The sequence below is a fragment of the Doryrhamphus excisus genome, linkage group LG5 (genome assembly GCF_037039965.1).
Source record: "Doryrhamphus excisus strain RoL-2023G ecotype Guam linkage group LG5, RoL_Dexc_Guam_v1.1, whole genome shotgun sequence".
Taxonomy (NCBI): Eukaryota; Metazoa; Chordata; class Actinopteri; order Syngnathiformes; family Syngnathidae; genus Doryrhamphus; species Doryrhamphus excisus.
Window position 1 is genome coordinate 8951075 of NC_136361.1, and position 243793 is coordinate 9194867.

Below are 243793 nucleotides of genomic sequence, written 5' to 3' on the forward strand. Positions count from 1 at the left end.
AACAAAGGACTTTAAAAAAGGCAATAAATAAAAAGCCAGGCAACATATTGGGACCCCTCTTAGGTTAGCAACAACAAAAAAATATAATAAATAAATATCATATTATTAATGATATTTATTCCTAGTATGACTTTTTTGTTGTTATAATTTTATAATAATATTTTTTTATAATAAAAAAGTAATACTAGAAATAAATATCATTAATAATATGATATTTATGATATATATATATTCTTTTTGTTATTATAAGTTTTATAATAATATTTTATAATAAAAATGATAATAACAAAAAGTCATACTAGAAATAAATATAATTAATAATATTATATTTAACCACGCCTCTTGCCCAAAGACAGCTGGGATAGGCTCCAACACCCCCGCGACCCTTGTGAGGAAAAAGCGGTAGAAAATGAATGAATGAATGAATGAATGAAAAAGTCATACTATAAATAAATATCATTAATAATATGATATTTATGATATTTATTTATAGATATTTTTAATACTTTTTGTTATTATAATTTTTATAATAATATTTTTATGATAAAAATTATAGTAACAAAAAGTCATATGAGAAATAAATATCATCAATAATATGATATATATATTTATATATATATATTTATATAATTTTTTGTTATTATAATTTTATAATAATCATTTTTTATAATAAAAATTATAATAACAAAAAAGTCACACTAGAAATAAATGGGCTTTATATAAATAATATACTGTCATCAATACAATTAGCAGCTGTATAAAAAACGCAGGATGGAATTAAAAAAAAGGTTCTTGCCTCATTCTGTGTGGAAGTGGTAAGTTTTTGGTTCTTACGTTCTCCTTCTTTTCCACTCCTTTTAAAACTATTTTACATGCAAACTTGACTACATGAGATTTGCAAGCAGAAATTTTTAATCCAAGTCTTCCCAGTCTCCTAACTGTGTGGCCTATATGCTAACCACTCGTCCACCACGCAGCCAACTACAACAATGTTCCATTCAGTCTTCACTTATTCATTCATTCGTTTTATCAGAATGTGCCTTAATCAAACGCTCCATCTTGACATGTCAGGTTATCATTTTGTCATATTTCTCTAAACGTGTCAGTGAGCGTAGCATGATGCCCCCCCCCCCCAAGTGAGCGCCCCTGCTGGTGCTCACTTTTAATGGACACCTGCCAGTCAAGTATTTCAGGTGCTGTTGAAGAGGCGTCCCAAGACGCTGCCTGAACACGTCCGAAGGACGAACGCATTCATTGGACTCAATGGATGATGGATTCCGTTTGTTATTGTTCAGAATTATTTCAAAAAACTACAACGGAATGTGTACTACTACCTTACCCCCATAGTAGATTATAGGAATAATCTGTTCCAGGGTCAAACTGTTCCCTTGAAACCTTTACTAAGTGTGCAGGGAATGTTTGAAGTAACATCTAACGGCCACACACGTGTAAACATATGTTTAAAAAAAATATTAATATTAAGATTAACAAAAAAAATGCACAAAGCCAAAGAAAAAGCAAAATGCACACGCATATCACAGAGTGACTGTAGATCCAACTCCCAGGACTTTACAGGCATTTTTTATGCTCAAAATTTTGCTTCGAGAAGCCCACTCTGATTAGAAATTATTATTTTTTATGCTAATTTTTTTATCAAATACATTTTGATGTCATTCTAAGTCAGGGTTATTCAAACCTTTTCACAGTCGGGGCCGCATAGTCAATGCAACTGTACCACTTGGATGTGTTGATAGATATGCTAAGAATTTATATATATTTGATAAAAACTGCATGTAGTTATGTCATATCGGTAAAAAAGGATATTATGCTTCTTTTTTTCCCCTTTTTTTCCCTCTCCAAATTTTCCAAATATTGTAACTTTCTTCTTCAGTAATTTTTGTTACATAAGGTGGAGAATTTGAAGTACTTTAAGGGTCAACAGTTCAGAACAATGGAGATTGTGAAAGGGAGGTGAAGAAGCTTGTGCAGGCAGGACGGAACTGGTGGAGAAAAGTTTCAAAACTGTATGCAAACTGTATACAAACTGTATACAAACTGTATACAAACTGTATACAAACTGTATACAAACTGTATACAAAGTATACAAAGTATACAAAACTGTGGTGAGGCCAGCCATGTTGTTTGGTCTAGAGACAGTGTCACTGAGGAAAAGTCAGGAAGCAGAACTGGAGGTAGCCGAGATGAGGATGCTGAGGTTCTCATTGGGAGTGACCAGGATGGATAGGATCAGCAAGTATACAAAGTATACAAAACGGTGGTGAGACCAGCCATGTTGTTTCTGTTCTAGAGAAAGTGCCACTGAGGAAGTCAGGAAGCAGAACTGGAGGTAGCAGAGATGAGGATGCTGAAGTTCTCATTGGGAGTGACCAGGATGGATAGGATCAGCAAGTATACAAAGTATACAAAACTGTGGTGATACCAGCCATGTTGTTTGGTCTTGAGACATTGCCACTGAGGAAAAGTCAGGAAGCAGAACTGGAGTTAGCAGAGATGAGGATGCAGAGGTCCTCATTGGGAGTGACCAGGATGGATAGGATCAGCAAGTATACAAAGTATACAAAACTGTGGTGAGACCAGCCATGTTGTTTGGTCCAGAGACAGTGCCACTGAGGAAAAGTCAGGAAGCAGAACTGGAGGTGGCAGAGAGGTTCTCGTTGGGAGTGACCAGGATGGATAGGATCAGGAAGGACATTCCATAATAGAGGCCTTGGAGATAAAGTCAGTTATGGGCCAGACTGAGAAGGTTGGGACATGTCCAGAGGAGAGATAGTCAATATATTGGTAGAAGGAAGCTGCCAGGTAGGAGGCGTAGAGGTAGAGGAAGACCAAGAGGAGGATTATGGATGTAGTGAAGGAGGTATTTGATTATTTGATTGATTGATTGATTTGCTGTGGCCACCCCTGAAGGGAAAAGCCCAAAGAGAAAGAAGATTCCCATAATATTCAAACTTCATTTTCAACAAATTTCCACTTTATTTTGTTTTTTGCAATACTACTACTACTACTACTACTACTCAACTCTATGCTAATCATTTTTTTCTTCATAATATTGTGATTTATTCTCCTTGGAGTACAACCATTATTTTGTTAATCTTTTGTTTGCTGTTTTTTTTCAAGTTTTTCAACCAGTTTTATGTGGTAGTGGTATTTTTTTCATATTTCTGATTGGATTCCCATAATATTTTGACTTCATTCTTTGTTTTCCGCATCCAAATTTTCATTTTCATTCATTCATTTTCTATCGCTTTTTCTTCACGATAGTCGCAGAAAGTGCTGGAGCCTATCCCAGCTGTCTTTGGGGCGAGAGGCGGGATCCACCCTAGACTGGTGGCCAGCCAATCCCAGGGCACATATAGACAAACAACCATTCACACTCACATTCATACCTATGGACAATTTGGAGTGGCTAATTAACCTAGCATGTTTTTGGAATGTGGGAGGAAACCGGAGTACCCGGAGAAAACCCACGCATGCACGGGGAGAACATGCAAACTCCACACAGAGATGCCCGAGCGGCGAATCAAACCCAGGTCTTCCCGATCATCTGACTGTGTGGCCTAGATGCTAACCACTCGGCTAAGTTATTTGGAGTGCATGAGAAAATGGAAAGGAGAGGCAACGTTGTCATTGTGGCGAGGAGCAAACTGCCGAGTCAGCATTGATTGTGGAGAATGAGTGTAGCACATACGGGACTTTCCCGCCAGCAGCTTTACAGCGCTCACCTGCTTCAAAAATGGCTACCGGCATCTGATGAACCACTCGTGCACCGTGCAGCCCCATCCAAATTTTAGTTTCTTTTTAATATTTCAACTGTATGCTACTAAAATGAAGTTATTTTGTTCTCATAATATGACGGCGTTATATTAAAAAAAGCACTACTTTTTTTCTTAATATTTTGACTTTATCCTTGTTAAATTAAATTTTTTTTTTGGTAAAATGATAATTTTACAAAGTGCTGTGGGCCTATAAAAAAGGCTCATTCTCTTCCAGCGCACATGGAAATATATAAAGTCTACTAAAATGATGTAGTTCATTTTCATTTATTTTATGATTAATAAACTAGCGACTAGAAAGGTTTTCTGGCGTGAAGGAACCAGAGTCCTGTGTCGGCGTGTCGAGACTGGAAGAGTCCATTAGTGAGCGGGAGGCGGGCTTGTTGGCGTAGCGAGTCAGCATGCAGCATGGAGGCGAGCCGGACCGCGAGTGGAGACCCCTCCCGCAGTCGGGGAGGGGGGGGGGGTCCGAGGGAGATCTTTGCAAAGAGGATGAAACCTGTCATTAGCGAGGTGAGGAGAAGAGAGCTCGCCGTGGGGGAGAGCATTGTCACGGCTACGGCTCTTTAGTGCCTCAAATAACACGGCCCCCGGCGGCCATTGTTGCCCGGTGAAAGGGCCCAATGAGGGGGTCACCGGGGGTGAGGGGGCAATTCTTGAGCAGTGGTCAGTGGGAGAAAGGACTCCATGGGTGAGGAGGCGGGGGGGTCTTTTATACAGTTGTTTTGTTGGCAGCTCATCCAGAACCAGAAGATTCCTTTGGCTGGCTCATCCACAGGAGCGTCTTTCCTCCGAGGAAAAGCCTCCATCCAAAAATGTCTCTTCGCTCTTCTTACAATTAACTTGACTCCTGCGGCGGGGGGGCGTATGAGCATGAATGGTAAGGGGCGGCGAGTCGGGACCGAGTCGGGACCTTTGGCTCCCACGAGTGTGTAAAGGCGATAATGGAGAAGAGGGGAGAAAAGGCAGAAAGAAGAAAGTTTCCTCCTTTACCGGAGGTCGCGAACGCAACCTTTTACTCGCTGTCGCTCCTCAATTGCTTTATCAATCACTTCTGTGTGATTGACAGCTCAAGAGGTGGGATTGACTTGCGGCCATTTTTCCTCATGTGGTTTGCAATGGTGTACGATTGCACTGCAGCATCCACTCTTCCACAGCGGGAGTTTAACAAACCTTTTCCAGGGGTGGGGGGGGGGGGGGGGGGCACATGGTGGAAAATAAAATGATGCAACTTTGATATTTTGTAAAGCATCATTTTCGTAGCATAAAAAACATTGGTAATTTTACCAGAAACAAAAAAATAACAGCATTTTTGGAAAATTAGGTTGAGGAAAAGGTTATTATATTAAAGTTTTTCCTACAATTTTATTATGAAATGTTATTATAGAAAATAAAAATAAAAATAAAAATAAAAATAAAAATAAAAATAAAAATAAAAATAAAAATAAAAATAAAAATAAAAAAAAAAATAAAAAAAAAATAAAAATAAAAATAAAAATAAAAATAAAAATAAAAATAAAAATAAAAATAAAAATAAAAATAAAAATAAAAATAAAAATAAAAATATTAGAATAAGAATTATAAAAATAAGAATTATAAAAATAAGAATTATAAAAATAAGAATTGTAAAAATAAAAATAAAAAAAAAATAAAAAAAAATAAAAATAAAAATAAAAATAAAAATAAAAATAAAAATAAAAATAAAAATAAAAATAAAAATAAAAATAAAAATAAAAATAAAAATAAAAATAAAAATAAAAATAAAAATAAAAATAAAAATAAAAATCTTTTATTATAAATTTTATTATAAAGTCAAAATATTATGGAAATGTAACAAAATATCGACCAGTCCAGGGTGTACCCTGCCTCTTACCCAAAGACAGCTGGTATAGGCTCCAGCATACCCGCGACCCTTGTGTGGGTAAACGGCATAAAACATGAATGGACGGATAATAAAATATTCAGAAAATTAAAAAAATATATTAGCATAATTTTTTTACATCCTTTCATTTTTCAGCAACACTGGCTTTCACTGGAAAAAGTTTGGACGCCCCTGATCTCCAGTATCCATCCATCGGTTTATCTGTCCATCTGTCTATGTCGTCGCAATAAAAAGCAATCCTGCTACAACGGCGACAATAGCTATCAGTAGTGTGTGGTATTAGCATGCTAATCATGTATACGTTAGCGTTTAGCCACTAAAGCTGTTCCCACAGCCCGGGCCGCCAGCCAGCTGATAAACGGGACCAATTACTCCACTCTATTAGATGGCTTTCATGCCGTCCCAAAGCACTGATGACTTTAGAGGCCCAATAAAGCTGCTAGGCGTTGACCTTTAGCGTGAGGGGACGGACCAGGATCAACAACCTCGCGGCCTGGCCTGGTCTGGCCTGGTCTTGCCTGTCGCCGGGTATAAAAATGCAATATCGGTTGATATCGGTATCTGATTTTTTCCCGGGACTTTTTGATCCGCATAGTGATTTTTGGCTTGAGCCCTTTATATTCCGGATGCTCTTCCTGACGAATATCGATGATGCTTAGTAGTGGAGATTCGGACAATATCATTCCCTTTATTCTTCTCATATTACAGTTTTTTACCCATTTTTGCCGTCTTTTTAAAAACATTTTCAACTCTTTCAACTTTCTTGCAAATTGTCTGATTACTTTATTTCCATAAGAGTTTCACTTAATTCTCGTGACATTCAAAAATTTTTTTCACAACCTGATTTCCCACCCAAATTCCCCCAAATTATTATTTAATTTTGTTTGTTTGTCAGTAGATTATGACTTTTTTGTCATTTTTTGTATTTTTCTTCATAATATTAAACCATTAATCTTGTAAGATTACAAGTTTTTATATCTAGTCAAATTACTCCTGACTTTGTGAATTTTTTCAACTATTTCAATTTCTTTATGTAAATTTTATTCTCATAATTATGACTTCATTCACAAAATATTTTGTCATTATTCTTTATTTTAATTTATTTATATTTGACTTTATTTTATTTGCACTTTTATTTATTTAGCTTGATTGTTAAAATATTACGAAACAATAAAAAACATAAACATAAATAATAAAACATATTTTTACATTACTATTTCAACCTTATGCAGCTAAATGACTTGTAATATTGCAAGATTTTTCTCTTAATATTTGACTTTGTTCTCCTAAAATGACTGCCGTTTTCTACATTTTTTCAATATTTTTTGTTAATTTTTCAACTATTTCAATTTCTTTATGTAAATTTTATTCTCATAATTATGACTTTATTCACATGATAAATTTTATTCTCATAATTATGACTTTATTCACATAATATTTTGTCATTATTCTTTATTTTACTTTATTTTATTTGAACTTTTATTTATTTATCTTGATTCTTACAATATTACAAAATAATAAAAACATAAACATAAATAATAAAACATATTTTTACATTACTATTTCAACCTTATGCAGCTAAATGACTTGTAATATTGCAAGATTTTTCTCTTAATATTTGACTTTGTTCTCCTAAAATGACTGCCGTTTTCTACATTTTTTCAATATTTTTTGTTAATTTTTCAACTATTTCAATTTCTTTATCTAAATTTTATTCTCATAATTATGACTTTATTCACATAATATTGTGTCATTATTCTTTATTTTACTTTATTTATATTTTACTTTATGTTATTTGCACTTTTATTTATTTAGCTTGATTCTTACAATATTACAAAATAATAAAAACATATTTTTGCATTACTATTTCAATTATTTATGCATTTTTATGCAGCTAAATGACAGTAGTTTTTCTTGTAATATTACAAGATTTTTCTCTTAATATTTGACTTTGTTCTCCTAAAATGACAGCCGTTTCCTACATTTTTAAAATATTTTTTGTTAATTTTTCAACTATTTCAACTTTATTTTTGTAAATGTTCTTCTTGTACTCGACTTTATTCACACAATATTTTCTCTTTATTTTCATAACATTACAATTTTTGTTCAATTCCGCAACCTAATTTTCCAATAATGACAACTTTATTTAGATATCTTTTATTTCTCATAATATTCCCACTTAAAAAAAATATCAGTTTCAACTGTATGCTACTAAAATGATGTTATTATTCTTGTCAAATTACCACTTTTTTCTTGTAATATTTTGACTACATTGACTGCTGATTTTCGATTTATTTCTCTTAATTCTCATAACGTTACAATTTTTGTTCAATTCCGCAACCTAATTTTCCAATAATGACAACTTTATTTAGATATCTTCTGTTTCTCATAATATTCCCACTTTAAAAAAATATCTGTAAAGTTTCAACTGTATGCTACTAAAATGATGTTAATATTCTTGTCAAATTACTACTTTTTTTATTGTATTATTTTGACTACATTGACTGCTGATTTTCTATTTCTGCTCTTTTTCTTGCTAAATCCTATTTTGGAATGTGCCACGTGCCAATAAAAAGCCCCCCCACTTTGGACGCCCCGTATTAGCTTGTACGGCCGTGTTGTTCATGAAAATGGACTCTTCGGGAGGAGGAATGAGCAGGAAGCCGGAAAAGTCTTCCAAGTGGACTTTAAAATGGAGGGAAAGAAGGAGGAGGACGAGGGGCCGTCCTAATCACTTTCCCTGCTGCCTTCACAGGAGGTGGGGTGGGGTGGGGGGTGGGCGGGTAAAGATCACAGCTCCACCAGCACATCGCTGCCGTCCTCCTCCTCCTCCTCCTTGGAGTCTTTTGATGGAGGGCCCACGGTGCCTGCTTCCCTCCTCCTTGGCTGCCCACTGGGCTTTTGAAGGCGCTGACGGATGGATGGCTTCATAAGCAAGGCAGCAAGGCAGCAAGGCAGCAAGGCAGCAAGGCAGCAAGGCAGCAAGGCAGCAAGGCAGCAAGGCAGCAAGGCAGCAAGGCAGCAAGGCAGCAAGGCAGCAAGGCAGCAAGGCAGCAAGGCAGCAAGGCAGCAAGGCAGCAAGGCAGCAAGGCAGCAAGGCAGCAAGGCAGCAAGGCAGCAAGGCAGCAAGGCAGCAAGGCAGCAAGGCAGCAAGGCAGCAAGGCAGCAAGGCAGCAAGGCAGCAAGGCAGCAAGGCAGCAAGGCAGCAAGGCAGCAAGGCAGCAAGGCAGCAAGGCAGCAAGGCAGCAAGGCAGCAAGGCAGCAAGGCAGCAAGGCAGCAAGGCAGCAAGGCAGCAAGGCAGCATCCATCCCTCAGTCACACGCTCACTGATACCATCACTTTCTCCATCTTTCTTTTTACTCTGCACCCCTTTCTTCCCTTATTCCCTCCTCCTCCTCCTCCTCCTCCTCCTCGTCTGTGTCTTTTCCCTGGTGGAATGTCACGTTCCCACTCTCTGAGGACAGATGTGGAGGCCTTCCTTTCCCAGCATTCCCCGGGGAGGGCAGCAACAGGTCTTAACACCCTTTAAGGGGCGGGAGGAGGGCGGCTTGTTGTCCGAGCTGTGGGTGTGTGTTGGGGGGGCGGCGGGGGGGGGGGGTGTATTGCGAGGCAAGTGATGCATAAGTAATGCTTTGTTTGTACGGATATGGGGGAAGGAATTTACTGGATTTGCCTGTAATTAGGTTATTCCTTTTCAAATGGCTTATGAAGAGAAAGAGTTGGGAGTTGGGGGGGTGCGGAGGGGGTGTTAAAAAAAAAAAAAGGTCAGCGATTTATAAGAAGAGTTGGTTACGTTCTTTAAACAGCCTCCATCTAAACCAGGGGTCTCAAACACGCAGCCCGCGGGCCAAATGTGGCCCGCAGGACACTAGTTTGAGGCCCCCGCCTTGATATGAAAGTTCATATCATGTACCCAGAAAAAATTATTACGTTTGATTCATGTTCATGTTAAAGGTTAAATAACTGTTAATAGCTATCCTCCCTGTCCGTGTGGAAGTGGTAAGTTTTTGGCTATTTAAGTTTAAAGGAAATAACTTGAAGGCTACCGTTTAGGTCGCTAGCTCTCTAGTTTGCGAGTTAGCATGTGTCTCAAGACCCTGCAGTTGCGCAATATGTTGTAAATAAAAAGAGTATAAATGTGACTATAGTCGTGTTTTGTCATGTCTACAGGGCTCTAATAATGCTTTGTTCATTTTAATCTGAAAAAAATCATTTGTCTACCCACCAACTATATGTGGTTTCTTAAGTTTTTATTATTTGCCCTTTTATTATTATTATTATTATTATTATTATTATTATTATTATTATTATTATTATTATTATTATTATTATTATTATTATTATTATTATATTTATTTATTACTGATTGATTTTCTTTATTCTTGATTTGTTTATTTATTTTTCATCTTATTTTGTGTAGAAAAATAAAAAGTAAGATATTTGAGAACAGTGGAATGTTTTATCAGAGCTTTTCTTGTAGAAAATCGGAACCAAAGCAAAGTTTATTCATTTTTCTGTTTTTAATAAATGTGTTTTTTGTTGTTTTTTTTTGGAAAACCTGATGCGGCCCAGTCTCGCCCAGACCCTAGCTCCAGTGGCCCCCAAGTAAATTGAGTTTGAGACCCCTGATCTAAAGCTTGGTGTTGTCTGTGACAACATCAATTATTAATTAATTATGAATTATTATTATTAATTTAATATTATTTATATTAACTTTTCTCTTTCCTCACATTTTCCCCCATCTTTTATTCTTGTGACTCTTTTTTTCTTGCCATATTATGACTTCCCCAAGTCCCCAAATGTTATGAATTCATTCTTATCATATTATCTTTATCATATTATGTATGTATTATTATGTATTATGTATATTATATATCATATTTTGCCCCAACCGAATTGTGCATTCATTCGTTTTTTTCTCACGATATTGTGATTGTGAAAAAAAAAATCCTTTTTGTGTTTAATATTTAAATTTATGCCTCCTAAAATATTGTTTTTCCATATATCATGACTTCTTCATCTCGTATTAATACCTCCATCAAACGCAGTTATAAGAGCAAACTTATAATTTGGATATAACTTATATATTTGTATGACATTTTCAGGAATTGTAGGACACTGGAGATGGAAGAACTGTTTACATTTTTTGGATCCTGGAATTTTTGAAAGAGGCGGACCTACGATGCTTCTGACCAATGAATGGAGTTGGAATGTTGAATTCTCCTGCTAAAGTTTCACATAATGAGGTTTACCTCATTTCTTGAGAAACTTCAGACTATCCAGTCTCTATCCAGTCTCTACTCCTGGATCGGATTCGGGATCCAAACCATATGTTAAAAGTGGACATTCAAATCGTTTATGATCAACTTCTATACTGTTCATGAACTCCGATAAAGTTGGCTTTAAGCTAGCGGAACACTGGAAGTCCTCCTAAGCGCTCGGGAGTGTGACCAACCGCAGCGGAGTGGGCGTGGCTGTGGGCCTGCTGTGGGTGGAATCAATGAAATAGGTGTCTCCGAATGACTTGCATTGTTAGCTAGCTCCTATTAATTCCTTTTCTCAAGTTGTAATGCACAGGAAAGGGAATATATGCAGTTTTTCTTCTGCATGTGGGAAGGAGAAGTGGAATGATTGAAATAGGTGTCTCCGAATGACTTGCATTGTTAGCTAGCTCCTATTAACTAGTTTTCCCAAGTTATAATGCACAGGAAAGGGAATATATGTAGTTTTTCTTCAAGTGTTCCTTTGGATGCATGTGGGAAGGAGAAGTGGAATCAAAGAAATAGGTGTCTCCGAATGACTTACATTGTTAGCTAGCTCATATTAACTCCTTTTCTCAAGTTATAATGCACAGGCAGTTTTTCTTCAAACCTTCCTTTGGATGCATGTGGGAAGGAGAAGTGTCCTCCACACACATTTGAATCTGTTTTTGACAAAATGTCAGCCTGCTAGCACGCTCACTAGCGCAATGCTCAGTCGTGTTTAGCTGCCATCGTCCTTCCTCTTTTTGTCGTCTGTCTCATGCGGCCACAAACTAAAAATCAGACAATTTGACCTTCTGATGACGTGAGATGAAGAATCTCAGGGGGGTATTTGCTCCTCCGGGGCAGCGGAGGAAATATCTGCAGCAAATGTCACGGCACTTCATTTCGCGCGGGAGTTATTTAGCAAGACAGTGCCATCCCTTGCGGCGAGCACGGCCAAGTCCGTCTCTACAGCAGTCAAACAGACGTAGCGTGTGCTTTTGTGATGCTAAAGTGGACAGTCATGAACGATGGATGTGCGGTTTTATTCCTGCTCACAGGCTCCCCCTACAGTTTGGACATTTTATTACCGGAAACTCATGTGCCGATATTGTCCGACTCTCAATTGCCGATACGTGGAATGAACACATATGTGTTGTATGCAGCATTTTTTTAAAATTGGTTTTCCTAATCGGGAAGAAAAATTTGATAAAAATGTGAACTGATATCACATTTTATGTTATTTGGCCGCTAAATATTGTGAGGAAATTAATGTCATTTTAGTAACATGGAAATTATTTTTAGTTTTACTTTCTGTAAAATAATAATATGGAATAACAGGATATATGCAGGCTACACGCTGAGACGTTCATATCATCGTAATCGGGAACATAAGTGCTCAACCAAGTAGGCGATCTAAGGCAGCCTCATTGTCCTGATCGCCGCCCTATCTTTGAACGGTACCTTTCAGGTACAATAGTGTGCTTGTCATCCACGGCACCGCTGTGAGGATCCATTCAAGGCCCCTCGGTGTGAAAACCGTCTCTATTTAATCGGCCACGGTTGGGGATGGAAGGAATCAAAGGATCAAGAGGGCTTTGGCGTAATGGATTGGCTACAGTTGAGGGCTCTCTATACCTAGCACATCGCCTGCTAACGCTATAAGTGGAAGCACATGGCACGCACGCTCCTTCCAGCGCTCACCGGCTCCCAAAACAGATCATGTGACTTGGGGATGTCGCGTCAATTGATAACAAAATCAAAATGATACAATTGTCACTGAGACGATGCGAGGACATTAAGATGCATTTGGATACCAGAGCAGTTCTTGGGTACAGTGGCACCTCGGTTCTTGTCGCCCCACTTTTTATAAGATTTGGTTTTCTATGGAAATTATTGCTAAAAAAAAATATGTCGGCCAAGTGTGCAAAATACTGTCGTTTTACAAGAATAAAGTCAAAATATTTAGAGAAAAAAGACATATTTAACATGAAAAATAAAATAAATACAAAATAAAATCATTTTAAGAAATACTAAAGAAAAAAACATGTATTATTTTTTATGTGGTAATGTTTAAGAGAATGAGAGAAAAAAACAATTAAGTTGTAATTTTTGTAACTATTAGGTTGGGGTACAAAAGGAAAAATAAAAAATAAAGTCAAAATATTTGGAGAAAAAAAGACATATTTAACATGAAGTGGTAATATTTAAGAGAATGAGAAAAAAACAAAAACAATTAAGTTGTAATTTTTGTAACTATTAGGTTGGGGGAAAAGTTATAATATGGGAATAAGGTTGAAATATTACGAGAAAAAAGACAAAAAAAGAAAAAGCTGAAATAGTTGGAAATAAAAAACGGTACAAAAGGAAAAATAAAAAATAAAGTCAAAATATTTGGAGAAAAAAATACATATTTAACATGAAAAATGAAAAATAAAATAAATACAAAATCAAATAATTTTAAGAAATACTAAAGAAAAAAACATGTATTATTTTCTTTTTTATGTGGTAATATTTAAGAGAATGAGAAAAAAACAAAAACAATTAAGTTGTAATTTTTGTAACTATTCGGTTGGGGTAAAAGTTATAATATGGGAATAAGGTTGAAATATTACGAGAATAAAGAGAGAAAAAAAGAAAAGGCTGAAATAGTTGGAAATAAAAAAAACTGTACAAAAGGAAAAATAAAGAATGAAGTCAAAATATTTAGAGAAAAAAATACATATTTAACATGAAAAATGAAAAATAAAATAAATACAAAATAAAATCATTTTAAGAAATACTAAAGAAAAAAACATGTATTATTTTTTATGTGGTAATATTTAAGAGAATGAGAAAAAAACAAAAAAAATTAAGTTGTAATTTTTGTAACTATTAGGTTGGGGAAAAAGTTATAATATGGGAATAAGGTTGAAATATTACTGGAAAAAAGAGAAAAAAAAGAAAAAGCTGAAAAAGTTTTAAATAAAAAAACAGTACAAAAGGAAAAATAAAGAATAAAGTCAAAATATTTAGAAAAAAAATACATATTTAACATGAAAAACAAAATAAATACAAAATAAAATCATTTTATGAGCATACCATTGAAATACCAAAGAAAAAACATGTATTTTTTTTTAAGTGGTAATATTTAAGAAACAAATAAAACAAAATCAAGTTGTAATTGTTTTAACATTAGGTTGGGGGAAAGTTACAATATTATTTGAATAAGGTTGAATAAAATGAAAAAGTCATAAAAAATGTTGGATTTGAAAAAAAACACAACATAGAAACAGCAAAAACAGCTGTAATTTTATGAGAATAACGTTAAAATATTGACAGAAAAATTGGGGTATTTTAATGACAAAAAAAATGCAATTTTACAAAAATAAAATTGCAATATCACGAGGAAAAATATCGTAATTTTAAGAGCATTCATTGGAAATATTATGAAGACGGACCATTTCTTTCATTGAAACAGCGTTAGAAAAAAAATCAAGTTGACATAGTTGGAAATTTAAAAAAAAACAGCTGTATTTGTATGAGAAAAGTCAACATATTGACAAAAAAATGTGTATTTTAATGAAGAAAAAAGCTTCAAATTTACACAAAAAAATGTGCAATATTATGAGACAAAATATTGTCATTTTATGAGCTCTATGAGACCTTAATCAGGATATCAATTTTAAATCATTTTAAATAATGTAATTTTTGTAACTATTAGGTTGGGGAAAAAGTTATAATATGGGAATAAGATTGAAATATTACTGGATAAAGAGAAAAAAAAGCTGAAATAGTTGGAAATAAAAAACAGTACAAAAGGAAAAATAAAGAATAAAGTCAAATATTTAGAGAAAAAACACGAATAACAAGAACAAGAATAAAGTCGCAATTTTACAAGAGTAAACTCATTTTGAGAAAAAAAATAATTTTACCTAATTACATTTTACATGAAGTTGAAATATTAAAGAGAAAATATTACTTTTGAAAAATTGTTATATTCTGAGAAACAAACAAACAAAAGTTGTAATTTTTTAATTATTAGATTATAATAAAATAAATAAAAATATTAAATAAAAAAAATAAATATAATAAAATAAAATAGAAGAAAACTTACAAGAAGAAAGTCGAAATAGTTGTTACAAGTCTGGTCTGTAATTTTGTGACAATAAAGTCAAGATTTTTACAAGAAAAAATTTTCAATTTTACAAGAACAAACATGTAATAATATGAGAAAAAATAATGTCGTTTGAATAGCATAGAGTTGAAATGGTTTTTTTTGTGTTCATGATGCATCTTTGTATTTTAATAATGTGTGTTTTAAATAAAAAATGAAATTATGACTATTTTGGAGAAAGGAGAAAGGCGGGCAAAATACGATAGTTTCCTGGTGAAAACAGGAAGGTTGATAGGTATGATGAACCGTGGAAGCATCCAAGTTTGGAAGGTCCACTCATGATATCTATCCATCAGTGGCATCCTACTGTGGGTTCTGGAATTGTGGTTGACTTTTTCCCACCAGGAGCGTCCAGCGCTGTTATGAAATTGTATGTAAAATTGATATAATGCTAAAACAAACATCATTTGGAGGTAGTGCTGCAATTTGGACATTGAATTAATACATTTACTCAATTAGTACAGCCGCAGATTAATTGATTTGCTGATCAATCATGTCGTCCATGTTGACCAAAAGTGTTCTATTAGTCCATCAGTTGAGTTGCACACACACACACACACACACACACACAGTGGTTGAGTTGATGGTCTGTGTCTGTACATAAGATTTTCAAGCTTACGGCCATGGCAATTATCAGCAATACAGTGCGGCCATAGAAGACGAGGGTGGCATCGGAACAAAGCTCTAAATCAAGACGCCTGACACATGCTCAGCAGACACTTTGCCGTTTGTCACGGTGCATGAATGGAACCAAAAAGCAAAAAAAAAAAAAAACGGCGGACGCGGCAGTTCGCTCGGCATCGCCTCGGACGCGACATAAGAGGCCTTTTCAGACAGCGGCAACACTGAGCGCATTGTGGCGAGGCCAATCAAAGGGGAAATGACCAGCGCGGCTATCGGCTATGGCGGACGCGCACAATGTCTTATACGGTGGAAATGAGAGGTGGCGATGCACGGATTTTAAAAGATGCATTTCGGGACACGGTGGGGGGGTGTCACGCAGAGGAGGCACGGGCCATCTTTTAGGACGCGTATGTCACATGACATTGTATAAAATGTATCCAAACACAAGGGTTTGTATTCATACTGTCTGTTTTCGTGCTTGACGATATTCCTCAAAAATATTGAAGGACAAGTCATACGTAGGATTCTGGTAATGTTACACTGATATTACCTTACTTTACATTACCTTAACTTGCACTGCACAAGTTTAGCCGTGGATGCAGTCAAAAAAATGTGTCCTCCCATTCCGTGTGGAAGTGGTACTTTGTTGAGTGTGTACTCTGTTTCGAACCCTTTCTTAAGTTTAGAATAAATAAACTGGAGGCGCTAACTAGTTAGCTTGTTAGCTTGCTATGCTTACAAAAATCGTTGAAATCACCTATGTGTGGTGCTCAAAGTGCATTGGAAGACATGCTAGACTACATATAATACAGATATCATTTCTTTTAATATTTTGAATTTATTCTTGTAAAATTACATTAATTTTTTTGTTTTTTCCAACCATTTCAATTTTCTTGTCATTTTTCAAAATTATTTTTCAAAATTTTCTTTGTCATAATTGTTGCTTCATTCTTACAATATTTTGACTTCATTCTCATAACATTAAGTTTTTCCACAACTTTTTGCCAAAAATTACTACTTTATTCATTTGTTATTATATTACGACTTTTAAAAAAATCGTTAAAATCACCTATGTGTGGTGCTCAGAGCGCATTGGAAGACATGCTAGCCTACATATAATACACATATCATTTCTCTTAATATTTTGACTTTATTCTCGTAAAATTACATAAATTTTTTTGTTTTTCCAACCATTTCAATTTTCTTCATGTTATTTTTTGTAATTATTTCTGAAATTTTTTCTGAAATTCATAATTATTGCTTAATTCTCTCATATATTACGACTTTTTAAAAAATCGTTAGTATTTCAGCTTAAAGCTACAAAAATTATATTGTATTATTATTATTATCTTATTATTATAAGATTATATTTAATCTTCATACTACAATACTATTCTTGTTTTTTTGCTGTTGGGTTTCTCTTGTTAAATAAAATATTGGCCAATACAAAAACAGTCATGGGCCACAAATGGCCCCTCGGACTGCACTTTGGACACCCTTGCTGTAGATACATCTCAGGCTTCATCTTGATGGTGGAACCTGAAAGGAACCAATGAGTGTTTGGCCTCAGGGCGTCCCAAACGGGAATCAAAGTGCGTGTGTGTATGCGTCTGTGTGTGTGTATGTGTGTGTGTGTGTGTGTGTGTGTGTGGGAGAGCAGCAAGAACAGGGGATTTTTTGTATTGGGCAAGAGAGAAGCTCGGGCACTTCATCTTCTCCTCTGTGCACTGCCAAAAAGGCCAAAGGTCAAAAGTCAGGGCGATTGGAGAATTCCGCGCTGCATGCCGACAGATCGGGTTTCAGAGGTGGGGGGAGGGTGCTGCGTGGGCCCTGTAGGGATGGGTGCTTGTCAGTGTGTGTGTGTGTGTGTGTGCTTGCATGTATTAATGTGCAAGCTTGTTGGGACAGCCGCTTTTTGTTTCCCCTTCCCAAAAAGCATCTTGTCACGGCGTCGCCACTCGGAACATTTGGAACTTTCTCTTGATGTTTACTGGAGCCGCCGCACGTCCCCCCCCCCCCCCCCCCCGTGTCACATTGTTGGCGGCCTTCAAACACCTATTTCAAAAATGCCTCAGATCCATTTTGGGGTTTGTTCATCAGTCAGAATCTGTGAAATTCCACTTCTTCCCAGCTCGTTTTTTTTGGTTTAGACTTGTACGAAACTTTATTGTCACTGTAGTCAAGGCAAACAAGGAAATCAATGAATAGTTACCGTGGATGAAGAGTCTTGAACCAGTCATGATGTGCCATATATATCACTATATTGACACTTACTATGGTACCCATTATGACATTGGATGCTCATATCACCTCCTATCGGTACGGGACAAAAAATTACAAAATATTTTTTTTTTTTTTAAAAACCCCAAAAAAACAAAAAAAAACCCTTAAACTGTATTATGGAAAGCAGGAAGTGAACAAATGTAATATTGACAGTTACTATGGTGCCCATTGTGTCATTGGATGCTCATATCACCTCCTACTTCGCTACGTGACAAAAAAAAAAAAAAAAAAAAATTTTAACCTTAAAACATATTAGGAAAGCAGGAAGTGAACAAATGTAACAATTAGTGATTGTAAAAGTACCAGATGGAGGGGTAGGATTTTATAAGCTTTGCTTCTTCTTACTCCTTTTGGACATGTGGAACTGGGAACTGATTATGGGATGCACTCAATTGTAATCTGATGCATGTTCAAATGAAGTAAAACCATTACCATTACCATTACCATTACCATTACCATTACCATTACCATTACCATTACCATGCTAGGTTAATTAGCCACTCCAAATTGTCCATTGGTATGAATGTGAGTGGGAATGGTTGTTTGTCTATATGTGCCCTGGGATTGGCTGGCCACCAGTCCAGGGTGTACCCAGACAGCTGGGATAGGCTCCAGCACCCCTGTGAGCGGTTCCTAATCAAGTGGTCTGTTTTCAACATTTTGCGTCAATTACGTTGTCATGGTTATATTTCAGCGATGTTGACAACCGCTTATGTTGACGTTTGTTGATGGAAGCGGCCCCGCATTGATCGGCTTCAACAAAGACTTCAAGTGTCGATTCGGGCGCAATCAATCCCCGGTGACACATCCCGGTTTAAACATTCAGCAGAAGGCGCAGTCATTCAAATGTCCCGCCACGCAAAAGGAACACAGACCTCGGCGAGCGGCCCGCTCCCTTTGTGGCCTTTTGTCCGGCCGTCATTAACGAACATGTGCTCCGGGGGCCTCCACCGGCTCCCGGGGAGCCCGGACTGATTAGCACAGCTGCGTCTGCATTGTGCCTGCCCCGCGGTGCCGAAACATAACACAACACCCTGGCTGTGGCTATGTGCTGGAATTTATTGTATTTACCTTCCGAGGCGTAAAAAAAAAGCAGCAGTTGCTCGGACGTGGAGGTAACTTTAGGAGCGGTAACAAGTGTCAGCTTTTTTCCACAAACGGGCAAAGAAGAGCGAGTGATTTATGAAGATTCACTGATTCACCGTGCAGACGTGGCTTTATTTACACTCTAGACGGGCCACAGCATTAGGAACACTTAACTTAACTTCCCTGTTTTACTTTGACATTATTTTATAAGGATCATTCATAATGCCGCCTACAGAGAACATACTAACTCCTTATTTCTAAAATCACAAATACTTCAACTTGCTGATATAGTTCATCTTCAAACAGCTAAAATAATGCATAAGGCTAAAAATAAGCAATTAGCTAAATTATGTTTTTTTTTAAGTCATTATATTATGAACAAGAACAAACAAGAAATGCATTTTTAATTTTTTAAGATTAGGTTGCAGAATTTTTTTTATATTTTATAAGAATTTTACAAGAATTTATAAGCATTTTATAAGAATAAAGTTACAAATATTATGGGAATGAAAGCATAAAAAATCTACAAAAAAGCTGATAAAGGGGGAATATTATGACAATAAAGTAATAATATTGTGAGAATAAAATTTACCAGAAAGAAAGTTGTATATATAATATTTGCACATTAAAAAAAACAGTAAAAATGAGGAAAAATAGCCAAGTTGATATTAATAATAGCCAAGTTTTACAATAAAATATCAAAGTGGTAAAGTTGTATCCTTTTTTTTAACGTGACAAATCAAAAGCGTCTCTCTTTGCTTCTTGTCGTGTTTCTTTGTGGTGGCACAGGAAGTAGAATAGCACTCGCTTGTGCGTTGGCAGCCGCGTTGAGGACAAGCGCTTCTCTCTGCGCCACCAAGGAGGCACTAGGGTGCGGGTGGTGGTGGGGGGGGGGGGGGGGGTCAAAGAGGCAATGGAGATACACAGGAACTTTTTGTATTGCCAACTTACTGTATGCTAATGAAGTCGGTAGCATGTGGGCTTGGGTCACATGTAACTTGTACAAATACGCACAACGTGGTAAGAGACTATTTGGAATACCATTTCATTGCTGTTAGTTAGGAGGATTACACAAAAAGATCGTAAAAGGCTTTCATCTGATCCAGTCAAACCTAAAATGCATTTTAGGTTTGCGATAAAAATTAAAAAGTCTATTATTCATATAAACTTTACTCCCTGCTTTTTTCCACATTTTTGCAGTTTATATTTATATTTATATTTATATTTATATTTATATTTATATTTATATTTATATTTATATTTATATTTATATTTATATTTATATTTATATTTATATTTATATTTATATTTATATTTATATTTATATTTATATTTATATTTATATTTATATTTATATTTATATTTATATTTATATTTATATTTATATTTATATTTATATTTATATTTATATTTATATTTATCTATTATTTATTTCCAAAAATGTCAACTTTCTTCATTCATTTTCTTTTCGTAATATTTTGACTTTATTCCTATAATATTGTAACGTTGTCCCTGACCAAATTTTTCAACAATTACTACGTTTTCTTTTTCTTTTCATAATACTATGACTTTACAAAAAATCCATTCATATTAAAATTACTAAATTAAATTACTAAAATTACATGATTTTTCTCTGAATATTTTGACTTTATTATCATAAAATTACAGCCATCGTTTCAATTTTTGCTGTTATTTTGTTGTTTTTAAATTTTTCCTCTTGTAAATTTTCTTAATTATGAATTAATAGGAATTATGACTTTATTCCAATAATATTTTGACTTTATTCTCGAAACATTATAACTTCTTTTGCAACCTATTTTTGTATTGTTTTTGTTTTTTTTCTCATAATGTTACGACTTAAAAAAATAACATCTTTAAAAGAAAATATTTCAACTTTATGCAACTGAAATGATGTTACCTCATAATATTGGAACATTATTCTTGTAAAATTATATATCAATATTATTCTCAAGTATTTCTTGTTGATTGTGCTTAATATTTTTAATTTATTCTTTTAGCTGCTGTGACTACTGATGTTTCCATTTATGCTGTTGTGTTTTTTGTTAAAATATATAAAATATATAATATAATAAAATTTAATATAATAAAAATATAATGAAATATAATATAATAAAAATATAATGAAATATAATATAATATAAAATATTTTTTAAAAGCCATGGGGCACTAATGGCCGCCACTAGGGTGCACTTTGGACACCCCTGCCTTAAATGTCATGAACCCATAGAAAAAAGGTCAATTAAATATGATAAAGTCTCAAATGATGTCAAAAAATATTTATATTGTATGTGCAATATACGCTTCAATGAAGTGAAATAAATGTACAGTTGTCACTTACAGCAGTACACCCTGGACTGATGGCCGAGATGGCCGAGGATAGAATTGAACTTAGGTCTCCTAGCTGTGAGGCCTGCATGCTAACCACTCGACTACCGTGCAGCCCAGCATAAGTTTTTGTTTTTCTAAACTTAACAAGCCATGAACTTACCACTTCCACACTGGATGCGAGAAGAACCTCTTTTCATGTCGGACATGCCACGGCCAATGACGATGTCATATTTCATTTATTACTGCCTCATTTTCTAAAATAATTTTGTTTTTTTTAAGGGGGGTGGTTAAAATGTTTCTTTTTTCATGTAACTATCCTCAAGTTAGGTAAAAAAAAAAGTAGAGCCGATAATTGGCATACATAAATCACTGAAAAGTTATAGTTCTCTCCCATTGATTTATGACAAAGAACATATGAATGAGACCAGTGGTTGAACTTATGGACGCACAATCTACGTACATTCTTAGCATTTGTTTCCCTGGAGGCGACCATGCTTTTCCTCATTGGGATTTTTGTTTTTTTTTCCCTGCCTACCTTGGATGTTGGCCGATAACGGCCTCCTAAAAATCACATGTTACAATAATAACAGAGAAAATTTTAATGACATCAAAGAATGTGAAAACAGCCGTGGCGTGTCAGGCGCCGCACATACATCATCCGCCTATCCCAGCTGGAGCCTATCCCAGCTGTCTTCGGGCGAGAGGTCCACCCTGGACTGGTGGCCAGCCAATCACAGGGCACATATATATTAATATTAATATTAATTTAAAAAAAAGGTTTGCAATAAAAATAAAAAAGTCTATTATTCGTATCAACTTTACTTGCTGCTTTTTAACCCATTTTTGCAGTTTTTATTTTATATTTCCAAAAATTTCAACTTTCTTCATTGATTTTCTTTTTGGAATATTTTGACTTTATTCCCATAATATTATAACATTGTGCCTGACTTAATTTTCCAACAATTACTATTTTATTTAGTTTTCTTTGTCATAATACAATGACTTTACAAAAAATCCATTCATATTAAAATTACTAAATTAAATTACTAAAATTACATTATTTTTCTCTGAATATTTTGACTTTATTATCATAAAATTATAGCCATCGTTTAAATTTTTGCTGTTGTTATTTTGTTGTTTTTTAATTTTTTATTAAAAAATGGTTGTTTTTTAAATTGTATTTATTATTATTATTATTATTATTATTATTATTATTATTATTATTATTATTATTATTATTATTATTATTATTATTATTATTATTATTATTATTATTATTATTATTATTATTATTATTATTATTATTATTATTATTATATAATATTAATTTTAAAAGTCTAAATACTAGAGAGAAAAAAAAAGTCGTCTGTACGGTAGAGAGTGATTAGCATCTGGGTTTGAATCTCTGTTGAGCATCTGTATGGAGTTTGCATGTTCTCCCCGTGCATGCGTGGGTTTTCTCCGGGTACTCCGGTTTCCTCCCACATTCCAAAAACATGCTAGATTAATTAGCCACTCCAAATTGTCCATAGGTATGAATGTGAGCGTGAATGGTTGTTTGTCTATATGTGCCCTGGGATTGGCTGGCCACCAGTCCAGGGTGTACCCCGCCTCTCACCGCAAGACAGCTGGGATAGGCTCCAGCATTCCCCTGCTACTCTAGTGCAGATTAAGCAGCATAGAAAATGATCATTATTAAAAAATCCTCATGGATTGTGAATGATGGGTAAAATTCCGTAGGTGGAAACGCGGCTAAAGTTGTGTGGCGGATTCGTGGGTTCTTTCCCGTTGTCGAGGTGGCGCATCATGAAACGGGTCATTGATGGATGGCATGGAGTTGTCTAAAACGTGGGACTTGACCCTGCCTGCCCCCTTTTTTTCGCCTCCACTCCCGAAGCTGTTAGGAGTGTTGGGATCAGGAGCGAGTCTCCGCACATAATGGGGGCGACTCATTTGGAGGGGGGGGAGGTGGTATCTTTGATGCCAAACCCTCTAACAATGCGTCCTTTCTGTGCCGGGCAAGAAGCGGCCAGCGGGGTTCCGGCCAACAGGGGAAAACGTAAACGGGGGATTAGCCGGACTAATGGCCCCAACTTGTCATTGATGTTAATTAGCGTTAATTAGGAAGCCCTTCATTTAGCGCCTTGGCCTGGAAGTTTTTGCAATTGTCCCGGCTCATGTTGTAGCATAGTTTGCTTTTGGTTTGTTTGTCATCACGTGCCCTCGATGGCCACCTTTTACCAAAGTCGATGTTTGCGGTCAGCGGCAGACATGAAGCCGCTAACTGATGCCTGGAGTTGCTGTTTATGCTTTTTCTAAAAGCTTCTTTTTAAACATGCTTAGACCCCCCAAAAATGTGTAATCTCTTTTCAAATAGCTCTACTTTACTGGCCTGACTCATTTCTTATCAACTCCTATACCCACTAAATTAGAAAGTGGGGTTTCGGCAGTAGTCCGGAAGTCCTCGGGAACACTTAGGAGTGTGAGCAACCATTTTGGCAAGCATTAAAATTGACAAGTTTTGGCAAGAAACAGGAAATTCAAGTAAATACAGCTGGAATTGGTGCAGATTCTGGAAGATCTAGAAATCTTTCCTTGTGGGTTATTGTGTGTCGCTGCTCTATAGGAATCCACAACTCAGTGGAAGTGTGATCATAACCACAGAACAGGAAGTACTCCAATCCTGGCTTCTCAGTACAATATGAGTTCAAAGAGGGAGGGAATATACCTCATAAAGTGAAGACATGCGTCCAAATTGCCCCCCCCCCCCAAAACCGGCCCACCATCCACTGATCCAGGGGCGCATCAAGCGGATTTGTGATCTCTTTGCACCCGCGATTCCTCCGCTGAGACATAATCAGCCACTTTGTCAGCTCAGTTAACCCCGTATTGTCCTGGAGGCCCCTTCCAGCTCTGCTGCCATTCAGCCATCCACAATACCCCCGAAGCGCCGCCCCCCCACCCCCTGTAGCCCTTCCCGCATTCTGGTGGCACATTTACACAACACGCACATGCAGGAACATTCTGGAAGTGACAAACATTGAGGACACGTCCCGCACGCCACCTGAGGTTTGTTTATACTCGGACCACGGGGCGTGGATCGGGTGGTGTGAAATGGGGCCCGCTCTTGGAAGAAAAAGAAGGAGGGGGTGCGCTCCTCTGTGGGCAACACCTGGTATCACTTTATTAACCCTTGCCTGTGTTGACCCGAGAGCCGGGGAACAAGGGGGGAAGGAGAGGGGGGGGGTCCAAAGTGTGCATGGACGTCACCGTGCAGCCTTTGAAGGGGGAAGCAATGCCGAGCCCCTGAGATGACTTTACCAGTACCGTGACCCCCCTGACCCTGCATCGCCCACCCTTCTTCCAATGATCCCCCCTCCCACCTTCCATTCCACCCCTTTCTTGCAGCTGCCTTTGGCTTGCCTTGCATCGCCGTAGCGGACGTAAAGAAGGCGAAGAAGGGGAGAAGGGGGCCACGCAAAAAGGTCAAGCATTGGTCAGAGGTTTTTATTGGGACTGCAGCAGCGAGGGAGGGGGCGGGAGAATGCGTTGAAGACCACCGTCTGAGATTTTAACTACAGGGAGGGGAATTTGGACTTTTTCCACCCCTGCACGCATTTAGTGGCGAGCGGACACGCCCCCGAGTCGAGTACGCCAAAAACGCAGTCGCCACCGACGGCGTCCTCGCCTCAACCTCGTTCATCCAGGCGCCTGGCGGGTGGGTAAATCGGTGTCTCACGGCAGGCTGGTGGAAATTCCACCAGAGGGCATCACCAGAGGATTAGCGCTGATCCGAGCCGATGTCACCGTCCGAAAAACCCTCAATGAGCCTCTGATTAGTCACTGGCACGGTCAACAGGGATTCGCCGTCCACAAATAGGACGTGTAAGAGCCAGGTGACCTTTTCATTAAGGGGGGGGGGCACCGAGGAGGGGCGTCAGAGGTTTTTGACTTACGGCGTCGACTAGAACCTTTAGCATGGTTGAGTTATCATTAAGTTAGTTGACCTTAGCGAGGATAAGCGGCATAGAAAATGGAACGATGAATGGAACTATTTTCAAGTATTCTGTATTTTTTAATTATTAAGCTGTCTTAATATTATTCCCATAATATTTTGACCTCATTCTTGTAATATTATGACTTTTTTGACATATTTTTCTGAAGTTTATCTTTAAGAATTATTTTTAAATTAATAATATTTTATTTACTATATGTTTTTCTATATGTGCCCTGTGATTGGCTGGCGACCAGTCCAGGGTGTACCCCGCCTCTCGCCCCAAGACAGCTGGGATAGGCTCCAGCACCCCCACGACCCTCGTGAGGAAAAGCGGTAGAAAATGAATGACTGAATATTATATTTACTATATGTTTGTCTAAAAGTGAATGGAACTATTTTCAAGTATTCAGTATTTTTAAATTATTAAGCTGTCTTAATATTATTCCCATAATATTTTGATCTCATTCTTGTAATATTATGACTTTTTTCTCAACCTCATTTTCTGAAGTTTCTCGTCATATTATGACTTTTAAAAAATATTTTTAAATTAATAATATTATATTTACTATACATTTGTCTATATGTGCCCTGGGATTGGCTGGCCACCAGTCCAGGGTGTACCCCGCCTCTCGTCCCAAGACAGCTGGGATAGGCTCCAGCCCCCCTGCGACCCTCGTGAGGAAAAGCGGTAGAAAATGAATGAATATTTACTATATATATCATAGTTTGAACTTTTTTTTTTTTTTTCCAATATTTTTTACTTTATTCTTGCAAAGAATACAGCAGATTTTTTTCATTTTGCCTCTTATTTTTTGGGGTTATTTCGGTTTTGTGAAATTATATTTGAAGAATGTGCCACAGGCCACCCCTGCGACACCCCTGCACTCGTCCAACCGAGACGACTATAAGCGTCACGTGTGCCTGAGCACGGATTGACAGATTGTGTAATATAAGTCGTGGAAAAGGTGGACGCATGAAAAAGTATTTTAATAAAAGATTTTTTATTTTTGTTAACTTTTATAACACACTGCCATTGGTTACATTAGTGACTGTTACCATGGTGATGACACAGCCCCCAACCTCCCTGCCAAAAGATGTCAACAATGACCAGGGAGCGAGCAGTGTTTGGAGCCAACAGTTGGTCGTCATGGAAACCACACCTTCGCTATAACAGGCTTGATGTCACTGGAAGCTACTGTACGTATAAAGTACGTGAAACAAGGCTTTTGTAGTAAAGTCATCAATAACACCAGTCCTCCTTTACCGTGGGACGGATTACTGCCGGGCATTCTTCCAACTCCAATTACGCCACTGCTAACACGTAGCAAAAAAGCACACACACACAATAAAATAACAACAAGCAAGGTTTAACTCCTGACCCCCCCCCCCCCCCCCCACACCGTGCAGCGTCAACACTCGGCTAGTCACAAGGACTTCAGGGTGCAGAGGTTAATTTAAGGCCTGATCACATGAACACAGCTTGGAGAGTTAAACATATAGCGAGCTACACTCAGATGCTTCCAACCTGGGGAGTCCAAAACCTTTTCCAGCGTTGGCCACATGGTGAAAAAAATGAAAGGATGCAACTTTATACTTTAATATTTTGTAAAGCAGGGGTCTCAAACACGCGGCCCGTGGGCCAAATGTGGCCCGCAGGACACTAGTTTGAGGCCCCCGCCTTGATATAAAAGTTTAATGTTAGTGCGGCCCGCGCAAGTTTGATATGGATGCTGTATGGTATCATGTACCCAGAACAAATGATTACGTTTGATTCATGTTCATGTTAAAGGTTAAATAACTGTTAATAGTTATCCTCCCTATCCGTGTGGAAGTGGTAAGTTTATGGCTATTTAAGTTTAAAGGAAATAACTTGAAGGCTACCGTTTAGGTCGCTAGCTCTCTAGTTTGCGAGTTAGCATGTGTCTCAAGACCCTGCAGTTGCGCAATATGTTGTAAATAAAAAGAGTATAAATGTGACTATAGTCGTGTTTTGTCATGTCTACAGGGCTCTAATAATGCTTTGTTCATTTTAATCTGAAAAAAATCATTTGTCTACCCACCAACTATATGTGGTTTCTTAAGTTTTTATTATTTGCCGTTTTATTATTATTATTATATTTATTTATTTATTACTGATTGATTGATGTGCTGGAGCCTATCCCAGCTGTCTTTGGTCGAGAGACAGAGTACACTTGTTTTTGGAATGTGGGAGGAAACCCGAGTACCCGGAGAAAACCCACACATGCACTGGGAAAACATGCAAACTCAACAAAAAAAGATGGCCGAGGGTGGAATTGAACTCAGGTCTTCTATCTGTGAGGCCTGCGCGCTAACCACTCGTCCGCCATGCAGTCTTTCAGATCATCAAACAAACTTAAACATTAGTCAATGACAATACAACTGAACACAAAATGCAGTTTTTAAAAGGACCTACTTGTGGACTGCTATGGAGCAGCTACACTTGCACAGAAAGCTTTCTGGATCTTCCAGAATCTGCACCTATTCCAGCTGGATTTCCTTGGATTTCCAAAATGGCCCGCTTCAGGGCACACCCACTCCACTGTGTTTGGTCCCACTCAGCTTGTACAGCTAACAGATTGCACACGATCACGCCCCTATAAGGATGCATATAAGCAAATCCGAGTCACTGTGACATCACAGGGAGCCAGTGTTGGAAAAAACTCTCTAGAACCGAGTGTTCAGAGCCATAACAAACTTCTGTCAGGGCCCATTTCCAAATGTGCCGAGCTCATTATCGGAAACTTTGGCATGCACTCATTTTTGCAGAATTGTTGTCATTCAGCCACATTGGAGGCTCAATAGGATTCAGGTCAGGACTTGGACTAGACCACTCAAAAGTCTACATTTTGTCTGATGGACTCGCTGGTGTGTTTTGGATCATTGTCCTGTTGTAGAACCCAGGTTTCATCTTGAGGTCACCAACAGATGGCTGGACATTCTCCTTCAGGTGTCTTCAGGTCCTAAAGCAGCAAAACAGCCCCAGACCATCACACAACCACCACCATATTTTACTGATGCTATGTTGCTATGAGTATTTTCTGGCAAAACTGAGTCAAGCCTTAATGTACTTCTTCCCACTCCTGGGAAGGTTCATCACTGTTCCATGTTTTCCCCATTTGTGGATAATCGCTCTCTCACTATGGTTGGCTGGAGTCCCAATGCTTTAGAAATGGTTTTATAACCTTTTCCACACTGATAGAGTTCAATTAATCTCAGTTATGTTTTAACATGGTAGCAATCAAGGCCTTTTTTTCTGTTTGATGATCTGAAACATTTAAGCGTGGCAAACAAGCAAAAAAAAAAAATCACACCACTGTATCTGACAAAGCTAAAATGCTGTTTATATATATATATATATATATAATTTCTTAGAATTTGTAAAGTGCACACTGTAAAGTGCAGGATTGTATCAATGTGTATAGATAAAAGTTCTCCTGTGTTCTTTTTTTTCTCTGTGGGCATCTTTTTATGGAAGTGACATTCCTGGAGTGTGGAAACAGAAGCCCTTGTTTAGAGGTGAAACCCTCCCGCCCCATCCCCTTTTTTCATCTTCCTAGTTTTGGAGCCCTGGGTCAAAGGCCGGGACCCCCTCCAGCTTCAGAGACACGTCAGGTCATGCAAGCCACATAGCATTCCCTGTATAGACCCCACCTTCTCCCTCCTCCCCTGCACCCGCCGCCCCTTTCATGCCCAGCAGTGACAAACCTCCTTCTAACACAGGAGGTGTGAGCGCGTGCATGGCTCACCAAGCGTGCACGTGACACGCTTAGAGAATACAAAGTCAGGCTTCAGCAAGTTTGTGCATCGGCAAAAAAATCCATCAGAAATTAGATCAGGGGTCTCAAACTCAATTTACTTGGGGGCCACTGCAGCTCGGGTCTGGGTGAGACTGGGCCGCATCAGGTTTTCCAAAAAAAAAAAGCATTTATTAAAAACAAAAATTTTTTAAAAAGCTTTGGTTCCAATTTTCAACAATAAAAGCTCTGATAAGACATTCCACTGCTCTCAAATATCTTACTTTTTATTTTTCTACACAAAATAAGATGAAAAATACATAAACAAATCAAGAATAAAGCAAATCAATCAATCAGTAATAAATAAATATAATAATAATAATAAAACGGCAAATAATAAAAACTTAAGAAACCACATATAGTTGGTGGGTAGACAAATGATTTTTTTCAGATTAAAATGAACAAAGCATTATTAGAGCCCTGTAGACATGACAAAACACGACTATAGTCACATTTATACTCTTTTTATTTACAACATATTGCGCAACTGCAGGGTCTTGAGACACATGCTAACTCGCAAACTAGAGAGCTAGCAACCTAAACGGTAGCCTTCAAGTTATTTCCTTTAAACTTAAATAGCCAAAAACTTACCACTTCCACACGGATAGGGAGGATAACTATTAACAGTTATTTAACCTTTAACATGAACATGAATCAATGTAATAATTTTTTCTGGGTACATGATACCATACAGCATCCATATCAAACTTGCGCAAGCCGCACTAACATTAAATTTTCATATCATGGCGGGGGCCTCAAACTAGTGTCCACATTTGGTCCGCGGGCCACGTGTTTGAGACCCCTGAATTAGATGGATGTTGTGTGGAAAAGGTAAAAAAAACATCTCGCCAGTGTCATAAATGTCAGCTATGATGAGGTTAAAAAAATCCGTAGAGTTTGTCCGTGTTCCTGTGTGTAATGATTAACTGAGGCGTCCCAAGACTTTTGCCAAATACACGCAAAATCCCGGAAACAAAAAGTAATAAATAACATCGAGGCTGAATTAAAAGTGTCAGGGAGTAATGAGGAATGCACCATCTCTCCAAACGGGGGGCAAAGTTGAGCAGATAGCAAAAAAAGTATGTGTTAAATGAAAACAAGCAATTTTAGGGAGCGTCTCTGCTGCCAAGTGTCAAAGGTCACGAGACTCGCTGGGGCCTCGGCCGCTCGCGTCCGCCGCGCTGACTCGGCAGATGGACTCCAGCGCCGGTGCTCACACACCAGAAGCCCGCACATGAAAAATGGCATCAGCAGATAAACAAATAAGCAAATAAATCCTGGGGACATTGGGGGCAGAGGGAAGCCACCCCCGAGGGGGTCAGAGCAGGAACAGATAAATCTCCCGACCGAGATGCCTTGCCTTTCCACGGCTAACCTCTTAATCAACCCCAATCGGCTAAAGGAAACACAAGTGACGCTTCGAGTGCTTGGCAGTGAAACAGGCGGCGCACGTGCGGAGGAAACTCCGACATGGAACTGATGACAAAGCGCGCTCAGCAAATGAAGTCCGCCACGGAAAATGCTGTTAGCAAACATGTCATTCGTAGCTTCTGGTGTCTATTTGTGCCACATGCTCAGGTTACGTACCTGCTGCCCTGATGGCGGATTGTATTTAACCCCCACCCCCAGCCACCCACCCACCACCCCCGGGCATCCGTCACCCTCGTAACTACAGCGTTGCATCATCAAGCCCGCCGTAAATTTCCTTGCCCATCCGGTGTGGCCGTGTTTGCCACCCCCTGACACCCTTCGTGTGTCGAGGATGGGGTTGGGGGCGGCACCCCTGGGCCCCCGGTTGACCCCCGCCATCCATCACATCCAATAGAAGTTCTAATAGGGCGAGTAGTTGCAAAGTTGAGCTTGTTGAGTTGAGCTGATCATCAAATCCTCTCCTTTTTTGCCCCCCACCCGCCTCCCCCCAGCTTAACCACCCACCCGACTTTTTGACGACGCTATGCGGCCTTCAACACCCACGGCAAAATGACACAAACCTAGCGGGGCCCTTCTGACTCGTGTTTGCTTGGCACACAGAGGTTATGAGCTTGCGTTTGAATGCAGCATTCAAGGCCAAATGTGACGTTTTACTATTAACATTTACAATAAATTTAGCAAGGGATTCTCCTCATGCAAAGTCAATGATTCATGAAAAACTTTTAATGTTTTTTTAATGCACATTTAATGGTTTGAATTTTTTTTTTTACTTTTTCAAAATGTTTCTTTTTAAATGTTTCTTTAAACCTTCTCGATCTAATCTAGAGCTGTATTTCTTTGCTATTTCTTTTTTATTTGACGTTATTTGACCACGTTAGCATTTCTTCTGAGCTACTATTAACATGGTAGCATTTTTAGCCATATGCAAAGGTAGACACACATATAAATACTTAGCACTATCATGCTCGGTGTTAGCATGTTAACGTTAGCATTGCTAGCATGTTAACAGTAGCATAGTAGAATTTTAGCCGGTTTTATAGGTAGGCCTATATAAACATTTTGTATCATGCTATGTGTTACTATGCTAATGTTACCACGTTAGCATTTCTACTGTGCTACTATTAACATGGTAACATTTTTAGCCATTTTCATAGGTAGACACGCATATAAATACTTAGCACTATCATGCTCGGTGTTAGCATGAACATGTTAGCATTGTTAGCATGCTAACATTAGCATACTAGCATTTTTGTCCATTTTCATTGGTAGACACTATTATGAGCTGTATTTCTTTGCTGGCCAAACGTCCCTGTTTTAATTTATTCCACTCACGGCCCGTCACTGGGCACACCCACTCCACTCCCAAGTGCTCCGGAGGACTTCCGGACTACTGCCGAACCCCACTTTCTAATTTTGTCGGTATAGGAGTTGATAATAAATGAATAAAGCCCTTGGAGAGCTACTTAAAAAGTGGTTCAGAGCTATATAATAAATATAAAATAACATAATATGTAAAAAAAATAAAAATCAAATAAACACAGTTAGGTCACTGATAAATTGTGACTTCCAGCTTGCGCTTATGACATGACCAAGTAATGTTTGTGGATATTCCAGCTTCTCACATGTTCCGTGTTTTTCTCTTGTTGGCAGGGAATCTGCAATTCCAACCACTTCTGCTGATATAAAACTAGCATACACTTACTTCAAATGTTTTCCAAAATTGGATGGATACATTTTGTACATTAAAGATGATGAAAGCCATCCCCATTAGGTCAAAATATGCTAAACTATCTCAACAAAACAGAAAATTACTATTTTATCAAATAATATATGTCATTAATAATGAATAGATTTTATTTGACTATATTCAGGGGGGCAATAAAGAAACACATGTGAGCCAAAAAAGGCTCCCCTTGTTGCACTGCTTGAAATAAATATTGACTATTTCTACATTTGTGACATTTTTTCCGCTTCCTGCTGAAAAGTGAGACATGAGTAAGACAGAATAAGACACAAGCCAAAGTATCCTCCATGTGGGATTCAGGATCCTTATTTAATAATAAGCTGCTTTTCCGCCCCATTCTGGTCAACTTGATCATAAGCCTCCCCCGTGTCGAGTTTCAGCCTAATTATTAGCCTGCAGACCCCGAGGTGGACTTGGTCAGTGGGCCGCAGCTCGTGGAATCCCCCTAATAGCGAGTCAGGGGGCTAATTGGGGGACAGGTAAGGTTACATGTGACAGCAATTAAGCCGAGCATGGGGCCAACTTTATGGCCTCTGGCGAGCTTCACTCCGGGACCCCCAAAGTGGGCTTTAGCTTTGGGGGGGGGGGGGGTGACTCAAGTAACAAGTCTTAACACACATATACACTCATCAGTCACTTTATTAGGCACGCCTGCAGCAAACGATGCAATGCAACAACTGCACCACGGCTGTTTGGGTTACATTATTTAGCAGCATCAAGGTCCCAAACTATTGTAAACTATAAGCAAAATAATAAAGATAATCTTCAATCAATTACCCACTATTGATATTGCATTGTGGGCCGCACAGTCAGGAGATCGGGAAGACCTGGGTTGAACAGTTTTGGACCCAGTAAAGAACCCTGGGGTACTCCACATTTAAGCAATATTCTCCTTGCTTCACATATTACTTCCTGTTTGCTGAGTAGCTTTTTACCCATTTCAGTACGAACCCTCTGATTCCATACCTTTCTAGTTTGTTTATTAAAATATTTTGATTAATTGTATCAAATGCAGCTGCACGGCGGTCGAGTGGTTAGCACGCAGACCTCACAGTGAGGAGACCTGAGTCGATTCCACCCTCGGCCATCTCTGTGTGGAGTTTGCATGTTCTCCCCGTGCATGCGTGGGTTTTCTCCGGGTACTCCGGTTTCCTCCCACATTCCAAAAACATGCTAGGTTAATTGGCCACTCCAAATTGTCCATAGGTATGAATGTGAGTGTGAATGGTTGTTTGTCTATATGTGCCCTGTGATTGGCTGGCCACCAGTCCAGGGTGTACCCCGCCTCTCGCCCGAATGAGTAATGGAGGGTATTGTATTGTACTAAAATTGGGGATGACTGAATCTGTGAGTAATTATAAAGTTATACTCTTACTAAGTAATTCTTGGGAAATTGTGACAATTGCCTTAACAGCATTAAATGCAACCACTAGAAAAGCTTTTCACACTTTTGAATGGTTTGCACTAGTAAAAGTAGGCAAAAGGTGCATTTTGCAAGCAGTGTGTCATTGTGAGGACATGTGCATAAACACTTTAGTGCAGGCAGTCGCCTCCACATGACAAATCTGGGGGAGGGATCAGTCCCCCTCCCACTCCCTCATCCCCACTACATGCTGCCTGCATGGAAAAGCCCGCTGGAGTAATTACTGGAATGACCTTTTGAGACAATAAAACATGCCTAAAATCAACACTTTCCCCAAATGGTGAACAATTTTGAGGCGTTTTGTGCAGCCTGGTGAGACGTTACCACCTTTTGTTGTGTTTGCGCGGCTGGTTTTTTTCACATTCTAATGTTAAAATACTAGCATTTTCATAGGTAGACACACATATAAATATGTTAACGTTAATGTTAGCATTGCTAGCATGCTTAACAGTGGCATAGTAGAATTTTAGCCGGTTTTATAGGTAGGCCTATGTAAACATTTTGCATCATGCTATGTGTTACTATGCTAATGTTACCACGTTAGCATTTCTTCCGAGCTACTATTAACATGGTAGCATTTTTAGCCATTTTCATAGGTAGACACACATATAAATATGTTAACGTTAATGTTACCACATTAGCATTTCTACTGTGCTACTATTAACATGGTAGCATTTTTGGCCATTTTCATAGGTAGACACACATATAAATATGTTAACGTTAATGTTAGCATTGCTAGCATGCTTAACAGTGGCATCTATGCTAATGTTACCACGTTAGCATTTCTACTGAGCTACTATTAACATGGTAGCATTTTTAGCCATTTTCATAGGTAGACACACATATAAACATGTTAACGTTAATGTTAGCATTGCTAGCATGCTTAACAGTGGCATAGTAGAATTTTAGCCGGTTTTATAGGTAGGCCTATGGGAACATTTTTCATCATGCTATATGTTACTATGCTAATATTACCACGTTAGCATTTCTACTGTGCTACTATTAACATGGTAGCATTTTTAGCCATTTTCAAAGGTAGACACGCATATAAATACTTAGCACTATCATGCTCGGCGTTAGCATGTTAACGTTAGCATTGCTAGCATGTTAACAGTAGCATAGTAGAATTTTAGCCGGTTTTATATGTAGGCCTATGTAAACATTTTGCATCATGCTATGTGTTACTATGCTAATGTTACCACATTAGCATTTCTACTGTGCTACTATTAACATGGTAGCATTTTTAGCCATTTTCATAGGTAGACACACATATAAACATGTTAACGTTAATGTTAACATTGCTAGCATGCTTAACAGTAGCAAAGTAGAATTTTAGCCAGTTTTATAGGTAGGCCTATATAAACATTTTGCATCATGTTAGGTGTTACTATGCTAATGTTACCACATTAGCATTTCTACTGTGCTACTATTAACATGGTAGCATTTTTAGCCATTTTCATAGGTAGACACACATATAAATATGTTAAAAGTTAATGTTAGCATTGCTAGCATGTTTAACAGTGGCATAGTAGAATTTTAGCCGGTTTTATAGGTAGGCCTATGGAAACATTTTTCATCATGCTATATGTTACTATGCTAATATTACCACGTTAGCATTTCTACTGTGCTACTATTAACATGGTAGCATTTTGTTTCTGTTCAGCAGGGGTTTTGGTCTTGGAACTCTGCCATTCAGCCATTTTTACCTGGTGTCTTTCTTATGGTGGAGTCATGAACACTGACCTTTACTGAGACAAGGGAGATCTGCACTTGGATGTTGTTGTGGGGTCTTTTGTGACCTCTTGGATGAGTCCTTGCTGCGCTCGTAGGATAGTTTTGGTTGGCCAGCCACTCCTTGAATGTTCACCACTGTTCCATGTTTTGGCCATTGTGGATAATGCCTCTCGCTGTAGTTTCCTGGAGTCCCAATGCTTTAGAAATAGCTTCCTTTTCCCTACTGATAGATCTCAATTTCAGTTAAGTTACCTTTTAATGGGGGGGCAATCACTTTTTCACACATGGCCATGTAAATTTGAATTATTTTCATTAGTTCCATTTTTCCCACTGGCACTAATGTAAATCCAATGAATCCATTCCTCCACATCCACACACAAACAAAAAAAAACACACTTCCCGTTCCTGTCCTGTACCACTCACAACTGTCTTTGGCCCCACGGTGGGTTATTTAGCAGATGGCGATAAGCACATACTATGATATTATTAATCCTGAATTCATTCATTTCCATCATTGAATATTAGATATGTTTAATATTGTGTTCTTCACAAAACACAATGCTTATTTTACTGCAATGCCATTTCACAAATATTTGTCCAAAATAAGACAAAATACAATCCAAGTTGTAGAAAAAGCACCATGTTTATTATAAAAATTTTCGCTGTACCGAAACCAAGACTCAAGAAAAATCCCTTTTTCTGCCACTATCAGCAATGTTACAATTTCGAAAGATGCATATTTCCATGAGGCACAAACATCCATATAAGCGCTAAGTATGAAAGTCCGGGCTAATATAATTGAAAAGGGAAATTATAAGGTGTTGTATAGATTTATTGCTTCTTATCATTATTTTGCTACTCCCCATAACATCAGTAGCGCTTTACAATTTGGGCAAATTGCACATTTATAATCCCAAGGCCAAAGTTGAAATAAATCCCAACCGCAGACACGCAAGTCAGCAAGCTTTGTTGCTCTTTGAAGGACAGTGCACTTTTCATGGAGGTCTCACTCTCACACCAATATCAGTATCAGCAGAAACACCCATACCGATACGGTTCGATATGTATTTATCTATACTGATTTCTACATTCCATTATTACACATGCTTTGTAATGGTAATGGTAATGGTAATGGTAATGGTAATGGTAATGGTAATGGTAATGGTAATGGTAATGGTTTTATTTCATTTGAACATGCATCAGATTCCAATTGAGTGCATCCCATAATCAGTTCCCAGTTCCACATGTCCAAAAGGAGTAGGCAGAAGCAAAGCTTATTAAATCCTACCCCTCCATCTGGTACTTTTAAAATCACTAACTGTTACATTTGTTCACTTCCTGCTTTCCATAATACAGTTTAAGGTGGGGTTTTTTTTGCTTTTTTGTTTTTTTTAATAATGCACCTCGTACCAAAGTATGACATATTTACCACCTTCTAAATATGCTTTTTAAATAAATATGCTAGGAGAGCCCTCCTAGACATGAAATAGCACCCCTATAGTCACCTTTACACTCAAATTAACTAATAAAATAGACATAAGGCAGATAAGACAGGTTTAAGGTTTTTTTGTGTGTTTTTTACTCGGTGATATGAGCATCCAATGCCATAATGATTGCATACTGATTCCACATACTGAAATGCTATGGCTAGCATAACGTAGTCCTAGCATAGAAGTGTTTCAAATGTACTTATTCCATGAGATCATATTTCTCCTCTCTTGTAGAGAAGTATTGGATGACATTTTTAGCTAATTGCTTATTTTTAGCCTTATGCATTATTTTAACTGTTTGAAGATGAACTATATCAGCAAGTTGAAGTATTTGTCATTTTAGAAATAATGGGTTAGTATGTTCTCTGTAGGCGGCATTATGAATTATCCTTACTGACCTTTTTTTGCAGTCCATTTAGCCAGTGAAGATTGCTTTTATAGTTATTAGCCCATATTTCCACACAATAAGTAAGATATGGTAGAACCAGAGAGCAATAAAGAGTGTGGAGTGATTTCTGATTGAGAACAAATTTTGCTGAAATTGTTGTTTTCTTTCTAGAAAAAAAGGTAAACTCTCCTTCCCAAACGTATAAACATAACTTATGTTCCAAATTAACTAACAAAATTGAAAAAAATGACACTTTCTTTGCCTTTCGGCCTGTCCACATAGTCTCTGCAACATTCGTTTCTGTCAATCAAAGAGTCTCCCAAACAGACCACCGTCCAACCAGGGTGCTTCTCACTTTTGACCGGCCGACCGAGCAGCCAATCGCTGCCGGCCATGCCTGGCTCCCAACCCGGGCTGCCCGCCATGGGAGGCGGCATGACCTTATACGGCACTCCCGCCCTTATATGGAGCCCGCCCGCGGCCAGGGGGCGGAGTGAGAGGGAAGGGGGGCGGAAGGTTAACAGCCTACCCGTGACACTTTGGCCCAAATGTGCAGCTTGGCTGGGACAGAGGTGACCCGTGTTGTCCGATCCCCATCACCACCACCACCATCATCATCATCGTCCCGCATCGCTCCGTGGACGTGATAGTGCGTGTTTGTGCATCTTCTCATGAAGGCAACGCGCGCCACATTCGCGTCTTGATCCCAAAAAGGACCGGACTCCGGGGGCTCACCTCCGCCTTCCTCCGCTCCAAAGAAGACCTTTATGGGACTACTTGAGAAGGAGAAGTGTAAGCGTGCGGCTTTCGGACTATTTTTGTGTCTAATTATTAATATTTAACTTCTAGCGCGTCCACGCTGACCCGAGTTCCCTTCCTTGGACTCCCTTTCCGTTTCCCGGGACGCTGGTTCCAGGAGGAGGACGTGTTTATGGATCTATGTGCGGTCGCCAGCACCGGGACTCTCATCGGTCATGATCCCCCGCTGCTGCTGGTCTGAACTTTGATTCACACAAGAAGAGACAGTTTTTTTATTTTAATATCACACAAGCTGACTTTTGCGAGGACGTTCTCGTTCCCGTGTTTTCGCACTTTCCACTCTGAAAGCCAAAGTCCAAAGTGTTTGTGGATAGCATGGCAATGGTAGTAAACCAGTGGCCAGAGAGCATTTCCGCAGACCCGGGCTCGCAGCTCCAGATTTGCGGCCAGGATCCCGGAGGCGCGCCGGGGACTCCCAACGGCTCGACGCCGGGCAACGACGCTCTCTCCGGGGACAAGCTGCCCAACGTGGACTGCATGGTGTGCGGGGACAAGTCCAGCGGGAAGCACTACGGTCAGTTCACCTGCGAGGGATGCAAGAGCTTCTTCAAGCGCTCCGTGAGGCGGAACCTCAGCTACACCTGCCGGGGGAACCGGGACTGCCCCATCGACCAGCACCACCGGAACCAGTGTCAGTACTGCCGCCTGAAGAAGTGCCTCAAAGTCGGCATGAGGAGAGAAGGTAAGGCCGGTGTGTGCGCCGGATGTCAGCGGGGGGAGGAGACATTTCAACTGAATGCAGCATTACAAAAATATATAACATTATTATATATATATCATATAAATATTCATTTGTCAGCACATTTTTTTTTAGTTTTTTTCCTGAAAAACACTTTTCATGATGTAACAATTTTCCATCTACAGGTGCAGTATGAATGAATGAATATCTTTGAAAAGTGAATTTAAATCAAGCTGAAATATTCATAGCTTACAGCTAATAAAAACCTCAAATTCAGTTTCTCTGAAAATGTGAAAAAATTGAAAAGAAACTGCAAAAACTTCAATTTCGAGCGAAATCACATAACTTTTTCACCGTACTTTCATTTTTCCGTACATTTCCAAGTGCTCATCATCATCATCACTGTTGCCATGGAGACCAAAAATCATCCTCAACCTGCAGCGCCGTAGTTCACATTCCTGCACCGAATGAAGCAAAACAACAACAAAATGGCTTTGTGTTGTCTTTTAATGACGCTGTTTGCTCAGCGACACCCGCAGCCGCGAAGCACAGGACGCCGCTGCATTTGTTGTATTGTGCCAGATTAACAACGGGTCACTTGGCGCCAAAAGAGGAGCTGTGCAAACGTGTCGGTGGAGGCTCGAGCGCTTCGCCCCGGTTGTTAATTATTATTAATTGGCGCTGACGTGTTTTTCAAACGCCGGCCTCAATGTGGGTCACATACGGGATTATTCTCATCCAGTTTACGGCCGGCATAGCATTTGCGTCAAGCGAAATATCTCGATAATGTACAATATGTCTCAAAAACGCCATAAATCAAGCAGAGGTTGTTATAATAGGTTGTGATGTGGCTAGTTTTTGACGTTCTGGCAACGTAGGAGCAAGATCAGTGTACAAACCCCTAGATAGTCGCCTGAGATGATCCCTCATAACTCCCATGGGTCATGTCCTGTGTGTGTGTGTGTTTGTGTGTATACACACTATATCCTGTACAGAAACCCGCAAGCCACACCAACTCGGTCATGCTCTCGTGTGCTGAAACCCGAGGAAATCTCCTGATGTCGCTTCACCAATGCCTTTAGTGCAACTACACAAACAGCCAAAAAAAGCAACCATATTGTGCAATCTGGTCATGTGACTGCAATTTGGGGGGGTTCTAACAGGTGGACAGTTGCAGAAATATCCCAAAAGTGGAACATAACCCTGTTCAAATAGGATGTTTTTTCAATTTGAAAGAGATATGAAACCAACATGAATCATTTAGAAGCTGTTTAAAAATAAAAACCTTAGGGTAAAAATGTGCAGTTCCAAATAGTCAACTATTTTGGCCTCAAGTAAGAAAATAATGCCTCCACTAAGAGAAAATGAACATTTTGGACCTAAATCCAATTGGGAAATTGCGTGGGGTGACTTGGATGTGACACATTTGGAGCAGGATATGGTAGTCCACAAAAACATAAAGATTCTTCCACTAAAAAGGATTTTTTTTTACTTTTGATGATATTTTTTAACTGAATTGTGTGATTTTTCTACTGATGTGTTCACTGCCCTCATTGTGCTCAAGACCAAGTAACATTTTGACACGATACAAGCATACGAGGGGGGGATATTTGCAGTCAAACTGCCTCCCAAGCGTCTTGTTTTGATCGCTGACGGATGTCCGGTCTAACGCGACAAATAAAGCTTTTTGACTGCAGCAGAAACTCAGCTCACTCGCCTCGCGCTCTCGTTGGTGCGTTTGAGGTCAGCGGGATTAAACGCTATCCTCAAATCCTCTTTGTGAGGCCGGCTTCTGTTTATCAACACTCATTTGTCCATTTTGGAGACCCCTTTTTTGGAGCGCCTGCTGTGAGAAGGAGCATTAAGATGGCCGAGTCATGATTGTTCAAATTGTTTTTGACAAACTTGTTCACTGACTAACCCTTGCAACTGCTAGCTAAATTTAAAAAAAGAAAGCGGGTAACATTCATTCATCGTGCGACTGTTCCTCTAACTGCATTTGTGTAAGTGTTTTATCCCCGGGGGAAAGCAACGCAAAGACCCAAGTTTGACTGATTCACGGATACTCCACGGAGACTCACTGGCTCATGCCATGGGTGGAGGTGTGAGTCATGAACGAATCCTTAACCACTGAACGGCTACAACAGGGGTGGCCGAATATTTCAACTTTCTTCCTTCATAATTTTTGTACATATCTTTTTGTATTTTATATTTTATATTTTATATTTTATATTTTATATTTTATATTTTATATTTTATATTTTATATTTTATATTTTATATTTTATATTTTGTATTTTATATTTTATATTTTATATTTTATATTTTATATTTTGGCATTATTCCCACAATATTATAACTTTTGTCTTAACCAAATTGTAAAATATTACATTTTAATTTAGTTTGATTCTCATAACATTACGAATGTTGAAAAAATATTTTTTCTTCAATTTTGCAACTGTGTTCTGCTACTAAAATGACATTACTTTTTCTCGTGATTTTATGAGTTTATTCTCGTTGAATTTTGACTTTTTTTCCCCTAATATTTTTGCTGTTTTTTGACTTTATTCCCATAATATTCTCTTTTTATCAGAAAATGATAAGAAAACTTATACATTTATAACTTATAACTTATAAACAACTTTTACAAAACAAATTTAAATTTAAACTTATAAATTTACTTTGAAAAAAGTTGAAATGGTAGGGAAAAAACATCAAAAATGTCATTTATGATGTCATTTTACAAGAATAAAGAGATAAGAGAAAAAAGTAAAGAATAAACTCTTGACATTCTGAGGAAAAATAATGTTGTTTTAGTGGCACAGAGTTTAAATATTAAAGATTATTATAATAAATATTTTATATTCTTTATTATTATGAAGTTTTTTATTTTTTTTATTCGTATTTAATTCAACTATTCAATTATTTCATTATTTAGTTATTTAATTATTTTATTAGTTAATTGAATAATTAGTTAATAATTATTAGATTTTATTATTATTTTGAAGTTGTGGTATTATAAAAACAAACAAAACAACAAATAAAGTTGCAATTTTTCGGGAAATTAGGTTACGGAAAAAGTTATAATAGTCAATTATATTAAGTCATAATTCCGAAAACAAATTTACAAGAAAAAAGTACAAATAGTTGGGAAAAAACAGCTACAGATGTGGATAAAGGAGCTAAAAGTTTACGAGAATTAACTCTTACTATTACGAAAAAAAAATAATTTTAGTAGCACAAAGTTGAAATATTAAGGAAAAATGTTTAAAAAATTAAAATAAAAAGGCGCTAGAAGTTAAATACTTTCATAAAAAATATGAAAAATAGACAAAACAACAAATAAAGGAGTAATTTTTGGGAAATTAGGTTGTGGATAGTTATAATATGGGAATAAAGTATATATATAAAGTAAATATTACAAGATAAAAATAAACAAAGATTATTGAAGAAGAAAATTCTTATTATCGTTGGAAAAAAGCAAAATTGGAGAAAAAGAGCAAAGTTGGTACTACTGTGGAATATGCCTTTTTTTCTTGAAATATATTAAGTACAAAGATCGACATGTGTTGCTTTCCAAAATATTGTTGCTGTTTCTGCGCCTGCGCTCTGTGACGAGTAAACGGAGTACCCGACCGATTCACTTGCGTGAGCGACTCATCCCGAGTGGAGTCGCTAAAAGCCATGGAGTTGACCGTCCATAAGACTTGGAAAAGTGGTTGCGTAGCGAGCAGGAAGCATGGTTTTAAGCCATGAGCGCGTGTTTCAAGGCAAACAAACGGTGTAAACATGAATATTTGAGAACGCGGACATGATTATTTCATGGCGACAGCCACAGTAAATTTAACAGCGTGCGGCGGCGGCGGCGGCAAGCAGGCCGCTGTTAAAAGCGCGCCGTCGTCCACGCGCACGTACATCAGTCACGCTCGCTGTGCATAATTCATCGAGTCGGGCGCAGGTTGCCGAGGTAACGGCATGTTTGTTCTCTGGTGACATTTGTACTCTCAAACGCATCTCGATGATTCTGCAAGACGCAGAACGACTTTGACATTTTATCCGTTTTTCCGGAATGTGTTTTTCTTTTTAATTTGAAATGCTCGTTGATGACAACCGCCTCCAGGGACAAGTTGCATCTGGTTGATAAAAAAACATCCACGTCTTCATTAGATGTAAACGCCAGTGATTTAGTCTGTTAAATAATTAGCGGCGTGTTAGCCTTGATGTGGCGTTCATGACATTTCCAAAGTCACGCTGAAAGTTTCGTTTCATTTTGTACCTTCTGCCCTCGCTCTCCCCACCCCGGGGGCTCCTTTGACCTCTTTGCGGGGCTTTGTATCATTGGTTGATGACTGCTAGTCAGCATGTCTGTGACGGCGGTGATGGCGGTGGCTGCGGCGGTGGCGTTGTCGTCATCTAACCTCACAGAACCTCAGCTTTTTGTCCTTGTAGATGGCGTCTGACAGAGAATGTCATGCTGTATTACGGCCTTCTTTCCATTCACGTTTGCGTTCATTTCACATATTTTTGACAACGTTAGCAGTATCCACGAGGACAGGACGGTGCCTTGGAAATGGGCGGTCTGCTCTTTCTAATTCATAAACTCTTTCTTTCCCCTATTTTGGAATAACATACCTCCGAGGTAAATAAGATGGCCGCTCTGAGTGCAAAACAAAAGCATGTGGTGTTTCAGTTGTTTGAGTTTTGGTGCTATAACAATAAATGTCATTATATTTTTAATGTAGGCTGCACGGCGGGTTCGATTCCCCACTCTGTGTGGAGTTTGCATGTTCTCCCCGTGCATGCGTGGGTTTTCTCCGAGTACTCCGGTTTCCTCCCACATTCCAAAAACATGCTAGGTTAATTAGCCACTCCAAATTGTCCATAGGTATGAATGTGAGTGTGAATGGTTGTTTGTCTATATGTGCCCTGTGATTGGCTGGCCGGTTGCTACCCTGGTGAGGATAAGCAGCATAGAAAATAAATGAATGTATGAAAGAAAATGTACTTCAGGAAATACTAAAGATGTTTTTATATAATATTGATTATCAACAATAATTTGTAGCACAATTATTGACCAGCAAAAACACTAAATGCTGCAAACCCAAACGAAACAAAATGATGTAACGTGAAACGTCACAACATGGATGGCCGTCATCACACAAAAACTGTAACAATGAAGTTCCGTATCACAAAGTACCACAAAACACTGCAACATGAAATATCATACATGAAACGGCGTATATACAGTATAAATACTGTAAGACGAAGTTTTGCTGCCTAACTAGGCTGCGTAACTAATTGAAACACGAAGTTAATGTACATGTTCAAACACAACTCCAACATCACGCTAATGCTAAAGTGAAAGTCTGGTTGGAAAAAGTGTGTCTATTGTACACAAAGTGAAAGGAGTGAGGTTCCCACGGCTGGTAAAATTAGCGTGTGTTTTTAGCTGCCTTACTAACTGTCACATTTCTACTTTTTCACCACTGAACTGAAGTTACGTATTTTACACGTTTGAAAGTGAGGCGATGTAGCTCTGAGCCTCAGGGCCAGGGCCGGCTCTCGGCTTTGGTGGCCAAAAACAGCCTCAAAGAGTAGTCCAGCTTTCTGTTCTGCTCAGATACGGATTTGTACAATTCCGAACAAGAAATGAATCCCCCCCAAAAAGCCCTAACAAAACCAACCAAAAACAAAATACTGCAATAGGAAATATCATACAAATATCATACATGAAATGGCATAACACGAAATACTGTAAGATGAAGTTTTGCTGCCTAATTAGGCTACGTAACTAATTGAAACAGGAAGTTAATGTGCATGCCCAAACGCAGCTCCAACATCACGCTAATGCTAATAATGCTAAAGTGAAAGTCTGGTTGGAAAAAGTGTGTCTATTGTACACAAAGTGAAAGGAGTGAGGTTCCCACGGCTGGTAAAGTTAGTGTGTGTTTTTAGCTGCCTTACTAACTGTCACATTTCTACTTTTTCACCACTGAACTGAAGTTACGTATTTTACACGTTTGAAAGTAAGACGATGTAGCTCTGAGCCTCAGGGCCAGGGCCGGCTCTCGGCTTTGGTGGCAGGCTCTGCCGTCCCACCGGAGCGCTAAAGTTCAACAGGCGCTGTTGCCTAATCGTTGCTCCCAGCGGGCCTGCAGCGTCCAAGCTGTACGCACGGAAATCCTTCACTTAGCTTGTTTAGACGCTGACAAATCCTGATAGCAGATCCTTGAATACGCTTCTCTTGGGGATGCATTTTCTTGCTATTAAGTTCACTAACAATTACAAATATATAACATAAAGTGACCAGAAATATTTCAGTATTGAAATAGTATCAGTATCTTCACTGGCTAAATGTACTGCAAAAAAGGTCAGTAAGGATAATTCATAATGCCGCCTACAGAGAACATACTAACTCCTTATTTCTAAAACCACAAATACTTCAACTTGCTGATATAGTTCATCTTCAAACAGCTAAAATAATGCATAAGGCTAAAAATAACCAATTAGCTAAAAATGTCATCCAATACTTCTCTACAAGAGAGGAGAAATATGATCTCAGGGAAGAAGTTACATTATTTAAAAAACACACAAAAAAACCTAAAACCTGTCTTATCTGCCTTATGTCCATTTTATTAGTTAATTTGAGTGTAAAGGTAACTATAGGGGTGTTATTTCATGTCTAGGAGGGCTCTAATAAAGTTAAAAAGCATATTTAGAAGGTGGTAAAAATGTCATACTTCGGTACGAGGTGCATTAACAAAAAAAAAACCTTAAACTGTATTATGGAAAGCAGGAAGCAGGAATTGTGGATATTTATCAAACAAGAATAAAAACATAAACTAATGTTGCAAAGGCAAAAACGGTTTTGCATGAATGAATGCCTGGATAAACTTCTGCAAGAAAAATGTTTTGAAAAGTTAAAAAAAAAATAAAGTAAATGCTGTACTTAACCCTTGCCTCCGCATGCAGAGCCCCCCTCTCCTCCCCCCTGGTAAAAAAAAGTCCAAACCTCCATGAAAGCCAACCTGCGAGGACAAGCATGAACGTAGGAAGCAGGATGTTCACGTTAACATTTACAGACGTGTGCTGCGCTCAACTTAAGCGTCTCGACTAGTTTGGGTGTCACTCGAAATAAAACGCTGAATCCGCCACACGTGGGACGCTTTGGAGGAGAACAAATCAGATTCCCATATTCATGGATGGAATTTTTGCCGCTCATGTTGGCCTACGTTGGTCATGTCCCAAATTCCACCGTGTTTGGCAGCACTTAAAACAAGCCACGTCTTCCAACGCCACTTTGACTTGATTCTTTGGACAAACATGGCCGTCTGAGGGTAAAAGCAGGCTGAAAAGTGGATGTAAGGATAGCGTGAATCCGAGTCAGCGAGTGCACGGCCAAGTCGCTTCACTAATTAATTCAGGAAGCGCCTCATCAAAGTCTGAAAGGCTGAGGCTGCAGCATCCTCGCAGCAGAAGGGGGATGGGGGAATCAAACTTTTGGATGGATGGAAGTCTGCCTCCTCCTCCTCCTCATCTGCCCTCGCCGTGTCTGTCTGTCTGCGTCACCATCTCCCGACTTGCCACCGCCGCTTGCGCTTCTTCGGGCTTGTCTTCTTCTTCTTCTTGTGTTGTTGACATTGTGGCTCGTTCATCTTCCGCACGCCAAATGTAGCCTTTCAATCCACTCTCTGGTTGATATACTATTCGCGCCATCATGAGGGGTGTCCAAACTTTTTCCACTGAGCGCCTCAAACTCAAAAGGATGCGGGGACCACTTTTACATTTATTTGAAATGCAAAGACTTTATTTAGATTGACAGAAGATGTCAGCCTTGTGTTATCGATGCCAACGCGTATTATTAGTGTGAACCTACATTACAGTAATACCTCGTTTATTTTGGTGAATTGATTCCAGACCTGACCATGATAATCCAAGTAAAATAATAAATAAGGAAGATTATTCATCAGTCGGAAATATGGGCTAATAACTATAAAAGCAATCTTCACTGGCTAAATGTACTGCAAAAAAGGTCAGTAAGGATAATTCATAATGCCGCCTACAGAGAACATACTAACTCCTTATTTCTAAAATCACAAATACTTCAACTTGCTGATATAGTTCATCTTCAAACAGCTAAAATAATGCATAAGGCTAAAAATAAGCAATTAGCTAAAAATGTCATCCAATACTTCTCTACAAGAGAGGAGAAATATGATCTCAGGGAAGAAGTACATTTGAAACACTTCTATGCTAGGACTACGTTATGCTAGCCATAGCATTTCAGTATGTGGAATCAAACTATGGAATGGATTGAGTAAGGGAATCAAACAATGCACAACGATGAAAAATAAAAATAAAATTAAAATTAAAATTAAAATTAAAATTAAAATTAAAATTAAAATTAAAATTAAAATTAAAATTAAAATTAAAATTAAAATTAAAATTAAAATTAAAATTAAAATTAAAATTAAAATTAAAATTAAAATTAAAATTAAAATTAAAATTAAAATTAACTATATATTAACTATATTCGGAAAGCAGGAAGTGAACAAATGTAACAGTTAGTGATTGTAAAAGTACCAGATGGAGGGGTAGGATTTAATAAGCTTTGCTTCTGCCTACTTCTTTTGGACATGTGGAACTGGGAACTGATTATGGGATGCACTCAATTGGAATCTGATGCATGTTCAAATGAAATAAAACCATTACCATATTTTGATAGTTAGAGCATACAATACCTGTTTAAGGCCTTCTGTGTAGTTTTTTGTTATTATTATTAGAGCACTCTGGACATGAAATAGCACCCCTATAGTCCCAAGCCTCGATTATTATTATCGTTATTATTGTGCCTGCAACAACTGCTGTTGGGTCAGTGGTTCGCAGTTATTTTCTGTCATGCCCCCCACCCCCTGAAGGGACAGAAATACTATTGAGAAACCAATATCTATTTATTTATCTGTACTGTTCAGACTGAATTTGAAATTGAAACCAGGAAAATGCAACAAAATGGAGAGCATATTCAAGAAGCAAACCGCATGTTGAGTTGGATGAATTAGTACGTCGGCAGGTCTGCAGTAATACTGAAAGTACTCCCTGCTTCTCACACCTTACATGACAGTTCATCGTGCCCCCTCAAGGGGGCATGCCCCACTATTTGAGGCCAAGGCCAAGAGTACATGAAATTTGCTTAATATGCATATTTATTCATTCATTTTTGAAAAACAGTGCAGTGGAGAGGGGGACTGTACATTTTTTTTGTCAAAAGTATTTTATACTTTTTTCTCTTTCCTTTTTTTGTTACATGATGGCTTATATTTTGGCTTTATAATTGCAATATTATTACTGTTGCCCAAACTAATTACCATAAAATTGCATCTTTGGTCTCTTTTATGTTTCTATTAATGACATATTGGAGTCTTTAATATTTAAATTGTATGCTATTTTTAATTTTTATATTATTATTTAATTGTAAAAATATTTATTATTTATTCGAAAAAGAAAATACAGATTTTTATGGCATTCTTACTGTTTTTTTTAGTTTTTTAAAGTTTTTAAATATTTTCTTGTTTAATTGTATTTTAAGAATGTGCCGAGGCCCGCACTTTGGGTACCCCTGCACCCCTGCATCAAGCTGCATTGTGGGGCCCGTGCACTACGTCCAGTCAATGCTGAACATCTTAAAACATCCTGGTAATTATTAAAAATATGAAAGGACGTCACTTTACTTCATTACTTTCCAGTCATTGAAAATTGCATATCTATTCTTCATGTGTTGATTATTATCTTTGTTATTCCCACTTTGGTGACCTTTACCTGCATGTTACACATTAGCTCTCGTGCCTTCCTATCTTGATTCCACTTGGAGCCTTGCCCACACTCGCCGACCCGCAGGTCAAAGTTCGGGGCCAAAATAAAGCCGGCAGTGGCAGGAAGGCGTCACATGACTCGGCTGATAGTGTTGGCAGCAACTCCCATCCTGCACGCTCATATGAAGCTCATTCATATCATAAACGATGCTTGCAGCAAGGGTGTCCAAAGTGCAGCCTGGGGGCCATTTTTAGCCCGCACCTGGCTTTTTATTGGTCCCGGCATCCTTTGATTTTTCAGTATGTGGCCCTCGGTGGAAAAGGTTAGGACACGTCTGCTGTGGACCAAAACTCTGATCATAATACCCATTTTTGCTGGGTTTTTTAAACATTTTGAAGGATTTTTTTGCAGTGTTTGTTGGGCTAATAAAAAAGGACACTCCTAATTTAAATATCCATCAGTTTAGCCCCCCCCCCCACTGCTGGAAGTGACATGGAACAAGCGGGCAAACCTCGCTGTGTCACGCTCGGCCTGCTACCACTGAACCGGCTACCCAAGGGTACCGAAAAAAAAAATCGATACCCTTGTTGACTTTTGAGAATAGAAATGCAAATAAATGGATAGCAAGCTTAAGTGAGCTAAACAGATGGTTGTTGTAATCTGGTAAATCGGTGGCGCGCGATACCCTGCGTCATCTGGACGGGGTTCACGTGAGGTCGCGTGTTTGTTTATTTTCCACTGGGAGGTGAAAGCTTTAGAAGCGGAAAAAAAGCTTCTTATTAAAGCCAACTGTCGCAGCGAGCCAACTCCGTAATGCGTCTGCGGTGGCCTCGGCACCGTGACCTTGGGGTCCAAATGTTGCCGGGCTTTAATTGTATTTCGCCGCCGTAATTCCACGAGCAGTCTGACCCCACGGGCTAATCCAGGGCATCCAGGCAGCGAGGCGTGCGCTCCGCCAGCTGCCGTTTGCTGAAGTGGCATTTTGAAAGTGGCAGCTGAAACGTCCCAAAGGTACTTCGACTTGCGTGCCGCGCTGCCCTTGCTTGCCCGCGTCCTCATTTTTATGGTCCGCATCAACACGGGACACGATGGAGCTCTTTGGCAGGACAGGGGTGTCCAAATGTGGCCCTACAGGGAAAGATAAGCAGTCGTTTCAATGAGAATAAAATCAAAATATTACAAGTAAACGGGAAAAATTACCATTTTATGAGAATAAACCTGTAATATTTAATATTAGTAGCATAAAGTTTAATATTGAAGAATTTTTTTAAAGGCATAATATTATGAGAAACAAGCAAAACTAAAATTATTGGAAAACTAGATTGTGGAAAAAGTTATGTTACAAGATTTTTAAAAAGTCCGAATTTTGAGTAGAAAAATGACAAGAATAAAGCTGAAATATTTAGAAAATTACAAAACAGCAGAAATGGGAAAAAATGCTGGGATTTTGTGAGAATAAAATCATAATATTAAGAGTAAACGGGAGAAAGATTACTATTTTATGAGAATAAATCTGTAACATTTAATATTAGCAGTTTAATATTAAAGAATAAAGATGTTTTTTAAAGACATAATATTATGAGAAACAAGCAAAACTACTTATAAATTTATTAAATAAAATTATTGGAAAACTAGATTGTGGAAAAAGTTATGTTACAAGATTTTTAAAAAGTCATAATTTTGAGTAGAAAAATGACAAGAATAAAGCTGAAATATTTAGAAAATTACAAAACAGCAGAAATGGGGAAAAATGCTGTGATTTTGAGAATAAAATCAAACTATTAAGAGTGAAAATGGGGGAAAAATTACTGTTTTATGAGAATAAATTTGTAATATTTAATATAAGTAGCATAAAGTTTAATATTAAAGAAAAAATATGTTTTTTTTAAATACATAATATTATGAGAAACAAGCAAAACTACTTATAAATAAACACTAAACACTTAAACTCCCGGTAGAGAGGCAGACTTACTACGAGCCTGGCTAACTTCCTGGTAGACTTGCTAACCTGGCTGGCTAACTTCCACGGTAAATTTGCTGAACTCACTTGTAGCCTCACTAGCTTCCTGGTAGATTAACTTCACTTTCTGATAGCCTGGCTAACTTTCTGGTACAATAGATCCACTTAAACTCCAGGTAGAGAGGCAGACTTACTACGAGCCTGGCTAACTTCCTGGTAGACTTGATAACTTCCTTGCTAGTCTGGCTAACCTCCTGGTAGATCGGCTAACTTCCAGACAGCCAGGCTAACTTCCACAGTAAATTTGCTGAACTCACTTGTAGCCTCGCTAGCTTCCTGGTAGATGAACTTCACTTTCTGGTAGCCTGGCTAACACTTAAACTCCCGGTAGAGAGGCAGACTTACTACGAGCCTGGCTAACTTCCTGGTAGACTTGCCTAATTTACTCATAGGCAGGCTAACCTCCTTGGTAGTCTGGCTAACCTGGCTGGCTGGCTAACTTCCACAGTAAATTTGCTGAACTCACTTGTAGCCTCGCTAGCTTCCTGGTAGATTAACTTCACTTTCTGATAGCCTGGCTAACTTTCTGGTACAATAGATCCACTTAAACTCCCGGTAGAGAGGCAGACTTACTACGAGCCTGGCTAACTTCCTGGTAGACTGCCCAACTTACTCATAGGCAGGCTAACTTCCTGGTAGACTTGATAACTTCCTTGCTCGTCTGGCTAACCTCCTGGTAGATCGGCTAACTTCCAGACAGCCAGGCTAACTTCCACAGTAAATTTGCTGAACTCACTTGTAGCCTCGCTAGCTTCCTGGTAGATTTACTTCACTTTCTGATAGCCTGGCTGACTTTCTGGTATAATCGATCCACTTAAACCCCCAGTAGAGAGGCTAACTGGCTAACTTCCTGGTAGACCGCCTAACTTACTAATAGACAGGCTAACCTCCTTGGTAGTCTGGCTAACCTGGCTGGCTAACTTCCACAGTAAATTTGCTGAACTCACTTATAGCCTCGCTAGCTTCCTGGTAGATTAACTTCACTTTTTGAGAGGCAGACTTACTACGAGCCTGGCTAACTTCCTGTTAGCCGGGCTTTTGTTCAGTGGACTTGTAGCATTACTCTAATGCTTTTTTTGTTCAGGTTTTTGGCATTTATGGTTTTTTCCTGGTAAATGTGCTTTGCGGTGTTTGTGTGTGTTTGGTTTTGGATCATTTGTAAATTGTAGAAATTCCTGAATTGTGTTATTACTGCTAATGCTAACACTAACACCACCCGAGAGGTGTCCTGGCTGGTCCACCAACACCACAAAGTGCAAGGCGATGACGGTACCATGGATATGTTCTTCTCCCCAGCGTAGCACGAATGGGATGTGTTAAAACATATGGTAGCTTTAAAGGGGTCTGTTATGGTTCTGGGTCACGTCTTCGTTCCAGCCCGCCCACGTGACCTTTTGTTTGACATTCAATTTCCCAGAACGTGGGTCACCCAGACTTCATCGGGAAGTTGTTTGTGCCAAGGTGCTTTCTTCTTCTTCGTCGTCTTCTTCTTCTTCTTCTTCTTCCCAGAAGTTTAAAAGTAAAACTCGACCTCCTGGAGCTGCGTTTAATTGACACAGCTGTCGGGGACAACAGCTGATTGGAGCGCTGCATTTTCCGAATCCCTCCCCCGTTCCCCGAAGCCTTCTTTGGCGTCCACCTGTCTCTTTATGTAAACTCTCAAGTCCTTTCACCTCACCTCATCGCCTCCTGACATCGCTTTGTACGACGGCAGACGTGGGGATGTTGAACAGGTGTTTTCCAAAAAAACTCAAACGCATCCCCATCATCTTTGCAGAGAGAGTGGGCGGGGCTAAGTGTGCACGTACATGCACTCACGCGGAGTGGGATTGAAACACAAGCGCCAACAAAAATCTCTTTAGGGTTTCTTGGAGGTTGTTTGAATGTCGGACAGTCCCTGAATGCACCACAGCGGTAGACTTTAAATGCACCATATATTTGTTCATTCAATTTAATAGCATATCCTAAAAATGTAAGCTAGGTCTAGGTTTTTGAAAGAGACCCCCCAACCATTTGATGAGCACATATCTGATCTTTGTCCGTTTTGGTCTCCATCAGCTGTACAACGAGGACGCACGTCCAACTCCCAGAGCAGCCCAGGTCAGTACCTGAGCAACGGCGGCGACCCGTACAACAGCCAGCCATACCTGTCAGGATTCATCTCTCTGCTGCTACGCGCCGAGCCGTACCCCACGTCACGATACGGCGCCCAGTGCATGCAGGGCAACAATCTAATGGGCATCGAGAACATCTGCGAGCTGGCCGCCAGGCTGCTCTTCAGCGCTGTGGAGTGGGCCAAGAACATCCCGTTCTTCCCCGACCTGCAGCTTATGGATCAGGTGAGCGCCCGTGCTGGGATACCAAAAACTATTTGTTACGTGCTATATTGTGTAAAATGACTGTGTATGAAAACCGAGGCAAACTCATACAGAAGTTTTGGTAATGGTAATGGTAATGGTAATGGTAATGGTAATGGTAATGGTAATGGTAATGGTAATGGTAATGGTAATGGTAATGTAATGGGAATGGGAATGGTTTTATTTCATTTGAACACAGATTCCAATTGAGTGCATCCCATAATCAGTTCCCAGTTCCACATGTCCAAAAGGAGTAGGAAGAAGCAAAGCTTATTAAACCCTACCCCTCCATCTGGTACTTTTACAATCACTAACTGTTACATTTGTTCACTTCCTGCTTTCCATAATACAGTTTAAGGTTGTTTTTTTTATTTGTTTTTTTTTGTTAATGCACCTCGTACCAAAGTACGACATTTTTACCACCTTCTAAATATGCTTTTTAACTTTATTAGAGCCCTCCTAGACATTAAATAACACCCCTATAGTCACCTTTACACTCAAATTAACTAATAAAATAGACATAAGGCAGATAAGACAGGTTTAAGGTTTTTTTGTGTTTTTTTAATAATGTAACTTCTTCCCTGAGATCATATTTGTCCTCTCTTTTCATTCATAACAAAAACACTTTGAAATAAATATTTCAGGAGATTTATCCTTTGATTTGTTTGCAAGCGGCCCTCAGTGGAAAACAAAGTCGGACATAAACACTTAAAACGCACACCATATGGGGGAAAAAAAACGACACTAAAATAAGCATAAAAACCAAAGTGAAAACCATATTTATGATATTTTGCCAATGCAAAAAAATGCTACGTGCTGCTATGTGAGCATGAGGGTTGTGCACTATGACCTTCAGACCACATGACAGTAAACATGCATGCCTTTTCCTTTTTTATTTGGATAAGGAAACAACATTAACTCGGCTAATGAACTAATGAACTAATATGGAACTGGCATGACTAAAACAGCAATGTGCAGTGTTATATGGCATAGTACATGATTTACATGATTAAAAATGATTTTATTTATTATTATTAGTTGTAAGTATGGACTGAATGCAGCAAACCGATGATGCTGGCTGTCATCTTTCTAGGTGGCGCTGCTGCGCATGTCGTGGAGCGAGCTCTTCGTCCTCAACGCCGCTCAGTGCTCCATGCCGCTGCATGTGGCGCCCCTGCTGGCGGCGGCGGGCCTGCACGCCTCACCCATGTCGGCGGAGCGCGTGGTGGCCTTCATGGACCACATCCGCGTCTTCCAGGAGCAGGTGGAGAAGCTGAAGGCCCTGCAGGTGGACACGGCCGAGTACTCCTGCCTCAAATCCATCGTGCTCTTTACGTCCGGTGAGTAGGAGACGACGGCGGCGGCGATGCTTTCATGTTCACATTCTCACGCATGATAACGCGGGTGAGGGCGAGCGTCCACATGTTTTTTATGTTCTGCTCGAGGCTACACAACCAGCGCAGAAGTGAATTCCTCGACTTACGTAGGCGTCAGCCAATGGGAAACATTGGTAAAAGAAATATGAGCGGAATGTGTCGCATGCAAGCAACATTCATCGTCGCCATCCCACCACCTCTCACCTCCACTCCAAGGCCGTGACACAGCACAATATCCCCTGAAACAGCGTACAACTAAAATATTACTAAGAAAATATTACTGATATCACTGCAAGCTCGAAGCACAATAATAATAAAAACATGATAGTGTTAAAAAGTTCCCATTGTTTTCATATTTTCCTGCATTATTTTATTTGATATTATCCTAATCCCCAAAAGTAAAATACACTAAGTACATTTACTTAGTATTGCTTTATTATTATTTGTTTTATTATTGTTATATAATTAATAAAAAAAATTACTATATAATATAAAAAATATAAATATTTTTTATTAATTTAATTTTTTGCAATAACTACTCATAAGGGAAATTTAATACATAATGGTATTGCTGTGTAGACTTTTTAAAACAAATATTTCTGTATTATTAATCCTAATTTTAAATGTAATGTAAATGTAATATAATGGCAATACCATTATCGTATTTATTACTTGTATCATTTTTTAATGATTAATTATAACTAATCCATTAAATACTGTATGTAATGGGAATGTTTTTTGATAAGATTTTGTTTTATTATTTTTGTATATGGCATTTTTATTTTTAATTTGTCATTTGTAATGCTGAAGTGAAAATGTTTTTTGATAAGATTTTGTTTTATTATTTTTGTATATAGCATTTTTATTTGTATTTTTAATTTGTCATTTGTAATGCCTGAAGTGAAATTTAAATAACATTATTGATTTTTTAAATATTTTTCAATATCACAATATAATATATACAGTATATATATTAATAATATAATATGAGTTTTTTCATTTCATTTTTATTACTTCTGTACTTGTTACTATCAATCATAATTTTAATATTTTAATATTAATTTTTATTTTTTTTTAATTTTTTAATGTTAATAATAATTATTTAATGTTAATAATATTTTTGTAATTTTAATAATATTTTTTAAATATTTTGTCATATATTTCAGTTTCAGAGTCAGAGCCATTTTGCTATTACGCCGCGTCAGCACAAAGCTTGTCGCTGCAGCCGCCAGTTGCAGCCAACATGCTGTCACACCCTCCCTGAAAGATCATGTGCGCTGTCACCCCGCAGGCCCACGTGCGGGGTGGGGGGGGTTGCTACCTTTTCTTCCCCCCCCCCACATGTGTCTCGTGTTTCTCCCTTTGCTTGGTGGCCATCATCATCATCATCATCATCCATCGCTTCCTTCATGATCTCCTATCGAGCCCCGCCCCCCCGCCCCGCGACCCCCCGACCCCCCCAGGCCCCTGCTTCCCCCACCCCTGGACTTAAAATATGCATAGCGGGTTGCAGTGAGATGGTATTGTCCACAGCACAGCCGTGACCTACATAACCCCGTAGCCCTGAGCAGACCATGTGACTTCACACACATGCCCCCCCCCACCCCACCAGAAAACGATGTAGCATTAAAATGTAGATGCTAACAAGCCCGGACAAACGCCTCCCTTGGAGTGCCCATCATGCCGCATCAAGAGGACAGCCGTCTCGGCGACCCCCCCACCCCTGACCTGGCGTGCCCCCGCCTGGACAAAAGAGAGGCGGCGCTTGCTTGGCGTAGAAAAGCCCGCTGAGATGTCGCTTCGGCACGCGAGAACGGCTGCGCTAATCTCAGCCGCTGCCTTGTCACGCAGGAGCTTCCAAAATGGCGACCATGCTGAGCTGTGGGGGTGGGCGCTTGATTTAAAAAAAAAATATTACTTGATTTGGAGGGGGGTTACATCAAAGCGTAACAAGAAGCAACAGCAATTTAAAGCGACAGGTCAAAACAAAAGTGTCCACTGTGAAAGGACGGCGAGAGTTCACAGGGGGGTCAACGCAGGGGCGGGGGGGCGTACAGTAAAAATGTATCTTTGTTGCGATTTCATGCAGCCGTGACCTCTTTCCACAAATCCCTTGTGACCCCCCAAACGCCCCCCCCCGTCCGCCCGCCCGCCAACGCTGAGGGTGTGAAGAGTGGAGCGTAACACCCTGTCAGCTGTGCCAGAAGGGGGAGGGGTGGCGCTAACATTATCATGGTCTCTTTGTGCAATTACTACGCTAGCATAACTAAGTGATGCTAAAGTGCTAACATTACACAGCAACATCATGCTAGATTATGCTAGGTTAGCCTACTCATCGAGGACAAACAAAACTGTATAGCAGAGCACCAGGCTGCATTTTAAGATATGTAGCGAAGCCTTTTTTTGTTTTACAAAGTGGTGGTCGTATACACAGTGCGTGCTCATCGAGTATAGCAAATAGAGGATCTTTGATCATCAGATCATCAAAAAAACATCCCATCAAAGATGCCATATACTGTATCACGTACAACACAGTATTACACAGTATTAATTATTAGTACACATTAAGGAGCGGAACAGGAGGTCACAACACTAGCTAATAGATACAGTATGTTGCTAACATGGCTAACATGCGACACAGTACTAGGTTAGCCTATTCACTGAAGAAAAACAACGCAATCAAACTTGCAGCCGCATTTTAAGATGTTTACATTTGCAACCTGGTGGGCGTAGACACAGGGTGTGTTCATCGAGTTAAGGGTCTTTATGAAGTACATTCCTAAAACCAGCACAGCACTCCTACCAAATAGAGGATCTGTGAGCAAAACACAAAACATACTATTAAAGACGCCAACGCCATACGTCACATATAGCATGAATGCCACGTAGCAACAAAAGTTAGGAGCACTAGCCTTATGTGATTATTATTATTATTTTTTTTATTATTTTATTTGGGCAAATATATGAAACATTACAGTGCATTTCTTACATCAATCAAAATATAACTTTCCATGATTTACATTTGTATTCAACTATCTGATGACAAGCCCAAAAGGAGTAAGCTGAAGCAAAAGCTTATAAATTTGCTTATAAGATATAATATAATAACATTATATAATATTGTTCATGCCACAGTCTTGTTTTCCCATTATTATTATCATTGTAATGTTATTATTATTATCATTATTATCATTATTGTTATCATCTTTATCATTATTGCCATTATTATTGTTATTATTATCACCATTATTATAATCATCATTAATATTACCATTTTCATCATTATAGTTGTAACAATTTTTGGATTTTTTTTTTTTTTTTTTTAAATTATTTAATTTTCATTGCTTCTTGTAGAGTGATGTATCGTTCCATCTGTTGTTTTCTGAAATCCGCAGTATTTGTGCTTTTATTGACAATTTATTAGCCCACTTCCCCCCCCCCCCCAAGTGTAACATTTACATATAATTTTCTGGATTGCATGTGTTTAATGTTGTGTATTAACCCTTAGATGCATAAATGGGTCAAAAATGACCCGGTCAGGTTGTTTTCTTGAAATATCTTCCTAATGAAAATTTGTCATCATTTCATATTCCAGGTATTCCTAAAAAAAAAACATGTTTTTAATATCATGCCATTCATATTTTAACTTACCTTTTATACATTTCAAGAATTTTTAGTTTTTGTGTTACTACCCCAACCTTCCATAAGTGGGTCAAAAATGACCCGGTCAGGTTGTTTTCTTGAAATATCTTCCTAATGAAAATTTTCCATAATTTCATTTTCCAGGTATTCCTAAAAAAACATGTTTTTAATATCATGCCATTCACATTTTTAACTTACCTTTTAAAAATTTTAAGAAATTGTAGTTTTTGTGTTACTACCCCAACCTTCCATAAGTGGGTCAAAAATGACCCGGTCAGGTTGTTTGTTTGTTTTTTTTTGTGAATAGTTAGCAGTCTTGGCAACACAAACATTTTTTTTGTATAATTTATTACATACAGTAAAACATCTACGCACTATTTGTTTGGTTATACAGTACTCAGTGGTATACAGTATAATTATGAAATATATTGTACAAACATTTAGAATCGTCGTGATTTGTGGATGATGGTTTATGTTTTTATGACCCGGATATGCCGCGGGAGTTATCATGTGATGAGGTGAAAAGTAACGTCCATTGTCCCTCCTCCCCCCTCCCCCGCAGACGCCATGGGGCTGTCAGACGTGGCTCACGTGGAGAGCATCCAGGAGAAGTCCCAGTGCGCCCTGGAGGAGTACGTTCGCAACCAGTACCCCAGCCAGCCCAACCGCTTCGGGCGTCTCCTGCTCCGCCTGCCGTCGCTGCGAATCGTGTCGTCGCCAGTCATCGAGCAGCTCTTCTTCGTGCGTCTGGTGGGCAAAACGCCCATCGAGACGCTGCTGCGAGACATGCTGCTCTCGGGCTCCAGCTACAACTGGCCCTACATGCCCGCCGTGCAGCGCGAGCGACCCATCTCGCTGCACTACAACGAGAACGGGCCCTGAGAGGCCGCCCCAACCTCACCTTCTCCGTCCCCCTCACCATTCCACTCCGACCCCCAATCATCCAATGATGTCACAAGATGGCGGTGGTAGAAGTTCACCAGCAGGTCTGGACTGTCAGGCAAACTTTGTCGTTGTTGTCGGTGCTGCGCCTCCACCCAGCAGTTTGATAAATAATACAGAACAAGGGCTCTTTGGACTCATTGGCCCTAAACCCCCACAACCACTCCCACCCGCCCCCAATGCCCCCTTTTGAAAACCACAAGCCATTAAAAAGAACTCACCAAAACGTCTTTTTGGACCTTTTGCAGAGGACTTTGTAGTTGAATTGAGTGTTTATACGGAGACATGATTGTGTCCACATGTACAGTATACGTATCATTCATCATCTATTGCTTGATTGACAGTGGGCGGGGACAGCTCAGGTGGACTCGACGGGCCTGACAATATCAAATTTATGGTGCCAAAGCCAAATTTAAGAGTCTTTTTCGTAGTTGTTTTAAAGTCAGGTGGTTTGGGGCTCAAATGTGGAGCTCATGATGTCTTGGAGTTTTTGCTTGTGTGGGTTCACTTTCCGAAAACGAAACAAAAATCATGCATGAGACTCTAAATTGTCCATATGTGGGAATGGGAATTCACTGTCTGGATACAGCCCTCACGTTTCAACAGCTCATTCCTTCTATCTTGTCAAGTACTTTAGAGTAGTCAGTGCACAGCTTCTATGGCAGTATAGTAGATTAATATCCACCGAAAAGGAGTCGTCATTATTGCAGTTTTCCAACATACAACTTATTCCTCTCGGGCCGGGAATAGATTCCCTGTGGAATCCTCTTCCACTCCTGGAGCTGCATCACAATGTCACAGTGCATGTTGGAACCACAGCTCCCCCAGTGCTGGCAGCGCTTGTGCATTATCTTGCTAAAAGATAAGAAACGGTTGCTACTTTTATCGTCCTTGAGCGTTAATGTTTCCAAGATCAATCACTCAATCAACCCAATGAACCGCAGCTCTACCAGTGTCGGCGACACTCGTGCATACTAACACCAAATTCCCTTTCGACTCACTTTCATGGGAAATCATGCTTCCATTTAATAAACCATAGCTCCCCAAGTGCTAGCAGCACCCGTGCAGCCCCAGACTGTAATAAAGACACCATTATCTTGCTAAAAGACAAGAAAAAGTTGCTACTTTTATTATCCTTGAACATTTATTTTTGGAACAAAATGTGCTTGATGTGCAGGAAGACAGTGCATGATATGCCGCATATGATTTAGCGGCATCACAATGTCGCAGTCCCTTTTGGAATGCATCTTTCCCCTCAATGAACCACAGCTCTACAAGTGCCCGCGTCACTCATACACACTACCATCACCATTCTTGTCTGTAAAAGATACAATTTTCTTACTCGTCACTTTTGTTGTTTCCCCTCGCTTAACCGCATCTCCCCAGTGGAGGTAGCACTCGTGCAGCTCCAGAGGCTAAGACTCAGTTAGTGCTGGCAAAAGACAGGAAATGAAAGAACAAACTGTGCATGACATGCTGCATGTACGTGTGCATGCAGCATGCTCTGCTTCACTATATCACAGTAGATAACTGCAGCTCACCAGTGGCGGCAGCACTCGTGCATGCTACCACTGCCATGCACCGCATTAAGCAAGGCACAATTGCTTGCTACTCACTTGTGTTGAGCCCTTATGTAGACATAATGGCTGTGTGTTAATATGGTAAATCTATACTGCTATACAGGATGCACACTGACTACTCTAAAGTGTATTGCGTTGTATTGCGCAAGATACAACATCAAAAAGAGCTTTTTGAATCCAGGTAAGGGATGTACACTTGAGTGAGAAACTGCTGTGATGGACTGGCAACCAGTCCAAAGGCAGCTGGGGTAGGCTCCAGCCCAACAGGATGAATGAATGAATGAATGAATGAATGAATGAATGAATGAATGAATGAATGAATGAGTGAATGAGTGAACGCGTTAGCCAATTGTTTGTTTGTGGAAGTAAAAGCTGAGGCACTTGCATGGTGAAGAACACTTAGTCATTCTTGGAGAAGCACAGCACTGCTGCCTGCGGTCTTCATGGGAACTTCTCACGCTCACTTTTTTCTACGTATGATTGTCACAGCGGACCTTTTTCAAACTTTTGTTGGTTTTTTTTTTTCTCGGGTGGTGGGCGGGGCGGGCATGGGCGGGGCGTTTAGCTGTACTTGCCTTAGAACAAAGACTTTGAACATTTATCTTATGACTGTGCCATAATCTCTCGTCGCCTGTTATAACAGGTATTATGTCCCGCAAAGAGGAGGACAGCGTGGACCTCCTGCAGGTTCTTTTTGTCACCAAGAGGAATAAAAATGCGTGTCTGGAGACGATAGCGTAGAGAAATGTATCACTAACCTCTGAAAACCTCAAGTCTTTGTTACATTATTATTATTATTATTATTATTATCCCACTTGGACTTAATGACTGTGACGTAGCGTAGGACTATAATTTACGTTGTCCCCTCTTCTTCCCTCGTGGTGGAAGGACGTTTGTCTCACATTTCCAACATGGCACTGTGTCCTTGCTATTGGAGAAGCCATTCTGGAACCATGACAGAAATGTTCCCATGAGTTTGTTTTGACAACCTTAGTTTGGAAGTATGGACGACAGCAATTATTGAAATAAAATGTTGTTCACACTGACTTCTCTTCCTGTCATCTTTGGACCTTGAGGTGTCCCCTCGAGGATGCTACTCTAGCGTACCATCTCCAAGTTTACCGTTTTTTTATATTATGTATATATATATATATATATATTTATTTATATACATATGTTTATATAAATATATATATTTATATCTCAAATTTTCTCCCAATATTATGCTTCATAATATGCTTCATATATATATTTATATATACTTATATTTTCTTTTATTTGTAAAACCGTATTTGTTGTTTTTTATACATATATTATATATTTTATACATATTTTTATACATATCACAACTTTTTTTTTAATTCATCTTATTTTTCTCTTATAATATTACAACGTTAATTTTGGAAAATCACCACATTTTCTCATTAATATCTTGACTTTACTTTGATTCGGTTGAATGAATCAAACATTCTGATTGTTGGTTAGAACAGTAAGAATCATAGTAATCATTCATTCATTCATTCATTCATTCATTTTCTACCGCTTATACGAGGGTCACGGGGGTGCTGGAGCCTATCCCAGCTGTCTTGGGGCGAGAGGCGGGGTACACCCTGGACTGGTGGCCAGCCAATCCCAGGGCACATATAGACAAACAACCATTCACACTCACATTCATACCTATGGACAATTTGGAGTGGCTAATTAACCTAGCATGTTTTTGGAATGTGGGAGGAAACCGGAGTACCCGGAGAAAACCCACGCATGCACGGGGAGAACATGCAAACTCCACACAGAGATGGCTGAGTGGAGAATCGAACCCGCGTCTCCTAACCACTAGTAGTCTGTAGTCAGCCATGAAACAGCTATGATTTATCAATTAGTACATTTTACATACTTTTTTTATAGGTTTCCAATAGTAGTTTTACATGTCAAGAGCAATTGTAAATACAATAATAAATGATGAATGAAAGGGATTATTATTGATAGATGAGATTATTATTGCTAGATGAATTTATGTGATCAGTGATGCTGATTCTTAACACTTCTTAACACACACACACACACACACAAAGGGGTGACATGGTGATTGGCGGTGCGGATGGAAGGGACTGGGGGAGGGTTTTGCCGGGTGCAAAGGGCGCAAGGTTACCATTTGGAGCATGTGCATGCATGTGCATGTGTGCATGTGTGCATGTGTGTGTGTGTGTGTGTGTGTGTGTGTGACTGACCAGCACACGATTGACTTATGCCTTCATTTCAAAGCTGTCACTCCTGGCCAAACACCATGACCCCTCAACCTCCATTTTGGAGACATACATTATTTTTTTCTCCCCTCCTCCTCGCCGTATGAATATAAAAAACACATGTGGCCCAAAGGTGTGTGTGTGTGTGTGCATCATGTGTGCATGTGTGTGTGCAGGTAAATCAATGTGCTGTCACTCTTTTGAATGGCAGCAGCTGAATGACTTTCTGCACTTCAATTTTGGACGTTGGCCATTTATGCCACTGAAAGCTCAGCATGGAAAAAATCCTATCAATAATAATAAGAATATTTGTTTGTTGTGCACACATATATAATATGCACACATTACTTTACTGCACCAAAGTGACTTCATTGCATGTATACAATACATTTTTTATGTTATATTATTCTATTTATTACATACATATATTAATATAACTTATGTGCATGATGTTTTATTTATCACTGTGTAAAACATATTAAAAACATAAAAGGAAAACATATTACATAAGTATACAAACATATACAAACATACGTGTATATAGCATATTATCATATTTATAATCTGTAGGACCCAGCTATTTTTTATTCATGGGGGTTATTTTGCAAGTATACAATACATTTTTTATGTTATATTTTTCTATTTATTACATACACATATTAATATAACTTATGTGCATGATGTTTTATTTATCGATATGTAAAAAATATTAAAAACATAAAAGGAAAACATATTACATACGTATACAAACATACAAACATACGTATATAGCATATTATCATATTTATAATCTGTAGGACCCCACTATTTTTTTATTCATGGGGGTTATTTTGCAAGTATACAATAAATATTTTTATGTTATATTTTTCTATTTATTACATACATATATTAATATAACTTATGTGCATGATGTTTTATTTATCAATATGTAAAACATAATTAAAAAATAAAAGGAAAACATATTACATACGTATACAAACATATATAAAATACATATATAGCATATTATCATATTTATAATCTGTAGGAGCCCATTATTTTTTATTCATAGGGGTTATTTTGCAAGTATACAATATATATTTTTATGTTATATTTGTCTATTTATTACACACATATATTAATATAACTTATGTGCATGATGTATAAAAAACATACGTATATAGCATATATATCATATTTATAATGTGTTTTTTATTATTTAATTTTTAATCTATTTTATTATTTATTTTTTTATTGATGGGGGTTATTTTGCAAGACTCCCCGTGGGTAATGAAGACACCCATAAAAAACGTTTTATTTTTTCCACTCTAATAATAAAGCCCGGATCCCACCGTTTGCTATGACAGCTTGCTGTTCCCCCTTCAAACCCTCTTGCAACTTTGATGTCCTCCAATTTTGGATCAACATTTGCAATAAAAGTGACTATCGGCAGGTTGTGGTGAGTTTGAGGCTTGCGATGTGATCGTCCATCGGGCAGCAATGTCTGTCAGGCATGGAACTTCTTAGCGTATCTTTACAAAATATCAAAGTGGCCCTGGGATCCTTTCAGTTTTCACTCCAAAGTTTGGACATCCCTACAATGAAACCTCAAACATGCACGGTGACGGTAATTGACCACCCCGCCACCCCTTTTGGAGTGGGAACAGGGGGGACATGTCCGTCCGCCCAGATCGATAGGATAAATGTCTCTTTGAATTGAGGTCATTCTTTGTCTGCTGACTCGCCGTCCAAACGTAACAAGGCCTGATGAAGTGTATTGGGGGAGGGGAAGGGGGCGGGGCATCCCGATCAACAACGTGTTCATTCTCTGACAAACCGTGTATGCTTGACGCATCAATAAGATGCTGCTGCTATCCAAACGTTAACAACAATCGTCTTCCTGGACCATTGGACATCGTGCTAAAGTACTGGGACGGCTAAAGGGAGCGTCTCAGCAAGTAAGAACTTTTTTTTTTGTTTGTGGACTTGAACTGGTTGCTCGTCGCCAAAGTACGTACAACTACGAAGTATTTTCACCTATTAGCGACGTGTAGCATTTATATTATTCGGCTTGCAATGTTACCGTTAAAAGTTTCATGTTTTGGCAGGGTTAGCTGGAACTTTCATGACGCTATAGTGCAGGGGTCTCAAACTCAATTTACCTGGGGGCCACTGGAGCTAGGGTCTGGGCAAGGCTGGGCCGCATCAGGTTTTCCAAAAAAAACAAAACGCATTTATTAAAAACAGAAAAATACACAAACTTTTTCAAGGCTTTGGTTCCGATTTTCTACAATAAAAGCTCTGATAAAACATTCCACTGTTCTCAAATATCTTAATTTTTATTTTTCTGCACAAAATAAGATGAAAAATAAATAAACAAATCAACAATAAAGAAAATCAATCAATCAGTAATAAATAAATATAATAATAATAAAACGACAAATAATAAAAACTTAAGAAAGCACATATAGTTGGTGGGTAGACAAATGATTTTTTTCAGATTAAAATGAACAAAGCATTATTAGAGCCCTGTAGACATGACAAAACACGACTATAGTCACATTTATACTCTTTTTATTTACAACATATTGGGCAACTGCAGGGTCTTGAGACACATGCTAACTTGCAAACGAGAGAGCTAGCGACCTAAACGGTAGCCTTCAAGTTATTTCCTTTCAACTTAAATAGCCAAAAACTTACCACTTCCACACGGATAGGGAGGATAACTATTAACAGTTATTTAACTTTAACATGAACATGAATCAAACGTAATAATTTTTTCTGGGTACATGATACCATACAGCATCCATATCAAACTTGTGCGGGCCGCACTAACATTAAACTTTCATATCAAGGCGGGGGCCTCAAACTAGTGTCCTGCGGGCCACATTTGGCCCATGGGCCACATGTTTGAGACCCCTGCTATAGTGTCATGAAAATATATATATATATATATATTGTATATTGGCAACCCAACTTGCTGGGTTGAAATAACCCACAATATGGGTTGTTTTTAACCCAGCATTTTTAAGAGTTATAACTATTCCTGCTACCTTTAGCATTAGCTTAAATTTTTTTTGCCTATTTCCACAATAGATCATGGAAGCTATGTCTGCAAGGTTCAATATAGAGTGTGAAGTCCAATTAATAGAGCTGTGGTCATGTTTTGTCAAGTTTATTTGATGCTAACTATGCCTGCCATGCTAGCTCATCAGAGGCTACCTCCGGGTTATCCTTGTCTTTAGCATCTTTGCATTCACGTTATTTCCGGCTTACAGTTTCACTTTTTTTCCTCTATAAAATCTCAAAACCGGTGTTTACAAGTTTCAATATTGAGTGTGAAGTATTTTAATTAAGCTGAAGGCACGATTATTTGGCACTTTTATGATGCTAACAGGCCTGGTAGCTTGTATGGTAGCTGCTATACTTAATTTTAGCATGTTAGAGTTGCTACAATTAGCTTACGTAGCACTGTAATTACACTCTCTTATGATGCTAACAGGCCTGGTAGCCTGTATGGTAGCTGCTATACTTAATTTTAGCATGTTAGAGTTGCTACAATTAGTTCACGTAGCACTGTAATTACGGTCTCTTATGATGCTAACAGGCCTGGTAGCTGGTATGGTAGCTGCTATACTTAATTTTAGCATGTTAGAGTTGCTACAATTAGCTCACGTAGCACTGTAATTACAGTCTCTTATTATGCTAACAGGCCTGGTAGCTGGTATGGTAGCTGCTATACTTAATTTTAGCATGTTAGAGTTGCTACAATTAGCTCACGTAGCACTGTAATTACAGTCTCTTATGATGCTAACAGGCCTGGTAGCTGGTATGGTAGCTGCTATACTTAGTTTTAGCATGTTAGAGTTGCTACAATTAGATCACGTAGCACTGTAATTACTCTCTATTCTAACTATGCCTGCTACCTCTGCTAATTACTAATACTAATTACTATTAACTAATTGTTGAACTATTTTACCATCATAAACTCTTTTATTGTGCCGTTAGTCAAAATGGGGTCGGCTAGTAAGCTGAAAACGAAGTTGAATGTTAATAAATTTGTGCGTGTATAACTTCTAAAACTCTACCTTTTAACATGACAGCATGACTTTATTAACAACGTCAACAAACATGGCCGCCACTCACAAGGCGATGATTTACACGCGCTAAAAGGTCGGACAGTTGATATACTACATTGCACCGCGTCTCCAAAGCTAATATTTTAATGAACATTTTGAGAGTCAGGGTGGGCTGTCATGGCATCGTGTGAAGACATCAAAAAAGAAACACCCCTACTGCCCCGCCCCCCCACCGCTGCTTCCAGAATCAACAGGCTGTCATCTGAGCGTTCCCTGATGGCGCCAAATCAAACATTCATTTTTCCACGACTATCATCTCTGCTAAAGCATTGCGAGGGGAATTGGATCTGTCTCCAAATCGCTCCACCGCCACCCCCACCGCCACCCCCCTTTCCCCATTTCCACTTGGATCTCATCAAGCGAGTCACGAATCCTCGACCCCCCCATCCCTGTCCTCGCTGCCATGGAAATTGCTGTGCAGGAAAATGTACATCATTTAAAGGAAAGGCTTCCTTCACATGGACGCCCCTCTGCCCCCTTATAAATCCTTAAAGGGGGTCCTGACTGCAATGTATGGCAACAGCATCAATATTGATGTGGGAGAAAGTTCCAGAAAAGCCGCCTCAGTCACAAAGCATTAATATTGATAGTGCTGTGCACCCCCAAAATGCTAATGGATCCCGTCTGGGGGGTTAGGGGGCTGAATATGGACATGGCTGTTTACCAAGAGGGGCGGGACCCCAGGACCAAGGGCAAGCGTGGGGGTCACTAAATTTGGTGATGGGCCCCAGGCGTCGAACATCTCGCTAAAAAAGCCAAAATGTGGACGGCGCTTAGCATTTGTAGCTCAAGATAAACATCAGCATTAGCCTCTATCCCGTTCAAAATCTAGCTAAGCTGTTAAAACAGTTGGATTTATTCATATTCTTGTTTTTTTATCCCAATGTGTCAGAAATTCTGAGAAAAATGTATGTAGTATTTTACGTTAACCTACTACTAAGGTCACTAGCTGCCACTTAGCAAGCAGGAGCTAAATATAGCAGCTAAACTGATGAATGAAGCCTCGAGAGTGGGATTTATATACATGGACTGTTTTTCAAATGATACATAGTGATATATATATACATAATATACTTTCAAACATCTCGTTCGAAAAGCACACTCTTTAAAACGGGAACGATGCCCAAGCTCAATGTTAGCATTAGCATCTACCATGACCGGTTTAAATGTAGCACAGAATGTTGGAAACCTCTTATTCCCTATCTTATTCACTTTTTAGTCCCAAAGTGTAAAAAAAAATCATGTTTACAGGCTAACAGGCTACTAGCTGTTAGTTAGCATGCATAGGCTAAAGGTTAGCGGCCTAACTGTGAGGTATAGTGTATACATATATAGATATACAAATTAGACTTGTAAAAATCTTTTTCAAAGGAACATTGGCTGTAAAATGTTGGCTACGCTTAGCATTTGTAGCTCAAGATAAACATCAGCATTAGCATCTATCCCGCTCAAAATCTAGCTAAGCTGTTAAAACAGTTGGATTTATTCATATTCTTGTTTTTTTTTTATCCCAATGTGTCAGAAATTGTGAGAAAAATGTATGCAGTATTTGACGTTAACCTACTACTAAGGTCACTAGCTGCTGCTTAGCAAGCAGGAGCTAAATATAGCAGCTAAACTGATGAATGAAGCCTCGAGAGTGGGATTTATATACACGGACTGTTTTTCAAATGATACATATTGATATATACATACATAATATACTTTCAAACATCTCGTTCAAAAAGCACACTCTTTTTAAAACGGGAATGATGCCCAAGCTCAATGTTAGCATTAGCATCTAATTTGTCCATTTCTTTTGTCATTTATGATTAATTTAGCTTTGTGTGTTTTTTGAATGGATGAATGGATTCAACTGGATGTACTTAAGGAAATAAGGAAAACTGAGGTAGCACTGTATCTGTATTGTATTGTATTGTATTGTATTGTATTGTATTGTATTGTATTGTATTGTATTGTATTGTATTGTATTGTATTGTATTGTATTGGTATCCGTATGGTCATGGCCTCAAAGTATTCATGTGGTATGCCAATTATGCAAATTAGACCATGTCATCATCTGCTCTGAAATCCACAGATACATTGCAGTCCTGTGAAACTCATAAGTCCTCAGAGCCCAAAAGTATTTTATTTTGTTTACATTTTCCAAATGCATGTTTCACTTCCATGTGCCGCAATCACCGGTGGTCTTTTTCTAATTGAAGGATGAGCCTCATGATATCATGGCGGACATGCTTGGCTTGTGCAAACATATGATTACGCCGGGGCGCCTTTCTGGGTCACTAACTTAAATATTTCAGATGCTTTTATTTTTAGTACACGCACACTCTAATGCATCTCTCTGACTGCATTTGACCCACTAAGTCATCTTCAACGCGGCCCTCGGGGGTTTATTGGGTGCTGCATGTTGCAGAGAAATGTGCGAACAGTGTCACAAATCAGAAGTACAACTTCCACAGGATGTGTTTTTGTTGTTTCTCTGCTGAAAAACATCCCATAATGTGGGATTTACACGTGTTTATCGACTGCGGTTCAGGAAATCTTTCTAAATCTTGTTTTATCAGAATGCTAAATCAAGTGCATGTGTTCAAACGTGATGACATTCCAGTGTTCCCTACATGACTGCCAAGTACTGTATTTGTGTACTGTGTTTTAGTTGGGTTTCATGCTATTTGTGCACCACCACTCCAGTTGGATATCTTACCAGTTGGGTACTAGGTTCTAATTGGGTATCATGCTGGTTTGGGACTGGGTTCTAGTTGGGTATCATACAAGTTGTGCACTAGGGTGTAGTTAGGGTATCTCGATAGTTGGCAACTGGGTTCTAGTTGGGTATCATGTTAGCTTTGTACTGGGTTGTAGTTGGGTATCGTAAAAGTTGTGTACTGGGTTATCGTTACACACCATTCTAGTTGGGTATCTTTCTCGTAGAGTACTGGGTTCTCGCATCATGCTAGTTATATACTGGGTGGTAGTTGGGTATCAGGTATGTTGTGTATTGGGTTGTAGTTGGGTATCAAGCTAGTTTTACACTAGGTTGTAGCTGGAAACCATTCTAATTAGGTACTGGGTTCTAGTCGGGTATTGTGAAAGTTGTGCACTCGGCCGTAGTCGAGCATCATTCTAGTTAAGTACTTGGTTTTAGTTGGGTATCATGCTAGTTGGGTACTTAGTTCTAGTTGAGTATCATGTTGGTTTTATACTGGGTTGTAGTTGGGTATCGTAAAAGTTGTGTACTGGGTTATAGTTAGGCACCATTCTAGTTGGGTCTAGTATCATGCTAGTTATATACTGGGTGGTAGTTGGGTACCAGGTAAGTGGTGTATTGGGTTGTAGTTGGGTATCAAGCTAGTTTTACACTAGGTTGTAGCTGGAAACCATTCTAATTAGGTACTGGGTTCCAGTCGGGTATTGTGAAAGTTGTACACTCGGCTGTAGTCGAGCATCATTCTAGTTAAGTACTTGGTTCTAGTGGGGTATCATGTTACTTGTGTACTGGGTTCTAGTTGGGTATCATACAAGTCGTGCCCCTGGGTGTAGTTAGGGTATCTCGATAGTTGGCAACTGGGTTCTAGTTGGGTATCATGTTAGCTTTGTACTGGGTTGTAGTTGGGTATAGTAAAAGTTGTGAACTGGGTTATCGTTAGGCACCATTCTAGTTGGGTATCTTTCTCGTAGAGTACTGGGTTCTCGCATCATGCTAGTTATATACTGGGTGGTAGTTGGGTATGAGGTAAGTTGTGTATTGGGTAATAGTTGGGTATCAAGCTAGTTTTACACTAGGTTGTAGCTGGAAACCATTCTAATTAGGTACTGGGTTCTAGTCGGGTATTGTGAAAGTTGTGCACTCGGCCGTAGTTGAGCATCATTCTAGTTAAGTACTTGGTTTTAGTTGGGTATCATGCTAGTTGGGTACTTAGTTCTAGTTGAGTATCATGTTGGTTTTATACTGGGTTGTAGTTGGGTATCGTAAAAGTTGTGTACTGGGTTATAGTTAGGCACCATTCTAGTTGGGTCTAGTATCATGCTAGTTATATACTGGGTGGTAGTTGGGTATCTAGCTAGTTTTACACTAGGTTGTAGCTGAAAACCATCTAATTAGGTACTGGGTTCCAGTTGGGTATTGTGAAAGTTGTGCACTCGGCCGTAGTCGAGCATCATTCTAGTTAAGTACTTGGTTCTAGTTGGGTATCATGTTACTTGTGTACTGGGTTCTAGTGCAGTACTTGGTTCTAATTGGGTATCATGCAAGTTGTGTACTGGGTTGTATTTTGGCACCATTCTAGTTGTGTATCTCACTACTTAGTTATTGGGCTGTAGTTGGGAACCATTCTACTTGAGTACTTTGGTTCTACTTGGGTATCATGCTAGTTGTGTACTTAGTTCTAGTTGAGCATCATGTTGGTTTTATACTGGGTTGTAGCTGAGTTCAAAGTGGGTATTGTTGTAGTTGTGTACTTTATTCTCGTAGGGTACCATACAAATTTCCCCACTGAGGGACGAATAAAGGCATATCGTAATTGTAGTTGTGTTCTGATAAGTGTTAGCATTTTAGCAGCCTATTAGCATAAACAGAGAAGAACATCCAGAAAAGAGGGATGAAATGTACTGAAAGTTGTTATTACATCACCTTGGAAGCCCATCAAACCAATTCCGTCCTGACACTTGATTGTTAAACAGGCTTGCAGGGTTCTATTGTGCTCGGAGAGAAAACCGGCCAACTTCTCACCTGCGGCATTGTGTGCCCGCCAGGCTCGGCGCCCACCCGTAATTGGGGGCACACATTCCAGAACAAGTTTCTTTTTGTCCGTTTTGTGGGAATCGCTGACCCGGACGTGTGAGATCACAGCTACGCTAATTGGTGCGCACCCTCACATCTGTGTGTGTGTGTGTGTGTGTGTACAGTGAACCATGTATGAACAATGTAAACGATGCACGGACAGTGAGAGGTCTGTTTTCGCCGTGCGATGTTATTATTACATAACATCTTCTTAAAGACAAGACCTCTTGAGGCAGACTCGACCCGGATGAGGGGGGTAAAACGTGTCATCGGTGACAAACAGTGTGTGTGTGTGTGTGCGTGTGTGTGTGTGCGTGTGTGTAAAGTGAGGATTAACAGTGAGCACATGCTTGTAAACACTCTGGGAACAAAGCTTCACTTGTTCACAGCACAAGATGGGGAAAAAAAAGATGATGAAGGTCAGCACACGGTCTCACGTCATCATGGTAAACATAATAGACTAACCCTTTTTCCCTGCTTTTTGTCTGAAAGGCTGAACTCTTGATCTGTCAAACATCTGCCAGAAGTTAGCATGCAGCGGAACCGATACAATAAAACACCCCTGACATCCGACTATTTCAAATGTGTCCAAACTGTCTCCAGCGGGGGCCACATAGTGAAAAATGAAAGGATGCAACTTCACCACTTATGTTTTATAAAGCAACACATGTCGATATGATCAAAAGTCATATGATATAAGAACTTTATGTTTGTAAATGTTTTTCTTACAATATTTGGACTTCATTCCCGCAATATTCTAGCTTTCCCACAACCTAATTTTCAAAAAATTACAATTTTATTTTGTTTTGTTTGTTTCTTATAATAGATATATCCTTTTGTCTTGAAAAAAAATGTAATTTTATGCTGCTAAAATAACGTTATTTTTCCTCATAGTATGATGACATTATTCTCATAACAACTCTTTCTCATGAGATATTTTTCTTCTTAGAATACACATTTTTTTTAATTATAATACTATGGGTTTATTCTCATAAAATTCTATTTTGTTTTGTTTGTTTCTTATAACAGATATATCAATTTGTCTTGAAAAAAATGTAATTTTATGCTGCTAAAATAATGTTATTTTTCCTCATAATATGATGACATTATTATCATAACAACTTTTTCTCATGAGATATTTTTCTTCTTAGAATACAAATTTTTTTAATCATAACACTATGGCTTTATTCTCATGAAATTCTATTTTGTTTTGTTTGTTTCTTATAATAGATATATCTTTTGGGGTTTTTTTAAGTCTTGAAAAAAATGTAATTTTATGCTGCTAAAATAATGTTATTTTTCCTCATAATATGATGACATTATTCTCATAACAACTTTTTCTCATGAGATATTTTTTTCTTCCTATCTTTTTGTTTTTTATATATTTTTTATATATTATTTTTTATATTAGATATTTTTCTTCTTCTTAAAATACACATTTTTTAAAATCATAATACTATTACTTTATTCTCATAAAATTCTATTCTATTCTAAAATTCTATTCTATTCTATTCTATTCTATTCTATTCTATTCTATTTTTGGCTGTTGTAAAATTTCCAACTATTTCAACATTATTCTTGTTTGTTTTTCATAATATTAAGACTTTTTTAATTCAACTTTATGCTGCTGAAATTACATTATTATGAGGTTATTCTCATGAAATTATGAATTTTTCTCATTGGAGTCTAACTTTCTTGTCCCAATATTATAAGATTTTCTTAAACCTAATTAGTTTGTTTCTCAAAATATTACAACTTGTTTTGAACATTATGCTAGTCAAATTATGTTATTTTTCCTCATAACATTATGACGTTATACTCTTGTTTGTTTGTCATAACACTAAGACTTTAAGAAACACATGTATTAAAAAAAAAGATTTTAACTTTATGCTGCTGTTATTTTTCCTCCTCATATTAGGTGATTCTCATAAAATTAAGACTTTTTCTCCTGTCTGACTTTCTTCTCACAATGTTATAACATTTTCCCAATCGTAATTTTACAAAAAAATACAACCTCTTGTTTAGCTTGTTTGTCATAACATTACAACTTTAAAATAATTAATGATTTGAACTTTATGCTACTAAAATGATGTTATTTTTCCTCGTAACATTATGACGTTATACTCATAAAATGAGTTCTTCTCATTAGAATACAACTTTTTCTCTTAATATTTTTACTCGATTTTTGTAAAAATAAAAGTCACACGCCGGTTCTGAATTGATGCCCATGGGAGGTTGTCCAGATGTTGGCTTGGTTCATGGCTGAAACCAGGGATCTTTGGCACAATAATTTGGTTTAGTTTGCTTGAGATCTCCCTGCAGTGTCCTCCACTGGGAGTCCGGGAGGTGACACCCCACCCCGGGGCCAAGACAGGGGGCGGCCACCTGTCAGTCGCTTGTCTCTGCGCTTGCGCCTCCTGCCCTCGGTGGTCCCGGGACACCTATACCAGTCGCCACCTGAGAGGACAACCCCTGTTTTTCCCAATTGGAAAAGCAGACCTCCTCATCATGCAGGAATGGAGACATCATTTCCCAGACGGAAGCTAATCCTCTTTACATGAGAGGAGGCTGCTTTTACGGGGATAGTGACACGCCTTTGACCTGCGGCTCGGCCAATTTACTTCACAAAGTTCACTTGGAGGCCACGGCCATCAAAGTGCCGTCCGGGACTTTTTCTTTTCCACAGGCAGCGGAGTGACAGTCAGGCAATATGTGTCAACAAAGATGGCAGAAAAATCAATCAATACTTTTATCTGGTTGCATATGGGCAAGCAGATGAAAAATTAACTGGCAAATGTCTCGTTGGATCTTAACCAAATGTTTTTATAGTTTTACACATGCTTATTTTAGTATTTATTCATGTTCTTATATATTTCATTTTTGTGTTTTTTTTATGTTTTATGTTTATTTCTATATTCTTATTTTATGTTTTTTATATTTCTTATACAAGACAGCTGTGATAGGCTCCAGCATATGGGCAAGTAGATGAAAAATTAACTGGCAAATGTCTCATTGGATCTTAACCAAATGTTTTTATAGTTTTACACATGCTTATTTTAGTTTTTATTAACGTTCTTATATATTTCACTTTTATGTTTTTTTTAAGGTTTTATGTTTATTTCTATATATACTTTCTATATTCTTATTTTGTTTCTTTATATTTCTTATACAAGACAGCTGTGATAGGCTCCAGCATATAGGCAAGTAGATGAAAAATTAACTTGCAAATGTTTCATTGGATCTTATCCAAATGTTTTTATAGTTTTACACATGCTTATTTTAGTTTTTATTCATGTTCTTATATATTTCACTTTTATGTTTTATGTTCAATTCCTTAATATACTTTCTGTATTCTTCTTTTATGTTTTTTATATTTCTCATACAAGACAGCTGGGATAGGCTCCAGTAGATGAAAAATTAACTCGCAAATGTCTCATTGGATCTTAACCAAATGTTTTTATAAAAAGTTTTTATATAAAGTTTGATTGATTGATTGATTGATTGATATATTGCGACCATTTAGTCACAGTCGGGAGCCCCCGCGATGATGGTGAAATTTTAAGCATGTTTACATGCTAGCCATGCCTTCCTAAAGCCCCATAGGGGGCGCCACAAATGTTATTTACAGTTCAATGAAAAGTACACCCAGGCAGGATAATTATTACAGCCTGACACGGTCAACATTGCAGCACCACAGTATATGAATCATGAATCATAATCGTTGCTTATATGTAAGGAAGCGTCCGAGCCCGACTCATGAGACCCCTCATAAATGTGAGAGTTCCCCGTGGACGTGGATGTGTATTTATATCTGGATATATATATTTCTATATGTACGAGCATCTAGGCCACTTTGATATTTTGTAAAGCTAACTGTACGCTACTAAAATTACATTATTTTTCCTTGTTTTGTAAAATTTAAAAGTTTTTTTTTCCTGTTAGAATGTGACTTTTTTTCTGTATATTCTGTATATTTTCTTCTTGTCTTTCTTATCATTCATTCATTCATTTTTTACCGCTTTTTCCTCACGAGGGTCGCAGGGGTGCTGGAGCCTATCCCAGCTGTCTTTGGACTGGTAGCCAGCCAACCACAGGGCACATATAGACAAACAACCATTCCCACTCACATTCATACCTATGGACAATTTGGAGTGGCCAATTAACCTAGCATGTTTTTGGAATGTGGGAGTACCCGGAGAAAACCCACGCATGCACAGGGAGAACTCCACACAGAGATGGCCGAGGGTGGAATTGAACCCTGGTCTCCTTGCTGTGAGGCTAACCACTCTACCGCCGTGCCGCCCTTCTTCTTGTCACTACAAATGTATTCACATAATATAAGTCCATATATTTTCTATATGACTTAGTATACATATGTTCAGAGGCGGGTCCACAACGGACCGATTGCCTGTCAATCTCCTGACAGTGACGTTGCGTGATGTTTTCCGAGCAGTGACAATCGAGCACGCCGCATATTTGCATCCAAAATAGCACGGCGTCAAAGTCTATTGCCATTTGGAAGCACGGTCTTCAACCCCTCCTGTTGTTGAATCCATCTGTCTGACAGCTAAACACGAGGCAGAACCCGACCCATTACGCTCTGCCGTGACCCGTCCGTGACCCCTCCGTGTACTCGGTGCTGTTCCCCCTCCTGACTGGTGCCGCTTCCACAGCGGGGGAGTAGATAAAGAGCTAACGCAACTACTGTCATATACTGCTGCAGAAAAGGTTGTGTGTGTGCGGTGGCTTTTTGACACGGTTACAGACGCGTGAGGATCAGCCTCTGCAGGCGAGAGGATGCTGGCGGGCCAAAGGGCGACACGTAGTATGACATGTAGTATGACACATAGCATGACACGTAGCATGACACGAAGTATGACTTTGACCACTTTGGCGGACATGTTTCTGACAAATAGGCCAGTCCATTAGGGACTTTTTGGGGGTGGCAAAAGTATTTGATATTCTTCACTATTTTAAATACACAAAGCGCCACATAGTGAAAAATGAAAGGATATTTTGTAAATACGCTAGGAAGTTATGTACTATATGTCAAGAAAAAATGGACATCTGCTTCAAGAGTAAAAAGCGAATTATTCATATTTTGCTGCTGTTTCCCATTTGAAATGTTCTTATTTCTTAATATTATGACTTTATTCCCAACTTTTTATGTCTAATTTTACATAAATCATTTGTTCCACTTAATATTTATTCATTAATCAACTTGACAAAATAAAAAAAAACTTCTGATATTTCAAGTTTATGCTACTAAAATGACATTTTTTTTATTATTTACTTTGCCTTTATTCTTGTAAAATTACAGCTTTTTATTTCCATATCTGCTTTTACCCCCCCCCCGCCCCCACAGACTATTTAAACTTTTTTGTGTACATTTAATTCTCTTTAATTCAATTCTCCTTTATTGCCATAATAATATAATTTTTATTTGGAAAACTTCAATCTCTGACATTTTTGCTCATAATTTTATGGGTTTATTCTCATAAAAGTGAGAATTTACTTCTCGTGAGAATACAACATTTTTTTTCATCTTAATATTTTGACTTTATTCACGGAAAATGAAAGGTTTTCATTTTGGTGTAATGGTTAATACACTAGTAGGTAGAAGCTATTCTAATACTAAAATATCACTATTATTATTATCATCAAAAATGTCAAATTAATAAACTATAAAAATAATAAACTTGCATTTTCTTAATAAAGTAAAATATAAATAAAAATAGAATATTTGGACGACAAATGGAGGACAGTGGCAAGGTGCTGGAACCAATGCAAGGAGTGAATCGTCTTCCCGTTTGTTTGGAAGCGGGAGACAAAGAAAACATTACATTATTTTTTTACAATTGCCTATTATGCTTTTTTCCACTTTTCTGACCAATAAATGTAGTTAAAATGTTGTATTCTCATGTTAAACCATACCAAAGTTTCACATAACGAGGTTTGTGTATTTGGAAGTCGGCCCTGAAAGACGTTTGGGATGGCTCAAAACGCTCGGTTTCAAAAGCCGTGGTAAAACTGCCCCTTTGTGATGTCACAGAGGAGCGGACTTCCTTATATGGGTGTGGCTGTAAGCCAGATAAGCTCTCTGCCCTCCCCCAAGCTCTACTTCTCTGTTTACTTGCTAGCAATGGCTTGTAAGGGAAAAACATATTTGTTTCCAATTCCTAAATACGCCACCATCAGGCACAAGTGGTTGGCGTTCCTGATTCCCAACCAGGAAAAGAAATGGATTTTAATCTGTCAACGGCATTTCATTTGTGAACACGGGCCAGCATGCAGCTGGACTAGCTAACCGATTTTCTAGCATTACTTATCTGTGTCCTGACTGTGTTAATTTTGTGTAAGTCATGGAGCAAAAGCGCTTGTCTGTGTAGCATTATATAGTGTGCATACAGGGAGCGGGGTTGCTAATAGCCTTTTTCAATTTTTTTTCAATTATTAGCTCTACCCGAGTACAGTACATGGACCTCAACATGGTGGGTGCTGAAAAAAATTGTCCCAGAGAATCGCAATGTCTGTTCCGAGCCGGAAAATGGTAATTGACATTATTTGGTGGAAATCTGTTTATTTTTTGCATAGTCCTGCAAACTGTATATGTCCTGCTGTTCACTTTGTACCAGAAGTGCACGAATCAATGTGTGTACAACGTGTGTGTGTGTATGTGTGTGTGTGTGCGTGTCATTCTCCAGGCTAGCTGAGCTCGCTGGGAGATCCATGATTGAAGATCTTTGAGTTTAGGGTTCATCTTCAGTTCAGAGGGAAGTTCAACGGGCGGTCAGCGGGCCACGGCCAGAGCAGCTTCCTTCACTCTCGCTCTAATACTAACCCCCCCACCCCCCCCCCCCCTTCCAACACACACGCTTTGTAGACATGTCTTTTTATAACTCAGCTGCTCCTTTGTCTCCCATTTGACCCAGCTCGTGGTGGAATCAGGTGTCTTGATTGAATTGCGATATCATGCTTCATTCCTCATGGACACTGGAAGTCACTTTATTTCATGTTCTCAAGGTTTCTATTGCGTGAATCCATGCGCGTAAGACCCCTATGTATGTTTAAATCTTTCATGCACTCATTCATTTTTTATGTTTTAATGTAAAAAAAGCAGCTTCAAACAAATCACTGGCCTTTGTATTGAGTTATGGACTCCTATAGAACAGCTACACACAATAACCAGCACCAGAAAACTTCATAGATCTTTCAGAGTCCACACCTATTCCAGGTGTATTTGTGGAGATTTCGTGCTTCCTCACTTCGGTCACTTTCAATGTATTCCACTTATGGCTGTCGAACCCGAAGTAGGCTGGACAGTTCGAAGTTACTCAGGAAAAGAGGTTACTTTAAGACGTCTCTCAATGGTAAGTAGCTTTAGCATTTTAGCTCTGTGCTTTGTGTAATGTGATCATTATACATCTTTTGCGTTTGAAAAACTCGGAATTACCCCGCTCCCTGTATGCACACGCTATAATGCTACACAGACAAGTGCTTTTGCTCCATGACTTACACAAAATAAACACAGTTAGGGTACTGATAAACTCTTACTTAGTGCTGGCTCTTCTGACTCTTCCACACGGCCAAGTAACATTGGAAAGGCATAAGCAAGTTTGTCGGCTAGTCCAGCTGCATACTGGCCCATGTTCACAAAACATCATGTGCGCGTACCCCAACTTGCTCGTACCCCCGAGCAGCGCCGGGGTGCTCGAGCCTGCTCATCATTGCTTGCAGTTTTAATTTTAAGTTGAATTCGCTGTTAGTGCATACTTAAATGCATCAAAGTGTACTTATGAAATGTACTTGTAATGTGAAATAATTATAAACAAGGACTGGATGAAACTTACTCCTGCTGCGGACTTCCTCTACATCCTGGTGAGATTGAATTCTATTTTTTTTCTGCCCTTCTTTATCAAACTATTGGCAACTTTCTTTGGCCCCGTGGCTGGTTATTATCAGTTGACACTGCACAGGGTGCCTTGTTTGGCCACGCGATGCAGGACAAACAGACTAAAACCAAGACAAAATGATACCGTACATTTCTTACAAAAACTAAATAACTGTGGTTTGACTGTATTTTATTTTGGAGGATGACCTCAAATAAAATGTGGTGAAGCAACTGAAGCTAAATATTAGTTTTGATTGAATATAAACAATATGAAGTCAGCATGGATCAACATCCAGCTGCGTCCTGTCTGGTCACTCCCAAGACAAAAATATTGACTTGCTTCTGTTGCCCCTCCAGGGGTTGTATGCCTTGAAAAACCTGTGGTACAGAATAAGGAAGACAATCCACGATGACTTGACGTATATTCACCCTCGGGATTTATTCTTCCTCTCAAAAATAACAACACTTCAGATATCATAAGATGATTACATCAACAATTACTCAACAATTACCAATTTGTTTCCAGACACATTTCACATTTTTCAATTAGCCTGCTTCATGCTATTAACTGTACATTAACGCTGGCTAGCATTAGCCATTTCGCTTATATTCAAATGCTCTACAACACATTTTATAACAAACATTTAGCAGTCAGCTCTTTAATCTAGCAACTTTCTAAACTCTTTACAGCCGTTAAAATATAAATTATCTCTACTTTGTACTAACCTGTGGTACAGAATAAGGAAGACAATCCACGATAACTTGACGTATATTCACCCTCAGGATTTATTCTTCCTTTCAAAAATAACAACACTTCAGATATCATAAAATGATTGCATCAACAATTACCAATTTGTTTACATTTTTCAATTAGCCTGCTTCATGCTATTAACTGTACATTAACGCTGGCTAGCATTAGCCATTTCGCTTATATTCAAATGCTCTACAACACATTTTGTAACAAACATTTAGCAGTCAGCTCTTTAATCTAGCAACTTTCTAAACTCTTTACAGCCGTTAAAATATAAATTATCTCGACTTTGTACTAACCTGTGGTACAGAATAAGGAAGACAATCCACGATGACTTGACGTATATTCACCCTCAGGATTTCTTCATCCTCTGTGGTTTTGTCACCTACCCTATACCACCATCGCTGCTAGCACCCCCTAGTGGACCTTGCGGTATTACACCCAAACGCCAACAATGGAGATTTGGTTATTTTAGAAACAAACATATATAAAAAATAGTAGGGTGTCTTTTTTTCTTTTACAACTGAATTCTGACAATTATGACATGAACTATTACTACTCTTAAATGCTCTAAACATATTTATGCATTTCAAACAGTTTTTTTAAACCATGTTACATAATCTTTTATGTACCTTACACTTCATCACTTTTTTATATGTTTAGATTAGATGAAATCCTTGCGGAGATCACTTTGTTAATTTCCTGTTGTTTTAGGTGTCTTACGTGTTTTAAAGAGCAACATAACCCTGTATATAAGCCGGGTATGATGTCACCATAGACTGCCATTTTTCTCGAGCCACCTCGGTAGCTGCCTAATCGATGTGATGTGATGTCCCGGCTCGTTAAGGCGCCCCACCTGGCAATGGCTATTTTGTGCATGTGACACAACTTAACACGAGATTTGGATACCTTGAAGAGAAGACATAAGGGACTTTAATTACGTGGCACGGCGCAAAGTGGTGGAGCGTGTCGCAAGCCCATGCGTCTCGGCGCAGTCCAATCTACACCAGGGGAGGAGTGTAAGTTTAAGTTGTTTATCCTCCTGGAATGACGGCAAGCTACCGATTCATTTGCGTTACTTGCTTTTGCACAGATAGGCGCAATGTTGTGTTGCAGTCCCGCAGGCGTGGCAGACGTTAAGCTACACATACTGTATTACGTATTGTACTCTGACTGGTTTATCGCCGCCAGTGTAGGTATTACGTCCCTGTGTCCAACAATCAATCAAGCAGAGTGTTTACCCAAGTAACATTTTTACAGACTTTGGAACTAAGGCGCATCGTCGATTTTGGAGAAAATTCAAGTGCACATTATGACCGCACGGTGGTCAGTCCAGGGTGTACCCCGCCTCTCGCCCGAAGTCAGCTGGGATAGTCTCCAGCATACCCCCGCAACCCTAAAAAAAGGATGGAAGTGCAGACAATACAGTGTATAACTTTTGGTAATGGTAATGGTACGACATTTTTACCACGTTCTAAATATGCTTTTTAACTTTATTAGAGCCCTCCTAGACATGAAATAACACCCCTATAGTCACCTTTACACTCAAATTAACTAATAAAATAAACATAAGGCAGATAAGACAGTTTTTTTTGTGCTTTTTTTAATAATGTACCTCGTACGGAAGTACTCGGTGATATGAGCATCCAATGCCATAATGTGTACCATAGTAAGTGTCAATATAGTGATATATATATATAGCACATCATGACTGGTTCAAGACTCTTCACCCTTGTATTTAGCAAACATCAACTGCTTGTATTGTTTCTTGAATTGGCTCATCGTTGTGCATTGTTTGATTTCCTTACTCAATCCATTCCATAGTTTGATTCCACATACTGAAATGCTATGGCTAGCATAACGTAGTCCTAGCATAGAAGTGTTTCAAATGTACTTCTTCCCTGAGATCATATTTCTCCTCTCTTGTAGAGAAGTATTGGATGACATTTTTAGCTAATTGGTTGTTTTTAGCCTTATGCATTATTTTAGCTGTTTGAAAATGAACTATATCAGCAAGTTGAAGTATTTGTGATTTTCTTAGCATACCTTACAGGGTTCATGGGTCGATTGTTTTAGTCTGCTTAAAAATGAAAAATAGCGAAATATTTCACCCAAGTAGTGGATGACATCATGCGGTCGTGAATAAGTCACGTTCTTTATTGTGAGCGAGAAGACGTGTATTCGTTAAGAAGCGGAGCGAAGCCACCTGGCTGGCGGCATTGAGACCACCTTATCAGGAGCTCGGATTGCTGAGTCTCACTTTGCATGAGAAATCGAAAGTGGCGCCCCATTCTTTACGGCCACCCCCTGCAACCTTTGTCAGCGCGGGGAATTAAGCGAGAGGCGTATCAGCTGCGTTGGCCCTTTTTCTCTTTCAGCCTGTCCCATTAAACGCAGGGCGGGGTCACATTTAAGTAACCTTATCTTGTAATTGGGTTCAAGGTTAAGTGACCTCGGAGCGCGGGGGTCCGGGGGTTAAGGTCACAGTGTCATGCGGTAGAAGAAGAAGTTGGGGGAAGGGGGGGCTTTTAATCAGTGATTGGGGTTGAAAATCAAGTCAGACCAGACCCGCCCCCCACATCACCTCCACTCTCACCCCCATTTAGCAACACCCCGCATGAAGCTGTTGCCACGGGACAGGGATGGGATGCAAGGGCGTGCACATCACGTTGCCTGGCAACCGGCTCTCAAGCCAAGGTCTTGCAAGCTTTTAACCTCAGCGCCGATCGATCTCCACGCCAATTGGGCTAATATTCATGGAGCAGATGGGAAAATGAGGCTCCGGTGTGCGAGGAGGAGAGGGGGCCACTCAGACTTCATAGATTGGATGCATGGCGGAGAACAAGAGGGATTGCAGGGAAAGGCGGACGGGAAAATGGCTCTTTAGTGCGCTCTTCATCACACTTGCGCCTTCATCTCCAAATAGTCCTCTTTGTCCTCCGTGACCCTCTTTGCGAGGTCAAGTAGTCGCACGCCTGCTACCACCTCCAGGCAAGTGTGTTGAAGATTCTGCAAAAAACTAAATACAAAAGTGCAACAGTTTTTGTTACTAATATTCAGAGACAGTAACTGTATTCTGACCTCAACACCTCAACACCTCAACAGCAGTACAATTGTCACAGTTCGGCATGTCTGTGTTGCAATGCGACCCCAGGATGCAGGGAGCAGGGCCAAATGCAGGTAAAAATATTAATTTTTTTAACAAAAATTGCAGCAGCAGGAAAAAAGCAACTCAGGAAGAAGCACACACCTGAACTAAATACACAGGACAAATTAGGGACAGGTGTGGGTGATAAGGACAACCAAGGCAGACACGGCAAAACAGGAAGTCAAATACAAAATAAGAGTGTCCAGAACGGAAACCAAAGCCCAGGAAGGTAACTCAAACTTGTAATGATGGCGCCCTCCGATAGAGGTAACGAGGCTACAACGCAAACAAGAAGGTCGAGAAGAAAAAAGAAGAAAAAAGGAAACACTGTCGAAAATGCTCGTTTGCCTCCACAACGGCAGTTTAATGACTCCAAACCAAACCCGCATATCATCCCCTCCCAACCTAACTAACTAACTAACCTTCCACCCGCCAACGAAGACAACCATGAAACACCAAATTAATCCCAAACGTTTACCCTTCTGTGGCCATTACAAACTGTCACATGGGAACCCACACAGGGCGTGACAGTACACCCCCCTCAAGGACGGATCCCAGATGTCCAAGACAGGTCAAAGTCAATGAGGGTAACTCGAACAAACACCATATATGTATCTCCAACTCCAATCGTCATGGCCACAAGACACTTCCTCGTTATTATTATACAGACAGCGAGATGCATTCACGGACACTCCAAACATCACATTGGATTGCAGGGCTCTACATTAAAACCAAAAATGACTTGCCCATGGGGAATCCTTAAGGTGAGAACTACTCGCCCCAACTTGCCCCATGTAAAATGAAAAGACTGCCATAATGATATCATCTCATTTTTGTGGCATCACACGAGAATCTCAAATAAAGATGAAATGATGATCATTTCTTGTGGTTGTTTTCCTACATAGATCATGACGTAGCATGGAAATCTGGATTGTCAAGAGACTTCTAGGCACTTTGCCTTTTAGAAGTTGTGCACCACAATGAAACATTATTGAATAGACACATTTTGTACTAGTAAAGTGTTTTGAATCCGGAAAAAAATGCTCAATGTTCAAACAATAATTTGTTAAGCAAAGGTGAGAAAAATCCACAGAGAAATGGAAGCGCTAGATTTTGTAGCTTGTGCAAAATCAGCACTTGGTATTGGATCTAATGGGTGGTGTTTCATTGTGACCACTTCAAATTGTCACAGCAATGTGATTCACTCACCTGTGCCATCATTTGATTTGCTGCCGCTAATAAAATACTTGTTTAGGAGGCACTGGTTCATCACTTTTTGCTCTTTTCCTTCACAAGTTGTTGAAGAATTAGACCATGTTGGCAGGGACGCCATGATAGATGTTTTCCTAGTCAAACCATCGCTGATTGGTTGATCGCCAACAAGAACGGGTGTGGGTAAAACGCAGACTGTGGACTGCAGACCGCGGTCTAAATAAACCATTCGGATTGGCCCATTTCAAGATTTGCAAGGATTGGTTTGCAAATTAGCAGTCCGTGTTTTACCAAAACCCAACAAGAACCGCTTTTAAAAAAACTCTTCGCAGTATTTGGCATGCTAAAGTGCACTTGCCCGACGGGAATATCACTGATTGGATTTACTTACCCCAATTTTGTTTTAACTTGCCCCGGACCAACGGTACATCGTTATTGTCGAGCCCTGGATTGTTGAACCTTGGCACAGGTTTTGATACTGATTTGAAATATCCTCTTACGCGAGTTTTCTCCTCATCCTGCAAAATCGTCATACCAGAAGACTGTGTGCAGTTTCACACAGAATTTTGTTTCCGATGGTGTAAAATTGCCAGTTTGACTACTGTATGTCCCACCCATTTCCATTCCATCAATGGTGGGAAAGTGCCGGCTCAGAGGTTGAATTGTCTTGCTTTCAAGAACGCGATCATTCAAACATGGAAAAAAAAAAGCAGCAATGGTTTCATTTTCACGACGAAGCGTCCCTCCTAATGCGGGAGATGGATGAGCACTGGAGCCGGGGTTCAGGCAGCGTGACCCATAGACCGATCCATTGCCAAGGGCGAGGAAATAGGCCAGATTAAAGAGCTTGTAAATAATGGCCCATAAACATCTGCCTGTTAGGGCCGGCCAATTCATCCTGCGCTCCCATCTGGTCGCCTCTTTTTTTTGCTCTCGATTTCCTTATTGCAAACGTACCACGGGGCAAATGCATCATTCCGCTGAAGTCGGTCCGCTTCCAACCCAAACAAACACTCATATTGACCCCAGGGTCATGTACAGTTCAAACCCCTAACACCACCACCACTGGTCACGGCCCCCAAGACTCAACGCAATGGAGAGCATGGCTTCTATATTCCTTCCTTGACTTTCCTTACAGTTATGTGAGCCTTTAGAATAATTGGAATAGCAAATGAAGAGCTTGCAACCAAAAGGCGCTAAATCCATTTTGACTGATTTCGAGAAAATCAATGATTCTTAATTACGCACATATCAATCTATTTGGTCATCAAGTCTATATTGCAAATGAAAGAGCTATCAATATAGGTCATAAAAATGCATGCTATAAAAATCCTGCACACACCATGTATTTTATATATTTTTTTAATTATTTTTTTTCGGATTTAGCGCCTTTTGGCTGAAATGATGGATTTAGCGCCTTTTGGCTGAAATAAATTTGAAGTCACCTTTAACTTCTTCAATGGCATTGTTGTAAAAGAATGTAAGGTGCTTTAATGTGCTATGCTAATAAAATAATTACAACACAGAAGCCATTCTCAACATACAATACAAAATAATTATTATTAATTAAATTAATAAAAATTTAATTAAAAGCAGTGCTCATATTTGACTGCACCATGAAGGTGACAGTGACAAAAATCATCTCATTACAAACTCTTTACATTGTATGTTTTTTAGTGCAAGTAAAATAATGTTTCTCATGAAAGTTGGAGATGACATGCCTTTTATGGCGTAAAAAAAACTTCCATGTTACAGAATACTGTAAAAACACAATTTGTGTTCTCCTGAATTGCATAACATACAGTAACCATCATACGTGTACTTAATGTACACAAACAAAACAGGATGCGCACTGATACTGGCTTTCTGTATGTGCAGTGCCAAATGTATTCTTCTCTCTGATTGGTCAGATTATCAATAGATGAGAAACTTGGGCCAATCAGAATAAAGAATAAAGAAAGGGATTTAGCTCCTTTTGGTTGAAATCTGAAATGGAAATAGCGCCTTTTGGTTGAAAGCATAAATTTCATATCACTTTTTTTCATATTTTTAAAAATGATTTCAAGACCAAAATATGTGATTTGGATACACATGACAGAGGTCTATTAAACTCATGAAAAACATGCAACTTAGTGAAAATTGGATTTAGCGCCTTTTGCTTGCAAGCTCTTCAAATATTGAATCATTCCAACGTGATTACACTTTTACCAGCCTCTTGTCCAACCACTGAGTGGAACCTTCACTGTGGGCCTCATTAAACGACCCCCCCTCCGCCCTCCCTGGTTGCAGTGATTAGGCATCGTTAATGTAAGCTTCCCAGCTCCCATCTGCCGCCTCTGATCTCCTCTGTTGTCGCAAAGGTCTGGGTCGAGCCCGTGTCGATGGACCCCTGGCACCGCTGTTCCTGGAACCACCTGCAGGTGCCAAATGAGCCCAAACAAAGGACAGGCCGCGCTCTCGCCGTAAAGCCTCATATTTGGCGTTTATGCGGCAGCCAAGCTTTGAACTGAATGGCCGTTACATAAGCGTTTTTAGCAGTTGGTGAAATGTCACTAATCAGCTTTTATTTATTTTATTTGCTGAGCGTGTTATGTACAGTAGGATTCGGCTGCTATTATTTTGGGGCATGACTGGGCCTTGACTTCCTGTGAACAAAGTCGGTATTATATTATATATATATTATTCTAATTCTATTTTTATTATTATTTTAATTAATTAATTAATTATTAATTAAGTATTTATTTTATTTTAGTTATTTTATTTTTAAATTATTAATTATAATATAATTATATTATAATATATGTTATTATATTGGCTGGTCTCCTAGCTGTGAGGTCTGCGCGCTAACCACTCGACCGCCGTGCAGCCTGGATGTGAGTTAATTTAGTTAATTGATTAATTAATTAATTAATTAATGCACTTGTATGAGCTGCACAGCGAGTGGTTAGCACGCAGGCCACACAGCTAGGATGCCCGAGTTTGATTCCACCCTCGGGCATCTCTATGTGGAGTTTGCATGTTCTCCCCGTGCATGCGTGGGTTCTTTTCGCATCCAGTGTGGAAGTGGTAAGTTCGTGGCTTGTTAAGTTTAGAAAAACAAATATTTATGCTGGGTTGCTCGGTGGGCGAGTGGTTAGCATTCAGGCCTCACAGCTAGGAGACGAGGGTTCAATTCCACCCTCGGCCATCTCTGTGGGGAGTTTGCATGTTCTCCCCGTGCATGTGTGGGTTTTCTCCGGGTACTCCGGTTTCCTCCCACATTCCAAAAACATGCTAGGTTAATTGGCCACTCCAAATTGTCCATAGGTATGAATGTGAGTGTGAATGGTTGTTTGTCTATATGTGCCCTGTGATTGGCTGGCCACCAGTCCAGGGTGTACCCCCGCCTTGTATGATAATCAAGAATGTTAAAATGTGTTTTTAAGATATAGGATTTAAACAGATTACTGCTGTTTTGAAAATAGTTTTAAAGTAGAAGGGGTGATTTGTTCTTAGATTCTATATGAATGGAGGTCGGAGTGTTTACAAAACGTTAACGACACATCTAGCTATTGATTTATGTGCTCATTCTGTGTAACATTTTTATTGTGCTTCGCTTGGCAGTGTGTATCCTTCTATTTGCAAGGCAGGCAACATTGCAGATGACTAAAATGCAACCTTGGTTGAATAATGTATTGATCTTTATGGCTTGTCCACAACCTCGCCACAGCTAGTCAAATGTGTCCAATCGTCGGATTAAGTGAAACTCAGCATGAGTTCTGCCATTTTTTTATTGTCATAAAGACTGTTATTGTACCGAGAATAGTCCCTGCCCCCAATCTTTCTGCTTTTAAAAAGACATAAATGAGCCATGCTGATGCAATTTATTTATCCTACTGTCATGAAAAGCCAAAGTCAGAGTTGTTAAATCCACCAAAGACGTTCTATGCTATGAGTGTTTGCGGGATTATTAAAAAAAAAAACATTTTCACCAAATATGGTAAAAGTTTGCCCTCTCTTTTGAGGATTTTTGGAAAGATTTCACTTAAAATGCCCTCATTATTTCTTCCAAACATGGTATGTTGCTATGAAGAGGTCACTCGCTGTCTGAGTAAACGGTCATAGTAAATGGCAGGTAAATGACTAATGCCCTTTTCCATCACATGGTACCGACCGGGCTCACCTTGCTATTTGGTCAAACAAGGCCACAAGTACAGTATGGGTGTTGTAAACCACTGCTGGTACTGCATTGGTTCAGGATTATATACTCCACTGTCCAATGTGCTGCAGCACTCCGTCTTCTATGATGAAATCTGTCTTCATAAAATGACTCCCATTGAGAAATAAATACAGAAGACCCTCGTTCTCCACAATTATAGTTTAGCGGTTTGACTGATGTGACATGCTTTTAACAGTCAATCAGTCAATTTATAGTCGAGCGTAGCAAATTACCAGATGATTATTTTCTCCAGAAATAGGCAATTTTTTAATGTGTCATATTTGTTAACATTGTGAGGGTTTTTTCAAGCTATTTTCCTTTATTTATCACTAAATATAGACATATTGGCCTTGGGGGAGGTCCATTGCCATTCCAGTATTGACATGCAAACACTGGCCACTCAAATGGTGTTTCCCCAGTGACCGTCCACCCCTCCCCTTTCCCAACATTAGCATACAAGACCAAACGGGGTCAAGTGAGGGTTCTCGCCCTGATCGGCCAACTGGAAAACCTCCAGGTTCAGAGGTCACGGATAAGCCGGCCTATTGGCTGCTTGGTCAGACAAGTCAAATTAGCACCCCCCCCCCACACACAAACACCCCCCATCTTGGTGACCTGCTCTTCGGCCACCACCCATGAAGAATGACATTGATTTGATTTGTCCTTTAGAACGCAACGTCGTTACATTGCAAAAGCAATCGGACCAACTTGGCTACAACTGGCTAGCATCGCACCAAAACCATATTCCGTATCAGGACCCACTGGTCTCTCACCCCCGCCCAGCACATCGACCTTGCACTTCCTCCGTCAGCATTTCGTAAGCAATGATTTATCCACTAAATAAATTTCTTGGCGCCGTCGGAATGTGCTTAAGGCGTGGGGTCGTTGACTAAGTCAAAATGGCAGCTCATAAATTGAAACCATGCATGACTTTTTTTTATAAATGAGAGGAGATGAAACGATGCTGCCTAACTTTTCCTGTCACTCGGCCTAGTAATGAGATACTCGAATGATACCGGACGTTTACTCAAACATGCGTCAGTTCAGTACCTGCGTATGGATAGAAATTGTTATTTTACAAAATAATATCTATAAAAAGCTGTTTTATTATGCCTCAAGTAAATTTAACATTAACATCTATGGAGTTAAATCATAATAAAAAAAATAATGGATCTTCACTGGCCTGGAAGAAAATAAGAGCGCTTTCAATTCTTAAAGGGGTACTGCACTTTTTGGGAATTGTGCCAATCATTCCCAATCCTTATGTGAAACATGAACACGTTTCTTTCCCTTTTCTGTGCATAATAATGCCAGAATAGCTTGTTAACTCGTAATATGAGCTTGATTACAATGCACGTCATTGGGACACACCTATTTTGACTACAAAATAAAATAAATCGAACGTTTTAGCGTTTGATATACATGCTGTTATCATGCATGAACAAAGCACATTGATGACAACATGTAATATAACATGTATTACATGTAATAACATGTGATACTTTTTTTTGTAATACAGTATTTTGCCTTATTTTGATGACTTAAAACATTACCAAAATGTATTTCCTGTTTTTTTTTTCATTTCAGCTGTTACTTTTTTCTTCTTCTTACAATGACTTTATTCCCATAATAAAGAGACTAAAATTACATTATTTTTCCTCATACTTTCCTCATATTATTATCATAAAATTAGCACCTTATCTAAAAAAATTTTCAAAATATTTATTTATATTATATTTTTATTTTTTATAATATTATATTTATTATATTATTATTATATTATAATTACTGCAGATTTTTTCCATCCATCCATTTTCTATGCTTCTTATTCTCACTGGGGTCACAGCTTTGCTGGAGCCTATCCCAGCTGTCTACGGGCAAGAAGCGGGGTACACCTTGGACTGGTGGCCAGCCAATCACAAGGCACATATAGACAAACAACCATTCACACTGACATTCATACTTACGGACAATTAACCAATTAATTTTAGGTTAGGTAGGCAGATTTTTGTACTATATTTCTTTATTTTTTTTAGCTTTCTTGCCAAATTGTATTTTTGCAAATGGCCCCCGGACTGCACTTTGGACCCCCCCTGTTCTAAGTGAATGTTGACTTGACATATGAGGTCAAAGTGTGACAGGATGGCAAACATGAGCACAACATCCCAGCCAGGTACGGCAGACAGTAAAAGGGATTTCCTGCTGCGCCCTCCAGAGCCTCGTGACAGCATGCAGAGCTTTACATGGAAGCACTGCGCCTCAATTAGCTACTGTTGTGGGTTTGGGTTTGGAGAGTGAGCGCGGGTCCAAATCCTCTCCTGCAGGCCCAGCTGGGAGGATTAAGACTGGTTCCTGTCCCGTGGCTGACCTCTCCAAAGCCCCAGCAGATGTCCTGATCCGCCCCCCTCACACACACACACACATACACAGCAAGCCACCCCCCCCCCACAACACCCCCATGCACTCGAACTCTCTCTTGACCCCTCCACTCAGGTGACATCTCTTATCACAAGAACCCTTGCCGCCTCCTTGGATGGACGATCCACTGCTATCTCTTCTGCTTTGTTTTACATCTTCCCTTCAGGGGTACCCTCCCGCTGGCCCCCGCTGGCCCCCGCTGGCCCCTTCCACGCGACAGTATGTCAGTCTTGCAGCCTGTTAGCCCGTAGGGTCAAGAGGCTCTGAACGCGATTTTACCCAGCCTTCCAATGACGTGTCTCGCTACAAACAGGAAGTAAGTGCTTTGCGTACAGACATCCACTAGGGTCACTGGGGGCTGCAGCTTGCAACCCAGTTGGTACCAATGAATGCATGAAACCCTTTTTAAGGTCACAATCCAAAACCTTCAATTCTCATCTGGGAATAATCCCATTGTGAGACTGGATGATGTCAACATCACCTGGACCAAAAGTCAATATTCCCCATGTCACATCATTAGGTACACCTGCACCATCTGATATGAGAGCTTCATGAAGGAGCTGCATCAACAGTCCAGCTTGTCATGCTCAGATTTTGAGGCCTTCTGCTAGGACTTTGAATCAAATCAAATCAACTTTATTTGTATAGCACTTTTCCTGCAACACAAAGTGCTTTACAGAATTAAAAACAATTACCACAATTAAAAAGAAAAACAATTACAAAGAAAGGAAATTTCTGTAAACTTTGACAGGCCTAATTATAAAATTATATCATTTGAGTGTATAAGAAAGTGGGAAGGAAAACGTAGCTCTCTTTGAACACGCTGTGGACGTTTAGGAGCAAGTGGACTGCACAACACAGCAGCAACAGAACTTATGTTCTAATAGCACTAAAGCAGTTCACTGGAAATCAAGAGTGACAAAAGCTGCTTAGCAATATTTTAGTGTGCATGCAGAGGTAGGCAAAGCTGCTACTTCAAGTCTTGTGTTGCTAGTAAAACCACGCTTGTTAACGCCAGTGTTTTTTAAACTACTTCCAGGCCTCTGTGTTTTTTCGCTGTTCCAGACCATGCACCCAGAGACCATAGGAAACTGAACAACTGAATGCAGGTGGTCCTCGCGTCATGCCATTCCGTGTTACCAAGTTCCCTGGTAACAAAAGGGCTTCCACACCTTCATTTATTCATTTTCAACCGCTTGGGTCTGTCCCAGCGGTCTCCCGGTGAGAGGCAAGGTACACCCTGGACTCAGGGCACATATAGACAAACAACCATTCACACTCACATTCATACCTATGGACAATTTGGAGTCACCAATTAACCTAGCATGTTTTTGGAATGTGGGAGGAAACCGGAGTACCCGGAGAAAACCCACGCATGCACGGGAAGAACATGCAAACTCCACACAGAGAGGGTGGAATCGAACTCCTAGCTGTGAGGCCTCCGTGCTAACTTATGTTTTTTAACTTGTTTTTTTTCTACCTTACATGCTACATGCTAACTTATGTACTTTAACTTATGTAACTTTTTTCTACCCAATTATGCATTTTTGGCCTTGTGCGACTTATATTCCAGAGCGACTTATGTATGTTTTTTTTCTACCCAATTATGCATTTTAGGCCTTGTGCGACTTGTGCTCCAGGGCGACTTATGTATGTTTTTTTTCTACCCAATTATGCATTTTTGGCCTTGTGCGACTTGTACTCCAGAGTGACTTATATATGTTTTTTTTCTACCTAATTGTGCATTTTTGGCCTTGTGCGACTTATATTCCAGAGCGACTTATGTATGTTTTTTTTCTACCCAATTATGCATTTTTGGCCTTGTGCGACTTATGCTCCGGAGCGACTTATGTATGTTTTTTTCTACCTAATTATGCATTTTTGGCCTTGTGCGACTTATACTCCGCAGTGACTTATATACGTTTTTTCTACCTAATTATGCATTTTTGGCCTTGTGCGACTTATGTATGTTTTTTTCTACCTAATTATGCATTTTTGGCCTTGTGCAACTTATACTCTGGAGCGACTTATGTATATTTTTTTTCCTACCGACTTATGTATGTTTTTTTCTACCTAATTATGCATTTTTGGCCTTGTGCGACTTATGCTCTGGAACAACTTATGTATGTTTTTTTCTACCTAATTATGCATTTTTGGCCTTGTGCGACTTATGCTCTGGAGTGACTTATGTATGTTTTTTTCTACTTAATTATGCATTGTTGGCCTTGTGCGACTTATACTCCGGAGTGACTTATATACATTTTTTCTACCTAATTATGCATTTTTGGCCTTGTGCGACTTATGCGTGTTTTTTTCTACCTAATTATGCATTTTTGGCCTTGTGCAACTTATACTCTGGAGCGACTTATGTATATGTTTTTTTCCTACCGACTTATGTATGTTTTTTTTCTACCTAATTATGCATTTTTGGCCTTGTGCGACTTTTACTCCTGAGCGACTTATGTATGTTTTTTATACCTAATTATGCATTTTTGGCCTTGTGCGACTTATACTCTGGAGCGACTTATAGTCCAGTATATAGTATATATATATATATATATATACATATACTATATACTTACATCCTGTAACGACCCTGTAACGGATTATGTCTATTTTAATTTGGGAAATTTTGGGAAAATGCTTCTGAATCCTTTGTAGTTGTACTTGAACCAGTACTAGCTTGACTAGCAGGGAGCTCCCAAAGTTGGACATGAATATCTGCAAGTGTCCTGTTTGAGTGATTCAAAAGACACTTTTAGACAGCAGCAGAAGTATATTTTATTTAAAAGTGTCAGCAGGTCAACAACGTGTGACCGCCGCTCCATCAGCTCCGTGTCTCACCTGTCTTGTCTCCCATTTGTCCATCTTCAATTTCCAACATCCCCAATTCCATCCATAACGCTCATCTTCCTCCTCCTTTCTGCTGCTCCCTCCCTCGCCAACACCCCAGCACTCCCACCCCAGCACCAGGCTGTCAGACTTTTAGGGATCCGGTGAGCTGTGAAATCGCACAAATTGCCATTGCTTTTGCGTCTGCGGCAGCAACAGAGGGGGGTGCGGGGAGATGGACAGTGAGGCAAAAAAGAGAGGGAGACATTTTATGCTTCAACACTTCTAAACCTGTATTTACCCCCCCAGACACACACCGTATTCCCTGGCCTTGCACCCCTTATTTGCACAGACACGGGCAAGCACGCGCACAGCTGCAACACACTTTGCCAACACACACACACAGAGTACTGGTGGCTCGAGCCCCGCTACCCCTACCATCAACACCACCTCAGAGCCTGTAAACGCCACCAACGCCCTCCACCCTCACGCCCCACCCGCTATGCCCTCACAGGAGAGACACCTCCAGCACTTTGCTTCAGCACGCAGGTCACTTCACACAACTAAAGGACAGGAGGCTGCAAAGCCCTCCAGAGGGATGAAGAGGAGAGCCCCCGCAAAACAACACCCCCCACCTCCCTGCTCATGAAAACACCTCCTGAGACATGAGAAAACAAACTAAAAAGGTCACAGGCAAACATGCTGTGACTTTTTGGTGAATATTAAATAATTTTTGTTTGTTTTTTGTATTAAAATTGTTGCCTTTAAATGGACAATAACGCATATTTTTGACTTTGGGTATTCCATTAACAATAGCTTTATTATTGTGATGTTGCAAAATATCTTCCCACCACCAGGGGGCGCGCTTTAGCTTTATAGCTTTATAACATTCCGTAAAACTCAAACGAGATTTTGAAGAAGAAGATGTAGCCGGTTTACAGCAAGAAAGTTGTTTTTTGTGTTTTATTTGACTTATGGAGTTGGTAAATGGCCCGAAAACCGACATTTATTCCCTCCGAGTACGAGAAAAGTATTTACAGGTATTTTCAGCCAGCGAGAAGACGTTGGGTTGGTTCAATTGGTTGGTAGCTACTTTTTGGGGGGAGAGTGTAACAACCGAAGATAAGCGGCAGAGAAAACAGATGGATGGATGGAGTGTAATAACCGGAAACACAAATGGCGACCTCCTATAAGTGTAAATTAAACACGATCAACATCGTGGTCTCGTTTTCACTGTGGGATTTTATAAAGAGAATCATAGAAATGACTCACCCACCAGCTGTGACAATTGGGCAACTGATAGTCGCTGTTGCAGTGACATCTAGCGGCAGAGGAATGCAACTACAGGCCAGCCAAACTGCCATTGAATGTTTACGCTTGTTGAATTAATTTCATTTAACGGCTGTGCACTTAATCTTCAATCAAATAAAGTAGACCCTCTGTAACACATTGAGCATGAAAAAGGCAAGTCTTATTGCAATCGATAAGTGAGTTTGGGTGTAATTTCTGCATGGCTAATTCAGTGACTTTTACTGTGAGTCATTTCAGCTGAAAGACACTGTAAAACCCCTCCAAGTGCCCGGTGTAGACATGCATGTTTACCTCAATGGTATTTTGACATGAAATCTTCTAGTCAACGCGTATGATCATCTCAGTACTGAAACGTTTTGTGTCAAAGGTCAAAATTTACATGTCAACGGCAGACAATGACAATGATGTGAAGAAGCGTTCTCATTGCTACAAGTGTCTGCATTGTTGTGCAACCAGAAGAAAACAATAAAAGGATGCGCTTGTTCTATTTGCAGCGTTAATGCGGCGAGGAGGCGGCAAACCACATTTGACATCACAGCAGCTGACACCAATGCAGTTCCAGTGAGCGTCTCTTTCTGTTATGTCTTTTGGCTTCTGAGAGTCCGCTTTATAGAAGGTAAGTGCCTTTTTTGTCATCTAAATTAAATAATTTTAATTACCATAAAAATGTTGTGTTACTGCTTAACCTTCCTCTTGTGTTCGGTTTGGTACCGACCCGTATTATTTTGAGCCAAAACTGAAATCCTAAGTGTACAATTAGCCAACACAATGACAACCAGCTCCTCTTCTCATCATGGAAGCTTCAGGGGATTCTCATTTTGACCGCTTTTCCAGTATACCAGCAGAAAAACAAGGTCCAGACATTCCGTGAGGGGAATTCACTCATTTGACTGATGGCACATTTACAATTTGGAAAGAATGGCAAGATGTACAGTGAACCAAGATCTGGACCTGTTCTGCTTTTTCATTTCACTTTATACTAAAGTTCTGTTGCTGAAAACAATCACTTTTTCTAACTTTTCTTAACATGAATATATATGGGTCAAAATTCACCCCAACACCATAGATCAGTGGTCTCAAACACGCGGCCCGCGGGCCAAATGTGGCCCACAGGACACTAGTTTGAGGCCCCCGCCTTGATATAAAAGTTTAATGTTAGTGCGGCCCGCGCAAGTTTGATATGGATGCTGTATGGTATCATGTACCCAGAAAAAATTATTACGTTTGATTCATGTTCATGCTAAAGGTTAAATAACTGTCAATAGTTATCCTCCCTATCCGTGTGGAAGTGGTGAGTTTTTGGCTATTTAAGTTTAAAGGAATAACTTGAAGGCTACCGTTTAGGTCGCTCGCTCTCTAGTTTGCGAGTTAGCATGTGTCTCAAGACCCTGCAGTTGCGCAATATGTTGTAAATAAAAAGAGTATAAATGTGACTATAGTCGTGTTTTGTCATCTCTACAGGGCTCTAATAATGCTTTGTTCATTTTAATCTGAAAAAATGTATTTATTTATTACTGATTGATTGATTTTCTTTATTCTTGATTTGTTTATTTATTTTTCATCTTATTTTGTGCAGAAAAATAAAAAGTAAGATATTTGAGAACAGTGGAATGTTTTATCAGAGCTTTTAGAAAAGGCCTCCATGCCCACACCAAAAGTATTAAAAGCAACATTTTCATGGAAGAGGAAGCCTAAGAAGGTAACCAAGACACGAAGAAGCAAATTTGATGGTAACTTATTGTTTTTAGTGTATTTTATAGCTGATTTAATACATGGGTCAAAACCGACCCGTTAACATAAGAGATGATACCAGAAAGCTAACACAAGAGGAAGGTTAAAAACAACTGTGCTGAACTTGGACTAAGAACTGATATATGATATATTCTTCGACAAACGGATATGAGTTGAAAAATATTTGGTTTCACTCGCCCCACTGTTTCCTATTTTCTGGGCAGCAGCTGACAAAGATTGTCTTGTCATCATGGCTGCCGTCTTTTTGACGCTCTCGAGCCTCACTCTGTTGATTGAAGCAGGTATGTCCTTTAGTTCATAATAATATGGCCGCTCTGCATCAGGGGCAGGGCGGGCAGGGCCTCACCGGATCCAGCAGGGGGTGCACCTTTTGTACTTTATATGTACAGTAATGTTTAATGTAGTTATTGTTAGTCAGTGTGTATAAAACTAGCCCCACCATTCTTGAATGTACTGCAGTGTTTTTTGCGTCGAGTATGGCAAAAGTGGTATACGTATATGACACGCAATGTCTAGCAAGCCCTGCGTCCCGTCTGGGTTTCAAACTCGAGCTCCTATAATTTTTACTTTACTTACAATGAAAACAGGCAAGGTGCCGAGCAGAAATTTGACTATACACTACCACTGTATAATACTATTGTATAATTATAATAATTATTATATTAATAATAAATAAGAAATTGTTATTATATTATGTATTTCTACATAAAAATAAATATTTAGCAAGAAGTTTCAAAAAAATTTTTTTATTTTTATTACTTAATATAATATACATATATTTAAATAATTTTACAAAATAAAATATATACAAATAAAGTCAGTTTTCCCCGTATTAAAATAATAAATTATATATATAAAAAGTAAAAAAAAAATAATAAAATAGAAAAATTATATAAACAAATAATATTCTTAAAATAATAACATGAAATAAGCGTGTTTTTGATTTGCATTATTTCCAGGCTTCTGCGGCCACATGAAATGACATGGGGGCTGGCCAAATCCAGCCCCCAGGCCTTGATTTTGACACCGCTGATTTAATCTCCCTAGCTCCAATCTCAGTAATAAGGACTACAATAGAAAATAATACAGTACATATATAATACAAAATAATAATACAAAATACACTTACACCACACAATGCCTATTCATTCTTGTAATACCTATAAACAGCCACTGGGTGACAGTAAAAAAAGAGACTTGGACTTTGAAGGTTCTGCCTTTATTGTACTACGTATATTGGTGCAGTTATCACCGAGTCCTTCCAAGTCTGCGTAGCGACAAGCAACCACACATGCAGTACTACTACATGTACTACTAATACATGAGTGCTTTCTTTGAGATGTGAACGTGTTCCTCGTTGCTGCAGCGGCCTCCTCATGCGCCGTCACCTGCTACACGGACTATGACGTTCTGCTCAACTGCTCGTGTGGTTCCGTACCATCGCAGCCGCTCCGCCTTTTGGTCAACTGCAGGTAAATCATCATCACGGCGATCAACTTTCCATTCAGATACTCTTTAGTTAGATGCTAATGTTGCATAGTATTTTGTTAGGAACATTTTGATATTTTATATTTATAAAACAAGGCAAGCTTATTTATAGAACACCATTTGCACACTATGTCATTCATAGTGTTTTACAGAAAGAAGGGTAAAATCTCTTTAACATTGACTCATTCTAAAATAATTAAACATAATTCCATTCATTCATTTTCTACCGCTTATCCTCGTCGTGAAGACGATGCCAGATTTTGGCAGCAAAAAACTGAAACGCAGCCTCGGAACCCAGAAAAGCGTCTTTAGATAAATGTCTGTAAAGTCATGCTGAAATCTGTGGTGTCCAAAATGTGGCATGAGTTCCATTTGCAGCACATGGCTGGATTTTATTGGCACTTTCTCAAAATATAATCTAACAAGAACAAGAAAACAACAGCAGCAAAAATTTTATAATCAGAAGTAATTTGAAAAGAATGAAGTCAAAATTAATCTCAGGAGAAAAAACTAGAATAGTCCAGTAATATTATAAGGAAACTATAACATTATTTTAAAAAAGGTTAGAATATGGGAATAAACTCTAAATATGATGGAAATAATTGAAAATATTACTGGGATAAAGTCACAAGGCTATGAGAATAAAATATACTAATATAAGAAAGTCGAAACATTTGGAAATTAAAAAAAAAATATGTCAAAAATAAAAAAAATCAGGAATAATTTTATACCGCTTATCCTCATTAGGGTCGCAGGGTATGCTGGAGAGGCGGGTTCCACCCTGGACTGGTGGCCAGCCAATCCCAGGGCACATATAGACAAACAACCATTCACACTCACATTCATACCTATGGACAATTTGGAGTGGCTAATTAACCTAGCATGTTTTAAGAATGTGGGAGGAAACCGGAGTACCCGGAGAAAACCCACGCATGCACGGGGAGAACATGCAAACTCCACACAGAGATGCCAGGTCTTCTCGATCTCCTGACTGAGGGGGCAACATGCTAAACACTCGTCCATCGTGCGGCCTGGACTGGGCTAATATGCTCATATTTTCTGTTCTAGTCAGGACTCGAGCAGCAGCATTGTGGATGCAGTGCAGCTGTTTTACAGCTCATTTATTGACCCCAATGAGAAGACTGTTGCAGTTTTCCAGCCTGCTGGAGACAAAGGCATGGCATAGTCTCCCTAAATCTGGTTTAGACACTATTCCCTTGATTTTGGCAATGTTTTTAAAGTGGTAAAAATGGGATGATGTTATTGATTTGGCCGTTAAAGTTTAACACCAGTACTCATTTTTGTGTCAAAAATGGTATCTTTGGCTAATTTATGGCACAACTGTAGTTGACAAAGCTCATTCTCCGTTTTGCTGTTGTAGCGACGGAGAGCTTCACGCCACGGACAACTGCCAGGTCACGCCTCCTCTGTCCTGGTGCGTCATGTACCCGCACGCGCTCTACGACATCGCTGCTATCGGCACTGAATGCACGGCGAGCGTCGGTCATCAAGAAGGGCCGGCAGCCGTCATCACGACGAGCGAATTGTCCAGCTGGGCTCTGAGTGACGTGGGTAAGCGACAAAACTGTAGACCAGGGGTCTCAAACTCAATTTACTTGGGGGCCACTGGAGCTAGGGTCTAGGGAAGGCTGGGCCGCATCAGGTTTTCCAAAAAAAAAACAAAAAACGCATTTATTAAAAACAGAAAAATATACAAACTTTTTCAGTGCTTTGGTTCTGATTTTCTACAATAAAAGCTCTGATAAAACATTCCACTGTTCTCAAATATCTTCATTTTTATTTTTCTGCACAAAATAGGATGAAAAATAAATAAACGAATCAAGAATAAAGAAAATCAATCAATCAGTAATAAATAAATATAATAATAATAATAAAACGACAAATAATAAAAACATATAGTTGGTGGGTAGACAAATTATTTTTTTTCAGATTAAAATGAACAAAGCATTATTAGAGCCCTGTAGACATGACAAAACACGACTATAGTCACATTTATACTCTTTTTATTTACAACATATTGCGCAACTGCAGGGTCTTGAGACACATGCTAACTCGCAAACTAGAGAGCTAGCGACCTAAACGGTAGCCTTCAAGTTATTTCCTTTAAACTGAAATAGCCAAAAACTTACCACTTCCACACGGATAGGGAGGATAACTATTAACAGTTATTTAACCTTTAACATGAATATTAATCAAACGTAATAATTTTTTCTGGGTACATGATACCATACAGCATCCATATCAAACTTGCGTGGGCCGCACTAACATTAAACTTTCATGTTTAATGTTGAGGGGGCCTCAAACTAGCCGCGTGTTTGAGACCCCTGCTGTAGACCCTTTCTGCAGAAGAGGAGACGTGCGGTTGACAGGAAATGGAGACCTCCGGCAAGGTCTCTTAAACATTAGTCATCTGCGAAGTCAGTGTTACTCCCGTCTAGGATGTTCTTAAAAGTACACTTTTTCACAACAGTGGTTGAATACAACTTTAAATGGGCGATCAGGATGTTTAAGGCAGGAGTGTCCAAACGGTGTATTCCGCAATAGTGTCTCAACAAAACCAGGCTTTATGCTCATGATTGCAGCTCAACCAAACCTAAATCCCCCAAACAGAGTTATAGTGTACCGCAACCGGTGGTTGTCAACTTACTTTGTCAACTTCTCGGCTTTGTGCTCAGTGTACGTTGACATAAAGGGGGCCAACATAACGTTGTGAAAAGGCTATGGAACGCCTCTGTTTGACTGCATAACTAACTTAGAAATAATGTCACCATTCAGTTATTAGCCCATATTTCCACACAATAAGTAAGATATGGTAGAACCAGAGAGCAATAAAGAGTGTGGAGTGATTTCTGATTGAGAACTAATTTTGAAATATTTCTGGCCACCTTATGTTGTATATTTGACTGTTGTTGTAAACACTGACTTATTAATATCTATCATCTTATGCATTAAAACCAGTGAAACCTCTGCCTCCTTCCGATGTGCAAGTGATGAACGTCGGCAGGTTCTACAACATCACATGGGACAATAGCAACAATAATAGACATCTTCTTATATACAGGCTGCGCATCCGAGCACACCAAGGCTTCTCACAGGTGAAAGTTTACTTTGCAACTTTGCACTTTTTTTTTTACACTTCTGGTGTTGAGATGTCTGGTGTCCGCCTTTGACAGCATCCAGAACGTTCCTTCTCGGTGGATACAAAGTTCCTCCTGTTGGATCGCAAGGAGCTGCCCCTTAGTGCGAGGTTTAGTGTGGAAGTTCAGGCCAAAATGTCCCCCGGTAATCCGTCTCAGGGTCCATGGAGCGAGTGGAGTTCCACAGCTGAGTGGACATCATCGCCTGCAGACTCCCCAGACGTTGCAGGTAAACCAAGCGTCGGGTGCTGAAAGTAGATGGAGACTTGTTGTGTTTTGCCACCTCTCCCTGTCCTTTCACTGCTGCGTTAAGACCTAGCGAGCCAAGTAGCCAATGAAACCAGCGTTTTAGTCGTTCTAAATGGGCAACGCCACGGGGAAATCTGCTATTTGCCCCAAAATGGATGAAAGATGAGACAGCTTCTCTAGGAATAATGAGAGGTACAATTTCATAAAACTTGAAAATGAAACAAAACAAAACAATAAAACCCGGAAAAGCGTCTTCTAGATAAATGTCTGGAAAGTCATGCTAAAATCTGTGGTGTCCAAAATGTGGCATGAGGGTCATTTGCAGCACATGGCTGGATTTTATTGGCACTTTCTATAAACGTAATCTAACAAGAAAACAACGGCAGCAAAAATGTAATAATCAGCAGTAATTTGAAAAGAATAAAGTCAAAATATTAAGAGAAAACTGTTGTAATATAACAAGAAAAAACTAGAAAGGAAACTATAACATTATTTTAAAAAGGTTAGAATATGGGAATAAACTCAAATATTATGGAAATAATTGAAAATATTACTGGGATAAAGTCACAATGCCATGAGAATAAAATATACTAATATAAGAAAGTCAAAACATTTGGAAATTTTTAAAAAATATGGCAAAAATTAAATAATCAGGAATAATTTTACAAGAATAAAGTGACTGACTGTGTGGCCAACATCTTATCCATTCGACCACCGTGCGGCCAATTGAAAACATAAAAAAAACAGAATTTAATGAGAATAAACTGAATATAATGTTAATATGATATTATAAAGAAAATAACATAGTTTTAGTAGCATGAGAACGAAGATGTTGGGGGGAAAGTTATAATATTAGGGGTATACAGTCCAAATATTATGGGAATGAAGTAATAATATTACAGGATCATCAAGAAGAAAGCCCAAATACTTAATAAAAAAGTGTTTTTTCCTTCAAGTATATATAACTTTTTAGCATAGGCTTTACAAAATAAAAAGACACCCCCGTGTTATACAACATAAGGCACCACGTATGTGAGGGGAGAGATGATCTTGCAAGTCAGCGTGACATGAATGTGTACTAATTGTAGTCAAATCAAATTTAATAATGTACGTTTTAAAAGTCCAATAACAAACCATATTTTTATCACAGGCAGTGATTGTGTGCACAACCAATTCCGCCCGGCAACAAGTAGCATGTCTGTGTAGTCCAACAAAACAGGAATAGTTTTTTTCCTGTTTGTATCCGGCCTCCAAACATGATTGATGACGTTTGTGCCATGTGTGCTTTATAGAGAAACAATCCTGGCTCTACGCCCTCCTGGTCGTCGTCCTTGTTGTCGCTGTGCTGTTGTTGGGTTTCTCCCAAAAACCGTGAGTACTAAAATGTAAAAAAGTACTTTTTTAGTTGGGATTTTTTTGACGTTGAAGTTGTACGACATCCTCTTCAGAAGTGTCGTCCATCAATTATCATCGGATTTGGCTGGGGTTACATTCTGTAAATAGGGAGTAGTAATAATAATACTAATTCATTCATTCATTCATTTTCTATTCTGTAATTCATTCTACAATTCTGTCATTTCTTTTTTTGCCATTGATTTTCAGTAATATTATGGCTTTAAATTACTATTAATGAAATATCAAATAACACATTAAGCTATTAAAAAAATGTAACAATTTAAGTCAGGGGTCTCAAACACGCGGCCCACGGGCCAAATGTGGCCCGCAGGACACTACTTTGAGGCCCCCGCCTTGATATGAAAGTTTAATGTTAGTGCGGCCCGCGCAAGTTTGATATGGATGCTGTATGGTATCATGTACCCAGAAAAAATTATTACGTTTGATTCATGTTCATGTTAAAGGTTAAATAACTGTTAATAGTTATCCTCCCTATCCGTGTGGAAGTGGTAAGTTTTTGGCTATTTAAGTTTAAAGGAAATAACTTGGAGGCTACCGTTTAGGTCGCTAGCTCTCGAGTTTGCGAGTTAGCATGTGTCTCAAGACCCTGCAGTTGCACAATATGTTGTAAATAAAAAGAGTATAAATGTGACTATAGTCGTGTTTTGTCATGTCTACAGGGCTCTAATAATGCTTTGTTCATTTTAATCTGAAAAAAATCATTTGTCTACCCACCAACTATATGTGGTTTCTTAAGTTTTTATATTTACCGTTTTATTGTTATTATTATATTTATTTATTTATTACTGATTGATTGATTTTCTTTATTCTTGATTTGTTTATTTATTTTTCATATTAATTTGTGCAGAAAATAAAAATTAAGATATTTGAGAACAGTGGAATGTTTTATCTGAGCTTTTATTGTAGAAAATTGGAACCAAAGCGAAGTTTTTTTAATTTTTTTGTTTTTAATAAATGCGTTTTTTTTGTTTTTTTTTTGGAAAACCTGATGCGGCCCAGTCTCACCCAGACCCAAGCTCCAGTGGCCCCCAAGTAAATTGAGTTTGAGACCCCTGATTTAAGTATAATTAATATTATGACACCCATAGTTCAATATTATGATTCCCATAATATTCTAACTCCCCCCAAACAAATTTTTTATTTTGTTTTCTTGTAAAATTGTGTCTTTTGTCTCATTAGAATATAACTTTTTTCTCTTAATATTTTGACTTTATTCCCGTAAATTTGCAGATGTTTTTTCCACTTCTGCTATTTACCAAAAACATATTCATTCATTAATTCATTTTCTACCGCTTTTTCCTCACGAGGGTCGTTGGGGTGCTGGAGCCTATCCCAGCTGTTTTTGGGCGAGAGGCGGGGTCCACCCTGGACTGGTGGCCAGCCAATCACAGGGCACATATAGACAAACAACCATTCACACTCACATTCATACCTATGGACAATTTGGAGTGGCTAATTAACATTAGCATGTTAATTAGCATGTTTTTGGAATGTGGGAGGAAACCGGAGTAAACCACGGAGAAAACCCACGCATGAACGGGGAGAACATGCAAACTCCACACAGAGATGGCCGAGGGTGGAATTGAACCCTGGTCTACGAGCTGTGAGGTCTGCGCGCTAACCGTTTATTATAACCAATTATTAGCCGTGCCGCTAATAATTCATTCATTTTCTACCTCTTTTTTCTCACGAGGGTCGCGGGGGTTGCTGGAGCCTATCCCAGCTGTCTTGGGGCGAGAGGCGGGGTACACCCTGGACTGGTGGCCAGCCAATCACAGGGCACATATAGACAAACAACCATTCACACTCACATTCATACCTATGGGCAATTTGGAGAATCTACCGCTAACCACTCGACCACCGTGCCGCTAATAATACTAATAATAAATATAATAAAAAATCCGCAATTAAAAATAAACATTGCAGTAAATAAAACCACAGAAGCTAATATTTCATTTGCAGCTGTGCAGTGTGTTGCAGACAAAGAGGGAGATGATAAAAACATTGCTCAATTGTACTCAGTGTATGGTTTGGAGCGGTCATGTGCAGACTGACGTGACAAGCGAAGCGAAAGCAGATTCGGACTCGACGATGAGCGCACTTCCCGTACGCGGCGATAGCGAATGCTCTTCTCAAGCGCTTCAGTCTACCCTTTCCTGGCATCACCTCTCACATAGCGAGAAACCACTCGTGCGCCGCACATCACTTCACAGGAAGTAACGCGTCACTGACAGCGGTGACCGACGCTCAGTTGCAAGAAGAGAATGAACGTGCGATTTCTGCAGTTGACTTGCATCAGATAAGGAACAAATAAAAACCTGCACAATTCAATGAGATCCAATACAATGTTAATACAGTAAAGTCTCGTTATATCGATATCGGTTATAACGAATTACTACTAATTACGATACTATTTTCATTTCCCGGCAAATTTCTAGTCTTTTATGATATAATTAGTTCCGTTAGTACGATACCCGGTTATTATGATAATCCAGTTACTACGATGCCCTTTTCATCTCCCGCCAGCCAATTTGGTCTGCTTATATCGATACAAAAGCAGCTTAAATCAATTTTTGCTTAAGGATTTCAATACCAAAAAAGAACACGGCGAACGGCTGCTTCCAGTCAACTTTATTTTTCACACTTCCACCACCAGAGCGCAGCACACACACCGATTCTCGCACTTCCTGGTTCACAGGTCATGCTCAACCCGCCCCACATAGCTGGCCAAACACATGCCTGCAACAGAAGAACCAACTGACATAGCATACACACCTATTCCAACGAAGACACAAGCGTACAAATACATGTATTTAATTGTGTTGTATTCAGATATCTTTTTATCGCTTGCAATAATCACTGTTTTTCATATGTACGTGCTGGCGTTCGTTGGTTCTTCTGTTGCAGGCATGTGTTTGGCCAGCTATGTGGGGCGGGTTGAGCATGACCTGTGAACCAGGAAGTGTGGGAATCGGTGTGTGTGCTGTGCTCTGGTGGTGGAAGTGTGAAAAATAAAGTTGACTGGAAGCAGCCGTTCACCGTGTTCTTTTTTGGTATTGAAATCCTTAAGCAAAGATTGATTTAAGCTGCTCGACATTGTTCTATACTATAGAACAATGTTGAGTGCATTATTGCCCACTTTTAATGCAGTTCGGCGCAGGATCGGATATATGGATAGTCCGGTTATATCGGTATTTTTTCCGAATCCCGAGAATATCGATATAACGAGACTTTACTGTATATAACAATACATGTTTCATGTTCCTGATAAGATCAACAAAGTATTCGAAACCTCTCTCAGTACCATCCAATGCCGTTGCCCACCCCTGCAGACCACAACCACAAACATGGAACTTTTCTAATCATCGTCAATACTCCGTTTTCCTCAGGTTGTTGCTGAAAAAACTGCAGCTGAGCACGTATGTTTCCAAGCCGCACGACTTCTTCAAGCCCCTCTACCTCAACTACGGCGGCAACTTCAAGGTGAGAAGGTGTACTTTACATGTGTGGCCGCCAGGCGGCGCACAGGTAGGGAACGATGTGCAGCATCTGGAGCCACTCATGGGAAATTCCCTTTTAAAGTCACACAGAGGGGCCCCTCTTGGGGGGGTGTGAATAATCATTGCGCCGTGGCTCCGGTGGGCCTTTTATGACGCACCGTGGTTAGATGTTTGGGGAAGAAATAACTAGCTCAGTGGAAGAAATACCCTCTTCATGCAAATGTCATGTTAATGTAGCTTGTTTTTGTCCGAAATAAGGGGCTTTAGCTTTTTTTACAGAACATTTTTATTTGCACATGAGCCCAAGAAGATGTTTTCTGTGCATCTGTGGATGAAATGTCAAATAATACGAAACTTTCCTTCACTTTCGGCTGTTAAGCTAATTCAAGGTTGTGCAACTTTTTTCCAGCTAGGGCCACATCATGAAAAATGAAAGGATGCAACTTGGCCGCTTTGATATTTTGTAAAGCAACACGTACCTGGCCAACCAGTCCCGTCAATGTGTTCTAAAAGAGAAATGAAATGATATTAGGTTTGCAATTTGGATGAAATGTTTTATGACTATTGCCCTGTGTTTTAGCTATTTTCATTTGCACATTTCATGAAGGAAATGTGCATTGAGGCAATTCTTTAATAATAATCATTTCTGAATGTTCCTAAATAGGCTTTTTACTCACAAACATTTAGAATTTAAAACCAGTATCGTAAACAAAACAAATCTTTTTTTTGAGCTGACACAAATAAACAAATGTGAGAGGTCTCGCTCGTTCACATTTTGTATTTGCTTAACGTTTATGGGCGAGTTTAAGAGCTAATATGCTAATGATAAAGAAAAATAGTAATATAAAAATATGCTTGCTGACTGTATTTTTTAAATAATGGCACAAATTGATATCCTTTTATATAAAATTTGATGTAATTATCATTGTAGTTGCACGTTGAATTGTTTACTACAAGATTTCCACTACTTATTATAGATAAAAACTTATTAAATCTCAATTAAATGCGATTGTGAGTTAACTATAGACAAAATTCAGTTCATTCATTCATTCATTTTCTACCGCTTTTTCCTCACGAGGGTCGCGGGGGTGCTGGAACCTATCCCAGCTGTCTTTGGGCGAGAGGCGGGGTACACCCTGGACTGGTGGCCAGCCAATCACAGGGCACATATAGATAAACAACCATTCACACTCACATTCATACCTATGGACAACTTGGAGTGGCCAATTAACCTAGCATGTTTTTGGAATGTGGGAGGAAACCAGAGTACCCGGAGAAAACCCACGCATGCACGGGGAGAACATGCAAACTCCACACAGAGATGGCCGAGGGTGGAATTGAACCCTGGTCTCCTAGCTGTGACTGCCGGGCCGCCAGCCGTAGCTTTTAGGATTGAAAATGTTGCATTCGGGTTAAAAGAAACAAGTAAAATGAGCTTAAATATGCATATTTTTGACTAATAATAGGCCAAATGCAATCATAGAACAACATGATTTGTGCTACTATGTTTTACTACTTCGCCAAGATGGCAATGATTGATGGTGGTTGGGTTGTGAATGCACTCAAAATGTTAAGTGTAAGTATGCAAGACCTCCAGATGACCCACAAGTCTCCGAATCCGTTTGTTTGCAGGAGTGGGTGAAACCCGTGTTCAGCGAACACGACTTTTCCAGCAATAATGCTCACATGGACATCATGACCAAGACGCAGCTCCACTGTGAAAACAGCCACCAGAGGTCAGATGAAGCAGAACCTGAAGGCGGTCTCCTCCCCCGCATGCCTGCTCCAGACCGCAACCCGCTGCTCCATTCCCAGGATGGCGGCAGTGTGCGGGGCACCGGGCTCTCTGCCCGACACGTGTCCATGCATACAGTGACTGTGTCGGGAGAGGAAGACTTTGACAAGGAGGCGTCATGGAGCTTGAGTGACAGTGAGTCACCAAGCTACAGAGAGCTGGTGGGCCGTGACTCCGATGAGCCTGACATGTTTCAGATGGAAAGACACGGTGGGATATTACAAGAGGACAGACAAATATTCAACAATGCGTCAAACGCTTGGCTCAGAGAACCAGAGAGAACATCACTGGCCTCCAATGAGCAGTCAGAGAACGGTTACCCGTGTGTAGACCTGGACACTGTGGACAGTGGCTACGGGGAGTGCGGGAGCCCATCCGACTCCAACTGTGGAGTGGATGGAGATTTTTTACACAAGCACCAAACATCACGTTCCAACTATGTGAAACAGTGGATGATGTCCAGCACCTCTGGAGAAGACTCTGCAAACCATCTCCACTGAACATGTGATGGACCAATATTCTTTTTCTCTCTTTATGGATTGTATATGCTGTTAAAAGTTCATTATGTGTCATTCTAAGAAGAGAAACAACGCTTTATGAAGAGCGAGGGGACATTTTCTCATCTTTTTTTATTCTCTTGAAATGTTGATGCTTGTATTTTGTCTTTTGAAGCAAAATAATGTTTCTCAGAACAGTGTTTGCTCCAAAGTCAACTATGTAAAACAAATGTAGCATAGGCGTGTCCAAACCTTTTCCACTAAGTGCCACGCTGAGGAACTAAATGACGCAGGGGGCCACATTGTGTGCCATATTTTGATTAATTTTATTCAATTTTAGACTCTCCAGTTGGGCAAGCATGTATGTTTTGGAGATATTAGAGTAAACCGGAGTACCCGGTATGTTCCCATTGTGAGGCAGACGTGCAAACCACTGGCACACTGTGACAGTTGGTAATGGTAATGGTAATGGTTTCATTTCATTTGAACATGCATCAGATTCCAATTGAATGCATCCCATAATCAGTTCCCAGTTCCACATGTCCAAAAGGAGTAGGAAGAAGCAAAGCTTATTAAATCATACCCCTCCATCTTGTACTTTTACAATCACTGTTACATTTGTTCACTTCCTGCTTTCCATAATACAGTTTAAGGTTTTTTTTGTTTTGTTTTTTTTAAATAATGTACCTCGTACAAGGTGATATGACCATATAATGACATAATGGGTACCATAGTAAGTGTCAATATTACATTTGTTCACTTCCTGCTTTCCATAATACAGTTTAAGGTTTGTTTTGTTTTTTTATTTTTGTAATTTTTTGTCCCTTACCGAAGTACAAGGTGATATGACCATACAATGACATTATGTGTACCATAGTAAGTGTCAATATTACATTTGTTCACTTCCTGCTTTCCATAATACAGTTTAAGGTTTTGTTTTGGTTTTTTTTTGTATTTTTTAAATTTTGTAATTTTTGTCCCGTACCGAAGTAGGAGGTGATATGACCATACAATGCCATAATGTGTACCATAGTAAGTGTCAATATAGTGATATATATAGCACATCATGACTGGTTCAAGACTCTTCATCCTTGTATTTAGCAAACATCAACTGCTTGTATTGTTTCTTGAATTGGCTCATCGTTGTGCATTGTTTGATTCCCTTACTCAATCCATTCCATAGTTTGATTCCACATACTGAAATGCTATGGCTAGCATAACGTAGTCCTAGCATAGAAGTGTTTTAAATGTACTTCTTCCCTGAGATCATATTTCTCCTCTCTTGTAGAGAAGTATTGGATGACATTTTTAGCTAATTGCTTATTTTTAGCCTTATGTATTATTTTAGCTGTTTTAAGATGAACTATATCAGCAAGTTGAAGTATTTGTGATTTTAGAAATAAGGAGTTAGTATGTTCTCTGTAGGCGGCATTATGAATTATTCGGACGTGTCCTTACTCCTCCCATCCGCCAGTTGGCGCTGTGTTGACTAACCGCAGTGACTTGATGACGGTGGAGAATCAACTGACGGTGGCAGGAGGCGAGATGGCAGCGTCCAAAGTGGACGGAAAGGAACTGTTTTAAAACAATTTAGAGGCTTCTGCTTTTAATTGTTGAGTTTACAGTCGACGACAAGGTTCGGATTCGTGAGTTAAATGTAACTTTAGCGAGCCTGTCCGCGAAAGCTTCCCCTGTTAGCTTGTCTGCTACTGCTAGCGGCTGCCCGTTGACAAACAAACACTCGAGAAGATGAATTTAGCTCAGAGCACCAGCCTCCACTCGCACCTCCGCGACGAGGAGGCGCTGGTGGTGGAGAACGCCATAAGGCTCGCCGTGGACTCCATCTTAAACGTGCTTTACGGGGTCAACAGCAGCCGCAGTCGGGAGTACCAGAGGATGGTGGCCGACAGGGACAAAGAGATCCAGCGTCTCGAGGGCAGGCTACGCGAGATGGAGCGCGAGGCACACACCTTGCGCCGGTGCGGCGGCTGCGCGTGCACGCTGCTCTCCGGAAGCGAGCGCGACCAGGTCATCTCGTCCGCCACAGGTGAGAGACAGGCCTCGGAAGAGCGGGCCGAAGGCGGGGACGCAGAGCCGGAAGCCGGAGAGCAGGAGCAGCAGCAACAACAACAACAGCAGCACTGTGAACTGAGCTTGTCTTGTAAGCTGGCATTATGTACCTTTTATGTCCTCACCTTTTATTGTTTTATGTCGTATATTGTTGGGTACCCTTAAATACTCCCTCTTGGTTATTTAGAAATCATTGGGTGTATGTGCTTATTGTTTTAATGGGACACCAGAAAGTACACTTGTACTTGTACAAATGTTTGTTATAATTGGACATCAAATACACTTATGTGTTTATTGTTGCAATTGGACACCCCCTAAAGTACTGAAATACACTTATTGTTGCAAGTATACCTGCACAAGCTGGTGGCAGATTTCGCTCAATTTGTTTAGGATTTGTAGCTCAGGCCGCATCTACTGATTTTCTAATGTTCTAATGCCCTTCTAAATGTCAATGTTAATGGTACAAATAATAGTAAATACATTATGTGTGCGCTGTAGAAAATGGTTGGATAGACACTCAAAGCATTTGAACCCTTCTGCCTCCTCCACCCACAGTGGGCCTCTTTGCCAATCCACCTTCGCACGTGCCCCCCCTGAGCCAGGAGGCGTCAGCAAGTCTCCCCTTTGCTCCCGTCAGCCGATTGGTCCCGGAGCTGGATTCAGCAGACCCCTCGGGTGTGTCAGAGGACTCCAGGAAGTCGCCGTCGGCTTCTTCCAGCGGTGTGGCTGTCAAAGAGGAGCCGTGCGACATCGACTCTGTGCTCATCAAGTGGGAGATGAGCGAGGAGAGATTTAGGGAGCACCAGGAGCGAGACAGCAGTCTTTGCTGGGATGAAGGTAGCGCCCCCTAGTGACCAGGGATTGGAAATGAATACTTGTTTTTTTATGTATACCAAAGTGACCTGGACCGTGGATTGTTGTGGTTCTTTTAGACCAACTGGAGCGCATGGACGGGATGAACTACGGGGAAGTGGACTCAGTCGCACACCAGATGACAGAGGCGGAGCAACTGAGGTGGGATTTTTAATCATGAAAGTCTTGCAATCACGACAAATGAAGGATGTTGTCACATTTTGCCTGCCCATAATTTCATTGCCGTGCATGAGCATTGTAATAATCTGGTTCACATGGACAGGTTGTCACTTGATGTGGGTTCCACTGTACCAGCACAGCGTAACTTGTATACTCACAGCCTGTCAATAGATGCTAGTGAAGTATTGTTAGCCGACATGCTCACCTGTGTCACTCACCTCAGGAACAGGAAGAAGCGAGTCTCCATGGCGGAGCTATCGGAGGAGGCCCAGAGGCTGAAGAGGGCGGCATGGAGAGCGGCCTCCAGGCGATACTACGCCCGCAAAGTGGCCCGCCAGCAGTCGCTCCTGGCGCGCCCCGGCCCCTTCCACCACCAGACGGCTCCCCACTATGCCGCCTCCACCTCCTCTTCGCATTGCCTCGCCTTCGGGAATAAAAAGAAGCGGGCGCCGATATCCACGTTACCTCAGGAGTCGCAGGCCCAGCAGAGGGAGGCGTGGCGAGCCTCCTCCAAGAGGTACTACTACGCACGTAAAATGGCTCTGCACCAGACCGAACCCTCGCAGTACCCTCTGCAGCACATAGAGCCTCCAGAGCCTCCAGGAGAAGCACAGGATGAGGTGAACTCGTACGCCGACAGTGGAGGACTGGGAGGAATTATGTGTAGTTGATACAAGACGGAGGATGTTTATGCACTGTAAGGTACAATATTTATTGGTTATGGATCCAGTTGACAAGCACTAACGAGGAGCCTTATCATCTCTTCCTACTGCAGTCTTCACCTGTCCAAATACTTTTCCCTGACTATAATAATCGAGGCTGTGTTCTTTTTCCCCTCACTCACTGGCACTACAGCGCCCCTAGCGTGCAAGAGCCGCAATGGCAGCTGAGGCCGACTGACTTCTTCTTAGCTCAACATCTTTTTGGTGGTACTATAAAGAGTGTTGAATAAAAATGTCATTAAATACATGCTATTGTGTGATGTTGTCATTTTGGTTGGGGATTTACTTGCATCATGCACATTTTTCCACACAAGACAAGCAGACGTTTGCACCATGTAGTCATTTATTCATTGTTTAATGAGCACGCAAAGAAAAACATGTTGAATGTTTTGTTACAGAGACAGTTATGGGCTTCAAGCAGATCCAGAGTGAGCTTAAAGGTCCTACAAATGCATGCAGACAGCTGACGTTACTGCAAGCCTGTTTGTGTGTATAAGACTTGTAATAGGATCCAAGAGACAGCTGTTATGGGGGATGAAGGCTGCAATGTGACGTGCAAACGTCGGTAGGCAGCACATGTCTTTCTATTTTTTACAAATAGACAAGGATTTTGTGTATTTATCACCTTTTTCTTCCATCTGGTAAGAAAGCGCCGAAAGGGGGCGCTCTGCTTGTACTACCAACGCTCGGAGGAGAGATGCGGGTGGATTTTAGCGAGAAGAATCGGACTTGTCACGTCTGAACACGCGTGGACGAAGTAGCATACGCTTCTTGGTCGCTTTTAGGTGAGAGATACAGCGCAACATTCACCAATTTGCTTCAGAGGGAGCACAACTGACTCCGTATTTACATGGGGAACGGGGTGGTGGGGGGGGGGGGGGGGGGGGGGGGGGTTAGGGCAAAATACGCCCAACTGACAGTGGATTCACTTCTCTCCGGCTGAGGATTTATTAATGTGCTCGCTTGAGGACGTTTCGGTAGCACAAGATTCATGTTATGTCTTTCAGAGCGTGGACAAAGGGACAGATGGTTGTTTGCAGGCTGCGCGCACTGACCGTGTGCACTAAAAGGCTCCATGATATCTCATTATTCGCGGCTGTTGGGCATGTTAAATGATCCCTGAGCAGCCATGTTATTGCATTTCACGTATATTTAAACAGTCTGATAGCGTAAAGATAAGTCAACAGCATTTTAAGCTGCGGTGCCATGTATTAGCGCAACAGTGGTGCGCTTTCAGACAGACTTCCGTGAGAATTGGTGTAATATTCTTAAATGTGGTGATAGTTTTGACATAATGTTATAATTTTACAATGGGTTTGTCTTTTTTTACTCACTATAAGCCACTGGGCAGTTCCACTTGCATCTGGGTGCACCTGTGCACTCTTGGAGAGGTACGCTTGCATCCACCGGTTTCTATTCACTTTTGCTCGTTTGACATCGTTATCCTTCTATTTTGAAATGTCCAAACCACAGGAAAAATGTCTCTTTGAGCCAATAAATATCATGAAAGGACCGTTTGTCATCTTCCAAAGAGGCTGCGGAGCTTTAGCGGCTGTTTAAAAGTCTTCTTTGAGCTCAGCTGAGCGCAGACTGACAATAGCGTCTTGGTTTGAATTGCTTGGCTGGAGGGTGGACCAAAACAAGTTGGACATAAAGGGGGAGATAACTGTATACGTGGGGAGAGGGGTTTCATATTCAAGACCTATGACGTGGCATTTTTAAATAGCATTTTGGACATTGGATTAATTAGACCCCAAATACCAATGTTAGGGGTTTGGGGGCATCTCTGGGCCTTTAAATAATGGTGTATACCAATATGATCACCCCTACATGTTGAACTAACATGGAAGTGTCCTTTTTGCAGGGATTGCTGGGAAGAAGAAGGAGGCAGTCGAGGTTGGGCCATTGGAGAAGCTGTCATAGGTGGAACCACCAAGTAAAGGTAGGAATTCATGGCTTCCCCAGTGGCCAACGGTGCCCAATATTGCTTGGGATCACACCTAGAGACTGTACACTCGGCGTTGAGGACAAGAATGGACGGTTTTCAGGTTTAATTTGGTGACTTGGTCGCCTTTTAAAGCAGTCAGGGCTAGGCCAGTGCATTGACAAGCAAACATGGAGGGGCGGCTAGAGGGAGCCATAGCACGGAAGGACGACGCCTTCCTGATCCTCAGTTCTCACCAAAGCGGATGTTTGGCTATTTTAATGTTTGAAGACACTTAAATTCATCCGGAAGACACTCCATTGTTCAACTGAAGCATTTGTCGTCGTAGTTATTTGCACTGTATTAGCCCCTTAGGGTGTGTTCGTCCTTACTTAAACTGCTTCCCAAGCTGACTGAAATCTGCCTTAGTTGACACCCAAATCCCACTATAAGCACAAATATAGCGTTGAAAAGTCAATACAAGTACATATCGTGAACTTTTAAGGCGAGTTTATATAGTTTACACGGCTATTTTTGATTATTTTAGCCGAGCTGTGCTTGGCCGGGAATCTTTTAAGATGGCCGCCGGGTGCGCGGTGACAGGTGACAGCGGCTCCTCACTTCCTGGTTGGTTTGTTTTGCTTTTAAACAAAGGTGAAGAAGGCTTTCAAAGCTAGTGAATGTATGATAAATAAAAGTCACTTAATGCTAAAAATATGTTTACATCCTTACTTTATATGGAAGGAACAAAGCACTTCCTGGTTGAGATTGATGCTTTGTTTTGGTTTTAAACAGCAGTGAACTGACACGTGTGTCAGCTAGCTGGTCCGTATGTGGAATAAAAGAATGTGGAAAAGAAGAAAATGTTGGGGAAAACATCCACACATCTCTATTATTTGTGCAAGGGGCAAATTCACACACGTATTTGCAGATACAAATGACCAGACTGTGGGTTTTTAGGTAGCTCACTTTAAATACCTGCCATCTTGAATGATGCTGAATTGTGGTGGCATTGGGACACATCCTCTCAAAGGGCATCGTCTGCGTAAAGAAGAACACAATTATGTTACTAAAGCACATGTCATTTGTTGTTGGTATCTTACAACTAAGAAGGTATCACAGCTGTCAGACAAACATGCCAAACATTATTGGTGTAATTTAAATTTGTACAGCAGCGAAAGGGTTAAGTTAATGTGCTTTCAGTCCACTGTTGTGGTGCTGAAATGAGTGTTTCCACGTGTGCCCCCTCTCGTGGACATGTCTGCTTATGACATGTGCACGCCCTGGAAGCTGCTGCATGCATCTCCGTGTTGTGGTCATGTTACAATCCTGCTCTTACGACGTTAAGACCTCCTTTCAAACACCCTGACACATTCAGGAGTGTGTTACATAACAAGTCCTGTGGTTGTGTGCTCTCACTGAGTCGTTCTTTGTCTGTTGGCCGCCACTAGCCGACGCACACACCTTCCTGAGGAGCTATCAGCCGAGCCCGTAGACGCACACGGAGAGCAGCCCGGTGCTGAAACTCTCTGATGCTTGTTAACTCCTTTCTTGCTATGGCACTGTAGCCCAACCCCGCCCCTCCCACACACACACACACGTCACGGTTCACTGCTTCTGCGGTTTTTGCCATTTTGGTGTCCTCATCTTATGGTTGCTTTGTGTCGTTGCAGCTCCTTAGCCGAGTCGGACAACGCGGGGGGACACTTCTTTCACTTCCTGTGGGAGCTCTCGAGGAAAAGATGTAAGCTCATCCATCGTCTGTTGGGTGTGGGTGAATCCTCAGTGAAAGTGTGTGGTAAATGTAACACTGGAGGGGGGGATGCACTGAAGCAGGGGTGTCTAAATATTTTGTACCGCAACATATGTACTGTAGATATGCTAAGAAGTGTAGGTTAATTGTCCACTCCAAATTGTCCATAGGTATGAATGTGAGTGTGAATGGTTGTTTGTCTATATGTGCCCTGGGATTGGCTGGCCACCAGTCCAGGGTGTACCCCGCCTCTCGCCCCAAGACAGCTGGGATAGGCTCCAGCACCCCCCGTGACCCTTGTGAGTAAAAAGCGGTAGAAAATTAATGAATGCAGCTGCTTCGCTCTTTGCTTTTTGTTCCTCCTATCTAATTTAAATGTTTAACCGTTAATACGCGCTGTGACGCATGATGCATCCGACGTAATCGGCCATGTGACATTTGCACTAAATGGAAGCAGTGTAAACAACGTTCATTCCAATGTGCTCATGCGTCTGGACATTCCCTGCATCCAGAAGCTACGTGACCGTTGCTACATGGAGTAAAAACCCTCTATGGTTTTATTCTAGCACTTTGATTACTCCAAAACAAAGCAGGGGATTTATACCCAAAGGTAGCATAAATGGCTCCTACAGTGTCTATATGAACTATTTTCAACTTCCTGTCTATTACGTTGTCTACATGAGTCAGAAGGTTGATGCAACGCCCTACCAAGCTTGCTGATTCGCTTCTCATAAACGGCATTCTTCCTCCCTCTTGTACCTCCCTCCCTCCCTCCCTCCCTCCCTCCAGCCGGTGCCACCGCCTTCCCTGGCCGCCATGATGGAAGAGGAGATCATCGAGGACCGGGCCAAGCTCAAGCAGGGCCTGGTCAAAGTGCTGGAGTGCGTGGCCACCATCTCCTCGGCCGCCGCCGTGGTCAACCCCATTTTTGGCGTGGCGGGCTCGCTGATCCGCGTGGTGCTGCACCACATCGACGACGAGGACATCCGCACACTCAAGCGCGAGTTCGGCTCGGTCAACCGGGCGCTGGACGAGCTCTCGCACAAGAACCGCAAGGCGCTGGTGGAGATCCAGAAGGAGACGCTGGACGGCCAGTACTGCCCGGTGGAGGAGAACCTGAAGAACCAATTCAGGAAGTTCATGGAGCTTGTGGAGGCGCGGCCGGAACACAGCGAGCGCAAAAAGGACGACTTTATGGAGAGCTACGCCAACGACCTCGGCGACCAGAACCTGCACACGCTCTACGACGGCGTGGTGGGCAAGCGCAAGCTCTTCAGCCGGCCCATCCTGGAGGTCTACCTGAAGCACTCTGGAGGCGACCGACGCACCATGGAGCGCCTGTGCACGCGCCTCACCTACCTCTTCTGCATCGGCCTCATCGCCCTCATGGGCTATGCCGCCGTCATCGGCGACGATGACGCCGGCCTGAGCGAGGAGTGGGCCGAGAAGATGGAGCACGTTCAGGAGAAGATGCAGCAGGCGCTCCGCATGTGCCACTGAGAGCTCCTCCTGCGCTCTGACCACATTCCACATGTGACTCCTCCCCCACGTGCCCCTTTTTCTCCTTCTGGAAGCCCTTTGGGACCACCCGCCATCCTAACTGGAGTTCTTTGTTACAACTCACGCTTTCTGTGGCCTTCAGAGAACGTACTTTATATTCCCACAAGGACAACACATTAAGATTACGTCTCTGATGGGCAGGGGAAGTCCGTCATATTTAGGACCACCCATGCGCTACTAAACTAGATTAAGATTACGTTTCTGATGGGGAGGGGAAGGCCGTCATGTTTAGGACCACCCATGGGCTACTAAAATAGGGTGTTGGAGGATATTAGACTCTCACTGAAAAGAAAAAATGCATCATCAGCAAAGCCACAAACACGCACTCATAGGTTCTCCATAGAAGTGTTGTGTGTGTGTGTGTGTGTGTATAATCCCCACGGATCTCCTAAATGTCTAACCATGCAGCAACACAAAGAGTTACACTACTTTCATGACTTTTCTACACTACGTTTCTCCACCGTAAAGCTTTAGTGAAACACTACATAAGCACTTCCTCCTCATCACCTCCCTTGCATTGTTTGTCATTTAAAAGATGGGCATTTGAGCTCATTGAGGGGTTGAATGTGATTACTTTCACTTTGTTGGATGTGCACTTTACACGTGTATATATACCATATACATGCACTACATAGCCACCATTTTGACAGCAGTTTAAGTTCAGCCAGCAGTGCCTCAATGTCGGGGTTTTTCTTCATTAGCTTTTGTGGCCAAATGTTTGTTACTCGGTCATGGCCACACCCCTCCCACATGATCAACATCCCACAGAGTCAAGTATACAAATGATGGCTAGAAATCTTTTCTATTTTGTGTCATGTTTTCGTTTGGCTCTTTATGCATGTTTGTAAGCACCGCTTTCAATACATATCAAAATAAATATGATCAATGCTGCTGATGGGAGTCATTTGTCAACGCATAGTTCCTGAACGCATCATCCATGTTGAGGTTTATTGTACTGCAACAGACCTGACAAAGTACTCCTCAAAACCAACTTTAACAAAGACCACAGTGTGGGTCATAGAGGATCTTCGAGGAGGAGCTATATTATCCACTTGGGCGAGGTTAAGATGTGACTAGGACAAAAATAGCATAATTACCTCGGAGAACAATTTCATGGACTGGTTCTGATGTAAGCCTTCTAGATGTATTTATTTTTGGATATAATAAACATCTAGGGTACAGTAAACTATGGCTATTTTCTCTCAGTCGTTCCAGACCGGGAATGAAGGTCAGGTGGTGCAGTTACACGGTTAGTCCACTAGAGGGTAGGAGTATCCGGTGTATTGCAGGGGTGTGCAAAGGGCAGTTTCTGATCCCACGGCACATTCTAAAAATAGAATTTAACAGGAATTGTTGAAAAACATCAGCAAAAATTGGAAAATCCGCGGTAGGTTTTACATTAATAAAGTCAAAATATAAGAAAAAAGTAAATTTCATGAAATATCAAGGGAAATAACATTATTTTAGTAACAAGGTTGGAAAAAAATACTTTATAAAAAAAAAAACACTTGCAACCGAAAGCTGTAATTAAAAAAATTGATTGGGCAAAAAAATACTCATTACAAGAAAGAAAATTACAAAACGTTTAAATATTTGGGGGAAAAATAAGATAAATAAGATAAATTGTAAAAAAAAGGCCTTTATGAGAATAAAGTAAAGAAGGGAAGAGAAAAATGTAATTTAACCAAAAAGAAAAATTCACATTTCTACGAGAGTAAACTCGTAATTTGGGGAAATGTCATTCTAACAGCATACAGAAAAAAAGGGAATAAAGTCATAACTATAATAACTTTTACAAATGCAAGAATTATATATATATATTTATTATTTATTATTTATTATAATTTATTAACTGCAGAAATGGAAAAAAAATCACAACAATAAAGTCATATTGTTAGTACTGTAACTACAAAATATCAAAGTAACCCTTGCATCCTGTCAGCACCGCTGCAGTTACCCCATCTGTCCACTAGAGAGTACCAATGATCATTAACTGTATTGGCTTCTACAATCCAGAGGACACCAACTGCATTACCCTATTTGTCCACCAGAGAGTGACAAAACTCCGATTATTGACTTCTATACAGTACAATCCACCTGTTTTCCCTGAGGCCCACAAAAGTCCTAGACGCAGCACGACCACGTACTAAACCCACCTTGATTTTTCTCACAATGTTAAAATCAAATCGAAATAGAAAATGTAAATATTAAAATTACATATTTCTTTTTCTAAGCATTTAACCGGACACCCGCTACAATATAACATGATCTTTAGGAAACACTCACGTACCAGCCCAACTGGTTCCACTCAGTCTAAACTGGAAAATGCTGATCTTGCTGCAGATTGCAACCCCCCCAACCCCCCAGCCCCCCAATGTGTTTGTTTTCACATGTACAAATGTGAAACTACATCTCGACACAAGTCATGCACATTAAACCGTTTTTGTGAACAATTTATATACCGAGGTGTCTTTATCTTGCAAGATTTGCGTCATGGTTTATTTTTGGTGCAGGTTAGAGGAGCAGGAGGAGGAGGAGGAGAGAGGGGAGGGGAGGGGAGGGGGGTCACCATCATCATATTGCTTTAACTCAAATGAAACCCTCGATTCTATCTTGATATAATCCTGAATGTTTGTTGGGGGGTCATTTAGTTCAGTGCGACACCAAAAAAAAAAACAAAAAAAACAAACCCAATATCTTCACACCGAACATAAAGAGGATACACTTGCTGATTTGCATGCAGGATGACATCTGATGACAAAATAAATCATCATCTTACCTCACTGGGTGCTTTCATGTTGTTCATCATGACTTGCGAGACGATGAGGGAATGAAAAGACCAAAAATAATATTTATCCATTTTTGGGTGGCGACGCAAAAGAGATTGTTGGGTGGAAACCACCAGCAAGCAGCTCCTTCCCTCCTAGATTCTGTTGCGCATCCCTCCTTTCATTCCCTCTCTCTTTCTTTCTCTCTCTCTCTCTCTCTCTCTGTGCATCCAGCCCTTTCGGACCCCTCCCCAGACAATATTCTCCAAAAGAAGAACAAACTTGCCAGACGGGAACGCAGCACATCGATCATCTCAGGTAAGAATGTTCTTATCTGGTACAAAAACGCGTGATAAGGTGTGGTGTTGGGGGTGGTGTGGGGTGGGGTGGTGTGGGGTGGGGTGGGGGGGCGTATGTGCGTAAAAGCGCACAGTAACTGCGCATTTCTTTACTTGCTGCTTTTTTTTAAATGCTTCAAATCGTCATCAGTGTTGTGTATTTTGTGTATTAAGTGCGTGGATTTATGGCTTTGATGTTGACAAGCCAGGACGTCAAGGATGTTCCTTTGCGCTTCAAGTGAGTCATGCATCATCCAGGCCAAGGACAGCATCTCAGGCCTCCATTTTGTCCATACGTGACATCATTACCTGCAGTCTTTTCATACGTTACCTGCCTCCGACCTCCACCAGGAGAGCGTGGGACTGATTCCTAATGGAAGACGTTGGCATCAATAATAAATATGAAGACCGTACAGTAGTGGATGCACAGGGAAACAAACACGCTTGTTTTGCTTTGATGGGAGCGACATGTTTTTGTCAGTGGAAAGATCTCAATCCATGATAAAGTGGGACACGTGAGCACAAATGTCATCATCAGAAGATGAAGGGAGTCTGGTCTTGTATGAATTTATCAGACCCTTAAAGGGCCCCTCTTAACCCTTTTTGACCCACTTATGGGTCCAAAATGACCCGGTCAGGTTGTTTTCTTGAAATATCTTCATAATGAAAATTTTTCATCATTTCATATTCCAGGTATTCCTCAAAAAACAAGTTTTTGATATCATGCCATTCACATTTTTAACTTACCTTTTATACATTTTAAGAAATTTTTATTTTGTGTGACTACCCCAACCTTCCATAAGTGGGTCAAAAATGACCCGGTCAGGTTGTTTTCTTGAAATATCTTCGTAATGAACATCTTTTATCATTTCATATTCCAGGTATTCCTTAAAAAAAACATGTTTTTAATATCATGCCATTCACATTTTTAACTTACCTTTTATACATTTTAAGAAATTGTAGTTTTTGTGTTACTACCCCAACCTTCCATAAGTGGGTCAAAAATGACCCGGTCAGGTTGTTTTGTAATGAAAAATTTTTTATCGTTTCATATTCCAGGTATTCCTAAAAAAAACATATTTTTGATATCATGTCATTCACATTTTTAACTTCCCTTTATGCAACACACAATGGATCCTCACATTTTCTATTGTTGTACGGGGTCATTTTCTTTTTCAAAGATGTAAAAAAGTGAAAAATGAAGATGTTTCTAACATGAAATCATTCTTGTGTGGTCCTAAATATAATACTAAATATCATACAAGTGATTATTCCTAACCAAAATGGCAAAATTGATATAAAAAGGCATTGATTCTAGCATGGGTGATTTTTGCCCCCCCCTTATGGAAGAGTGTAGGGTCCAGTCACTCGTGCATCTAAGGGTTAAGTCAAAGTGACTTCACTAATATGTCCCATAACCTGTTTAAGGGACGCTCTAACGATGGCTTTTCATGTCTTTCATGACGTTACTAAGAAAAAAGGCATGTTGAGCTCGCCCTCGTGCATACAGACAAAAGAGGCTTTGCTACACATCTTAAAATGCAGCCTGGGGCACTGCTAGCTATCCTTCTGTCAGCTACAGATTGAAGACTTGTGATGTATTTTGAAAATTCACATGACATGTTCCAACGTCTGCGACATATTTAACAATAATGCAGACAGTGACATAAATCAGGCTTCACTACACATCATGAACTACAACTCGGAGCTGCACTACCCATCCGCCAGTCAATTATAAATATGGAAATGTGAGTGTAATGTTAGCACTTTACAGCGTTGCTAGCGTTGTTAACGTTTGACTTCATTTGTTGTGGGGAAGTAAGGGTACGACTTCAGAGGCGTATATTCCCCCAAATTTTGGTAATGGTAATGGTAATGGTAATGGTAATGGTAATGATAATGGTAATGGTAATGGTAATGGTAATGGTAATGGTAATGGTAATGGTAATGGTAATGGTAAGGGTAAGGGTAATGGTAATGGTAATGGTAATGGTAATGGTAATGGTAATGGTAAGGGTAATGGTAATGGTAATGGTAATGGTAATGGTAAGGGTAATGGTAATGGTAATGGTAATGGTAATGGTAATGGTAATGGTAAGGGTAATGGTAATGGTAATGGTAATGGTAATGGTAATGGTTTTATTTCATTTGAACATGCATCAGATTCCAATTGAGTGCATCCCATAATCAGTTCCCAGTTCCACATGTCCAAAAGGAGTAGGAAGAAGCAAAGCTTATTAAATCCTACCCCTCCATCTGGTACTTTTACAATCACTAACTGTTACATTTGTTCACTTCCTGCTTTTCTAATATGATTTAAGTATTTTTAAATTAAATTAAATTAAATTAAATTAAATTAAATTAAATTAAATTAAATTAAATTAAATTAAATTAAATTAAATTAAATTAAATTTTTAAGACTTGTGATGGATGTCGAGGTTTTGCATATCTTTTGCAACAGCGGTTAACACAAACGTTAGAGGCTTACTTAACATAAGTCAGGCTTCACTACACATCTTAAAACACCGGCGAACTATCCGCCTATCAACTATAAACATGGTAGTTTGATCCATTTTTCTTCAGCAAATTATATTTCCCAAAATTCCGATTGAATTCCAAATTGGAAGAGTGTTTGACTTAGTTTATTTTCAAGATGGCAGCTTGTGGTGGATGTTGAGGTTTAGCATGACATCTTTTGGTTCCAACTCGCGACGTTAGAAGCTTATTTAACAACAACGCCTACAATGGCAAATATCAGGCTTCACTACACATCTTAAAACGCCGCCTGCAGCTCTGCCACCTATCCATCGATCAGCTGTAGACGTGGACGCTGCATCGTTTTTCTTCAGCAAATAGGCAAACGTAGCATGATGTGAAAATCTTAGCATTAGCATCATGTAGCTACGCTAGTGTTTGCTAGTGTGCTACTCCTCCATGTTGCTACGTAGTCTGTGATGTATGTCATCTGTAATGTTGGACGAGTGCGACGTGGATCAAGTAGCATCAAAGCAAAGAATCCAAATATTTGACAGCAAACTTCCTCCTTCTCTCTCCCAGACAATGAGCAGTCCACTGGAGAAGGTCGTGGCCCAGAAGAAGCAGTCCATCGAGGCCGCCATGGACATGTTGGAAAGGGGCGCCGAGGTGATGGCCGGCGCCGTCGGCGAGCTCTTCCCTCTCTGCGAGGCCGCCGCCCCTGTCCTACGTCTGGCCTTGGACAACGTCCAGAGCAAGGAGGTCTTCTACGTGAAAGAGCAGTTCCTGACGGTGAGGAACAGTTTGGACGTGCTCTCCAGCCAGCTGGAGGACATTGACTGCGAGATCAAGAAGGGACGTCTGGACTCCCAGTATTTTAGCATGGAGGAGAACATCAGGAACCAGTTCAGGAAGTACATGGACATCATCGAGGCTAAGGAGCAGTTCCGGGAGGTGAAGACCAAGCTTTTTCTGGAGCATTTCTCCAAAAGCGGAGGGGAGAAGAACCTGTTTGTGCTCTATGACGCTCTGATGGGAAACAACAGTTTTGCAGAGTCCATCTTGGACGTGGTGGAAAAGTATGTAGAAACACTACCAGACGGTACAGAAGCTGCTGGAGCCTGGTTGGAAAACCTGGGGACCAAGCGATACCAAAAATAAAATGCTGTACTTTGTTGGCAGGTACGTGTCGAGGAACCGCCGCCTTCTGGAGGACTTCTGCGTCCACATGAAGGAGCTCCTCTGCTTGGGCCTGATTGCTCTGCTGGGCCACTCCGCTTTGACCCGCGACCAAGAAGAAGAACAGGACAAGCTCCAAGAGTGGAGCCGCAAGATGGATGAAATGGAGTTCCGCATGAAGAGAACCATCGAGTCCTGCATCGCCGCTTTCCCCGAGCAGGCCAAGCTGGACGCTCAGCACCTTCTGCAAGAGAAGCAAACCGAGAACCTCCAGGACACAACCCAGGAGCTTCTCGACTTCCTGGTGAAAAAGTACGACTGGGTGAGCTGGTCCGTACGCCTCATTAACCACGCTGGGAGCACCTACCGCAAGTGGCGCGCCGGCGAGCACTTCCACCACGTGGCGGGACGCAACTGGTTCGAGGTACTCCAGGTGAACAACATCAACCTGGTGGTGTCCTTCAGCACTCGGCCGCGCCCGGTGCCACGGGACTTGGTTCTGCAGATGATGGAGGGCCAGGCCAGGAAGGGCAACGCCCCCGCCGTGGTGGACGTCCTGGAGAAGCACCTGAGCGGCTTTGTGGTGCACGCCGTCAGTCGTCACAAGGAGTCGGCGGCGGCGTGGAGCTTCCCCGAAGACTGCCACTACTGGGACCGCCACAAGAACGTGGCCGTGTGCGTACACTCGGACTAACCCGAATGTTCTACAATGAATAAATTGATACGCCAAGTGTCGTTAAAGCGTCCATCTAAACGGTGGAGCTACTAAAATGGACAATTTAGGAGGATTTTGCACAAAATGTTGGTTTTTAATTAGGTGCAAAGCCAAAAATGATTTGTTTATGAGAAACAAATGCTATCCAAATCTATCCTTTACTTTACTTTTAATGGAGAAGATGCACTCCTTCCTCAAGGACACCATACTGCCTCCATCGCCCGACTCATTCTGATATTAAGAAATAAATTATTCATTCATTTTGGGGATCACAATAGATGAAAATATGAGCTGGAAACCTCATATTACAAATATACAACATAAGGTGGCCAGAAATATTTCAGTATTGAACAAAGCAAAATTTGTTCTCAATCAGAAATCACTCCACACTCTTTATTGCTCTCTGGTTCTACCATATCTTACTTATTGTGTGGAAATATGGGCTAATAACTATAAAAGCAATCTTCACTGGCTAAATGTACTGCAAAAAAGGTCAGTAAGGATAATTCATAATGCCGCCTACACAGAACATACTAACTCCTTATTTGTAAAATGACAAATACTTCAACTTGCTGATATAGTTCATCTTCAAACAGCTAAAATAATGCATAAGGCTAAAAATAAGCAATTAGCTAAAAATGTCATCCAATACTTCTCTACAAGAGAGGAGAAATATGATCTCAGGGAAAAAGTACATTTGAAACACTTCTATGCTAGGACTACGTTATGCTAGCCATAGCATTTCAGTATGTGGAATCAAACTATGGTAATGGTAATGGTTTTATTTCATTTGAACATGCATCAGATTCCAGTTGAGTGCATCCCATAATCAGTTCCAATTTAATTTAATTTAATTTAATTTAATTTAATTTAATTTAATTTAATTTAATTTAATTTAATTTAATTTAATTTAATTTAATTTAATTTAATTTAATTTAATTTAATTTAATTTAATTTAATTTAATTTAATTTAATTTAATTTAATCAGATTTTCGCGTTTTTTGTGAATAACTCTCGAACGCAAAGTCCTACCGATTTGGAACCTATTCCCATCTGCATAATTCACAGCCAGCTTTCCAACGGTACCAAGCATGACTCTACAACTTTCGGTTCCCAAAATATGCGATTTTTTAACTGGTAGTTTGGTAATTCATCCGTCGGTCCCAAGCTTGAACAACAACAACTACAATTTTTGTGACCAAAGCTTTAGAGCAGACGCCATGTTTGTTTTTACTTTTTGTGCAATTTCCTACTAAAGTAAATTATATCAGCTGCTAACTTATTTACCAAGCACTTTGTTTCCATGCCCTCGTGAGGTTTGGACCTTCACTGCCAACACCAGTATGTTTTACAACCAAATGGACCGCACCCCCTGCATCTCTGATGGTTCTGCTGAAGTCTGGAACACGATGCAACCAACCAAGCCTTTCACCTGGAGTGTAGCGAATGATTTAGCATGCTAACTTGTTGCTAACATTGTCCGATGTTTGTTTAGTTAGTCATCCTGTAGATCCACCATTGTGTATGCACTTTCAGTCGTTGCAGTCCACTTGCACTTGGACGAAGGACCCACCGGATCAGTTATATGCATTATCGCCACCTAGAGTGTTGGAGCAGAACTGCATCTGGGATACTGTAGTATACTGACTGTAGTATACTGGCTGTGTGACGTGTGCACGTTGAGGAAAATATTTACTAAGCATAGTAAATACATAGTATTTATATAAATACATAAATACATTTTTTAATTATAAATATATATATATATATAATAATATAAATATATATATATATATTATATGATATAATATAATAATATATATAATAAAATATAAATAAATTTTACATAAATATATAGTAAAAACACAAGGCAAAAGCTAAAACCTAAAGGTTTAAAGGTGAGTATAGGGGTGTTGTCTATATATCTAATAAAATATAAATAATATATAATATATATTATTATATAATACTATATATAATAAAATAATATATTATAAATACATTTTACATAAATACATAGTAAAAACACAAGACAAAAGCTAAAACCTAATGGTCTAAAGGTGACTATAGGGGTGTTAGTTTGTCTCTGGAGGGCTCTAATAACTAAGTTTTCTATGCTCTTAACTACCAAAAATATTCAATTTATAAATATGAAATCCTACTTGCCGGAAATGTACTAATCTCTGTCGGTTGTGGAGTAAGTTAACCGTGATAAACGAGGGATTGCTAGAGTAGATGGATAAAATGGTTCCAAAGCATGGTGCATTTAGCTGACTGTCCTGCAGGGGAGCTATTTTACGTTTTCTTTCATTCTACCCATGATTAAAAAAAATCCACTAATGTGAGTTTGCCTACTACTACTAACATACTCTTTTTAAGTATATGGTCGTTTTTTTTAACATATCATTTTTTTAACATTTTTGTGTTTTTTTGTTCCTGTACTTGTGTTTTTCATGTATGTCTTTTTGTCTTTTTGCTGCTGTGTTTTTTGTTACCGTCTTCCGGCTCGTGTTATTTTTGCCTAGCAACCTTGGTTCATTTGTACTTTTACCCTGTGTGGACTCTTTTTGTTAATAAACATTTTTGTTGCATTTCCTGCCCATGCGAACCCAAGATGCGGATCTTGGGTTCCACACCAGTTGGTAGTTCTTGACACTTAAGATGTTTCAATCTATAACCATACACTAGTTGACATAAAGAAGCGGAAATATGTATTCAAATCATGCCTATTGATTGGTTTATTGGACTCAATAAAGTCAGTGCATGTTAAATTGTTTTGCTTCCTGTCATCTGATTAGCATCTTGTTTTTACCCGTTGTTTATGGATGTAAAAGCGAGGCTAATCTAATACGTTTTGCTTTTTTCTCAGCACAAATGTGATTTAACGAGGCTGCACCGCAACGACTAATTTAATTCCCCATTTGCACCCAGGTCAGCGTTTTCTGACCGCAGCGCTTACTACCCTAAGTGCTTATCTTAGCAGGATGCTAACGTTCATGGCGTTTCATATCTCAGCACATCGGGACGCTCTTTAGCAGCTCGGCTGCAAAGATGTGTAATAACACATGTGCTGATTGTACAGTTTTCACAAGCTTTTTTCATGCTTACTAAGTGTGTGGGGGGGGACTTCTCCGTTTGCTTATTTTGTAGATCAAATCAATGTAAGATTCATTCATTCATTCATTTTCTCTGCTTTTTTCCTCACGAGGGTCGCGGGGGGTGCTGGAGCCTATCCCAGCTGTCTTCGGGTGCTATATGTGCCAATTACAGGGCACATATAGACAAACAACCATTCACACTCACATTCATACCTATGGACAATTTGGAGTGGCCAATTAACCTAGCATGTTTTTGGAATGTGGGAGGAAACCGGAGTACCCGGAGAAAACCCATGCGTGCACGGGGAGAACATGCAAACTCCCCACAGAGATGGCCGAGGGTGGGAATTGAACCCTGGTCTCCTAGCTGTGAGGTCTGCGCGCTAACCACTAGATTTAATGCCGCCATCAATGTAAGATGTTTTTACATTTTTACCAAATTGATAATATAGTCACAAAGTCATACAGTCTCAAATTTAAAACAAGCAAACATCTTTATACTGGTCAAAGATCCTCTATTGGGCAGGAAGGCTCTGCTGTTATTTGGGCTCCACTGCAAAAAGGCTAGTGAAAGGTCACACTAAAATATCATCAAACAAATGTACGTAAATATTAGTCAACACAACTGAACATAAAATGCAGTTTTTAAATGAAACGTAATCATGTGTGAAAACCTGATGTCGCCCTAAAGCTAATACCCACCCTTAGCAGCAACAACTGCAATCAAGTGTTTGTCATAACTTGCAATGAGTCTCTTCCAGCGCTGTGGAGGAATGTCGGCACACTCATCTTTGCAGAATTGTTGCCATTCAGCCACATTGGAGGCTTTTCCAGCATGAAGCCTTTTTAAGGTCGTGGATTCAGGTCAGGACTTGGACTAGTCTTCATTTGGTTTGATGGACTTGCTAGTTGCTTTCAGCTTGAGGTCAGATGGCAGCAGATGGCTGTGGACATCTTCAGGATTTTTTTGCAGCACAAAGGATTCATGGCCATTTATCACAGCAAGTCTTCTGGTTCCTGAAGCAGCAAAACAGCTCCAGACCATCACACTACCACCACCGTATTTTACTGAAGGCAAGTGAGGCCTGCAGTTGTCTTGGATACCTTTGCCTTATTGGACTGACTTCCTGTGTACCGACCTTCACATTCGTGTAGAACCTTACCTCGTGTAGTGCCTGCCAATCTGCTTTTGGGTCCCCCTTCCCACGTCCCACCTTGACATCGGGAAGGTTCACCGCTGTTTCTTGTTTTTGCCATATGTGGATAATGGCTCTCACTGTGGCTTGCTGGAGTCCCAAAGTGTTAGAAATCTGAAACATTTAAGTGTGACCAACAAAGAAAACAAAGAAATGAGGAAATTTCGGGATCTACTATAGAAATCCATCTCAAAGATCCGCTATATTAGAGGAAGGCTCGGAGTTGAAGAGCTGAGTAGGCGTGTGGGAGATGATTGTCCAGCCTTTGCGGCTGAGCAGAGTGGAGGCATGCTGCTCTGAAAGCCAGTGGATTCATTAGCGGTCATGCGGCATTCGCCAAGGTAACAAATATTGATCCGAACACCACCCCCTGCCCCCTGTGGGCCCCCCTCGTAAAAAGGCTGATGCTGAGCGCCATGATGGAAAGACTTTAAGCATCAGTTTACTGACAAGATCTTCCATCACGCCATGCAGTCACACTTTTGCATCTGCTGCGGTCTCCAGCCATGTTTGTCCTTGTTATGCACCGCAGGGTGTTTGCAGACAGAGGGCGCTGTTTGCTAGTAATATTCATTCCAGCCAAGTATCTTGACTCACCATAGTAGCAAAGATTATCTTATCTGATTGTGTTGCCTTCAATTGCAGCATCTTTTCTTGTGAAAGGGGTTTAGCCGCAGGATGTCGCCCCAAGTCAACTTATTATCCGACATGAAACTATGAGGAAAAGTTTAAAAATAACCTCCGCCAGATAGCATCTAATATCAATATTTCATGAACAAATGAAAGAGCGGATCCAGGCGAGAGTCCGAGTGGCCCCGGAGGGCTGAGCGGATCGATGCTAGGGTCTCTCTGGCAGCCCGTCTAGGCGCATCCCGGAGCTCAGGCTAATGTTATTAGGCGTCATCGAGCGGCCCGCCTGCTCTTTGACTCTTCTAATCGGATAAAAAGCCTTCAAACATTTGTTCACTGGTTGCTGCTTCCGCATCACGACTCAGCAGCTCCTTTATGGCCACGCCTCTGTGGCGAGGTTGCTGATACGGTTGCTAATACGACTCCTTTATTCATTTGACAACAACCTGAACAACAGTAACGTAACAAACAATTTACAGCGTAACACAATGCATGGCTCTCCTAAACTGAAGGTTGTGGGTTCCATCGTTGGGCAAAATACTGAACCCCCCATTGCTTCTGATGTTGCGCCATCAGTACGCAAATGTGCTAACAGTGAGGTGGAAAAGCGCCTTACAGGTACATTACAGTACATGTTACGTTATTACAGTAATAACAGTAACAACAACAGTAATATAATCAGTATTAACAGTAAAACAACAATAACGGTAACAATAAAAACAACGGTTAACGTAACATCAGTATCAACAGTAACACTAATAACGATAATACAACACTGATGTCAACAGTAACAATCGTAACACCAACGGTAACAGGAACAGCGATTGTCTTGGTGGCTGGGGTCAAAGGTGATATGAATGTCTTTGTTTTCTTCAAGTACAACAAACCCAAGACGAGACCTACTGCACTTCTTTCTGCTGTTTTTCCTAAGCTAGGCAATCACATAGCTTATACTGCTACTACCAGTTAACACACACATACGCATGTGCATGTAGACACACACATAAAGTTGGAATGAAAGTGTGAGAAACAGGAAGTGAGAGACCAGAGGCAGCTTCCAATGGGCTAATCTTCTCTTTCTAATCGTCAGCAAATAAGAGGGGATCAGATACAGAAAACTGGTCATTCATCACATGCGAAATCCATGATTTACACAAATGACTCCATGCCAGCATGTTGTAAAGTATACAGCTGCAGCGTCCCCTGGTGGCAGATGACTGCATAGAAAATAGCAAACGAGTAAAACACTATCTGACTTCACTAAACACTATCACCGACTTGGGCTGCATGTGCACGTGTGGGTGTGTTTACTGCGATTTACAAGTGTCCCTGAATGTAGCGGCAACTCCCAGGAGTTACATGATGCACATGAATGCCCCCTTTTAGAAACAGCTTGATTGTTTTGATCCTGCATGTTGTGAAGTGTTCAATATCTGACTGGGATCTTTCCATGATGCCCCAACTCTGAAAGAACCACTACCCCCTTTTTAATAGTATCTGAAATACATACAACCAACAATAAAGTCTCATTTTAGGGTGAATCTCCACTCACTGCGCCAGGTTTTCACCGCTAATTGGAACGCCATCCATTTATTTTCTATAGGGCTTATCCTCACTAGAGGTGGGTACACCCTGGACCGGTGGCCAGCCAATCACAGGGCACATATAGACAATATAGACCATTCACACTCATATTCATACCAATGGACAATTTGGAGTGGCTAATTAACCTAGCATGATTTTGGAAAGTGGGAGGAAACAGGAGTACCCGGAGAAAACCCACACATGGGGAGAACATGCAAACTCCACAGAGATGCCCAAGCGGGGAATCGAATCCAGATCTCCTATTTGTGTTACAAAATCATCATTCAAACTTACTTATTTGTTGATATGAATCACACAGAGCAAGGACCGACTTGCCGCGCTGTCTTTTTTCTGTCTGCGGTCTCCTCGCGCTGTGAGGCGTTCAGGTACACTCGTAAGTTTGACTTTTAGGCGCTAATTGTTTTTCATTTTTATTCACGTAACCACTGGGAACCACTGCTGTGTATGTTTACTGGATCAACATTCACTGTGTTTATTTAAGAAAAAAGGCGTGGTTTGGGGATTTTAGTTTTGTTTTCCGTTAATGTTACGACTTTATGGTAAAATTAGCTTTTTTTCCCTCATAAAATTACAACTTTATTATGTTGCTAATAATGGCAACTTAATGATATTACTTTAATCAAGTAAGACTAGAATTTTCCTGAAATTCTTTGCCGTTGATGTTATAACTTTATCGTACAAAAGCCTTTTTTCTCCTAAAATTCCAACTTGAAGCTCTACCTTATTAGTAAATGGTAATTAATAACTTGAAATTTCCAACTTGCTACAACTATGAACACTATTCTCTCGTAGATTGTAGCTTGAGTCACACAACTTTATTATTTTCTGTATCCTTTGGACTTAATGAAATGGAAGCTCCCGTTTGAGTGACATTTAGCCGACCGGTCCTTGCCCATCTCTTAAAGTAAAATACGCTGCGCTAAAGTGAATAAGAGTGATCTCATTAACCAACATGTCCGCCAATAAGAAGAATTGGATTTTCTGCAGTGGTGAATCCTGAAGGCAGTTTGATGCCAAAGATCAATAATACTTCCTCCCAGCCTTTATCTCTTTCCTCACATCGCGGTCCGTATCGACCCAAGAGGAAAGTGACGGATGCGACGGAGTCCTCTCGCTGACGGCACTGTCCATCACTGCACGTGGGCGTCTCACAAAGGTCAAAGGTGACACTGAGGAGGAGATGATGAGTGCCATGTAGGGCTCGGACTTGTGTCGCTTTGGATTTGTCATCAAATGACTGCCGGAGAGAGCAAAGGAAGTGAGCGTCTTCCCTCCTGTCCTCGCCATCTGTTGAGCGGGTCACCTCATGTCCTGTCCTGTGTGGCCTGGAAACATCTGCAGTGAGGCAGGCCCAGACCTCCTGTTGAAATATATGTGCTATGTGTCATTTATGATGACGACATACCTAGAAGGAAAAATTGGCTTTATGTGATTTCTAGCTTTGCTATTAATTAGGAGTGTGCTGGCATTGGTACCCAAGTACCCCTTCAGACATTTGACCTGACGCCATGTACCCCCATGCACCCCCTACTCCTAAAACATAAAACTTATTGAGTTAATTACCTCGAAACACTGACGATAATTCATTGGTTCATTCATGTTATAGTAATTCCGGGGGAAAATTGTGTATTTTGATGGTAAGATTAGGATAAAGTTTGACTGATAAATAGATAAGTAATCATCCTACATATGATTCCCTTTCAAGCCATTTCATTTGAATGGACTTCACTTCTTTGTCCGCTCAGGATGGCTACGTTTTAAGTGTGCATATTCATTTCATGGCAAAAAGAAGGGGAAAGTTTAACATTCATGATAAAGCATAATAGAGCAACATTGATGTCAGTTAGAAGTAGAACATTTCCTAACATTGCCTTATCGTTGTATGAGCCACAAGTGGTTGGTTTTGAAAATATCACCTACTTTTGCATGTGCATGTGTGGGTGTGTTTGCTGTGATTTACAAGTGTCCCTGAATGCAGCGGCAACTTGTGTCCACTGCCACTACCATTACCCCCTTCTTAATAGTATGTGAAATACAAAAATACTGTACATACAACCATCAATAAAGCCTCGTTTTCCAATCTCCATTCACAGCGGAGATGAATTTGAACGCCAATATAAATGAAATCTTCAAGATAAAACACTCTTAATGCACAAAGTCAGCATTCAGACTTACTTATTTGTTGGTATGATGCACACAAGGAACAACTTGCCACAATCTCCTTCCTGTTGGATATATTTGCACTGTGAGGCGTTCAGGCGCACTTGTAATTTTGAGTGTTAGGCGCCAATTGTTTTTTATTTTTATTCACGTACCCCCATGGCAATTGACATACTCCACTTTGGCCACCACTTCAATAAGGCATTTTTCTAAATTAATAAATCATCCTAAAAGTGATTAGAAGTTGTTTAGACGAATAATTCATGTTTTATTTAAGTGTATTTGTTGCCCCTCCTTGAAAATCCTGTGGTACAGAATAAGGAAGACAATCCACGATGACTTGACGTATATTCACCCTCGGGATTTATTCTTCCTCTCAAAAATAACAACACTTCAGATATCATAAGATGATTACATCAACAATTACTCAACAATTACCAATTTGTTTCCAGACACATTTCACATTTTTCAGTTAGCCTGCTTCATGCTATTAACTGTACATTAAAGCTGGCTAGCATTAGCCATTTCGCTTATATTCAAATGCTCTACAACACATTTTGTAACAAACATTTAGCAGTCAGCTGTTTGCTCTAGCAACTTTCTAAACTTTTTACAGCCGTAAAAATATAAATTATCTCTACTTTGTACTAACCTGTGGTACAGAATAAGGAAGACAATCCACGATGACTTGACGTACATTCACACTCAAGATTTATTCTTCCTCTGTGGTTTTGTCAACTACTCTATACCACCATCGCTGCTAGCACCCCCTAGTGGATCTTGCGGTATTACACCCAAACGCCAACAATGGCGATTTGGTTATTTTAGAAACAAACATAAAAAAAATAGTAGGATGTCTTTTTTTCTTTTACAACTGAATTTTATATGTATGACATGAACTATTACTACTCTTAAATGCTCTAACCATATTTATGAATTTTAAACCGTTTTTGTAAAACCATGTTACCTAATCTTTTATGTACCTTACATATTCATTCATTCATTCATTTTCTACCGCTTATGCTCACGAGGGTCGCGAGCTGCTGGAGCCTTTCCCAGCTGACTATGTGATTGAGTGTGAATCTGGTAGGAACCCGGAGTACCAGTAAACTCCACATAGAGATATATACCCTAATGACCAAAAGCATGTAATTGCAACTAACAATGATGCAATTTTTCCCATTTTGCTCATTTTGCCAGACAATCCACCACGTGGTGGTTAATGTCAGCAACAGATGAGTAATTATTTAATTGAAATCCAAACCGTAATCATTTCTTGAAAACAAATTTTTATAATTCGAGCCCAGCTTCAGTCAACACAAGGTCATCAAGCTGTGTCCCATTCTTCAGAAGCATTCTTATCAAGAAAAAAAAACCAAGTGGAGATAGGACTCCCTGGTACAATGTATCCCAGAAGATATCAGAATGTGTGCTACTTCACTTTCCAAACAACACAGCACACCTTCTGTGGCAGCTTTTTGGCAACTCACATTCGAAAAGCCACCCACACGGATGTCCTGGGAAAACAGGACGTTTGGCCACCCTATGTAAAGCACTTTGGGTTGCATTTTATGTATAAAAAGGGTATATAAGGGTTTATAAGTCAAGTTTGATTTGATTGAATTGGTCACACTATGGCTGCACGGTGGTCGAGTGGTTAGCACACAGGCCTCACAGCTTGGAGACCCAGGTTCAATTCCACCCTCGGCCATCTCTGTGTGGAGTTTGCATGTTCTCCCCGTGCATGCGTGGGTTTTCTCCGGGTACTCCGGTTTCCTCCCACATTCCAAAAACATGCTAGGTTAATTAGCCACTCCAAATTGTCCATAGGTATGAATGTGAGTGTGAATGGTTGTTTGTCTATATGAGCCCTGGGATTGGCTGGCCACCAGTCCAGGGTGTAGCCCAAACATCTCTTAAAATATTGACTTTTCCTTTGAGATTACATCTTTGTTCTTTCAATATTTTATTCGATTCTTTTGAAATTTCTGCATTTATTTTTTGCTTTTGCTGTTGTTGCTTTATTTTTTTAAGTTTTCTATTCTAAAGACATCTAAATGATGTCTTTAGAATGTGCCACTAGACCATAAAAAAAACAGCTGTGTGCCACAAATGGCCCCCGGGCTGCACTTTGGAAACCTCTAGTTTATGTATTGGTGCTATCTACCTGTATGACCTCCACCAGCAATCCCTTTATCCCTTTAGGTTAGGAAATATGAGACACCTGATCTTTCAACTTTTTATTTATGTGGCTGTGAGCCGGTTGGACCGGTCCAGGAGTCAAACCCAAACCCTTGAGCTATAACAGTATTCCACCCGTATTACTGCACAGTAGTGTCGTTTTGATAGTTGCAGCTGTGTTATCTTGTTCAAAGCCTGGGGTTGGGACGTTGCAAAGGTGTCTTAAGGTGGAGAATTGACAAGATTTCAAATTATTTTGCTGGGCATATTGTACATATTGTACATACTGTACATACTGTACGTATTATACATTTTGTATGTGGCTCAATGCATGACATGACTTGACAGTGGCAGCTTTATTCCCACAATTCCCACAGGAGAGGAGATATGGTCATTGCGTACTTGAAGTAACATTTATCTTTAAGTAGCCTTTTTCTTATCATACCAAAGAGGGCAGTGCAAGGAGCCACGGGGGGGGGACTCCCACTCCCAGACGAGGAGACATCTTGTGGTCAGGAGGAAACATTAGATGCTGGCTAAGGTCAAACAGATAAAAGCTGGTCAATAGGAAGTCATTTGTCATGTCTCTTTAAGCCAACAAAGCCATCAATGGGGACAAGAAGAATGGTATGCTCCACACAATGATGCAATAGAAATTACAAAGGGATTGGCTTCATTTATTTAGGTTACAAATCAAAGACAGTAGTCACAAGGACCAGATAGGTACTGAAGTAATGTAATTATCAATAAAGACAGTCAAAAATATGAACAAAAATGCATTTTATAGAGAATAATTATAGTTTTACATGAAGAAAACAGAAAAGTAAAATAATAATAATAAATGAGGAATGGATGGAAGTTATTGTTGGCAAGATAGAATTCAATAGTTAGTTGAATTACTAGTTAGTTAGTTAGTTAGTTACTATGGTACCCATTATTTCATTGTATGGTCATATCACCTTGTATTATTAAAAAAAAACAAAAAACAAAAAAAAAACTTAAACTGTATTATGGAAAGCAGGAAGTGAACAAATGTAACAGCTAGTGATTGTAAAAGTACCAGATGGAGGGGTAGGATTTAATAAGCTTTGCTTCTTCCTACTCCTTTTGGACATGTGGAACTGTGAACTGATTATGGGATGCATTCAATTGGAATCTGATGCATGTTCAAATGAAATAAAACCATTACCATTACCATTACCATTACCATTACCCTTACCATTACCATTACCATTACCATTACCATTACCATTACCATTACCATTACCATTACCATTACCATTACCATTACCATTACCATAATGTCTCTCACCTTCTTTATGAAACTGTTGTCACTAGCAACATTATTTGGCCCCATGGCAGGTTATTATGCATGGCTGCTTTGTTTGACCACTCAATTCCAGTCAATACTGAGAGTGTACAAAAGCCCCCGTATCCCTCAACTGTGAAAAACATCTCAGGTGGGATCTCCCTGCCGTGCATCGAAAGCCGTCAGGACCGACAAGGTTCCATAAAACTTTCTTCCGCCTTCCAATGTCCCATGTTTGGAACTCTCCGGATTCCAATTTTGCGGTCTTGAAGGAATTGAATTGGCCTTTGAAAACTTTATTTGTTCTTAAAAGCCTCCTCTCGTCTGATGTACGAGTACGATCCCCTATCTTGACCGAAAACGCCAATCGGATCCTCTCGGATCCCAATCTGGCTCAAGGCTGATGGAATTTTGTCGGGGTCTGCCGCTTGACTTTTTTGTTCCATAAACGTCGAGATCTTTGAAGAAGTTTTCAAATGACTGTCTTACTGTATTATCCGACCTCATCGGCAATGCCGTGCCGTGAGAGGCGTTGCTTATGGAGATCAACAATCCCACCACGCTCAAAGAGAGAAAGCTTTTTTGCCTTTGCCATCAATAGATCATGACATGTGAACACCTGAAACTAAATGACAACATTTAGTTTTTTGTTTAGTTTTTGTTCTTTTTTATCAGCCTATTTGACTTTAATGCTTGTTTGTAATAAACTGCTTACTCAAAACCATTTTTTGTTGCGTTGCATAGAACTAGAACTTACTTAGAACCTTCTCAAGATTCAACAGTGGTTGTTCAGCGGGTAGTTCTGGGTAGAACTTAGGGCACTGTTTTTGGCCCACAGCGGTTGACACGCCATCGTGATGCGTGACAAAGCAGCCTCATGGCGTCATCAGGCGGCGCTGTGACCGACTGATTCCTCGCCATGCATCCTTGTCCTCAGAGCGTGACGGTATCGACCAATAGCCGTCCGTCCCCGATGAGGGTGGTTATGTTTCTTGAACAACTTCAACATGCCGTGCATGCTGGGAAGTTGGAGTAGAGCGGGTGCAGTTGCCTTGGCGACCGGCTACTAGCCTCAACAAGGAGGGTTTTGTCTTGAGGGGGGGCTGCAAGTGGCCCCCTTTCGCACACACAGACGCATAATGGTGCTGCATGTCCCTGCTTGGCGAGTGTTTACAGGATGTAATCTCTTTCAGTGCCGTTCTTCCGCCCGTCCCATCCTTTCATCCATTGGCTTCTGCCCTGGAATGCTGGGAAAGGATGGAGGAGTTCCAGAGGGGGAGTGACGAGACACAGGGAGAGAGAGAGAGAGAGAGAGAGAGAGAGAGAGAGAGAATGCATATATACATCCCACGGAGGCTGGCGCTCACATTCCCAGCTGGATTACTGCACAACTTGGGAAACCATTTTAACCAACCAAGGTGAGTTTGTTTCCTTGTTTTTTAGCGTAGCCATCATTAACTCTAACACACCTTAGTGTCACCTTAGTGTCAAGTTTTTCCTGTAGATGTCAACCTTTACAAGGATTTTTCAGTAGCAAATTACCTTTTGTGACATGTCGAAAAAAAAGAGTTGGACTGGTTTTATAGCACCCTAAAATAGATTATATTGTTTGTCACATCAACTTATGACATAAATTAGCATAAAATGTCTAAAAAAGATAATTAGACTTGTTGACATGTCATGTCACTGAAATGTCTAAAATAGAATTAGACAATGTCTGGAAAAAAAGAACTTTTTCACTTCACAAATTTCTCGTGTATGAGATTTGAAAGCGTCGCCAAGGCCACAGCCTGCACAGCAGAGTAGTCAGTCAGTCCTCTTGGGGGGGTGGGTGGGGGTGGGGGGGTTGATTACGTGTGATGTGCACTGAGAGGGGCCTCGCCCTTTCTCTCTCACCACCTTTAAAAGACTTTTTTCACTCAACTTTTTTTTTTTTTGGTTTTTGCTCGTCTGCTTCATTGCTTCTCTAGCGGTAGAACCACAGAGTCTCCAAAGTACGGCCAATGGGGGGCTTTGTTTTTTTTAATGGCCTTCGCCATGTTATGTAAGCTATACAATGACATGTTGGGATAACACAGGTTTGATTTTATCTTAGCATATATTGGCTTACGTTATATTTAGCATCTTTAATGTGTCCTTAAATTTTGCTGTTTGTGGCCCTCACCGGAAAAAATCTGTAGGAAAAGTGGCATTAAGAAGACTGATTAAGGATCTACTGCAGGTCCTGCGGGCCAAATGTGTGACACTAATTTGAGGCCCCCGCCTTGATATGAAAGTTTAATGTTAGTGCGGCCCCCGCAAGTTTGATATGGATGCTGTATGGTATCATGTACCCAGAAAAAATGATTACGTTTGATTCATGTTCATGTTAAAGGTTAAATAACTGTTAATAGTTATCCTCCCTATTCGTGTGGAAGTGGTAAGTTTTTGGCTATTTAAGTTTAAAGGAAATAACTTGAAGGCTACCGTTTAGGTCGCTAGCTCTCTAGTTTGCGAGTTAGCATGTGTCTCAAGACCCTGCAGTTGCGCAATATGTTGTAAATAAAAAAAAGTATAAATGTGACTATAGTCATGTTTTGTCATGTCTACAGGGCTCTAATAATACTTTATTCATTTTAATCTGAAAAAAATAATTTGTCTACCCACCAACTATATGCGGTTTCTTAAGTTTTTATTATTTGCCCTTTTATTATTATTATTATATTTATTTATTACTGATTGATTGATTTTCTTTATTCTTGATTTGTTTATTTATTTTTCATCTTATTTTGTGCAGAAAAATAAAAAGTAAGATATTTGAGAACAGTGGAATGTTTTATCAGAGCTTTTATTGTAGAAAATTGGAACCAAAGCGAAGTTTTAAAAAAATTTTGGTTTTTAATAAATGCGCTTTTTTGTTTTGTTTTTTTGGAAAACCTGATGCGGCCCAGTCTCACCCAGATTTGAGCTCTGGTGGCCCCCAAGTAAATTGAGTTTGAGACCCCTGAGTTACATTATATTTAGCATCTTTAATGTGTCCTTGTGGCCCTCACCGGAAGAAATCTAGGAAAAGCGGCATTAAGAAGACTGATTAAGGATCTACTGTTATGTTTTATTATCCACAAGCTTGAGACCCAGTGAAGCGTGTGCTATGGTAGCATAAACAAACCCTTATTGGTCTTTTTTTCCATACAATAATAACATATCTGTGTGTGGGTGTGTGGAGGCCTGAGTGGGGGGGTGATTACAAGGTTGCACAAGTGCACCGCTTTTTTTTTTTTTTATCTGCCAGGCTTTTTGGGTGTGCCTTTCTTTCCCACTAACACAATATTGACTCCAGGGAATAAAGCAGCAAGTTAGATCATCTCTCTGGTGTATTTTCAGCTGAACATGATACTTAGCGAGAGTAAATCCCCCCCACCCACCTTTTCCCGCCATGATGTTGCGAACATCTGTATTCGTTCGGGTCGCTGTGGATAAAAATGACCAAGCACAGAAAAGAGCATAGAAATGTTGCACAATGCGTCATAACTCATTAAGTACACACACACACACACCATGGAGATGATGTTTGCAGTGGACGGACATCCGTGTGTGTGTGTGTGTGTGTGTGTGTGAGGCTGCGAGGGTGCGGCACAAAAATGAAACTGGATGGCGACATGTGCAGACATGACCTGAAGCCATGACGTGCATGAGGATCATGGCTGGTGAGGCAATGACTTCTTCGGAGTTTTTTACTGGTTGCTCCAAAAGAGCATAACAAGAAAAAAAGGAGAATACAGTAATCTCTCTATCAAGGTTTTTCCAAACTATATTCATTTGAATAAAGCCTATTATTAGTCAAAAACTATGTACACTTAAAGGGGAAGTGTACTTTTTGGGGAATTTAGCCCATCATTCACAATCCTTATGTCAGGGGTCTCAAACACGCGGCCCGCGGGCCAAATGTAGCCCGCAGGACACTAATTTGAGGCCCCCGCCTTGATATGAAAGTTTAATGTTAGTGCGGCCCGCGCAAGTTTGATATGAAAAATATTCAACTTATAGATAAGGACACTTGGATTTCATTCACCTTTGTTAAAAAATAGTGAGTCAATATGTCTTATTTATGTCTTATTTTCTCCTATTCTATCTACTAAATTGGGCAATAGGAGTTGAAAGGTGACTATAGGGGTGCTATTTCATATCTAGAGGTCTCTAATAATGACAAATGCGTATTTAGAATGTCATAAACAGGTTTTCTGACAACAAAAATATTCAACTTATAGATAAGGACACTTGGATTTCATTCACCTTTGTTAAAAATAGTGAGTCAATATGTCTTATTTATGTCTTATTTTCTCCTATTATATCTACTATATTGGGTAATAGGAGTGTAAATGTGACTATAGGGGTGTTATATCACATCTAGAGGTCTCTAATAATGACAAATGCGTATTTAGAATGTCATAAACAGGTTTTCTGACAACCGAAATATTCAACTTATAGATAAGGACACTTGGATTTCATTCACCTTTGTTAAAAATAGTGAGTCAATATGTCTTATTTATGTCTTATTTTCTCTTATTCTATCTACTATATTGGGTAATAGAAGACAGCTGGGATAGGCTCCAGCACCCACCGCGACCCTCGTGAGAAAAAAGCGGTAGAAAATGAATGAATGAATGAATGAATGAATGAGTGTAAAGGTGACTATAGGGGTGTTGTTTCATGTTTACAAGGCTCTAATAATGTAAAAAAACAATTTATAAGCTCGTATACAGGTTTTCTAAGCTCTAACTAAGAAAATATTCTGTTTACAAATACAAAAATTCACTTATTTTTTTATTATTATTATTTTATTCTTTCATTTCCTGTAGCACTTTGCATGTCGGAGCATCGATGGAAGCCTCTTCCATTTTTCTCACAGTAGCCAACCAAACGATGGCCACAGGGAGACCAGGCCGGCACAGCTTAATTGGTGATGCATCTCACGCATCTTCTAAATGATTGAGTTTCACGCTTGGTTTCCCTTTACAGAAACGTCTCCAGCTGGTTGCTTAAGCTAGCAAGGTACGCAACCATGAACAGTGTGGCAAACTGGCTGGTGGAGAACAAGGACAAGATAGAGAAAGGGGTGGACATCATGGGGCAAGCCTCCGAGGTGTTGGCCTCCACCGTGGGCCAGCTACACCCCATCCTGGAAGCCGTCTTCATGGCTTCGGCCGAGATCCTCAGCAATCCCGACGGCAAAGAGGCCGTCTACTTGACACAGAAGATCGATGAGGTCAACCAGAAGCTAGTGGGAATCCAGAACGAGATTGATAAAATTGCTCTGGAGCTGCAGAGGACGTCCATGAACAAGCAGAACTTTGACCGCGAGGCTCAGATGCTGGGCCAGTATGAGAAGTTCCAGGAGTTCATCAACGCCAAGCCAGACTGGAAGGCGAAGAAGAAGGAGAAGTTCCTCAAGTATTACGAGAACACCGACGGCGACTTGAACTTGGACGCTCTCTACTACGCCGTCATGGGGGAGAACACATCAGGTGACCCCATGCTGGACACGGTGGTCGCCACGGAGCAGAGGAGCAGGAGGGCAGTGGAGGACTTTTGTGCTTCGCTGAAGAAGCTATTTGTGGTTGGCCTCATCGCCGTCATGGGCTACGCCGCCCTCAAGGAGGGCGTGGTGGAGACGGACTTAGTGACCAAGTGGCAGGAGCGAATGGAGACGGTGGAGAAACGAATGAAAACCGCCGTGGATTACTGCACAGAGACTTTTCTGGACCAGGCCAAGCTGGACCTGGAAGACCAGCTCAAGGAGAACCCCGGCACAGTCAGCGAGGACTTCACCCAAGGCCTGCTGGACTCTCTGGTGAAGAAGTACGACTGGGTCAAGTGGTCGGTCAGAGCCTTCAACAGCAGGGAGCGCATCTTCTTCTACAACTGGCTGGCCGGGAGGAAGTTCCACGGCAGCGGGGGCGCCAACTGGTTTGACGCCACCACCAGCAACAAGATCAAAGTGGTCGTGTCCTTCTGCGTGGACCCTCAGCCCATCGACAAGAGCCAGATCAGGGAGCAGATCGAGCAACAGAAGCTGAAGGGGAACATGATGGCGGTGGCGCTGACGCTGAACCGATGCTTCCCCAACTGCCTGGTGCACGCCGTCAGCCATTACAAGGAGGTGGTGGAGTCCAACAACTTCAGCGTGGAGAGCTACTACTACGGCAAACACAAACGAGCCTTCCTGTGCATCCACCCGCAGTAGACTATTATGCTAACGACCTCGTCAAATTCAAGTGTTGCTGTGTTGTGTCATCTGCCTGGACTCTGAAGAAGCACCTTTATTGCTGCGTTGGAACCCGCTTGTGTACGCCCCCGTTTGTGTCCACCAACTCATCGAGTCCCGATCCAAGTCAAGTCAAGTCAAGTCAAGTTTATTTGTGTAGCCCTTAATCACAAACAAAGGATTAAGGGCAAAATCCAAAATTAAGGGATTTTAGCGAAAAAGAAACCTTGAGAAGTCATAATTATTATTATTATATTATTATAATTATTATAATTAATAAGAATTATAGTAATGTCTTTATAAAAAATACAATCATAGTAATAATTACTACCAAAAGTGCCCGCTTGCTGACTTCCTTATTAGCGCTCAGCAGCGTGAAATTGAAATTGTCTGAATACACAACATTAAAACGTACATACAGGAACTTCCTGTACAGTGCAAAGTAAGCTTCAAAATAAAAGCAAGGCAGTATTAACCTGGGTTTATTGTGAATTGTTAGCCACCAGAAGTTAAAGCTTTATTGTACGGAAGCCCGTTTCTGCCACTGTAAAAAAAGTGGAAAAAATATACATCAATGGGGAATCACGATTATGGAATCAAAAGTCAGAACCATGAGATAAAAAGTGGAATTTGTGAGATGCAATTTTTTTATACAATATTAATATACAATATTTGTGAGCCGTCTCCACTGGAGCCTTGTCTCATGTGCAGTTTGTATCTCATAACTTGCTATTACGAGCTCATAATTATGAATTTCCTGTCTCATAATTCAGATGTTGTATTTCGTAATTTCAATTTTTCCCACGAATTTGACTTTATCTCATAATTTGGACTTTTTAATCTCATCATTTAGAATTTTTATCTCACTATTATTACCGTTTTTGTAATTTCAACTTTTTAAAATTATAATTCAGATTTTTTTATCTTGTCATTTTGACATTTAATAATTGGCTGCACGGAGATCGAGTGGTTAGCGCTCAGACCTCACAGCTAGGAGACCAGAGTTCAATCCCATTCACATGTTTGCATGTTCTCCCTTTTACCCAAAGGCAGCTGGGATAGGCTCCAGCACCTCCCGCGACCCAGGAATTATAACATTATTTCAGATTTTCCTCTTTTTATCTCATAATTATGACTTTCTCATCTCATAATTAGGACTTTTTAATCTCTTTTTATCTCATAATTTTTACACATATCTAATAGTTATGACCTTTTTTCTTCAATTTTTGACTTTTTATCTCCTATTTATGACTTTGGATGTCATAATGATGACTTTGTATCATAATTAGTACATTATTTCAGATTTTCAATTTTTAATCTCCTAATAATGACTTTCTCATTTCATAATTTGGATTTTAAATCTCATAATTTAGACATTTAGGCCATAATTATGACTTTCCTATCTCATGATATGCCTTTATATTTCATAATTTTTTACTTTTTATCTGATAGATATGACTTTCTTATTTCATATTTTGTCTCATAATTCAGACTTTTTTTTCAGTGGGTTAAAGGGGCTTCCATATTATTGCCTTTGTAGTCAAGACATAGTACAACAAAATTACATAAGAGTATAAAATATATGAAAACAAAAGAATCCAAATAAAAATATGCACAAACCGTGGCAAAGGTTGAAAAATCCTTTATTATCACAAGTAAAGGTGCTCGGTTATGCCGACAAACACTTATGTCGACGTGAGTCAGCCAGGGGCGTCAACATAAACGGGTTTCACCGCGTTACAAATTCACCCTTTGATGTTTGATGTTGCACAAAACTCATTTGAAAAGTTCTGCTTGGAACATTAGAGCCATAATGTCAACACTTACATCGTCATCAGCGGTGGAGCCTTGAAGCTTGCATTATTGCTGTGGAATTGTACGGAATATATGAATGATATAACGTTGAAAACTACACCCATATGTACATTTCCAATGGTCCAAGATTTCCAAATAAACCATATGTCAGTCAAGTCTGTTATTTCATGACCCATAAATACCACAGTTCTATATTTTTATGGTGCTCTATGGTTATCATTGCACTTTTCCTTTTGTGGTGAACACATAAGGGCTAATCCTTTCGATGCTCACAAAGATTTCAAGCACTCTATGGTTATCATTACACAACACAACGAAGGGAAAGTTATAATCTTTTAGATGTTTACAAAAATTGCTTGAACTCTGACTTATGTTGTGCTTTTGATGCATATTTTTCCACAGAATTGTGTCTGAACTACAAATTGTGCCACTTTAGAGTGTTCCACGCCATTTTATCCAAGATGTTTGATTTAGTCCACCCACAGCCCTCTAGGTACGCCCACTCCGCTGTGATTGGTCACACTCCTGAGGACTTCCGGATAGTACATTAATTTACTGAGTGCAGGCAATCTGCAGTCCATACGTATAAGGAAATGCGGATTGCATTGATGTCAGTAGAAGTGGTAGTATTAGATTTAAAAAAAATCCATCCAAAACTTATTTCAAGATTCACTTCAAAATGCCAGACTATTAAAAAATAGAGATGACTAATGAAACGTTTTAAACGCGACATTGTGAACCGTTTGCTAGCTAGCAGGCTACTTCCTGGTTCATCATTGGAATGACGCACTGTGCTGTTATGACAACACAACAACAGGACTCTACCATTTGCATTCAAGTGAAGGGGGGAGGAGTGGTTCCATTGTGACTCGAGAGAGAATAAATTCCTCTGTCCACCTTTGTAATGAAACAATACCGTTTCCGTGAGTAACTACTCCTGAGTACTTGGTTTGTTAAGCGGGCGGAGGCAGACAACACGGCAATACGCATACTTGTTGATTCGGTACATCCCATGTGAGGTGCGCCTCTGTTACGTCATAATCACGTGACCAAAAGACGGAAAGGCCCTGTTAAAAAGGTTTTTTGGGGTGATTTCCTCCGTCAACTTTGTTTTGGAGAGGTGAGTTCTAGTATGTCTGCTTCAAATGAATCCTGGTGTATGTTGTCTGTTAGGATAAGAGACTTTTTAACTGATCGATACAAACTTTATTGACTTCTGTCTCTTGTTACAGAATCGATGGTGGACGTTAAGGGTTTAGTGTAAAGATTGTGTTTACGTTTGTTAAAGTGGCCTCGTGTGGCAGGAATAAGCTGCTTCTATTCGAATAAAGGCACCATGTTGACATTTAAAGTACACAACAAATGTTTGTAGTGCAACTTTTCTGGGCGTTGGTCGCCTCGCTGCTTGACTGTTTCTTCCGGGAGGTATCAAACGTCTTTTGTGCACACGTTTGCGGTGTTAACTTGTTTGTTTGCCTCTCTGGAGTGTAAAGCTTGTCTACAAGAACGATCGATACATTTCCCCATCATGAGTGCTCATTAACAGGCGGTTGGGTTTCAGCGGGGTCGTCTCGCGCAGCACCGGAAGTGCTAGCCCGCGTTATTGTTGTTGTTGTTTTGCATGTTTGTATGTAAAAAATCACATGCACACGATGTCTGCTGATGAACGCAGAGTAAAAGCCTTTTGTCTGAATCAACATAGCAAAAACACTTGTAGTATACAGTATAAAAACATGGCTTTTGCAACGCTACAAATTATGACTTTTGATTGACAATACAGTTTAGGGGCGTCCAAAATGTGGCCTGTGGCGGGAAATGAAAAAATAACTTAAACCCACCCCTTCAAACAAACTGCAAAAATAGGGAAATAGAGCAAAATGGCACACAAAAAATGTGAATTTAATAAATGTTAACAAATATATTGATAAATACATTAATAATTTGTACTATGGGCTGCACGTCGGTTGAGTGGTTAGCACGCAGACCTCACAGCTAGGAGACCAGGGTTCAATTCCACCCTCGGCCATCTCTGTGTGGAGTTTGCATGTTCTCCCCGTGCATGCGTGGGTTTTCTCCGGGTACTCCGGTTTCCTCCCCCATTCCAAAAACATGCTAGGTTAATTAGCCTCTCCAAATTGTCCATAGGTATGAATGTGAGTGTGAATGGTTGTTTGTCTATATGTGCCCTGTGATTGGCTGGCCACCAGTCCAGGGTGTACCCCGCCTCTCACCCCAAGACAGCTGGGATAGGCTCCAGCATACCCCCACCACCGTAATGAGGATAAGTGGCACAGAAAATAAATTAATCGGATGGATTTTATTCTTGTCAAATTACTGCTGATTTTTCTTTTACTTTTTTTTTTAAACTCCTTTTAACTGAGGGCTAAATAACCCACCATGGGGCCAAAGAAAGTTGTGAATGTCAGCAATATGATAAAGAAGATGAGAAAATTCCAAAGTTTGTATCAACAATACGTTTCATCCATTCTTCATTCATCATTACTTTGCATGGTCTGCATGAAAAACTTGAATTATTCTCCATAAAATGTATGAATTTTTTGGTATTAACGTCGGTCTCGGCTCTGACTCGAGGTGGAGCGACACCGAGATGGCCAGTCAGCTGCAGAAGTTTGTGGCGGAGAAGAAGGACGTGGTGGAGACGGTGATGGAGGCCTTCGAGCAGGGCGCTGAGGTGGTGGCCAGCATTGCCGGCGACCTCTTCCCCGTCTTTTCCATCGCCGCGCCCATCGTCAAGCTGGCTCTGGACAATGTGGAGACCAAGGAGGCGGCCTTCATGAGGGAGCAGTTCCAGAAGGTGCGCGACCGCCTGGAGGTCGTCTCGGAGCAGATGCAGAGGATCCACGACGAGATCAAGAAGAGCGGCATGGATGCGGCTTACTTCTCCGCCGAGGAGAACATCACCAACCAGTTCAGGAAGTACATGGACATCCTCAACGCCAAAGCCAAGTTCCGGGAAGTTAAGAAGAAGCTCTTCCTGGAGCATTTTGACAAGACGGGCGGCGACAAGAATCTCAACATCCTTTACAACGCCGTGACGGGCGACAACTTCTCTGGGGAGTCGGTGCTGGAGATAATCCTCAACTACGAGGAGAAGAGTCGGAGACCGTTGGAGGACTTCTGCGCCAGGTTGAAGAAGCTCTTCTGCCTCGGGCTCATCGCACTGCTGGGCCATGCCGCCCTGAAGGGCTACGACGAGGAAGAGGCGCTCCTCAAAGACTGGAACGAGAAGATGAAGCTGGTCCAGGACAAAATGAATGTCGTGATCGAGGAATGCATCGTCAGCTTCCCCAAACAGGCCGAGCTGGATTCCCGTCGCCTGGTGAGGGACCGCCCGGACTGGACCAACCAGCAGCTGGCCGACGCCATCATAGCCCGGCTCAAGACAAAGTACGACTGGGTGGGCTGGTCGGTACGCGTGTTCAAGTCCCCCTCGGGCCTGTTTGCCCCAAAGAAGCCCTGCCACTGCCCGGCGGGAAGGAACCGCTTCCAGGTGCCCGCGTCGGACAGCAAACTCAACGTGGTGGTGTCATACAGTTCCTCCGCCGAACCCGTCGACCGCAGCCACATCCAGCAGCTGATCCAGAGCCAGAAGAAGCTCAGCGTGGTGGCGGTGGCCGAGATGCTGTTTGAGAAGCTGCCCGGCGAGTGCGCCGTTCACACGGTGAAGACCAGCAAAGACCTGGCCTGCGCCTGGAGCTTCTCGGACGAGCTGCACTACTGGGAGGAGCACAAGAACCTGTACGTTTGCGTTCACTCCGCGTGACCAACGAGCTGCCACACTTTTCACCGACATGTGCCTTCATGCTCCTCCAGATCCTCCTACCTTTGTGGAAATGAACATTCCTCCTAAAGAGATAATGGGTTCCAGATAACGAGCTAATTCCCAACGCTAGTCTGCAATATTGTCATGGAAATAGAAGCACGACGACACTTGACACTCATCCCAGCGCTCGCTAAGAGCATGCTACAAATGCTACATGCTAATCGTGCCACACCCAGGAACCTCGCTCCATCACTTTACACCGTTATACTTCTTTTTGCTAGAAATGCATCCCCACTTTTAGTTTCCTCTGCAACCCGTCTAGGCAGCAAGCTAGATAGGCCTGATCCAATGTTTACTTTTGCTCGCTTGACGACATAGCGACGTTCTTAGGGCAGCAAGCACAGCCAAGTGGTATGTCTTTGCTAGTTTTAAATCAAATGTTTATTAACCACGATGATCAAATGTATGTGCGGCTTCAAGATATCTTCCTGGCAATAACTCAGATATGTATTTCTAATATGACTGCAGGTGTTCTCTCAATAAAAACGATGAATATTGACTTTTGTTGCTTTTGATGGTGTTTTGTGATGAAACAGTTGCAGGGATGTGTTGGCATAATAAGACCCAGATTTCTGACTGCCAGGTTGTACTGCGATTGCATTTCCCCGACGGAGGAAAAGAATATTTTAGTCCGCCGGGAAACACCCCAAGTGCTCTATAATCATGTGGTTTTCTATCTTTGTCACTGCAAGACATGCGTCATGTGCAGAGATTGCACCAAAGCACAAAAAAGGGGAAATGTATATTAGGGTGCTTGAAAAAACACAATTATTGAATTTTGATATGGCTGGGTACTAAAATTGTTCCAATATATGTAGAAACAACACATAGAAAATATTTTTCCAATCCATGATTATTTAGGGGTGCCACCATACATCTGTTTTTGTGGAATAAAGTGGTGAACAGTTCAATGGTCGCCATGGAGATTTGAGGTCAGCAAAGAATGTAGCTCAAGAACTCTGAGGTGATCTTTATGTTTTTGTTGGTATTTATACTCCTATTACATATTACTACCAAATTAGTGGTTTTGTCTTTGTAATTTGAATAATTTGTAGTCATATTTATAGGTATTTAGTGCTCATTGCCTCTACTGTAGCTAACATTAGCTAGCTACAGTTTGCTAATGACAGTTAGCTAATAGCTGAGCAAGCATAACATCAACAACAGTAATATAGACTAGACAGTATTACTGATGCCTATTTATTGAGAGTAGTACTGTAGTCCTACATAATGTGATATACACTTGTCCATTTATTATTTGAGGCACTGTGCAGCACAACCCACCAGCTCTCCTAAGATGCTGCCCTCTGGTCTTTGGTTTGGGCCCCCTTTGATGACCCTATAGAAAATGATGCCGTATACAAGTTCATTGTACTCAACATTTCCAGGTAAACTTTTTGGCAATTAGACTAGAAATTTGCACATTTTCCGAAAAACTATGTGTGAGGTGGCACCCCTAAATCTAAATGGATTTCCTCCAAACTAAAGACATTTTTATGTTCATTAGAAAAAATGGAATTCCAGCCAAATTGATATTATAAATTTAAAATTTCCCATTCAAATTTGATGCACCCTAATGTATATCTACAGTGCATCCGGAAAGTATTCACAGCGCTTCACTTTTTCTACATTTTGTCATGTTACAGCCTCATTCCAAACTGTATTAAATTAATCTCTTACCTCAAAATTCTACACAAAATACTCCATTATGACAATGTGAAAAAGTTTTTTTTTTTGACTTTTTTTGAATTTATTAAAAATAGAAAACAAAAAAATCACATTTACATAAGTATTCACAGCCTTTGCCATGAAGCTCAAAATTGAGCTCAGGTGCATCTTTTTTCCACTGATCATCCTTGAGATCTTTCTACAGCTTAATTGGAGTCCACCTGCAGTAAATTCAGTTGATTGGACATGATTTGGAAATATAATAACTGTCTATATAAGGTCCCACAGTTGACTGTGCATGTCAGAGCACAAACACCAAGCATGAAGTCAAAAGAACTGTCTGTAGACCTGCGAGACAGGATTGTCTTGAGGCACAAATCTGGGGAAGGATACAGAAACATTTCTGCTGCTTTGAAGGTCCCAATGAGCACAGTGGCCTCCATTATTCGTAAATGGAAGACGTTTGGAACCACCAGTACTCTTCCTAGAGCTGGCCGGCCTTCTAAACTGAGCGATCGGGGAAGAAGGGCCTTAGTCAGGGAGGTGACCAAGGCCCCGATGGTCACTCTGTCAGAGCTCCAGCGTTTTTTTTTCTGTATCCTTCCCCAGATTTGTGCCTCAAGACAATCCTGTCTCGCAGGTCTACAGACAGTTCTTTTGACTTCATGCTTGGTGTTTGTGCTCTGACATATTTTGTGTAGAATTTTGAGGTAAGAGATTAATTTAATACAGTTTGGAATGAGGCTGTAACATGACAAAATGTAGAAAAAGTGAAGCGCTGTGAATACTTTCCGGATGCACTGTACATATAGTATACATATTTGTATTTTATTTTATAAAATAGAATAAAAACGAAAAAGGCTGAATTGTCCTGTTCAAGCTTTAAGTCACAAAAATCACGAATCAAGCCTTTTTTCCCTGGTGGTATGGCGTGATGTGCCGGCATTGGACCTTGGCTTCTTTCTTCCTTTGCAGAATATTCATTCACTTTCGACCTCTTATCCTCATGAGGGTCGGGGGTCCTGGAGCCTATCCCAGCTGTCTTTGGGCGAGAGGCGGGGTACACCCTGGACTGGTGGCCAGCCAATCCCAGGGCACAAACAACCATTCACACTCACATTCATACCTATGGACAATTTGGAGTGGCTAATTAACCTAGCATGTTTTTGGAATGTGGGAGGAAACCGGAGTACCCGGAGAAAACCCACGCATGCACGGGGAGAACATGCAAACTCCACACAGAATTTGCTTGGCTAAATTATTATTTATTTTTCCCTGCCCAATTAAACATGAAGCCAATAACAATAACAATCCATCCATTTTCTATTCCGCTTATCCTCACGAGGGCCGCTGGTATGCTGGAGCCTATCCCAGCTGTCCTCGGGCGAGAGGCGGGGTCCACCCTGGACTGGTGGCCAGCCAATCCCAGGGCACATATAGACAAACAACCATTCACACTCACATTCACACCTATGGAATATATATATATATGTGCTTTATATGCTATACATCCAAAATAATTGAAATACTTTGTAATATTGTGATTATTGTTCCTTTGCGACATTGCTGTTTTTCAGAAATGATTAAATGATCACTGTTTCATGGTAGACTATGGTGTATTATTAGTCAAAACATATTGAAATACAAGTGACATGTAGTATTCTGGTCACTCGGCTGCAGTTTCATGGTAGACTATGGTGTATTATTAGTCAAAACATATTGAAATACAAGTGACATGTAGTATTCTGGTCACGATAGGCTGCAGTTTCATGGTAGACTATGGTGTATTATTTGTCAAAACATATTGAAATACAAGTGACATGTAGTATTCTGGTCACTAGGCTGCAGTTTCATGGTAGACTATGGTGTATTATTAGTCAAAACATATTGAAATACAAGTGACATGTAGTATTCTGGTCACTATAGGCTGCAGTCAGGACACATTACACATTACATTACCTTAACACTGGATGAAGTCAGCCATGGCATGTCCCACATGATTGAAAAAGTTCTCCTCCCATTCCATGTGGAAGTGGTAGGAGTGTTGTTTTTTTTTAATGACATACAATCGAGGATAAAATTCCTCCTCCCATTCCATGTGGAAGTGGTATGTTTTGGGCTTTTACAGAAAACAAATTCTCTGTTTAGCCTAAGAGTTTCAATATGGTGTAAAAAAAAGTGCAAATGTGACTATTGGGGTGTTATATAATGTCTAGAGGGCTCTGCCAACAGTAGCTATGAAAATATTCTATTAACATTTAATCCGATATCAAATCATTAAACGCAGCCAGGTGTGGGAGTACCTTTCCTGTCCCCGGTGGGCAAAGCAAGGTCCATACAGGCATGCTCGGAGGAGTTTGGTGTGGAAGAATGACGGCTAAAGCGCTACCTGCAGCAAATAGGTGAAGTGATGCTTTCCATCAGAGCGAATAAATGAATGAATGAATGGTGACTTTTGCATGGAGACCATTTGCCACACAGCCCTGCATTGAGGCCGTCGCCCGTCAGGTGACCTCAGGAACGCAGACAAACATCACGAGGCATCGAAAGGATGCGACCGCCTTGCAGGAGCGCTATTCATTGTGCACCACCTTCGACTTAATTCTCTCTCAATGGCAGGAGTTGTGGTTTTTGGCTTTTGGAGAGAAAAACAAAAATGTAAAGTATTTGTGAGTTTGTGATTGGCTGGCTGTGCCGCAAGGCCTCACAGGTGGGCGGAGCAAAGAGTTGGCAGTCGCACGGATCCTTGTTTGTTGCTTTTTGTGGCTCAGTTGACATGCAGTAATGGCCAGCTTAGATTTATTGCACAAAATAACATTTAAAATAACAATAAATAATAAAAACACAGGTACGGTGTGAATTTTTTTTTAAATAAAAGAGTCAGGCAAACATAAGCAGCCTGGTGGCTAGCATGTTAGCCATCTGGAGTTTTTCAAAAAAATGTGTCAGCACATGCTTTTCATTGTATAACATTATGATGCACATAATATACAGATAAGTCAGCAAAAAACGATCTCACAAAAATTCTGAAATAAAAAAAATATATTTCTGATCTAGGGTGGATTCACAAACAGAAATAAAAATATTTGGTTTGGGTTTTTTATCAATAATTTAAATACTTGACATACATATGGTTGACATTAGAGATATTTTGGCAATTTTCATGTAAAATATGCAACAGTATTGATAGAAAAGTTTTCTTACCATCATGTAGAAAATGTGTAATATCTGCATCTGGCAACCTTCTATGCGCCATTAGTATGAACCATCCATGTTCAACTCAACTGAGTAAGTCACCGGAAGGACTTCAAAGTGAATGCAGTACTACAATGGGCATAGTAAGCGGTTTCAAGAAGCGGTCTATGTGGGGAAATGTCGCCACCTAGTGGCAGTTAATGTCATCACATCACAAACATGAACCTCCTTGTCAGTGAGGAATGGAAAAAAAAAAGGTACTCAGATCCATTATGTGATCAATGTTTATGCTCGTTAATTCTATCAACGTTTGTATTGCCTGACAAAGGCATTTTTTTCAACAAATGTTATATTTGTAGAAATAATATTACCAAGTAATACCAGAACGTGTACACTAAACACGTCAAGTCACTCGACTGAATAGGAATCAAAGAAAACCCCAATCTTTTGTCCCAGCTTGCTTTAGTGAGCTGAAATGAGGAAATTATTCCTAGAGTGGGAAGTCTGTGTCTCCATCAAACTACAAAAGACGATTTTGGATCAACTTTTGCACGTAATGAAAAAAATGTGTTACGCTCCTGGAGGGTCTGGGTCCCGGACGCGGAGACAGGTGAGTAAGTTTTATGGCTTTATTAGGCCCAAAAGGTAGCAACAAAAGGCGATTGTGTCGGAAGGGAGCACCATGGAAAAACACAAAAAGGAGCTGGCCAGAGGCGAGCGCTGCTGAACGCAAAAACAAAAAGGTACAAGGAGGAAGAGCAGCGGCATGCGTAGCGTTAGCAGTACAATAATTCGGCGTTCCCCGGCTGTCAGCAGTCGGCTTAAGTGCCAGTGGAGTGAGTAGCCTCAGGTGCGTTCAGCAGCTCCACCTCCAGCCAGGAACAGAGGATCTGGACAGAAAACAGGGAGGAGACTGGGGCAATGAGCAAGAGCACCAGGATATGACAGTACCCCCCCCTTAAGGACGGGCGCCACCTGGCTTCTCGGGGAAGCGATGGTAAAAGTCTGAAAGCAAGTAAGGGTCAAGAATGAGCGCACGAGAGACCCACGAACGGTCCTCGGGGCAGTACCCCTCCCAGTCGACCAGGTACTGGAAACCCCTGCCCCTTCTTCTCACGTCCAAAATGGCCGTGACCGAGAATGCAGGGTGGCCGTCGATAAGCCTGGGAGGAGGAGGCACCTCTGGAGGGCTGAGGTCGCTGACCTTGACGGGTTTGAGGAGGGAGACGTGAAACGTGGGATGGATGCCAAGGGAGTCCGGGAGGCTAAGCAGCACCGAGGAAGGGCTGATGACCCGTTCCACGGGATAAGGGCCAATGAACCTAGGCTGGAGCTTCTTGGAACTGGTGTGGAGGGGCAGATCACGTGTGGACAACCAAACCCTCTGTCCCAGCTTGTAATCTGGTGCTGCCACGCGGTGGCGGTTGGCCAGGCGCTGGTTGCGCTCCGCTGTGCGTGCCAGGGCCATCCGGGTGCTGCGCCAAGCCAGGCGAGCGCGACAGCTGACTCTGCCTCCAGAAAAGGGAAGGCTGGGGGTTGGTAACCATATGCCCCATGGAAAGGAGAGAGACCTGTGGCAGAGCTGACCAGGGAGTTGCGGGCATACTCAATCCAGGGCAAGTTGATGGCCCAGGAGGCAGGCTGCTGGTGGCACACGCAGCGGATGGCGGCCTCTAGGTCCTGGTTCGCTCTCTCGGACTGGCCATTTGTTTGTGGATGGTAGCCCGAGGACAGGCTGGCGGTAGCCCCCAAAGCTTTGCAAAAGGCCTTCCATACCGCTGAGGAATATTGTGGACCCCTGTCGGAGACGACGTCAACGGGGATGCCGTGGAGCCGGAATACGTGGGTGACCAGTAGCTGGGTGGTCTCAAGGGCTGAGGGGAGCTTGGGGAGGGCGACGAAGTGGGCCATCTTGGAGAAACATTCCACTATAGTGAGAATGACCGTGTTCTCGTTGGATGGGGGAAGGCCGGTGACAAAATCCAACGCCACGTGGGACCACGGCCGGGAAGGGATGGACAGGGGGCACAGGAGGCCTGGTGGGAGGACTTATTGCGGGCACATGTAGTGCAAGCCGCCACAAACTCTGACATCCGAGCGCAGGGAAGGCCACTAGAACCTCTGTGACAGGAGAAAGGTGGTGCGCGAAACTCCGGGATGGCACGCGAGCTTGGACTCATGCGCCCAGCGAAGAACCTCTGGGCGGAGGCCAGGGGCAACAAACAGGCGTCCAGCCGGGCAGCCCCCCCGGAGGAGACGAGTCTTTCAAGGCGTCCATCACTCGCTTCTCCACGTCCCACTGAAGGCCCCCCAGGATGCGGGACGGTGGGAGGATGGTCTCCTGAAGGGGTGTGTGCGAGGGAGGAGAGTACATCCTTGACAGGGCATCAGGCTTGTCATTCCGGGAACCGGGGCGGAAGGTCAGAGTAAAGTCAAATCGGGTGAGGAAAAGGGCCCAGCGTGTCTGCCGCGGGTTGAGTCTGTGGGCAGAGCGGAGGTAAGCCAAGTTCTTGTGGTCCGTAAGAACGACGAAGGGGACCGCCGAACCCTCCAGCCAGTGCCTCCACTCCTGTAGGGCCAAGGCGACGGCCAGTAATTCCCTGTTGCCAATGTCGTAATTGCGTTCCGCCAGAGTCAGACGGCGAGAGAAGAAGGCACAGGGGTGCAGCTTCTGATCGGCGGTGGAGCGTTGGGAGAGAACAGCCCCTACGCCGGTGTCGGAAGCGTCCACCTCAACAAAGAATTGAGACAGAGGGTCAGGGTGGACAAGAACAGGAGCAGAGGTAAAGCACAACTTGAGACTTTCGAAGGCGGAATTAGCATCTGGGGACCACACAAAAGGAACCTTATGTGAGCCTGTTCAAAGGTTCTGCGACCCGACTGAAATTCTGAATGAAGCGATGGTAGAAATTAGCAAAGCCCAGAAACCTTTGAAGGTCCTTCCTTGATGTAGGAGGGGGCCAATCGACCACAGCCTGGATCTTGGCAGGGTCGGCTCTGAGTTGCCCCTTCTCCACCACAAACCCGAGAAAAGAAACAGACGAAGAATGAAAAGTGCATTTCTCGGCTTTAACGAAAAGCTTATAGTCGAGGAGCCTACATAGGACCAGCCGCACTTGCTGGATATGCTCCTCGAGCGTGGCGGAAAAAAATCAAAATGTCATCAAGATAGACAAAAACAAACCGACCCAGCATATCACGAAGGACATCATTTATGAGGCACTGAAAAACGGCGGGAGCATTGGAGAGTCCAAAAGGCATTACAAGGTATTCGAAGTGGCCTATGGGGGTGTTAAATGCACTCTTCCACTCGTCCCCCTCACGGATGCGGACAAGGTGGTAAGCATTACGGAGGTCGAGCTTGGTGAAGAACTTAGCTGAGTGAAGGGAGTTGAACGCAGAATCAAGCAAGGAAAGTGGGTATTTATTTTTGACCGTGATATTGAGGGCACGGAAATCCACGCATGGGCGGAGTGACTTATCCCCCTTCTCGACCAAGAAGAAGCCGGCAGCTAAAGGAGAGGAGGAGGGGCGAATGAGGCCCGACGCGAGAGAGGAAGAAATACATATATTCCTCAAGTGCCTCTCTCAGGCTTAGACACGTTATACAGGCGTGAGGTGGGGAGTGTGGCACCAGGGTGAAGATTTATACTACAGTCGTAAGGACGGTGAGGAGGGAGTGACATGGCCCTGATCTTGCTGAACGCGTCCCGGAGATCGTGGTAGACGGAGGGAACCGAGGAGAGATCAATGTGTTCGGGAGTAGCGGCGCCAGTGGCTGGCAGACGGGGACACGCCCCCCTCAAGCAATGAGTGTGGCAGAAAATGCTCCAGTTAGCGATGGCTGGCTTCGTCCAGTCAATGTGAGGGTTGTGTCTGCTTAACCAATTAAGCCCTAAAACCACGGGAGCGGAGCGCGAGGGGATGACGAAAAAAAGACAGGTTTTCGACGTGGTTGCCAGATAGGCGGAGCACAAGAGAGCGGGTCTGGTGAGTGACCTTAGCGAGGTGGCGCCCATCCAAAGAGCGTACAACTTTGGCCGTAGATAGCGGCACCACAGGGATAGACGAGCTAACCACAAATGCTTCGTCGAGGAAGCAGTCGTCCGAGCCAGAGTCGATAAAAGTCTTGATATCTATACTGATATCAGACCAGGAAAGTGTACCTGGCAACTGCAATCGGCTGGCAGCAGGCGTGGTCGAGGCAGGAGGCGCGGACAGAGAGGCCACAGACGAACCAGGAGAGGGAGCGACTGTAGCTTGGGAGCGTTGGCTGTCGGGGCGGAGGGGACAGCGGGAGATGTTGTGGTCGGGTTGTCCACAGTAGATGCAGAGGCGAAGCCGAATGCGGCGCCTCCTCTCGGCCGGCGTGAGGCGATGTCCGCCGAGCTGCATCGGTTCCTCCGGTGCCAGCATGGGTGTTGTCCCCATGGAGGTGGACGGCCTGTTGAGAGTGAGCCCCTCGGGGAATCTCCGAACGAAGGTCGGCGCGGCGCGACGGAGGAGCCGGTCCTGCTCGCGGAAGTTCAAGCGCTTTTCGATGCGGACGGCCAAGGCGATCCACTCGTCCAGATCGCTCGGCGTCTCCAAGGGGATCATGTGGTCTCTGATTCGTTCCGCGAGCCCGTCGGAGAACACATCCAGGAGAGCAGAGGGGTTCCAGTCGCTCATGGCTGCGAGCGCGCGGAACTCGATCGCATAGTCCGAGACGCTGAGCCTGTCTTGGCGAAGCCTCAGGAGGGTCCGAGCTGCCTCGCGGCCGGGGAGATTCCGTTGGAACACTTGCTCCAAGGCCTTTGCAAACGAGGCGAAGGAGGAGCAGATGGCCGAGCGCCGGCTCCATTCTGCCGTGGCCCAGGCGCCCGCCTTGCCCGTGAGGTGGGAGGTGGCAAAGGCAACTCGAGCGCGCTCTGTGGGGAAGGCGGCGGCTTGGAGCTCGAAGTGCAGCTCGCACTGAGTCAGGAAGGTGCGCACGTCACCTGAGTCCCCGGAGAATCGCTCCGGTTTCGAGAGCTGGGAGCACACGGCTGCCGAGCTGGGCACCACCGGCAGAGGGGAAGGATCCGGAGGGACGTCCGCAACCGGAGGAGTGGCGAGAGCCGGGTGGGCCTGCAGAACCGAGAGCACAGCGTGGAGCTGGGCTTCGAGGGCGGCCATGCGTGCATCTTGCTGCTCGGCCAAGTTCTGCACGCTGGCGCCGAGAGCGCCGAATTGTTCCTCTTGTTTGGAGAGGCGCATGGCTTGGAGACGGAGGGACTTCTTGACCGGGTCCGCGTCGCCGGGATCCATTCTTTTGGCCGGATTATTCTGTTACGCTCCTGGAGGGTCTGGGTCCCGGACGCGGAGACAGGAGACAGGTGAGTAAGTTTTATGGCTTCATTAGGCCCAAAAGGTAGCAACGAAAGGCGATGGTGTCAGAAGGGAGCACCATGGAAAAACACAAAAAGGAGCTGGCCAGAGGCGAGCGCTGCTGAACGCAAAACAACAAAGTACAAGGAGGAAGAGCAGCGGCATGCGTAGCGTAGTGTTAGCAGTACAATAATCCGGCGTTCCCCGGCTGTCAGCAGTCGGCTTAAGTGCCAGTGGAGTGATTAGCCTCAGGTGCGTTCAGCAGCTCCACCTCCAGCCATGAACAGAGGATCTGGACAGAAAACACAGGGAGGAGACTGGGGCACAGAGCAAGAGCACCAGGATATGACAAAATGCTTACATAGCTTTTGAGCATGATATAGCGCGACATTGAAGTGACACCGTCCACTGGCCTAGAGGTTAGCATGTTGGCCATGCAGTCAGGAGATCGAGAGGATCTGGGTCGATGCTTGGGCATCTCTATGTGGAGTTTGTAGGTTCTCCCCGACACTCCTGTTTCCTCTCACATTCCAAAAACATGCATGTCAGGTTAAGTTGAGGATAAGCGGGATAGAAAATGGATGGATGGACATTTAAGCGTTATTAGGGTGTGTGTGTGTGTGTGTCCATGGCTTTCAATATACGTACATTGATATTCTACTGTTTGTCTTCTGGGCCTAGACTGTCCAGGAGGAAGGCCTTCAGTCCTGGATTGACTCCTGGAGGGAATTCTTCAACATATTCCTCAAGCTGCCGGCACAAAATAAATAATGATCTTGAATAGAATATGTTCAATGGAGGTGTGTTGACCGTTTTAACACTACCTTGTTTCTCTTCCCAACCACCAAAGCCTTGACGGCCAGAACGATCATGCTGATGCTGACACACAGCTGGAGAGAAGCCAGGATGATCAGCATGATGTCCATGCTTCTCATCAACCTCTGATGACCGTAGAAGGAAAAAAAAAAAGGTGAAAATGCAACATTACAGCAACAATCATCTGTTCCAGAGACATCGTAAGGCGAATAAATGATTATTAAATATTAATCAACTGTACACGGAGTGGAGGTTCTGGTTTGAATGCCACTTTCCTGTCCCCCTTCCTTCCACCTCAACAAACGTCAACTTTTTCCAACTATTGAAAGGCGCTTATGTGCTTATTTCACAAGCTCCATTTGACTTAACCCTTAGATCAGGGGTCTCAAACACACAGCCCGCAGGCCAAATGTGGCCCGCAGGACACTAGTTTGAGGCCCCTGCCTTGATATGAAAGTTTAATGTTAGTGCGGCCCGCGCAAGTTTGATATGGATGCTGTATGGTATCATGTACCCAGAAAAAAATATTACGTTTGATTCATGTTCATGTTAAAGGTTAAATAACTGTTAATAGTTATCCTCCCTATCTGTGTGGAAGTGGTAAGTTTTTGGCTATTTAAGTTTAAAGGAAATAACTTGAAGGCTACCGTTTAGGTCGCTAGCTCTCTAGTCTGCGAGTTAGCATGTGTCTCAAGACCCTGCAGTTGCGCAATATGTTGTAAATAAAAAGAGTATAAATGTGACTGTAGTCATGTTTTGTCATGTCTACAGGGCTCTAATAATGCTTTGTTCATTTTAATCTGAAAAAAATAATTTGTCTACCCACCAACTATATGTGGTTTCTTAAGTTTTTATTATTTGCCCTTTTATTATTATTATTATATTTATTTATTACTGATTGATTGATTTTCTTTATTCTTGATTTGTTTTTTTCTCATCATATTTTGTGCAGAAAAATAAAAATTAAGATATTTGAGAACAGTGGAATGTTTTATCAAAGCTTTTATTGTAGAAAATCAGAACCAAAGCACTGAAAAAGTTTGTATTTTTTTCTGTTTTTAATAAATGCGTTTTGTTTCTTTTTTGGCCCAGCCTTGCCCAGACCCTAGCTCCAGTGGCCCCCAGGTAAATTGAGTTTGAGACCCCTGCCTTAGATGCATAAGTGGGTCAAAAATGACCCGGTCAGGTTGTTTTCTTGAAATATCATTGTAATGAAAAATTGTTATCATTTCATATTCCAGGTATTCCTCAAAAAACATTTTTGATATCATGCCGTTCACATTTTTAACTTACCTTTATGCAACACACAATGGATCCTCCCATTTTCTATTGTTGTACGGGGTCATTTTCTTTTTCAAAGATGTAAAAAAGTGAAAATTGAAGATGTTTCTAACATGGAATCATTCTTGTGTGGTTCTAAATATAATACTAAATATCATACAAGTGATTATTCCTAACCAAAATGGCAAAATTGGCATAAAAAGGCATTGATTCTAGTATGGGTGATTTTTGACCCACTTATGACAGAGTGTAGGGTCCAGTCACTCGTGCATCGAAGGGTTAAATCCACATTCACACAATTCAAATTGTCATTCAAGAAAATAAATGAACATAGTGTATAGCCGCCAAGTAACGTTAGCTTATTCATGTAATACTTTATCTTTGGCCGCTTTCTCTTCTTCTTTCTAAATTGTGCACCTGATGGATTTGACTTTTGTCTTTTCCATGTTTTCTTGTCATTAGCAGCATTAGCCAAGGCTAAACCCACTCGTAGGCTCAAAATTCCCTCATTTTTTCCCTCAATAGTGTTTCAGCTTCTAAAATATATAATTTGTGAACTCAGTTATACAATATAATTAATATGATATAATTTTAATGAAATGTGTTTTATTTTTGAGCAATTACTGGTGTAAGTTAAATTTTTTTACCTTGTAATTAACCTGAAGGCTGATGTCCAGCGGCACCTTCCCCCTTCAAAACTTGCTTGGTTTCATCCACATCACGTGCTGAACGTTTGATCTGACCTGATGAGGATTTAGTGAGCGCTGAGCATTAGGAAATTGATTTTTTTTCCCCCCTCCTTGGGGCCCCCTGGAGAATGCCACCCTGGGCAGTTGCCCATATGACCCATTGCTAGAATGCTACTGTGTACAGGTTGTGTTTAACATTGGTCTTATCTACTTTGTAGATGGACATGTTGGTGGGAAGGAGCATTTTTCTACCCAATATTGGCCTGCATTACAAGAAATGAGTCAGGTTCATCATAATTCCTAAGTCTTACCGTTGCAAAATTGTCTCCATCTCCACAAGTGTACGGTCCAAATTTGCAGAAAAAGTGTCGGGAAAGCTTTCCTGTGTCAACGCCGTACAGCACAATGCCCACAATGGCCAGGATGGCGCTGATGATGTTAATGAACACGGCAAAGCCCACCTGACAGCAGCAACCACGTTGTTTATCTCCAGAAATGAAAACAATTTGCTTTTTACGGTTAGACTCACCAGGCAGTGGGAGGGGCACTGCCCCGCCAAGACAGACAGGATTCCTGCTATGACAAACTGCAGAAAATTCATTTCAAATGTTGCTTGAGGCAAGCCTGGACAAAGCGAACGTAATGACCTCACCACAGCGCCCAGCCAATAAGCTGCTCCCAGACTGGCCAGATCCAAAGGTTCATGCCAGACCCTTCCCGGCCCAAGTCCGATGTTGAACATGCCCACCAGGATCTCAACCGTCTGCAAAGACAAAGCACCCCGACTAGGCGACACCAACACTGGTCCACTGGAATTAGCCGTCCAGCGCCGCTCTTTAAAGCATCAGGGAGTTACGTTTTTTTTACGATGTACTTTTGAACAGTCACACTGGCTGGTATGAAGCATACAAACAAATATGCAAACTATAGATATGGTGCTCACGTCTTTCATTTTTGGCAACTTGAGGTGGGGCGAAGGATACAATGGCAAAATTGGGAAAAATCCAACAAAAAATTTCCAAAAATATCTCAGAACGTAGTCCTCAAATGATGTAGCATCTTGGTCTTTGTACGTTTGTTGTGCCGTTGGCAAACACACGCGGTAAATACAACAAGTACATGTTTAAAAGCAGTTAAATTCAACAGCAGTTTATCAATAAACCTTAACGCCTATGCTCACCAATCCTTTCAATTGTAATATTCTACCAACTACAGTGGGCTCTAAATGGGACCTATAATGCTTTTTCCACTTTTCTGACCTATAAATGTCGTTACAATGTTGTATTTTCATGTTAAACCATGACAAAGTTTCAGATAAAGAGGTTTGGCTGGCTCAAATTGCTTGTTTTCAGAGGGCGTGGCTAAAGCATTCCTTTGTGATGTCACAGGGGATCGGGCTTCCTTATGGGCGTGGCTGTAGCCGCCATACACTCTCTGCTCTCAGCCAATCCCTGCTTCTGTTTACGAGGCAAACTCAGGCAGAAGGGAATTTGCCAGAGGGACTGTTTGTGTGAAATATCCGCCAAACTGTTGCTGAAGCCAGAAGCAGCGGCGGGAAAGTTGCATTAATGTCGGATGCTGTTGAGTCCACGAGGTGCCCTCATGTCTGGCCTCTGACAAAGTGTGTCCAACAATGAGTGCACTGTCAAAAAAATTCCGTAGTTTTTAGGAAAAAAAAACTGGCAGCTGTGGTTGCCAGAAACATCCTGTAAAAATGTAAACAGTCTTACAGGCTAAACTGTAAATTTTACAGTTTAAAACTGTTACAATTTACAGAAAGAATACACTTGAATCTTGCTAAATTTTTTTCTTAAATCAATATGGGTAATTTGTTATTTCACATTTTATTCATGTAATATTTGCAGAAAATTGTTGTTAATTTTACATCAAACTCTATTAAACACAATGGAAACACACTGAGCAAACAACATTGTTTTGCTGTAATAAAAACTAAAAACACTGATATGATATGAATATATATTAGTGATATATTTTGCAAATTAAACTCAAATATTTATTAAAATTTACTAAATTATGCAGTATTTACAAACTTACTTTACCGCCACATAAACAGCTTTCTATTTTAATGTATACATTACATTCTAAACATTTTTAAAATCATATGCTTAAATCATATTAAATTGATATTGGATATCTGAAATATAGAACCAGAATATAACCATTATATGCAATGAAAAGCAAAGTTACACCATTTGAGTCATCTTGTTAAAAGATTAGTGCCAGAAAACACAAAAACATGTATTTCTAGTCTCTCCAGAAATGTATTAATTGTATTCATTCATTCATTTTCTACATTTATTATGGTTATTAGGGTCATTTATTCTACATTTATAGGTCAGAAAAGTGCAGAAAGCATAATAGGTCCCCTTTAAAGCTTAGCTTAGTCAAATACTATTTGGGTGGTGCATCTTATAACTTGTAATAGCTCGTAGCTCAAAACAAAACTACTGAACGAAGAAAGTGTAGATACTATATACAGGAAGTGGTGGACGCAGGAATGCTGCATGATGATGTGCAGCACAAGTTTTGTCAGGAGATTTTTTTCACAAATGAGATGGTAAGTGTTTCTGTAGAGGTGAATGATCTCATACCCCGAGAATGGCTGTGACCTCTGCCCAGGTCACCGCTGTACAAGGCAAGCAGCTCATTGGACCGCCTTCAACACCTGACGCAGCTGAGGGCACCTTCTCTTCACACCCTTGTCTTGGTCACTGCAACACACATCAAGGAGGAGGACATGTCCATAAAGCAAAGACAGAAACCATGTCAAATATCCAGTTTGATTGCACAAAATAAGGCTCACAGAAAAGTAGCTTCCAACAACATGAAATTAAAAGTACAAAACGAACACCGTCACTGTTGGCACGAGCATGGAGTCGATATATGATCAATAATCAATACAAAGCTTTTAAAATCTGTTTCTGAATGTTTTCCATGGACCAGCAGGTCCTGTGGTTGGGAACTCCTGATTATAGAGGATCTCTAACCACCATTTTTATGGTCAATCCTTACAAATGGCAGAGCTCTCCAGTCATAGAGGATCTTTGGCAAGTGCTTTTGAAGTACCTCCTTTTTAATACAGCCAAACATTCCTGTCACTTTCACTAGCATTTTGGCAGGTTTATTTTAAACAAAGGCGACCTGCCCTTGTCCTTTGGAATCAGCTGGAATGGACTCCAGTATAGCCCTGCCACCTTAATAAGGATCGTCGATACAGAAAACTGATGGATGTCAAAATCAGCATTCTTCCATTTGTGAAACTGAAAAATCCTGCCATTACTAGATGCCAAAAAACGTGTTCCTCCAGGTTGGATTATTCAAACTCTGCTAACAGGCTGCCCTAAGCAAGTTTTAAAGACCCTTCACTTAGTCCAAAATACACCAGTCTTAACTGGAACCAGAATGAAGAGATCGTATCTCACCCGCCTCACTACATTGGCGACCTGTCCAATTTAGAACTGACTTTAAAATTCACCTTCTTCCATATAAAGCACTACACAATCAGGAACCAGTATAGCTTGGCTCCTAGAACCCTATTAACCCAGTAGAACTTCACTCCGGGTACTCCGGTTTCCTCCCCCATTCCAAAAACATGCTAGGTTAATTGGCCACTCCAAATTGTCCATAGGTATGAATGTGAGTGTGAATGGTTGTTTGTCTATATGTGCCCTGGGATTGGCTGGCCACCAGTCCAGGGTGTACCCCACCTCTCGCCCCAAGGATAAGCAGTAGAAAATGAGAGAGTAGAAAACACTTCACTCCCAGAATTTACAATTATGTGTAATTCCTAGAATTTTTAGTAGTACTTAAGTAGTTTTAGGGGAGATTCTCCCCTACTCAATTCGGGAGACAAACACCCTCTCTTTATTTAAAAGTCAACTCAAAACTCATCTCTTTGGTAAAGCATATATAGTTATAGTACATAGTTATATATAGTATATAGTGTATATATATATAGTTAGAACTGAGCCCTGACATGCTACTGTATGTATCAGAAACAGTCCTCTATGTTCCTTGGACTCCCAACCCAACCATTCAAAAACAGACGGCCCAAGTCCCTTGAGATAACTGCTGTTGTGATTTAGCGCTATCTAAATAAAGTTTGAATTGAATTGAAACGCGGTAGTCAGGGAGGTGCACGCGCTTCAAACATATAGCTTAAACAACAATAATAACAATAAACAAATAGAAAATGTCTGTCCAAGTTGGAGACCGGTTGTGAACCCCAGTTGTGAAATATAGGATCTTTGACAGCAACCACATGATCAAATGTTGTTAAATGAGTGTCAGAAGCGCAGGAAGGATTATTTTTTAGCAAAAGCTGAATTGTTCTTACAGATGTTGTGTTGTGTAATTTATCTTGTTGCAAACAAACAATATACAAAAACTTACCTTTACCGACACGTAAAAATTGTTGAGAGGCTTGGTTTGTGTGTGAATCGAGCAATAGTCCAATTAAAGGTGAGGGCAAACACATCGGCATCCTTCAGGAGATCCACTCTGGTCTTGTCATTGTTGCTTAACAATTACGTGTTTTATTTGTCTGTTTTTTTTCTTTTTAAAGCGGCCATAAAGTCTGCCTTTTTTTAGTTTCATTCCAAGCATCACAAAGTAACGTTGAAACTTTTGCGTGTTTTTCCCCAGCTGAGTCTTTGTGTCATCATGAAGCGCTGTTGCCTGTCGTGATTGAAGCGGAAAGTCAATAACCGGCAGCAGAACAACCAACACTTCCTGTCACCAGTTTATTCAGAATAAAAGCTCTTCTCGCTGCCCCAATGACGAACAAGGCAAATGTGACAGAAGTATGAAAAGGGGAGGCTTTCATTTCCTTTTCAACCACAAAGTAGCTAAATTAGATCATTTTAGGCAACAGGAATGATGACAGAGTCTCTCAGCGCAGCCCCTTTGACACCCTGTTGGCATAAACACAAAATCCATCACATGACGCACGTGTTCATAGATTATTATATTTACATATTTTACATGTACTAATAAATATCATCATGGTCACGGTGGTATGCTGGGCCTATCCCAGCTGACTTGTTGGCCAGCCAATCACGGGGCACATGGACAAACAACCATTCACCAATGTGGGAGGATGCTGGAGGAACCAGCTAATATGTTCATATGTTCATATTCAATATTAACACATTGTACATGAACAGTAAATCACAGTAGCAGGATTAATAATAATAAATGAAATATTTCAGAATATGTGGCCCATTTTTATTTTTACTTGCTTTGTTACTTTGTAGGGCGGCACGGTGGTCGAGTGGTTAGCACGCAGACCTCACACCTTGGAGACCAGGGTTCGATTACACCCTCGGCCATGTCTGTGTGGAGTTTGCATGTTCTCCCCGTGCATGTGTGGCTTTTCTCCAGGTACTCCGGTTTCCTCCCACATTCCAAAAACATGCTAGGTTAATTAGCCACTCCAAATTGTCCATAGGTATTGAAGGTATTTGCTCATATTTTGGCTAGCTAACAATAAAGTTAAAATCAAGCACACAGCATATTTAGTACATTTTTAAAATCAAATAAAGCTGTAATATTACAAGAATAAAGTCAGAATATAATAGGAATAAAGTCATAAAAAAGAGTTGAAAATGTACTAAAAAATGAAAATACTTGGAAAAATGTGAAAATTGGGGTGCACGGTGGTCGAGTGGTTAGCGCGTATAGGCCTCACAGCTAGGAGACCCAGGTCAATTCCACCCTCGGCCATCTCTGTGTGGAGTTTGCATGTTCTCCCCGTGCATGCGTGGGTTTTCTCCGGGTACTCCGGTTTCCTCCCACATTCCAAAAACATGCTAGGTTAATTAGCCACTCCAAATTGTCCATAGGTATGAATGTGAGTGTGAATTGTTGTTTGTCTATATGTGCCCTGTGATTGGCTGCTCCCTACAACTGGGATAGGCTCCAGCACCCCCGCGATCCTTGTGAGGAAAAAGCGGTATAAAATGAATGAATGACCTTAGCAAGGAAATCCTACCAATCTATGCTCTGATGACACCAGGTCCATGGTCACCCAGGTCCGAGCCTTGATGACCATGGTGGACAGCCTGGCGCTGATGTAAAGCTGAAGAACAGCCAGGATCATCAAAGTGACATCCATGACCGTCAGCAACCTCTGATGGAGGATGCACATGTTAAAAGCACCATTTAATCCTCACATTAAAAAAAGACTTCATTTGGAAGAGGATTAACTCCACCTGAGCCAAGAGAGCCACCGCCTTGCAGTTGTCATCGTGAAGCCTTCCTCCGCACATCCACAGGATGGATGCATTTTCCACATCGATGGCGTAGAGCACCAAGGCCGCCACAGCGAATAAAGCTCCAACCAGGTTCATTAACGCAGTAAAGCACCTCTGGAAAAGAATCCAAAAAGTCTTTTATTTCATCAGCTCCTGAAGAGACTTGACTGTGAGGAGGTCTCACCAAGCAGGGGGGCGGGAACTGTCCAGCCAAGATTGACAGAATCCCTGTTATGATGAACTATTGAGGTTAAGAAAAGACATTTGAAAAATCAACCCATGCTCTTTTTTTGATACTGCTTGTCGCTGTTAGATCATGCAAACCCCATACAAGGATTCCGACCTGCGTCGGAATCGACCACGTACCACAGCACCCAGCCAGTAGGCGGCGCCTAAACTGGTCAAATCAGCAGGACTGGTACTGGTTCTTCCAGGGCCCAGGCCGATGTTGCACACACCCACCATGATTTGTGCGGTCTGTAAGGCACCAAGAACAACGAAGCCTTAATGAAGTTAATTGTGGTCAAAGACAGCCGGATCCAAAGTGTGGCCATGGCCTGTTTCTTACTGGGCTGTACTGGGACGATGTTGGAAGAATTGTACATAAAGTTATTCTATTTTTACTATATTCTTATGACCTATTTTTACTATATTCTTATGACCTATTTTTCTTATGACCTACAAACATTTCGTATCACTCACATAACAAAGTAAGATTAACGCTGTACATGTGCTTCATATCACTCACATAACAATGTAAGATTAATGCTGTGACGCCTGCACTTGTGGTGTACATCATGATTAAGGGAAAACAGAACATGACAGAACATTCCTCAGCAGATAGTTTTAACACCCTCAGGGGACATAGGCACAGGTCAGAAGTAGATATGACCTCAAAGGGTATGTGTGTGTGTGTGTGTGTCCCCAGAGAATCACATGCCAAGGATGAGATATCCACACATTATGGATAACATGTTGTGGGAAGAAACTGGTTTCAACTGGAATAATTAAACCCCCCTTCCCTCAGCCATTGAAACCTGATTGTAACCAGGGCCTTCCTTCAATAAAAAGGCAATAGGGCAGGAGCTGCTTCAGAGTGAGGTGGCGAATTGTTACTGAACGGTTCCTGATCACTCTCCTTGCAAGTAAAAAAAAACTCACCTCTCTGTGTCTTCTTTTGTACAGGCAGTGTTTTTTACAAGTGTCGGGGTTTTGAACCTGACAGACGAATATTGGAGAAATACAATAAAAGAAACAGTAAAAGGAATCAATAAATAACGTCAATAAAGCGGTATAACAACAGGCTTCTTATAATATTGGGACTTTTTTTAAAAAGTTACTTTTTTCCTTTAATATTTCAAGTCTGCTACTAAAATGACATCATTTTTGGTATGAAGAAATGCAGCTAGAAAAAATGAAAGTGTAAATTTATGACAATACGGTCAAAATATTAAGAGAAAAATATTTTTACAAAATAAACTTGTAAAAATAGGAGTTTTTTTCTCCTCCTAATTCTCCTAATTTTACAAAATTTTACAAAAGCTGCATTTCTTTATGACAAATTTTGACCGTATTGTCGTAAATCCTAATTTTACAAAATAAACTTGTAAAATTAGGAGTTTTTTTTCTCTTAATATTTTGATCGTATTGTCATAAATTTACACTTTCATTTTTTCTAGCTGCATTTCTTAGTATCAAAAATGATGTCATTTTAGTAGCAGACAAAATAAACTTGTAAAATTAGGAGGTTTTTTTTTCTCTTAATATTTTGACCATATTGCCAGTGGCGGAGGTACAGGGTGGCCAGGGGGTGTAAAAGGAAAGAAAAAACTCCTAATTTTACAAGTTTATTTTGTAAAATTAGGAGTTTTTTTCTCTTAATAATTTGACCGTATTTTCATAAATTTACACTTTAATATTTTTCTAGCCGCATTTCTGCTATTGATTTTCACATTTAATTCATTCATTTTCTACCGCTTATCCTCACGAGGATCGCGGTCATCCTGGAGCCTATCCCAGCTGTCTTGGGGCGAGAGGCGGGGTACACCCTGGACTGGTGGCCAGCCAATCACAGGGCACATATAGACAACCAACATTCACACTCACATTCATACCTATGGACAATTTGGAGTGGCTAATTAACCTAGCATGTTTTTGGAATGTGGGAGGAAACCGGAGTACCCGGAGAAAACCCACGCATGCACGGGGAGAACATGCAAACTCCACACAGAGATGCCAGAGGGTGGAATTGAACCCGGGTCTCCTAGCTGTGAGGCCTATACGCGCTAACCACTCAAGCACCATGCAACCCAATTTTCACATTTTTCAGCATTTTCATTTTTTAGTACATTTTCAACTCTTTATGACTTTATTCCCATTATATTTTGACTTTATTCTTGTAATATTGCAGCTTTATTTAATTTGTTTCTCGTAATATTACACTACTAGCATTGTGGAATTTTTCCTCATAACATTATGATGTTATTCTTGTGAAATTACAACTTTTTTGTCTTAATATTTTGATTATATTTTCCCCCCTTGCTTTTTTTTCCCTCACGGGCCAATAAAAAAACAGCCATAGGACACACATTGGACACCTTGGTGCTTAAAGGTGAAATTTTGTTTTTGTAAAATGAAACATTTAATAATCCAAGTTAGTGTACCCCTCCTCTGGGAACTCTGGGAAATGTTCCATCTCACCTGCAACCACCCAACTGAGGGCCCAAATTTTCACTGGGGTGGCCAAAGTGAGGCCGCCACTGCAGTTAAGAGCAATGAAGACGGGAGCGGTGTGCTTAGGACATGTTTTCAAAGCATAGTTTTAGGATTCTTAATATTCAGGATTGGTAATACCAAGGTACTTGATGCCAGTTGGTACTCTGTACTAACTCTACACTCCTTGGTTTACATGCCCACTCATGCTGCTGCACACAGCTTCCAATATTAAAGATCCATGTGCTGAATCAGGCTTCAGGGTCACCCCTGGCCACCCTTGTAGTAAAATGTAAGGATATTGCTTTCATTTGCGATGTAGTGTTTCCTACCCCGAGAGCAGACACAACATTGCTGTCAGTGCGGGAAGAAGCGGTCAGGATGGGACACGGGGATGCTAACATGTTGTCGCTGTCAGCTGCCAATCAAACAATCCTCCTTGCCCTTCGACACACACCTGAAATAACAAAAAGAGGGGAAAAAAGGCTCAGTGCATGAATGCCCTGGTGTGATGTTTAACCACGTTATCGAGTCCAAATATGCTGATGTATTATGGAAGAAAAAAATCTTTATTTGTTCAACTCCCTGCCTGCGGGGTTTAAAAGCACACAACTTTTAAATGCAGCAACACATTTTCTCCTTATTTGTTCAAGTGTTTAGAATAAATGAAAGCCGTCTTAACGTGTCAGATCATATTAAATATACAACATTTAACACATACTAAACAACACAAAATAGAAAAACAAGAGAAACTCACTTAATAGCGTGGAGCGTGGTGCTGCTGCAAATCCTTTCCTTCCGTCTTTTTCTTTTTTTTTTACCCAGCAGCTCCACTCCACCTCGAACCCCTCTGATTTTTCAGAATAAAAGCTCCATCAATAGGCGGTGCAAGAGGTCTAGGAGTACACACGTCTACATGCCAATATGCAGCACTTGGCGTGATTTCATCATAAAAACACACTCATGGTAAACACACCTTGGTATTACCAATCCTGAATATTAAGAATCCTGAAACTCTGTGTTGAAAACATGTCCTCAGCACACCACTCCCATCTTCATTGCTCTTAACTGCAGTGGCGGCCTCACTTTGGCCACCCCAGTGACAATTTGGGCCCTCAGTTGGGTGGTTGCAGGTGAGATGGAACATTTCCCACAGTTCCCAGGGTTCCCAGAGTTCCCAGAGGAGGGGTACACTAACTTGGATTATTATATGTTCCATTTTACAAAAACAAAATTTCACCTTTAAGCACCAAGGTGTCCAATGTGTGTCCTATGGCGGTTTTTTTATTGGCCAAAATTATTTGGCCAGTTTTAATTTTATTGGCTAAAAGCAAAACAGAAAAATCAGCAGTTAGTTTACAAAAATATAATATAAATAAATAAATCAATAATTAAATATAAAATATTAAGATAAAAAAGTTGTAATTTCACAAGAATAACATCATAATGTTATGAGGAAAAATTCCACAATGCTAGTAGTGTAATATGAGAAACAAATCAAATAAAAATGTAATATTACAAGAATAAAATCAGAATATAATGGGAATAAAATCATAATTAAGAGTTGAAAATGTACTAAAAAAAAATGAAAATACTTAAAAAATGTGAAAATTGGGTTGCACGTTGGATGAGTGGTTATATATAGGCCTCACAGCTAGGAGACCCGGGTCAATTCCACCCTCGGCCATCTCTGTGTGGAGTTTGCATGTTCTCCCCGTGCATGCGTGGGTTTTCTCCGGGTACTCCGGTTTCCTCCCACATTCCAAAAACATGCTAGGTTAATTAGCCACTCCAAATTGTCCATAGGTATGAATGTTGCTCTGCTTCACAATGTCACAGTAACTGCTCAAATTAATTTTTTCCACCCAATGAACCACAGCACATCAGTGCTGGTGGCACTCATGCACACTGACACTATTCTAGACTACAAAAGACACAGCTATCTTGCTACTCATACATTCAGACAGTAAAGGATACGTTGACTAATTTTGAGTGGTTTGCAGGCTGCGGGACTTCTGTATATGACTCTCCCAGAGACAGGAAGTCCCATGCACACGCGGCACGCATGCTTGTTCTGGATGCTGTAGCGAGGGCGGAGCCGATCGGCGGAGGGGATGGCCGTTTTAAAGCATCGGAAGATGTTGATCCAGTCCTTTTTCACATGATCGGAGCACCCCTGATTTCTGTTTTATGGACTTCAGGTTTCTGGAAAATAATTCACAGCTTTTGAACACGGACAGGTGTTTTATTGTTTCATTCATTTTGACAACGAGGCCAGAAATTGCATTTAAAAATAAGAAAACAATCTTTATTGACGAAATTTAGGCAAAGTAGGATTCCTTATTAATTTATTATACTAGAGTACATTTCCGGTTTGGTACTTTTTATGATGGCAGTTGTCTCCTCAATGTAACATAATAGAATATTACTGATTACTGCATATTATGTGTTTTTCCAATGAGTTTTATTAATTCCTTATATTTGTATTTTTGTTTATTTTACCGTTTTTTGTTTGAAAATGCTTCATTTAGAAAAGAAATTAATATATATATTGAAACCTAGTGACACGCCGTGTGGTGTGGTGAGGGATTACTACTGAAAGTCTTGTTGAAGCCAATGAATAAATAGTCACTGTGAAATAAAAAGTCCAAATTAGGAAATCTAAATAAGGTATAAAGTGCATTCTTCAGAGGAGCTGAGTTCTTAGATTGGCTAAAACATCTTGATATCACTTTGGAATGTACGGCAGGATAAAAAGATTTCTATTTAGGCGGAAGGGTTGTTTTCCTCCAGAAGCGGGGTGTATTTCTCTGCATCGTCGAGGCTCTAGGGAGAAGAACATCCATGGATGCATGAAGACATTCGTGAAGCAGCTATTGTGGTCTTACACAAACAACAAATGGCTAACTTTTCTACCTTCTTGTCTCGGTTGCTGCTGCTGCTGCACGTCAGAGCCTTGATGGCCAACACGGAGGAGCTGATGACGAGGCAGAGCTCCAGCACGGACAGCACAATCAGAACGCCGTTGATGGATCTCAGGAGCACCTAATAGAAGCCAGACCAGGACAAGTCATGACTAATAAACAGTACCTGCTTGGGGAAACAAATCCATTAGAAGTTACCTTTATTATTTTAATTTTTTCTGCATTGCTATTATTATAAAATGATGCAGAACTCACCAAGTGTTTGATTGTTCACTCGCTAATAGGAAACGTGAGCTGGGTTTACACCCACCTGAGACCTTATTGATGACAACAGTAATCCTGCTTCACTCTATCACAGTTTTATAAAAATATATTCATGAAACATTCAGTTTTGTTGTTAAAAGAGAAGTTCACATTATATCGTTACAGCCAAATCAATGCTAATCAAACAATGACTTTTGTAATGAGGTATATTCACTTTTTTCTCTCTATCACAAAAGGGTATCAGCAATGGCCACTTGAGAAAGTGTGACACCCCTAGAACTAGAACTGGAGCTTACTGTAACAAAGTAAAAGCTTGTGGTTGCTGAAGTTCTGTGAAAGTACCACAGATGTACCCCACCTCTTGTCCACCCATCACCCTCATGAAGATACCCGTTTTAAGAACAATCATGTTCCTGCATGCCATCGGGGTTGACTTTTCGCAGACTCGCTGTTTTGTAATTGCAATTTTAGTGCTTTGTGTTGTAGTCTTCTGCATCCTGATTGGCTGTAGACCGTCTTCCTGTTGTGGTCACTTGCAAACTAGCTAACAGTGTGAGCTGTTGCTCGCCGCCAGTAATAGCCAACCCCGCGACTCTGAACGCTGCACGGCCACAAGCCCTTTTGTATGTTTTTGTTACGGTATTCTTCCGTGAGAGCTAAACATTGCTCAAATTTGACTGAACACGTTGCCTGTACAGTTCAAGGGTTTAGGGTGGTGACAGTTTGACACTGGAACAGATAAACTGACTTGACATTATAGCCTATCAGGGCTCTACATTAAAAACCAAAATGACTTGCCCATAGGGAATCCTTAAGGTGAGAACTACTTGCCCCATGTAAAATGAAAAGACTGCCATAATGATATCATGTAGTTTTTTGTGGCATCACATGAGAATCTCAAATAAATAAAATAATAAAATAAATAATACCTTATACATGGTAGTCGTAGTAAGCAGTGATATTTATAAGTTGTGCACCACAATGAAACATTATTGAATAGACACATTTGTGTACTAGTAATGTGTTTTTAAATCCAGAAAAAAAAGCTCAATGGTCAAACAATAATTTGTGAAGCAAAGGTGAGAAAAATCCACAGAGAAATGGAAGCGCTAGATTTTGTAGCTTGTGCAAAATCAGCACTTGGTATTGGATCTAATGGGTGGTGTTTCATTGTGACCACTTCAAATTGTCACAGCAATGTGATTCACTCACCTGTGCCATCATTTGATTTGCTGCCGCTAATAAAATACTTGTTTAGGAGGCACTGGTTCATCACTTTTTGCTGTTTCCTTCAGAATTAGACGATGTTGGCCGCAACGCCATGATGGATGTTTTCGTAGTCAAACGATCGCTGATTGGTTGATCGCGAACAACGGGTGTGGGTAAAACGCGGACTGTGGATTACGGGCCGCGGTCTAAATAAACGATTCTGATTGGTCCATTTCAAGATTTGCAAGGATTGCTTTGCAAATTACCACCGGAATTACACAGTCCGTGTTTTACCAACACCCAACAAGAACCGCTTTAAAAAAAAAACTCTTGGCAGTATGGCATGCCAAAGTGCACTTGCCCGACGGGAATATCACTGATTAGATTTACTTGCCCAAATTTTGTTTTAACTTGCCCCGGGCCATCGGTACATCGTTATTGTCGAGCCCTGCCTATGAGAAAATGGTTTTGAAATTGGAAGAACTTGGACGTGTACCAACGTGGTCAACATCAGAAAATCCACCTCGGCGACACGGACACTTACAAGAATGAGGCCTTTTCCCTCCAAGCATTTCTGCTTCATATATTCCTCACTGGGACTCATGGTCGGGCTCGGGGTCTTCCTTCTCCTCCAGTAATAATCATTGTCGTCGTAGCGCTCGCAAATGCTCCACAGGCTTGTATTTGCCAAGTTCAATGAGTAGAGTACGATGGCGGCAATGGCAAAGGCAATTCCTGAGAGGTTCAGGATCACATTGACGATGATCTAAAAACAAAATGACATAATAGTTGTTAAAGATACAAATTGGGAGGAGGGGGGGGTCGGGGGCAGCCATCACAAGTCCTGCATGCGGTCCTTGTGTAACCCGCCTGGTTCACGCAGCCTTCCATTTCACACAGGTTCACAGAGTTTAGAGCACTAGCCATCAAGCTAAATAAAATGAAAAAAATATACAAAGAATACATAGTCGTGTGCGACTACACTGAAGAAAGTCATCACAATGAGAGTTGAGTGAGACAGCCATTGAATTAAATCCAGTGCAGCGCTTAAGGCAGGGGTCTCAAACACGCGGCCCGCGGGCCACATTTGGCCCGCAGGACACTAGTTTGAGGCCCCCGCCTTGATATGAAAGTTTTAATGTTGTTAATGCTGTAGGATATCATGTACCCAGAAAAAATTATTATGTTTGATTAATGTTCATGTTAGAGGTTAAATAACTGTTAATAGTTATCCTCCCTATCCGTGTGGAAGTGGTAAGTTTTTGGCTATTTAAGTTTAAAGGAAATAACTTGAAGGCTACCGTTCAGGTCGCTAGCTCTCTAGTTTGCGAGTTAGCATGTGTCTCAAGACCCTGCAGTTGCGCAATATGTTGTAAATAAAAAGAGTATAAATGTGACTATAGTCGTGTTTTGTCATGTCTACAGGGCTCTAATAATGATTTGTTCATTTTAAACTGAAAAAAATAATTTGTCAACCCACCAACTATATGTGGTTTTTATTATTTACTGTTTTATTATTACAATTATATTTATTTATTTATTACTGATTGATTGATTTTCTTTATTCTTGATTTGTTTATTTTTCATCTTATTTTGTGTAGAAAAATAAAAAGTAAGATATTTGAGAACAGTGGAATGTTTTAGGGTTAGGGTAGAAAATTGGAACCAAAGCAAAGTTTTTTACATTTTTTTGTTTTTAATAAATGCGTTTTTTTTTTTTTTTTGAAAACCTGATGCGGGCGCAGTCTCTCCCAGACCCAAGCTCCAGTGGCCCCCAAGTAAATTGAGTTTGAGACCCCTGTCTTAAGGTGTCAGGGAGTGTGGTTGCTGCCATCCGTTACGCTCATTATACCACGTTTTGTATCACAACAGATGTTGTAGAAATGGTACAAATGTGTGTACAACTTGTATTAAAGTGGCTCCGCTGCATTTTCATTAATATGCGGGCCTCACTTGAAGACGTTTGGACAGCGCTAACAATGAATGATACGACAGAAGGAGAATGCTACTCACCAGACATGGACTCGGGTACTTCTCAGACAAAATACAGAAGATGCCGAATATGATGAACTACAAAAGACCAAGATGATGTTGTATGACAATTTGAACACGTGTTAAGTGAGGTTGAAGGTCAATAATGCTGAAGTGCAGCTGGAAAGGACAAGTGTCTTACCAATCCTCCCAGCCACTCAGGAAATGCACTTTCATCCATTTGCCACCAGGAGCCAGGTCCCGAGCATAGGAGGATGGTTCCCAGGCCGATGTGGAGCAAGCCAACCATGATATGAAGTGCCTAGACAGAGGACATGCATCACTTTGACTGGCGGGTGTCAGCGTATGGCCCACCTGCACTTAAATCTCACCCCCAGCACTGACTGGGACGCTCCCATGACCGTCTTGAGGTGTTGGGACACGGAGCAGCAAAAGGGGCTGTAGCAAAGGCTGCAGAAGATTTGGCACAAAGGGGGCCAGCGACTTTTGGAGTCGGAGGTCAGCGTCAGGACAGTGACCTCATTAGTCCGTGTCATAGTCAAAGACATCCTGCCTGGTCCTGAGGAGGGAAGGTAATATGTTAATATACCACTTTATTTAATATGACAAATATTGGCAAAGAATATGGGCACATCAATACCACAGGTGCTATCAGTATCAGATCAATACTAACGTGCTAAGAGTGGTATTTTTTACACTTCTCTTCTGTGTTTATTTTCACAAACATCAATTTTCTGCTCATATTGCTACATATGTATATATATTTGAATGAGATTAGTTTATATAATAAAGGGGAATAATTATATTGTTATTGTCAAAGTCTTATATTGTTGTATTTTTATATTATCTTTTCACAAATAGGTGTGGATGCAGTTTTTTGGGGGGGCTACATTTGCATCATTACATCGGTGCTGCCACCTCTGGCCATAATCTGAAGTACAGTGGATGCTTTTTTCCCCTCTTTGACAACAACCTTAACACACACATTTAAATGCGTATTCTTAATGTTATTTCTTGTCTTGCGCTAGGACAACACTCGAGACATTTGAATATGATAGAAATATAGTATTTAGTATTACATGAGTGGGCGGAGCCAGCAGAATTGTTTAGACGGGAAATCATGTGTCGTTGTTTGCATTTCGACATCTTATCCGATTTGATTAGAAATGACGATAGTTTTGCTGTAATTTCGCCTGAAAGGCGCATTTGTAGGTGTCCTAATAAGATACTAATAATAATAAAAATAATAATACAAAAAGATGCCAAAATGTTCAAGAAAGCTCTGTCGAACCAAGCAGGGGTTAGCCTAACAAATGGTAGTTAAGGTATACACGTTTTAACAAAACAGAAGAGTACATACCTGTTTGGGTGAGTTTCTGTAGATTTAAATCCAGTAGAAAAGTCAGTAGAACTCCCGATCGAGTCCGTTTGTGATGACCCAGAAAGACCTTTCACTTCCGGTTTCGCCTCCCTCTTTTCTAGCCGGAAGACACATTATTGGCTGTTCATGCCGCTCTGTAGTGGGGATTCGAACATTTATAACCGTTGATAGTGGCAATATTTTATTCTGGGAAGTTTTTCCCCCATTCTGGTTATATTTATCGTTTGGAAAGACAACAACAGCATGCAGAGATACCGATAAGGTAATTTACCTAGCATATATATTGGCGACTGAAACGTCCAACCTAAAAGTGAAAACACACACACATAAGAAAAAAAACAGATAAAACATGGAAGGCACATCAGAAAATTACACAGCCCCCGACGGACATGGGGGAAATAATTTTGATGGGTGAAAAGAGGAACATTTTTGAGACCTCACTGTAAGATTTTAAGTTGGAAAAATGGCCTCTTAATAGCGTTTCTCCCAGCACACACAACAGGCCTCTTCGCCAACGATTCACCCAGCCCCTTTTACCAGTGAAAGGCCAACCAAAATTCACCAATGAGAGGGTGAGGCAAGTTGTCTAAAAGATACCATATTTACATTTAGAACACCCTTCTTTTATGTTACAAAAGCCTTTCAATATTACCACACTGAAGTTTCACTGTCTATATACATTTTAAGCACTAGATTACATTTAACAACTTAGATTACCCAACAACTACCCAGTTAACCCCCCCAGGTGACACTTGGGAGAGCCCAATCAAGGTGATCAGCCTCTGGCCTGCACTCACGGCCTCCATGCTTGTGCCCCGACCAATCACCTCAAAGAAAAGAGAAACTGATGAGAAATTAGGAACAAAGCCAATTACTTCTAAATGAAACAACTAAAGTGGCAATTAAACAACTCAAGTGGCAAACAAATATAAGTACTAACCAGAATATATGTGTATATATATATGTGTATATACTGATACTGATACTATAGTATACTATACTATACTATACTATATTCAGGTGATAATGGCCACTGAATCTGAGAAATGATGTCTTTACATCCTGTTGGTGATTTTTTCAATCATTCATTTTCTACCGCTTATCCTCACGAGGGTTGCGGGGGTGCTGGAGCCTATCCCAGCTGTCTACGGGCGAGAGGCGGGGTACACCCTGGACTGGTGGCCAGCCAATCACAGGGCACCTACAGACAAACAACCATTCACACTCACATTCATACCTATGGACAATTTGGAGTGGGCAATTAACCTAGCATGTTTTTGGAATGTGGGAGGAAACCGGTGTACCCGGAGAAAACCCACGCATGCACGGGGAGAACATGCAAACTCCACACAGAGATGGCCGAGGGAGGAATCAAACTCGGGTCTCCTAGCTGTGTGGCCTGCGCACTAACCACTAATCACGGCCCATCCTTTTTTTGCCCATCTAAATTATTTTCCCCTACGTTGCCTCGGATAATCAGTGAACACAAAAATAAAGAACAAATCAACTGTTCAATGTTGCATGAAAGTATGAAATTAATTTTGCCCTTCCTTATTAGAGATGGCCATAAAATAGTGAAACATTCAACAATGGAACATGGTAGTGCATTTTAGCTTTATCGTGAAATTTCCCCCAAATAACCCTTGCTTGTTTTTGCTACATTTATTCTCTTCCTTTCTCTCCCAAACTGACAACAGAGCCAACTTACAGCAGGAAACATACATGGGAATTATAAGTGCTATAGTTTTAAACACACGGTAGGAACAAATTTAAAACTAATTAAAAAAACTATCCCGGGTTGGGATCAAATCCTCCGCCGTTAAAGGCAGCAGCTGTAGCATTACACCACCGAGTCAGGAGTCAGATTACTCCATTCCTTTTCATAGGCGGTCCTGATGAGCATGTCTGATTAAGTGTAAAAAATACAGAATATCATAGAATATATACAGTGAGATATAAAAGGTGACACTGGACAGGCAGCATGAAGAACAACATTGCCATTTAGGCTGAAGGGCTGGCAGGGACAACTTCCTCCGGAAGCGGTTTGTAGTGTTCTGGATCATCCAGACTCTAAAAGAGAATAGGTACAGATCCATTGTAAAGACAGGAATCCAATTAGGAATCCAATGAATTTCTCCAGCAGCTTAATTAATACAGTAACATGTTTACCTTCTCATCTCTCTTGTTGAGCCTCAGAGCCTTAATGGCCAACACGGATGAGCTGATGACGAGGCAGAGCTCCAGAACACACAGCACCAGCAGAATTCCATTGATGGCCGTCAGGACCATCTCACGGAAGAGAGAATTGGAGATGATGTCAGATGCGTTTTTGTTGGAAAACAACCAAAATGAAGCACTGAAGGGAATCTAGAAGAGTGAGGCCCATAATGCCCTCCACTACATTGGCACTTACAATAATTGTGGCTTTTCCACGCAAGCATTGCTCATATAAGTCCTTCTCGTTAGGATTCATCGTTGTCACATTGGCAAGGTGCCAGTCATCTTCATATTGTGGCTGGCACACATCCCACATACTATCAGGGAAGACTACGATGTTGATAGCGCAGAGTATGACGGCGACACTGGCAAAGCCCACACCCGACAGGTTCAGGATCACATTGATGATGACCTAAACAAAAAACAAAGTGGCAATATTAAATGTATTATAATAACAGATATTATCATCATGGGTCCCAAAAACATCACAACACCCACCCATAACTTCTATCTTCAATTTGACAGCGCCACTCTCACTCCATCCTCGCTCATCCGCAACCTTGGTATCCTCCTGGACCCCCCCCTTTCATTTGAACCCCACATCAAACAGTTAACCCGGACTGCATTCTTCCATCTTAAGAACATAGCCCGACTTCGTCCATCACTTACAATCTCTGTCGCTGAATCCCTAATCCATGCATTCATCCCAACCAGAATGGACTACTGCAACAGTATTCTTTATGGTACATCTTCCAAAACCCTCAACAAAATACAATATACAGTAAAGTCTCGTTATATCGATATTCTCGGGAGTCGGAAAAAATACAGATATAACCGGACTATCCATATATCCCATCCTGCGCCGTACTGCATTAAAAGTGGGCAATAATGCACTCGACACATTGTTCTATATTGTAATATCTGTGACTTTGTGTGTTGGGCCTTTAAGAGGGCGGGGCTTGGAAAGTGACGGTGCCACGTCACAAGTGAGAGAGTGAGACTGGGTGTGACGCTTGGGGAGTCAGAGGTGGGAGAGAGCGCTAGGAAGGAGCGAATGGCGTGCGTGTGTTGGCGTGGGTTGTGGCCCACAGCAGCCCAGGTGTGAATGAACTGTTGACCGCTATTAATAAAGCGATTGAAGTGCATCGGCAACGCGAGTGTCTTCCTTACCACAACCAGGGGCATTACATTGGTGTCAGAAGTTTCGGTATCTACCCGCTGCCTGGCCGCTGTTGTGGTGAGGATGTTCGCCAATTTCGGCGCTCAAAGTAAAGTGAAGGAGGAAGTTGGTGAGTGCGTGATAGACATGCCTGACGTGTTCGACTCTCAAGCGACGGTAAAAGAGGAGGCGGATGGACGTGTGGTCGGCATGTCTGAGGCAAAGTTCGCCGAGCACGGTCACCATGAGGCTGGCGATTCGCGCCAAAACGAGCACGTAGCCGCCATGATGGAGCTGCGTCACGACGCAGAGTGGAGCAAACATGGCCGCGCCCATAAGTACACGTGGGACCTCATGAAAGCTCTGAAATTCTCTGGTAGGGGGAGTTGGGAGGCCTATAAAGCTCAGTTTGAGCTGGTGGCTGATGCTTCAGGTTGGCCTGAGAGGTTGAAGGCGCTGCTGTTGGCATCATCACTGACAGATGAGGCAACGTCCTGCTTGCTGCTGCTGAGCCCGGAAGAGAGGCTTAATTACTGCAAGCTGGTTGGCGCGCTGCAGAGGCGCTTTGGGGTGTTTGATGTGAAGGACACCACACGATGTGAGTTCAAGCACCGTGAGCGACAGCCAGGGGAGCCGCTCCGCTCCCTGGCCCATGACATCGAGACCCTGGGTCGGCGCGCCTATGCTGGGATGCCGGGCTTGATCCAGGACGAGTTGATACGTGACCAGTTCGTTCAAGCATTAAGACCACATGAGCTGCGCCTGCATGTCCAGCTCGCCCACCCGACGACCCTGGATGGGGCCCTCGCGCTTGCCATGGAGAGAGAGATTGCAGCCAAGGGGGCGCTGCAGTCACCAGCCCACCCGGTTGCGGCTGCGAGTTTGGTGGGAAAGGCAGAAGAAAGGCCAGCATGGATGGAGGAACTGGTCTATGCAACAATGGCACAGCGCGAGGAAGGAGGTGATCGCCGCTCACGCCCTGTGATCTGCTGGGGGTGTGGTCGGCCGGGCCACCTGCTGCGCCGCTGCCCCAAGTCCAAAGACCAGCGGGGAAACGGGGCTCGTGTAGCCCGGATGGCACGGGCCCTTTCTGCTGTTAACCGGGAAGAGGAGGCCGTGCGTGAGGACCAGTACAACAACGGTGCAGCTGTTGTGACTGTGGGCTGGACAGAGGTGGGAGACCCCTGTCATGTTCGTGTGCAGGTTGGAGATGTTACCTGCATGGCCCTGGTGGATACTGGATCCTCAGCCACAATTGTGAGGTCTGACGTCGTCCCAGCGGTGACCGTTATAGAGCCGACCTCAACCAAACTGAGAACAGTGACCGGCGAGACAGCGCGGATGAAAGGCAAAGGGACATTCACGTTTGTCCTGGGGGGCTTCTCAACATCCTTTGTGGCCTGGGTGGCCGATGTGAGCGACCAGTGCATACTAGGACGGGACTTCCTAAAGGCCACAGGGTCTGTGGTGGTCCTGGGAGCTGCTGTGATAATTTTGCCGGGAGACAAGCATGTGAAGCTTGTTACTCCCACCCGACAGACTGTAGGCGTGGCCATTGACACCGCGTCTACGCACATCGCGGAACAGCCATCGTTGTCGAGGGTAGAGTCCGCTCGCCCGAAGAGGACCTGTGCCCAGGAGGGGGCAGCGTCATCAAGCCCACACACGGTGGAAGACCGGACGGAGCCGATCCATTCCATTTGGGAAATGAACTGTGCTGGCCTAGACACGAGGCAGCAAGACCAATTGTGGAGAGTGCTGTGGGACTTCAGGGACATCTTTGCCCTCGATGAAAATGAGGTGGGCCTCACGTACCTTGTTGAACACCACATCGACACGGGGGACGCACGACCAATCAAGGTGCGGCCCCGTCGCCTGCCCATGGCCCAGCAGGAGGCGGCTGATAAGGAGATCCAGGCCATGCTGGAGGCGGGGATCATAGAGCCCTCTGACAGTCCATGGGCATCTGGCGTTGTGATGGTCCCCAGAAAAAAGTGCCAGGCCGCGGTTCTGTGTGGACTACAGACCGCTGAATAAGGTCACGAGGAAGGATTGTTACCCACTTCCTCGGGTGGACGAGACGCTGGACCTTGTGTCGGGGTCCGCGTGGTTCTCATCGCTCGACCTGCGCAGTGGGTACTGGCAGGTCCCCCTAACCCCTGAGTCAAGACCAAAGACTGCATTCTGCACCACCAGGGGGCACTGGCAATTCAGAGTAATGAGTTTTGGACTTTGCAATGCACCAGGGACATTCGAGCGTCTGATGGACACTGTGCTTGCAAACATTCCCAGGAAGCAGTGTTTAGTGTACCTGGACGACGTCCTCGTCCATGGAAGGTCCTTCCTGGCTGCACTTGACTCCCTGAGGCTAGTGTTGGGGAGGATTGCAGCGGCTGGACTGAAACTGCATCCAGAGAAGTGCCATTTTATGCGGCGAGAGGTGGAGTTCTTGGGCCACAGGGTGGATGCTAGTGGTATTAGCACACTGGAAGAGAAAGTCAGTGCTATCAGAGACTGGCCGGCCCCAAGAGACCAAAAGCAGCTCAAGAGTTTCTTGGGACTCGCCTCATATTATCGGAGGTTTGTGAAGGGGTTTTCCTGCATCGGTGCACCCTTGTTTCGCCTTCTCCAGAGTGGCCAGGGCTATGCATGGACGCCCGAATGCCAAGAGGCATTCGCCAAGCTCAAGGGAGCCCTCACGAACGCCCCTGTCCTCACTGCCCCAGACCCCGCCTTGCCCTTTGTGTTGGACACGGACGCTAGTAATGTTGGCATGGGGGCAGTGTTATCGCAGGTGGGGCCGGAAGGTGAGCGAGTCATCGCCTACTTCAGTCGGGTCTTCAACAAGAGTGAGCGTCGCTATTGTGTGACCAGACGCGAACTGTTGGCTGTTGTGCTGGCGGCACGCCACTTCAAATACTACCTGTGTGGCGTGCCCTTCACCATCAGAACGGACCATGCGGCACTGCAGTGGCTGATGACCTTTCGAGAACCGGAGGGCCAAGTGGCACGATGGCTGGAGGAGCTGCAGTCCTTCAACTTCAGCGTGATCCATCGGGCTGGTGTTCAGCATGCCAATGCTGACGGGCTTTCGCGTCGGCCGTGTGCGGTGGACGGCTGCAGCTACTGCGACAGGCGAGACGCCAGAGAGAGGGAGCTGCGCGGTGACGAGTCAGCTGGTGAGCCGTCGTGCTGCACGTTGGAGGCGGTGGATGCTGCTGCGTGGGCGGACAAGCAGGAAGAGGATGCCGACCTGAGGCCAGTGCGGCGCTGGCTCGAGAGCGGCAGGAGGCCGCCCTGGGAGAGCGTGATGGGACTATCGGTGGGCACCAAAGGCCTGTGGAGCAAGTATGCAGTCCTGCGCATCAAGGATGGCGTGCTGCAGCGTGCGTGGAAGGAGCCAGCCACCGGGGAGGAGAGATGGCAGGTGGTGGTGCCTGTGTCCCTCAGGGAGGCGGTGCTGAGGGCATGTCACGGGGGCACCGGCTCTGGCCACTTTGGGAGCACAAAGACCCTCAAAAGACTGCGTCAGGGATTCTACTGGGGACAGCACCGGCGGGATGTAGAGGACTTCTGCCGGCGCTGTGACGAGTGTGCAGCGTACAAGGGGCCCCAGGACAGGTCACATGCAGCACTCCAGCAGCAAGCGGTTGGGGCGCCCATGGAGAGGGTGGCCGTGGACATTATGGGTCCTTTTCCTGAGACGGAGAGGGGGAACCGGTATGTTCTGTGTGCGATGGACTACTTTACGAAATGGCCAGAGGCTTACGCGCTGCCAGACCAAGAAGCAGCGACAGTGGCAGATGCCCTCCTGGAGGGCATGTTCAGCCGGTTTGGCACTGCAGACATTCTCCACAGCGATCAAGGCAGGAATTTCGAGTCCAGGGCGTTTGCTGCCCTGTGTGACCGTCTGGGCATGGAGAAGACCCGCACCACGCCCCTGCACCCGCAAAGTGATGGCCTGGTGGAGCGGTTTAATCGCACCATGCAACAGCAGCTGGCCATCCTCACCTCTGACCATCAGCGGGACTGGGACCAGCACATTCCGCTGGTGCTGATGGCCTACCGCTCAGCTGTCCAGAGTTCCACAGGTTGCACGCCGGCCTTGTTGATGTTGGGCCGGGAGATCCGGACACCGGCGGAGATGGCGTTTGGGAGGCCGCCAGACAGCCCAGAGGACCGCCCAGGACCAGAGTATGCCCGGAAATTGCAGGACCGGCTGGAGGCGGCACATTCGTTTGCTCGGGATCAGCTGGAGAAGGCTGGTATGAGGCAGAAGAGGAACCATGACATCCGCAGCAAGGGACGTGACTTTCTGCAGGGTGAGCTAGTTTGGGTTTACACGCCCAAGCGGAAAAGAGGACGATGCCCAAAACTGGACAGTCATTGGGATGGACCATGCAGGGTGCTTGAGCGGGTCGGGGAGGTTGTTTACCGGGTTGCGGTTCTCCCGAGAGGCAGAAAAGTTGTCCTGCACCGGGACAGGTTGGCACCGTACAGGGGCCGGGACATTCCCCAGTTTGAGGTGGGGCCTGCTTCACCAGCTGGCTCGGAACATGCGGTGGATCCCAGTTCCCCCGATCCCATTGCCGTTGTTCCTGTTGAGCCGCCAGCGCCACCTAGTGACGGACAGGTGTCAAGCCAGGGCCGGCCCCGGAGACAGAGGTGTAGGCCACTGCGGTTCAGGGATTTTGTTGTTGACCCCTCGGGGCGAGGGGCTTATTAAGGGGGGGACAGTGTAATATCTTTGACTTTGTGTGTTGGGCCTTTAAGAGGGCGGGGCTTGGAAAGTGACGGTGCCACGTCACAAGTGAGAGAGTGAGACTGGGTGTGACGCTTGGGGAGTCAGAGGTGGGAGAGAGCGCTAGGAAGGAGCGAATGGCGTGCGTGTGTTGGCGTGGGTTGTGGCCCACAGCAGCCCAGGTGTGAATGAACTGTTGACCGCTATTAATAAAGCGATTGAAGTGCATCGGCAACGCGAGTGTCTTCCTTACCACAACCAGGGGCATTACATTGGTGTCAGAAGTTTCGGTATCTACCCGCTGCCTGGCCGCTGTTGTGGTGAGGATGTTCGCCAATTTCGGCGCTCAAAGTAAAGTGAAGGAGGAAGTTGGTGAGTGCGTGATAGACATGCCTGACGTGTTCGACTCTCAAGCGACGGTAAAAGAGGAGGCGGGTGGACGTGTGGTCGGCATGTCTGAGGCAAAGTTCGCCGAGCACGGTCACCATGAGGCCGGCGATTCGCGCCAAAACGAGCACGTAGCCGCCATGATGGAGCTGCGTCACGACGCAGAGTGGAGCAAACATGGCCGCGCCCATAAGTACACGTGGGACCTCATGAAAGCTCTGAAATTCTCCGGTAGGGGGAGTTGGGAGGCCTATAAAGCTCAGTTTGAGCTGGTGGCTGATGCTTCAGGTTGGCCTGAGAGGTTGAAGGCGCTGCTGTTGGCATCATCACTGACAGATGAGGCAACGTCCTGCTTGCTGCTGCTGAGCCCGGAAGAGTGTCTTCCTTACCACAACCAGGGGCATTACAAAATTATAGAACAATGTCGAGCAGCTTAAATCAATCTTTGCTTAAGGATTTCAATACCAAAAAAGAACACGGCGAACGGCTGCTTCCAGTCAACTTTATTTTTCACACTTCCACCACCAGAGCGCAGCACACACATGTGGGGTGGGTTGAGCATGACCTGTGAACCAGGAAGTGCGGGAATCGGTGTGTGTGCTGCGCTCTGGTGGTGGAAGTGTGAAACATAAAGTTGACTGGAAGCAGCCGTTCGCCGTGTTCTTTTTTGGTATTGAAATCCTTAAGCAAAGATTGATTTAAGCTGCTTTTGTATCGATATAAGCAGACCAAATTGGCTGGCGGGAAATGAAAAGGGCATTGTAGTAACCGGATTATCATAATAACCGGGTATCGTACTAACGGAACTAATTATATCATAAAAGACTAGAAATTTGCCGGGAAATGAACATAGTATCGTAATAAGTAGTAATTCGTTATAACCGATATCGATATAACGAGACTTTACTGTATTCACAACCTCCTCACCTCCACCCGCTCCCGTCAACACATTACCCCTGTCCTCCAAAACCTCCACTGGCTTCCTGTTCCCCAACGCATTCACTTCAAAGTTCTTCTCATCACCTACAAAACTCTCCACGATCTGACCCCCCCATATCTCACAGACCTGCTCCATCCACACAATCCCCCGCATCCCCTTCACTCCTCAGACTCCAACCTCCTGGCACTCCCCTGTAAGACCAAGCTCCGAACCTGGGGAGACAGAGCCTTCTCCATCGCTGCCCCCACCCTCTGGAACTCTTTGCCCCATTCACTCCGTGCTTGCACTGACCTTCCCACCTTCGAAAAGCAACTAAAAACCCACCTCTTTAAATCCGGTTTTAATGTCTAACTTTTTATATCTGACTGCTGTGCCCCGTTGTTTGTCTATATGTGCCCTGGGATTGGCTGGCCACCGGTCCAGGCTGTACCCCTTCCCTCGCCCAAAGTCAGCTGGGATAGGCTCCAGCACCCTCGTGAGGAAAAAGTGGTAGAAAATGAATGAATGTTTACTATATTGGATAATACTCGTGTAAAGTTGACTATAGATGCGTCATTCTATGCTTATAATGTAAAAAAAAAAAAACTTATTTAGGTTGTAAACAAGTTTTCTACACTCTAACCACCAAAATGTTTAATTTATACTTTACTGTGTTTACTTTGTATTTTATGTATTTTATGAGGTTGTATTCCTGTCATTCCCTGGCCTACCTCTTCCAATGGTGCAAGTGCAAATACACTCTTCAAAGTTCTACAGAAAATCAAAGAAAAATATATATGGTGATGTAAGAATGCTACTCACCAGACACGGGCTTGGGTACTTCTTGGACAAAATGCACAAGATGCCAAAGAGCACAAACTAGAAGACAAAACAACAACAACAGATAAAATCGCAGAATGATACCTTTAAAATGTGTTTTTAGGTTTCTAGAGATGGTTGCATTCAGTTGCTTACCACCGATCCCATCCACAAAGAAAATAAATTGGCATCGCGGTTCCACCAGGCATTGTAATCGAAGCACATGGGGATGACTCCTAGGCCGATGTTGAGAAGGCCGACCATGATCTGTAGAGCCTATGGTAGTGGACACACAAACAAGGGGGTGGTTGACACTGGGTGGACCTGAGGAATTGAGCAACTATACACTTTGCTCTTAAATATAATATTTTACAATGGACGACGGGGGCAATCCACCACATACTACTGACAATAAACCACACCACAACCATACCACACCAAAGCTGTACAGTGGCAGCATTTCACTCACATGTTTGCATAGAAAAAGAGACTGTGTGTCGAGAAATGAAACGTGAGCGCTTGTGAAAGTACGCTTTCCAACCCCTCATTTGCATTTAGCTCCTGAAGTAAGTCCATTCATTCCTTCATTCATTTTCTACTGCTTTTCCTCACGAGGGTCGCGGGGGGTGCTGGAGCCTATCCCAGCTGTCTTCGGGCGAGAGGCGGGGGTACACCCTGGACTGGTCGCCAGCCAATCACAGGGCACCATATCATGTAGTTTGGATGTGTGTAGTTTGTTTAGATGCCAACAGATGGCAGCGCTGAGCATTGTTACTTACAAGAATCAACAAGAAGTCCATGCATGCAAATTTAAAATCTTTGATTAATTGTGGAGCAGTTCACTTTGTTACCGTTCTCGGTGGGGGGAGTGTGAACCCTAACCCCTAACCCTAACCCTGTCATTGTATGCAATTAGCAGATCAACGATTGTCATTATATCGTCGCAGTGTCAAAGCATCCGTCTCCAGCGCAGATCCAGATCCATCGTTAGCGCGTAATATTTATATGTATGAGTGAACGGTGTACTGTGTACATTGTTTGTCTGTTAATAATAAAGTTATGATATTTGAGAAATTTGATCAAAAATTTTTTCTGTGTTCCATTTTTTTTATTTATTTAGGAGCTGTGCTCCTAGTGAGAATTCCAAGCATACAGCCCCAACATACACTCTTCAACTATAGTATGTATGGTGAAAATGTTAAATCTTACCCCCAGTAAAGACTGAGAATTCCCCATGACTGTACTCAAGTGCTGGGACGCCGAGCAGCAAACGGGGCTGTAGCAAAGGGCCTTGAGGATTTGTAGTATAGGAGGTAAGGAACTTTTGGGATCAAAAGTCAGTGTCAACACGGTGACGCCATCAGCCCTCTTCGTGGTCACAGACATCCTGCCGACTCCTGAGAAAAAATACAATACATTTACATTTTTACATGTTAAAATTACATGCACGAGCGAAGCTGGGTTTAAAAAAAAAAAAAAAAAAGCTTTAATTTTATTACTTTCGCCGTCTGGCAGCAATAACAAGTCTAGAAAACCGTGACCGAAACACAACTCTAACACAAAAGCAAACGACTGTTGATAAATAAAGAAGTTAAAGTTTACTAACTTACAAACTAATCCGAATCCGTGTGTTTTCTGTAGAAACGTTTTGTTCTGTTGTTACTTTCTTTCCTGTGTTCTTTTTTTTCTTCCTCGATGACGCACACTGGGTGTGGCTGCAGGAGAAGTGTTCAGTGCTGTCACCTTGTGGTCATCAAATGCAGTACGCCAAATTCCTACGTTAACATTTTCAATTAAGTATATGATTAGTCGTGGTATAATTTGGTAGAGATTCATTTAGTGCGTTAAATACTATAAAATTAATTGTTTAATGAGTTACTTTAAGCTGAAAGTGCGCAGTACAAGTGTGACGACTACCATGACCAGAATGCATTGCGAACCCGGAAAAGGAAGCTCACATCACCATCAGCTGACCTGCTGTTTGTGGGTGTGTAATAAACAGTATCGTGACAGTGGAAACAAGTCAGTGTTTCGGCCTTTTTAGTTATTTATTTGAAGTACAACCCGACGTGATGTTACGACCAAAAGCTTTGACGCAGGTTCTGAGCCAAGCGAACACTAATGGAGTCCAAAGCACACTGTAAGTATTGCTATCAGCGGGATTCTAATTTGTCATTCGCAAACCATACATGGCTAGCAAGGGTTATTACATGTTTTTAAATCTTGATGTACACTGATATGGAGTGAAATATCTAATAAACTAGGAAAATGGTTGTACTTACTAATGCTGCTAAAGATGTAGTAGTTTGATTGTTGCCACTACTAGTACTACTACAACTCTTGAAATACCCTTAACTGCAGTGGTATTCCTGTTCCCTCCAGTGTTGATCCAGTGAGTTTTTGTGTTTCATAGAGAGTAGCTGGTATTGAGTGACTGACTTGTATTTTAAAACACCTTTTCCACAGGAAATAATGGAAAATGACCACTTTAATTCACAATACACAAGCGTATTTAATTAGTAAATAATTCGAGGTTAACCACTTTTAAAAGCTAAACACAAAATGTCAATGTTAACTTTGATAACAAGTGAAGTGTTTTGGTGACGCTGGAACCTTACTTCCCCTAACGTCCTGTGTACAATGCTTCCACACATATTTGCAAATCAGCACTTGCATTTTTGTGGAGTTTCAACATATCTAAAATATCTATATAGACATTGGACATTGAAAGGGTGAAGGAAAATACATTTCTGGGGATCACAATAGATGAAAATATGAGCTGGAAACCTCATATTACAAACATACAATATAATGTGGCCAGAAATATTTTAATATTGAACAAAGCAAAATTAGTTCTCAATCAGAAATCACTCCACACTCTTTATTGCTCTCTGGTTCTACCATATCTTACTTATTGTGTGGAAATATGGGCTAATAACTATAAAAGCAATCTTCACTGGCTAAATTTACTGCAAAAAAGGTCACTAAGGATAATTCATAATGCCGCCTACAGACTACTAACTCCTTATTTGTAAAATGACAAATCCTTCAACTTGCTGATATAGTTCATCTTCAAACAGCTAAAATAATGCATAAGGCTAAAAATAAGCAATTAGCTAAAAATGTCATCCAATACTTCTCTACAAGAGAGGAGAAATATGATCTCAGGGAAGAAGTACATTTGAAACACTTCTATGCTAGGACTACGTTATGCTAGCCATAGCATTTCAGTATGTGGAATCAAACTATGGAATGGATTGAGTAAGGAAATCAAACAATGCACAACGATGAGCCAATTCAAGAAACAATACAAGCAGTTGATGTTTGCTAAATACAAGGATGAAGAGTCTTGAACCAGTCATGATGTGCTATATATATCACTATATTGACACTTACTATGGTACCCATTATGGCATTGGATGCTCATATCACCTCCTGCTTTGCTATGTGATTAAATTAAATTAAATTAAATTAAATTAAATTAAATTAAATTAAATTAAATTAAATTAAATTAAATTAAATTAAATTAAATTAAATTAAATTAAATTAAATTAAATTAAATTAAAAATACTTAAATCATATTAGGAAAGCAGGAAGTGAACAAATGTAACAGTTAGTGATTGTAAAAGTACCAGATGGAGGGGTAGGATTTAATAAGCTTTGCTTCTTCCTACTCCTTTTGGACATGTGGAACTGGGAACTGATTATGGGATGCACTCAATTGGAATCTGATGCATGTTCAAATGAAATAAAACCATTACCATATGCATTTGTAAGGGAACCCAGCCATTTGTGCTTTTTTTTTTTGCTCATTCACCCTCAGTCGCTAGTAATTAAAAAATCCATCATACATGTGTGACATAACAACGGCGGCACCAAATGTGGCTGCATGCGTTAACTTGCAGGCTAAAGGCTAGATCCGTTATGTATCTGTTCTCTTTCATCACTCATTGGTGGTGAGAACGTATACATTATACAATGGATGGCGTAGAGCGTAAAAAAATTGGCATTTTACGGGCCATTTCCGGATCCACTCTATTGTGAAATATCAGTCTCGTGTGTATTAAGACACCTTAACTTTACACAGTTTACTGAACAACGAAGGGTCCCTGCTGGCGTACTCTGGCTACGGCGACACTGACGCTCGGGTCACCGCTGCTATCGCCAGCAACATCTGGGCAGCATACGACAAGAACGGCCACCAAGCTTTCAATGAAGACAAACTTAAATTCATACTCATGGACTGCATGGTAAGAGACGTGTTTCTCCTCAAAGCGACACAACAAACTATCCTTTTGGAAGTTGACTAAGTGGTAAAATGTGTGATGTTGTGTCTGCTTTTACCTCAGGAGGGAAGGGTGGCCATCACACGGGTGGCCAACCTGCTTCTTTGTATGTACGCCAAGGAGACTGTGGGCTTTGGGATGCTGAAAGCCAAGGTTAGAATTCCAACGCCAGCAGTTGTCATGAATCAGTCATTTTTGTCAAAAATGTCTTATTGTTTTGCTGCGTGTCTGCAGGCAGAGGCTCTGGTCCAATACCTGGAAGAACCGCTCACCCAGGTAGCAGCATCTTAGCCCATATGTGGCCCACACGCTGGTCGCTAGTCTTTTCTATCCTGGAATATTCATATGGATCTAAAGTGCTTGTTTCATGTCAAATGTGTAAAATAAACTATTTCTGATTACAATTCTTGATTCCATTTTTTTTATTCTGTGACTTTTCACAAGTTTTGAAAGTGAAAGTTACCTGTTATGCGCTTTCCACTTTTCTGACCCATAAATGTTGTGAGAATGTAGTGTTAAACGAATAGTGTTAAACGATGCTAAAGTTTCAGATAATGAGGTTCGCACATTTGGAAGTGAGCACTGAAAGAAGTTAGGGACCGCTGTAAATGCTCGGTTTCAGAGAGTTGTTTTTTTTTGTGTGTCTTCCTTATATGGGCGTTCTTCGGTGGGTGAAATAAATTAAAACTGACGTTTCGGAAAGCCAAATAAATATAGCTGGAATAGGTGCAGATTCTGAAAGATCTAGAAAGATTTCTGTGTGTGTCATCATGTGTAGCTGCTCTATAGGAATCCGCAACTCAATACAAAGGGCCAAAAATAGCATAATAGGTCCCCTTTAAGGAAAGCAATGTATTTTTTTTGTAAATATTTTTTACCTCACCTGAATTATACAATAACTGAGGCATTTGAAAAGCGAGGTTTAACTGTATTACATTCATTCATTCATTCATTTTCTACCGCTTATCCTCACCAGGGTCGCGGGGGTGCTGGAGCCTATCCCAGCTGTCTTCGCGCGAGAGGCGGGGTCCACCCTGGACTGGTGGCCAGCCAATCACAGGGCACATATAGACAAACAACCATTCACACTCACATTCATATTGTATTACATATTGATGCAATTGTTTTTTCATTCAAACTCTTGCATGCCCTGGATTCTGTTGTATTTATGATCGGAAACCTTGCAACACGACGTATAAAGTTGGAGATAATAATGCTTTTTTTTTTTAAAGCAGCTTTTTTTGCTGTACAGTACAGTACTGCCGGATGCTTCCTGCATGCAGTACTTCATTTCCACCAGCAGTGGGTGCCTAACCAACCCTTCCAGGGTGCCTAACCTGCCTTCTGTCCCTCCTCCCCTCCCACCTGATCAACCTGCCTTTGCCTGAAGACACGCCCCCATCCTGCGGCCCGGCCACTCCCTGCCCTGGATATGCTCAACATGTCCTGCTGCCAGAGGACAGAGACAGCGAGCGTGCCAAAATATTTGTGCTGCTGCTCGTTTCAGTCCTCAGCCTGACGAGGGACCTGTCAGTTTGCAAGGCGTAAGGCGGAGGCTGCCCGGCCCGGTGAGTCAGTGTCATCTTGCAAGAAGAAGTGCGGACAGGAACCCGGCAGCAGTGGATGGACACAACATGGGCTCAGACGAGGCCTACAATTTTGTCTTCAAGGGTAAGTGCAAATGTCTTCCCCTGTTTGTGTTCAATGGAGCATTCCAGAAGGGCCGTTCTGCAATGTTCCTGTGTTTTTCCATGCACACTTCCTTGTTTATCAGCTTGGCAGTCGCCTGCATCCATGCTGACAAGAGAGGACATTGCTGTACTTTTAGGGGTGACGCCACTCTTGGCACTTGACCTTTTACAGTTATGGAGCATACATAAAGCCGCAAAAGAGCCTTATTGAGTATGGAGGGACAGAACAGGACTACTTCACCCAATTTCTTGACTTTATGCTGCTCACTTCAAACACATGGCAAATATCTTCCCGATACCAAAACCATGACTATTGTGCTGTAACTGCGGCTTTTTGTTCAATTCCCATACAAAACAATGCTGTAGTAGCACCGTGGCAGCGCCTCAAAGATGATCAACCCCCAAGTGTGCATTTAAAAGGGCAAACTGGCCCTTGCTTTACTACACAGTTATTATAAGTACAGTACAGTGTGTAGCCGCGTGTCATTAGCTTGCCAAACCAATGGACGCTGAGCCAAGTGGAGAAAATAAAGGCTTCATTTCATTCAAAGTGACTCCAGGAAGTGGTTGCATCAATCAGAGTAAACCAGCTGCTGGGTGTGTAGCCTTATCATGTGGGGATCAGTCTAGCCATAATACTACTCAAACTTCATTTTTCATACATCAGATTTTTTGTGGGAATCTTTTTTTTCGAACCAATTTTGCTTCTGTTTTTGTACAAGGCGAACTGGTCAGCTTCACGCCACAAAACAACGTAGAACGTAGAACGTAGAACATAGACATACTGTCTATGCATTTTGTCATTGAGTGCAACTGCAAAATAACCGATTTTGTTCCTATAATATAGTCGACTTAATTATTCTTCTAAAATTGTAACTTATTCTCATTTTTTGTCATAATATAATTTTTTAGAAAACAATGAAAATAGTACTAGTACTAATAGTAGACTTTAAAAAATAATGTAATGTTTCTCATAATTTTAACTCTAACAATAATTACATTTATTTTTAATTTAACGTATTAATGCCTTTTTAATTCTAATATTTATATTTGTCCTCATATATCGCAGCTTTATTTTCAGAAAATTACACCTTTTTTCTTGTAATATTAGGATTTTGTTCCCATAATATTTTCAACTTAATTATTCTTCTAAAATTGTAACTTATTCTCATTTTTTGTCATAGTATAATGACTTTAGAAAATAATGTAATGTTTCTCATAATTTTAACTCTAACAATAATTAAATTTATTTTTAATTTAATGTATTAATTATACCTTTTTAATTCTAATATTTATATTTGTCGTCATATATTGCAGTTTTATTTTCAGAAAATTACACTTTTTTCTTGTAATGTTAGGATTTTGTTGCTATAATATTTTCAACTTAATTATTCTTCTAAAATTGTAACTTATTCTCATTTTTTGTCATAGTATAATGACTTTAGAAAATAATGTAATGCTGAATAATAATCTTTTTCTTTAATATTTCAACTTTCATGTTAATTAATTTAGCTTTTTAATTTAATGCATTTATTGTGATTTTTTTATTTGAATAATTCTGTTTTACCCTCATATTATTACAGCTTTATTCTTATAAAATTGTTTTCTTGCAATATTATGACTTTAGTCACCCAATATTTCTACTTTATTTAGTAAACAACTGCTGTCTTTTTTTTCTGTTTATTTTTTCTTGATTAATTGTATTTGTAAAAACAGCTACAGGCCACAAAAGGCCCCCATGACAGCACTTTGGACACCCTGATCTTGAGAATAAAAATGAGTACATTCACTTTGGACGACCTTTGGACGACCCAAAAACAATTAAGCAAGAAATAGAACAAACTCCGAATCGCATTATAAGTGAATATATTGTCTATTGAACACTCCGCTGAGATGATATATCAGGTTAGACAGAGGATAATATAACTGTTGTTGCACCTCCTGGAAAACAAGCAAAAAGGGAACATGTAATGCAAGACCGTCAAGCCCCCCCCCCCCTTACCACACTCCCCTTACTAAATTCCATGGAATCAACAGTCCAGTGTGGCGTAAAGCTGGTCCAGGTATTGTTTGCACAAGCAGTTACTGAGTAGTGGAGAAGAAGTGGAAAAACTCTTGTTATGATCTCAGTGAGAGCAAAGCAACATGGCTGCCGGCTGTAAAACAATGACCTGAAACCAGCCCAATTTGAAACATGGGTGAAACATTGTTTGACGTGACGAAAGGTTGCTGGTTAAAAAGTTAAGAGTGAAGAGATTCTGCTTGACAGGTTCATCTAGAAAAAGAAAGAGCGTTTATGGAGAGGATGTGGCAGCATATTATCTCTCTCCGTGTGCCGTGACGGTTGATTCCTGCTTGTGTGACAGCAATCACACCCACTCTTCCTCCATGTTTCATGGCTGTGGGGATGTGGCATTTCATAGCAAGCCTTTGTTTCAGCAGCGACTCCCAACTGAAAGCCAAACATTAGTCACAGAAAGGTACGGAGTGGGGAGTTTCTCTACCTCGGTCAGCAGCAGCCCAACTTGTTCCACCTGATGAGGCCTCACCTCCCACTTCTTGGAGAGAGGTGTTTTATATCCAGCAACATTGGTTCATGTAAAGTGTTGAGTTGTGTGTCATGGAACCCAACAAAATTGGGACATTTTGATTAAAAAAAAGGGGGGAGGCACGGCGACTTCACAGCTAGGAGACCAGGGTTCAATTCCACCCTCGGCCATCTCTGTGTGGAGTTTGCATGTTCTCCCCGTGCATGCGTGAGTTTTCTCCGGGTACTCCGGTTTCCTCCCACATTCCGAAAACATGCTAGGTTAATTAGCCACTCCAAATTGTCCATAGGTATGAATGTGAGTGTGAATGGTTGTTTGTCTATATGTGCCCTGGGATTGGCTGGCCACCAGTCCAGGGTGGACCCCGCCTCTCGCCCAAGACAGCTGGGATAGGCTCCAGCACCCCCGTGACCCTTGTGAGGAAAAGCGGTAGAAAATAAATGAATGAGTTCTCCTCCTCGTTTGTGTGGAAGTGGTAACTTTTTGGCTTCTTATTTTGTCTTTCCCCACCCTTGGCCATCTCTGTGTGGAGTTTGCATGTTCTCCCCGTGCATGCGTGGGTTTTCTCCGGGTACTCCGGTTTCCTCCCACATTCCAAAAACATGCTAGGTTAATTAGCCACTCCAAATTGTCCATAGGTATGAATGTGAGTGTGAATGGTTGTTTGTCTATATGTGCCCTGGGATTGGCTGGCCACCAGTCCAGGGTGGACCCCACCTCTCGCCCAAAGACAGCTGGGATAGGCTCCAGCACCCCCGCGACCCTCGTGAGGAAAAAGCGGTAGAAAAGGAAGGAATGATTTAAAAAAAACATTCAGGCATCAGAGGTCAAAAAGTCATCATTTCAGTGTTCCGGTTGCAGTGCTAGGCTAGTTAGGATGCTAACAGCTCGTAGGGAGTCTGGTGGACAGGTAAGGCTGGGTGCCATCTTTGCAGTCAGCGGAACTGGAGGTTTGGGTTGTTCACAGAAAATATGTCCCAGGAGGAAAGAGGTAGATGATTATTTTGATGGGGGGCTAAAGATGGAGCTTTGGGGAACTCCATAAAAAATATGTCCATCCATCTATTTTCTATGCCTCTTATCCTCGCTAGGATTGCGGGAGTGCTGGAGCCTATCCTAGCTGTCTTCGAACGAGAGGCGGGGTACATCCTGGACTGGTGGCCTGCCAATCCCAGGGCACATATAGACAAACAACCATTCACACTCACATTCATACCTATGGACATTTTTTTAGAAGGATTTAATAATGTAAAAAAATGTTTTTTATGCCTAACTAGTTCTAGCTACTTTGCAGAAAGTCACATATCATGATAGTACAGGTGAAGCCATCATTGATAAATCATAGGTACAATTCAGATATGTTGTTTTGTGCCCTCCCCCCCCACACACACAGTTGTCCTAATCGGAGAGTCGGGTGTCGGCAAGAGCAACCTGCTGTCCCGCTTCACCAAAAACGAGTTCAACCATGACAGTCGCACCACCATCGGCGTGGAGTTCAGCACGCGGACGGTGCAGCTCAACACCTTCTCCATCAAAGCCCAGATATGGGACACGGCGGGGCTGGAGCGATACCGGGCCATCACGTCAGCGTGAGTGTTGCTGCTGCTTGTTATCAGGCCAAACACTTGAACCTGGAAAACAGCCCGCATGTCCGCTCTGTCTGTGGTACGCTCCACTGGATTAACACTTCCTAGCCTTTTTTTCAGAATCAAATCAAATCTTTAAAAGAGTGGAAAATGATTTTCAACCAAAAGAAATGTGTCACTTTGTCTTAAGGCCCACGGCTGGATTAGCAGTTTGGCTTTTGGAGTAATTCCAAAATGATCTCTCCCTTGGAATTTCCCAATTTGCTCCAACAAACAGCAGCTAAATTCTGTCAAAGTAGAATAAATTACCCGGCTGTGGGAGGAGAGCAGAAATGGAAATGTTAGGTTAGGATGATATGGTTGTCAGTGATGAGAGCAACGTCCTCTCCTCAGCTACTACAGAGGAGCGGTGGGGGCTCTGCTGGTCTATGACATCACCAAACACCTGACCTATGAAAGCGTGGAGCGCTGGCTGAAGGAGCTTTTCGACCACGCCGACCCGCACATTGTGGTCATGCTGGTGGGCAACAAATCCGACCTGGAGTCCGAGAGATCGGTGCCGACGGACGAGGCCAAAGATTTTGCAGGTAGGATTAAAGCAGGGGTCTCAAACTCAATTTACCTGGGGGCCACCGGAGCTAGGTTCTGGGTGAAGCCGGGCCGCATCAGGTTATCAAAAAAAAATCCAAAACCCATTTATTAAAAACTGGAAAATAATATCAATAAAAAAACTATCTTCAATGCTTTTGCTTCTGCTATACCCTACACTTTGTCAGTACTTTGGTTCCGGTTTTCCACACCAAAATATCTCATAAAACATTCCACTGTTCTCAAATATCTTCATTTTTAATTTTCTATACACAAAATAAGATGAAAAAAATAAATAAACAAATTAAGAATAAAGACAATAAATCAATCAATCAGTAATAAATAAGTAAAATAATAATAATAAAACAGCAAATAAGAAAAACGTAAGAAACCACATACAGTTGGTAGAGAAATGATTTTTTTCACATTCAAATGTACAGTATTAACAGTTATTTAACCTTTAACATGAACATGAATGAAACGTAATAATTTGACCCAATTAGCAAGTTAGCATCGTACTCAGTTCCATCTGGGAGCAGCGTGGTAACTTTAACATGTTTGATGAGATGCTTTGTCTTGACGTGTATTTTCATTTTATTCCAAATCATTTCCTGCATTTATTTGCAGCGTCATAAGCCTTTAGCTTCATTGCTAATCCAAAGCAAAACAGGGCGGGGTAACAGGGAAGGGTAACAGTATGGGCGGGGCAAAATCATGTCCGGTGTGGCACACAGCTTTAAGCTGTCATTTCAACATTAAACTTTGGTATCAAGGTGGGGGCCTCAAACTAGCGTCTCACGGGCCGCATTTGGCCCGCGGGCTGCAAGTTTGAGACCCGTGGATTAAAGTATCTAGATGAAACACAGTCCTTTGCAGAGTCCTACAAAGGTTGTTCCATTTGGACTTGGAGAACCACATCTTGAGAAATGTCAGCTCAGTGAGTATCTAAAGCAGGGAGATCCCGGGGGACATTTTCATCTTGTCTTTTGTTGACCCTCAGCATATTGTAAAAATACAATGAATTCATTTTTATATATTGTTAGCTACTTAAGCTATAATACAAAGGTAAGCTGTACCCACTGTAGCGCACATCAGAGGTCACAATGCGTGTCCTGCACCACAGTGACAGTTCCTGACAGTTACATTAAACACAGCAGCAGGCTAATCCACGCATTATTCTCTGCATTGCCAAATAGGTGAACCTTGCGTACCGAGAACAGACCAGGTCGGAGCTGGCGATCTTTCAGCTCACTTTTGCCGTGTTGTTTTGTCATGAAATTGTCACTGCGCCAAGCACCTCCCCTGGTGCACCGCCACGTCCATGTCGGCGTACCCCAGTCACAGGCCGCAGTGGAAGCCATACCCCATTTCTACATGGTTGAGCGGAAGAGACCAACGCCAGTCTGAAGGCGGTTGAGCCTGACCCACGCAGGCCTGGGAAAAACTATGTACAGTATTCCCAGTGGTGGCTTGGTCTCACTTTACAGTAAGGTACACAAAATGACAGTAATTACTAATGAACTAATGCGTTAGCGCGGGTTGTTCCTCATTAACTACTATCATTTTGTGGATCTAATTGGAAATGTTACCGGCCACTGTGATCTCATTAATAACAGCTTTTATTTTTGGACTAAACTATGGGCCGATAAAGCTATGAGCCGACCTTGGGCCATCCCGGGTTTGCAATAGCTACTTTTTTTAGGAAGGTAACGCATCAGTAAGAGTTTTAACACAGTGGTGATTATTTTATTCAATCATTTTCTACCGCTTATCCCAGGGGTGGGCAAACTTTTTGACTCGCGGGCCGCATTGATATGACAAAATTTACAGGGGGGGGGGGGGGGGGGGCAGACTATATATTTTACACGTAACAGTCCACCTGGTATTATTGTATCTGTAAAATTGTCATGCAATCTGCTATTATTATTTATTATTTTATATTTATATTTAAATATTTTAAAAAATAATAAAATATTATAATAATTACAATAAAATTTAAATAATAATTATTATATTATTATTATGTAAAATATGCATATTTTAATGCATATATTAATTATGCATAAATATGCATAATTAATATAAAAATTAGCATTGATATAATAATTATAATAATCATAATAGTTCTAATAATAATTATAATAATCTAATAATCTAATAATAATAATAATAATTATTATTATTATTATGTGCTTGTGTCCCTTTTTTCAGGAGCACTTTGTAAACAACAGACCGTGTCAAAAAACGAAATTGATAAAACCATCAAAAGGTTGGCTCAGGCCATGATGCCAGGTTGTATGTTGAGTTTAAATGAAATACTTTGGAAAGATTGGGCGGGCCGTATTCAAACACTTGGTGGGCCGGATGTGGCCCCCGGGCCGTAGTTTGCCCACCCCTGGCTTATCCTCACGAGGGTCACGGGGGTACTGGAGCCTCTCCCAGCTGTCTTCGGGAGAGAGGCAGGGTACACCCTGGACTGGTGGCCAGCCAATCCCAGGGCACATATAGAATAAAACCCAATCATCATTTCAGTGTTCCGGTTGCAGTGCTTGGCTAGTTAGGATGCTAACAGCTCGTAGGGAGTCTGGTGGACAGGTAAGGCTGGGTGCCATCTTTGCAGTCAGCGGAACTGGAGGTTTGGGTTGTTCACAGAAAATATGTCCCAGGAGGAAACAGATGATTATTTTGATGGGGGCTAAAGATGGAGCTTTGGGGAACTCCATAAAAAAAACATGTCCATCCATCTATTTTCTATGCTGCTTATCCTCGCTAGGATTGCGGGGGTATGTTGGAGCCTATCCCAGCTTTGTTTGGGCGAGAGGTGGGGTACACCCTGGACCGGTGGCCAGCCAATCCCAGGGTACCTATAGACAAACAACCATTCACACTCACATTCATACCTATGGACAATTTGGAGTGGCTAATTAACCTAGCATGTTTTTGGAATGTGGGAGGAAACCGGAGTACCCGGAGAAAACCCACGGGAGAACATGCAAAGGGTGGAATTGAACCCTAGTCTCCTAGCTGTGAGGTCTGCAGACTAACCACTTGACCGCCGTGCTGCCCCTGTTTCTGCTGTTTCACAGTTAAACAGTCATTTTTTACGACAGAAATATAAAAAACATTTTTCGCATAACCGCGTTGGCGCTACTTGGAACTGTTTCTTTCCTTACCGTTTTGGACAAGCAGACACAGATTGAAGAACAATAAACATTTTCAGGAACGGTGACTGATGAACAGAAAGGGGGTTAACGCTAACGCTAAGTAGTTTATGTCAACAAACTGAGCAAAAAACGTTTACCCGTATGCAACAAGAGCTTCTTTTGTGAGCCACATACGGCGCGTAATACAAAAAAATCATCTTCATCTTATGCACACATCTTTGTCCCGTCACAGTGTTTGAAAATATGTGCTCTACTCAAAGCATGTGATCTGCGTGTAGGGAGGAGCACCTCTGACCTGAGCTACAGCATTTGATGAATAGCAAATAGAAATGCTCTTTTTTTTCTATTTTGTTTAGAGAAAAGAAATCTGCTGTTTCTTGAGACGTCTGCTTTGGCATCGACCAACGTGGAGGCAGCATTCAACACCGTCCTAACAGGTAATTCTTTATTTGGATGTCTTTTTTGGCCCCGAGGTTAATGTTGAAACATTCAAGGGTCACTCAATCGAGGAGAAACCCCCTCCAACATCGCTGTCTAAAGTCATATTTGATTGACAGCTAACGACTTGCCAGGTGACGCTGTTCCACTCCAGTCCTTTAGGGGGTGGTAGTGGGCATTACAAAGTGCCAGGGTGAACACTGATACACAAGTGTTTTTAATCATAGTGCCATCTGCATAGTGCACCCTTATCCCGATCTGCACCAATGTTTATTAGGTTATTCTTTGGCCTACACTCCAAAAATAAATGTTTAGCCTCAACAAAAAAAATCAACGCAACAGTTTCCATTAGTCTTTCAACTTCATTTGAAATTGCTTTGAACCAACAAACAATATTGCATTGCATGAATTAGCTGTAGAACAATTAGAAATACATTTTACTCACCATGAAATGTTGCTTCAGCCTCCTGCACTGTCTTGTCTTTTAGGAGATGGAACTTAAAATGGAAAGGTTAATGTTGAGAAAAATTATGTTACCAAGCTAATTTTGTTTTGAATTTTGTTTTATGCTTACCAACAATAACATTTGAGTGTATATGACATACTAAATTAAGTTCATGTAATAGCCAACATTATTATTAAAGTTTATCTAAATCAATTAAATTTTTACATTGCATTGTTCTTCACGCGGCCCGCAGGCCAAATGTGGCCCGCAGGACCCTAGTTTGAGGCCCCCACCTTGATATGGAAGTTTAACGTCCCCGCAAGTTTGATATGGATGCTGTATGGTATCATGTACCCAGAAAAAATTATTACGTTTGATTCAAGTTCATGTTAAAGGTTAAATAACTGTTAATAGTTATCCTCCATATCCATGTGGAAGTGGTACGTTTTTTGGCTATTTAAGTTTAAAGGAAATAACTTGAAGGCTACCGTTTAGGTCGCTAGCTCTCTAGTTTGCGAGTTAGCATGGGTCTCAAGACCCTGCAGTTGCGCAATATGTTGTAAATAAAAAGAGTATAAATGTGACTATAGTCGTGTTTTGTCATGTCTACAGGGCTCTAATAATGCTTTGTTCATTTTAATCTGAAAAAAATCATTTGTCTGCCCACCAACTATATGTGGTTTATTTAAGTTTTTATTATTTGCCCTTTTATTATTATTATTATATTTATTTATTTCTTACTGATTAATTGATTTTCTTTATTCTTGATTTGTTTATTTATTTTTCATCTTATTTTGTGTAGAAAAATAAAGTAAGATATTTGAGAACAGTGGAATGTTTTATCAGAGCTTTTCTTGTAGAAAATTGGAACCAAAGTGAAGTTTTAAAAAAAATTTTTGTTTTTAATAAATACGTTTTTTTTTTTTTTTTTTGGAAAATCTGATGCGACCCAGTCTCACCCAGACCCAACCTCCAGTGGCCCCCAAGTAAATTGAGTTTGAGACCCCTGATATATGTATTCAATCAAGTGATGTCATGAGTGTATATGCCACCTCTCCACAAGATTTCATGTAGTAAATGTCCAATCATTTTCCTGATGTAGAGATTCACAAGAAGGTGAGCAGTAAGGAAGTGGTGCGAGGCTCCATCTCTGCAGTCTCCTTGGACACCTCCACAGTGCAACACACAGAGGAGAAGAAACCTTGCTGCAAAAACATCTAAGCACCCTCAGAAGAGCGGGGGGAACCACAGTGGAAGGAGGGCGGTAGCGTCAGACCGCCCCATCAGCCCGGCGAGACATGCATGGCCAGGGTCCTGGCATCCGTGGAGCCGCTTTGAATTAGAAAAAAAAACCTGACTGATTTGAACATGTGGAGGTTGCATCATGGTAATGTTGCAGATTCATGATGATGAATCAATGTCCATCCAGGTATGGATCCTGTGGGTGAAACATACGACCACCTGTAATTTTATCCATGCACAAAATAATAACATGTACTGTTTTTAATTTGTTTGTTCCATTACGCTTTTTCCTGATTACGGAGTAGCCACATACAAATTATTATTGTGGTTTTTGCTTGGTGGCTAATATTTGAGGTGTTGATGATCTACGCTACAATGGCGCTCATTTCTGCCCAGAAATAAATGATTGATGAACTTTGCTTGTTAACTCTTAACCAATGATTTACTAATCACACCATTAGGTACAGGCAATGGAGTGATTAAGAGCTGTCGATTAAGAATACAGTATGTTTATCATTTAGGTTGCAATGTTACAGCTGCACACCTGCACTACATCATACAGAGAACAGGATGATCCACCCAAAACATGAGGTATTAGAGTTCAAATAATATAACGAAAAATAACAAAAAACATAACATAAGCATAGCAAGAAAATAAATATCAAAAACAAAATAATCAAGCAGAGCATTGTTTACTATAACGACTTGTGTTATTAACTTGATATTGTTCGTGAATCCAATTTGTAAATCAATGTTTTATCGTCCATCTGTTGAAATACTGTACACTCTGAAAATATTCTAATTGGGTTGGATCATGTGGAATGCAACTATATAATACGTATTTCACATCATCAAAGTTGGACCATTTTAATGTTAGGACAAAAAAGATTCGTAAACTCCAATGGTGTCCTGTATAAAAACCACATATGTAGTTTATAACATATATATTGGCGAGGTGTTTTATTACATGAATATAGCTTTATTTGTGATGCAGTTGACGCAAATAATGTTATTATTATAATAACATTATAATATTTTGTCTTTTCCAGTCGGTATCCGCCTCTTAGATTTCTCTTTGTGCTTCCTCTCACCTGTTGAGACGCTGAGACACATACGTCATCCATATGAAACCAAGCACTGGCCAAAAGCATGATTGACAGTATAAACGGACCAATCGTGTTAAGGCGCGTGACAGGTGTCGAAAGGCGGTCGACCAATAGGAGTAGACCGGAGGCTGGACAAGGGCGGTGACGTCACGTCGCAGCTTGTAGCAAGTGACAAGAGAGGAGAGGAAGACGACGGCGAAGTTTGTCAGGCAGGAGTTGAGTTTCTGCACTTTTTGGAGGACAACGACGACATCACCGCTGACGTGTGGTTTGACTCTGACATCTGCCCACCGTCGCTTTATAGCAGAATAAAAGCACACAAAAAAGCAACTGAAGTTCGCTTGACTTCGACAAACGCAAATACGTCGAGTTACGGAGAAACTATGACAGGCAGAGAAGATGAATATGATTATCTCTTCAAAGGTGAGTCCATTTTGTTTTTCCTACCTAGCTTAACACGACACCTGCCCGCCCGGGCGACTGACGCCAAACTTGCCAGCGTCGACCACTCTCGACATTTATTTCTAATGTGTCCATAAGGCGGAGGGCACCTGTTCCTACACAGGTAACCACTTAAAGCCGCCCGGCCATATTATTTCAACATTAGCTTATATTAGCTTTAAACGGACCGGACCAGTTGAAGTTAGGCCAACCGGCATGTGCTGGCGAGTAGTCATCTTGTAGGCCGGTAACGCAATCATCTTTGGTTGCGATGACGGTCAGCAAGGGTCAAAAACTCTTGACGATTCAACAAAATAGACTTGCTGACAAAGCTGAAATAAAGTGAACAGCTCACGTCCGAAGTCATAAACTATGAATGTGTGTTTCATTTAGGAAACGCGGGCGGAGAAGCACTTTACAATGACAGAATCCACTTTATTTATATGTCCCATTTCATCATCCAGTAGCCGATTTGCATGTTTGAATCATATCTCGGTCACAGCCAGAAAGGTCATACGATCACAATGACGCACAGCATTATCTTAACTTTAAGCCCAATCCCGATAAATAAAAATGCCATCTGTCTGGATGTCTCGACCTGAAGAATATTGGAAGAATTGACTGTTTTTAATGCTTATTTTGAAAATGTGAGCACTACCAACACTTCCTGGCTAAGTCCACATACAAGTGCAAGTTTAGTGATTAAACACAGGCGAAAGAAGCAAATATGCATTTGTTTAAAACAGGCTGGCATCAGCTGGCGCTAACAGTTCATAGTTGCACCTTGACGTGAGCATGGGGAACTTCAGAACCTCAAACAAGCAGGATGCGTTGTCAAACTGGAAATACCTGCATCGAGTGTGTGTTAGTGTTAAGCCATACAAAAGCTTTGTCACCAAGCAAAGAGAAGACGAGATTTGCTCCCAGACGCAGCCAGCACAGGGGCTTCCACTCAGGGAAAGGTAGTTTTAAGACGTCGCTCAGGTGTCTGTTTTTTTTACTTCCAAACTTCGCTTGTCTTGAGGCTCTATGCTGAGTCATTTATATTGCTACGACATCAGCGCAGGAAGTTGTCCTGCTGTCTAACCCGAGGCTTCCATCTGCTTTACTTCTTGAAGCTCAACCCAACTGAAAAAGAAGAGTGCTGATTGTGTCATCAACAAAGAAAGAACATCAATATTTCAAGCTCTTTATCTGCATGTGAACAGTCGACATTACCTCAGATAATTACATCAAATACACATGCAACAGTTCAGTTTTTGTATGCCTCAGTTTTTGTCTGATTTTGGCGAAGATTGTATGTAACAAGCTAGTCCATTTGCCTCCATTTGTGGAATTGAGTTGCTAGCTCACCGTCCATGCATTATTTCTTTGAGCGTGACTGCGAAATAACCCGTCATGGGACCAAAGAAACGTATCGAATTCAAGAAAGAACTCATCCCAAAGTACAAAGATGGCGTCTGTTGGCCTGTGTGGCTGAGCAAAAGTACGTTGGTAACCCCCAATCCCCGCCTTATTTGCCTTGGAGAGAAAGAGCGAGTTGACAGCTCTGGGTTTTTGCTCGTTGGCTAGCACTGCTCAACTCTTGAATGGAGTATAATACATACATGGAAAAATGATCTAACCTGTTCTCATTGAATTATTTTTCAATGGCTTTTAAAGGGACAGGATCTGACCAAACAGGTTCTTCCTCCCAGAATTAGCATCCTAGTTCATTTGAGCATCCAGACTTGCGCTCAGCTGTTTCTAATAATTAGGTGTGGGGGGTTGAAAGCCTTCTTGCTGTGCGGTGCCAAGCGAACAATGGCTTGTGGAGGGGTATATAATAGAGACAATGTATCGTTTAGCTAATGGCAGCTGACCTACATTGGCTGTATGATTATTTGCCTCCACCCGAGTTGTTTTTGTTAGATAAGGTAAGGTGGTAGTACAATTACAACTGAACACATGAAGTGGACTTGCCTTCCTGAGTCTTTTTACGCCATACCCTTGATGACTAACACGTTGCGGCAATGCAAAGTGTTGAAACACAACTGGCTTTGTTTGTCAATGCCGTTGCAGCAACACGGTCGCTACAACATTAAAGTTCCGATTTCCTAATAGCGAGGATGGCGTGAGGCTGAGTCACCTGATGCTTTCTTTATCTCAAGATTTTCAAAGAGAAAAAATCAGAAGTAACACGGAATTAATCCTATCCTTGTGAGTCAGTGGTGTCCATTAAAAGACTGGCTGAGATAATAATAAATACATGTATTAAAACGTACCGATTACTGATGTCATAACCAGATAAGAACAAATGCCGGAATAATTTGAGAGCCCTTGCAGCCATATTTTTAAGTCATTGCAAAGGATTTTTTTCAAAGACAATATGTACAGTTCAACAAATAAAATTACACCTGCACTGTTTTCAACCACTAGGGTTGGCCATCCTTTGAATTTGAACGATTCAAGTTCCGATTCCAATTCTTAGTTTTGATTTTCGATTCCGTTGCTTTTTAGAGGTAGGGTCATAAAAGTCTGCACAAGTTCACAGTGAGCCCCGTGAGAAGTCACCCGCTCCATACAGTCGGCGACTTCCTTATACAGGCCTGCCTGGGTACAAGCTGAGTGGGACCAATCACAGCAGCGTGGACGTTCCCAGAGGCGGGTCGTGGGTGGAATAAATGACTACAACTCCCTGGGATTGCGGTCCACAAGTATTGTACACACGCTGTACACACATTTAGTAAACCCTAGGTTCCCAAAGTGTGGTACGCATCCCCCAGAGTTGCACCACTTTTGGAAAGTAGTATATTTTGTTTGCTGCCTCAATGTTGATGTAAGCCATTTTCATGAAACAGAATATAGCCGAAACTGCCGGAAGTGTGTTGACAAGATCCTTTGACTGTTGCTAATGAGACGTACTGTGCAAATAAGTAAACTTGTTTAGCCGTAGCTGTAGCCTCGTCCTTTTACACCAGGCTTCCACATCAGCTAGCATCCTGAAATCTGTGGTTACATCGGCATGAGACAAACGTCGTTATTGTTTGACTTCTTGGATTCTGACTGCTTAGCGCAGCCGTGTCAAACTTGGTCCATGGATGGCCGAGACACTGCAGGTTTTCTTCCAGTCACGAAAGCAACACCTACTTCATTTTGAATTCAATCAAATCGCCAGCTGGTTGGATAGACACCCTGCATTGACACATGCATCACAAACAACGTACTGTTATTAAAACACTATGAATGTGTGAACATTAATCATGTTGGTCATGATATTAAGTTACAAATAATGCACTTAGCCGACCACTCTTTTTTTATAAAGTTAAGCCAAACTATTTAAGATGTTTCTTCTTTGCTGGTGCTCACCGGCTCTTCTTCGTTGGTGTTCTTGGCTATTTATTGTGGTCGGACAGCATCAAACCTAGGAATCGAAATAAAATTGTTTTTTTTCTCACCCATTAGTGGTCCTGATTGGAGATTCGGGCGTGGGCAAAAGCAACCTGCTGTCTCGCTTCACTCGCAATGAGTTCAACCTGGAGAGCAAGAGCACCATCGGAGTGGAGTTTGCCACACGCAGCATCCAAGTGGAAGGCAAGACCATCAAGGCTCAGATTTGGGACACGGCTGGACAGGAGCGGTACAGAGCTATCACTTCTGCGTAAGTGCAGTATTTGTCTTTTACAGTGGAACCTCCGTTTTTGTTATTAGTTTGTTCGAAAAGGTTAGACAGAAGTCGAGGCAATTTTTCTCATTGGAAATGATGAAAATCCGGCTACAGTAATCCCTTGTTAGTTTTTAATTGGTTCATTTGGTGTTGTGATAGTTAGAGAATAGAAAACCTGCTTACAACCTTCTAAATATAACATTATTAGAGCCTTCTAGACATGTAATAATAACCCTATAATCAGCTGGAGCCTATCCCAGCTTTGTTTGGGCGAGAGGCAGGGTACACCCTGGACTGGTGGCCAGCCAATCACAGGGCACATATAGACAGACAACCATTCACACTCACATTCATACCTATGGGACAATTTGTAGTCACCAATTAACCTAGCATGTTTTTGGAATGTGGGAGGAAACCGGAGCATCCGGAGAAAACCCACGCGCACACAGGGAGAACATGCAAACTCCACACAGAGATGGCCAAGCAGAGATTTGACCCAGATCTTCCTGAACTCCTGAATTTTACACTTGAATAAACAAATATAATAAGCATAAGAAAAAATGCGACATAATATAGACTCGGACATTAGTATTGGGCAAGTTCCTTATTCGGTTTTTTTTTTAACTTTCTGTTCTGTACAGTACTTCACGTGGCTTTTGTCTCACCAATTACTGACTGAATTACCATTACTGACACCTAGTGACCAGTGTAGAATACTACATATCATTACAACGTCTTTGAATGTGTCTTCTGAATGTCTTATGTTTGTATTGCTGTAAATGTATCCATTTTTATGCTTGAAAGTGCTTAATCTAGGCAAAAAATATAATATTTGCTTACAGAAGCATATTTGTTGACTAATATCCCGCATTCAACCACAAAACAGCAGTAATGTTTCTATTAATATACAGTAAAGTCTCGTTATATCGATATTGTCGGGAGTCTGAAAAAATATCCATATAACCGGACTGTCGATATAGCCGATCCTGTGCCGAACTGCATTAAAAGTGGGCAATAATGCACTCAACATTGTTCTATAGTATAGAACAATGTCGATCAGCTTAAATCAATCTTTGCTTAAGGATTTCAATACCAAAAAAGAACACGGCGAACGGCTGCTTCCAGTCAACTTTATTTTTCACACTTCCACCACCAGAGCACAGCACACACACCGATTCCCGCACTTCCTGGTTCACAGGTCATGCTCAACCCGCCCCACATAGCTGGCCAAACACATGCCTGCAACAGAAGAACCAACTGCGTTTGTGGTTTCTCTCGTGTGTATAGAATCTATACACACGTGAGAAACCACGAACGCAGTTACATGCATTACGGCATGCACATATGAAAAACAGTGATTATTGCAAGCGATAAAAAGATATCTGAATACAACACAATTAAATACATGTATTTGTACGCTTGTGTCTTCGTTGGAATAGGTGTGTATGCTATGTCAGTTGGTTCTTCTGTTGCAGGCATGTGTTTGGCCAGCTATGTGGGGCGGGTTGAGCATGACCTGTGAACCAGGAAGTGCAGGAATCGGTGTGTGTGTGCTGCGCTCTGGTGGTGGAAGTGTGAAAAATAAAGTTGACTGGAAGCAGCCGTTCGCCGTGTTCTTTTTTTGGTATTGAAATCCTTAAGCAAAGATTGATTTAAGCTGCTTTTGTATCGATATAAGCAGACCAAATTGGCTGGCGGGAGATGAAAAGGGCATCGTAGTAACCGGATTATCATAATAACCGGGTATCGTACTAACGGAACTAATTATATCATAAAAGATTAGAAATTTGCCGGGAAATGAAAATAGTATCGTAATAAGCAGTACTTCGATATAACCGATATCGATATAACAAGACTTTACTGTACATTCATTCATTCATTCATTCATTCATTTTCTACCACTTATCCTCACAAGGTGCGGGTACACCCTGGACTGGTGGCCAGCCAAACACAGGACACATATAGACAAACAACCGTTCACACCCACATTCATATTTTTTGAATATGGAGGAACATAAAAATATTAGAAAAAATAATAGTTATACATGCAGAAAACTATGAAATAATTATAAATGACAAATGCATTGAACTTATTGTCGATGCGGACTTCTTGTACAAAATGCTGACACTTTATTTGGCCCCGTGGCAGGTTAAATAATAAAAAAAAAATGCACGGACTGTGATTACGCACTGGATTATGCAGAACACTACAGTATTAGGCAAACGGACTAGTTTATCTGCAATAGTGAAGCAAAATTGTATGAAAATTCTTCACGAAAAGTGGGGCATATTCACACAGAATGTGAATATTGATGAAGCACAGCTGCATCAAATATGAACATAATGTGTGTCTGTACAGGTACTATCGCGGCGCAGTGGGAGCACTCCTTGTTTATGACATCGCCAAGCACCTGACATACGAGAACGCTGAGCGCTGGCTGAAGGAGCTCCAGGATCACGCCGACAGTAATATTGTCATCATGCTCGTGGGAAACAAAAGCGACCTGCGCCACCTCAGAGCGGTGCCCACAGACGAGGCCAGGGTTTTCTCAGGTAACTCACCATGTAACTAAGCAAACAAACTGCTTTAATTACTGCGTGCTTCACAATGTCTTCATGTTGTTTTTGTGTCTGTGTTTTTTTTTTTTTTGTAAAGCTCTTCATGACTCTTGAGTATTCCCAATTAGGAACACTCTTGTTTGTATTGCAATACACGGAAGACTTAAACATAACTACGCGCTTCCAACACAGGACCAGAGAAGCCACAAGGGGCCCCATATGAACAAATGAAACATGTATTTTATCTATCTATTTCATCCATAGACAAGAAAATTATGACAGTGTTGCTTGTTTGAATCAGGTCTATTTTTTGTTAAAAAGAAAAAGTTTATTTAAGCAAATTGTAACTACAGTATTCTTTGCCTAAATTAAGCATTTTCAAGCATAAAAATATCTAAATCAGGGGTCTCAAACTCAATTTACCTGGGGGCCACCGGTTCTGGGTGAAGCCGGGCTGCATCAGGCTTTCAGAAAAAACCCCAAAACGCATTAATTAAAAGCTGGAAAAAAAAAACTATCTTCAATGCGTTTGCTTCTGCTATACCCTACACTTTGTCAGTACTTTGGTTCCGGTTTTCCACACCAAAATAACTGATAAAACATTCCACTGTTCTCAAATGTCTTAATTTTTATTTTTCTATACACAAAATAAGAAAAAAAACAAAAACAAATTAAGAATAAAGACAATAAATCAATCAATCAGTAATAAATAAGTAAAATAATAATAAAACAGCAAATAAGAAAAACGTAAGAAACCACATAGAGTTGGTAGAGAAATGATTTTTTTCAGATTCAAATGCACAGTATTAACAGTTATTTAACCTTTAACATGAACATTAATGAAACTTAATCATTTGACCCAATTAGCAAGTTAGCATCGTACTCAGTTCCATCTGGGAGCAGTGTCGTAACTTTAACAACATGTTTGATGAGATGCTTTATCTTGACGTGTATTTTCATTTTATTCCAAATCATTTCCTGCATTTATTTGTACCCAGCGTCAAGCCTTTAGCTTCATTGCTAATCCAAAGCAAAACAGGGCGAGGTAATAGGGTAGGGTAACAGTATGGGCGGGGCAAAATCATGTTAATTGTGTCCGGTGTGCACACAGCTTTAAGCTGTCATTTCAACATTAAACTTTGGCATCAAGGTGGGGGCCTCAAACTAGTGTCTCGCGGGCCGTATTTGGCCCGCAGGCTGCGAGTTTGAGACCCCTGATCTAAATGAACAAACTGAATAAGATACATGATACAAATACAAGGCAGAAGAAGCATTCTAATTGTGAATGTAGTATTCTGCATTGGCCAGCTGTCTGGATTTGGTGAGACAACGGCCAGATGGGATCACCAGAAAAGGCATTTATTACAATTTGAAATTATCTCACAGCAGGCACAATAATAATAACATCATAAAATAGAGTTTGGCTTCTCACAACAAACAATATGCTTTCAAGAGAGTAACACGTTTGCATCAAAATACCTCCTTGAAAAAAAAAAACAATCCTCATGTCCGTCTGTCCAGAAAACAACAACAACATGGAACTGCTAAAGTGTGAGTCTGTTATCTTCCATCAATTTTCTATGCCGCTTATCCTCACTAGGGTCGAGGAGGTATGCTGGAGCGTATCCCACCCGAATTCAGGGCACGAGGCGGGGTACACCCGAGACTGGGCACATGTAGACAATCATTCATGCTCACATTGATTCCTATGGACAATTTGGAGTCACGATTTAACACAACACGCATGTTTTTTGAAAACTGGAGTACCCAGAGAAAAATCATGCACGGGGAGAACATGCAATCTCAACACAGATGCCCAAGCGGAGAATCGAACCCAGGTCTTCCCGAGACCTAGATGCTAACCACATCTACACGCGACCCATCTGTTATCTCATAAATGTATAATATGTCGGATTTTCTGTGTACGTTTTTGAGTAATACAAATTGTGACAATATGGGTGTTATTTATTGTCTAGAGGGTTGAATAATGTGAAAAACTGCAATAAACGAGGGATGACTGCATGTATGATCTGTGCTGATATCAAACGATATTCAAGGCTGCAATATCGGAATCCGATCGTATGCGGCAAAAGTGACATCGGGGCACCGCTAATGTGCATGTGTTGCTTTTTTGTTTTTACAGAAAAACACGGCCTGTCGTTTTTGGAGACATCAGCGTTGGACTCGTCTAATGTGGAGCTTGCTTTCCAAACCATCCTCACAGGTGAGTCTTAAAATTTGTCTTGTGGCGTCATTCCTTCTGTAGAAATCCGCTTTTATTCTTCATTGTTAGTGCAATTTCTAAAAACATAAATATTTTTATTCCTTATCTTGAACAGTGGCGCCCGCCTAGGCCAGTCTGACTTATGTCGCCAATCCGCCTGGCTTTATTGTTATTCCCAAAAAGTCCCCTCCTTTCCTCAACATAAATATTTGAGACTCCAAAAGAGTCATTTATATGCAATATTATATATGTTGACATGTCATTTTTGCTAACTACTGTCCAAACTTCAAAATAAAGTGATGACTGTATTAACCTGGATTCTACACCCATTTAATTTTAGATTGAAATACATAAACACACAAGCTGGGCCAAAAGTCAGTAAAAGTTAGTTATGTAATGTAATAAACATCACGTGTAATATGTAAATATAATGTATGTAAGTAAATGTCTAATAAATGTAAAATGTCTAAGTGTTAACTGTAACCCTACTTAATTATCAAAAAAATGATAATTTTTTTGTTTTTCAATTTTTGTTTTACATGCATAAAACAATACCAAATACATATAAATGAGGAATGAAAAGTTGGACTGAGCATCAAGGGCAGCGCTACTCAATTATTTTCTATCATGCCACCTCCCCCAATTCCATATAAATTCAATATTGTTTTTCAACTCAAGTCCCTGCTTTTCTTTTGATCACGGCTGCAAAACTGCAAAATAAACGTTGCGAGTAATGGCACGCTTGAATTCAAGAAATGGCTCATAGCAAAAAAAACAACAAAAAAACAAGGTGGTGTACATGCTGATCTTGCTGCCACATCATGTCTTCGTTAGTGAATTATAGAGTCAGCTGATGACACCAGAAACAGGCGACGGAACTGACTTCCACTTCCTGTTTCCATGTACAGTACTAGCAAGTTGCAAATAAGGAGGTTTGTGATTTAAAAATACATTAAGAGCACAGTTGGACCCACAAAGCGTATTAATAACACGATGAGACTCGCGGTGTATTGTACGCTAACTAGAAGATGTACACAAACAGAGGCATCATTTTGGCGTAAATACTACATGGGTAGCCCGATGTTGACAAACTGCCATGTGTTCTAAATGCATGAGCATCACCCATCACCCATTTCCCTGGTCTAAGTCGCAAGTAGTACGGTTAATAAAGTACAGGTCTATAGGTTTAAAATATGACACCATCGATCAACTGCCACTAGATGGCGGCAGTATCCACGTCATCGGCAAAACCACCTGGATTTTGATTTGAGTGCCTCAGTGAAGACCATCGCTAATGCCCATAAATTCCCATAGAGATTTATAGTTGAACCGGAATTGAGCGAACGACCTCCAGTCTGACTACATTTCACTCTCAAAGCATTTCATTCGAGTTCCCTGATGCTTCAAGTTCAATTAACTTGCATAAAAAAAAAAGTCTCATTCATAAAACATTATGCAGACGAGTCCCAGTAGCAGCTAGCGTAGCTAATGAGCTCCCTGGGAGATGAAAAGAAAGCAAGTAAACTGTCCAGTGAGACGTAAACTGCACACCTGGCCGAGCGTCACATCATGTGGAGATGTTAGCAGCAGATTGACAAGTGGACAGACACAACTTACATGTTTAATCTTGTATTTCGTGGATGTTATGTCAGTAATATACACTTAACATAACATCAAATACAAGAGCTGTATCAAACCATTATGCCTTTATGCACATAACAGTCAGGGGTAGACCTTCAACGAGGCCTGAGTAATTGGTGCTTGTTATATTTTAGCGTGTTTTCCCTCACTCCCTTTTTAATATTAGCTAGCAGGATATTTCCTGGTTGATGGCGTCTGACCCAAAAATGCCATTTTGCTTCTGGAAGTTTGCCATGGTGCTGAACTCTTAACTGTACTGCGTAATAACACAGCCACAAAAATAAACACAATGAATGATATCATTCTAACAGTGGCAATCACAACAAGGTGTTGCTTGGTCGCGGTGCAGGCGGTGTATAGCTCGGGGACCTATATAGCCATTTTTCAATGACTAATAAGGACAGGATTGGGCATGGATGTTTGAAATCATTTGTTGTTTTGATTGTTTTTTTTTTCTGCAATATGTAATTATGTGGAAAATGGAGGACACCCCACAGTGTAATGCTTCTACTCTTGAAGCTCTGCACACAAACGCACAAAAGAGAATTTGTGGCAACATGCATCCCTACTGTGTTGCCTGTGCTATTATCTTCCGAACAACTACGCTGTTACACTATTACACCCCCAGAAGTTGAATTGACTTGAAATTTTTCACACAGTTCAATGCACTCTACAAAAACACTGACTGTAACCTTTAGGCATTGCCACCATCATGCAGAAGGGGCGGGACATTGCGGCTAATGTTCCAAAAGTTATTGAAAAAAACAATTTGTACTACAAGTATGTCAGTATAAGTATGTTTTACAATGCATTTAGACCACAACCCACTTGGAAGCTACAAATGGCATTTACAGTAGCGCTGTTGTACTGTTCCATGTGCTCATTCATTCACGGCATTGTACTATCAGGGCATTGAATTCATAATGTTATATTATACCAGGGGTCACAAACTCAATTTACCTGGGGGCCACTGGAGCTAGGGTCTGGGCAATGCTGGGCCGCATCAGGTTTTCCAAAAAAAAACGCATTTATTAAAAACAGAAAAATATAACGTTTTCAGTGCTTTGGTTCCGATTTTCTACAATAAAAGCTCTGATAAAACGTTCCACTGTTCTCAAATATCTTACTTTTTATTTTTCTGCACAAAATAAGATGAAAAATAAATAAACAAATCAAGAATAAAGAAAATCAATCAGTAATAAATAAATATAATAATAATAATAATAATACAACGGCAAATAATAAAAACTTAAGAAACCACATATAGTTGGTGGGTAGACAAATTATTTTTTTCAGATTAAAATGAACAAAACATTATTAGAGCCCTGTAGACATGACAAAACATGACTATAGTCACATACTTTTTTTTATTTACAACATATTGCGCAACTGCAGGGTCTTGAGACACATGCTAACTCCCAAACTAGAGAGCTAGCGACCTAAACGGTAGCCTTCGAGTTATTTCCTTTAAACTTAAATAGCCAAAAACTTACCACTTCCACACGGATAGGGAGGATAACTATTAACAGTTATTTAACCTTTAACATGAACATTAATCAAACGTAATAATTTTTTCTGGGTACATGATACCATACAGCATCCATATCAAACTTGTGCGGGCCGCACTAACATTAAACTTTCATATCAAGGCGGGGGCCTCAAACTAGTGTCCAGGACACTGGCCTGTGTTTGAGACCCCTGTATTATATGGTTTAAATATGACCTGCTTTGAGTGGGGACTGTCAAATGATCATAGATCTGAATCACACTAATTAGTTTTCAAATTAATTAATCATGATTAACCACAAAGTGTGCCCGTTTTTGTATTTTATGAACAAAAAGATAAACGAGAGGACAGGATTAAATATATTTATGTACAGTAAACCTCGGATATATCGGACTCGGATATATCGGAAATTCGCTCACAACGGACAGATAAAAAAGAACCAATTTTTCTGTAATGCATTTCCAATAAAAATTCATTGCATATATCGGATTTTTTATAACGGATTTCGCCTATTTCGGACAAAATCTCCAGTCCCGTTCCAATTTCCCTCGCATAGTATATCGGATGGCCGCATCGTGGCCTTTGATCCATCTTTGATCCATGTTCACAGCCAAAGCTGAAGATTATAACATCTTTGTATGAATTACAGACATGTACATGAGCATGTACAACGAAATAAATTTTTTTTTCTCAAATCTGTAGAAATGCCTTCTTGTTGCTATTAGCGAGGTTTAGAAACCAAACGATAAACGTAAGTGCAAACGATAATGACGTCACATGCTATTGAAATGTATGGGAACTTGCCGACTTGTCAATAGCCTGTGATGTCATTATCGTTTGCACTTACGTTTATCGTTTGGTTTCTAAACCTCCCTAATAGCAACAAGAAGGCATTTCTCCAGATTTGAATTTTTTTTTTTTATTTCGTTGTACATGCTCATGTACATGTCTGTAATTCATACAAAGATGTTATAATCTTCAGCTTTGGCTGTGAACATGGATCAAAGAAAGTTCCCACATGGCATTTCGCGTCCATGTAAAGAATGTGGCAGGAAGGGTAGGCCCTAGGTCTACATGAGGCCAAATCCCAAAACAGTAGTGAGGTTAAGATCACGTAGGCCTACGTTATGCTAATCTTGTTGATGTCACTGGCTATTGTCTTTCTCCTGGCTCCAGATTTAGGACAAATATAAAAGTGAGTGACGTCAATAATACTAGCACAGCAGTGAATGAGATCTTAACCTCACTATTGGAAATAACGTAGGCCTGACGGGCGTAACAGGGCCTAGCTTAATTAACAATTTGTTATGCTCAGAGTCCAATAAAGTTAAATTCTCATTACCTTACGTCTCTTTTCATTGCCCAGTCCAGGTACATTGGAAACATAGTCAAGGAAGTGCCTTTTTATAACGGATAAAAGCCGATTTACGCATTTACCGGATATAAATCCGATATATGCGTAAAACTGACATTTTCCGGTATACGCATATAACGGATTTCACTTATATCGGACAAAACCAGTGGGAACAATTGAATCCGATATATCCGAGGCTTACTGTATGAACTGCACCTAATGTGCACCAATTTTCAGTTCATTTGGTGCCTAATGCTAGTCTCTTTAATAGTAGAACATTTCAATCACACTGATTATTAAGAGCAATACAGCATTCAAAGACGCCATGTAACAAAGTCAAATATCATGTTTTGAGTGTAGATCTATTTTCAAGGACGAGCATACTTAAATGCAGCAAACTGCAATTCTGCATAAGAATATCTATTTGCTGTTTTTTTTTTGTACTTCTTTTTATTTAGACCTCACTTACACACACAATAAAGGCATTCTTGTGATTGTCAGAGTGTTCATGAATGGTTGGTTGTCTAGTGAAAATGAGGTGTCGTTCCGAGGACGAGCAGAGTAGGGATGTGTTTGTGAGTTGGATCTACGTGCACAACGGTGTGGAAAAAGGTGGTGGTTTGCCCCCTTCCTGATTTCACATTTTTTTCATCTTTATCACACTTACATGTTTCCGATAATAAACAAATTTAAATCAAGGTCCATGGCAAAACTGAACACAAAATGCAGTTTTTTAACTAAACCTTCATTATTAATCCAAACCGACATGGCCCTGTGTTGAAAAAAATGGATTGCCCCCTCCTTTAAAACACAACTATGGTTTATTACACCTTAGTTTGGTTTCTAGCCACACCCAGGCCTGATTACTGCCACACCTGTTCTCAATCAAGAAATCACTTCAATAAGACCTGCCTGATAAACTCAAGTAGACCAAAAGATCAAGAGCTAACATCGTTGCCTAGATCTTAAGAAATTCAGGAACAAATGAGAAAGAGGCTACATCAGATACAGTATATCCATGTGGAAAAGGCTATACAGACATTTCTAAAGCTTTGGGACTCCAGCAAGCCACAGTGAGAGCCATTATCTAAAAAAAATGGCAACATTAAAGAACAGTGGTGAACCTTCCCAGGAGTGGCCAGCCAACCAAAATGACCCCAAGGGCGGAGTGACAAATCATCCAAGAGATCACTCAAAAAGACCCCAAAACAGCATCCAAAGAACTTCAGGCCTCACTTGCCTGAGTTAAGGTCAGTGTTCATTCATGACTCCACCATCAGAAGCACAAAAACTGCCTGCGTAGCAGAGTTCCGAGACAGGAAGAAAAGTCACTTCTGAACTATGAGAACATTAAGCCACGTCTGAATTTTGCCAGAAAACGTCTTGATGATCCCGAAGATTTTGGGGAAAATATTAGTGGTCTGATGAGACAAACGTTTGACTTTTTGAAAGGTCCCATTACGTGTAGTGTAAAAGTAACGTCACATTTCAGAAGAACGGTAAAATGCGGTTGTGGTAGTGTGATGGTCTGGGGCTGTTTTGCTGCTTCAGGACCTGGAAAATTTGCTGTATGTCTTTAGTTGTCTACCAAAAAATCGTGAAGGAGAATGTCCAGCCGTCTGTTGTGACCGTAAGCTGGAACAGTCCTGTGCAGCAGGAAAATGATCCGAAACACACCAGCGAGTCCACCTCGGAATGGCTGAAGAAAAACCAAATGAAGACTTTGGAGCGGCCTAGTCCAAGTCCTGACCTGAATCCTATTGAGATGCTGTGGCATGACCTTAAAAAGGCTTCATGTAAGAGACTCATTGCGAGTTATAACAAACGCTTGATTGCAGTTGTTGCTGCTAAGGGTCTCCCAATCAGTTATTAGGTGACTTTTTCACATGGGGCCGTTGGATTTTTTTTCTCTAATAATAAACTGACTAAAAATTAACTTTGTTGGATCTGAAACATTTAAGTGTGACAAACATGCAAAATAAAAAATAAATCAGGAAGGGGGCAAACACTTTGTCACACCACTGTTGTGTTCAGGTTGTAATAAAGTTATGAACTATGTGGCTTGACTTGTATGCGTTGACACAAAAGGTTTTAAGGAAATGAAAATGAAATCAATTAGTTACGGTCGGTAACTATTTTTTTCCCTGCTTTTCAATCAAGATATTACAAAATAACATATTTTCATATACTCCTTGACATTACCTCTCAATGACAAGTGGTGACCCGAATAGCATGAAGATTTCAACTCAAACTTCTCATACATTGTATACTTTACGGGACTGCTTTAAAGGGCACAACGTGACCTGCAGCAGGTCTTGGGGACGATGTCTGCAACTGTGTCGGACAGCTGGAACGCGAAGTCTTCACTCTAGGGTTGGGCGATATGGACCTTAGCATATATCGTGATATTTCTGGCATGTATTATGATATGATGGTATAAAAGTGAAATTCAGCTGAGCCATGTTTAAAAAGCTACAAACCTAAAGGCATATAATTAAGAAATACACTTGTCTGAAATTATCATTAATTTAAAAAAATATCGCCCAGCCCTAGTCCGCTCAAGTCTGAGACATGACATGCACCTAGCGGCAGCATCGCCAGCAAATAGCGCAGACAAGAACGTTGGGTGCATTCATAGACATTATTTAAAAAAAAAAAAAAAATCCCAGGTGACCCACTTTTGGGTCCTGACCACGGTCATAGAAGAAGTTATACCCCTCACCTGAGTTTATCAGTTTCCTGCTCCAATTTAAGGCCAGATAGGACAGCTCTAGTTTAAAAATAAGCAATTAGCTAAAAATGTCATCCAATACTTCTCTACAAGAGAAGTTTAGAAACACATTTGAAACACTTCTATGCTAGGACTACGTTATGCTAGCCATAGCATTTCAGTATGTGGAATCAAACTATGGAATGGATTGAGTAAGGAAATCAAACAATGCACAACGATGAGCCAATTCAAGAAACAATACAAGCAGTTGATGTTTGCTAAATACAATGAAGAGTCTTGAGCCAGTCATGATGTGCTATATTTATCACTATATTGACACTTACTATGGTACACATTATGGCATTGGATGCTCATATCACCTCCTACTTCGGTACGAGGTGCATTATTAAAAAAAGAAAAAAACCTTAAACTGTATAATGGAAAGCAGGAAGTGAACAAATGTAACAGTTAGTGATTGTAAAAGTACCAGATGGAGGGGTAGGATTTAATAAGCTTTGCTTCTTCCTACTCCTTTTGGACATGTGGAACTGGGAACTGATTATGGGATGCACTCAATTGGAATCTGATGCATGTTCAAATGAAATAAAACCATTACCATTACCATATCCCTCACCTGAGTTGATCAGTTTCCTGCTCAAATTTAAGACTAGATAGGACAGCTCTAGTTTTGAGGGCATGGTGCAGGATCATCTAAAGTACAGGAAACAATCATTACAGTGAGCATGGTATCACCTTCTTTAGCATTCCATCCAGGTGTAACTGTGATCATTGAGGCACCTGAAGGCAAAAATGGAAGGGATGGAAGGGACAGCATTGTATGGGTGGTTGGTGGTGTCGCAGACCACCCTCTCTGTTCAGACATGGCCTCTCTCACTCCCATTTTGAACCAGATGTGAATTTGTTTTCACCAAGCAGTCACTTCAAAAATATGTGGTGTTAAGACAAGGCCTTGTCCCACACCATCCCCTCAGACTCCTCAGACTAGAGCTGGCCCATCTAGTCATGAGTATGAACCGATGAGAGGCAAAACGTCTTTATGGTGAACACATCCGTCACATTTCTCACGTCTCCCCACAGCCATCTACCGCATTGTGTCGCAGCGGCAGATGATGGGACGAAATGACTCAGACTTTTCGCCTGCCTCCAACGTCGTGCCCATCACAGTGGAGCCCACCCAGAACACGTCCAGTAAGGGAATGTGCTGCCAGAATAACTGACCACCTGGTGGCGCCACCGCCGACCTCTTCCCTCATCGCTTTTTGGGGCAGAAAGCGAGTTAGACCAAGACCGAGAGACAACCATGGCAAGAAGATGAAGAGGTGGGTAGAGATGACCACCTCACACAAGGACTACCGTAGTGATTTCAGGGAGGCTGGGAGGGGGGTTAGGTGTTCACAATGGAGGAGAGGTCGGGAAACAGACAAGTTTAGCAGTTCCACTCTCGGCTCCATCAGCATTTTTTTTTTTTCAAGCAAGACCGCTCAATAATCAAGAGCTGATTGGCAAATCTCATGATGACATTTTTTTTTTTTTTAAACAAATCACATTGAAATTTGTCACCATCACCGGAACATTCCCAAGAACTGAACTACCACCACTCCCCCAATAAATGTTAGACGTCTACAAAGACATATTTATTTAACACTAGACCTCGTTTTAAAATAATTCAATCTTTAAATTCTACCAGTAAATGAACAAATCAGTTGAGGATCATTGCAACGGATGAAGATCTTGTGAGGACATCTACCTCTCCATGCAAGGACATGTCATCCTACCTAAATGCTGGGTTTTTTAAGACTTATTTTTTATTCTTCTTGGTGATTTCCTGCTTACACGAGTCTCCCCCCTTGTGCTCACTGGTCTTTTCTGAAGGGGGGAGCAGGGGGCAGGATTATTTTTTTATGACCGTTAACTAGCTGTGACAAGTTGTTAGTGTTTGCAAGTAAGGGCTTGATTTCTAAATGTGTGTATACAATCAGTTAACGTGTGTTGCTTTCATGGGACTTAAACTGGGTGGTGTAGGTTAGGGCTCCAAAGCATTTATTCTAATATATGTATATTGGACTGCATCTGTATAAATAAATCTAATTTGTAATAGACCCTCTCAAATCTAGTCTCTTTGACAAAACATTCAATACATTCACTTTTGATCAGAGAAAACTGACTTTGGACTTTGGAGCAGTTCAGTTTGATCATTTATGTCTGCTCCATTGCACAAAAATGCACCAGCTGCTCTTTTGGGCAATTTTTAACCCTTTGAAATTAGAAATGATGAAATATTGCATATTTTAACACCCCCCCCCCCCCCCCCTCCAACAACATCATCTAGTATAGTCATGATCAGTGATTTTTAGGGCTCGAGCACTGACCAGTGCGAAAGCCCTATTGTAATCGTTCCGTTTTTTATTCTGACGAAAGGACGGCCATTTTGAGGGCCTTAACATGCCCGAAAACTCACCAAATTTTGCAAGCGCGTCAGGTCTGGCGAAAATTTCGATCTGGTGGGGGTCCCGAAAACAATGTTCCAAAATTGACTCTCTAGCGCCACCTTTAATTTTTGAAAAAATTGGCCCCCGCCACCAGTTTCACCTATCGTCACGAAACTTGGTGGAGACGTCTATCGTGACAGGACGGACCAAAAAGTCTCAAGAACCCATATTGGAAAACGAACAGGAAGTCGGCCATTTTGGATGGCGGCGGCCTTTTTCGTGCCAGAAGTTGGGGTCGTATCTCGACGAACTCCTCCTAGGGGGTTTGACCAAATGAGTCCGTTGTTGCATCAACGGACACTAGACGGATGGCCCACGTTAAATTGCGAAGGATTTTGGGATATTCCATACGATGTGGGCGTGGCACGCCCCCAAATTTTGCCCATTTTCATATGTCCGGGCCTTGCACGCTGAGCGTAACTGTAGACGTGAATAACTTGGCTCCACGTGGTCAGATCTTCATCATACTTGGTACATGTGATCATGGCCCCGCCCCGAAGGTCCCCGTAGGTCACTTCCTGATTTCGTCGCAGCGCCACCTATTGGCGACAGGCTAAAGGCGTGTCATCTACATGAGGCCTTTTCTGCCAGGAGATTCATCAGATGAACATCGGGGTCACAAGGTCACTGCCTGACAGCCTGGTGAAGCCTGTTGATGGACCATGATGCAGGAAAAGCGCACGTGGTGGGCGTGGCCTGGCGGCGAATGCTCAGGCCTCGCCATTTACATAGAAAAGGTCATCATTCGCCCGCAAAAGGTCGCATGGGCTTGAAAACTCATAGGGGGGGTCAGAATCCAGGCCTGAGCGGCCTGGTGTGGCCCCCATATGAAACCAAGCCAAATTGACTCACTAGCGCCACCTAGAAGTTTTAAAATAATTATCCCTCGCCTCCCGTTGCACGTATCGGCATGATTTTCGGAGGAGACATCACTCGTGACAGGACGCACAAAAAAGTCTCAATAACCCATGTTCTAAAACCAACAGGAAGTCGGCCATTTTAGGTGGCGGCGGCCATTTGGGGGCGGATGTATGGGTCGTATCTTGATGAACTCCTCCTAGGGGGTTTGACCGAATGAGTCCGTTGTTGCATCAACGGACACTAGACGGATGGCCCACGTTAAATTGCGAAGGATTTTGGGCCGCTCCATAGGATGTGGGCGTGGCACGCCACCAAACTTTGACCATTTCATATCTGGCCCTGCCTGGTGTCTGGCCTTGCCTTGAAGCAATGTACATCAAAGTCAATACACAGTTTGACTGACAGACTGATGATGTCAGTTGATGGACTATGATGTGTGTAAAGCACATGTGGGGGGCGTGGCCACGGCGAATGGTCAGCCTTCGCCATTGACCATCAAAAGGTCATCATTTGCCTGCAGAAGGTCACAGGCTGCTGAAATCTTAAACGTGAGGCCTTAATCCAGGCCTGAGCGCCCTGGTGGTGCTCCCATGTGACACCAATCTAAATTGACACACTAGCGCCACCTAGAAGTTTCAATTCATTATCCCTCGCCACCCGTTACACGTATCACTATGATTTTCGGTGGAGACGTCTATCATGACAGGACGCACCTAATGCTCCAGAAGCCATGTTCTAAACACAGCGCCACCAACTGGTGGAAATGTATATCTGCCGTAACTTCCTGATTCATGGTCAGATTGTCTTGAAATTTTTTTTGGTGTGTTGGGTCAATCTCTGGTCTGTTATACTGTGTGTACATAGACTCTATAGCGCCACCAACTGGTGGAAATGTATATAGCCGTAACTTCCTTCCACATGGTCGGATCAAGCCCAAATTTTTTCTGGTGGTTTGGGGTACCCTCTGGTCTATGACTGTGTGTGTACATAGACTGTATAGCGCCACCAACTGGTGGAAATGTATATAGCCGTAACTTCCTTCCACATGGTCGGATCAGGCCCAAATTTTTTCTGGTGGTCTGGGGTACCCTCTGGTCTATGACTGTGTGTGTACATCGACTGTATAGCGCCACCAACTGGTGGAAATGTATATAGCCGTAACTTCCTTCCACATGGTCGGATCAGGCCCAAATTTTTTCTGGTGGTCTGGGGTACCCTCTGGTCTATGACTGTGTGTGTACATACGCTATAGCGCCACCAACTGGTGGAAATGTATATCTGCCGTAACTTCCTTACGCACGGTCGGATCGGCCCCTAATTTTTTCTGTTGGTTCGGGGTACCCTCCGGTCCGTTACCGTGTGGGCCAACCACTCTATAGCGCCACCCACAGGCGGAAACGTATATCCGCCGCAAGGACCTACCGCGTGGTCCGATCGTCGTGAATTTTTTTATGGCGGTTCGCGGTGTCGGACGGGACGTGACCGCGCACCCGCCTCGCCGCCCCCTCCTGGCGGAAAATTGCAAGTGCCGTGACTCCCTTACCGCTTATCCGCTCGCCGCGGTTTTTCGTACGGCGCGTCCGCGCGCCCGTCCGGTCGCGCGCGCGACCCCGACCCGCGCGTACCCCCGACCCGCGCGTACCCCCGAGCGCGTCGGGGTGCTCGAGCCCGCTCATCACTGCTTGCAGTTTTAATTATTTTTATATTTTTTGCCTTTCATTTAAAATATAAATTTGAGTACATATTTAAATAATGTAATCACATAAGTAATATGATTTATTATATATTCAATATTAATTTTGAAGCTTTAGACAGGAAAAAGAACAATAATTCTAACTGGTCATTTCAACCATTTAGAACAGGGGTCTCAAACTCAATTTACTTGGGGGGGGCCACTGGAGCTCGGGTCTGGGTGAGACTGGGCTGCATCAGGTTTTCCAAAAAAAAAAAAAAACGCATTTATTAAAAACAAAAAAATTTAATAAACTTTGCTTTGGTTCCAATTTTCTACAAGAAAAGCTCTGATAAAACATTCCACTGTTTTTTTTCTACACAAAATAAGATGAAAAACAAATAAACAAATCAAGAATAAAGAAAATCAATCAGTAATAAATAAATATAATAATAATAATAAAAGGGCAAATAATAAAAACTTAAGAAACCACATATAGTTGGTGGGTAGACAAATGATTTTTTTCAGATTAAAATGAACAAAGCATTATTAGAGCCCTGTAGACATGACAAAACACGACTATAGTCACATTTATACTCTTTTTATTTACAACATATTGCGCAACTGCAGGGTCTTGAGACACATGCTAACTTGCAAACTAGAGAGCTAGCGACCTAAACGGTAGCCTCCAAGTTATTTCCTTTAAATAAATAGCCAAAAACTTACCACTTCCACGCGGATAGGGAGGATAACTATTAACAGTTATTTAACCTTTAACATGAACATGAATCAAACGTAATAATTTTTTCTGGGTACATGATACCATACAGCATCCATATCAAACTTGCGCAGGCCGCACTAACATTAAACTTTCATATCAAGGCGGGGGCCTCAAACTAGTGTCCTGCGGGCCGCGTGTTTGAGACCCCTGATTTAGAAGCAATGTGGATGATGTTTTTCAAACATGTTAAGTTTTATCCAGTATAATATTTTATTTATCTTTCATCATTTATATCCTAAATATTTAATTTGGTACATTTAATGAAATAAAAAGCACCACTCACCCATCCATCAGGTTCATTTTCATTTTGTTGTTTTTATTAGAAACATTTACAATACATCTCGTATCTTGGAAAAATAACAAAGAACCAGAACTAACATGGAGCAGATACAATAATAATTAATAATAATAATAAAAATGTCATCCAAAAATGTAATTCACCCAAAAAACATGTGCTATAAGAAATAAACCTGCAATATCACATGCCTCGTTGGGCATGGCACACTGTAACAGATTTTTTTTCCTTTTTTTGTCTTTTTTTTTTTATTTGTGTTCGCATCCATCAAAAGTTGATGGTCAGCCACAGAGCGCCGTGCAGGCAACCCTCTTTCACCGTTCACAGAGAAACCAGAAACTAACACCAGCCGTTGGCGCTGGCCCGTAAACTAATGCACTACCACCACTATTAAACCGGCATGAAACACACCTACTGTGCTGCAAATATTGGAAACGCTACCAAAAGACAAACTGTCAGACTGGATCGGCCTCTTCGGAGGAAGATCGCAGGTTTTCGACCGGGGGACGGGGCGCCACTTGAGTACCTTGAGTCCCGCGTGCGGCAAAAGAGAATGCGATGTTGAATGTCAAGTTTTCAAAGTACCGGAAGTTCAAGTGCATTTGCTGTGAGGCCATAGCATTTTGACGCGGGGACTGAGGTGGCGTCCTCGCCTGGCGTCAAAAACTTGTCAACTTTTGACCTCCGAAGAGACTCCCGACTATGAAAATCTACAGAGGAGGAGCGACGAAGGGAGAAACCCTTTGCGATGCTCGTCCCGCCTAAGTGACCGTACGACATACATGCAAACTAGTACAGTAATGATCCTGGTGTGTGTGTGTGTGTGTGTGTGTGCGTGTGTGTATGATGCGTTTGCGTGTATGATGCGTTTGCGTGTATGATGCGTTTGCGCGTATGATGCGTGTGCGTGCATGATGCGTGTGCGTGCATGATGTGCGAGCATCTACTTACATAGATCTACCACGCTTTCACTTCACCTCACCAGCAAAAAGCCGCCGAGGCGTTTGATCCAAGTTCAAGCAGGACCACCTAACCAACTAAACAGGCCTCCATCAAGCTGCTCTGTCACTGTCAATCAAAAACTGGAGTAGTAGATGTCCAAAATGAAAAGTGTACACTGCAGTCCTAGCGTGTTGTGTTAACGTTTGAGTTCCAAGAAGCCAGTTTGTCTCCCAGAGGAAATGTAACATAACATGTGTCAGTCAGTACCATGGGGTTCCTTGAAGGCATATATGTGTGTATGGGCAAGGGGGTGCAGGGTTACAGATGATATCATCGAGGCACAAGATCGATGCTCTGCGACTAAAATATCTGCAAATTCTAAAAAATAGTCTATTCTGTCGTCGACGTGAGTGAAGTTAACAACTGTCATAAATAAAACTTCTCCATTTAAGTAGAAACTGACTTCCCCCCGTTTAGAAATATATTAACTTCTTGTCATTTTTAATTAAAAAACAAAAGGTCTTTTAAATATGTTGCTTCATTTGTTTCCATAAATAACATCCAGATACTGACTTTTTCCCCCTCTGTGTTCTACCAAATAAAAACCAATGTTAGCAAAATAGATTAGAGAAACTGTAATATGTTTTTTTTTAAAAGTCATTTTAAGTTACTTTGTATAAATGTATGTGGAAGAACTCAAATATAGTCTGAACTTGTCACAAATTCTTTCCCCTCCCCCCAGAAAACAAAAACTTAAAGCTTGTAATAAAAAAAGGAGTGCATTATGTCGTGGTTTTTTTTTTTCTCTTTATACATTCAAATGCGTTACTTGCTTGACGTGAGATTTTGTAAAAGTTGGTTACAATTGCTTAAGTGCATCCATTGAGAATAAGGATTTCCTATCACTCCTTCAAAGGGAACCTACATATTAAATGCATAAACTTTCATATAGAGAAAAAACATCAACAGTTTCTACTTTTACTAGAACAGAAAGCGTAATACAATATCGGAATGAATAATACTAAGAAGAAATTAACGACTCCAGCGTCGCCGCGAGTCAGTGCACCCTTTAGCCCCGAGTATTTCATACCGGGCGAGCTGCACAAATGAAACTTAACACCTACAAGTATATTCTTATTTCGTGTATCGATTAAACTACGCTGCAGATATACGGGTTTTCTTTTACCAAACCCGCGTTTGCCTGTAGGGGGTGCTAAAGCTTTTTTCATGAGTCCATTATGCGGATAAATCGTAGCTATGATATCTTACTAACATGCAGGCAAAACCCTTCCAAAAGATGGCGGCGCTCCGAAAAAGACAGCGCTAAGTCGTCGTCGTCCGCGGCTGAGGGTTCCGTTCAGTTTTCGTGGGCGTGGCACCTTGCTAGCGGCTAGCACGGCACGCCTCCCAAACTGAAACCTGATATGCTTTTGTTTCACAGACTTGCTTTTGCAAAATAAATGAAAACTAGAGTGAAGCTGTGTTTCAAATCCAATACTTCCATCAGTATACTGCATACTGTGTACTTAACTTGACGGTGTATATTCCAAATTGATGATCACATTTGCTCTTCTCTCTTCTCTTTGGGACACCCGCTTTTTTGCTATAATTAAAACTAAATACTTGTGTGTAGATGTGTTATTACTGCCCTTTGACTATGACAGCTATTTAGCATTTTACCGTATTTTACAGACTATAAGTCATAAAAATGTTTTTCAATGTTAATTCATACAGACTGATGTGAACATTACCCTCGACAGCCACAAGAGGGTGCTGTAGGCTTGGGGAGGGGTCATTGATGTGGAATGAGATCGGGAGCTAGGTGAACTTGCTCGGCGCTAACTTGGACTCGCTTATGTTCATTTTGCCTATTCCTTCTCCCAGGTGTGTTCTTAATTCTATTGTATAAATGAGATCGGGAGCTTGGTGAATTTGCTTCTAGCTAAAACTCACTGAATTGTTATGTTCATGTTGCCTATTCAGCCTCCCACGTATCCTTTAAGCTATTGCGCACCTAAATACGTGTTAATGTGTTAGGTTAAATTGCTTAGCTTGCCTTTGCAGATTTCATGTCTGAAATTTGTGAGATACATTTTTGAAATAAATGGGACAAATGGGATTTTAAACAAATGGGATTTTTTGACTGGCTGGCGACTTATAGCCTGGAAAATCCGGTATCTGCTTGTTCCTCTCTCCTTTTTTAATGACGACATCCACTTGATGGAGCATTTTCACCACCATTTGGAACACCCACTTTGCAATAATTCCCGCTCACATGTAGGTATGGTAATCCCGCCCCTTGAGTTATACGATTGAGGGTGCTAAGTGTCCAGCGGTGCACATTTCAGTGCGCTCAACACTCAGCAAAGTGTGAATTGAAACACAGCATCAGTCTCCTCCTCATTTGGTCTTTGGCTACTCGGCACCTCTGACCTTTCAGGCGTACCACGGCCTGAAAACGGGCAAACGCCATAAGAAACGCACCCCACGAATGACATCCCTCGCCCTGTGTGCTCCGCTTAATATTCAACATAACGTCACGCAGAAAAAACCCTGAAGAGCACAGCAGCCATCTTATAATATCACGTTCCGTACACAAAGAGCCGTGGCTTGATATGAAACGCTAATATGCTAGTAATCAAAGTCTGGATAGAATATTTTCAACAATGGACTCATTTGTTTATTGCTTCTTATCCTACCGTACATAGAAAGTCATGTATTTATTTAGGGGTTATTACATACAATTAATCGGAATTTGTATTTATTTAGATTGGATTTATACAGTAAAGGCTTCATAAAGTATATTGTTATTACAGTTTATAGTCAGATTTTTTTTCATTGATATATTTGGATGAAATACTAAGTTAATTCCTTTAAATAATATTTGTTACACGTATGGATCTAATATCTAATATACTATGAAGAGTCAAAAGAAGGATGGGTGGCGTATAATAAAAGATTTTACTCTCCCTAAAACTTTTGTGGTAATAATGCAAAGCGGAAGCAGGCCTCGCGTATTTACAAAGCACGCCCTCTGTCGTGGTGAAACAACTGGAACGGCCGATAAAAATGATAGGCAATCCTTATGTGCATGTCTCGTCAAATCCTAGCAAATATTTCACCATCACTGGTCTGTTTGGTATGAATGAAATGTTTGGTAAATAAGGTGCTTGAACGTCGTGTTTGCGATTTCCTTGGCGCCCGCCGACAAGCCAAGGTTCGGTGACATTCCTTTACTCAAAAACACTCGTCGTTTCAGGGGGTGGTGCCATCCAAAGCCAAAATGTCAGTGTCATGGCAGAATGAATAAATATTAAGGCAGAAAACAACAATAAAAAATACTAAGAATTCATTGGACGTGTTGTGCAATTTCTCCATAAAATGAGAACTATGCTCTTTCTTTATAGAACGTAAGGTACTTTTATTTTGGAAGAATGGTGCTCTGTTTGTATCCAAAGGGTGTGTTCACATCTGTTGTTTGGTTCGGCTAAAAGGAGCTCTGGTACCTTTGGTGTGTGAAGGCTGTCATCCCGAACCGGCCGTGTACCGTCACAGCGTTCGAACTAGCGCTACTACCGCGCTACTACCGCGCATGTGGTTAGGAATCTTTCACAGGCGTGCAATCTTTACACCCCATAATGCCACATTAGTGCATTTTGTTATTTAGTGTTCAAACTGTTCAAACTTTATCCAGCGAGGGCCACATAGTGAAAAATGACATTTTTCCCATTTTTTTAAAAATTCATTAATTCATTCATTTTATACCGCTTATCTTCACGAGGGTCGCTGGAGCCTATCCCAGCTGTCTTGGGGCGAAAGACGGGGTCCACCCTGGACTGGTGGCCAGCCAATCACAGGGCACATATAGACAAACAACCATTCACACTCACATGCATACCTATGGGCAATTTGGAGTGGCTAATTAACCTAGCATGTTTTTGGAATGTGGGAGGAAACCGGAGTACCCGGAGAAAACCCACGCATGCACGGGGAGAACATGCAAACTCCGCACAGAGATGCCCGAGGGTGGAATTGAACTCGGGTCTCCTAGCTGTGAGGCCTACGCAGTAACCACTCGACCGCCGTGCTAGAAAACACCAAATATGAAAGCGGCCCGAGTATCATTTGATTCTGGGGTATGCGGCCCTTCCTGGAAAAAGTTTGGACACCCGTGGTTTAGGTTATGATATGATGTGAAGACGTGGAAAATCATCTACTTCCACATTAGTCAGCTGCATAGACGAGTCAAATCCACAGCATCACGCTAACAGGAACATGCAAACAACACGTAGCTGAGCTCTCCTGCGGTTTGGTGGACTTGAGCTCCAACGTGAGCCGCACAGGACCGCCGCTAAAACCCAGGAAGGACAAATATGGAAGAGAAAAGGCGTCGGAAGCTCTTCAAAAGTGTATTTAAGCCAGCGGACGGAATTTTGGTTTGGGATAATAAGTCCTGGTGTAACGCCGGGGGTGTCCAAAGTGTGTTCCGGGGGCCGCTTTTGTCCAGCGGCTGGTTTCATCGTGAATGAGGTATATTATTAAATACAGTGGAACCAAAAAGTGAGGAAAATGTTCCCATCCAAGATCATGTAAAACCAAATAATCTGTTCCAGAAACCCAAGCTAGGAACAAAAATACATTTGATAGAAATAGTTATTGGCAGAAAAGTGTGAAATAAGAATTTTGGGTTATTTCGCACTTGCACTTTTTGGGCCCTCAACCGATATTTGACAAAAACACACGAAAAAAGCGAGACGTGAACATTTCTGATGAAAAGCGAATCATACGAAAACTGGGGTTGTTTTGTTTGTATAGTTTAGCATATACTGACTAAGCGTACAAAAGTGGCCCCCTTGAGTAGTTTGGACACCCCTGCTTTATATTCTTTACTATCTAGCCCACGTGGACCAAAATGTGCACCAAGAATCTTGACCAGAGCACCGAACCACAAGTGTGAACACAGCCTAAGAGGGGTGGGGGTGGGGGTGGAGCGGAGGGGGACGGACGGGGTCTCTTGAGAGTGTGGGTGTATACGTGTTCTCCAGTGTCACCGCTGGCCCCCACATAACAAGCCCCAACTTGCCGCCACCCTTTCTCCAGCCCCATGCCCAACGCCTCCCTCCCTTTTACCCAACAGCTTAAGCCCCTTCCCACCCTGCGTGCCCTCTTCTGAAATCCCCCGGGCTCGGGTCGTGCAGACGAAGGCGGTATGGGGAGGGGGGGAGCGGGGGTGTAATTCGATTCTGTTTAAATGGGGCGTTTCCTTTGCTTTCCTGTCAATCGCAATTGTCTGATTTTCATTCATTGGACGGGTGAGGGGCCGAGCGGTGGGTCTTCTATTGGCTGAGACCCCAGTATCCATAGTGAAGGGGCAGCTGCGGGACGGGCCCGTACAGTAGCCCGCCCACATCATGGAGGCGGGGTGGCGGGTAAGGACAAGTGGGAGGGGGGGCCTTGTGGAAACTTCGATCGGCGCTGCTGCTGCCACGTAAACCCTGTTAGAATTTCACAGTGTGGGTGAGTAAGGGGGGTGGGGTGGGGATGGGGGGGGGTAATATCACACTACACCTCATGTGATAGGGTGCCCACATGTTTTTCATCACGTATCGTAAGCGTGCACCTCACATTTGAGTCAAAGCAGGCGTACGTGTTGTCATATTAAGGAGTGGACTTCAATTCACAGTGGGGCGTTAAAATACCCCCACCCCCGTTTGCCCCCGACGGTCCGCACCTGGACCAGCATATTTGCCTAATTATCAAAAAGAGGTTGTCGTCGCTATCGAGCGGAGACAATATGAGGGCCTTCTCTAAGCCAATCATCGCACTGGAAGCAGCAGTAGAGGAGCTGGGGAGGGATGGGCGGCGGGGGGGGGGGTCTGTTACAAAGAAAGGAGAGAAAGGTGGCCAGACGAGACCTCCACGGTGGGGTCAAAGCCACAGCGGGGACATGATGCACCTGCCACTGTGCAGCTCGGCTCATTACCGACCTGAGATCTCAGCCTGAGAACACACGCCATTTTTAGTATTATTATTATTATTATTATTATTATTATAAAGCATATTCCAGCTTGTTGTCATTTTAGTGGCGGACAAATGACCACGTGTGGTTTAAGGTGACTCGGAAACAAGCACCGTGGAGGGGAGGGCTTGGTACATAAAGGAGGCGGCGGCCAACTGGACGGATTCCAAGGCTTTGGGGCCTCACAAATGAAATCGGCTCTTTAAGCTACGAGGAACGAGCGTCTTTTCAGCAAATTACCGTGAGCGATGTGTAATCAATGAAATTCACTCATTTCAAGCGGTGCCGTGAACAACGCCACCGATGAAATCTCACCAATTATGACCAATAAATGATATGATGTTTGGTCGCTTGGACGCCAAAAACAACGATGACCCGAGGGTCGTCTTGCAAGGCTTCCACTAAACCAGCCACCTTTTCTCTTTGCCTAGTTCAATCTATTGTCACAGCTTCATAAAAGATTGCTTTACCATCAAATTTGAAGGCTTGATTGACAGGTTTTCTAACTGCGATGATTGTATGATGCGGTTGAATATGAATTGAATATTTTCCCTCCACAATCATCCGCTTCCTTCCATTTAAACCCACTTCATGGCAAAATAAAAGCGTGAGAATCAAATGTTCACATTACGTCTGCCTGCGCCGCCATTCATGAAGGAAAAACCTGAAAAGGTACTATACTTCTCTTATAAACAAAACTTTTAGAAAATATATATGCATATATATGTATATAAAAGAAAAACTGAAAAATATTTCTTCCACTTTTTAGCAAAGCAAGCAGTGCCTTCTAAAATATCTGCTTGATTGTTTGAAAATTTTCTGAAAAAAACAAACGTGTATCATCCTAATATTAGTAATAATAATTACTATCATAAGAGCAAATGATTACCCGATAAAGGACAAAATAAAGGATCAAAAGGGATGTGGTTTCCTAGGAGAATATTCGGATGGCCTGCGTGACCTGGGTGTGGCACACGGGGCACTCGGGGTGGTTGAGCTCACAGATCCGGATGGCGCACTCCATGCAGAAGAGGTTATGGCCGCAGGGCACCAGGGCGGCCGTCACTTTGCTCTCGAAACATGTCATGCAGTCCCGCACGGCGGCCGGCGGCGAGTCCGGCACGGGGAGGCGCCCGGGGAAGCCGCCGCCATCGCCGGCCGACGTGGGCTCGCTGTGAGCGCGGCGAGCCTGGGCGTGAGGCGAGCCGGACACGGGCCCGATGCCGGTGACCGAGGAGTTAGTGGTGCCGCCGCACGGCTCAGGCAGGCCCGGCGAGAGTCTGGTCAGGGGCAACGGGAGGCCTCCGAAGCTCTTGGAGCGCTGCTGGGCGTAGAAGGCCATCTGCTTGGGGTAATCGGGGTCGCCCCAGCTCTGGGTGCCCTCCGATCCGAAAAAGGAGCACGGCTTCTCGCCAGAGCTGGAGAAGTTGCCCTTGTTGTAGACGCCGCCTCCCTCGCCGCCGCCGACCATGGCGTCTGAGAAGTTCTGGCGGTAGCTGCTGGTGAGAGGTTTGCGCTGCCCCCCCTGGAGGCCCCACACCTGCTGGAGACGGCTCTCCAGACCGCTGCTGCTGCCCGCCGGGCTGGTTCCGCCGTTGGGGCCCAGGCAGTCGTTCTCGTTGTTGTGGTCGTGAAGGCCGCCTGTCCGGAAAGCGATGTGCGCTTCTATCTCCTCCCGGGCTCTCTCGGCGTTGCTCGGCGACCCTGTGATCTCAAAAACCGGGTCGCGGTCCCGGCTGGGCGTGACGATGTACGTGCAGGTCTGCTGCTGGATGCGTTTAATTGTGGATCCTTTGGGCCCGACCACCAGCCCCACCACCCGGTATGGAACCCTCACTTGGATGGTGGTCTGGCCCGGGAGCGGCGTGGGCGGGGAGCCACTGAAGGACACCCCCAGCTTGTTGCGGGACGCCCTCAGCATGGAGAAGTGCTCGGCAGCCGAGATGATCTCTCGACGAGCGAGGGCCACGTCTTCCTTGCGGCCGGTGATCAGAAACACCGGTTCCTCTCCTCTGACTGGAGTCTTGATGTAGGTGTTGGTCTTGGCCCGCAGAGCTTTGATCTTGCAACCTGCAGACACACCAACATGCACTTTTAAAGCAGAAGCTCTCGTTGCAGCCAAACCCCCACTGAGGTCCAAGCCCAGTTATCAGTTATTTTCATCATTTTTACAGGAAACAAAGAAACGTGGACTTTTAGAGACCTCATTTCACATTGTTGTGATGGTTGAGATCTCCAGCAAAAGAAACAGAGTTTATTCAAGAGCTTCCAAATTAAGACGTCCAGACCGCGGCCTCGTGTTGTGGGAGGAGCATCCCCAGATCTATTTGCAGCATCACGCTCATCCTGTGACCTCTCCTCGAACTTGCAACAGGCCACATCGGCCCTCCTTTTTGGGGCCGACTGTTGCTCCATTTTTTTTTTTTACGGCAAATGACAAGACTGTACGGGGCGACACGGCATGATGATGGATGAGAGGGTTTTCACCTCTGTGAATCCGTGAGGTGAACGGATGTGCTCGTGTAGCATCCATGCGGAATATATCGACTCAGCCGGCCATTGAGAAAGTGAGCCAGCGCCCTTGTTAAGTCCCGCACGATTATTGACCAGTCTGCTGGGCCTTTCTTGCCTCGGGCAAATCTTAAAGAGACCTGTGCTCCTCTACGGCTCCAGCAAGGATCACCCAATAAACAGGATGCTACGTTAACGCAATCTTATTTGGTTCCCGAGACAGGAAGTGTTTCTCCGGGGAGAAATCACACCCGTACCCGGAACCTGCAAACAGCCCTTGTCGTTATTTAATGAAGCTAATAGACACCCTTGTGTCGCAGAGGATGGCGGCGCAACAAACTCCTACACGTCGCCTTTTAATCAGCGCAAACCAACGTCCCAATTAGGCAATCATGTGTGAGCCCAACCGGGCAAAGATTAATCAAACACAACAAGAATTTACAGTCGCAGGAGGTGCTTCCTTTGCAACAACAAACAACGACCGCTGACGCCGTAACTGGTCAATGCTTGTATGTTGGCGGCCCGGAAAAGTACTCCACGCTTGTGGTATTTGTTTTTCATTTGCGCTTGTTGAAGTTTGCAAATAAAGACGACACAAAACACTGCAATGTCACTCACAACCTACGACTTCACCATGTGCACCATTCAAAACCCGGGCACTATTCTCGTCATATCACCTCATGAGCCCTGTATGTTTTTTTGGACATAACGTACATTAGGGTGCATCAAATTTGAATGGGAAATTTTAAATTTGGCTGGTATTCCATTTTTTTTACATAAAAATGTCATAAACACATAAAAATGTCTTTTGCAAAGTTTTGAGGAAATCCATTGAGATTTAGGGGTGCCACCTCACACATAAACTGTTGTAAAATTTCGGAAAATGTGCAATTTCTAATGTGCAATTGCCAAAAAGTTGACCTGGAAATGTTGAGTACAATGAACTTGTATACAGCATCATTTTCTATAGGGTCATCAAAGGGGGCCCAGACCAAAGACCAGAGGGCAGCATCTTAGGAGAGCTGGTGGGTTGTGCTGCACAGTGCCTCAAATAATAAATGGACAAGTGTATATCACATTATGTAGGACTACAGTACTACTCTCAATAAATATGAGGCATCAGTAATACTGTCTACTCTATATTACTGTTGTTGATGTTATGCTTGCTCAGCTATTAGCTAACTGTCATTAGCAAACTGTAGCTAGCTAATGTTAGCTACAGTAGAGACAATGAGCACTAAATACCTATAAATATGACTACAAATCATTCAAATTACAAAGACAAAACCACAAATTTGCTAGTAATACGCAATAGGAATATAAATACCAACAAAAACATAAAGATCACCTCAGAGTTCTCCATGGCGACCATTGAACTGTTCACCACTTTATTCCACAAAAACAGATGTATGGTGGCACCCCTAAATAATCATGGATTGGAAAAATATTTTCTATGTGTTGTTTCTACATATATTGGAACACTTTTAGTACCCAGCCATATCAAAATTCCATAATTGTGTTTTTTCATGCACCCTAACATACCGTTAACGTATGGTTATGACCACTTAGCCAAAACTGAAAAGTTTTGTGTCTTATTTGTTAAAATTACAAATACAGAAATGACGTGCCTTCATGCTTGTATTTTTTTTACATTTTATATTAATACATACTTCTGTTTTGTGGTTGGATGTTTTTTTTTTTACATAAAGTACAAACATGAGATGATATGTAGTTTTCTACACTGGTCACTAGGTGTCAGTAATGTTACATTGATGACACAATAGCCACCAAAGGAAGTTCCGTCCACAACAGGAAGAAATAAAACAACAAGGATCTCTCTCAATGTTATCACAAGTCTATATTATGTCTTATTTTCTATTACTATGGTTACTATGTAGGTAATATGAGTGAAAAGATGAATATGGGGGTCCAAAACACAATACACTGCAAAGTGCATGCCAGGCCGCAAGGTGGGGCAAAATTAGCATGCACGCTAAATAGCTGAACACGCTTCTTTGTGGTGTCTATAGAATTGTTAAAAGTAATGCATGCAAAAAAAAACAAGTGTTCCACTGTTGCCTGGTCGTGTGTACACATACATGTTCACACAGACATACATGTTCAGTGTTTACATGGACATATCAAGGCTTTTATTTTCAAACGTTTGGATTTTCAAGCTCCAAAATTGGGTTTCATGCAGCATATGTTTATGTCTCTGTGTCTTTGGACCTCCTCTTACAATTCAGGGGCTACTTTTGCTGCACAAATAAAATCTATACCAGCATAGCACCTGAGCAGGAAAGTATCACTAAAAAGATGTGATGTTCTGTAAATTAACTTTATCTGCTGGTTTCTCTTTCCACCCCCCCCCCCCACCCACCTTCACAAACACACACACACACACCTCCCAATCTGCTTCCTTCCTCGCCTCACTGGAGTGTGTGCAGGCTCATAGGCGTGACTCCCATTCAAGCTTTTAGACGGCGTCCGTCGTGTTTGCGCCGCTAGCAGCGAGCGGGAAAGGCTGAAGTTCTACTGAAGCAACACGGCTTTAAAGCAAACCTTCAACTTGACTCCAGGAGACAAAACGCCTGCACCGGAGCTTTGCAGACCGTCGACACAAATTCCAGCATTCCACCTGCTCCTTCCATGTCTAGCTGAGTCACCCTGGAAGAGCATCCCATGTGTACCACTAGCTACATGCGCCTCGCCCCGCCACTTTCACACCTTTGTTTGACAGCTGCTGTCATTTAACTTCAACGGCAGCTTCCAAAAGCACCATGTCGGACTAAAGCAGGAACATGTTATGTGACAGGAATGTAACTTTTCCAATAAAAAGTGTGTGGGGGTAGGGGGAGGGGAGGCCCACACTGGCTGGGCGGCTCTCTCTATTGTCCAAATGTGTCAGTGGGCCACGGGTGCGCCACGGGTGCGCCACATAAACAAGCAGCCCCGTATCTTTCTTTGGGGAGGCACCCAACACCCAAAACATCAGCCCTGCCGGATCCCTACGCTCAGGGCCCAACCATTCACAGTGGAAGCCAACCCTCCTTTTCCCCCCTAGTCCCCCCTCCCACACACACACACAACCCACCCCACCCCTGCTCACAACAGCACGTTGCCTTTTGAACAGTCTGGCGCGTCTCAGACGACAAAGGAAGCAAGTGGTCCAGTGACATTGATGGCGTGGATGTGGAATCATTCACTCGGGAGGGGCGGGCCAAGGTAAAGGAGGGGGCGCAGGAGGGGTCATCTCGCTTAAAAACGCCCGAGATGCTAAAATAATCCAAATAAACAATAAAGATGATGATGCACGCCGAACTTGCAACAGTGAGGCAGGAAAAGTGGGAGGCTGATGTCTAATGGAAAGAAGTGGGCGGGTGGGGGGGGACACAAAAAACACACACACACACACACACACCACTCCCTTTTCTTTGTCAAATAACACCAGGTAACATTTCGGGGACGGGGGGACGGTGGACGAAAAGCAGCACGTAGATGCACGCCGGTAAAGTTTACCTTGCCTGCCCACTATCTCGGCCACATGTTCGGAGCTCGGCACCGGGACGCATTCAGTGATGTTGCAGCCGCGTCCTTTGGGCTCACTCTCGTACAGGGCGCACAACTTGCTCTTCCCTTGCAGGATCGACGCGTCCCCCCCGCCGCCGCCGCCGTGGTGGTGCTGGTGGTGGTTGTTGTTGTTGTTGTTGCTCCGGTCCTGCACTCCTCCCGTCGTCGGGGCTCCTCCGCCGCCGCCGCCGCCGTCTTCGCCCTCGCCGAGCCCCAGCAGAGACAGCTGGCCCAGCGCGACCCGCAGGGCACGGGAGTCGTCCTCGTCGTCGTCGGGCGGCACCAGGAGAGCCTCGCCTCCGAAGCCGGAGCCGGCCAGATCCCCGCCGTAGCCCCCGTTTTTGTCCATGAGCCCTGCTAGAACCAGCAGGCTCGGCATGGCTAACAAAAGAGTGTGTGAGACAAAGACGAGGGGAAAGAGACTGGAGAAACAACCTCCTCTCTGCCTCCGCCGCCTCCTCCTTCCGACGCCCCCTCCTCTCTTTTTGCGCTAGTCCCTCCCATGGACCGCCCCCCTCCCGCTACCCTGGACCCCGCCGCACTTCCAGTACAGTAGACTCTCCGCGAGCTCCAAGCGGACGGGACGCACGGAGAAGGCCCGCGTCTGCACGCTCCATCGGGGGCCGGGCCTGGCGACGCTCCACCCCGTCTGGCTGCCGAGCCGCTCCCCTCCTCCTCAAAAAGAGCCTCACACCGAACCGAACCGAGGTGGAGTTTTTTTTTTATGGCGCCGCTCCGGGATCCGAGCGGAACCTCGTCCTGTATTAGAGGCGGAGGGGATGGGGGTCTCTTTTTTATTTTATGTAAGAACCCACGCAAGGATGTAAACACGGCGGAGGGAAGGGCGCACATGGCGCTGCTGGGAAAAGGATGATGTCAACTTTAGTCCTCCTCGATACGGATGGGAGGGGGGGGGGGGGGGTTAAATAATAATTGATTGGGATTTTTGATGATTATTTGGAGGGGTATCCGCCCACCTCATGGAAGCCACGCTTTGCGGCAGCGGGTCACCACGTTGTCGTCTCCGCATGAGGATGTTATGTATAGACGCTGTCTGGCTGGGGAGGAGAGGGGAGGGGAGGGGGGCGGTGTCTGTGAATATATATATTTATATCATATATATGAGGGGGAAGGGAGTTGGCAGACAGACGCTGCAGACCCTATGCAGGAGGGGGCGGGGGCACATGGAGCCATACATCCATCCATACATTGAGCCAGTCCCCCTTTCAAAATAAAAAAAGCGCTTTTGCAGCAGTAGTGGCGGCGGCGGTGGAGGCTGTGAACAAAGAAGACTCCCCAACAAGATGTCCTCGCCACGCCACGCCTGGTGGTGGCATGTCCGCACAAAAGACACAGAACTTGCTTTTCATCAACTTATTCTACAAACGAGCTTGCACTTTTACAGCATTATAATAATAA

The 243793-nt window shown here is 41.5% G+C and overlaps 14 protein-coding genes across 18 annotated transcripts; 9 read left to right on the forward strand and 5 right to left on the reverse strand.

Annotated features, from left to right (window-relative positions):
* Positions 1-37953: 37953 nt before the first annotated feature.
* Positions 37954-61710, forward strand: nr2f5 (nuclear receptor subfamily 2, group F, member 5). The gene is made up of 4 exons (XM_058054071.2): positions 37954-38941; positions 52826-53106; positions 54218-54464; positions 58705-61710. The coding sequence occupies exons 1-4, from the start codon at positions 38575-38577 to the stop codon at positions 59022-59024; spliced, it is 1215 nt and encodes a 404-aa protein (XP_057910054.1). The 5' UTR covers positions 37954-38574; the 3' UTR covers positions 59025-61710.
* Positions 61711-97547: 35837 nt separating this feature from the next.
* On the forward strand, positions 97548-110629 carry il21r.1 (interleukin 21 receptor, tandem duplicate 1). Its single transcript, XM_078790503.1, has 9 exons — positions 97548-97599; positions 98685-98790; positions 99875-99991; positions 100188-100378; positions 101786-101922; positions 102001-102193; positions 103506-103584; positions 107019-107112; positions 108762-110629. The coding sequence occupies exons 1-9, from the start codon at positions 97548-97550 to the stop codon at positions 109422-109424; spliced, it is 1632 nt and encodes a 543-aa protein (XP_078646629.1). The 3' UTR covers positions 109425-110629.
* A 267-nt stretch (positions 110630-110896) lies between these two features.
* On the forward strand, positions 110897-113482 carry LOC131105685 (uncharacterized). The gene is made up of 4 exons (XM_058054074.2): positions 110897-111582; positions 112047-112328; positions 112424-112505; positions 112747-113482. The coding sequence occupies exons 1-4, from the start codon at positions 111171-111173 to the stop codon at positions 113192-113194; spliced, it is 1224 nt and encodes a 407-aa protein (XP_057910057.2). The 5' UTR covers positions 110897-111170; the 3' UTR covers positions 113195-113482.
* Positions 113483-113964: 482 nt separating this feature from the next.
* On the forward strand, positions 113965-119382 carry rpz (rapunzel). The gene is made up of 4 exons (XM_058054076.2): positions 113965-114030; positions 115110-115187; positions 116843-116913; positions 117712-119382. The coding sequence occupies exon 4, from the start codon at positions 117739-117741 to the stop codon at positions 118420-118422; it is 684 nt and encodes a 227-aa protein (XP_057910059.1). The 5' UTR covers positions 113965-114030; positions 115110-115187; positions 116843-116913; positions 117712-117738; the 3' UTR covers positions 118423-119382.
* A 2064-nt stretch (positions 119383-121446) lies between these two features.
* rpz6 (rapunzel 6) lies at positions 121447-128728 on the forward strand. The gene is made up of 3 exons (XM_058054075.2): positions 121447-121568; positions 124646-125142; positions 125246-128728. Exons 2-3 carry the CDS (start codon positions 124649-124651, stop codon positions 125934-125936), a joined length of 1185 nt encoding a protein of 394 aa, XP_057910058.2. The 5' UTR covers positions 121447-121568; positions 124646-124648; the 3' UTR covers positions 125937-128728.
* A 10748-nt stretch (positions 128729-139476) lies between these two features.
* Positions 139477-150538, forward strand: LOC131105340 (protein rapunzel). 4 transcript variants are annotated; one of them, XM_058053351.2, is made up of 2 exons: positions 139477-139554; positions 143135-146350. In XM_058053351.2, the coding sequence occupies exon 2, from the start codon at positions 143178-143180 to the stop codon at positions 144357-144359; it is 1182 nt and encodes a 393-aa protein (XP_057909334.2). In that variant the 5' UTR covers positions 139477-139554; positions 143135-143177; the 3' UTR covers positions 144360-146350. The 4 variants fall into 4 exon arrangements, with proteins under 4 accessions (XP_057909334.2, XP_078646784.1, XP_057909335.2 ...); XM_078790658.1 differs by lacking the exon at positions 143135-146350 and adding an exon at positions 148788-150538 and having other exon boundaries at positions 139516-139554; XM_058053352.2 differs by lacking the exons at positions 139477-139554; positions 143135-146350 and adding exons at positions 147058-147315; positions 148788-150538.
* Positions 150539-160865: 10327 nt separating this feature from the next.
* On the reverse strand, positions 160866-165764 carry LOC131105341 (membrane-spanning 4-domains subfamily A member 8-like). 2 transcript variants are annotated; one of them, XM_078790456.1, is made up of 6 exons: positions 165650-165764; positions 163690-163800; positions 163567-163623; positions 163349-163498; positions 161076-161192; positions 160866-161001 (listed from the first exon to the last, which is right to left on the reverse strand). In XM_078790456.1, exons 1-6 carry the CDS (start codon positions 165704-165706, stop codon positions 160909-160911), a joined length of 585 nt encoding a protein of 194 aa, XP_078646582.1. In that variant the 5' UTR covers positions 165707-165764; the 3' UTR covers positions 160866-160908. The 2 variants fall into 2 exon arrangements, with proteins under 2 accessions (XP_078646582.1, XP_078646581.1); XM_078790455.1 differs by having other exon boundaries at positions 163567-163800.
* A 2027-nt stretch (positions 165765-167791) lies between these two features.
* On the reverse strand, positions 167792-173170 carry LOC144898465 (uncharacterized). The gene is made up of 7 exons (XM_078790457.1): positions 172782-173170; positions 172357-172481; positions 169679-169789; positions 169497-169553; positions 169271-169426; positions 169051-169188; positions 167792-167971 (listed from the first exon to the last, which is right to left on the reverse strand). The coding sequence occupies exons 2-7, from the start codon at positions 172426-172428 to the stop codon at positions 167921-167923; spliced, it is 585 nt and encodes a 194-aa protein (XP_078646583.1). The 5' UTR covers positions 172429-172481; positions 172782-173170; the 3' UTR covers positions 167792-167920.
* A 1078-nt stretch (positions 173171-174248) lies between these two features.
* Positions 174249-179891, reverse strand: LOC131105640 (uncharacterized). The gene is made up of 7 exons (XM_058053994.2): positions 179774-179891; positions 178785-178972; positions 178595-178714; positions 178435-178491; positions 176966-177187; positions 174941-175069; positions 174249-174850 (listed from the first exon to the last, which is right to left on the reverse strand). The coding sequence occupies exons 2-7, from the start codon at positions 178959-178961 to the stop codon at positions 174791-174793; spliced, it is 765 nt and encodes a 254-aa protein (XP_057909977.2). The 5' UTR covers positions 178962-178972; positions 179774-179891; the 3' UTR covers positions 174249-174790.
* Positions 179892-180847: 956 nt separating this feature from the next.
* On the reverse strand, positions 180848-191746 carry LOC131105658 (uncharacterized). Its single transcript, XM_058054030.2, has 7 exons — positions 191647-191746; positions 191246-191433; positions 190193-190312; positions 190040-190096; positions 182208-182423; positions 181964-182083; positions 180848-181864 (listed from the first exon to the last, which is right to left on the reverse strand). Exons 2-7 carry the CDS (start codon positions 191420-191422, stop codon positions 181796-181798), a joined length of 759 nt encoding a protein of 252 aa, XP_057910013.2. The 5' UTR covers positions 191423-191433; positions 191647-191746; the 3' UTR covers positions 180848-181795.
* Positions 191747-191981: 235 nt separating this feature from the next.
* On the forward strand, positions 191982-194726 carry lamtor2 (late endosomal/lysosomal adaptor, MAPK and MTOR activator 2). Its single transcript, XM_058053446.2, has 4 exons — positions 191982-192176; positions 194124-194286; positions 194386-194475; positions 194557-194726. The coding sequence occupies exons 1-4, from the start codon at positions 192109-192111 to the stop codon at positions 194611-194613; spliced, it is 378 nt and encodes a 125-aa protein (XP_057909429.1). The 5' UTR covers positions 191982-192108; the 3' UTR covers positions 194614-194726.
* A 1016-nt stretch (positions 194727-195742) lies between these two features.
* rab25b (RAB25, member RAS oncogene family b) lies at positions 195743-206434 on the forward strand. The gene is made up of 5 exons (XM_058053631.2): positions 195743-195993; positions 199956-200151; positions 200542-200735; positions 204257-204337; positions 205886-206434. Exons 1-5 carry the CDS (start codon positions 195957-195959, stop codon positions 206002-206004), a joined length of 627 nt encoding a protein of 208 aa, XP_057909614.1. The 5' UTR covers positions 195743-195956; the 3' UTR covers positions 206005-206434.
* An 848-nt stretch (positions 206435-207282) lies between these two features.
* Positions 207283-225331, forward strand: rab11al (RAB11a, member RAS oncogene family, like). The gene is made up of 5 exons (XM_058053630.2): positions 207283-207554; positions 211017-211212; positions 213578-213771; positions 215921-216001; positions 224312-225331. The coding sequence occupies exons 1-5, from the start codon at positions 207515-207517 to the stop codon at positions 224449-224451; spliced, it is 651 nt and encodes a 216-aa protein (XP_057909613.2). The 5' UTR covers positions 207283-207514; the 3' UTR covers positions 224452-225331.
* Positions 225332-228973: 3642 nt separating this feature from the next.
* On the reverse strand, positions 228974-243002 carry mex3a (mex-3 RNA binding family member A). The gene is made up of 2 exons (XM_058053629.2): positions 242324-243002; positions 228974-238363 (listed from the first exon to the last, which is right to left on the reverse strand). The coding sequence occupies exons 1-2, from the start codon at positions 242751-242753 to the stop codon at positions 237225-237227; spliced, it is 1569 nt and encodes a 522-aa protein (XP_057909612.2). The 5' UTR covers positions 242754-243002; the 3' UTR covers positions 228974-237224.
* Positions 243003-243793: the final 791 nt, after the last annotated feature.

What these genes read in the sequence shown, in the direction of transcription:
- rpz (XM_058054076.2), top strand. Translation starts at nt 117,739, where the DNA reads ATGATGGAAGAGGAGATCATCGAGGACCGGGCCAAGCTCAAGCAGGGC.
- il21r.1 (XM_078790503.1), top strand. Translation starts at nt 97,548, where the DNA reads ATGGCTGCCGTCTTTTTGACGCTCTCGAGCCTCACTCTGTTGATTGAA. An exon ending in AGACTCCCCAGACGTTGCAG is followed by an intron (nt 102,194 to 103,505) that starts GTAAACCAAGCG and finishes TGTGCTTTATAG; the next exon opens with AGAAACAATCCTGGCTCTAC. An exon ending in ACTACGGCGGCAACTTCAAG is followed by an intron (nt 107,113 to 108,761) that starts GTGAGAAGGTGT and finishes GTTTGTTTGCAG; the next exon opens with GAGTGGGTGAAACCCGTGTT.
- LOC131105685 (XM_058054074.2), top strand. Translation starts at nt 111,171, where the DNA reads ATGAATTTAGCTCAGAGCACCAGCCTCCACTCGCACCTCCGCGACGAG. An exon ending in CTGTGAACTGAGCTTGTCTT is followed by an intron (nt 111,583 to 112,046) that starts GTAAGCTGGCAT and finishes CTCCACCCACAG; the next exon opens with TGGGCCTCTTTGCCAATCCA. An exon ending in ACAGAGGCGGAGCAACTGAG is followed by an intron (nt 112,506 to 112,746) that starts GTGGGATTTTTA and finishes CACTCACCTCAG; the next exon opens with GAACAGGAAGAAGCGAGTCT.
- mex3a (XM_058053629.2), bottom strand. Translation starts at nt 242,753, where the DNA reads ATGCCGAGCCTGCTGGTTCTAGCAGGGCTCATGGACAAAAACGGGGGC. An exon ending in CGAGATAGTGGGCAGGCAAG is followed by an intron (nt 238,364 to 242,323) that starts GTAAACTTTACC and finishes GTGTGTCTGCAG; the next exon opens with GTTGCAAGATCAAAGCTCTG.
- rab11al (XM_058053630.2), top strand. Translation starts at nt 207,515, where the DNA reads ATGACAGGCAGAGAAGATGAATATGATTATCTCTTCAAAG. An exon ending in ATATGATTATCTCTTCAAAG is followed by an intron (nt 207,555 to 211,016) that starts GTGAGTCCATTT and finishes CTCACCCATTAG; the next exon opens with TGGTCCTGATTGGAGATTCG. An exon ending in TTTCCAAACCATCCTCACAG is followed by an intron (nt 216,002 to 224,311) that starts GTGAGTCTTAAA and finishes GTCTCCCCACAG; the next exon opens with CCATCTACCGCATTGTGTCG.
- LOC144898465 (XM_078790457.1), bottom strand. Translation starts at nt 172,428, where the DNA reads ATGTTAGCATCCCCGTGTCCCATCCTGACCGCTTCTTCCCGCACTGAC. An exon ending in AGTTCCCGCCCCCCTGCTTG is followed by an intron (nt 169,427 to 169,496) that starts GTGAGACCTCCT and finishes ATTCTTTTCCAG; the next exon opens with AGGTGCTTTACTGCGTTAAT. An exon ending in CGGTGGCTCTCTTGGCTCAG is followed by an intron (nt 169,189 to 169,270) that starts GTGGAGTTAATC and finishes ATCCTCCATCAG; the next exon opens with AGGTTGCTGACGGTCATGGA.
- rpz6 (XM_058054075.2), top strand. Translation starts at nt 124,649, where the DNA reads ATGAGCAGTCCACTGGAGAAGGTCGTGGCCCAGAAGAAGCAGTCCATC. An exon ending in ATCTTGGACGTGGTGGAAAA is followed by an intron (nt 125,143 to 125,245) that starts GTATGTAGAAAC and finishes CTTTGTTGGCAG; the next exon opens with GTACGTGTCGAGGAACCGCC.
- nr2f5 (XM_058054071.2), top strand. Translation starts at nt 38,575, where the DNA reads ATGGCAATGGTAGTAAACCAGTGGCCAGAGAGCATTTCCGCAGACCCG. An exon ending in AGTCGGCATGAGGAGAGAAG is followed by an intron (nt 38,942 to 52,825) that starts GTAAGGCCGGTG and finishes GGTCTCCATCAG; the next exon opens with CTGTACAACGAGGACGCACG. An exon ending in ACCTGCAGCTTATGGATCAG is followed by an intron (nt 53,107 to 54,217) that starts GTGAGCGCCCGT and finishes TCATCTTTCTAG; the next exon opens with GTGGCGCTGCTGCGCATGTC.
- rab25b (XM_058053631.2), top strand. Translation starts at nt 195,957, where the DNA reads ATGGGCTCAGACGAGGCCTACAATTTTGTCTTCAAGG. An exon ending in CTACAATTTTGTCTTCAAGG is followed by an intron (nt 195,994 to 199,955) that starts GTAAGTGCAAAT and finishes CCACACACACAG; the next exon opens with TTGTCCTAATCGGAGAGTCG. An exon ending in CGAGGCCAAAGATTTTGCAG is followed by an intron (nt 200,736 to 204,256) that starts GTAGGATTAAAG and finishes TATTTTGTTTAG; the next exon opens with AGAAAAGAAATCTGCTGTTT.
- LOC131105640 (XM_058053994.2), bottom strand. Translation starts at nt 178,961, where the DNA reads ATGTCTTTGACTATGACACGGACTAATGAGGTCACTGTCCTGACGCTG. An exon ending in AGGGAAAAGGCCTCATTCTT is followed by an intron (nt 175,070 to 176,965) that starts GTAAGTGTCCGT and finishes GGCTTCTATTAG; the next exon opens with GTGCTCCTGAGATCCATCAA. An exon ending in GCAGCAACCGAGACAAGAAG is followed by an intron (nt 174,851 to 174,940) that starts GTAGAAAAGTTA and finishes TCTTCTCCCTAG; the next exon opens with AGCCTCGACGATGCAGAGAA.
- LOC131105658 (XM_058054030.2), bottom strand. Translation starts at nt 191,422, where the DNA reads ATGTCTGTGACCACGAAGAGGGCTGATGGCGTCACCGTGTTGACACTG. An exon ending in CTTTGTGGATGGGATCGGTG is followed by an intron (nt 190,097 to 190,192) that starts GTAAGCAACTGA and finishes TTTGTCTTCTAG; the next exon opens with TTTGTGCTCTTTGGCATCTT. An exon ending in AGTACCCAAGCCCGTGTCTG is followed by an intron (nt 182,424 to 190,039) that starts GTGAGTAGCATT and finishes TTTTTTGTTTAG; the next exon opens with GTCATCATCAATGTGATCCT.
- lamtor2 (XM_058053446.2), top strand. Translation starts at nt 192,109, where the DNA reads ATGTTACGACCAAAAGCTTTGACGCAGGTTCTGAGCCAAGCGAACACT. An exon ending in AATGGAGTCCAAAGCACACT is followed by an intron (nt 192,177 to 194,123) that starts GTAAGTATTGCT and finishes AACTTTACACAG; the next exon opens with TTTACTGAACAACGAAGGGT. An exon ending in TCATACTCATGGACTGCATG is followed by an intron (nt 194,287 to 194,385) that starts GTAAGAGACGTG and finishes CTTTTACCTCAG; the next exon opens with GAGGGAAGGGTGGCCATCAC.
- LOC131105340 (XM_058053351.2), top strand. Translation starts at nt 143,178, where the DNA reads ATGAACAGTGTGGCAAACTGGCTGGTGGAGAACAAGGACAAGATAGAG.
- LOC131105341 (XM_078790455.1), bottom strand. Translation starts at nt 165,706, where the DNA reads ATGAGCTGCTTGCCTTGTACAGCGGTGACCTGGGCAGAGGTCACAGCC. An exon ending in AGGTCACAGCCATTCTCGGG is followed by an intron (nt 163,801 to 165,649) that starts GTATGAGATCAT and finishes TTGTCTTTGCAG; the next exon opens with ACGGTTGAGATCCTGGTGGG. An exon ending in AGTGCCCCTCCCACTGCCTG is followed by an intron (nt 163,499 to 163,566) that starts GTGAGTCTAACC and finishes TGCTGCTGTCAG; the next exon opens with GTGGGCTTTGCCGTGTTCAT.